This window comes from Lathamus discolor, chromosome 5 (assembly GCF_037157495.1).
Source record: "Lathamus discolor isolate bLatDis1 chromosome 5, bLatDis1.hap1, whole genome shotgun sequence".
In the NCBI taxonomy this organism is placed as follows: Eukaryota; Metazoa; Chordata; class Aves; order Psittaciformes; family Psittacidae; genus Lathamus; species Lathamus discolor.
The window spans coordinates 57832695-58061520 of NC_088888.1; the positions used below are offsets into that span (position 1 = coordinate 57832695).

Below are 228826 nucleotides of genomic sequence, written 5' to 3' on the forward strand. Positions count from 1 at the left end.
ACTACAGAGCATTACAGCCTGACCTCAAGATCCCTTTCAATGACTAAAATTAACCTGAGTATAACTGCAGAATTAGATTTATATTTGTAAACATCTGAGTTCTGCACTGAAAAAAGGCAAATATATTTGCTTGTCCATTCATTGCAGTTTTATGCCTTTGAATAATGTCCCCAGTGGAGATTTTAGTGATGGAATCATAGAATGGTTTGGCTTGGAAGGGACTTAAAGACCATTTAAGTTCCAACCCCCCTGCCACCTCCCTACTAGACCAGGTTGCTCAATGCTTCACCTAGTATGGCCTTGAACACTGCCAGGAAAGGGGCAGCCACAGCTTCTCTGGACAAGTTACAAATAAGTTGTAAGTTATACCTAATAGATTTCTGTATAGTATAGTATAGTATAGTATAAGATAGCTTAAATATTTAATTTTTTTGTTAGAGGTAAACAAAACCAAATGAAAATAAGTTTTTAACGTTTACTGCTTTATTGTTGGATATGTGGTAGGAGAAAGGAAAAAATGAATAAAAAGGAAACTTTATGAGAAGCCAGTACCCTTCTTGGAGAGAAGGCAATCTGGTGTACTCTATTTACAGTTATACAAGGCTTGTTTATTCAATCCTACAAAGCTGTTTCAAGAAAAAGCCTAAAATGAACCAAAAGTCTCATTCAAGTCTCTTTAGTGATACCTTGTTGAGCAAATAGGTCCATCAGGGAACTGTGCTCTTTCTGAATACTTTTGCTTTGCTCCTATGGGAAATGTTTAGGCAGGACATATTGTCTCTTGTCAGGTCTGTACAGGTAGTATGAAAAAGAAATTTTAGTACTGGCCAGTTGCCACCTCATGAGTCCTTCAGTAGTATCAATCTAACCTGCTGTAAAAGAAAAAACAGTGGCAATGGAGTGGCAAATATTGGAAATATATTAATGGGTTAGTAATAGTCTTTGAAGTGAAATTTATCTTTGTAATTGTTTAAAGATTATTTATGTATGTATTGGGTTTGCATAGCAATGCTTTGGTAGTAGAGGGGACTACAGGGATGGCTTCTGTGAGAAGCTGCTAGAAGCTTCCCCCATGTCTGGGGGGCAGAGCCAATGCCAGTCAGCTCCAAGACAGGCCCCCCACTGGCCAAGGGCAAACCCGTCAGCAATGGTGATAGAACCTCTGCAATACCATATGTAGGATGAAAAAAACCCCAACCTGCAGAACTGCAGATGGAGAGGAATATGTGAGAGAAACAGCCCTGCAGACCCCTAGGTCACTGCAGGAAGGCAGGAAGTGCTTGAGATGCCAGAGCAGAGATTCCCCTGCAGCCCGTGGTGCAGACCATGGTGAGGCAGCTGTGCCCCTGCAGCCCATGGAGGTCCATGGAGGAGCAGGTCTCTACTTGCAGCCCATGGAGGACCCCACACCAGAGTAGGGGGATGCCTGAAGGAGGCTGTGGCCCTATGGGAAGCCCGTGTTGGAGCAGGCTCCTGGCAGAACCTGTGGCTCCATGAAGAGAAGAGCCTATACTGGAGCAGGTTTGCTACAGGACTTGTGACCCCCACAGGGGACCCACGCTGGAGCAGCCTGTTCCTGAAAGATTCACCTATGGAAGGGACCCATGCTGGAGCAGTTCATGAAGAACTGCATCCTGTGGAAAGGACAGGGATCGGTGTTGGGACCGGTCTTGTTTAACATCTTTGTCACTGACATGGACAGTGGGATTGAGTGTGCCCTCAGCAAGTTTGCTGATGACACCAAGCTGTGTGGTCTGGTTGGTATGCTGGAGGGAAGGGATGCCATCCAGAGGGACCTTGACATGCTTGTGAGGTGGGCGGATGCCAACCTTATGAAGTTCAACCATGGCAAGTGCAAGGTCCTACACCTGGGTCGGAGCAATCCCAGGCACAGCTACAGATTGGGCAGAGAAGAGATTCAGAGCAGCCCTGCAGAGAAGGACTTGGGGGTGCTGGTTGATGAGAAAATGAACATGAGCCGGCTTCAGTGTGCACTCGCAGCCCAGAAAGCCAACCGTATCCTGGGCTGCATCAAAAGAAGCATGACCAACAGGTCGAAGGAGGTGATCCTGCCCCTCTACTCTGCTCTTGTGAGACCTCACCTGGAGTATTGTGTGCAGTTCTGGTGTCCTCAACATAAAAAGGACATGGAACTGCTGGAACAAGTCCAGAGGAGGGCCACGAGGATGATCAGGGGACTGGAGCACCTCCCGTATGAAGACAGGCTGAGAAAGTTGGGGCTGTTCAGCCTGGAGAAGAGAAGGCTGCGTGGAGACCTCATAGCAGCCTTCCAGTATCTGAAGGGGGCCTATAGGGATGCTGGGGAGGGACTCTTCGTCAGGGACTGTAGTGACAGGACAAGGGGTAACGGGTTAAAACTTAAACAGGGAAAGTTTAGATTGGATATAAGGAGGAAATTCTTTCCTGTTAGGGTGGTGAGACACTGGAATGGGTTGCCGAGGGAGGTTGTGAATGCTCCATCCCTGGCAGTGTTCAAGGCCAGGTTGGATGAAGCCTTGTGTTGGATGGTTTAGTGAGAGGTGTCCCTGTCCATGGCAGGGGGGTTGGAACTAGATGATCATGAGGTCCTTTCCAACCCTAACTATTCTATGATTCTACGATTCTATGACTCATGTTGGAGAAGTTCACGGAGGACTGTCTCCTGTGGGAGGGACCCCACACCGAAGCAGGGGAAGAGCTGCCCATCACTGACATGATGGGCAGCTCAGATTAAAACTCCAAACCTAAACTGAAGGGAAGCAAAGGGTAAGGAGCACTAGACAGGCCTGACACAGGACACAAGTCAGCAACTTCTATTTATGGATCCACTTTCCATATCCACCCATCCTGTTTTGGGAAGGACAGTAGAGCAGCTCATTTTAGGTTAATGCATTAACCAGAAGCAACCCATTCACATTTCCTAGTACTTAATATTATGTCTTCTTTACTTATATATTTAGGCATTCATCTTAGCATTTAGTTCACTGCATTGACCATTCATGAGCTACATCACAGATGATCATGGTAGCAACCTTGCTACACTGGTGGCTTAACTTCCAAGCTACGCTTATAAACAGAGCCAGCTGCAGGGAACAGCACTGCTTCTATGCAGAATTTGTTGGTCAAAGCTTCAGAGCACACAGGTGACACTCTATCATTATTTCCACATCACAGAAAGTAATCCAGTTGGCTAAAACTAAATGGAATTAGGCAGTATCTAACAGCAGTATTGGTAACAAAAGTGGCTCTAAGAAAGACCTCACCCGTAGGGTTGAAAACATTATACCTTATATGTATTTTTCCTGGTCACTGTGAACCATCCTGGTCAACATCTGGACAACAGCAGATAAGTAGGGCTAAGAAATGCTGGTGTGTAGAGGAGGTAAGGGATAGCTGTTTTAAGGTCTCCTTCTTGCCTCTGGCTTGTGCAAGAGACAACTATAAAGATATCTTGTCCTGGATAATAACCATGGGTTGTGATTCTAGGTGGCAATAAATAATGTGACAATATCCGGTTTCATGACACAGTGCCTCAGGAACAGACTTCTATTGCCGAATGCTTGCTTTCTCTTCCCTACTTTTCCTTCTGCACACATATAGCCGTAAGAACTGTTCTCTAACAGCATCCTTCAGCAGTCCGTGTATCATATGGTCCTTATCTGTTTTGTCTGTCTTCAATTATTCAGAGTCAGGCTTCTGTTTTCCCCACTTGGAAGAGAATTACTGGACCAATAACCCTTGCCAATATGCCAATATGCCAATATGCTCAGCTCCAGGCTGGGGGGGGGGGGGGGGGGGGGGGGGATGTATTCTTCTGTGCAGGCTACAAAAGAATGGAAGTGTGACAGTTGGTTGTTCCTTCAGAACAACTGTCTACAGGGGCACTCTGTAGGCAAGCCTGTGGCCTGAAAGTCTGGCACGAACCCATGTTCCAAACCTCCCACTTTTGTTGAGATGGTGATGGGCAATGGCTTAAATGAAGCTGATGTCTTCATACCAGACCTTTCTACCAGGTGGCTACACTTGGCATAAACATGTCAGTGATGAACTAAACATCTGGAGGTGCAGAAAGACCTCAGTGATACAGGTGTGGTCCCTGAAATGCCTTGTGGAGGCCTCTGTACAGCCTCAGTAGGACTGTTAATAGGAATGAACTGGTGACAGGACAATCAGCACAAGCCTTCCCAGTACAACAACCCTTTGGAGAAAAAAAGGAAAGCAGCACAGCCTTCATCAGAACATAATTTTTCAAGTTTCTTTCTGCTATATTCAGAGCTCTTTGTAATTTTTTCAAACATTCCAATATAACTTTGGCAAATAAGCTGTTATCTTTTAGTCATGCTGTATAAACCATTTTTCACTAACACTCTTGCAAATCCTTGCCTATTAATTTTTCCAGCCACCTGAGTTCTGCACTATCAAATTGTCACTATGAGCTAAAACAGAGGAGTAAACACGAGGCAACAGAAGACAGAAAATCTTTCTCTGAAGAGATATGGCAAGGCTGTAGGAAAAGACAGCATGACACCGAACCACTTCTGGTAAAGATCTTTGAAGACAAGCCTAACTGTTTTTCAAAAGCAGTACATTCCAGCTCTTGCAGAAGGCATTTGATGGGTCATGTCACCCCAGACAGTTAGAGAAGCACGACTTTTCCCTGCCTGCTAGGTAGGATTAATTTATTCTTTCTTCCACTTCAAATAGAGAGAAGAATAAATTACTTGCAGCTGCTTAAATGCTATGAGGCAAACTTTGTTGTCTACCAGGAAACACTCCTTGCTGATAAAGGAAAAAACCCCAACAACCTAATTTTAAAGATCTGTTTCAGAGAAGTTTGCATATAAATGTCTTCCTAATAAGGACCAAACGATAAGGTATGTCCATGGAAAGAAACTGCCTCTACACTAACCTCTGGAGGAAAAAGGTGGAAAAAGTAGGTAAACCTATGTTTACCGGGTGATTCTAGGAGCATGACAACCTTACCCAGATGCCTCATTCAGCTCTGTTTGGAATTTGTCCTCTGTTAATGTAGATAACGTTAACAATTAACTTGTTTTGCTGTCTGTCATCTGTTGATTCAAGGGAAAAGACATGTCAAATCTTTTTAATTTCAGCAAAATAGCTGATGCCAATGACAATCCAAAAATAAGGAACAGACCATGAATATTTTTCAAATGTAACCAGTTACTGGTTAATTTGAGAAAATACCAGATATTGCCTCTTACAGTAGATATATTATCTAAATATATTGATATTCAATCACGGTTACAAAACCTCAGCATTCACATCCCATGTTTGCAAGTGCCCTTTATGTTTATTCAAGACAAAGGCAGGTTCACACCCTGCTGGCAGGGACATTAATGGAACAGACTGTATAAAAGAGAACTAGAGAAACATACAAAGAGGCATGAAACTACGAAAAGTTTAGAGGACCTTCTCCCACTTGTATCCCACTTTGTAGCTTTGATTTACATATAGACATTTACCCTTTTTTTCAAGATATTACATGCATTAAGACCTTCATGCCACAAATACCAGTCTGAAAGTGAAAAATATGTTCTCCAGTCTTCAGCATCTTTGAGTCAGGAGGGTTTCCCTAAGAAACATTTGCTTCTGACACAATTATTACTTTCCCTTTTCAGCCTAGAATATTTTCCTGAGTCTCATCTTAAACTGAATTCTGCCTGTCTGAGAGCTGCTTGCTGCTAATTTACTCTTGTCATTCTTGAGTCTGGGATCCTATACTCCCTGATGCTTTGGGGGAACATAAAGCACTCAGAGGTACCTTGAAAAAAAAGCATCAGGAAAGCATTACACACTGCAAGCTCAGGGTTGTAGCAATGAACCAGAGCATCAGATGGCATTGAAGCAATACAGCTGTCAATAAAGTAGAAGGCTCAGGGACAACTGGGCATTTGTGGAGGAGAAAGCAGACCTGTGTTTCAGGAAGGCAGCCAAAAAAGTGAAATGAACCAGAAGTGGCCTAGGATAGATTGCCAGTGGTGTACTACACATCCTTGGAGTAGCAATTGAACATTGAAAACTGAGAAGAATTTAATTTCTAAGGAAAACAAAGCAAAATTTTGCTCCCCTCTGAAACATTTCATCTAAGGATATCAAAGCAAACTCAATACATTAGGTTTCCCTGTGAAAAAGTTTAGCTCTTTTTTACAGCTGAGGAACTAAGGCTCACCATCATAGGCAAAAAAAAAATGGCAAAGCCATTTTTCTTATCTAGATTTTCAATAAGACCCTGGTTTAGCCAAACAGCAAGAGCAAAGGTCAGACTAGCTTTTATTTTTTCTGCATCATTTAGCTCAAGCAGTAAATCAAACAAGGGAGTTTCGGTAGGATAAAAGACCAGATTTGAGCTGAAGCTGAAACTCCTGGATTTCATTTAGAGAAGACAAATAATTCACAACTGCGTAAGGACCAGATTTGAGCTGAAGCTGAAACTCCTGGATTTCATTTAGAGAAGACAAATAATCCACAACTGCGTAAGATCTGAGCAGATATGTGTGTATTGCATGCACTCGCACCAGCTGGCAGTGTGCAGCTGAGAGCCACTACTCTGCAAGTGATTCTACAAAAGCAAATTCACAAGGCCTGTCAGATGGTACCCAGACACATCTGACACATCATCACTACGTGTCAAGGTGAGTCAGAACACACATGGCACAGACAGGCGAATAACAAAAGATTAACTCTATCTCACCAATAGACTTCTGTGGCTTGGGGTAAGAGAATCCATCAAGGACTGATGGAACCAGCCACAACAATTTGAAACAAAAGTCTGTGAAGAGAAAATGTGTGGCAGTGCTAATTAGAACCACTGAAAAACGTACACCACTTTTTTCTAGATGATAGAGCTGGTAAACAGTGGAGTATTTTTAATATGAAAGATTAACTAAGAAAACTAAATACACAACCACTGCTACTTACAACCCCAAAGCTGTGTAAGACCTGCAGAAAGAAAAAGCAGCGTTAAAATAGACTCAAAAAAAAAAAAAGACATATTTAGAGTAATGCCTCAGTCAGTGAGGGTACACTTAGTAAGCCATGCCTACTTGTTCTATTAAAATGTGCTGTTGAGCAGAATTAACTCATCTAGGTAGTGAAATAACCATTGGGAAGAGAGGCACAAGAACACCACTTCAGCTATTAGATGAGGACAATTCGCATAATCCACATAGCATCACACGTGGTTGGGGTGATAAAAGCTCTGGGGCATTTTTGGCTTGGCTTTTTATGAAATAACCAAGGAGCCATTAAGTATGGAATTAAAAACTTGTACAAACTAAGCATTCGTAATATAAAGAAATAAATTAGTAATTCACAGTGTCCTTTAAGATCTCTTGTTGATACCTTCAGTCATCTATTATAACATATTTTATTCCTCAGCAGGGTCATCAGGTTAGTAATCTCAGCTCTAACCACTTTTCCCTGGGGCTATATCCTAAAAGAGCCAGCTCTGGTTTGCAACAGAGATGTCCAGTTATTCCCATCATTTGGCTGCTAAGTACGGCTGTTGAATGGCTGCAAAACCCAGCTCCAATGGCCACGTCTTGTTTTCTGCCAGCACATCTCCCCTCTGGTTCAGGAGAATTATGTCACCTTGGAAAGGAAATTAAGTCTGTTTTCCTCTCACAAAATTTTGCCTTTCTGTCTTGATTTAATCATGCCAGAATAAACTCTAGGATCACACCTCTAAATGTGATACTCAAATTTGATGACAGTGAAGAAAGCTGTGCTGGAAGAAAGCAGTTGCCACAGTCATAGTGCTGGCACAAGATATTTTAGTGCTGCTGGAGATAATTAAGACTAAAGGAAAGCACAGTAGTAAAGTGCTTTCAGTTGCTCACAAGCAGCTGAGCTTTGTCCCTTAAATATATGCCATATCTGTTGGCCTTCTACTTTTGCTAGAGATTGTGGGTACAGAAATGGGAGACTGTAAGTAAAAGAACATATCAACCTTTATGTAACAGCAGTCTCTTCAATTCTGAGGGACAAGGGAAGAGAATAGAGGTACCTGTCATGATTTTTAATAATATCTTAAAGATCTAAGGTCCAGATGGAATTTCATGGGATGTTTAAAAAAAACCCTTAATCTTCAATTGCTATAAGAATAATTATATGAGATGCCTATCTGAATCTTAAATAGTGAAACACCATAAACGCTAACCTCCATTTCCTAGCTCAGTAGCTAAAATTCTCTTCAAGGATGTCAGCACTGATAAACTGATTTGGAAAGAGGAACGAAGTTTGTAGCATTTTTTCTTTTCTTTCTTTTCCTCCCTCTCCCTTGCACACATAACACCATGGCCTTGCTTGCTTGCTCTGAGGGACTGCAAAGAGTCTATAACAGAAGCAATAAAAAAAAAAGACGAAAAGAGAGGAATAACTTGAGATATTCTGAAAGATGTCATGTGGACTTGAGCATGATAGTGTCATGCTGGTACTGAAGACAATCCTACAAGTGGTCAGAGTTCAAATTCTAGACTCAGGCTTCTTGCAATGTTGAAGAAAATGTTTTTAATCTTTCATGCTTTTATAGAATGAGAGTCAAATATTTTCTTCAGGCAGCATTTCTTGCAGTTCATCTTCTACGCCTTCTGAAATCCTAGGCAGGAGGCAAAGAGCAGAGCTTTTCTGTCCTTAGCTGGACACTTAGCTCGATACTTAGATGGTCACTTTCAGCAAACCCTCCCAATAAGCATTGAAAGCTGTGTGCACTACACAGCCTTGATTTTGAGAAATAAATACATCCGCCTCAGGTGGGGATAAGAAGGAGTTATAAAAGATAATTCCAAAGATACTGGTAGAAAAGAGACCTTTCATAGCATTGATGTGCCATACCGGGAAAGAGTTGGAGTGGAGTAAGAAGGTCTGCAAGCTTACAGCTTCACATCTCTGGTACATTTCTATGGTATTTATAAAGTTTGGCTACTAGCCACATTCATCTCATTTATTTAACTGGAGGAAATGTTTAAGAAAGGCTGTCATAGAATTTAATTTTCTTTCTTCTGTTTTTTTTATCCTCAAATAGACCGTTCTTCATCCCCTGTCTCATTGGGAAGGGAACACACTGGTATCTCCCATCTCTCAGATTAATGCCCTAGTTCTTAGGCTATAGGCTTTGCTGGGAGTGGAACATTCCCACTTCAGGGCTGTTGAGCAACATTTATTAGGGAAAACTTTTCTCCTCTTTTCCCTCAGAGTTCTGCACTCCTCTCTGAGTCACTACTTTAAAAGGAAAGGTGGTGGTGAATGTACACATTCTCCAGGATATTACTGCAAAGCAAAAGCAGATAATTTGAATCCCCTGAGAGACAAAACATGTTGAACACAGATGTCCAACTTCATGAGCAAGTGGTCTAACCATAGGGCTCCTCAATAAGTGGTCAACACTTCTTTCTTCTGCACTCTTAAAGAGAAGCAGGAGGCAGTCCCTTATTCTCAAAGCACTGAAGATCAACCAGTTTTTGTAGCTATGAATCACACTTTCCTCACATACTGAACTCAGAACTACAGCAAAGAGCCAAAATCGGAGAGACAGAGAGCATTTCATACACATCTGGTCCTCAAATGGCCAAAGCCTCCTTCCAAACAGCATGCTGGGTCTTACGAATCCAGCTTCTGAGCCCTGGGAACCCTACATCTATGTCACACTACTTACTTATTCTGTGAAGAGCTGGATGTCTAACTTGGGTTTGTGAATCAGATTCCCAAAGTCAAGCTTGTTAAAAGTATCTCCCAAAAGCTGAGTAAAAGAATTTCAATTCAAAAGGAAGCTGTCAAGAATTTTTTTACAGTAGCATTAAGTGATGTAATACTGGGGACCTTTTTAAGAGAGTAGTACTCTTACAAATTCATGATTCAAAAAGATGTGTCAGTCAATATCTCCGCTTCCTCTGAATGTGCCAAAAAATGGACCAACTGTTAATACCCTCCTTATCTGTTATATGTATCTTTTAGACCATGCAAGTTAATTCCACATCACTAGGCAAGATACAAAGCTACAACCATGATAAATTAGGTGCAGCTGACTAAAAACAACAACAACAAAAAAATAAAATTGCCTATTCAGAACATTTGTTATATGAAAGAGCCTTATCCCTTGATTATGCAAATCTCTCTCTCCCACCACCTCTCATGTATCAGTTCTACCTTTCTATAAATGCCTGACCTGTGCGTGTTTGCCAGAAAACTATTCCTGATTTTACAGCTAAACCCACAGGAGAAGCATTTCACTCCACAGGAGGGGTGCAGTCCAGTATTCTTTTGGTATAACCAAGCTGGATAGGAACCAGCCTTACCCAGCACAGCAAAACAACTGCCTGAAGACTTAGGGGTTTTTTACCCATTTAGCTGATGTCATCCAGGAAGCAATGCAGCTAAATTAGAAAGGAAAAGAAAAGAAAAGAAAAGAAGAAAAAAAAAACCCAATCCAACTTGTCAGCCACCTCAGTGTTTCCACTAGGTGGATATGTTGACAAAACTGTATTGAAAGAGGCTCTTTCAGTGCAAGCCCTGGTGCAGGCGGGTGGGCTTTTAATTGCTATCACTTGATTATTGCAACCCCCACCTTCATTTGTTCATGCTTTGGGTTTTTTTTTTGTGGGGAGGGGGGGGGGCTTGACACTGCTTAAGCATCTATCAAAGTTGTATAACTTTTACAGCGTACTGACTGCTGGACACAGCCAGTCAAAACTGAGCATGTACAAACTTTGGTTCTACTACTTGTGTTTGAGGTTTTTTTCTGAGATACTCCCTGTACTTTTGCGTTCTTTGGAGTATCTTGTACAATTCTACACTGTGCCTAAAGTGAATTATTGACAAAAAACTCCAGGGGACTTGTATAGTAATGTTCGGTTGAGGCTGGTTTGTTTTTTTTTCCTTCCAGTCCCCATTGCCCTCATCTTGTGAACAGCTCAGTACACCAGTAACTTTACATGCATCAATAGTCCCACTGAATTGTTCCCATGTGACTTTGTGGGTAACTGTTTATAATATTAGGTGCTAACAACAGAAACACTCTGCATACAAAATTTAGAGACCTGCTCAGAGGAGTTCCATTTTAGGGCCTAGATTATCATTGTCATTGGAATGATCATCTCTTCACAGAGGCTACAGAATTTAGCAATTTCTATCTTTGTATTGAAAATACTAATTGTTACTTTCCTCGTGCTCCAAAGGAAATGATGAGGGATGGCAGTAAAAACACTGTTGTGAATTCTTATTTAACACCTGGCACTTAGGGTGATGTTCCTGACCATGGCAGGAGGGGTTAGAACTAGATGATCTTTAAGGTCCCTTCCTACCCAAACCATTCTATGAGTCTATGACAACCAAAAGGGAAAGTGGCTGGTGAGGTCAGAGGGCTTCGGTTTAGGAGCAGAACACCATGCGATGGCTATAGAAATGTGGCAACCTAAGAATGGTTGCCGAATACTGAAGAAAGGCACTTCTTCCAGCAATAAATTCTGCCTCCAAATATTATCATATAAGTAGTGATGAGTTTTGAGGGCAATCTGTGAAAAATATTATACGCCCACATACACAGCAATTGAAGCAGAATATGCTAGCTGAAGCTGAGAGTGGTATTTCACCATTTAGGAAGCTTTTTCATTAGTCAGCTGTCTTTCAATAGCTGAACTCCATATCTGCTACCTTAAATGTTGCTTAAAAAAAAAGGCAGCATAGATTCTTATCTCCTTTTCTAAGCAGGCTGAATTCTTCAATCCTAAATAGTTTTATCTTGGCACAGCTATTGGGCTACATTACACATTTCTGGGAAATGTGTGTCAAAATCAGAGTGCTTATTGTTTAGTTTAAGGAATAGGTTTTCATCTAAATGTGGGAAAATACAATTCAGGAAAAAAAATCAAAGAAAACCAACATAAAAAGTGAAAGAAATTAATAAGAAAGAAATAATTGCTGGATGCAAAATTGGGCCCCTGATCCTTCAGTTTCATGTATAATCCTGAAATTTTACAGAAGCATTTGCTCATATACTTATGGGAGTTTGTAGAACTGGGTCCAACATTTCTATGTAACTGTCTTCTCTAAACCTGCTTTTAATTAGTCTATTACATATTCTAACTTCTCAAGAATGGGATTCAGAAAAGCACTGGGCAGCTGCCTTATTTTATTCCTATTAAGTCAATGGTAAAACTCCCCTGAACTCCACTGGGAGCAGAATTAGCCCCATGCCAGGCCCATTTTCAAAGTCACATTTGTACAGCTTACGCAATCCCTTCTCCCTGTCCTTGTTTAAAGCACAGACTTCCCTCTACCGTTGCTGGGGTTTTTTTCGCTTGCAAAATAAAGTCATGCGAACAAACAAACCAACCTCAGCACTGTAACTTCTGGGAGCGACATCTCTCTCTGTTTTCTTTCTGACTCTCCGGCTTACATTCTGGAGGAAACGTCTAAGTTTGCCGTGCCGAACTGCTGTGAAAGTCTAGGTAGGCTTCCAAGCACGTTCGAAAAAAGTTGGAGATAACCCCCTGGGTGCTGGCTGGAGTCCTTTTTCCAGTTAAAATTACCCAGGATTTTATTGTGTTTCCCGGCTTCTCACCCCCCCCACTGTTTATTGCACTGTTCTGTAACACGAACAAAATAATAAATCGGTATCTTTTCTTCTTATTGTTGAAACTTTCGCTCTCACGGGAGGCTTGGGGACCTCGATGCAGCAATTTGATCAGCTATAAAATATGGTATTTCTTCGTGCCAACACCTTGTTATTTCACTTGCACTAGCGCAGACAAGAAGTTGAATTTCCACCCTCACATAGATACACGAGTTCCCCCTACTTCCTCGCAAGAGCTTTACCTGCAGGAAAAGGAAATGAAACCCCTGTTGTTACGGAGAACGCGGCTCCCGCTAAGAGCAGCGGGCAGGGCTCTGCCGCCCGGCCTGCCCGCCTAGGCACCGCCTGGCGCCGCTGCGTCCCCTCGCACTGCTCCCCGGCCGTGCGCACCGGTAGCAGTGTGCACACGCGTGTGCAAGGCCACGCGCGTGCCTGCCCGTGTGTCGCTGTGCGCGCACCCGCATCCGGAGAGGGGAGGGGCGGCGCAACGGGTGCGCGTGTGTGTGCACGAGTGTGTGCGCGTGTGTGTGCACGAGTGTGCGCACGTGGGCGCGCGTGCCTGCCCGCCGGCCACGTGCGGGGTCCGCGCGCCCGACTCCGGCCGCCCGCCGCGCCTCCTCGGGTGGCCGGTGACCCGGCGGGCACCCGCGGCCGCGGTCCCCGCCCCCCCCCCCCCCGCCTGCTCCCCGGCGGGCGGGCAGCGCCCGGGGAGCCCCCTCTCCGCGGAGCTGAGCCCCGGAGCCCGGGGGTCCGGCAGCGCGGGAGGGCGGCAGAGCAGCGGCGGCGGCTCCCGCGCCCCGCCCCCCCCGCCATTGGGCCGCCGGCGGCCCCGCCCCGCCCCGCCCCCGGCCGCCCGGCAGTTACGCGCGGGCGGAGCGGGGAGCGGCTCCCGCGGCGGCGGCGGCCCGGCAGCATGGGTTGGAGCTGACAGCGCCAGCGCCAGCGCCAGCCCCAGCCCCGCAGACGCCGAGCGCTGCCGGCGGCGAAGGGAAAAGTTGCCGCGTCCGCCCGAGGAAACTTTCTGCTGCCGAGGCGGGAAGGGGGCGGTGGCGGAGCCGGCGCCGAGCCGAGCAGCCCGGTCCGGTCCGGTGCGGTCCCTGCACGGCGGCGGCGGCGGCGGGGCGCGCTGCCCTGCGCTGCCTGAGGCGGCGCGGGGGTCATGCCCGCCGCCAGCCTGCTGCCGCTCTTCGGTAGCGCGGCGGGGCCGGGGGCGCTGGGCGGCCCCGCGGGCGGTGGCGCGGGTAGCGGGGGCAGGAAGGCGGCGGGCCCCGGCGCGTTCCGGTTGACGGAGAAGTTTGTGCTGCTGCTGGTGTTCAGCGCCTTCATCACTCTGTGCTTCGGGGCCATCTTCTTTCTGCCCGACTCCTCCAAGCTCCTCAGCGGCGTCTTCTTCCACTCGGCCGCCCTGCAGCCGCCGCCGCCGCCGCCCGGCGGGCAGCCCCGCGCCCCGCCGCAGCCTGGAGGCGGCCCGGCGGCGGCAGCGGTGGTGGCGGCCGCCGCGGGCGGGGCGGGCAGTCTGGAGCGGATCCGCGCGGACCACGAGCGGGCTCTGCGGGAGGCCAAGGAGACGCTGCAGAAGCTGCCCGAGGAGATCCGCAGGGACATCCGTCAGGACAAGGAGAAACTTCTGCAGGACGCCCGCGGTAGGAAGGAGGCAGGCGCCCCCGGGCTGCCCCAGCGTCTCTTCCGCCAGACCGTCGGCGCCGTGGGGCAGGAGCCCTCCGACCCCGCCGTACGGCAGAAGAGAGACAAAATCAAGGAGGTGGGTGGCGGCGGACGGGACCGCTCCCGCGACTGCGCCGTCGGTATCCTCGCGCGGGGCAACAGGTCGCTGTCGGGGCTGGCGGAGAGGGACTTGGAGGGGGAGTCCTGAGCCCTCCTGCTTCTCCCGCTCCCTGCGGGAGGGGGTCTCCGTCCGGGCCTCGCTCGGCAGCCCCGCCGTGCAGGTCGGCTTCATCGCTGGCGGTTGCACCCTCACAGCCCGCGGTGCGTCTCGCACCCCTGCGGGGCCGTGGAGCGAGCGCTGCCTGCGGACCCGGCACTGCCGGTGCCGGGCGCGCTCCGTGCCGGCTGCGACTCCTTCCATCTCTCTCTCTTCTTCCCTACGTTGCCAATCTCTTTCCGCTGTTGCACCGAAACCCGGGGAGAAAAGGGGCCGGGAGAGAGCTGGGGGTAGCGGCCCCGGGACCGTCAAGACACGCGGGTCCGCCTGCTCTCCCCGAGGCGCATCCCGGGCTCTGTCACCGGCCGGTGAGCGGAGAGTGGGTCACCGGGGCGCGGGAATGGATCCACGGGGACGGGAGTCGGCACCCTCCCCGTGCCGCACCGGTGGCAGAGGAGTAGTTGTCCCGGCTAAGCCGGGTGCGTTCCCGGGCGCGAGATGGGTGCAGCGGCTTAGGAATGTCGCGATATGCATGTCCCGATTTGATGCAGTTCACTGTTCACTGATAGCGGCTGCTGAAAGATTTGAGGGTGTTTGGGAAAATACAGTTATTGTAGCTTATAGCGGTAAGGTGTCTGCGCCCTGTGGGTTTTGACAAATTCCTTGCTATTCGGTTGGTTCAGGTACCGTTGTAAAGTCGTTCCGTAGAGAAATTCTCCAAACTGTGTATAGGCAAGACTATCGTGAGCAGAGCTTGACACGGTCCTCTGACAGAAGAATTTCCTTGATAATGTAGTTCATCTTCCCATCGTTACTGGCTGATTTATCTATCGAGCTGACAATTTCAGCTGCCTGCAGACATTAGGTTTTATGATTAATCAGTAGCATACGTTTCCTGTTCTGTAGTGATAGGAGTGAGACCAGAACTACTGAGTATTTCTGTTTGTGAAACACTGTTAGCCTCATTTGGAGAGATTTTTTTTTTTTTTTTTTTTGCGTTTGTACAGAGTGGTCTGAAAAGTGAGCCCTGACGTCTTACAGAGCATCAGATAATGAACTCTCACAAATCTCAAGTTATGCTCTGTGCTCTAGAGTCCTTGCATCAGTTTAACTATTTTAGCAAATTGTGCAGCAGCCATAAGCAGTGAATACCAATGCAATGATATTTTGAAGGGAGAAACTCTCAGGAGTGCGCACATGGTATAGACCACATCTTGAAGTGTGCAGAGGCTATGTTGTCTTCTGGTTTAGTCACACAGGCTCCCCGAGGCACACAGAACAGTTAGAAATACCAGCAAACTCTTTCTAGTTATCTTGAATTGCCATGTAGAAGTATGTAGAAGTAATGAGGCTCCAAATGTGATGAACACAATCCTGTAGTGTAGAAGACTGCAACAAGTAAATAAGCAGGGAGAAAAAGAGAAAACTTACATATACTGCTGCTTTTGGTTGTCTTGCTATGTGACTAGTCCAAGTTCTCTTTTATTACGTATGGATCCAGGTATGCATGTGTATATTTGCGTATATGTGTATGTGCATACATATCCCAGTATCTTTTCAATATTTCTTCCTTCCTTTTCATTCCGTCAGTCTTCTTTCTCCTCCACTCCTACACAGGAGCCACCAATAACACAGTAACTGCCCAAAACAGATTTCTGGCCACGTAAGCATAGGAGATAACGGAGAGACTGCACTTAGTTTCCAGATCTATGTTTTCATTTCATACCTCAGTACAGAATCACAGAATCACAGAATCCCAAGGGTTGGAAGGGACCTAAAAAGATCATCTAGTCCAACCCCCCTGCAAGAGCAGGGTAACCTACAGTACATCACACAGGAACTTGTCCAGGCGGGCCTTGAATATCTCCAGTGTAGGAGACTCCACAACCCCCCTGGGCAGCCTGTCCTCGGTACTATGTGTTGTTTCTGGGAGTGTCCTTTCCTTCTGATTCAGTATGTGATCTTAACATGTTGTTTACTTAACTGCTCTTGCCTGGTTTGTTGGGTTTTGGTTTTTGTTTTTGGTTTTGTTTTGTTGTGGGGTTCCCCCCCCCCCGTGTTTCGACTGCTTTGATTTTTCTTTTTTAAAGAATACTGTCCCTGCCTTGTCCCACTTGGCTGTAAAAGAGTGTTTCCTATTCTGTGTTAACTTGCTTCATATTGTTTCATATGTTGGCCTTTATGTTGCTTTTCTCTCCTTCTTCCCAAGCTCTTGTCTACTTCTTTTATGTTGATACTTTATGGACAAGCTGGAATTCTAACCTGCAGCCTTTTTGGAAATAGACTTACATGTAACTTTTTAAAGTATGAATGCTTGTGTTTCACTGTACACATACAGAAACTGGAAGTATCCCTTAAAGTATCCGCTTGTGCTTGGTGGTTACAAGCTGGAGGAGCAAACATGAAAAAAATCTTTCTGCTTTCATACTATATTTTTATGCCTGGAATTTGTGTCTGCATTGTATGATGTACATCTTATACCTAGAATTCAAACTTTGAAAGTATTCTTGTAGATATTTTTGACACAAGGAAGCAGGCTATTTTAAAGGAAAAGAAAACCAAAAATGTAAGTTTGTTGTTCCCTGTATTTCTGTCCCAGAAGAGCCCCGTCTCATCAGCATGATGACATGAAGCTGATGGAACAGAGCTTGGAAATGTTTTGTTAATTTCCTGCTTAATTTTTTTAATTTGAAATAAGTGCTTAGAAGTTTAGCCTGCACAGTATGATTTATGATCACAAAACATTAAAACGCTTTGGCTTTATAGCTTTTCTTAACCAAGTTTTGTTACAGAAATTTCAACCACTTTTTTCTATGGCATGCCTTTCTGTACTGAAAAAAAAAAAAAGTGAAACTTGATACAGGTGGGAATATAAAGATTCTTGAACCTTTTTCAGTATTGAAACCAGCATAGATGTATATAATTAACTAGAAAAATAAGTTGCTAGGTGCTTATCAAGCAACTAAAAGACTTGTGGAAACATGGACAAGTGGCGATTGTATTGCTGTTGCTGCCTTCCACTCTGTCAGAGTAATACAGCTGCTTCCAAGGTCTGTGTGTGGCATCTGTCCCACCGTTACACCCCCAGGGCCCGCCTGTGCACAGGCGTGCCTGCACAGATAAGGGATGTGGGCCAAAGACCAGAGATACTAACAGGTGCTGCAATATTCCTCTGTTTCTTTTCTGATGATGACTTAAAGGCAAACTCGAAAGGAGGGCTGTCAGTACTGCTGGCAGAGGGTTTCGCCCCATACTTCCTGTTGTAAAACCGCTGTCAGTTGCTTGTGACTGCTGATTTTTTTGCTGGCTGACCTAATGTTGCCTGCTCTGAGTATCTTCCTCATACCAGATGCCTCAGGAAGCCTTAAGCAAAGAAACACAGCTGCTTTTGAGCATACCAGTGCACTTGTGTTTTGTCAGAACATCAGTTCTTTGGGCAGTTCAACTGATGCTCTGGTATTTCTGTAACTTGCATCAGGGTCTGGGTACCTGGTATAACTCACAGTGGTCTCGGTTTCAGTGTCCTGTTAGGAGCCCCAGTTGGTGAACAAGGAGGTTGTGGTTTGTATTTCTGTTCTTCACCTCATTGTCTTGAGAGGTGACCCCTCTTCTGAGCAAGTACCTGCTGTGATTTTTTCCCCACCTGTAAAAAAAGAAGGGGCAGTGGAAGGCAATGATGACTCTGTTTCACTCTAATAAGCTGAAAGTCTTCCAGTCTGCTCTTCTCATTGCCGGTTGTGGCTGGACATAATTATTTCTGGTGTCCAGGGAAGACTTGCGGATGCATAAGCAGTTTGGAAAATATGGCACCTTGATGTGAGCGGGGGTGATTAGAAGAGAATGGTAATGGTGGGAACAGGCTATCAAGGCAGGAGATGCACAGTTTCATTTAGGGAAATCTGACTTTGAATCTTTTCCAAATCTCATTTTTCTCTTCCCCCTCCCTTCAACCTCCTCACACCCCCTCTCCCCCCACCCCCCCCGCCCATCCCCCCTCAAAAAAGAAGGAAAAAAAGGAAAAAAGAAGATTGAATTATTTAGGTGTTAAGAAAATAGTAAAAACTGAACTCTTTATTTCAGAGGAAAGGAATAGAAAATGATGAATGTGCTAGCTCAGGTACTAGAAGCAATATAATCACATTAGTGCAGTGCTCTGCCCAGGCTAATTAATCCTGCTGAACAGCAAGCTATTGGTGTTGGTGGAGCACCATACTAATGTGGCTGTGCTGTTCTTGTCTAAGGTAGCTAGCTTGGAAACTGTACACATTATTGTTCAGAGATGTTTGGATATGTTTTCAGGATGAAAGTCTCCTTGGTAGACTGGAATTGATGTCTGAAGATCATGATCATGCAGTGCTCCAAATACTTGCACAGCTATCAACTGTTTCAGTCCTCTAGTAGAAGTCCTGGAGAGAATTTAATTCATTGATTCTGTGGTCATTCCTGAGTAGTAGTCCTTTGAGCTTAACAGGGCAGTGGATACAAGTCAGCAAAACAAAACTTTGCAGCTCAAGATCTCTTCAGGCTGCCTTCTATAAAGAACTGACTTGAGGTTATATTGCCAGTGTGAATTTTGGAGCTACATAAACCCTCAGCATTCATTTTGTTTGTTTAACTGTTTCTTATGGTGTCTTTTTTGCAGTTTAGTTGGAAGTCATTAGGTTAAGCAAAAAGTAACAGTAGTGTTTCAAGGAAGTTCAGAAGTATCTGGAGGAATGCTTGTGAGCATGAAAAAAGCATTAATTGGAGATCGAGTACATGCTTGACATAGCAGTACTTGGACATAATCAGAACTTCCCCATTAACAAGGAGAAGTGATGCCGAAATTATAGAAGGTGGCTTGCTGCTAAAGAAGGGTGGTTGGCCCTTGTGCCTTCTCACTTTACCACTGCCTGGTATCCAGGTGCTGCTGCTTAGGAGAGTCCAGTTCCAGGCTGGGGCAAGATTTATTTCCTTTTGGTGATTTTTGTAAAACAAGGTGAGCTCACTAATACTTTTTGCTGTCAAAAGAGAAGGGGAAGTCTCTTAACTATTTTTGACTGTCTTCCACTGTCTACATTGCGTTAATTGCACGGTAGTACTTTGTAAGCTGCTTCAGCTCACTAAACCAGCAGAAAATGGCCAGAGCAAAAAAGTTGAATAGTTTTCTGTCAAGTTGGTAAGTTGAAGGTCTCGATGGAAGGGTGGACTTGGTGCTAGTTTTGGCTGTGGTAAGGAAGCAGTAGTACTATGTGGATGAAGAAGGTATGAAACATCTTTCAGGTAGCCTCGTTCTGGAAGCTGATATCTGATCTTCTAGTCTAGCTTCTCCGCTAAAATTGAATCTCTGCAATGTGACATTTGCAAAGCAAAGGTTCAACTACTGTAATAACCTTCTGTAGCAGGCTGAAGTGCTGCGCTTCAGGAGACTGTTACCTCCCAGACCCTGTTCTGGGAACAGAAAAGGGAAAAAGAAACACAATGGCAGGAATTAATGAAGTGCCAGCTTCTGTAGACCCAAGATTCAGAGCAATTTTACTGGGAGGAAGGCTGTGGGGGCCTTCACAGGAAGGGAAGGAGTTAAAATGCAGCTGTGATGATATTCATTTGATTGGTTTTCAAACAGAAAAAGCTGTGTTCCCTGATGGTACATTTCTTTAAGAACAAGATAAAGTGAAAGGAAAGGAGTTTACATGTAGTAAGCAGTGTGGTGGTTCTTGGAAACATGCTTATGATGCAATGCATTTCAAAAGAAGTTTTCTTGAAGTACTGTGTGACCTTAATGCAGCCGTCTTGTAGCTGACATTCAGTTTGTTGAAGGAGTTTAAAATGAATTTTGACACCCCCACCCCCCACCTCCCGGCTTTATTTACGTACCCATAATCTTCAGAATTCTTGTATCTGCTTTTTCTTTTTGATTGTTTTGCAGTGCCTTACTTCCTGATAAACACTTTATTATAGGGTTTTGTTTGTGTTTTGGGTTTTTTTTTAATGGTCTTATAAATGCACTAAGGAGGTGAATTAAGTGCCTAAATATAGGGAATCAAGTAGGTAGGAAGGTAGGTACCTTATACCCCTGAGTTAAGGGCATCTTTACAGGGCTGTAGACGTTTTCCCTGGGTTTGTTGGGAGATCTGTGCTCCTGTGAAGTGGCAGCTGGAAGTGGCAGGGCTTATCTTGCAGCATCTAAAATGTCACAAAACAGTAAGTTAAATTGCTTGCTTAGGGATAATGGCACTACAAGATGCAGAGGAGCTTCATCTGAGTTACCAAGAGCACGATTCAGTGAGTCTATTGAGCAACCTCTCAGCAGACCCTATGCAGAGCCAGTTCTATCCGCTTTTGTTGGGTGCATGGCCTGGTGGGGTAGGGAACCAACATCTCTTTGTGGCGGTCTGAGCACAGTGGAATCAGTGGATGCCCACTAAGTGAATGCATTTGAGAGGAGAGCAATGTAGAGGAGAATGGAACTGAGGCATCTTTTTGTCCACAAGACATGAAATAGGGTATGCCTTTGCCCAATTAATGTTCTTTGTGCTGTGGGCCCTAAAGGCGCTTTTGAGGGGGCATTGTTTCAGATGAGTTGCTTTAGCTGCTTTTTTTTTTGGTTTTTTTTTCTTTTCTTTTTTTTGAGAACCTGGCAGCCTCTTCTCAGTCAAATGAGTTGAAGTTTCTGTCATGCAGGCAAATACCTGTCTCATTTGAGCATTGGTCGTGAGATGGAGGGATGTCTCAGATGTCTGAGAGTGTGGCTGGGTGTGTATTTGACTGGAATTGGGTGTATTCCCGTTGCTAGTTGGTTGGGGCTTTTTTCAGCCTTACACCTGTTTTCTGTGAGCTAAGAATAATATTTACTTTCCTTATGTTCAGAATTCTATGTTCTCAACAGGTAAATTTACCAAAACTGAAAGTCCCATGTAACTGGATCCTCAGAATTGTGGGGAAATGAAAAAAGGCTTTAAATGTTCAGCGGAAAACATCTGGCTTTCACAAAAAAAGCAAGCACATGATTAATTCTTTAACTGAAAACCCACATGCACGTTTTATGCAAAGGCAAAATGTAAATTCCAGACACACAGGACTCTTTTTGTGAAAGCTAAATAAAGTGAGGTAAAGACATGAGGTAAAGCTTAAAATGGAATGTCTCCTGCATTTTGGCAAAAGTTATATTCTCATGGTGATGATTTTGTATTCAATGTTAGTATAGCACCCTATGGCAGCCATTTAATATAAAGAAGTAGAGTAAATCATAATGTTGGTAAGTACAGTTGCTTAAGGCTGTGGTTCTGTGCTGTGGGCAAAGCGAAGCAGAAAAATTCCACTTGTTTATTAAAATCTGCCGCTAAGGCCATAAAAATGTCTTATCTCATTCAGGGGGAAAATAAGAGTGGTAGACAGCCAGGCTTTGATAGCTTCTTTGAATGTTAATGAAAGCGCAGGAATACGAAAAGGAAATCATGGGCAGACAGGAGACAGCACTTCTTATGGAAGGTAATTAATGCCATTACAGAAGCACTCGTATGACTGTTGGATGGGCAGACCTTTTCTTAAAGCTGTTTGAAACATATTGCTGTGTGAATTGAGTTAGTTTTCTGTTTGGCTGGGTTTGGTTTGTTTGTTCCTTTTTTATTTATTATTTATTTATTTATTTATTTATTTAGGGGAGCCAGCATAGGTATAAATTTCTGTGGTTTTCAACTTCAATAGGATATCCTAAAAAGTAGTTCTTTTATTTAGAAATAATAAATTTGTCTTCCTACCATTTTGCAGAATAAGAGTAATATGTCTGGAAAGTGGCTTTGAGTCAGTGTTTGCAGCTGTCTTAACAGTGCAGCACTTTTGGCAGTAAACTGCCACCTGAGATGGTACCGAGATGATGAAACACTGCTTTTTTGGTAAGAAATTCAACGATTCGGATGTGCCTCTGTGTGCAGTATGTTTTAGACATTCAGTTTTGGAGTATTTTTTGGTCTATTTCAAAGTTATTCTAGAACTGTCATTTTACAAATGAAAAAAAATAATTGTTTAGGTAGACCTAGTATGGTCAATGTACCAAATACTCAGTATACTGATTCCTTCTTCTGTCCGAAAACCTCTTAATCCACAAAATTTGTTTAGTGTGTTTTGGGTTTTTTTTTTTTTGTTTGTTTTTTCTTGGTTGTTATGGGGTTGGTTTGTTTGTTTTTAAGCATGTTTTTAAGAATGTGTGAATACTTCTAAGCAGTGTCTTTGGTTTTCTGTTTTCCATGACTCCTTATAATTGGGTCTGCAAGTCTGTCATGAAAACATAATTGGTGAGTAATAAAGCACATGCTTGCCTGAACCAGAGTAAGTGAAACCTTTTGCAGAATTGTGGTTAAGCCGCTGTTGGATCACAGTGCTCAGCAACCTTGCCCGCAGAGAGTCCAGAAGACTTTGCCACTATGAGAAAGCAGTTTGGTTTTCCAGGGGTGAGAGGGGTCTAGTGACTTGCACAAGATTGCACACTGTGACAGGTGTAGGAGCAGAGCTTGATTACCTGGATCCTTTTTGATTGCTCCCCACTGAGCAATGGGCTGTTGCTGTGTGCTGGGCAAAGACTGTCTTTCTTCCTACCCACACTGCAGGTCTCTAGCCTGGGCATGTCAGCTCACTAGGGTCAGTTTAAACCTGGGCTTTGGAGATTGGCTCAGTGCTGCACAAGAACAGCTCTGGTTTGCCCTAAACTGCTGCTGTTAACGCTGTTGATAACAGGGGAGGCTAAACCTCAGGCTCCCTGGTTCTGTGGCTGTGAGCTTTTTAACCAGTACTTGGGATCAAATGCTCTGGTCCAGTGGTGTTCTGAAGGAAGGCAAGTAGGATAGCGAAACTCCCAGTTTGCCTTTATTGCATCTTGGAATCTTCCATTTGAACTCTGTTGTAACCAAGAAATGGTGGTACAAAATAGTATGACAACTTGCCATAACGCTGCAGTGAGCTGATCGGATTTTATAGCTGGTGTTTATGAAGATACAGGTATTGCTCATTCTGATGCCTCTAATTTTAAAAGCTTTTCAGAGAGATTGGATGAGCACATAATCTGCTGTTACATTCTTACAACACATCCCTTGTGGGAACACTGAGGTACACAGTCTGTTATTCAAAGGTAACTGCGAGTGTAAAATCTACTTTCATTTGTCCTCCCACTCTCTCTTGGAAACTATGTACCTTTGCTTTTAAATTGTCTTCGAATAAAGCAAGTGAATGGAAGTCTGGCTTCTAAGAAACTTGGGGCCTTTTTTCAAAATGCAAATCTCTAATAAGGTCAGAAAATACGTGAAGATTGGCAGAGATGGTAGGCAGTATTGAACAAAAGACCAAAATTTTCTGTGCAATGAATGAGCTGATGACTATGAAACATCTGGCTGTTACAAGACTTCCTGTGTGCATCTCAAAAAATTATTTTAGAAGAATCAACTTCTTTGATGCTGGACAGAAACAGATGTTGCAATTTTAATGTAAAAGCATGCAGCTTTACACTTCTCGAGAAGATACACGTTGCTGGCATTCAGGTTAGAGGCAGTGCTGCATATTGCTTATATGAATAAAGTAGAAAGGAAAAAAAAATGCCTCATGCTTTTTTCCAGAATTTTACATTTTCTGACATGTGGAGGGGTGATCTTACTGCTTGGTAACATACACCTTCTTTTTTAATTCTTTATTCAAAGTCAGCGTATGCTTTTAAAACACTGCAATGAAATTGCATTAGATCGGTGTGGCCTGCTTCTTTAATTAGTATTCAGACTGCTGTGAGGCTTTTTTTCTTTTTTCTTTTTTTTTTTCTCCAGAGTATCTGCATATTTTTCTTTTGCTTAGTCCATTGCATAATAAACATCTCTGCCTTTTGAGGTTTCTTTTGTTCAGGGACTGCTTTCTTCCAAGGAAATAGGAAGTAGCTTGTGGAAAATAATACCAAGCTAAAAACCATTTTGGCTTTCAAAGTATAGTGCCTAAGGAGATAGTAATTTCACTAGTCACTGATAGACACACATATGCAGACCCAGTCCTTAACTCTGCTGTCAGTTTTCTCAGTGCCTTTGAGCACTGACATCTGTTGGTGCACTGAGTGGTAATACTAATGATAAAGCTTTGCCCATATTGCTGTCTGTAGGGAAATTCAGTTGCCTGCTACTGTGGTTATAGTTCTCCACCCATCTGTGATTTTGAGAACTGCACTTTACGTTTTGTGTTGGACCTAGATAGTAATACTGGATTCTTTAAACACAAGTTTAAAGAAGAGAAATAGATGTTGATCATTTGCAACGATCCCCCTGCCATCATGCAATAGAAAACCTGATTCCCATTTAGAGAGCAGAAGAGATACACACATTACCTATTTTAAAAGTCTTAGTACTTTAAAGCTGCATGCTGTTTGCTTTGTTCTGGTGAGACTGTGAAGAATCATCATGGGAAAAACTATGCTATGTAAAGACAAACTGCAAGCTGACTGATATTTTTATGTCTTACTCTGTAAAGCTCTACAGTAAGCATGGCATTGAACCTGAACTGACTTTTCATAGAAACATGTGTGATCTTGTCAAGGGCTGAAGTGACATCACAGATCAAGAAGGGCATTTCAAAATACGAACTTTCTGAAGAAAAGCCTGTAAGTCTCTTCATGCAGTTTCTTAAAAACCAAACAAACAAAAAAACCCCATCCAACCCACTGTAATTCATATATTGAGACAGAAATGTCTTTGTACCTCTCCTCATATATATGTTTTCCATAAGAGACAGATATATTGTACAATTGGTAAATGATAAATTCTGTTGTGTGTAACTGAAGATGTAGTTAGTTGAGGGCATGCTCTGATTGGAATAAACACCTTGGAAAAACAAAAGGTATGGGGTTTTGTTTTTACGAATAGTCATCTAAATTGGGAAAATAATTATAAATATGCTGCAAGAAAAATCCAGAACACTGGGGTGGAGCAAGAAATTCTTATAATTCAATAATCGGTTTTGCTTAAGTTATTTTTTTATTATATAAAACTAAACTTGTGTAAAGCAGATGTTCTGTGAGAAAGTTTTCAGGCTTCATGGACGCACTTTTCATATGCAGCCTGATCATCTGAAATCATTCGGGAGACATGGTTGGTCTGCATTTATGCACACCATAGTCCTGTTTGTTCTTTCCCCCAAACTTGTGCAGGATTTTGCTGTTGAGATGGAGAGAGATTCAAACTCACCACTGGACCTCTGGAGGCCTGATCTCTTGCTTAGAGCAGGGTTAAATACCTTAAAAAAGATAAATCAGGTAGTTTGTTACTGTGTATTCAAGTGTGGAAAATTCCTGCAGAGTGGATTCTGTGGTCCCTCTGGACAAATGTATTCAAGTGTCTGAAGACCTTTATTGTAGCTAGTTTTGAATTATTATTTATCTGGTTAGAATTTGTCTTGCTGCAGGTGATGACCACTGCCTTCTCTCCTTTCTTTATGCACCACTGGGAAGAGCTTTGCTAGCTTTTCTCCATGAGTACCCACTAAGTCATTAAGAAGCTGCCTTTATTCTGAACAAACCCATGCCCAGCAGTCTTCTTCTACATCCTGTGCTTTCGGTTGTTTGGGTTTTTTTTTAACCTCTAATAGGTCTAAAAGAGCTGAAAACCAAGAATAGGGCTCCTATTTGGGGCATCAGGAATGTCACCTAGAAAGTGCTAATTGCTTCCCATCACTAGCATGCATTCTTGCTGATGCAGACCGCTGTATAGTTAGCCTTCATCATGGCAAGGATGTCTTGCTTACTTGTGTTCAGCCAGTTGTTTCTCAGGAACCTCAGGGCACTTGTTGCAAAGCTGTTTTCTAGCCTGTAAATGCCAATCATGTACTGTGGCATGGGATTATTTATTCCACATTATGTATAAGATTTTTGCATTTGCTTTTATTTGGCTTCACAAGGCCTCTCAGCTCACTCCTTCAGCGATTGAAGCCGTTCAAGTGGGAGCTCTACTTTCCAGCTTCTTGATTGCTGGAGTTTTATGTTACCAATGAAATTAGTGAGGACATGTTCAGATTAATTGGAGGGAAGTGTTGCTCGTAGCTAGGATTTTGACCTATTAACTGCTGTCTTGAGTTTGGAAGTCCAGCAACTCTTTTTCATGAATTTTATTGGACAGCCACCTAGTCCGTGCCTTTTTGGCTGCTGTAGTGTTAAGGGGGACTGCATCAAAAATGGCAAAAGTCAAGGTAAATGATGCTGCTGCTCTGTCCTCATTCACAGAGCCAGGGGCTTCATCGTAATAAGTAACTGGGTTGGTTGAGCACATTTTGCCTTTGGGAAATTATACTTGGCTGTTCACAAAATTGTTTCTGTCCTTCATATTCCTGGAAATAGATTCAAGGAGGATTTGCTCCATTTTCTTCCCAGGCTTTGGAATAAAGCTGACTGGCCTGCAGTTTCTCAAATCATCCTTCTTGCTTTTTTCGTCAGTTATCTGGGACCTCCCTTGGTTACTGTGGCCTTTCAAAGGTGATCCAGAAAGGCCTTGCAATGACATCAGCCAAATCCCTCAGCACTGTCAGAAGTATCTGTTCTGGTCTCATGGACCTGTGTGTGTCCATTTTAAGTGCTCTATTCCTACCTTCGTCTTCACTTACCTGACACCTTTCCCAGGCTTTTGCCACTTTAGCCCCGTGAGTTTCCCTTGCTGGTAAAGACCAAAGCAAAAAAGACAGTGCTTGGTCTTTTTCATGTCCTTCATCACTGGCTTTCTGAACTTGTTCATCAGGAGGTCCCTGTTTTGTGTGGTCCTTCTTTTGTTGCTGATGCACCTGCAAGGGCCCTTCCTGTTCCACGGTGGCTTCCAGCTGAGCTTTTTGGCTTCTTTACCCTGGGCCTGGGTAGTGCTTCTGTACTGTTGTGGGGCAGCCCCTACCTTCACTTGTGTGCTTCCCTGAAAGCTTGGCCTTGGTCTCAGCAGGTCCCTCCTCATGCAGCCACCCTGCTTTCCTTCCATGGGACAGTGAAGATCAGTGCAGTCTCCTGGACACCTTATCCCCCACAAGGAACTCTCTTATGGGATCCTGCAGATCAGGTCACTGAACAAGCTGAGATTGTTCCTCTGAAGTCTGGGGTCTTTATTACTTGTCTTTATTACGCAGTTCCTTCAGGATCTTAAACTCCCCTGTCTAGCATTTAAATAGGCATGGGGTTTAGATGTTTCTCATTCATGAATTAATTGTCTCGAAGTGAGATTTTATTATGGGGGGGTGGGGTAATGGAGGCAAATGGCATGTAGCCTTTCCTGGCTACTTTGCTTCTGTGCTGCCTCTCTCAGTTTCGTTAAGGAAGCTGTGATAGTTTAACCCCAGCTGGCGGCTAAGCACCATGCAGCCACTCACTCATTGCCCTCCCCCACTTCCCCCCTCCCTCCTAAGTGGGATGGGAAAGAGAACTGCAAAAAAGTAGAATAATACAATACTAACACTACTAATAATGGAAAGGGAAGTAACAAAAAGGAGATAAAACAAAGAAATCCCAACATGCAGTGATGCTGACCTCCTGCTGACTGGCACCCAGCCCATTCCTGAGCAGTAATTGGTCCCTCCTGGCCAGCTCGCCCCATTTTATGTACTGGGCACAATGTTCTATGGTATGGAATACCCCTTTGGCTGGTTTGAATCCTGTCTCTCCTCCCTCCCAGCTTTTTGTGCCCCTCCTCACTGACAGAGCGTGAGAGACCGAAAAGTCCTTGATCAGGGTAAATACTACTGAACAGCAACTAAAACATTGGTGTGTTATCAGTGTTGTTCTCAGACTAAAGACAAAACACAGCACTGCACCAGTTACTAGGAAGAAAATTAACTCTGTCCCAGCTGAAACCAGGACAGAAGCTGAGCAGGCAACTACATGTTAGCTCAGCAGGTATTTGGAACTTTTTAAAAAAGAGGAAATGTTTACTGGACATACAGATATGGTTAATGTGGGGGATTCCTTTGGATTTTTGAAATACAAGCTATTGATGCAAAACAAAATTCATACTTGCAGCTTTTGCCACTTTTGTCGGTGTCAATGTGTTACTAGCATATCGGCACGGGCTGGAAGCATACCACTGAAAAATTGTGTGCTGTTTTGAAGTGACTCTTCTCTGCATACGTCTGATCAAAATATCAACTGTGATGTTTAATCATAGCAAATATGAAACTAAGGCTATGAAAGCTAATATAGTGTCAGTTTGAAACTGATTAAGTTCAGAGTTTGTATTGTAACTGAAATGGATAGTATTGAATTATATTTAAAACATAGTTCTATTTGATTTTTTTTCTTAAGGATCTCATCACTAGCTTAGAAACTTTCTGTTATGTGACTTACATAGGGTTATGCTATTTGCACTGCTCTACCAATTCATGAAAGTCCAACTCATCAGCATTGATTTTCTGTCACTTTTGACATCACAAAGAAGTCTGGCTTTACAGAAGGTTGGTTTTGAAAAAGAAGTCTTTCTTTCCACTGCCTCATGCTCAATGTCCAGACTCACTAGTCACTTCTAAAGGAGTAGTACTTCTTCACTAGTACTTCTAGAGTAGGTTTCCAACATTACAGCGATACAGGAGTATCTCTTCAGTTTGACACCTATTCTGATTTTCTGATGTGAGAAGCAAAGTGCTTTCCAACTAAAGCAGGGAATACATAACCTTCCTTTTGCCTCAACTTTATGACCCTTTGTTACAGGAACAGTGATCGCCCATAGTTTTTATTTGGCCCTTAAAGTAAAAGTCTGAAAAAATAGCTATAAAACCTACATTGACTGCTTTTGGTGGGAACTGAATAAGTCTGAGGAAGGGGCCTCCACATTTTGGAAAGGAGATAAGCTTGTTTTACTTTTTTTTTTTTCTTCTTAAATTTCCTACTGTGTCTGTGCATGGAGCCCTCATTTCATCAAGAAAGTTATTTTGATTCCTGTTTATCAATTCAAAGCGTGACCAGTGGCTGCACCTCCACTTTTACGTTTTCGATCTGTGACTTGAAGTAAAAATTTCGCATTTCATTTTCCAGTGTAAAGCAGAACCTATAGTCTAAGCTATTGAAGTCACACCACTTGGGTCTCTTGCATGTGAAAAGAAACTTTGGATGAGCAGTCTTCTGATTTATATGTGTTGAGCATTGAAAAATATTTGGGGTTTGGGGGTTCTTGGCTGTTTTTTGGGTTGGTTTTGTTTTGTTTTGGAGGGGGGCGTTGGTGTTAGCTGTAGTGTTCATTTCAGTATAACAGCTTCCTGGTGTGCTAAGTACCCATTACTGTGTTCTGTGGTGGGTGAGATTTTGTGGAGTTTTTTCTTCCCTTTAGTTTGAACACAATATTTTTGTGATGTCTAATTTTTTTTCTTTGTTATGAGGAGTCATTTCCACTTCAGATTCATGCCACCGTTTGAAAAATGTGTATGCTTTGTTTTTCTGAGGAAGGAGCAAGACCAGTGGCTGATGCCAAAGGCAAGTCTCAAAACCATCTTTGAAAGTCCTCTGTGTTCATGTGAACACTGCAGTGTAAATAAATGGGGATGTGATTTACTGCCTCAGTGCTAAACATACCTGGCTGTTTTACCAGCCCTACTTTATGTCCACGTGGAGAAGCATTTCCTTAAGAACTTTGAGGCTGGTTTTATGGCAGTTTCACTAATAGTGATACTCCTGTACTTGGTAATTTCATGTTGCCATTAGCCCTGTGTTACGTAGGGAACTTGTGCAGGCTGTAAAATGATCTGTGAATGTGCTATAATCAGAAAGAAAATAACTTATCTGTGAATGTGCTATAATCAGAAAGAAAATAACTTATTCATAATTTCTCTTTGATATTCCTGCTGTGCTTTAATATCCAGTTTCAAATATGCTGTTTATAGGAAACATCCTGGGTGGCATTGTACTGCTGTGATCAAAACAACTGGGAATTTGTTATATCTTACCTTTTCTACCATCATCATGCCCACCCCCTCCTCAAATTTCAGCAGTCTTTTCCTTAAAATCATTAAGAACCTGATTAAATTCCCCAAAGATGCTCTGCAGGAGGAGAGAAGCTTTGTGGGTTTTTTGACAAGATAAGGGACAATTAAAGTATGGGAAGGAAAATTTTCTCCACTTTCATTTGAAAACTGGTAACTGGGAACATGACGAATGTGTCACAATTTTCCAAAGAAACCAGCATATGAAAGAGTGTTTGGAGTGAAGTGGAGGAAACTCTATGTGTGTGTATGTATATTTAACTACATATGTGTATTAATGAAAAAAGACTAAAGAAAAGCTCATATCTTAATATGTGGAATCATCACCAAACAAGTAAAGCCAAGCTATAATTTTTACTGTCTTTTTAAACATGGAGAAGACAGAGCTATAACACCCTTTTCTGTCTGTATTTACTCTTACTGAAATGAACATGAGTGTTTCACAGACATTCTGGCTTGCGTATGAGACTGAAACCTCGGAAAGGCCCTTATTTCGGCTGGTGAGTAGGGAGGAAGTGTTTGGCACCTCAGATGATGTAAAGTAGTTCTTGAAGCTTACTGTATAGCTTTATATAAAGGTATACTAATGATTATCATATGAAATCTGATTAAATATTTTATTCATATATTTTACCTTTTCCCCTTTGGACTGCTGAGGATAAATAACATTTTTGATCTTCAGAAGTGCTAATGCTAATTAAATATAGACCTCTGAGTAAGAAGAGCATTTGCTTGCAAGTCAAAACATGTTTTAAAATAAATTTTAGTCACCATTTTATAGCTTACTGAAAATCCTAATTAGCAGTTCTTGATCATCCTTTTGTACAAAGAATTTGGTAACAGTTAATTTGTACAGTTAATCTATGTAGTTAATCCCTCTCACTTTGGGACATCACTCATTTCATTCATGCTTTCCAGCTTTTACGATAGGCTTAGTGTTACTGAAGTATCGATTACCTTAGTAATACCTCTGGGTAATTTTAGGAATATTTTGGCTTTTTCTAGCATAATTTTAATTACTTTTGGCATCTATCTCTAAACCTTCTTGATTCTACAGGCAAATACTGAAAATATGTATTGTGAGGAAAAGAGTTTTTATCTCTTCCTGACCTTTCAAGGTCTATACAGTCAACCACTTTCCCAGTTCAGCATGAACCCATGTTCCTTTTCTTCCTTGGGCTTTGGCAGTACGTTTAATCTAACCAGCCATGGCTCTGCCAGGGTAGAGCTAGAGGCAAATTCGCCAAAAGCCCAGTGTTTTTTTGGCACATATCTTGCCACTGAAAACTCATCTTCCCTGAAGGCAGAGTGTGTGTGCTGGTGTCGATCATAGAAGAGATTTATGTGCACTTGGTTCCAAGCCTTTTGGACTGTAGGGGCCAAATATTTCTGGAAATGAAGGTGGATTTTGGAATATTTGTACTTTTTTCTTGAAGCTTTGGTCATATGATGAACATTGATTCCTTTATTTGCTTTATAATGTGGATGAAAGCCAAGCTAACTAAAACTGTAGTTTACTTTGATCTATAAAAAACACAGCTTGCATGAACAAATTAATTACAGCAGTTTCTTCCCAAGAAGAATGTTAGTGTACGTGTACGGATCACCCACAGATCCCTCCAGCTGGGGAGAGGGATTAAACTCTCCCATTGTCTATCTTTTAAGGATACTGTGACATGATGGCTTGAAACTGGCTTTTCCCAGTGCTTTCTTAAAGCATTCTAATATTGCTCCTTCAGTATTGAAAATGGAAACCAATAAGAACTGGGGTATTGCAGTGGATGAGTACTTATGTACTGTATCTGTCAGTTTCAAACAAGGCAAATACTACCCCACAGGGGATGCCTCTATTGAGAAAGAAAGCAGTAACCATTTTCTCTTAAAATCAATGACAAATACCAGACTGCAAATATTAAGTTTTTCAGGGCTGGTGTTTTTAAGACTGTAATTCTTGAATTCAATTTTACTTAATGCTGCCAGGGATTGCATGAAATGCAGATGTATTTTTGGTATGTTGCTTCTCTTGCAGACCCTTCTTTTTCCATTCTGCTTGATACCCCCTTGGGTTTAGTTTGTGGTCTGATTACAGCATTAGCTTGCATCAGCAGGCATTATTGACTTTTAGAAGCAGGTATGTATATTTGATGCTGACTTTGAAACCTTCTCAAAAGTGTAAAATACTCATTCAGTATTTAAACTTGTTAGATTCTTGCTGTTGCTTCTAGATATTACCTGTTAGCAAGTAGCAGTAGCATCAAGTATAAAGTAGGCATGGAGTCAGCTAGAGAAATTAAATGTCTGAGCTGCTGCATATTTTAATTAGTGACATGTTTATGGAACCAAGAGCAGGCCTACTCTTTTACTTTCAGTCCCTGGTGAGAAGCCCTGATACATAACCATCTCCAGTAACGTCATGCACCAGAGCAAAGCCTTCTCTCCTGTATTGCACAGCCCAAAGGCTTTCCTGCCATGACTCACTGCTAGTGGATGGGATGTGAAAAGCTCAACACTTCAGCTGTGGGCTCTGACTGGTGTGACACTTCTGGAGGGGCCTGCTTAGATTTAGCTGGAGTAATGGTTAGTGACCTATTTCAGAGTTGTAGCAGATGAACACTCTGCCTAGTAGCTTTTATCAAAGCAACTATGCTAGTATGTGTAAGAGCACTACACTCAAAGCTGATTTCTCCTCAAAGAATGACAGCCTTAAAAGAATGTAGGCTATTAATGGGTACAAGTAGAATACAAGGAAATGAGTCTCTTCTGTTCAGCAGGCTAAGGCAGTGATAGAGTTGGCTTGTTTGTTTTTATGACTGACAAATGGGACACTAAGATTTCCCCTTCAGTATCTACATCAGCACTTCATTGCCTTATCTAGTGCAGGTAAATTTTTAACTCTTAGTGAACCATGCCAGCTGAAAGTTTGTAAGTAGCCTTAACCCGATGTGATGGGTTGAACTTGGACATGCCAGGTGTCCACCAAGGCTGCTCTGTCACTCCCCTCCTCAGCTAGGCAAGAGAGAGAGAATACAATGAAAGTCTCATGGGTCAAGACTAAGATAGAGAGAGATCACTCACCAGTTACTGACATGGGCAAAATAGGGACTTGGGGAAGATTAATTTAATTCATTACCAATCAAAATCAAAGTAAGATAATTGGAAATAAATAAATCTTAAAAGCACCTTCCCCCCACCCCTCCCTTCTTCCCAGGCTCAACTTTCCTTCTGGATTTTTATTTTTTTTATTTTTTTTTTTTCCTACTTCCCAGGCTCAACTTTCCTTCTGGATTTTTATTTTTTTTATTTTTTTTTTTTCCTACCTACTCTTCACCTGCAGTGGCACAGGGGTGCAGGGAATGGGGGCTGTGGTCAGTTCATAACGTCTCTGCTGCTTCTTCCTCCTCAGGAGAAGGACTCCTCACACTCTTTGCCTGCCCCAGGATGGGGTCCCTCCCATGGGAGACAGACCCCCATGAACTTCTCCATCATGAGTCCTTCCCATGGGCTGCAGTTCTTCATGAACTGCTCCAGTGTAGGTCTCTTCCAGGGGTGCAGTCGCTCAGGAGCAGATTGCTCCAGTGCGGGTCCCTTCCATGGGGTGCGGTTCTTCAGACACAGGCTGCTCCAGTGTGAGTCCCCTGTGGAGTCACAAGTCCTGCCAGCAAACCTGTTCCAGCACAGGCTTCCCCACAGGGTCACAGCCTCCTTTGGACATCCCCCTGCCCTTGTGTAGTGTTCTCCGTGGGCTACAGGTGAAGACCTGCTGTACCATGGACCTCCATGGGCTGCAGGGGCACTGCATACTTCATCATGGTCTGCACCATGGTCTGCAGGGGCATCTCTGCTCCAGTGCCTGGAGCATCTCCTGCCCACCTTCTACACTGACCTTGGGGTCTGCAAGGCTGTTTCTCTCACTCCTCTCACTGGCTGCAGTTCTGCAGGGTGTTTCACACATGCGCGCACACACACACTGTTGCACAGTAACTTCTCCCCCCTTCTTAAATATGTTATCCCAGAGTCACTACCACCATTGCTGGTGGATTAAGCCTTGACCAGCGGTGGGTCTGTCTTGGAGCTGGCTGGCATTGGCTTTATTGGATGTGAGGGAGGCTTCTGGCAGCCTCTCGCAGAACTCACCTCTGTAGCCCCTCCTACTACCAAAACCTTGTCACACAAACCCAATATGCCTGCCAAGGTTGTAACTGCATGTAAGTCTCTGGCATCTAGCCATTACTATTAAAAGCTGTTACCATGGCAGCAAAATCAGTGATAGCACACTAGTATGGGGTGCAGCTTTGAGTTTCCAGGTATGGAGTTTTGTTGTCGTAGATACAAAGTGTGTATTACCATCTTTAGTTAGGCTGCTTGCCCCGAACTTAGAGAAAAGTTTCCGCCTTCAGTGATAAGCTTAACTTTAATTTAACAGACCTCACACTACTGATTTTTTTAAAATGACGTTTTAGACCAGTAGCTTTTTGTTTAAGTGACAAGCTAATTCTCTGAAGTCTGAATTTCCTGTCCACGCAGCATCCTGTGTTTTGATTCCTATTTTAGAAGGTAATTTACTTGTTTGAACAAGTAAACTGTTCCACTTCCCTGTTATTGTATAGAGAAATCATTTCTTTTTGTGCTTTGTACTAGCCCTTAGTTCATATTTCAAATACATACAGGTTTCCTATTTCATGAAACACTTATAAGTGTGTGAAAAAGATAGACATGAAAGTCAGTGGACTCTTGAATTAAGTTTCCTGCTGTCTGTCCATAGTGGACTACTGTAGGTTGCTTGGGTTCTAAATTAATACCATACCTTTTAAAGAGAAATACTTCCTTTTACTTCTTCAAAATGGTGTATATTTAGATACGCACTGGCAATACTGCATTGCTAAAAATTCTGAGAAATAAAGTTAAGGTATTCTGAAGTAGCTCCTAATAACACGCTGCAAATCAAGAAAAAATTGTTAAAATGAATGGTTATGCCAGAATAGAGGTCTCCAGGCTGCCTTTGTAAGCCTTGACAAAGAGAGTCCTAAAGTATTCCATCTGCTTGGCAGACTTCAATCACTGGATGCAGAAGGTGACAGGGCTTGCTTTTTATGATTAACAGAAAACAACTAGGATACATTGTGTTCTACTGTGAACAGGTGATGCTAGAACCTTCCAAAGTGTGCTGGTTTTAAAACAAACAAACAAACTAACAAACAAAAAAGCTACTATTACGGCTCCAAGTCAGGATGTGTAAATGAGCTCTCTATGTGTGGTCAGTCATCTCCTGTGCATGTGGAAAATATAATTCAGCATTTTGTGAAAGTGTGCAGACAAGAGAGACTCGCAGATGTGTCAGGATGATGTTTTTGTGATGGTTTTCTTTTCATGTGGTCATTTACAAGGATGGAAACCTTGGAATGAGAAACCAAAGTAACACAAGAGCAGGGGAGCATTTGTAAGAAATTAAATGTCTCTCCTAAATTCTTTGACGTCAGAGTGAAACATTTCACATTTTTGTAAAAAATGTAGTATAACAAATGTTTTTTCCCCTTTCATTTTTGAAGGGAGGCATTCTGAAAGAATTTGTAGGAAAGAAAAAATATTGCCGTTTTGAGAAGACTGTAAGAAGCTAGCCAAACAGCTTTCACGTTTGACTTCCATGCTCAAAAAGGGAGCTCAGAAGGACTCAAATCTCTTGTCCTAAGCTGTCATTTCTAAGGCATGTTAGGGTAATGTGCTAAATATTATACTTGAATCCCTAAAAGTTAAAAGGTCTGTGTTTCTGTAATTTGATTCTGAAATCAGTAAGTGTATGGAGATGTGAGATCATAGGCAGGTAACCTGCATGTCAGTCAGTATGAGTAAAAGGGTGCTGCTTATGAGCATGGTGTAGAAACTGGATGTTATGACGACACATATCTTATGTAAGGTTTTTATGGATGAATCTTAGGAAGTATTTCAGAGACGATCAGAATTGCTTCCCCATTTTAGAATGCAGGTGCTAAGGCAGATTTAAAGCACTTTGGCCCCTTCTAATACACAAATAGTACATAATTAGAAGAAAGCTAAATTACATATCTCTGACAGTCTGTTTTCCACTGCAAAGTTTTTTACCAAAATACATAATAAAAACATACTTTGTTTCAAAATTTAAGATAAATTTATTTAGTGTTTTCCAGGAAAGTAAGGTAATTTGGAGAAAGAGGCAATAATAAGGCATTGATTCTTATGGCATATTTAGTGATTTTATTTAAGCCTGTTCTGAGAAATATAAGGCACATCAAATGAAACTACTAGGTGACAAAATCAGAACAAACCTGTTCTTCATACATGATGTTGTAGAGCTGTAAAGCCCTTTATGCAGGATGTTGTGTATATAAATAATATAAAAAGTTCAGAAAATGTTTGAGTAATTTCAAGAAAGACCTGTTCTGGGGATTATTAATCATACAAGCGTCACATCTGGCTCTGAAAGGCCCTGACTCTCAAGCTCCGAACTCGTAGGAAATACTTGTTTTCTTGTACTGTTCCTAAACTTTTGTTAGAGATAGGAAGCTGCAGTAGATTCTCATCTAGCAGTCAGTTTTTGTATTGGGGATCTTATAAGAACTGGAATTGTTGTTACCTGGCTTGTACTGAGTGAAACCTATTTCTGAAAGGAACAACCACCAAAAAAAAAAAAAGTCCTGAAGTTAGATGCTGGATTTCAGATTGCCACAAACAGAACTCCTGCCTGTCTTAAACAGAATTGCATTAGTATTACCTGAATGCTGAGTTGATGAGTAATAAACATGGGGAAAGGTCTGTTCCATTATGAATGTTGTGAGGACGTCAGGAGGTCCCTTCCAGCTGTTCCCTCACTGGCAGGATGGGGAGCACCCAGGTTCCCCCTTGCTGCATAAGTTACTTTGCAGATATGACCAGAGCATCCACAGATTCCAAGATGCACTGATGACGTGCCCTCAAACACCTGAGTTGTTTCCCCTTGTATTCCCTTCTCCCATTTTTCCCTTCCCAAGTTCTTTCAATTTACCATAGTTATCACTTCCCAATTAAACATAAAGGTAGACTTGAAAAAGGGATCAAGCCCTGAGCTGGATAGAGAACATTCCTCGGGGGCGTGGGGGGGAGATTTTGGGAAGAAATGTGAGAGAAAAGAACAATTTATATATTTTCCAAAAATATTTCATTCAAAAATAGAATCTTCAGAATTTACAAAATTTGCTCATGGGCAGCCAGTAAACCAGAAATGAAAATTGACAGGACCTGTCAAGTAGGCTGCTGGGGAAGCTCAGTCCCTGCCTGATCTGCATCTCACCCTTCAGTATGCCTGAAAGGGACTTGTCAAATTCGGCTTTCTATCCACAGCAAGTGAAGTTGATGTGTTTTTTAGTTGTTTGGTTGCTGGTTTTTGTGGGTCAAGGGGAAGCTGTTTCTTAAACATGGACAGCTGGATTTTCAGTAGAGAACTTATCAATCAGCTCTACTCTACCAGACACTTTGTAGCTCAGTGACTTGACACAGGTGTTATTTTTTGGAGGTTATTATTATGATTTGGATGTTTGGGTTTCACTTTTGGCACATAATTGGGCTCATCTTTGAAGTATTTCTTAGAAACAGCTGCAGCAAACTTCCTAGATGGTTTTGGATAGTTTATGCTGAACTACCTAAAACAGTTTGAGGGAGAGCAAACACTTTGTCTCTTCTGTATTGTAGTTTTAAGTACAGTAAACGCTTTGATTGATCTCCTTTGGAAAACTTAAAGTGTGGAATCAACAGACCTGATCTGGAAAACCTGTGTGATTTTATGTATCTGCCTGAAAAAGAAAGCAAGAGAATGAAAAGAAAGGAGTATGTGTGCTTGAAAATAAGTCCTATCCACAGACTTTCCTTTCTCCAAGCTTGCAGGTCTGTTAACTCTGTAGCTGGCTTTCCTGTTCCTGCTGAGGGAGGGACAGAAATTTCAGATAGTTGTTTGACTGCGCTGTGTTCTGAAGCCCATCTTCAATTTTATTTTTTTTATGATACCATATGTGTTTGTGTGAAACAACTTTTGTGCTGAAAACTGTAAGTTTAGAAGGCAGTGCAAAGCTAAAATTTTTTCCCAACGTTGGATCAGAGGTTGTTTAGCCTGGAAAAAAGGATGCTGATGGAAGACTTTATTGCTCTCTGCAGCTACCTGAGGGAGGTTGTAGTGAGGTGGATGTCATCTCCCAGGTAACGGGTGGCAGGGCAAGGGGAGCGTTAGATTGGATATTTAGAAAAAGTTTTTTCAGCGAAAGGGTTGTCAAGCAGTGGGAAGTGGTGGAGTCACCATTCCTAGAAGTACTTAAAAGACCTGTATGTGTGGTGCTTAGGGACATGGTTTAGTGGTGGATTTGGCAGTGCTGGGTTAATGATTGGACTCGATGATGTCACAGGTCCTTTCCAACCTAAATGATTCTATATCACTATGATTCTATAATAAGTCTCTACTAGGTGGGTGGTGTGAAAGGTGTCTCCTCCTAATGACACTACACTGCATGAAAAGTCATCACGCCGTTAGCTGTGTTACAGATAGCACAAACTGGAATTACACTCCATTTGTGCTGTGAAAGCTATAAGGCACTTTTTGTTAACAGCTTAGGAAGTGAAGTATGAAATTTGGGCCACTATGACCATCTGGTCTCTTAAATCTTTCTGTTTCCCATTAAGTTGTCACTGTCTGTATCTTCTGGCAATGATTCCTGAGTGTTTGCCTTTTCAGTAACAAACCTAATGTTTGTGTGTTTCATTTTCTCCTTTCTCTTTTACAAAGACGTTCAGAAGGAGACCTTGCTTTCTCTATGCCTTTACTTTTATCTCGTTCTCTTTTTGTCCATTTAAGAATAGAGCTAATTTTTCAGCCTTTCCATTGATGAAAATATCTCTATGTCTTTTAATTGAATTCTTTCTGTTTCTTCAGTATCCTCTACTGCCAGGAGGTGATTAGAACAGAAACCTAGTATTTATCTTGACTGTTTTAATTGTGTATCAGTTTTATGGTTTTCCATTCCATTTCCTTGTACAACTGAGCATCTGATTTCTTCTGCCTGTCATGAAAGCGTGAGTACAGATATTCTTCATAAGCCTGAGACAGCTCTTATCAAATCCATGTTAAGCTGATGAAATATTAGCAGTACTAAAATTTTCTATCTATCTCATTTATAAAAGCTTCTTGCTCAGGAACCTTTTGATATATAAGAAAGGTTATTAATTAATGCTTTACACAATATTTATGTATAGCACCGGAAGAGATGCTACCTAAGGATTAAATATCTTCTAATACATAAAAGCAGATTTGTATAGCTTTTTGAGGTTGTTTTTAAATTGTATCCTTCCAAAAAAGGATTTACAGCGTACACATACTTTCCAGTATAAGGTATAATTTCCAAGCTATCATCCTTAACTCCAGCTTGACTGAAGGAAATTATAGACACCAGTAGGTAGTTTTTTCATCTGTTGGGCATGAGGGCAAGTGTTTTATTACTTTTTTTGCAGATGTGTTTATGTGAACTGGAAAGCTAATTTATACATCTAGTCACTGTTCTGTAACATGTATACACTATGGTAGTGGAATTAAGCAGAAAAGCATAAGGTCCGAGAGTCATGTGTTTTGGAAACTTCACCAGCACTGGTTGCGTTAGGATCCACAGGCCAGGTAATTACATAACTGTTTCAAGAGGAAAACAAAGGACACATAAAGAATACTAATATTTAGGTTTACACTATCAATTTCAAATGCTGTGATAAAACTGGGAAAGGAAAATAACTGGTGTGTTTTCTGTTGTGGTGGTCCTGTCACTGTTTGTATGCAGAGATGAGATGACTAATTTACAACAACAAATTTTCACCTCAGAAGATTCGCTACAATGCAGTCCATGTTTCCTGGAGATAGTTCGTGGGCTGCAGAAATAAATCTGCCTTAAAATAATTTTCTTCTGAAATCAGGTGCAGCCTTGGGGAAGCTGTTTGATCAGTTCTGACCAAGATAAGTAGATGTAAATGTGAAATGGGCAGAAATCATGAATTCTTACGTGACACTAAATCTTCATCATTTTTCACTAGGGTCTGATTTTCTAAATTGTTCTTCTTGAATCTTTCTATAGTCAGGCAAAAAGTAGATAGCTCTTAACTTCCTGTCAGATATGAGCTGGCAGTGTTTTGCATAACTGAAGTAGTTTATTCAGTATAGAAAAACCCCTGAAATATTTCTGGAGGCTGGGAAAAACCTTCTAACTCATAATTCTCTTCTGGAATATTTTAAAAAGCCAGAATCTTGGGCTGGAATTTGAGCTGTGTCCTTGTTTTTGACGGGCAGAAGCAGGTCAGTTTGCTTGCTCTGTAAAATTGAGGTAAACACATGCAAGCCACATTGAATTTAATGGGATCACAGGATAACTTGGTCTGAAGGTCTGAGCGGGGCTCTGGTCTGGCTGTGGCACAACAGGCTCAGTGCCAAGCAGCTCAGATGGAGCTGCTCAGGGCTGTGCCCTCTTAAAGACTGGAAGCGCCTAGATGAAGCCAGCACAGCCTCTCTGGGCAGCCTGACCCCAGGGAAAAGCCTTTTCCTTCTGGGCCATATGGACCTATTTGTTGGTTGAAGCTCCTTGTCACTGTGGCTCCCTCTCCCTGACCACTGCAGGTATGGGGAGCTGCCATCAGTCCCCACCCCAGAGCTGTCCCCCCCAGGCTGAGCCAGCCCCATCCATCCAGACTCTTCTTGGGTGGCAACTGCTCCAGACATCACCAGCTTGGGCCCCACCTCACTGGACTCACACCAGTTTACTGGTATCTTTCCTGTACTGGGAGGCCCAGAACTAGACACAGTATGTAGATGTGGTCTTCCGTGTGCTGAGGGAAGGATAATAATCCTGTCTCTTGATGGATAGTCTGTAGTCCTGCTGTGCAGGTGCTGCTGGAATGTCAACAGCTTGCTGTGCACCACAGTCCCAGCATCTTCCTTGCAGAGCTGCTCCCCAATCCAGCACTCTCCAGCCTATATCATCACCATTTGCCCCTGCTGAATTTCATGAAGTTCACGAACAGGTTGGCCTGTTCCTCCATCCTGTCTCTGCCTCTGTGACTGGGAAACCTGATTCCCAGTTAAGGTGCAGAAGGGAAATCCTGATTTGGTGCCACCTGAAAGCTTGATGAGGGTGTATTGCCTCACATCCTTCAGGTCTCTGGTAAAGATGGTGAGGGGGGAGTGGGGGGAAGTTCCTCATTAACTGATATATAATAGTTTTGCTAACTGGTTTCTGGTTTTACTTACTGTTATTAGCTACTGAACTAGCTTGGTGATGGTCCCAAATCTACTAGGAATGCATGGCTCACTGTTTAATTCTTTTTCCTTAAGAAAAAACTACTGCAAAAAAAAAAGTGTTTAAAAATACTTGCTTCAAAAGAAAGCAATTAAATAGAAGAAAATATAATTAAAGAAAAATCGCACTTAGAAAACACACCTGAAATTTTGCTTTCCAGTGCCACGTTGGCGTTCCCATCAGAATTAAGACAGCAAGGATACTCTCTTGTCCCTCCCAGTTTCTGACACGTGCTTTGGTAGGGAAGCAGGATTGTGAGATGAATGTAGGCTCATTCTGCAAGGGGAAGAAACTTTAAGTGGCTTGTTGGGTTTTTTGTCTGCCATTCCTGTTGTATTTTTGTTTTGAAAGACACCACAGTTAGGCCTGGATGTACAGACATTTTCCATATAATGGGGTGAACTACCATTTGTTACTTACTGACTTCAGCAGCAGAGCAGAGCTTAGAAGAGTGGGAGGGAGATAAATTGCAACTTCAATATGTGGAAAGAAAAATAAACAGGTTCTTTAAATCCACATTCATTTTTATGAATTTTAATCATGCTCTAAAACAGCAACTTGAATCACCTTGATGTTAATCACGTCATCTGGATGTGTTGTACTGCATAGCATTGTGCTTATTCTTTATTTACATTACCCCTGGTGAGATTGGGAACTTCAGTAGCAGCACGGCTATGTAGTGCCAGGTACCTAACAAACATGTAGGAGACACAGTCAATGCTATGAATAATTTATAATCTAATTAGAAGCAAACCTTATCAAATAACTGTTTAAAGAACAGTAGGAAAAAAATGGAGAACAAAAGCATGATTGTATTGTGCAGTTGCAGGAGCCTAGCTGTTCACACCGTTCAGCCTGGGAGTTCCTGGAAACTGTAGCAAGTCATAAGTAGACCGGGGGGAAGAAAAGAAGACTGAGTGGGATGTATGCCACTGTTCTTCATAAGAGTAGTATTTCCACAAATTACTTTCTTTTTTCTTTCCCTTTTATGCCATTAGTCAAATTATGCATGAACTTCAGAGGCTGCTACTAGTTCTGCATAAGATCAAAGAAATACATTAGTTTTTTGTACAACTCTGCAATGTTTTTCTGCTTTAAGTGAAAATCCTTCAGCTTTCTTTCTGGTTATTATCAGTAATGAACAATGACTTGCACATTACTTTATGATGTGATATGTTTCTCTTTAATAGATGTTTCACTAACGCAAAACGTGATTTGGCTCTTTAAAAATTAGCCGTCAGCAACTCTCCTTAGGAAAAAAAGCACATTGGCACATCACTGATCTGCCCATCACAGAGATTTAAAAGTAAATCCAAACCACTGAAATAAGAGGTTGTCTGAAGAAACATCATCTACCTCTTATGCTAATAACAAGAAGATAATTTTGCAGTTTCTCTGTTAAAGATTCCATCTGACTTTTTTGTTAAGGGTTTGAAGAAGACTCAGCTTTGGAGAAATACGGCGGTCTTGAATGACAAGCTGTAGGCTTCATGTTTTTTCCCAAAATGAAGATCTTGGAAACAGTTGCGAAGTTGTAAGATAGGGGCTGTATGGCTTATTCCTTAGACTGCTCTTTTGTTTGTAACAGGATGATTTGGATGGTTCATTTAAGATTTCCATCTTTTGTATGTATGCAGATGCAAATGGCAACTGAAACAAATTGAAAATAGAGCATCTTCAACATTAATGTCATCTATGCTCAATTTCATAAAGTTACACTTCAATACTATATTTTCATTTCTTTTTCCACTGGTGTAGTTACTGGGAACATGTTGGTTTCCCTACTAGTAACTGAGTTGGAGGCCAAAGTAGTTCACCAGCATCTTAATTTAAAGCAGATGTTTTCAGGAAAAACTCTTAAAATGCTTACAGAACATACTGAAATTGCAGCTTACTTGGGAGGGGAGGAGAGAGAAACAAACAAATATATCATCCAAACCCCTCAGTTTTAAAAGGAAGTAGTGATTTCTTGCATATCTATTTTGCTTTCTATACATTGGGCAAAAGTCAGATGAATGAATGAATCTAAAACTGAGGTAAAACTGACCTACTTTGGATAGTTCAAGGTTGGATGAATGCTGTTAATGCTAGATTTGGGTAACTATGTGGGCAAGATTTCTGAACCATGCTTTTCTTTTTCTGAAATTGGTAATTTCATTTGGCTGGAATTAGCCAGACCTTGGCTTGGGAAAATGCAATGATGGTGTTCTTCATGGAAAGGGTTTATATGCTGTTCTTGCCTACCTAATTTTTGGTTAGTCAAGGAAAGGGTTTCAGCTAGGATGCTTCTGTTCTCTGTGAAACAGTTTGGGTTTATTTATATTTGTGCTGTTGGGGTGGCCAGGTAACAAGTAAGCTTGTAGATACCAGCTTGTACTGAATGATATTATTATTTGGAGTATGCATGTGATTTCTGGTCTTCCTTCAAGTTTCTCTGCCTTATCACCCTAATCACCTTATCACCTATTCTACTAAAATGAACCATGCAATAGTTAAAGCGCTATGGCCCAGCTCGCAGAAACTAACTGTAAAGCGTTCTAGTATCTCCAATTTTTCTGTAGATTCTGATTTTAGAAGTACTTTACTGTTCAGCAAAGAGAGGTATGCCTGATGAATGAGTAAAATGTAGCTTGTTATCATTGAGTAGTTTGGTATGTCATATAACCATTTTCAAATGAACTCATTTTTTTTGGTGCAGATATATCAAAGCATCAAGGCTGCTGTTCTTATTAATTATTTCTTACATGAAGTAGTCTCATTTTTCCTGTGTGCTTGTGCATTAAATAAAATATGCAGTAATAGAATAAGCATAGAAAATATCTTACCTGCAAATTTCCTGTTTTCTTTAGTTACCTTCTAATTAGAATTCTTGCTACAGAATTAAGAGGATAATTGATTCCTTTTAAAATGTGTAATGGAATGCAGCACTGTGCAACGCCTGTCCCTGGTTAACAAATGATGCCCAGAACAGCATATGATGAATATTAGTTGGATAGTTTAATACACTGCTAAAGAGGTTTACAAGCTACTGTGAAGAGTAGAAAATATAAGAATTGAAGCTTATCTGTAACTTAACATGTGGGAATAATATTTAGCATTTTTGTCAGGCTTCCCACTTGAGGATTTTGAAGTGCTTCGCAATACAAATGACAAATTAATCCTCAGAATATTCCTTAATGTTGTTATTTTCCCTCTTAGTTCCTTTTTTTATATGCAGATGTTAGATTTTTTGTTTTCGTTTTGTAGGCAAGAAATGAATTATATGTAGGACGCTGAAATGCTGAGGAGTAGCAGGATTTTGCTCACATATCCCTTTAACACAGAGCATTAAATACAGAGCCATATAAAATATTTCAGTATATGACGTGCATATTTAATATTAATGGAGAATCCCATAAATCAGTTTGACTAGCTAAGCTCTATTGTGATTTTAAGAGTCGTAGGTATTTTCCCATCTTAGTGTGAGGCAATGCCTTGCACTGTGTTCAGTACTCTTGGACAAGCTGGAGTTGTTAAAGAGCTCTCCAGTCCTGTCACAATGCAAAATGAAGCAATGAGCCTAATGGCAAGCACCTAAAGTTCCCCAAATCTTTATCTGCTGCTTCATGGAAAACAGCAATTGGGAACCCTTATTACTGGCCTGTTAACTAATACAAAAGTCTGCTTCGGGGCTTTTCTTGGCTAAGTGGAAGTCCCTGCATGAAGCACTCCAGGAACTCCTGCAGTCTGCATGGCCTTTGGGGAGTGGTTGTCATCTACCTGCTAAATTAGAAGCAGTGACTGTTAAATAAACATTGACAGTGTGTAGCTTGCTTTTAACTGGGGATGATGTCATTAGGAAATCAGGTTAGAAATACAAAGAATCTGTCAAGCTTCAGATTAGCAATAATTTTCTTGCAGACAGGTAAGAAATGGTGTTATACATATATATATATGTGTATATATACGAAGGATCATAGTGACAGGATTTGTTTTACATGCCTTGAAAGAGAAAAGCCAAATTTCTGATGCCAGTAGAGAAAGGGAATATGTTGTCATTTGTATCTTCTTCTCTCAGATTGAAGGAAAAAAAGTAAAGAGTAATCCAGTGAGATGAACCTTCTTGGATATTTAAGGGTTTTTTGGGGGTTTGTTTTTTTTTTTTTGGTTTTTTTTTTTTTTGTTTCTGGAATAAGAAATTGTAACTAAAAATTAAGAACTTAGAATAAAATTCTGTCAACTATAATTGATAATTTTTAATGTGAAATCAAACTAGACATAGTTCTACCTACAGAAACCTGATCTGAGTATAAACTGTTTTTATTCAGTTTTCTTGTGAATCTTGTTCGTCAGTTGAGAAGTTAACTTTGACATTTTGTTTTGTGAAAAGTTGCTTGAAACTAATATTGTTAGCAGTCTAGCATAACAAAGTGAAACTGAAAAAAAAAACCAAAACTGGACATGTATCACTCTTACTCATGTCTGTATGTCTGCTTAGATAAGGTTGTAAACTAATTAGTGAAGAAGTAACTGCAGTAGAACACCCTACTTCTTTACCTACAATTTCCACTGCAGAGCAAGTCTGAACAGGGTAAAAAGCTGTGGATATTTATGAAAATTACTTCAAAAATCTGATTTATTTTTAAGGCAATTCAGGGCAGTTATTAGTGATCAAAAAGCTTCCAAATGGAAAAGACATTGGAATGTATTATGATTACATGCAGAATCTCAAGAAAAGATTGAAATAAAGGGTTTGAAGTACTACTAAAGCAATGATAATAAAAAAATGACAGAAGTAGCAAAGATCATGCTCAGAAACATGGGAAATTGTCAAATGATTTCACAAGGTAGTTGTGAAAGAGTTATTTATTGAGATCTAGAGAAAAATAATCCCATTACTTTGTTTCCAAGATGCAAATTGTTTAGGCCAAGATTGATAAACTCAGTTAATCATATTTCTTCAAAGTACAATATTACACTAACACCCATTATGCAAATGGTGAAACGCAAGTGTAATACTTCTCATAACTACAAAAAAGAAAGGCTATGTATTGCCAAAAATTGCTCCCTATAATAATCAGTGGATTCTATAAGAGCATATTAAACAGAGCTATCGCATATGCAGCATGATTTTATGAAAACTGGTAGCTGAAGGAGATCATACAGTTTTTCATGGAGAAATCCTGACTGGTGGCGGTACCTTCAACGTTGCTGTTACATTTACTAATAACAGTTTTCTGGAACGATTGTAAAGTTGTTCAGCTGTACTGTAATTTGGTGCTTGGCGAATGTGAAAACAGTTGAGAATAGGTCTTTTGGTGGGGTTGGGTAAGATGACCTCAAGAGTCCCTTCCAATATTAACCCTTTTGTGATTCTGATTCACTGGGTCTCCTTTAGCTTCAGTTGTTGGTTAACAGTAATGGGGATGGAAAGTAAGAAAGTAAGGCTTTCTAAAGCTTGAGGTTTTCCTATTAACATGTAATATTGTTAGAGTGAAGAAACCAGCTGGGGGTTGTGTTGTGGTCACAAACTTCCAGCACTGGTGATACTATGTGACATTGTGGTGGGTTCATCTGGGTCAGCAGCCAAGAACCCACACAGCTCTTGGCCTACCAAGTGGGCTGTAGGAAAGAATAGGAAGGACTAAAGTGAAGAAACTGGTTGGTCAAGATAAAGACTGTTTATTAGGTGAAGGAAGGAGGGCGCGGGGACAAGTGATGCCAAGGCATTCACTCACCACCTCCCACAAGCAGTCTGATGTCCAGCTTTCTGGCAACAGCCACCTTGGAAAGTACCTCTTTTTTCTGCTGTCCCAGCTTTTATTGCTGAATATGATGCTACATGGTAGCTAATATCCCTTTGGCTAGCTGGCCCAGCTGTGTTCCCCTCCCAACCTCTTGCTCAAGCCCATCCTACTTGTCAGGGAGAGTGGGAAAGGGGCAGGAGCTGGAAAAAGGGAAACCCTCGATGTTGTACAACCACTGTTCAGCAGTAGCTAAAACATTGCTGTGTTATCAACATTATTTCAGCCACAAATTCAAAACACCATATGGGCTACTGTGAAGGGTGCTAACTCCATCCCGGCCAGAGCCAGTATAGTTATCAGCTATGCAAGTTGATTTGTACAGGAGAAAACTTTTAGTGGAACGTGTATAGAGGTTTCTTACAAATTCTAGGGATTTTCCTTCATTTCCCTTGCTGATGCTGTGGAAAAATGCAGTATGAGTTGCTTCTCTCCTTCCTGTAGCTCTCCTACAGAAAGGAGAGAAGATTCAGGGAGACTAGGCTGAATGAGCATGTAGTTCTGCTAAGGAGAAGTCTGAAAGGCTAGAATAACTTAAATGTGTATGGAGTTCAGTGTAAACTGAGGAAAAGAAGATTGTCTAATCTAGCAATGAGAGTTTAGTAGAGATTAGGTGAGCAAACTGTAATGTTTTCTTCAGAGTCTGGGTTTTTTTGTTGTTGGTTTTTTTTTTTTCCTCTTTGTTAGGCTTTTTGGGGGTTTTGGGGGGGTTTTTTGTTTGTTTGGTTGTTTTTGTTTGGGTTTTTTTGATTGGTTGGTTTGTTCGGTTTGTGAGGTTTTTTAGCTTTTCTCTTCATTTCCTGGTCTTCCCATCCGTTAGTCCTATGCCTTCCTCCTTTGTCTTGGCATGGTTTAAATGACTGTTGAAGATCAGGATGATACTATTTCATGCAAATATTTTTTCCTTTAATATCCTAGTTCTAGAAGATGCTTGAACTCTTCATGACATCCCCTTTGACGTCTCCCCAGCTTGTATGTAATTGATAAAAATAAACCTTATTAAGTTATTATTTTCACTCCACCTGGTACTGCAGTAGTTTGCATCTAAATACCACTATTACTGTGCTTATTCAGCATCACTCTTGTTTTCTGGCCATGTTTTGTGCCTGAACTCCTGGGTACTCCAGTTTTAATAGAACTGTATTTTGCACATTTTGCTTGTTTTGCATTCCCTGTAGACATCGTGTCAGAGTGCTTTGGAAGGTGGCAGTAACTAAAATACCAACAGATGGGAGTGCATTAGCATCATCTTTTGGTTGGGTAGCATTATAACTGTAGAGAAGGCTTTTGTATTTGCGTTTTCTTCTGGAGAAGAAATGTGTGGTTTGGGGTTTGTTTGTTTTTTTTTTTTGTTTGTTTGTTTGTTTTTTATTCCTACCTTGTTTTCCTAATGTTCAGTGAGTTTAGGATTTCAAAATTATATTTCAGAATGCTTCGCTTAGAGTTCAAGAAAGAAATGCACAGGTCCTTTTGTGTGTAATGTCAGACCTTCACCTTTTTCTTCCAGATGATTTTGCTGATATCAATTACAATAGCACACTTTGCTATACTGCAACAGAAGTGGGGCAGTATTTAACATTTTCTGACTTTATAGGTAAAAATCAGGCCCCTCCCTTTTTTTCTTTTTTTTTTTTCTTTCTTAAAGATCTAAAACCAGCTAGCTTCTTAGTGAAGCAATGCTCACTGGGTAAGCCTTCGGCTGCTGCTTCTGATTGTGGGCGACCTAAACTAGAGTTCCATCTGAAACAGACTTTTGTAAATGTAGACACAAGGCTTCTTAGTGTGCAGTAAGGCTCTTCTAGAGTTTGAGGTTCAATTAATGTATCTTAGTAAAACTAGAAGGACTGAGGAATATGTAACTCTGCCTATTGACATCCTGGAGGACTAATAAGAAATTAATTGAAAGTACTCAGGTGAATGAATTTATTAGACTGTAGAAGACTTTATCAGGAATCACCTGGTCAAAAGCTGTTATACTCTTCATCATAAGTAATTTGTTTTTTTAATAGGATCCCTAATGTTATGTTGAAATATGGATTTTCTCAATAATGGTAATCTTTGTTTAGACATTTTAAGTGATCAACAGTGCTTGTAGCCAGAGACAGGATTAAAAGGGCCTTTGTAAATTAAAAAAGCCTGGAGATAATGATTTGGGGCTGTCTCATGCAAACAGAAACGTGAAGACTGCAAAGATAGAGGGATTTCTCAAAAAACCCCAAACCCCTGTTAAAATTCATTCCTGAACTACCATTGCTAACAGTTTTGCCTAGCACTTCAAAGAATAATTATCAATGGGCTGGATCTGTTCATATTGCTGCTCAATATTTTAGAACTTTTTCATTCTTATGTAGAAAATAAATCTATTTACAAATAGGCAATACAGGAAAACTTAATACAGTTTTGTAGTTTCCCCAGGAAGGAAAGCATATAGAGTATTTCTGATGTACTGGATTCTAGAAATTGAGACTTATTTGCTGGGTTTGAAGCCCAAAATCACTTTACCAGCAAACAGTGTTGATTAACTTTGTTTTTTTTAGGGTACTGTATCTATGGGCTGTTCGTCTAGTACGAACAGTAACACTGAGTCCTAGTAACTTTTTGCTAAATAGCCATTCACTTGTGTGTCTAGTTGGGATAACTCTTGTCCTTTTGAAACACTAGAGGGCTCGCTGACTATTTTTGAAGGTTTTTATTTCCATGTTATGTCCATAAACCTCCAAATATCCAAAGCAAGCATGTTCTAAAGATGTATTTTCTTCAGAGGAAACTTCCTAAGGTTGATGTTTTTATTTATATCTAGACCTTCTCAAAGAGTTCTATACCACTTTGATTAGCCAAAAGAGATGAATCTACTGAGATAATCTAATTCTGGTGGTGTTTGGTTTGTTTTATTTTGTTGTTGGGTTTGGGGTTTTTGTTTTCCACGGAAATATTTCTTAATGCTTTGGGCTTTTTTTCAGATTACTGAGTTTGTCTGGTTGGCTTTTCTGATTCATGTCTTATATTCATGTATATTATATCATGCTGTTCCAATATGAGTTGTGGTCAACGGCTTGATGTGTGCGTGGAGATCATTTGACAAGTGGTGTTCTTGCACAGTTGGTAGTAGGACCGGCACTGTTTAACATCGTGGTCAGCAACATAGACAGTGGAATTGAGTGTACACTCGGTGTGTTTACCAGCAACACCCAGGCGTGTGGTGGGGTCAACATGCTGGAGGGAAGGGAGGCCACGCAGAGGGACCTTGACAAGCTTGAGAGATGGGCCTGTGTGAATATCATGAATTCAAACAAGGCCAAGTGCAACGTCCTGCACGTGGGTCAGGGTAATCTCAAGTACAGCTACAGGCTGGGTAGAGAATGGATTCAGAGCAGCCCTGCAGAGAAGGACTTGGAGGTGTTGATGAGAAACTTAACATGAGCCGGCAGTGTGCGCTCGCAGCCCAGAAAGCCAACCGTATCCTGGGCTGCATCAGAAGGAGCGTGACCAGTAGGTCGAAGGAGGTGATCCTGCCCCTCTACTCTGCTCTTGTGAGAGACCCCACCTGGAGTACGGCATTCAGCTCTGGGGCCCCCAACTCAAGAAAGATGTGGACCTGCTCAAGGAAGTCCACTGGAGGGCCATGAAGATGATCAAAGGGCTGGAATACCTCTTCTATGGAGACAGACTTGAGATAGTTGGGCTTGTTCAGCCTGGAGAACAGAAGGCTCCAGGGAGACCTTAGAGGAGCTTCCAGTACCTAAAAGGGACATACTGGAAGTCTGGAGAAATTTTGCTTGCAAAAGTTTCCGTTTCCTGACCTGACTTGGTGTGGGGATAGATGAGCACTGTATGAGCTGGAGAAAGAGCAGGAATGTTCTAGGAGAAAAAAGAGAGGGAAAAAGGAAGGACTGGCTGAGCAATTTTAATTTTGTTGTAATACTGCACCTTTAGGCACTTTTATTCAGCCCACTCAATGACAAGCAGATTAAGAATAAATAAATTAAAAGATTCTGAAGTGATTTTTATGAAAAATAAGGTTTGACAATGCATAGAAAACGTCAGGTTCAGGGCAGGGCAGTATTTAGCCTGCTGAAATATTGAACAATTTGTATATTAATATCTAAAGTTGGGCTCGCAGGTCTGGCACATGATGTCAGTGCAAAATACTTTTTTTGTTTGCTTCTTTGTTTTTTGTTTTTTTTTTATAATGTGCAAAATTATCTGAAAACTTCAACTGGTAAATTAGAAAATATCCTGGGGCCAAATGGTCAGTTTCATATAATCTTGATCCCTGCAGCCAGGGATTGTGAATACCCAACAGACATAAAGTCTATCACTTAGCTTCCTATTACCAGTTCTGCCTTGGGACAAAATGCCACATCCTTGAAGAGCTCCTAAGCTGTTTTGCAATGAAGTCAAGTAAGGGACACACCACTCCTGCCATCAGTCGTACTGGTGCCATCCATGGCCTGAGACCACTTCCACAGAGCCACTTACTGAGATCTGACCCCAAGCTAACCTTCCCCTTGAAAATGCTAATGTATGAAGTGCAGATGCCACTTTTTGCATTTGTAAAGCTGGGCCTGTAAGGCCTAGAGTAAATTAACATCCCTGAATTTTCCTGCATGATAGGTGCGCATCTTTACTTCCATAAATAACAAAGAAATGTTTATTCCCACAAATGTAGCAGTACTCTAGAAAAATATGTTATTTATCGTAGTCTGGCTTAATAGAGATTTTAAATTGACACAGTTTCTCTATGTGATTTGAGAAAAGGAAAGGGGAAGGAAGAAAGTGCAGGATTACTATTATCAGTGTGTCCCAAGGCCGTTGCTTTCAATTTAGGAATATAACTGTTATTTAACAGAATTATCCTTGACATACATGGCCTCAAGAAGATGTCTGAAAGCAAGAGGGGAAGAGCAGTGCTGTCAGCTGACAGCCTGAAGCAGTATCTTTTGAAAAGGTCTGAAATTGTCACTTTTCCTCTAGAAGATGACCTTTGGCGTTCCCAGGGCTGCTCTACTTTATGGAAGAGGGGGAGGAGGGACAACACTGAGGCAAAAATCTCCTGCTGTTATATATAAAGTCAGGCTGCTTGTGAGGGCCCTTAAGGAAGATTCTTCCTGAGCAGGCATTAAAGGTGGTGATCAGTAAAGGCAGGTGTTGGACCTGCTGGAGTGGCAGTGGTTCTTCATCAGGCTTGCAGGGCTGTGTGTACTGTCCTTGCTGCATGTTTGAGGATGGACAGCTTAGCTCCTGGCCATGCACCTGGACATCCCCCAGAAAGAACAGCTTGGGCTAGGTCTGGCTGGTCATGGTGGTAGAAAACATGAGGTTTCCTTGAGTAAGCCTGCTGCCTTGTCTTCTGACATGGATGTCCTCTGCACGTACCGCAGATCTGCTGTGCTGGGTTCCCCGAGGCAGTTTCCCAAAGCAGTATTTACTTGTGGTGCCCCTCTTTATACAAAACATGTTTTTGTAATAGTAGGTTTATTGTAAAAGTTCGTGGCTATTTGTGCAAAATTACATGTGAAAGGAGCTACAGGTACATACAGTAGAATTCATAGTCATAGAAGATCATGTCATAACCTCAAAAACTTTCCTAGGTGTTCTGCCTGCTCACTCCAGCTTCCTCCTTCTGTTATTAGCCATACTGAGTTTGAAGCACCTAGATATATGCAGGAAAGTGTCTGCCAGAATCTGAAAACTACTGGGAGCTTAATTTTGACCTCAAAAATTCCAGCTCTAGGAGAAAAAAATACACTTTTAAAAATGTTACTTCCCCCAGTTTCAGAGGTGTATGCTTAAAAGAAATAAAACGTTATTTGAATTGATATATAGCACAATAAGTCCTAAAATTAATTATGTGAGTGCAAGTTGACCATGAGCATGCAGGTAAAGGTAGAGGTGTATGGGACAGGCATGGAGTTCTTACTGTAACAACTGCCACCTGGAAGAACCACCACTGTTGTTCTGTATTTCTATTTCACTATTTCATAGTTCTAATGCATACACCATGAATTTAAGTAAGCATTGAATTAAATGTGTTTAATACTAAGAATATTCTCAAGTCAGTATTTGCTGTGGCTTCTTGCTAAATCAACATTATAATCCTGCTTTCGTTTCCCTACAGATGATGAAGCATGCCTGGGATAATTATAAGCGTTATGCATGGGGATTAAATGAATTGAAACCCATATCTAAGCAAGGACATTCAAGCAATTTATTTGGTGAGTAGAGTGTATTTTTGTGCTTAGTGACGTTAGCATAAAACAGTAAATCAGCTGAAAAGCTTACAGGTAATAAATGTGTTCTTTCTACCCTCTGTCATGCAGTGTGGTGTTTCTTGCTTCTGTTAGGTATAAAAAGTACCAGTAAATGAAGGTGATGCTTTCTATGACTTTTATAGATTCCCTTCTGAATGAGAATAAATGAAGCATGTCCTTTTTGCATGATAAAGAAGTAGTTTTGTTGCATTAAATACTGCCCTGCCTCAAACTTTTCCTATGAAATGGAACTCATTGACACCACATTTAATAAGCAGGAAACAAAAACTGGGGTGGGGGAGTAAGGTAGGTGAGTGTATGGGGGTAGGTGGATATATGGGGGCAGGGGAAATAAATCTGGTATAAGGAACAAAAGATGCTTTCTGAAGTCATAAAGGTAGTTGAAGCTGTCTACAGTTCTCAGGAATCTATTTCCTTTCCTTAAAAAAACCTTGTTAATCTATATCTGTCAGGCTCCCTTATCAGGGCTTTCTCTTTCATGAATGTAACCATTATTTGCACCTCTAAATGTTACACAGGAGATGCTTAAATAATGCCCAAGTTGTTATTGATGTAGAACAAATATGGGGCTGAAAAGTTCTAGGAGGAGAGGCACACTGCAAAAATCCAGTGTAATGAGGCAAGATTTTTCAGTGTCCAAGTGGGACATAAATAGCAGCTGTAGAGCAACATCATTCTGAGGAAGCATGAAGAAGCAGTTCTATGAACTGTCATCATCTTAAACTTTGCAGAAAAAATGATGAATTAAACTGTTTGACAGCAATTTTTGTGTTCAAATAGCTCGTTTTCCAAACAGAAAACTGAAAAATGAACTAATTTCTATAGCTGAGGCAAAATCAGTACATTATTTTGATTTTAGCAGGAACTTATTTTGTTGAATGTTTGGAAAAGATAGTTTGAAGTGGAAGCATTTCTTAAAACACCCTAAATAGAGCACTTATCAAATCCTCAACTATATTTGGAAGTTGCTATGAGACAGCACTTGTGATTACAAAAATAATGTTGAAAATACTTCTACATTGGTCTTGCTGCACTGGTTGTCTACCCAAGGTAACATCAAGAGTGTTACTAGGTAATTATGTAGTTAGTTGCTGGAGTTTAAACGTGAACCGGGTGCTTGAAAACAAAGTAGTTTGGGGGAACGTCCGATTCCTGTTTTGTTCTGTTTTCTTGAAAACTGAAGTCTTTTATTATCTGCATTCAGATGACTGTAGTTGTGCAAATCAGTGTAATATCTGAAGAACAATTTAATGCAACCCTGTTTTCTTCGTTTTCTGGAAGGACAACAAAATGTCTCAAATCCTTAATGTAGTTTCATTTTGAGTGAGAAGTGGTTAAAGGTTTGAGTTCTTAATGATATTGCATGGATTAGCAGAAAAAGCTAATGTATTGATTTCTGAAATTCTTATGTAGTTCTGTGGATGTTGCATGAGAAAAAGTCACTGCAGGCGCTCTTCAGTGTGAAACAGGACAAGTGTTGAATTTGAAAATAAAACTGCATTTAAGGGAGTAAGAGCCAGAGTCAGTCTAAATGCAGATCACTTTCTCATCATGGTTATCTAGTATAAGATCTTACTGCTGAGGAGATTTCCTTAGAAATATCTTCACTCTTATTGATCTTGGTGGCAAATCAAAATAAGCCTTAGGTCTCTTTCTGCTGAATCGCTTTACAGAATACTAAAGAGCAACATATCTGCAAGCAGTTCTGTCTCATAAGCTACTGCTTCCTGAATTCATAATCTCCTTTTGTTTTTTAGAAACAAATCCTTGTTTCTGTAATAGTGTCCTCAGATCATTAGAACTGATCTGTACCTTCATGTTTGAATTCAACAAATGCCTTCTCTTTCATAAAGCAATAAAACGATGTTCTGGTTTTGCTTGCTTGCCTTTTTCTTTTTTCTTTTTTTCCCTTTGCCTTTTGTTCTTTTGGTTTTTTTTTTTTTTGTTTTGTTTTGTTTTGTTTTTGTCAAATAGTTGACTCTCTTTTTCTCTGAAAGGACAGTGGTTTGGGTTTTTTTTTGTTGTTGGATTTGTTTGTTTTTTTAATGGATTGCAAACTGTTGACTTACTTCTAAGGTAGTTCTGAATTGAATTAGCCAAGAATAGGTCACCTCCAGTTCGTGTCCCACAAATCAACTTACAACCTTCAGAAATGAAGTCAGACCCTTCAGCTTACTGTTACCCATCATAAACATCTCAAATATTTCTTGGTCATCTTTCTTCTTGGTTTCAGGTCTCAATTTTCTGAAGCACGGGTTTCTAATTGTCTTAATAGAAGTAATATATAGCATATTTCATTAGCCAGCTGTTTAACTGTGAACACTTCCCCTCCTGTGAATTAATTGCTGCAGTTATAGTACTTTGCATATATTGGTAAAGTCTGTTACGGGATAAAGACTTCAAGTACCTCACTGTGGGGAACTGCAGGTTCTGATGTAGCTCGCTGGTGCTTGATGTTGTGTAGGTTACAGACAGTATAGCTCTCCTGACACAGGAGGGGAGAGTTGTTTCCAAATGGTACTGTTTCTAAGCTTAATTTTGAAAGTACTAATTCTTTAGTCCTTGCTAGTATTGCATATAGTCCTTGCTCCCCTTGCTGGGGAGGGACTCTTTGTCAGGGACTGTAGTGACAGGACAAGGGGTAATGGGTTAAAACTTAAACAGGGGAAGTTTAGATTGGATATAAGGATGAAATTCTTTCCTGTTAGGGTGGTGAGACACTGGAATCGGTTGCACAGGGAGGTTGTGAGTGCTCCATCCCTGGCAGTGTTCAAGGCCAGGTTGGATGAAGCCTTGTGTTGGATGGTTTAGTGAGAGGTGTCTCTGTCCATGGCAGGGGGGTTGGAACTAGATGATCTTGAGGTCCTTTCCAACCCTAACCATTCTATGATTCTATGATTCTATAATGTAGATAGATACATTATGATGGTTGTATCTTGCAGGCATGATGTGTTTCTCTGAAACACAAAAATATAATGGGCTTTTAAGACGTGTAATTACATATAGGTGTGACTTAGCTAATACCATCATGAATTTGGCAATTACAGTGACACTATTGTTAAGCTAAGGGAAGAGGAATTCAGTCAGTGGGATGATGATGGAAGAAAGGATAATGGCAACTGGTGGTTCTGACCTTGGGGAAAGGAAAAGCATCCTTATCACCTCATACAAATTAAAAATAGTAGAGCTTTTCTACAGCTGGGGATTTCCTGCCAAACTTTGAAATGACATTTTATTTGTCCTAACCCAGTCCCTGAAATCAGCTTTTGAAGACAAGGGCTGCCTTGATCTTGCTGGCGTTCTGTGAGCAATGTGTGTGAAGAATGTTTTTGATAAACTGAGGGATTCTTTAGGCTAGTAGGCTGTAGTCATATTCATGTTATGAGCAGAAGTTGCTTCCTTTCACAAATGCACACTAAAAATAATTAACTTTAGAGAAAGGTTAAACATATGTAAACTGAAATATTTTAATTTCAAGCCGAAGCTACATACTTGCCTCTGACCATTGCAAAGTCTTTTCAACACAGCCGTATAATGTTTTGATTTCCTTTTTATTTTCCACTTTAGCTTTTACCATGTTGTCTTGGCAAGTAGCAAACATTATTGTGGTTTTTTTTATAGTTTGCTCCAACTACAAAGAATTTAGTAACAATAACAACTATTTGAAAAGGCAAAGTGAAAAGTCATCAGTTGTTGTCTGCATAGCATTCTTAATAGCTTAATTTCATTAAGTGTACAGTTACTTCTAGACTAATCATGTAAGTTCTAACAGCTAAACATCTGTTTGCATCATATCTGTGCATCAGCAAAACAAGGCATATCTCCTATGCTGGTGTGACTTCTGCTCTGAGTACTAATCCTTCTCTTCCCATACCTGGTAAAAGTAGGCCGCAAGTAAGTGCTGTTGAGTTTTAATACTTCAACCTTTAAAGTTTCAGATTACTGTTAATGATAAAGCTAAAATAGAGCTTTATCCACCTACCCTAGTAGTGCAGAAGTGGCAAAGCCCCAGTTTTGCCCTTTATTTTCACAGCACCCTATTACCAGCCCCCCAACCCAGGAGCTATTCCTCTTCAAGCCTTCTGTACTTGTTTTAAAACTAATGAGCATTGCCATGCTAGCCGAGAGCTCTTTCTAGAAGTGTTTTCTGCACTTCAGTGAGTGTTACTAAAGGGCTTTTTTAATTACCTGTAACTGTCTTTCGTGTGCAGTGTTGCCAGTTTAATAATATTGTAACTTGTGGGCATAGTATAATTAGTCTCTGCAAGTGGAAAAAAGGAACTTTTCTGGAGGGGAAAAGGGAGGCATTTAATAAATACTCAAATCTGCAAAGGAAAAGCACTATAATTTAGCAAGATCCCATTCCTCCCACTTTGAACGGATTTTCATACTTTCTTGTATGGAGAATTGAGGTGTATGAAGATTTTTAAAGCATGCCAAAATTCATATTCAAAACTGGCTTGCAATGTATAAAAATATTTTTAAACTGTAAGATTATTAATATAGTTCTAGAAAACTACTTGTATGTGTATTTAAACGATATGTTGCTTTAAATTGAAAAGCTTTGATATGTCTCACCACCCCCCACTATCTTGTTTTTCTTCGCTGTTGCTGCTGCATTCCTTCGAAATTTAGATTTTGGTATGTGGTCTTAATTTTGGAAGTAAGCCCGACATCCTTCCCAACTAAATAGTAACTTGTCTAAAGAATTACATTAGCAGATATGTGGATGAATGATTCAACATAGCATTTGTGAGATGAGGTCAAGCTGCACAGCTACTTTTTTTTTTTTTTTCAAAGAAGCTGTTTGGTAGGAAGATGAGTTGATTGCCTTTTTAGACTTCCAAAAAGCATTTTCCAGGGTTATTACTCGTCTTTTGGAGGGATTCTTTGCTGCTGAGGCCATGCTCTCAAATTGCTTATCACAGTTCTGGAAAATCAAGTGACCAGAGTGACTGACAGTTTGGCAGCACTAACAAGTTACTTGAGGTAGCTAAGACAATGTCAAACTGGAGCAGTTTCATGAACCCAGAAGGATTCCCCAACAGATGATAACTGCACTTTGAAATAGCAAATGAGGTCTAAAATACTTAAATTTAAACTGACACATAGTGGCACAGGAGATACAATTCTAAGTTAATGCACAGAACTGGGCAGACTTGAACTCAAAAAAAATAGAAAAGGTTGAAAACCCACAAAAAGTGGCATAGGTGAAATGAACAAGGATTTATTGTTCTTTGTTGGGAGCCGTACCCTTTGTAAGGGGTGGAAATACCAAATCAGTAGGCAGCATGTTCAAAAAAACAAGGTAGCTTGTAATGAAACAGGTAGCTAAACTGCGTGGTGAAGCAATGGAGGAAAATTTCATTGAGCTCCATTAAATGCAGACACCAGAGCTGGCCCCAAAATGCACAGATCATAGAATCGGAAAATATCTTGAGTTAGAAGGGACCCATAAGGGTCATCAAGTCCAACTCTCTGCTCCTCGCAGGAGCATAGCTATGTGTAATACATTAAATATGTAAATAACAATAATATATAAAATACACTAAAACATATATAATATAAACAATATATCAAAATAAAAATAGGAGACTAGAGAAGGATTCTAGAAATACCACAACATTGTTTCATATTACACATATGAAAAGCTAGATCTCTAAAAACATTGAAATTGTTTCTTTTCCCACTCTTACCAGCTGGTAATAGTGACTCAAATTAAATATGTTAGGGTTTCTGAGGGTTTGCCAGTACTTAAGTAAGATTTCCATGTTTTGGCATAGCATACTTTAATAATTAATCATTCATGACGCTTTAAATTGCTAATGATATTGGATAGGAGACTTTTCAGTGAACTTCAGATAAAGGAAAACATTGTTTTGCAATCTTAGCTTTTGAAACAGTGCTGTAAGAAACCTACAGCTCAAATAAATATGTTACCTTTGTCAAACCTATATGTGTCCTTGAGTATATTGAGAATAACATAGTTCAGTTGTTCATGTCCAATGCATATACAGCTGAAAAAATTTGGACACTTGATTGATTTCTTACTTTGTAACGTTAAATATGAAAATGTATCTGTTCATACTCCCCATGTTAAGAAAATCTGAATTGTTTTTAAAGGCCAGATTAAGAAAATATTGTGACAGTTTATGTTTCTGTATTTTTGGTTGGAATGTTGAGTCTGAAACTACAAACTAGAGGAAGATTCCGTAGAATACATGTGCTTTGACTGAGCTTCCTCAACTTACAGTAACTGGAAGATGACAAAATAGGTTTGCCTCACTGGCTGAAAACAATGAGTCTAAGATCATCAGGGTGATACTAAGTGCAATTCAAATACAGCTATGTATAAAATTTTCTTTGTTTTCTCTACAGTGGTACAAAGTAACCCTAAAGAGCAGCTCTTCTGACAATAATAAAGGAAATTTTTTAACATTTTCACTTTAAGGGATATCTATTATTATTTGTATGTGCTGAATTCGATTGCGTTAAAGACATTACAGATATAAATGTCCTTCATTAACTTTCATACTTCATATCAGAAACACAGAAATGTAACATTTCCTGGAAGAAAACCCAGTATTCTGTTCAACTTGTACAGTCATGCAAGAACAAGAAATCCTAGTTTATTACACTTGTTGGATGGTGAGCTATCATAGGTGAGGGAGCTAATGTATGACCTGAGGCCACTTAATCTTTCCTTACCTTCCATTTTTGTTGTATGTGTTACCATAGTTTCCTTCCATCAGAATATGACACAGAGTCAAAAAAAGAAAAGCTGTTGAATTCGAGAAGAGTAAGGGGTCTGGCTTCCATCCAGTTATAGACAGTGCACTGGGACATGTCTGAAACTTTCCTCCATGTACTGTTCAGTATGAAATGCTAGTAGACCACAAATCTTCACCTGTTTCGCATACATGTATCCCTATTATGTCTGTGTGTATATGTATTATATTTGATGGCAAGGAATATGGATATTCTGGAGAACCAAACCACACACTTGGTAAATAAGGGATGGGAACAAAATAGTAAACAAGCTATAAAGTGTACCAACATGCATTGCCTCTGGCATCCTGGCAGTATTCTATTACAGAATCTTTTGGCCAAAATATCATAGAATCATAGAATGGTTTCGATTGGAAGGGACCTCAAAGATCATCTTGTTCCGAACCCTCTGCCACAGGCAGGGACACCTCCCACTAAGACCAGGTTCCTCAAAGCCCCATCCAACCTGGCCTGGAACACTGCCAGGGATGGGGCAGCCACAGCTTCTCTGGGCAACCTTTTCCAGTGTCTCATCACCATCACAGTAAAGAATATCCTAATGTCTAATATCCTAACAGCTAGTATCCTAATATCTTCCTAATATTTTGTTGTGGTTTAAACCCAGCCACACAGCTCGTTCACTCACTCTCCACCCCTTTCTCCCTCTTTCTTTCCTCCCCCTCCCCAGAGGGATGGGGAGGAGAATTGAGAGAATGTAACTCGCACGGGTTGAGATAAGAACAGCCCAGTAACTTAGGTATAACACAAATCACTGCTGCTACCACCAATGATAATAATGATAAGAGAAAATAACAAGGGAAGAGAATACGATACCACTGCCAAACAAGTTCGACTGCCCCCAAAGAGAGCCCGTGCCCTTCCGGGTAACTCCCAGTTACCTGCCTGGGCATGACATGCTGTGGTATGGAATACCTCTTTGGCTAGCTTGGGTCAGGTGTCCTGTCTCTGCTTCCTCCCGGCCTCCCCTCATCCCTGGCAGAGCATGAGACTCACAAAGTCCTTAGTCAGAGTAAACATTACTTAGCAACAACTGAAAACAATTGGTGTTATCAGCTCTGTTCCCAGGCTGAAAGTCAAAACACAGTGCTGCACCAGCTACTAAGGAGAAAAACTGACTGCTACTGCTAAAACCAGGACATATTTAATCTAAACCTACCCTCTGTCAGCTTAAAGCCATTCCCCCTTGTGCTGTTCCTCCATGCTCTTATAAATGTCCTTCTCCAGATTTCTGGGAGGCCCCATTTAGGCACTGGAAGCTGCTCCAAGTTCTCCCCTGAGCTTTCTCTTCTCCATGCTGAACAAGCCCAACTCTCACAGCTTGTCTCCACAGGAGAGATGTTCCAGCCCTTTGATCATCTCTGCCTTTCTCTGGACTCACTCTAGCAGGTCCATGTCTCTGTTATGTTGGGATTCCCAGAGCTGAGCACAATACTCCAAGTGAGGTCTCTCACGAGAGCAGAGTAGAGGGGCAGGATCACCAGCCTCTACCTGCTGGTCACACTAGTTTTGCTGCAGCTTCACATTGTTGGCTTTCTAAGCCGCAAGCACACACTGCTGTCTCATGTTTAGCTTCTCATCAACCAATAAGACATGTCTAAAAACCTTTACTTGACAAAAGCTTCTTTTGGCCCATCCTCCAAACAATTTGGCCATAAGCCAGTTGTGGTTCTTAAACCATATGGCCACGTACGCTCAGTCACAGAACTGTGCTAATAAGCTTGTCATCCACAGCAGTTCTCCCTGCAGTGACACCCTGGAAACTCATACAAAGTTACCCATCTTCTGATCACTTTTGTTTTTTATTCTGCTCTTCCCACCTGCCCTGAAGCGCTACTCCATTCTGTAATGCAATCTGCTTCTCTTATTTCTGTACACATACCTTAGTATTTTTAGATATTAAAAAAGCATGCTGTTTAAATGGTCCCACTCTGGATTACCCAGAAGTGATCTAGAATGCTCTGTGCTTTGTATCATGCTATTATGAAATGTCAGTCATCTTCGTTAATCATCCACAAATCTTTTTAGCAGTAGGTTTTGTTCTTTGGGGTTTTTTATATATTTATTTATTTTCTTTTCCTCCAGATCATTGCTAAAGATTTCAAGTGTTAAATGGGAAAGGATGCTCTGTAGATGCTGCTTGATGGTCCACTTGAAGTTTTATGCTGACTGATTTCTTTTGCTTTCTCTTCAGTTAACTAGCTTGTGGGCAATTTTACATACTCTATATGAATCACTCACATGGAATAAATGATGCTGTTAGTAAAGGAGAGATTGAAAAACAGAAGCAGGTTTAACAAAGGAAGTAAAATGGAGCATATCTAAGTCTTTGGTCTGAAGGTTTTGGTACAGACTAATAATATTTCACTTTGGTAGGGTTGTACATTTATTTATCTCACATCAAAATTACTCACTTCAGGCTTATGTTGTAAGAATTTCAAGTACAAGCTTTTGTTGCATGGAGTTACTAACATCTCCAGAGCCTTTGTAGTACTGCTCTCGAACACGTGTCCTCCATCAGTTTTCCACAATTGCTCTCACTTTCTCATGATCTCAGGAAAAATGCAAGTTACTTTTCCAAGCTCAAAGGAAAGTTCTTCCTTTAACATGAGAGAAGGGCAGCCAAGCTCCAAATATGTGAGCTTGGCTCTGGAAAGATATGATATCCTTCTTACCAAAGTGTACTGCAGTTTTGTTAGTGGAATATCTGGGGAAAAACATATAGGTTACTTCATTCAGAGAAAGAAAAGGACATTCCAAAGAGGATGTTATAAGCAATTAGCAGCTGCTAAAAAAGAGAGTGTGTTACGATGTTGTGTTGTGGCACGGGAATCAAAGTTAAGGCTGTGAATTACTAGTAGACCACTTGAATGTTTATATGCCCAATTTTTAATTGGATTAAATGAAATTAGATTTTGAAATTAGAATTAATTTAAATTAATTGGTTCTAACTGAAAAGCCTTCTGTTGGAAAATAAATCTCTGATTTTTCATGTATTTCAGGTAACATTCAAGGAGCAACAATAGTGGATGCCCTTGATACACTATACATCATGGAAATGAAAGAGGAATTCAAGGAAGCCAAGGAGTGGGTTGAAAAAAACTTAGATTTCAATGTGGTAAGTAGTGTTACTGATTAACATTTAATGCTCTGTTTAATCTCCAGGGGTCAGTTGAGGACTGTGTTCTAATATTGCAAGCATGATACTAGGCTACAGAATTTAGATCACTGACAGATAAAATAAGGCAGGAAGCAGAAATACAATGAAGTTACTACTCTGCTTATACATGCAGTTTTTCAGTATGAGAAATTTGGATAGATAGGAGGCAATGACCTGAACTAAAAGAAAGAAAAAGAGACAGAGTATTTACCATTGTAAAGAAACTTCTCAGTTCTTTTGGAGAGAAGAATCAGGACACTTCAAGCATTAATTTTTTAGTTATGTAAACACTTTACATTTTCACTTTGTGAAATCTTCCACAAATTAGACTTGCATTTAGAGAAAGCTACACGCCGTACATGCCATTTAAGTTGTGTATTCTAGTAAAGTTGAACCCCAAGTTGAACCCCAAGAGTTAGGCTGAACTGTTTGCACAAACTGAGCTGCGCTAGTCTTATGAGGCCCCAAGTCATCACAACTGTCATCTACAAATCATCCTCTTAACTGGTAAATATGCATCCAAGAGCAAAGTTCATTATTAAAGTTTTTGTCCTAGAAAGGCCCTGAACAAGCAAGAATCTCTGTAAAACTTCGATTAAATTGGTAAATTGTTTTTTCTTTGTAGGCCAGAGTATTTATTGGAATTCCTCGATACAGAGAGCTAATGGAGTGCATTTACTGATAGGTGTAGTGAAGTAGGAAAGGGCTGTAGGCACAGTATAGCAAGCGCTTAAAAGCTCTTGTAGTTGACATGCATAATGGCAGAAACACCTTCTGCAAACAAAGTACTCCTTCTAATATGTTATGCAGAAAAGTCAGGATTGATTAGCTTCTTTTACATGCTTGAGCATTAATTACCATTTTAAGAAGGAGGAGTTAATAAGAGTGGGTATTATAGTTTATATAAGCAGTAATTTAGTGCGCATTTATGTTTAAGTTAATAATGTAAATACAGGATGTTGAACTGTGCTTCCAAGTAGTGTCAGATATACATGCTATGTTTATCTTGTGCATAAGGTGGATTTTTTTTTCCTAAGGGAATTTTTTTAATATTAAATTCCTGTCTTATCAGCGTAGCATTATTAACATGTTTAAAAATGTAAGAGCAAAACACAATAGAAAATAGCAAACTCCACTTTAACAGAAGACCTGAGCTCCACTTGGAGGAACATTATAAAGTGCAGTAGAGTGATTTACATGAATAGCACTAAAATCTTTGGGGTTACATAAATCTTGCTGTGTTTTGCACTGGTAACTTCCAGGTATTGCGTACAATGTTAGCTCCTCTTATTAACTGATGTACTTTTAAAAATTTTAATTTATAAAATTTTATAAAATTTTTATAAAATATAAAATTTATTATAAAATTTATTATAAAATTTATTGTAAAATTTTTATAAATTTTATAAAATTTATAAAATTTCTCAGTATGCTTAAAAGCTATGAAGTCTTTCAGTCTGAAAATTTGTGTTGTTAGTCGGTCAGTGTAGCAATCCAGCAGATCTACTAAAACTACAGACGATACAGATGTGCTTAAGGAACAATACCTTCCTCCTGATATTACTGTAAATAGCTGCCTTGAGTTCAACACTTCATAAAATTATTTTCATAATACTTCACAATCGTATAGAATATTACATTGTTATCACTAATGTGTAGATGAATTTTCCTAAAGCAAAGTGAGGAAATGAGAATAAATAACCGTAACACCAGCTTTAATAATCGATGTCAGTTTGTTTAGTGGCTGAATTGTTCGAAGCTACTCAACTAAACTCTTTATTGGTTTTCCACCTTAAAATATGAGTTCCAGTTTCAAATGCTGCTTTTTATTTGTATTTTATAGCTTTAAGTTTGAAATTATTTAACACAAAGAACAGCAGGGTCCACTTGTTTGTGTTTAAGCATTTATCAGGCATTACTTGACATTTTATGTATTAACGTTTCATACAGTCTTACTTGCTTCTGTTTTAGAAATCTTTCTTCCATGGAAGTGAATTAGGTTTTAAAAGCTGACAGACTGACATAGCCTTAAGTGTTACTTCTTGCGAGTAGTATAAAACATGCTTCTCTTTGACGTTTCTGGTAATTTCCTGGGCAGTGACTGCTTAATTAGCTTCTGAGCAAGCGTGTTTGCCCTTTATTTTTATAAATACTATTATTTTTTTTCTATTTTATCTTAAAACTATGGTTTTTAAATAATAAATTTTCTTTAAGATGTTCTTTACAAGAATAGCTGTGACTGTATTATGTATCAGAATCTTTGCTTTTTATATTCTACATCGGTGTAGCTGGATAAAGCAAATTGTCCTCTAGAAGTCTGTAATAGCTCAGAAACTCATTGTACATGTTGAACTATTTGGCCAGCACTTGATCATTCTTATCACCCAGTCATGAAAGTTTCCAAATGTCACTTTGTAAAGTAAGCACTAGTTTAGCTGCAGAAAAGGATTTATGGAATAAAGGTGATTTAATGGGAAGTTCCATAATCTCTTCACATGTTAAGATTTTAATCCCCCAATTCAGTGAATTAGTTGTCAGGGCTACTCTTTTTTACCTTTCTAAAGCAAGCAGACTGTTCTGGTTTTGAAGGAAAATTCTAGAAAACTAAATAAACACTACCTTTCTCGGCAAACTTGTGAATCTTTATAATTTTGTGAGTGGACTTGTTTGGAAGCTTCACCTTTTGGAGTATGTAACACTGAAGCTATTTTTATTATAGCTGGAGCTGGTAGCCCTGAGGTTTTATAACTGGGATATTCACATTGGAATGCTTGGAATTTTTTCCAACTAAAACTGCTAAAACTAATTTTTTTCCAAAGTAAACTAACTATTTTTTCCAAACTAAAACATAACTGCTGAAATTCCTTGTATTTGATACACTGCTGTAGTTTCAGCCAAACTGAGTAGTCTTTCAGGAATTAAGTTCCTGAGGTTTTCTGATTCTGTCAGTATTGTAAGAGATTTAGAAATACTCATACCTTTTGAAAGAGTTGACATTTGCGTTGGCTAAATCCAGTCTTTGTATCGTGGACGTGTGACCTGTTTTCCATTAAATCACTTCACCCCTGTGGGGGGTGTCTTTGCTCTTCAGTTAGTATAGCTGACAATTTGGTGTGACCTCCCCATGCATGCTGCTGCCCACACAACCTTTGCACAGTGCTCTTGCATGGCCCTGTGCAAAGCTGCACTGGGCTGGGTTGTCTATCCGTACATTGCAACAGAGGAAAAAGGAGCCAGTCTTTCAAGGGATCACTAGGGAGCTTGGCTGTTTCCTAGCTACAACTACGCACATCTGGGTGTTGCTCTGGTTTCATTTTTTCATTATTTGCTTTAGAACCTGCACACACATAGAGCATTCATAGCCTTTTGAAAGAGTTTCTGTACCAACACCCAACCACCCAACTTTATCATCACACTAGGGAGGAAAAAGGTATTGGGCCCTGCAGTGCAAGGGGTGAAACGCACTGAATTCATACTCGGTAAGAGAAACTGGAAGAGGGATTTTAATGAGATGGATGAAGGGGTCAGGAGTTGAGGAGCAGTGGTGCAAGAGCTGAGCCGTGTGGCAAAGCAGTAGGGTTGGCATTTATTAAGTGCTGGGATTGATGGTTCTTCACATCTACACCCAGAAAGACCCCAACATCTTTAGGATAACACTGATGGATCTGTCCCCGTCTTACTCAGCCCTGCCAAGCTCCTTCCCCTCAAAAGGAGAGTCTTGCCCATACAGCATACTGTGAACAGTCCTTGGCCTACATGGTGTCCTAAAGCACGCCTGAACATTGGCTGGAACAAGAAGGGCCCAAACCAGACCAGAGGGTGCTAACAATTTAATGATATGAGATGGTGCTTGAATTCATTCTCTGACCCACTGATAAGCTGTCTGATGTGGGTGTAGTCAGGTAGAACCAGAATGGGAACCAGGTATGGAGCAGGAAGCCATGCGTTTACTGGGAGAAGAAGAAAATTGTTTCTTTTAAGATACCTCAAAGGTGAATCTGTATTCACACAAAAATAATCTTCCTGTTGGTTACTAGTGGATTTGTTTGCCTCATCCCTCTCTACTTTTCATCAAAATGAAGGATGGCAGGAAGTTATGATTGCTCAGTCAGACACAAGTGGCAGCACGTTTGTTCAATAGCTCTACCTATGTGGATATAATTTAGTTGACTTCAGTTGACATTTTGTGCGAGCATTGACTCATTGTGCGTTATCTGTCTCATCACAGATAACTTCCCTTGTTAACTGCACAGGGTGGATCAGCCTAGGAATGAGCTGCTGTTGTGCTGTGGGAAGAGTATAAAGAGCAGCTCATTATTTGCTCTTAAAGATAGGTAGTAAATGAATTGAGGAACTGCATAAAGAGAAGGGAATGAGTAAGACAGCAAGGGTGCTTTCATTCTTGTGTCCTGCCAGCACTCTTAAGCAAATCTGTTTTCAGAGGTCAGTCAGTCACTGTGTCTGATTTTATAACCAACCCTGAAGCTTGAAGGCTTACTTACCAGTTTTGATTTTTATCTTTGTTCTTAGCTTTGCAAATTTGAGTGTCTTTTAAAGAAGCTGTGTGTTCTGCTTCATGCAGTGTAGTTTAATGTGTAGTATGTCTTCTATTTTGCGAATAAAAAAAGAGTAGGAAAAGCATAGAAATTTGGAATTATGTTTATCTCTGCTGCCATGTATAGATTAACATATCCTTTTTCCAAGATCCCAGAATAGCAAATAGTATTTGGATCTACTAATTAATGCTTCCAGCATCTATCTTTGCTTCAAGTCTATCTGTGCTTGGGTAGTCAGTGACAAGATAGACTTTTAGAATTCAGATTGTTTATTTCAAACTTCAGCATTTGCAGATTTAAATCCTACTACTCTCAAACTATAGGTGTTATTATTGACTTGTAATTATATTTAACAGCCTATAACCTAATGTTCTGGCTTGGAGGCAGATGTTTTTCTCTTGCTTTATTTTTGGTGCTTTTTTCTCTTTGTGGGAAAATCAGAAAGTTTCCTTATACAACAATTTGCAACAGAATAGCTTTCCTGTTAAACCCCCCCCCCCCCAAAAAAAAAAAAAAAAAAAACAAAAACCACGCAAAAAAGCGAAGCCAACAAAAAAACGTGTGGGATGTATGAGGAAATGGGCTTCAAATAAATGTTTAATGGGTCTGTGAGGAAGATTAAGGAAGCCAGAAATTGAAAATGGTTCTTTAGTTTGTGGACTACTTATTTACTAGTTTGCCACATAACTTGTTTTAGTACACTCAAAATGTCAGACTTCAAAGTGATTTGATTTTGTTTTGATTATGAATAAGAAATTATTTTGCTGGTCTAAAAGGAGATCCTGCAAATTTATTATTAAATGCAGTTATTTTGCTGCTAGAGATCTTTAATTCCTTCAGTAACATTTCCTTTTTGCGCCTGCTTAGGATCTTACAGTTTGCTATGTGGGCACTTCAGCAAGGTTAAATAGCATGTTATGCAATAGCCAGACTTCAACACTTGCAATAAAACGGTGGCTAAAATTGCTCCCCTTGGCTAGAGGAACTATTTTAGCAAGCTGCCACTAAATTACACTCAATTTGTGGAATATGAATGAAACTTTGTTTCCCCACAACTGCAAGTAGTTAAAATGTAGTAGCTTTAAGTGATCTATGGTAGTGATCTTCGTCTCTGTCATATTACCTGGACTGCTTGAAAATGCTAAGATTTGTTGTTGTTTCCAGCCTTTTTGCTTCAACAGGGAATTATTATTATTTAATATTAATTATAGAATCATAGAATAGTTAGGGTTGGAAAGGACCTCAAGATCATCTAGTTCCAACCCCCTGCCATGGACAGGGACACCTCTCACTAAACCATCCCACACAAGGCTTCATCCAACCTGGCCTTGAACACTGCCAGGGATGGAGCACTCACAACCTCCCTGTGCAACCGATTCCAGTGTCTCACCACCCTAACAGGAAAGAATTTCCTCCTTATATCCAATTTAAACTTCCCCTGTTTAAGTTTTAACCCATTACCCCTTGTCCTGTCACTACAGTCCCTGATGCTGTATTATGTTTAATTATGTTAACATATTTATATTAATTATGCTATTATATGTTTAGATTAATCATTATTATGTTCAATAATATGTTTACTATTATTATATAATAATAATTATGTATCTCTCTCACTTGAAGTGCAGGCCCTTTGTGTCCATTTTTTAATCTAATATTATATACATTATTCAACATTGTTCAGTGTAGGGTCCCTGGTGTTTTCTTGCACAGTTTATTAACCTGAAGGATATGGTCTGTTTGTAGTGGCACAGTACATTTTGTTACTGTTTTGAAGGAAAAAAAAAGATTATAAAGAATCTGTAATAAAGAAGACTGGAACAAATACTTTGGTGGGATTTGTGGCCTTATTTGGGTCTTTATAAAAACTAAGAGAGTAAGCTCTTTATCAAATATAAATTAAGGTGAGTTGATTACTGTGAACATATTCATCCGCATAAAAAGCACACAGTATTTTCTCCAATTGAATTATGAATGGCAGAGTAAGTACCAGTGCTTGATGCGTGCCAGGTGGAAGCTGATACTAGATAAATACAATTGAGTTGTATTTCAAATGCCAGGCTTGTAAATGAGGGTGACTTCCCATGAGAAAACATAGAAACTATTTTGGCCTTGATCTACAAATTTGTGGAGAGGAAGACTTTCAGGAAAGAAAATTAAGGAAGTTGTCCAGAAGGGTGTGAATACTGATCTGATTTTTTTGAAAGCTGAAGGCATCCATAAGGAGAAGGGCTTCAGGGAAGCCCAGCTGACAGTAGTTTTGTTGTCTGAACAGCGCTTTCATCCTTAAGTTCAGCCACAGCTGGTTGAAACTTCAGTAGCTTACCAGTTATTGACTTAATCTTACAGTTTATGGAAGGGTGAGATGCAGCTGATATTAGATTGATCTGTCATAGGTTTGCAAATGAAATACAGAAGCAGAGTAATATGAACTATCTAATATAACTCTTGGAACTTATCCCCCTATGCCGTGTTTGGTAATATCTGTTGTTTTTTGAAGACGGATCTTTCTAAGGTACAAACAACTTCCCTTTTTTTAAAAGGAGTTAGTTTGATAGCTTTACTAGTTAAACTGCAGCTTCTTGAATGTTTCTAAGCTATGGTTCTTCTCTTGGTTTAAAAACCTTCATTGTCAAGTCAAAATGGGGTAACACTCAACTGTTCTGTCATTTTATTGTAGAGATGTCCTTGTGTGCAAATGGATCTGAGGGCAAAATAAAAAATAACATTGCTTACTTAGGATTTGACTGCTGAGTAGAAATATACAGACTTGTTTGTGCAAAATGCATGTGGATGCTGGTTAAAAATATGAAAAGGGGGTAATGATCAAGGTGTGGTGTCTTAAATATATAATACAAAAAAAAATATCAAAAATCAAACCAGAAAGAAGGGTAAAGTTGGTGTAGCAGAAATCAGCTACTTCTAGAGACAGTTCCCTTTTCCTACCATACCACTTCTTCACGTAAGACTTCCATGTAGAGGTGAATGTCTCTTTGACATGAAATTGTAAAACTTCTTTAACTGTTTTGCAAATAGATATAATTCCAGTGCTTTCTGAGAATACTACTAGCCTAGAATAATGAGCTTAAGTATAACTATGTAGCATACAGCTTTCAAATGTACCATTAATGAAATGTCTATTTCATTAATTACATCTGCTTCAGCGGCTTGTATAAGGAGTTCAGAATGAGATGAGGATTTTGAACAAAGGTGTAGAGACGTGTGCAAGTGAAGTATTGGAAATCTGACAACATTAAAACAATTATTATCTTCAAGAGATGTCCCAAAAGGCCACCACTTCAGCAAATGTTCAGGATTACAGTGCAATTAATCTTTGTGATTCAACAGTAAAATCTTTATTCATATTACCTCAAAGTCTTCTTTTGTCTGTATCCGATTTCCAGAAGCAGATGACAGTGCATGCATACTGAGCTTTTCTTAAAAGGCCTTCATATTCCTTGACAGATAGGACTGGTTTGTGAGTTGTCATATTAATCTAGAAAGGCAAAATGTAAGGTTTGGAGACAAAATATTCAGCTCATGTATCACTCAATTTACTTTGAGCAATTGAAAATCAAAAAAGCAATTTAATTCAATCCTCACAGGAAACACAAGTGTCTGTGTTTTGAGATAGATAGTGCCTGGATCTGCACTGCTCAGTACAACAAACTACTGTCTGTCATCAGTAAAGGCTAGGCCAGTATGGGAAGAGATGTCACTGCAGTACTGAAAGATCATGTGCTCCCTAGTGAATACACATCATGATTACATTTTTGTCATGAACATGTAACTAACTCATTCTAGTGTTACCTCCCGTTTTACAACAACCTGCATTTACACTGAAGTAGGAAAGCTCTTGATACAACATTCTGATCAAGAACTCCTACAGTGTCTAAGAAGAGATGGCATGTGGTGAGAGGTAGTGTGGGACATATGACCTTAGACCACTTTGTGTTTGTGAGTGCTGAGTCATCTACAGGGAAGTACTGTGGATATGTGGATTTAGAGAAAGCCCAAGTGGAAGAGATTAAAAGTTAAACAGGATGAAGATAATGGAGAGGTTATTTTGTTAACATGAGGAAGAAAAGAAAATACTTTAAAATGCCCTTAAATTAGCTTATATTGTCTTTCCCTATGTTTTATGTGTTTTGCTTTTTACAGCTGTTGTAGCTTGATGCCTACATCTGTATAAAAAAGACAAAAGTGGCAAACAAAACATTACAGACTGTACAGAAAAGTAACAGGGAATAAAACTATGCTTGTTTATTTCAACAGAATGCTGAAATTTCAGTATTTGAAGTGAACATTCGTTTTGTTGGTGGACTACTTTCAGCTTACTATCTTTCAGGAGAAGAGGTAAGAGATTTCCACATGGTTTATCTTAATTAAACTTGTTTTGAACTTTGAAAATGGCTTGTACAGCAGAAATCTGTCCAGTGGATTTTCTTGCTTCTATTACTGTTGTTTTATCTAAGTATTAAAGCTATTACTTCATGTAAGTGTTAAAAGGTTTTATTTTTTGTTCCTGAGTTGAAACCATGCCCAGTACATTCTTACTGGACTTTGTTCTGGACTGTGTAATTATGGAGTTCCTATGCCATGGTAGTGGTAGATTTTGTTAATCATGTTCTTGCTTCACAAATTGGTTTTGAACATATCCTTTAACTCCTATGAACTGTACTACTGTTGGCCATCCTGAAGCTGAAACTTCAACTCACGTGGAAAAAGCATGTTAAGAATGAAAACATAATTCGTAAACCTATACATGTGAATGTCTTTAAAGAATCAATATCCCATTAATCTCTATTGTCTGTCATGTTTTCTGGAGAGGATGAAGAAGTAGCTTCATCTAAGCACTTTGACTAATGCGACTATTTCTGTGATGTATTTGGAGAAGGTTATACTAAGTCAGAGGTATTATGATATTTTAAATTTTTAGCTTGGTATTGAAAAGTCTTTAATCTTGCTAATTTAAATTCTTGTTCCTGTTTGTGGATTATAGTAGTGTTTTATTATAGGATTAACACAAGTTAATACTCTTTAACCTTAAGTTGAATTTATCATCGGATTTCTTTAAATCCAAAGCAATTACTGGTGGAAACTCCACAAAACCCTAAAGACGTATGATTATCTTTCATATGTAAATTTCAGCAGTACTGGATAAAGCTCTGTTTCAAACCTAACTTGAATTCTATGGTGTCCATGTTGTTTTTTGTTAAAGTTTATCTGAAATCTGTCTTAGAAGGTACCATTGGGTCATGAACCTGACAAAGCAGTTATAAGGAGACAGTGTTCCTTTGACATTTTTACTTAAGTAGACTTACCATTTTATTTCCCATGGTGCTGAGGGTAGGTGATGTTGATAAGACTTTAGTGTTTTAAAATAGACAGGCTTTCTTATTGTATCTGTCTTATAATTTTCTGGAGAAAAAAATTTGCACGTAGACCCATTTAAAATTCACACTTAACAGTAATGACAGAATTTGAGAGGTGTTTGGCAGCTGACTTCTTGATCTGTACTAACTGTTGTTTTATTTAGTGTGCCATCGCTGAGTCTTGAAGGAAATAGTTTGTCCCTCTACAGTAACTCAGCAACCAGAAGTAAAAATATCTAAGGGTGTCTAGAATTGAAAGCTCTTCCTTCTGCAATGAAATAGTTATACCTTTCACTGCAGATTTACTTCTTGCAAACAGGAGTGAATTTGTGCAGTATAACCTATTGCTACATTTTAATTAACTGATTATGACAGAAGCAGAGGATGTTTGGCAGACAACAAGCTGGTAGAGGACTGCACGTGAGCCTTTACATCAAGCAGCAGTTGTCTGACAAGAAATGCCTGAAGCATTTGTCATCTGTGCTTCATATGTATGTTGATAATTTATATCTTGTGTCTGTTAATGAGCAGTTTCACTTTCAATCAGTGCATATAGTTTCTCCTAAATAACACCTAGTCATTGCTTCTCAGCCATTCCCTCATTTTGTGATGAGTGGCAGTTTTACCACCACCTCTTGGACTGGACTGATAGCAACATCAGCATTCAAATAAAACTCTTGTACAAATTAAATGAGGAAACATTTAAAACTGAAGACTGTTTCACACAATGGTTAATTAAGTAGAACTCTTTGCAGTGGAATATCCATGATACTGGATCCTGTTGTCCATTCTAAAAATGGACAGACTCATTAATGAAAGTAAAACGGGTTCCTAAACACAAAGTTGGCATATATGATTAAGGAGGGTCCTGAGCTCTTGAAGGCTGGGAAAGACACCATCCATGCTTGGTTTTCATACTCTTGGACGGACAGCTGCTGTCCAAGACAGAGTGATGTTCCTAAACTAACAGTTGTTCTAGTGGCTTGGTGAGTGCAACTCGACATGCTCTGCCTTTATCAGATTTGGGGAAAGTTCCCCATTTGTCTCCTAAATCCAAGATACTGAAGCAGTAGCCACTGCTGCCTATGGGAAGAGAGGGATGCAGCCATTCTGAGGACAGAACAGCTGTGCAGCAATATGAGTTTTCCCATGCTGTGTCTGTCCTTCAGTGTTGCTGCTGCTGACAAGTGTAGAAAGGACTCAGCCCCAGAGGCTGGCTGCCACCATAGAAAATACATTTTTAATCATCCGTTAGTCCATTATATTAGTAGGCAATCTAAAGAGGTGGAACAACTTGTATGCAGGCTGTTAGGAAGATTAAGATTTCTCAGTTAAAAGCTCATTTAATTCTTTATCAAATTAACTATTTAAAAAATTTATATTTGCTGTGCTAACTTATCAATATCCTAATTTAAAAGAGTTATGTTTCAGTAAAAGGAGTGATGGAAATAATTATTGTTTGTACTTCTGAATTACATTTCCATGGGTAATGATCCAAAGCTGCAACACATTGTATGTTCCATAATCGTTTGTAAGTCTAACTAATCATGATTAAAGAATATTCTATCATAGAGTAGTTCCTAAGACATTCTGCTAACATAATAATTCATTTAGATAAAGGCACCAATGTGAATAATTCTAAAAATGAACAAATTTAATACTTTGCCTCTCAATACCTGTGTGGTGCTCACTTGCAAATAGAGCTATGAGATGCATTCTATTAAACTTTGTACAATTACTGCCTTACTAGAATGAATAAGTGCTAGAAGTGTCATATACTGTCACCTCTATTTTACTGTTTCGTGATTGCTAACATAAGCTAGAAAGAATTCCAGTCAAATGTCAAACTTCATTTATAAAACAGCTGCAAATACCAGAAAACTTGATTTCAAAATGAGTAATTGCATAAGGACTTCTCTTGGTTTTGTTTTGTTTTGTTTTTTCTAAGTCCCTCGTAATAATATTGCATGTGAATGCTTCCATGGTATTCTTCCATGAGTCAGTGGTTGTAAGGAGTTGTTAAAAATAAACCTGGCTCCTTTAAAGCACTGCTAGTATTCATTTTGTTTGTTTGTATAAAAGCATCTAGGGGAGCCTATAGGAACAGGGCTAGATTGTTCAGCAAACTTTCTTGATAATTTTGTTTAAACTTTAATTCATTAGTAGACATATGATTCCTTTTCTAAGCAACTTGGTACGCAACCTTTTTTAGTTTTGTACTGGAAATAAGATGTTTAGTAAGGGAAAGAATTGTTTTACAACTGCTGTGCTGTAGTTACTAGTCTAACATAAAATTCTGGTACGCTGAGGGTCTAGAGTACTGCATGCAACAAGATTCTGCAGATTCAGATAATTGCTTAAAGCACACCCAAATGTAGTCATATAAGAAGATAATCTGTTAACTGTTGGAGGAGGACAGCAGTGTATCCTCCAACAGCAGCTAAGACCTTTCTTTATGGATGTGACAAACATTTGTGAGCACTCTAATGTTCACTGTTGGGAGATACTGATGCTGAAATTCATGATAGGTGTATGACACTGCTTATAGGGAATATAAAAGCCAAATTACTGATGTGACTAGCTCTTCAGATTTACTGATAGCTGCTTCTTATAGATACTGCTAAAGCTGTGTAATGAGGGGACTGTTTTACTTGAAGGTTGGTTCTGCAATCTGGAGGAAGACAAAATAAATTTGATAATGATGTTCATATTGCCGTTTCTCTCCATGGCATGAAGCAGAAATGAGACAGGTTTTTATTTTTTCACTCTGGCAATATATCTTGTTTGAAGGAACAGGAATTTATCGTGATCAGGATGAAGGAATAAAAAAGGCACAACAAACTGTTCTTCATTATGATAAATGTTGGACTTTCTGATTTTCATCTGTTCTATTACTCTCCTCCAACTGTTAACTAGAAGTACAAAGGAAAAAAGAGGGGGGGGGAGTGATGACATATAACCTAATTAGTTTATATCTGCATTTAGAGTAGGAGTTCAACGTCACATGGTGATCTTGGCCTCTTGTCTGACTTCAAAGCTAATCATTGCCCAGTTAAAACAATCATCTATCAGTGATGGTAATGCTGTCTTATTAATGAGGAGCACATGTGAAATAATGATGGAGATGCTATTGATGTAGAGCTGCCTTAGATAGGCTGACCACAAAATATCACTGCTTCATTTAGTGCTAAGACATTGTCCAGAATTTAGCTGTAGCTACTTTTATCTGGCTTTCCATCTCTTGTAGAGTTCTTCCTTCACAGAGAATATTTATGTACCATAAATACAAAGAAAAAAGAATGTTTAGCAGTCTCGAATAATAGGAGTTTGTCACTTATACAAAGGTTTTGGCCTATTTCTGCAAATCAGGAATGTAAGTTCTAGTATAGGTGCCTTGGGGATCTTATCTCACTAGTGTGAGAATTGACCACATATTTTATCTCCCACTTCCTTTCACTTAACTTGACAGTAATGAACAAGAGGACTTTTCCTTTTATGTCTTGGAAGCTTGATTTCTAATGCTGTTTGAAACTCCAGGCATACTGTATCAGCTTGATCTCTTCTGTGTGTATGCCACTTAGCTTCTCTTTAAGCATCTCCACAGACTGGCAGTAGCGTTTACTGTTTATTAGAAATTAAAAGACTGCAATTGCCTGTAGTTTTCTTCAGCCCTGTTTTCAGATTTGGGTACTCTTTGCCACCTACCATCCATCTGCTGCCACTTTAAGTGATACATCAGTACTTCACTGGTGTCATGTGTTAGTTCTTTTAGTGCTCTGAAATGAACTTAATGATTTGTTTATTTTTTATTGTTTTGTGATTTTTTTTTCTGTAGCTTCCGTATTTCATAGAATCCTGGAGTCATTCACCTTGGAAAGGACCTCAAGAGGTCAGCTAGTCCAGCCTCAATACTGGGACAGAGCATTAGGCTTCTCCTTTTAATAATCTCCTTGCATGAGGACTTGCCTAGGCTCTTCAAGACTGAACATTAGGGCAAATTTAGCTTTTCTGCAATGGCTTATTTCATGCATTGCACCGTTTTACACAGAAGTCTCTTAACTGTTCCTCCTGGCTCTCTAACAGATACCATGTTTCTCTTCAGTTTAGAAACTAGTTTCTCAAAGTTTACTTCTATCCTCACTTAATAGTTTTTTATTTAACTTGTCAGACATTTTCAGTTTCTGTATTCCTTAATTGGACGTCTTATACTTTTGCTTTTAATTACCTTCTTTACAGTCACACCAAAAGAAGACAGAAATCATCTGAACCTTTTTATTTGAGAATCCTATGGCTCTGCACCTTATCTTTTAACCTCCAAGTAATCTCCTAGCCTTTTACCCATTTGGCTGTTCTTCCTGAGTTCATTTCAGCTGGTCGATTCTCTTTCCAAACTTAAACATTACCAAAGCAAACCCCCCCTTTTTTTTTTTTATTTGGGGGGGGGGTTGCTTGTTTGTTTGTTTGTTGTGGTTTTTTGTTTGGTTTGCATTTTTTAGAACAGCATGTTGAATTGGTGCATGTGGCCCTTGTTAGATGGTAATATGTCAAACTAAGTCAAGAGCTACTTTTTCCCTTGTACACCCTGACTTTCTGCAAGAAGCTGTCATTACAGTGTATAAAAGCATAGTTTATATCCGCTCTGATGTAGCACTTACCAGCCTACTCAGGGACAGAGAAGGATTTAAAATCTCCTCTGTTTCCTACAATCACAGTCTGTAATCTCCATTAGTATTTCAGTCTCTTCACCACCTTTAATAGGTCTAATGCTCTTCTCTTTCTGTGCTAGTTGCATCAAAATGTACTACAGAATCTCTGTGGATTCAGATTCTGGAGATAACCTAAACTCCTAAGATTTTCTTTGATGTAGACAGTTCTGCTGTTGAAAGCAGACTGCCCTTCAGTCTTCTATTTATGTCTCTTAAGTTCCTGCAGTGCAATTATACTGTCACTGTTGATGAAACCTATCTCTGTGAAATAAGTTCCCTATACCCTAAAAGCCTCCATGTTCCTAATGCTTCTGTCCTCTTTCTCCAATGCTACTTGCTGAGCCGCTCTGTGCAATTCTGCCTCTCAAGCTGAGATAATTCTGTGAAAACTTCAAAGGATGGTAACAGAGATGCTGATTTCCAGTCTTGTGCTTAATTCAAATTTTGCTCCTCGGTTTTCCTTCTCTTTCCTCTCTGCATTGGAGTTACTGATACTACACGCGCATAGCACAACCAGGAACTCTTATTCAGCTCTATAAGTACCTAAAGCCCTGTGGAACCTCCTCCACTGTACACCAAGCACGCAATTAGCTACTATCACCAACAATTTTTGTGCCTCATAATAAAGACCCTCAGTCTACTAATGTATAGTGAAAATAGTGGCAATTTACATTCATTCGGTGAGCTGCTGTCTGCTGGAGTTCAGCAGTGGGTATGTTTTAGATGTCTGTCATCAGTGTGAGTATCCACAGCAGGAGGACAGGGAGAAGCTATGGTGTTAACCTCCTCTAGCTGCCATATCCAAGCCTACTAAGAAACCAGGAACCAGAGCCCTGCTTTTCATCTGAGAAGCATGAGTTTAGAACTCTGACCTTTACATAACCATATTCTTCACTTTTAGTGTTTTTAAGTTTCCAAAACTGAAAGAAGCTTGTTTGGGGAGTTTTTTCAAAACAACAAAAAATTATTTTGTCACATGGCAAATTTCTTGGACATGTTTTTTGCATTCATGTATTGACTTTAGAAGTAACTAGACCAAAAAGCTTTATTGCTCATTGCATTAACAAAAATCCCTGCTCACTTCCAAACTACTGTAGCCTGATACTAAAGCTGGTAAACTGTTAGAAAGTAGAATGGATGATAATGAGAGCTAAGTAATGTCTAATTGTGTTTGTAACAGCTGCTGTGTTTGACATGAGCTCATGAGCTATTTTATTAAGTAGAATTCAAGCAGATGAGAGAGAGCTGGTTTGTTTGTTCTGAGGATTTGGCTCTCAACCAGCTCCCGCAGTTTCACTTGATTGTGGCTGTACGGCATGGTTGGAGAGGGCATGTTTGCCAGATAAACTAGTGTGGGTCCTTTTGAGCAGCAGCTGTAGAGAGACCCAGAAGAATTCTTTGTGTGGGGGTTAATATACTATACAGAAGACATGATATGCTATTAACAGTCTGTGCAGAGTCAGAGTGCATCCTCAAAGTTCAGTTTCCAAGACATTTGTTTCAGTATTCAGTTCTGTCATTTTGCAGCACCAAATGTAACCATAAATAACCAAATGCAATCATAAAGGAAAAATCATAAAAAAGAGTAAAAACTTTGCCTAAAGAGTTGGGGGATTGTTCTGTTCTTCAAATTCAATAGAAAATGTACAAGATAGGGTTGAATACAGGGTTCTGTGGAGCCATTTACAAATAGTGTTAACATTGTTGCAAGTATCCTAGCTATATTTAAAGAATAATCCATATGTATAATTACATCTGAGAGTTTGACTTATTTCTGCAAATAAAAGCCACAAAAAATACCTCAGTCAGTGCTGACAGAGGGAGCAGATCAGCATTAATCTACCCTGCTTTAATTCTAGGCTATATAAAATATTTTTGAAAGTGTATTCTCTCTGTGGATATACTGTGAAAGTTCAGTTAGGTGATAAGTAATAAATATTATTGAATCATCGTACTGATTTTTTTCTTTTTTCCCCAAGAAGTACAGTTGAAAATTGTATATACCAGCATTTTACTCTAGGCATGGAGTAACTCTTCATTTCTTCATTTAAATCTTTCACAGTGTATAGCTACTTTATGTAAGATTCTATTTTGTGCTTTGTCTCCATAGACTGAGTCTGATACAGAGGTTATTTTTCATTAAGCTTGGAGTTAAGTAGAAGATAAAGCACCCTCTCTTTATTAGCTTGGAGAAGATAAAAGCATAAACTACCCATCCAATAGAAGATTCCCGTGTTTTTCATGCTATTGACAACTACTAAAGGCATTCCATTAGATTCCCAAATCTGATTTCAGCAAAGAACCCTTCTACTTTTGTACCTTTTTGTAAAAATTTAATTTACTTCTATTAAAGACTAGGTAAGCATTAATTAACTCTACGCATTTTAAATATAAATCAAGTGTATAGAAATGTGTGATGAAATTGGTTAAGTTTCTTATCCAACTTGCTGTTTGAAGGATCAGATTAGAGATTTGTTACAAAACAGCACTTTGTGCTGCATACAAGTCCTGCTGCTTCAAGCTAACTCAAAATTGTTGAGAAAATGAATGCCTGAAATCAGAAGCAGACATCATTGCTGTTCTTCTGTGCCCTTCATGCCTTCAGCAACAGGTACAGATAATGGCATCTTTGTTGCAGAAGAAACAGATATGCCTTTAGTCTCCTTTGGATTTAGCAATACATCTTGCTCAGCAGATCAAACCTGGAACAGATATAAAGAAAGTTCACTAGCTTTAAGTTAGCATGAGCTCTTGGGATCAATTTATGGAGAGTGCTAATTGGCCTGTGTGTTTTTTTGGCAGGATATATTGTTTGTGATTTTTAAACAATTTTAAAAAATTTTAAAAAATTTTAAAAAATCTGAAACGTTTGAAAGGAAAGATGAGGAGGGAGCTTTTCCCCAGATTTTTGGAAATCACAGGAATCCACATGCTATTTGTTTGCATTGTTTGTAAAAATGCAACAGTTGAATAATATTGATGAATGGTTGACAAATGAGTGCAGCCCTGTCTCTCCTGTGCCAAAAGCTTGGCCTTGCTGTACACAGACTATATTTGAATCCTATGTGCAAATGATTGAGAAGGAATTTGGAAAAAATGTCCACATGAAAAATCCTGTGCCACTTCCAGCACAATGGATGCCAAGAGGATTTGGGATTTGGCAGGTGATGGCACCTAAACAGAGCTGTCATGAAGTGTTTGAAAGCCAGATCTTTTTTTTTTCCTCAGATCAATCAATGTAAGAGCTCATTTTGCATAGGGCAAAGAGCACAGAAATAGGCAAACTTTGCTTAAGCCAAAGACTGAGAAGAAGATGAAGAAAATCACTGCCATGAAGATTTGAAAGGTGAAAAAGAGGTGAAGAGGTGTAGTATGTAATGCCACTGTTTTGTATAAATCTTGCTTGCCTTCCTCAAGGAAAAACAGTTTAGGATGTACTTAAACAGCAGATTCAGTTTCTTAGCTCACTGTTTACATTGCAAGTCTTTTGTCAGCAAGCCTTACACTTTTGATTTCCCACAGGTGTTAGCTAGTTAGGTATCTTACTGTTTAATTTTCTAGTAAAGCATAAGGTATGAGAGGTCAGGAGGTGGTCAGATATTCTGAAAAGCTTAGATTTTGTTTGATGTGCTCAGCTCTGGTATTCTTCACGCAACACCTCTGCTTACGGTAACTCACTTCACCTTGATTAACTCCTTCAAATGGTAGCTAAATAAGACATTAGAGTATGAGGGGACTCTTATCATTTATCTACATGAAGAGTCAAAACTTATGTTAACATCCAAAAAAACCCAACTTTGTGTAAACTGACAAAACTCTAAAGCAAACAAGGAAGATCATTCTAACAGCACTGTTACTGGAGTAGAGTCTCAACCTTCAATTAACAGAAAGTAATCTTCTGGCATCGAGGGCAGGTTCAATTGTTTCTTATGATTCAGATGCATTGAAGTACTGAAAAGGCGCTGTAACAAGTTAATCTGAAGAACTAGATGTCCGGTTTGTTTCTTTTCTTCAGCCTTTGGGCAATCATCTGCTTTTGCAGGCTAAGCAAAATAACCATACTAGTTGTTTTTGGAAGCTGGTTCAGTCCAGTTAGTCCCTTAAAATCGTGTTGTCCCTTGGGGGGCAACTTGTCCTTAATTTTTGCAAGCATGACTAGATAATTTTACAGTCCAGTAGATCCTCAGGGTCATCATATAAAAAGGAAATGCTATGAACTTCATTCTTTTCTATTTTCCTTTGGAAATTTTTTTGTTCTCTTCAAACCAACAGCTGCAGAGCAGTCAGCAGCTCACAATACCATTTCGTAAAGGATGCTATTTTCCCCAACTTGTTCTTAAAAACACTATTCATAGTATAGAGACAATTTCAATCTTTTTGCTTTTATCATGCAAAACCAGTGAATAACTCAAACCTTCTCATCAGCATTTGCTGCTGTAGTGTGCTTACAAACATCATTCAGACTCTGTGCAGTCTTTTCTCTCCAGAGTTGCTTTTATTTCCATTTATATTCTAGAGGGAGGAACAAATAATCTTCCTGATTCCAGGCAAGATCAATAACGGCTGAGGTGCCCTGGGCAAACACTGCCACGCTGCTGCAGGAGACTGAGGATGGTACTCACACGTCTGGGCAGACTTACTTCAATGTTAAATGCCATCAGCCTTTCTGATTTGCTTGAAGGTTGTATGTTAAGTTAATATGGTTATTAACTGACCCAAGGCCAAAAGTAAAGACTTACTGAGATAACAAGAAGAACTCCTTGCTCAACCAATTTTTTCTTGACAGACTGTGACAGCTGGTAATAGAAGTAATGACTGTAGCTGGTGCTAAGATGCCCCTTTTTAAATCTTACTTTTAAGACTTTTTTAAATATCTAGTTCCAACTCGAAATTACAGTTCAAGGTACTGTAATGTTTTAATTTACATACCATCAAATGTAAAAATAATTTAGTGAAACTTGCAAAGTATTCTCTCTAGGAATGGCTGTATGAAGTGTGTTCAGTCAGAGAGTAAAGTATGACACTAAAACCATGTCATGAATTTTGGTAAAAGTTGAGAGAGTTTATGAGACTGTCATGTCTTATTTTCTGTCCTTGTTTCAGGGTGGGGGGATGGAAAACCAAGTAACAATGCCTATATATGCTGATATGCATACTTGAAATCTTTATGAATACTTCCATTATTTCCTCCAAATATACACTGCATTCAAAAATAATGTTAATATTTGAAGAAAGCATCTTACGGCTGTTTAATTACAGGAATAATTTTGAGGTTTTAACTGTAAAAGAAGTTTTAACTGCAGGGAAATCAGAGAAGCTATTGAATTGCTCATGAATTTATGACTTGCTGGCAGCACTGCTCTTCAGTGAGAGCACTTGTTTCTTTCTCTTAAGAATGGGAAATGTCTGCTTGCCCTCTTATGTTTTAGTCACTTTAGTTTTATGGCTTGTCCAGTAAGAGAAATACTCTTACAGTAAACAAAGAAGAATTGAATTAGTCTGTCTGATTTACAACATAAAAGCAGCTTCTTACATCATAGTTCTCTCTTGAAGCCTCCTGTTTGGCTTACATAGAAAGAACAAGAGAGTTCACATTTCTTATACTTAATTTAAGGGAAATACACAAGCACTTTATTTAGGTTTGGTTTTGATGTGCCTGTTATTCAGCAGACAATTCAGTAACTACTGTCTTTCAGAGAAATCTCAACAATAAGAAAGTAAGCACTGAATTAAGAGGCCATCATCTTCTTTTCCTGCTATACAAAAGAAGTTTTTTTCTTGTTACTTGATTCTATTCTGATTCTATAAAAAGACAGCTAGATGGTATGTCAGGGGTCTGGTAAAGGAAGGAACCTGCAGAGCCTGCTAAATTTTAACACGTTCCTCTCCCCTGAAAAATAATTTCTTAGGAACACGTCATCAATACAACTGCTAGCATTACAGAACTCACCTGTCATGGAGTCAAGCTAAGCTATTTGCACAGCTGCACATCCAAGCCTGAATTTACCCAAATGGGCACCTTGTCAATCCCATTGTTTTTAATGGAATTTATGTCCAAAAAAATTAAAGAAGTAGTTTCTATGATGGTTGCGGTTGTGACATGTATGAACATTTATTTGTAATCCGAGAAACCACTAAAATATTAGGGCTGGAACAGATAAAACTCTTGGCTCCTTTTCTATATATATAAAACAGAAGTAGTCTGTAGCTGCTGGTGGTAGGAAAAGATCAGGCAGTTTTATGATCAAATGGCTTGTTCCTAAACTGTAAATCTAGCAGAGTAACAGTTGGCACTGTCTTTGAACTTGTGATCATTTTATTTTTTAAATTATTTATGATGTTTCCAGTATCTGAGATCACAAAATCTGGAAATTCCTAGCATAAGGATTCAATCCTAGCATAAGGATTAAAAGAAGCACTTTACTGTTTAAACATGGGACAGCCTTAAACATAAAACATTACTTTTCAGTGAATACTCATTTATATTTTTGTCCTGGTTTTGGCTGGGATAGAGTTAATTTTTTTCTTAGTAGCTGGTGCAGTGCTGTGTTTTGGCTTTAGTCTGAGAACAATATTGATAACACACCAATGTCTTAGTTGTTGCTAAGTAGCGTTTACCCTGATCAAGGACTTCTCTCAGTCTCTCATGCTGTGCCCCTGAGGAGGGGCACAAGAAGCCAGGAGGAAGCAGACACAGAACACCTGACCCAAACTAGCCAAAGGGGTATTCCACACCACAGGACATCACAGTATATAAACTGGGGAAAGCTGGCCAGAAGGGACTGATTGCTGGTCAGGGATGTGCTGGGTATCAGTCAGCAGGTGGTGAGCAATTGCATTGTGCATCACTTGTGTTTCTTGGGTTTTATTCCTCCCTCTCTTTTCTCTATTATTGGTATTGTTGTTATTGTTCTATTTTACTTTATTTCAATTATTAAACTATTGTTACCTCAACCTGTAGGTTTTACCTTTTCCTGATTCTGCTCCCAGAGCGTGGGGAACTGGGGAATGAGCAAATGGCTGAGCAGTAGTTAGTTGCTGGCTGGGGTTAAACCATAACAACTTGATCTATGTTTAAAGAGTAGAAAAAACACTCTAAAAAGAGTAGGTTTTAATTTATTCTACTTGTAGCCATGAACGCATCAAATTAATGGTGAGTGGAATTGCCCAAGTGTGAAGAGGAACAGAGAATCTCTGGTAAAGGGCATTAGAGTAAACTTCAATGCAAATGAGACTCTTTAAGCTTTTTGTGATTAATGAAGACTGTGTAAAGCCTGGAACTCCACAATTCTGTGCCGAGCTTGTTTTAAAACTTCGGTATTCAAATTTGTCAGTTTGGATTTTCATCCTGCTTTGTTCCTTGCACTACTCCTTTTGTCACCCTCATTATATATAATTTGCTGGTTCTCAGTTGTTGTTATTAGGTTATAGCTTGCTTCTTTCTAAGGCAAGCCACTGCTACCTTACAAGAGACTTGCTGATAGTTTGTCCCAATGTTTACACCAGACAAAAGTCACTTAGGACTATTCTATGACACTGCCCTGTGCAAGCCCTAGTGCTCTATGACAATATATGTATAACATTTATATATAACTTTCAGCAGACACAAGCATAGAAGATTTCCTCCGAACATCAAGGAACACATTTTTACTGTGAGGGTGACCGAGCACTGCAGAGGTTGCCCAGGGAAGTTATGGAGTTTCCATCCTTGGAGATACTCAAAAGCTATCTGGGCTTAGTCCTGGGCAACTGGCTGTATGTGGGTCTGCTTGAGTAGGTGGGGTCAGACCAGATGACGTCCGCAGGGTCCCTTCGAACCTCAACCGTTCTGTGATTCTGTGAAGTTTAACTTGCAGCTTCATGAAAACACAGCCCCTTGGCTATCTGGAGCACTTTGCATGAAAAGAATAGGGAAAAAGAAATATTTCCTTTTTTAGGGCCATGGCACCAGCAGTAGGAATAACTCTTTCCAGAAGGAACAAGCCCTGAGCTGGCCTCTGGGTGATACAAATGCCTGACTTAAAATACTGGTGATGGTATCAGACTGAGACTGTGGTGATTCGGGAAGACTGCCCTTTTGAGGAGGACCAGAACAAAAAGACAGAGTAGTTATTTTTGTCTTCTTGGCTTAGCATGATGACCAGGTTTGCTCTACAGGTACCCATGTGGTCAATGCAAGGAAGATGACAGAATATCCTGAGTCTTGCACCCTTCTGTCCAAGGATCATTTTGATTCTAACTGTTAAGAGTTGTTTCATTAAGCTATTATTCTGAGGTTGAAGAAAAATATTAAAAGTGTGTAAATGAATCTAGGAAAAAAATAAATGAGCAGAAGAAGAATTAAAGTGGGCATAGTTAGTATCCTGTTCATGTTGTTATACTTGCATATTTGATAAGCATCATTTAAAAATTCATTAACACCAGGACAGGACTTACAAGTATCATGTAACACTGGCTGAAAGAGCTCTTCATTTGCTGTTCAGTTAACCGTAAAAAGCAAATAAAATAACCTTTACCTATGCAGAGTGATTTCAGCTTTTTCTATGCCTGCCACTGTGGACAAGGAGCATACTTTGGAGTGAAGGTATCACTCTGAATCACTTGAACTGTATCAGAATTAAAGATACAATTGTATTTACAAGGCCAGGACTGAATCTTCTGTTAGCATTTTATGCTACGTTAAGGATGTAGTTATTGATTCACCATGCAAAGTTTATTAGGCTCCTCCATCCCACTCCTTGCTTTCACACAGATGGTGTTGCAAATCACCTCTCAATGGTCACCTGCTTGAAAGGAGAGTTTCATATGCAAAGTGCTATTCTTTGTTTAGATATGATGGCTTGCAAAATGTAAAATGAGGCAGCTATTTAAATTTGTTGTTACAGCACTTGGGCTGGGTACACAAGATTAAATAAAAAGAAAATTAGGAAGCAGATGCTTGTGGCTTAACGGAGGAATTCTGCTAAAAGATACTCTTCATTACTGGTGGATATGAGTAATTTTACTAAGGCAGCTGTTTCCTTAATCAGGAAAAACACAAATCTCTAAGATGACATCCAGATGTTTTCTGTATCGCTTCACAGTATAATGAGTTTGCATTGTATATGCCATGTTTTTAATTTCATTCATATTTACTTACATCCAATATATTTTCAAATACATGTATCATCTTCCTTAACTGTAGAACACCTGAGCTCTAAATACATGGTATATTTTGTGCTCTTTACATCCCTGCCTGGTGTTAGACTAAGAGTTGCTTCTAGGGCTGACAGTGTCTCTCACCAGCATCCAAGCATTTGAATATCGGACTTCTGCAGGTTTGAGACATGGTTGTTTTGTTGGGGACGGAGGGGTCTTGGAGTTTTTTACTGATAGTGTGTTCATCCTTCAGGTGTGCAGTTTCATGGTGCCTCTCACAGTGCTGCCTGTTGTTCAAAGCAGGATATACCATAGTGTTAATAGCTGTATAATGGGTTCATATCTTGTTCCAGTTATGGGGATATTGGGTAAAAGCAGAAATTTGAAACTTCCACGAGTTCTTAGGTGTGTGCTCAATCCTCCATCATAGGCTGCTCACAGTTTTAATGCCTGCTAGCTTTGCATCTGCCCTTGCTAGAAACACGCGCTTTATTTGACTGGAGAACTGGGATTCCAGGCTTTCTATTGCTGATGAGATGCAAGACTGGCATCCTAAGTCTTCACACTGATTGACTGACACTGAGCTGTTTCCTAATTTATTTATGTGGGGTGGTGTGGGATTTCAGAATCTTAAGATTTGAGCACAGCTTTTGTAGGAGTGAGCCTAGCTACCTGTGGTTTGGGCCTCAGGAGCCAGCCGCCAGCACACAGTTGTTTGCACATATGCAGCAAATCCAACTCATTACTCATTGTGCATGCTGTATATCACACCTCTTGAAAAAACTGAGGCTACCCTGAGTTTGGGGTGAGGAATTCCCAAAGGATTTACACCTAACAAATTCCTTTTATAACAGGCAATTATTAAAGTTTGTTTACTATGTTCATCACCAGCTTTTCGTGAATTATGACAACAGAGATATTATTAAATGGTCAGTTCATGAGCTTTCCAGGTGTACTTATGGGTTCTAGCTTTTAATTGTGCAGGTGTACATAAGCTTTAAAAAACCTAATGCTTTCTTGACATTAGTAGATAAATTAGTAATTACATTTTTTCTTTTAGTCTTAAAGTTCTTCCTGGTAAAAAGCTCTTGGAGTTTATGTCTGTGTAACCAATCTAAAATACACATGTATAGCACAAAAGGAAATAACTAAATATAACTGGAACAAACCCTTAATTATTTTTAATTCTGCAATTATTTAGCAATTCCTTCATTACAGTTTTTAACGCTCACGTTAGATGTGTATAAGTTACTCTGTATTTCTTTGGTTTATGCCTTGCCTTCTTTCTGCCAGTTCATCTCATATATTACCAGCCTTTCTAAGCTAAGATTTTCAAACACAATGTATCTACGTAGGAATTCTTTAGTAAAAAATAACTGAAGTATGTTGGCTACTGCTAATAACTTGAGGGGTTTTGTGCTTGTTGCTATGTGCATTTGGATTAAATCTGTAAATCTCTCACTAATCCAGTTACTTCCATTTGATTAAGTTCTCTACAGTCTTTTCTGCAGGGGGGGGAATCTTCATGGTACTATGGGTCTTCTTTGGTATAATAATCAGCTAGAAAAGAAAATTAATTTTCTTGCCATCAGTGAAACCATAACAAAAGCAGGCTAATTGAATTAAGGAAGGGATTTTTTATTTAAAAAAAAAAAAAATATAATCTACTTTTTGTAATAAGGATCTTTGTAAAGTATGTCTGCTTCTATGAGCTGGTGACCAGTGTACTGAGTATTTTACAGAGCAGTAAAAATCTAAAGGTTTACCCATGATTGTTTTTATTTCCTCAAGTTGTGAAAAAGACTCTAGCAGTTTGCAGATGAGATCGTTGTTGCTCACAGGTGCCACAAGCTGCCTGAATCTCTCCAGTGAGGTTGTTTACATACTTCTATAACCATGGTTTTCAAAAGCTGGAAACTTATGTACACCTGAATGGCCACGTCATCTCGGGTGCCAAGAGCTTTTGCCAGGTTTGAGATTTCTGATACCTGCTGCTCTTGCATATGTGTCACATGTAAGCTTTGGATTCCCATGCCGAAGCTCTCATTATGATTACTATCCTGTGGCCATTTCAGCCTTAGATTGGTGCAGAATGTTCCCTGTTAACTACAGGACTCTATTTCCCAGGCTCTCCCTGCTGAAAATCACTTGCTTTTAACACGTTCCAGCCCACCACTGTATGATGGTTAATGCTGAGCAGGATTGTGAGAATGGCTGCAGATTGTCATTATTTTTAAATGAAACACCCCTCCTGCTTTATACAGCTGTGATATTGTTTGTATGTCTGAGGGAGAGATTTGTATGGAAACTAATGCTGCTTTGAGAATTTTAATGAGACCATCGGAGATTAATTACCAAAGTAAGGGTGGGGGTTTGTTGTTTAATTTCGTCCTTTTCTTGAGATTTCTGACATCTCCTAACCCAAAGATGACCCTGCTCTGTTTTAACAGCCTATCTTGTGCTCCCTCTGCTGGCATCCCTGTGGGAGAGAAACACAGCAGGTTGTGTTTTGATAATCTCCAGGGAGAAGGCACCTGCTCAAATTCTCAATAAAATAAAATGCTGCCCTGTCCAGTCAAGTTTCTCATATCAAGGTGTGCAAACGATGCTTTGTAAAACAGCTAAAGCGCACGTTGTTTTCTTCATGCTGCTTTTACAGGATGGGTGGAAATTTAAATTTCCAGCACACAGTCATGTCCTTGCTGTCTGGGCTGGCTGTTCCTTGGATGCTCCTGTTGGTGGGTTTGGCTTGGTCAGCACAGTCAGTGTGGGATGCTTTAGGGTGTTTAGTGCAGAAGCACCACCTTGCCTCTGCAGGGAAACTTCCTACATCCAGACAACCTTCTGAACTTCAGGTTGGTGCAACCCAGGGAGAGCCAGCCCTGCTCTGCTCAGCCACCAGTGACCCTTTAGTCTTGGGGACTGAGGGAAGGCTTATTAGCTCTGGACAAAGTAATAAGGATGGGCAAAAGGTACTTTGAGTCTACGCTTGAAAACCGGAAAGCTTCTTCCTCAACATGCAGGGTGCTGAAGAGCATGATGCTGACTGATGTCAACATGTGCACTCATGCTAGTTAGCTGTGTCTTGTCTTTGGCTATTGTAGGTGTAGCCTCAAGCAGAGCCACTTGTTTTTAATGCACTGTCCTCTTCTGTATCCTGGTAAGAAGACATGAGGTTGGGTGCAGCTGTGGGCTGGTGGCGGGCTCATGCATTGGTGTGGCACTTCATGTGTGCTCCGTTTAGGTCCAGCAGGACCAGGGCTGACTCAGAGCTAGCAAGCTGGCCTTGGACCCAGTCTCTTCTCTGAGGAAAATGCTGAAAACACACTTTCAGCATTTATGGATCTGTGTGTACAATAAATACTACTATGGCTTGAAAGTCCTAAATGAAGTCCGTTGGGCTCCTTCTGTGGGTACGGGTTACCACACTGATGTGACCCATTCCAACACTTGTTTCCAGGAATGTTATTAACTGTCTCCTCACCTTGTAGCACAGATAATTCATAACTGACTTGGTTCAGCCAGCTGCAAGTGAGGACTAAATGAAATTAAACTCAAAACCACCTGCTAGTGTCAAGGTGACAGTAATTCTAAAAGCAGTAATTGCTGCTGAATTAATGCCAGCAGCTGGGTAGCTTATCCACGTGTCATAAACACTGAAAATATGTTACAGGAAATAGTTTCAAACATGATACTTTAGTGTGGTATCACTTGGTATTGAAGGTAGTGGAAGAATTCGGTTTGCTGTATTTCAAGTGTGCTGGTATGTTAGGTGGAGTGCCACAATTTTTGTAGCGTTTCTAATTCTTCATTGTAAAAATAAAACAAATGCAAACATAGCAAAAATCCTGGTTTGTCTTTCAGGGAAGAAGGTGTTGGACCAAGTTCTTCTAAGAGAGTTCTCTTTTGTTGGCAGATCACTTTAAACCTAAATCAACATTTGTTACGCTGAAAGGATTTCTATTCAGTGTTCTAAAGAGCAGCAAAGCGGCCTGTCCCTGTTCATTTTTCTGCTCTTGTTTCCTGCTTTTGCACTGAAATATTCTTTCCTTACCCTACTGGGAAAGGCAGTCAGGTACAGGAAGAAAAGCAATAAATCTTACTTAGTGACTTGTCAGTTTCTATCTATAAATATAATACAAAAATGAAAGATGTTTAATTTGACACAATTAGAAAAGTGAAGAAAATGTCTGTGAATTGAAAAAAAAAAGAAGGATTATTTCCTTTGATGTTACAATTTATTTTCTGGTTTCCCTCATATGAAGGACTTTTTAAGGCAGAATTCTGGCTGCTCTTTGATTTATGATATTGTGCCATGTTACATTCTTTTTTTAATTAGACGTGCCTCATACGCAATTCAAGATATTTCTTTGTTTCCTGTGTTTTCTTTTCTTCCTGATTAGCAACAGCAATTAAATCTATGATGAGGTAATCTAACATTTTCAAAGGGGTTTGTCATTCCAGCCAGGGGAAATGTTTTTGTTTATGCAGAGAAGTTAACATTCTTGCACTATAATGAAAGCCAGTGCTCACCAGATGAGAGCTCTGGTCTTAGCCCTGCAGTTGCTCTGTGCAGGCAGATCCTCATTTCTCTGTGGGAACACTGTTTACCCTAAACAAGATGTGATAATGGACACAAGTTTGTAAAATCTGACTGATTGTGGGACTGGGTCTTCTAACCATGAGCAAGCAATTCTGGATGTATGACCTCTTCTAACAATCTGTTTCAAAAGAAAAGTACTTCTTCTGTAAAGACATTTAAAAACAAAAGTCACAAAACACACTTTTGGTATCTGCATGCCACAAGGTTATGTAGGGAATGACTAACTGTTTTCAATTAAGTGGGTATTTGGAAAATATAGGTCATTAAAATCACAACTTCTTTGTGTCCTAATTCACACACAAACCTGTGCATTTGCATAAGTGGCACACGGTAAGCAGAACCAAAAAAAACCACATACCCAAAAAACTTTTGTAAGCAAGAGTGCCTCACTGAATTAAGGTCACATTTGAGAAAAAGAAAAAGGAAATTTTTATTAGAAAAACAATTACTGTAGGAAAACTGCTGATGGAAATACTGTATATGTAAATGTGGTTACTTTCCTTAGCTTTTTCAGTAAGAGTGCTAGCAGTCCTACTAGAATGAAAGATGCATAGTTCCTGAGGAAGTGGATGACTTCTGGCATTGGGATTTACAACATCCCTAAGTACGGTGTTGCGCAAAAGCATGCCTCCTGGCATCTTGTGTGCAGTGGTTGTCTGGTAGGGGAAGGTCCCAAGTTAGTTTGTTTTCTCTTATGAAGACCAAAAATATTTCTATGTATTTAAAGAACAATTAAAAATGTCTAATAGAATGAGAAAATAATGTTTTGCCTCTTGGCTTGGTATGCGCATTGGCTGTGGAATGGACAGTAATAGGAAAGCCAAGCGTGCACAGCATTTCTTGGTTATGTATTACCACTTACGGCTTGGAGTAATGGTGATGGCTTGGAGTGACAGTGATGGCTTGGAGTAACTTTTGTGTTTGTAAGGCACTTCAGATTGCTAACTCAAAGGATAAAGAAGGTGCTGCTTTACTGAGCACTGACCTTATTTTGACTAACAATTCACAGCCTACTAATATAAGTGTACATCTGAATAGAAAATGTACTAACTCTATCTTCTGTATAATCTATTATATGACTATAGTAACTATCTAGTTTGCTTTAGTGCTAATTTTGAGTGGGACTGCAGAGTGTGAAGGGGTCTGTGTACTTGTACCATGAGTCCTTCCTACACAGGACTGTCACGCAGTGTGAATCAATATCATACAAGTTTGTTAGAGGTTTTACATATTTAAAAATATTAATAATACTTTGAATTTAACAAGAAGGATTACCTCACATCCAAAATCTGTCTTCTGGCAAAAATTAGGTTAGAAAGAAATGCTTAAGAAAGCATTTACTATCCTACCTGAGCTTATAGCGTTACACAGTGATCAAGTATTCAATGATTTCAATTATCATTTCTATTCTGCATCACAGTGCTTCACTTAGAATAATTTTCTTTGATGTAGTATAGTATCTAGTTGAGTTAAATGTCAGGGCAAGTTTTAGTGGTTTGGTTTCTTTTTAAAGGCAGCCATAGTACTTTCCTCTGAATTCTCAGTTTAAAATAAGGGATTGGTAACAGTGTGGCTTGCTCATTGCATCACCTGATAAAGCGATAGCTAATATGTCAGGTAAATAACTCCACAGTCCCTCTTCCTTAAAAAGTATGCAATCTTGATCTTGATAGAGCAGCAGTGCAAGTCATAAAGGTCTTGGGAGTGGTTTGTAGCCTTTTAGATTTGTAGGAAATCTTTAAACTGTGAGAACTAAGTGTGGGATGAAGGGTGGGTGGAGGCAGGGGGCTGTGATAGCTTCTGCCAGGTTTGATCCAGTTGGAGTACTTCATGTAAATAAGCTTTTGTTACTGCTGGTTGAGCATCCATGAGGAGAGGCCAGGAAAAGTCCTGAAGCCTTTTAAAAACCACTGTCATGGGAAATTTTGCTGTAGAACTTTATTATGTATAATGTCTCTCAGTTTTGTACTCTGTTATTTCTGCCTTTAGTTTGTGCATATCAGAAATGGCTGTCATACATTTTGCTTACTGAAAAATGACTTTACTGAGTGATAGTGGGGAGAGATTTTGGCATGGCAAAACGTTGAAATTCCTGTCGGCAATAGAGATATCAAGTAGAAGTTCCTGTTCTTTATTTACTTTTATTATCTAAAAAAAAAAAATAGTTTACCCGGTGCAATATTTATTTCTTGTTCAATATTAGATGTTTCTGCAAAAGAAAAATATGGTGAGAATTGTGGAACATGTGCAATAATTGCTGTACCTTCTTTTCCTATTACATTTTTTTCAACTGTTAAAGCTGCAAATTGAACTATAAAGTGGTTCCTTTATTAATCTTCACCCTTTTACCCTTGCTGAAGAGCATCATTTTGTTGCATGAGGTTGCTGTCATGGTGTTCAGTCATTCGGAGTGGTGGTGTATTCTTATCATTCTTGCCTCTACTGTTGTGCTTACTAGTGATTTAGCAGTCATTCAGCCATGTTAAATTAGCCCTTCATATTGGATGTGTTTACTTTTTGATAACCATTCTTTTTGACATTTCCATGAAGTAGGCAATTTTACTTTGAAAGAAATCAATTAGGTTGTTAATTTCTAAAAGAAATATAATATAATTGAAAAAAATGTGAGTTGGTAGAAATGCGAAAGTAAAGCATTATTGTTGTGCATCAAATCTTTAATTAAGATACTAAAATGTTACATTTTTATCCAGAAGCAATTATTGTAACTTACCTCTTTCTGAGTTTGCATGTAATCTTTTCTGTAAGGTGCAGCAGTTACTGGGCTTGGCTGCCACTGCTGTGGTTAAATATGTATGTGCTTTATGAACGGGAGACCTCCTTTTATCTTTAAATACACTCTTTAAATACACATCTAAACAGTATATATGGCACCTTTAACCATATTGCATAAAGTACAGTGTCTACTCTATCTGTAGCAAAAGATAGGGTTTTACTCTGCGCAGCGAGAGCTTCTACAGAAATTCAGGATCTTTGTGTGTCCATTGCTTGGGAGGGTCATCGTAACTGTTCTCCTGTTAATCCTGAAAATAATTGTTTTAGGGTAGAGATACTAAGGTAAGCTGATGAGTTGATTACACCATATGTAGTGAAAGACTGAGGAGACTTCTCTTGTGCTGAAAGAGCAAAGCATAGGTTTGGGTTCAACAGACCAAGGTAGTGTAATGAGGGGAAAGTTTGTATGCTCCTGGTGGGCTATGGTCACTTTCTTCTCTCAGGGAAATCTACTAAAAGATGATTATATTCTGCACCAAACATTTCTGAGTGTCCCTCAAGGTTTTAACCCTTGGGGAGTCTGAATTATGTGCTGGAGGAAGATCACAAATCCATAACTCTCAGCAGAATCCACACAATCAGTGAGCAGGGGAGTCAGAAATAACGTGGATTATGATAGGATTTCTGAGCAAATTGTTTTCCTTGCTGCCCTGCTTCAAGTTTCTCCCAGGACTCACATCCAATCCACTTAAAATGTTTTCTGACTCCAGCCATAATGCAGCTTCAAATGACTTAACATCCCTCAGAATACCTTCTACAGTAATTCTAAATCATTGATTATTGTCACAAAAATCTTGAGACCTGTGTCGTATAAAGATACTCTAGGGTAGTCTAGAGTCTTTTTACGAGTAACAAGATTATTCCAGAGTTTTACATTCATTTATGTGTACAAGGCCCTGGGTCTTGTGCACAAAATACACGAGAAAATTCCAGGTCCTGAAGGAGCTGGCGAATGAAGTTGCTAAGCCACTGGCCATCATATTTGAAAAATCATGGCAGTCAGGTGAAGTTCCCGATGACTGGAAAAAGGGAAATTATTCCTCATTTTCATGAAGGGGAAAATGGAAGACCCGAGGAATTACAGACCAGTCAGTCTCACCTCTGTGCCTGGCAAAATCTTGGAGCACATTCTCCTGGAAGGCATGCTAAGGCACATGAAAAACAACAAGGTGCTTGGTGACAGCCAGCATGGCTTCACTAAGGGGAAATCCTGCCTGACCAATTTGGTGGCCTTCTATGGTGGAGCTACGGAACTGATGGACAGGGGCAGAACAGTTGATGTCATCTACCTGGACTTGTGCAAAGCATTCAACACTGTCCTGCATTACATCCTTGTCTCTAAACTGAAGAGACATCAATTTGATGTATGGACCACTCGATGGATAAAGAATTGGCAAGATGGCTTCATGCAGAGAGTTGCAGTCAAAGGCTCGATGTCCAGTTGGAGACCAGTAATGAATAGTGTCCTTAGGGGTCAGCGTTGGGACCGGTCTTGTTCAACACCTTTGTTGCTGACATGGACAGTAGAATTGAGTGCACCCTCAGCAAGTTTGCTGATGACACCAAGCTGTGTGGTTCGGTTCATACGCTGGAGGGAAGGGATGCCATCCAGAGAGACCTTGACATGCTTGAGGGATGGACAATGCCAACTTCAACAAAAGTGCATTTTTTTTCCTTCTAAAAAAAAAATTACTGTATTTTGCTAGGCTATGAGATGCAGCAGATGTACAAGTTGATTTCTTATACATAAATAAATAAAAAATCATCATAAATATGTCTGAGAGGAGAAAAAAATAATTGAAAGGAGCTGTTGTTAGAAAGGGAGAACAATGAAGGTGACTTTGGTATCTTGGCCACTACACCTGGGATAATCCCTTTCAGCATTGCACAGGATCTCAGTGTAATTCCGAGCAAATAGGCCTTGAACATACACATATTGATATCACTAAATAGGTTTCTATATTTAAGTTGGAACAGTATTGCTTCTAATTAAAAACTATCTTACTAGAGCACTTAGTGCTCAAAAAGTCAGGTTAATGTAACTTGAGCTGAGCTGGTAGTTGAAGGAGAGCAAAATTTTCTTTGTTCTAGCTTTGTAACTATTACTGTGGATACAAAAGTTCCTCATGCTAAATTGTTCACCAATTTGTGGTCATGTGTCAAGTGTTTGGAGTCTTACTGCTTCTTGTTTTTAAGATGAAAGCTGGAACACTTTAGATGCTAAAGATAAGTGAAGTCTCAGTTACCTGCAGGGATATATTCCAATTTTTTTATAAATCATGGCATTGACACCATCTGGGTACAAGCCAGCTGTATAAAAGAAGACTGTGGTGCTGCAGAAATACAGTTTTCCTTCTTTTTTTTTTCTGAGGGTGGTGATGTGGTTTGTCTGCAGACTGCCCGTGCAGCAGATTCACAGTATGACAGGCACAAAGCAATCCAGCCTGGGTTCCCACAGCACGCTTAGCCACTGTTAATAAACCTCACACGGAGCAAAGGCAGCATTTCTGTGGCTGCATCCCTGCTGCTGTGGGAGGAGATGCCGGCTGCCTACCAGCCAGCCTGTGTCTAGCAGTGTACCTGGAGAATAGCCCTCTCTCTCACCCTGGAGTACCTGGCAGGCACAGCAGCCAGTGCGCAAGCAGCTCTGCGCAAGCCAGAGCTGGTGCAGCCGCGCTGATGTCTCTGGCTTGATGCTGGTCATGCCAGATGCAGGTTGTCTGGGTATCATCACTGCATGATCCTGCTGTGTGAGTTCTCCACTTACTGTGTGTAATGGAAAATGAGACGTGCTGCTTTGTTCCTTTGACGTCACTAAAAATGCAGGGATGCTTTGTTGTGCTGAGATGGCTTGTACTGTGCACTTCATAATGGTATTATCTAAATTAATGTAGTAGGAGCAACAACACATTTTCCAACACTTTGTTTCTTCTTAACTTCCAGGTTTTCCAAAAAAAGGCAGTGGAGCTTGGAGAGAAATTGCTACCTGCTTTCAACACTCCCACTGGCATACCTTGGGCATTGCTTAATATCAAGAGGTAAAACAACTGGTCTTTGGTGACTAAAGCATAGGAAAAAAGTTATGCTGAAACCATCTTCACTGCAGAACTATTACAATTGCTACACAGTGTTTGTCTTCCCAGTTACATAAAAGTTGATATAATATCCTTAGTTCTATAGTTTAAATTTGGAAGTTTAAGTAGATATATGTTGTATGCACAGGAATGCATATAGAAGTACATTTATTCATGTGCTGGCTGCTTTTTTGTCAGTTAGTGTGTTGCCTGTCACTTTTACTGAAGTCCTTCATTGCTTTTAGTGTTTCTATAGGTAGGGTGGTAGCAAAAGGGCATGTGTTGCTCTGAAGGGATAAGGTTTCCAGCCACTTTATACTCTTTATTTTCACCTGTTCTCACATGTAGTATCAGTGTATCCTTCGTATCAAGAAGCAAGAATAATACCTGCTACAAGTGACTTGCTGTTATGCACTTTCTCCCAAAGAGTGGTTTTGCTTTGACCAGCTGTGATTTGAAGGCAGCTATGTGTTTGCTGCAGAAAATGCATGCTCTCCTGAAGTCTCTCTGATCTTCAGTATATGACTCCAGACAGGTGTTAGCATCTCCATGGTCCGTCTCAGGGCTGCTGGCAGTGATACTGTATTGGTAAAGAAAATGCTTTCTTTGCACTGCTTGAGGAATAATATTGAAAGTTACACCTGTGAGGTATATTTGTGTACGTGTAAGGACACATTGGCTTTCTCCATACCGTAAATAAACCCCAGCAACACCTGTCACAAGAAAGTGAACCAAGAATTTCAGATATGCCTGTGTTGGTGATGTGTTTTTTTGTGTGATTCCCTCCTTGATAGTCAGCATCTTCCACTGTTCTCTGTTTGATCTGTATTTAAGGGTACGCTTTTCCCCGTAGCAGGATGTACTTGACATACTCGCTTGGTTGGCTTCAAGTTTCACAATAAACTGCTCAGAGCCTCTACAGAAACCTCTGGTGTGTCAGTTCAGACAGGCTTGTCTTTCACCTTCCTTTCAAACAAAAGTGAGGTGGGAGGCAAAAAACATGTCTGTGTGCAGGAGCAGGAGGGAGTTAGCGCTTTCTGAACTTGCCTATCGTTGAAGGGGCTGATTAACAGCTGCCCAGTGGTGAGCCTCGGACTTGGAGTTGTTACTTGCATGCATGCTAATTATTTCTTCTCAACAGATTTTAATGAATTCTCTACAAGTTCACTAGCACAGCAGCTTGAGTTTTGTGGTTTTGGAGTTTTTCTAAGCTGTTCCAAAAAAAGTCTAGCTTACGTTTGTAAATGCAGTACCTTATTCTACATAGTGTATGTAAACAAAAATTGGTCTTATATGTAGGCCTTATATAAACCCCTGCTTGTCCACAAAATACATCAATGCGATTTGCAAATAGTTCAATTCTGTGATAGGTGTTCATGGGTTTGATTCTAGCTCCTCACAACAGCTGCCGTGGTGCACTACAAATGTCAGCCACAAACACTACAAGGTGGTGATGCAAAAGAGATTCATTTCTTATCTGGCACAAAAGTAGAAGAGGATCTCTGCCAAGATAACTTCCTTTGCTATGGCAGAAGAAGTTACATTAAATGCTAAGTTATTGGTTTTTCATTCTGAATCCTTGCACATCTGTCTAGATTTGACCTTCAGTAGATGACTCTTCCATAATACTGTGTGTAAACAAATACGCTGTTATCCAAGCTTAGGAAATGCTAAGCCACTGAAGCCTGCATATATTACAGATCTAATATGCCTCATTTCTGATTAGTATTTTATTTGATTTTATTTTGATTTGTGCTTCAAATTGGAGAACACTCACGAAAGATTGTGGGTGTCAGCGGTTATTTTTAAATTACTATTTTTGGATTGACAGATGAGCTGGATATTTGTTTCATTATGCAAATGTTCTTCACAAAATAGTTTTCTCTGTCCTGTATCATCATAGCCAGACTTGCTCTCTCCTTGCATGCCACTGTGTGTAAACACATATGTGGTTTTTTGTCTGAGCATGTCCTTATGTACCAAAAGCATCCAGCTGAAGTCTTGTACTCTTCTCCATTGCTTTTCTTCATCCTGCTTCTTTCCTCATGACTTAGTGACTATGGGACACTCACCATCTTACCTATCACGTATATACCTTATTATCAAGTGTATTTAAAAGTTCGCTGTGCTATTCTTCAGCTAAAATTATTAGCAAATTCTTGAGTGTATGTTTGTAAAATTGCCTTTTGTGTCTGAAGTGCGTTTAATGGTACTGGGATTTCCTTTTCTTTCTAAATGTTTCACTGCATTTCCACATTTCTGAAGTTTTCAATATTGCTCCATATCTTAGCTAATCATCACCATTTGTTTTTCACTTCTCCTTATACCACCAAATTTGAAATTCCTTTTACAGCTCACTTGCTTATTTGAGTAACCAGTGTTGTATAACACTTGTTGACTGTACTGACTGAAACCACTGGTATAAAGAGAGGCTGCAGAAGGAGATGTGTGTAAAGTGATGGTGGCTTGATAGATTTGAGTCTTCTTTGGGGGATAAGGAGCACAAGTTGGCAAAGCCGCTTTAATTATTTATTTACTCGCTTATTTTCCTCTCTCACCCAAATCCTTTGTTTTAGATATCTTCAGTACTTCCAAAACACCAATTATAACAGCTTCTCTAAAATGCCTCTAGTTCACAATCCTTGATTTTTCTTCTCAGTGAGCAATGACGATCTGGCTTCTTCATGCTAAAATTTTCATTTCCTTTACTTTTTAAAAACTTCAAGTAATTTATGACTGAGCAATCGAATTTCTCGTGTATTTCTGTAATATGCCTCTCATTTACTGAAATAAAGAAGTCTGAAATTATAACTCTCTTAGGGAGTTAAGTAATCTTACAAATACCCAGCTTACATCATGTTTGAAGGATCAAGTAACATTTTTAATCTATCTATTTATTTGTAACCCTGTAACTATTAAAAAAGGACTTGTGGGACTTGTATTTATGGGATGATGCCCAGATGTGAAACACAGAGAACCCAGATTGTTGTTAGTTTGTTGCATCAGTCAGTAATAAATTTCTGAGTATGAGATCCTGGACAATATTTTTTTTTCTTTTGGATAGAAATTGTCTCTTTATGTCACTTCTTCCCCCTTTGAAAGTAAACCTGTATCTTTTTTTAGTCACTGTTGTTTTCAATAAGACCACATTACTATTTGCTGGTAAGCAACCTAGAAGCATTCCTATATGAAAGAATATATTCTCCATAAAATGTTTGCTCTGTATATGCTGATTTATTTCTTGTGTGCTACAATGTAATAATACTGATAGGCATTAAGGTGCCTGGCTTTTTATGAAGAATCTGTGTATCATACAACCTTTAAGTGCGTCTGAAATTTTGAAAAATGATTATGAAGAATGAAATGAAAACGTTAAATGCAAATGAAAAATTTAATGAAAAGTTTTTGACTGGAGTAAAGAGTATTTTCTTTCTTGAGACAGAACAAACTAGAAATAGCATTTTTGGATGTCCAGCGTGTTTGCAAATGTTGTTGTGTTTAAGGGGGATACCATGCCTATCCTGCTGTCTCAGTGGCAAAAGTAAATTATGTGGACATTTACAGATCTAGGGAACATGGGGAGTTCTTTATAGGAAGAGAAGCTGTGAGGTATGGGTGGAGTGGATCAGAGCAGGGAAGCTTAACAGAAACAAAAAAGGAGGAGCTTGAAATAAATCTGATTAATTTGTATGAAAATCAAACCATACGGAGTGGTAAGATTTAACTGACATAGATGTAAAATATTTACTGTGCCTGATGTCAGCTCAGGATTCTTTGCCTTTTACACTTTAACACTGATTGTACATTAACAGTGGACCTGAGTTGAATTCAATATTGTGTATTTTATGAAGTGGGGTAGCAGAGGCCTCACTAAATTGTTTGCACAAAGTAGTTACTCATTAGTAGGTATCTAAGGAAGAAAGTGACAAAATTGCAGTGTTTGTGCTATTGGAAAGTTGTCAGCATTATTTTAAAGCAAGGTCCTCTTTTGACTTTTTTATTTTATTTTTTTTTTAATTTATACATTAAACTACAACTACAGAATATTTAAGTTATGCCTTTCCAGGCCTCAAAACATTCAATGTTTCAACAGAAGTTTTTTGGAGCTACTAAGCCCTTGGAGCCACTGTGTGGATTCCAAACAAGATAAACACACAGCTTCAAAACTTTTTCTCTCACATTACTTGAAAAAGCTGAAAATAACAGGGAAAAATAAACCCATAGTTTTGTAGGTGGTTTTGTTGTTATTGAATGGTTTAAGAGGGATTTTATGCTAAAATGCTGCAGCGTCTGCCAGAGTGACACACGCACAGGTGTTGTTCTCTTCTTGCAAATTCAGTAAACTTTTTTGGACAGCTTAATTCCCTCACTTACACTGTCAGAAATGCCTGAAATGTGATTGTTACATTATTCTGCAAATTCATCCTAAACATCAAGTTGTTTGTATGATGTATATTCTGAAGTATGCTATTACATTCTTCAGCAAAGTTAATATTTCATGCTTTTACTTGTCCTAGTAACAAGTGCTCCTTCCTGGTGAAGAAGCACTTCCTTGCAGAGATTTGATCAGGATGACTAATTTAAGTTTTCTAGTTTGCATTATTAACTCTCATGTCTAAATTAAATTAAAAACAATACTACAGAGTTAATAATAAAGCTTATTCATCAAAGTTAACTATCTTTGGCAAAAACAAACCTGTTTTTTAAAGGGGTTTTAGAGAAGAAAAACTTAAATTGTCTGCATAATTTGTCATTGTAGGACCATGCAGAAGTTGGTTTTAGGTGGAATCCTTAGTTTTGTCCTTTCTGTCTAAACTGGACATAATTTTAGAGGAAGAAATAAAAACTACCTACAAAAAAAACCTAAAAGTAGTCTAGTTTGTGCACACAGGTGATCCGTGTGTGGTTTGGTAAATGCCTCACTGATGTAATAAATTAAAGTGGTAATAGTAATAAAAAGTATTTGGATGTTGAGTTAAACACTGAGATTTCCCCTGTAGTAAGTCAGACCAATTGAAACCAGACTTTTACCTTCAGATGTCTGAATCATAGTGTAGCTATGTATTAGCACTAGATTCAAAGAGATAAATCCTAGCTGAACTGTATGTCTGGTGTTAAACATGTTTTGGCATATAGAACTATTTGCCTTCTAGAGATAACAATCTCTTTTCATTGACCAAAGAAAATAAATAATTAAAAGAACTGACTTTTTGAATTGAGGAAATTAATTCCATCCTAATTTATAAGTAACTAGTGGCAAGGATGTTTTCAGCAAAAGGTACATTTTTTCAGCACTGTTATTTCAGGTGCTGGTTGACCTACTGGTTCATTGAATGATTCATAAGCAAGTTTACATTTCTTGAGTCAGTACTGGCTGCAAAGCAAACTTGAAAAATAATTTTGTGTTTGGGCCATTTTGATATCACCGTGTTATATGTCACCTGATTAGCAATTTCATTGTTTTAGAACGTTAGAGCACCACAGTAAGCAATTCGCTTGCCATCCCTTTACCTCATCTGAAACGATTAGTCAGTTTTGCATTACATGACTACTGCTTTATACCCAGTAAGAATCAAATGAACTATTGTAAAATTGTATTAAAAAAGAAAAAAAAAAAAAAAAAAAAAACCCACAGACACAAAAAACCACAAAACCACAGGTTTCCTTTTTTCCTTTGAATTTCCATAAGTAGTTCTTCTGTGGTCGCACATAAAATTACAAAAATTGGTCTGAGAATGTTATTAAAATTTAGATTTTCTCCTTGTAGGTATCAGTACATGTCAGTGTGCTTTCAGGGTAGATACTTTTGATGTGTGGTGATGTCTGATTTGCCATTGAGCAATACAAAATATCTCATTTTAAAAATATTTAAAAAATTCCATATGATCACTCAAGAAACATATCTGTTTGGCAGGGGGGAAAAAAGAACCAAGAAAATATTATTTTGGTGATAGCATGTGATGTTAAGTTGTATTATTCAAACAGCAGCTTCGATTCAATATTGTAATGCTGAATTTGTGTGGGAGGCTGCCCTCTGGCAAAAACACAGGAAGAATTTGGGACCTATTATTGCTACTGCAAAATATTTCTCAGTTCAGGTGCTTGCTTTATAGCCGAAGGAAACAGATTCTAGTTCCAAATTCAGAGTTTAAACACTGTTTCCCCACAGTTTATTAGTGCACTGTAAAATGAGTATAAATACCTACAAGTTCATAATTACCATACTACTTATCTGTGAAAAACCCTGTGTGACTATTAGTAATGCAGTTCCTCAGCGTAAAATGTGGGATTTCAAACACTTTATAGATCTCTGTGGTACTAATGATAGATACTGTTCTTCTACAAAACAAAACTTTTGCCAGACAGTCTCACAGAAACCAGGGGGTTACAGGAGGGTCTTGGTCTTCATGGATTTGGCCCTCTCCACAGCAGACCCTCTCTTCAGAGTATCAAAACTTTCCCCAGATATCATTTTTTCTTCTCTTGATGGCTTAAAATAAAAGGAAAATTGCTTTTTTGGTGTGTTATTTATAAAGAAGATATGAAAATTTTCTATGCTGGAAAGAGGGAAGGATTTGGGTCAGAATAAACACTACTTTGTGTTTTGCCTTAAGAGAAATCGGGAGTAGGAAGTTCACCCTGGTCATCTATGGCATGTACCGATATTTAGCATGTACCGATCAGGTACTGCAAATTTTCTACTAGTCTGGTTGCAAATTAATGAGTCCATCTTTGAAGCACAGGGTGAATAGTGATGAGCGTGGGAAAGTTGCAGCAGATCCACAGTTTGCTTCCTGAGCAACTGAACAGTTACATCAGATCCTCACTTTTGCTCCCCTAAGAAATCTGCCCACAAGATTCTGAAATTGCATTTATTGAGAATAGGATTTTATAAACTAGTATATAGGTGTTGGTGGTGTTTGTGCTCTTGCTTTAGCTGGGTAACTGCTAGTATCACCTCAATATTGGCAGATAATTAGGAGTTATTTGTATGACATACTTTCACACTGCCTAGGAGATGCCAAGGAACCCTTAGTGTTGAGTTGCCAAACAGCTGAGAGTTGAAGTCATACATAAAGATGTACAGGATGAGGCTCAGTTTGAGATGAGACATCTTTGTACATTTCACCAGCGCAGCAGGAAATAGCTCCTCTCAGAGTCATTAGGGAGCCAGGCACTACAAAGTAACCTGAGGAGCAGTTATCCTGCCCTGAATTAACTACCCAGTGCCTGGCCTACGGAGCTGCCCTTTCTTGACCGCTTATTGACTGTGCTTGGAAGTCCATCACCTGAGTGTAGGTGCATTAATCTTTGCACTTGTTAAAGATCATTTCCCTTTTAATTGCTTGTATCATGTATACCCTAATTTTACTCTGTGCCCAGTAAATGATTAGTTATAGTAGGCAAAATGGGACTGTTGGAAGAGGCCTCTTTCAGAGGGAGGGGAATCAATTCGTCCAGACCTCAGGTTTCATTAAATAAATAAAATGAGCACAAGCATTTCTCAGTCACTTCCACTGCAATTCCAGTCATGTCAGGGAAACACATAATCTAAAAATTATCGATAGAGATATGACTGTTTCACTTCAGAATTTTCTAACTGACAAATTTTGAAGACAAATTATTTGCTTCGTGTATTTCATACAATTACGTACATTTGTGGGAATTTGCATGCAAAACACGTCACTTGTTTCTCCTTAGGGAACTCTTTAAATGACCATGAGATGAGGAGAGGAGGCATTTACAGAGTGTTTTGCTTGTGTATTTTACCTGGAATTACATTAATTCCTAGCTAAATTCTCAGATCAGACAGGTCATTTTTAAAAATAATAATTCCTAAATGGAAAGCTGTGTGGGGTTGGGTTTGGTTTTTTGATTGCCTCTTTTTTTTTTTTTCCCTACTGTGATTTAAGCATCTTTATGATGTGGATAATACAGATTCAGATTTACCAAGCATGATACCTTGACTGAATTATGATACTTGCTCAATATTATAAGACTGGAGGAACAAGGTTTTTCCTTAGCATCAAAAGCAGGGCTATTTTAGATTCTAATGTAAGCACTAGTTTAAATAGGTGACTAATGTTTGTAGTTATTTTGCATTCTTACTGTCCTAAAATAATGAGTGTGAAGAAGAGTTGCTAACCACATTTTTTCAGAAATCATTACTGAGAACAGATTCTGCTGCCGTCTTCACAAAAGGCATTTTTTTCTCGATTAAAAAAAAAAAATCCATTTAGTACTTTTCAAAGTACATTACAGATATGCACACAGCCGTATGTGTGTTTATATATACTAGTAAATCTGTATTCATTGTTATATGGTTTCTTATTATTGTGGATATGCAGATCTCTCATTTACCTTCTCCCAACTGTAATCTCCCAGCTGAACAACAAATATGTAGGTTTCTATACCTTACAGTTAGAAGCCCTGCCTGTAACTGATGCAGTTCCGAGGTGTCATGTATAACACAATTATTTCACTTACCTGAATTTTAAACTTCTCTTTATAGTATTTAATAATCCTATTAATACTGTGAAACTTGATTTTTGTGTTTCATTTTCATTATACCAATGCTGGCAGATGTTTTCTATGCCATTTGTATAAGCATTTTTAATTTTGACTAGTCATAACTGCTGTGACATCTTTTGCTCTTCAGAAGTTCATGGCATTTCCATTTTCATTGGTGCATCAGGCACTCTTTCAATGCAGTTTTTCATTTAATCTTTTAGAGTGAAATTAAAATAACAAAGCAGCATAAATACCTTTTTTTCTCTAGATATCAGTCCTTAATATCAGAATAACAACTTTCATCCAGATTGATTTTTAGCTTTAGATTTTAACAGAAACTAAAGTTTAGTATTTGTTAATTGTTCAATTACATTTAGCATTTGGTGGGATTTGGGGAGTTTTCCTTTCAGGAAACTTTACGTGATCTTTTCAGGAAACTTACTTGCATAATTGCTTGAGCATTAGTTGGATTTTCTCAGGTTTATGATCAGCTTCATGCATGCAGCTGAATACTGAAAACATCCTTGTTTCTGAACAATAATTTCAGCATTAAATACAGATAGGTGCAGTGCTGTACTTGTTAGTTTCAGTTATCTCACTGTTAGTCAATGTAATGGTACAGCTTTTGGTTGGACAGCAGCTATATTGTTTCTCATAGTGTCTCTTCAGCCTTCAGATCTTATTTGAATCCTTAATCTGAGCATCTGAGATCATCCATTGACTTTTGGTTTTATGTTCCCTGTAAATCAAGAGCTATTGTAATCCTTTTTTGATCATGCTCTAATTTATGTATTTTCTAACCCTGGTACTCCTCTTTCATGCTTGCTGCACTCTTCTAATCCATTTTTATTTTGGAGGAGAAGCATTTCAGTGATAATTTTTAGCTCTAATGGAAGTTTTTTTACTGAACTGTGATTCTGCCCTTACCCCCACATCTTGCATAAGAGGAATCTGAATCATGGGTGCATCGTGTTTTTCAGATCTATGGGTTGCTTCTCTCAGCCTTTTTTTCAGATGTTACAGTTTCATAGCTTGTGAAAATTAATGTCTGGGAGATGTACTGGGTATTGTGCTGCATGTGTCTTCTGAAACTTCTGGGCTGACTGTTTTTCAGCCCTTCCCTTCTTCCATCCATTTGGATGTTTGTCTAGTTGAGGTTGTCTAGTTGGTCTGCTTCTCTGCCTCTGCAGTGCCCAAAATGGGGCATACGCTAAAGTTGCTACCTTAAGGTAAGATGGTTTATGGAAGAGTTGGTCCATAAATCCTACTCCTCCTAATGTATTATCATGTAACACATTTTCCTTAAGGTCTTGAATATTTTTTAACTACTTGAATATTCTGGAAGGTGTGATAATCATACTATTCGTAGGCATATTATGGTATACATTCAGGGGTGTTTGTGTATGTATCTATACACATATATAGATGTTTTTTATATATGTAGACATTTATAACATTTAGATATATAACGTAGTACTGTAGGACAAATTGGGCTGCTGAGAAGGGATAAATAACAAAAAGGTTGTGCTTGACTTTGCTGCTGAAAGCCATGTATTCTTTAAAACTCCTTTATCTTAACTCCAGTTCCTCTTGAATACAGAATTCCTTGGGTTTTATCACCCCCTGGAAGACTTTAGATGTGGTTAAAAAAAAATAAAAGGGCAACAAACCCAAACTCAAAACATTTTCAGCTTTCATTTAGTCATTCAATGCTGGATATTCAGTCTTCCATTTCTGACACCCCAGCTGACCAATTGAAGACTTGTGCTAAATCAGGATAAAATAGGTTGCCGCTCTTTGAAAACCATGATCGCATAATTTTCATATTTCTACTCTCACCTTTTATGAAGAAGGGGAAGCAAGGAGATAAAATAAATAATTTTTAAGCAGCAGTGAGGCTGCAAAAATGAAACATATTTCAGGCATAAATGAAAAAAGGCATATTGATTTTACCTGCTTCTCCTTTTCTCACATGAGAATCCTTGAATAATCCTTTCTGTCTTATAAAAATGCCTTTTGATGCTAATACAGATATGGACATGGGAAAATGTATGCTGCTGGAGTGCTGCATTAATTATCTTTGCAGTATTTATAACTGAACATTCTTGATAAGAATTCTGATGAACTTTACTCTGTATCTCTGTGAAGCTGGTGTCCTTTACTAGTTCTTAACATTTCTTGCAAACTTGTGCTCTGCAAAGGAGCACCTTTAATGTTTTTTAATGACAAAGTCAGCTGATTTGGTGAGGCACTGGAATGGGTTGCCTAGGGAAGTTATGAATGCTCCGTCCCTGGTGGTGTTCAAGGCCAGGCTGGACAGAGCCTTGGCTGGCATGGTTTAGTGTGAGGTGTCCCTGCCCATGGCAGGGGCGTTGAACTAGATGAACTTAAGGTCCTTTCCAACCCTAACTATTCTATGATTCTATGATTAAGAAATTTAACATGTCTCAGAAATGAAGTCTTTCAACAATGCAACCACAAGGAAAACTTCTCTTCTAGTTGAAAATATGTTGAAATACTATCCAGTTTTCAATTTTGTCATTAAGAAGTTTCTTTAAAAATTAATTTTTATGCCTTTGTAGTTATTCTACTAACTATATTAAGTCAAATTATAATTTATAATTTATTTGCCTTATTACAACACTTCATTAAAATGTCAGAAGACACAGCTTCTAGGCAGGGTATTACACCAAGAGCTATGCATGCGGTGCTTTTCGCATATGGAAATAGCTACAGCAGTTCTCTTCTGCAGCATGAATTAACAAAGATTGATTACAATCTGTTTTTATTAACTCAAGGAAGAAAAGCAGTGAAGTGATATTAAGAAAATTAATTATAACTTTCTAATCTGCTAATTAATGTGCAGCTGGGCATGAGTGCAGTTAGTGCAATTCAGTAATTTGGTAGTCCTGACAAATTATCATCACCTGTGTTAAGGTAGGCAACTGTTTTTAATCTTTGCTCAAATTTTTATAATCTTTTCCATTTCAGAATGGCTTTAGCAATTTAGCTGTTAGATATGACCTTTTACTATAATGACTTGAACTGAGGTTCTGTTATATCTTTTAGGGCTGAATTCCAGTTGTATTTCTTAGAACCCTCTTTTATTCTTTTCCAGTGCTGTACTGGAGTTTCTTATGAAGCAGTTTATGAAACAGTGATTACTGGTAATTGACCTGCATATGTTGAATAATCTTAAAATGCTACTGAGAATTTAATGTACCTTGCAAATTGAGATGCTTTCAATTAAATAAGAGTTCTTAGGATAATCACTTTCAAAACTAATTAAGTAATATAATGGTGTTACTAAAACTCTTATTGACTTAATTATGATAAATTAATAAACTTATCCAATGCAATTGCAGTAATGGTCATATTAGCTTGCATTTTTCATAACCTATCCATGTTTTTCAGAAACACAAAGGGAAAATGGAAATTACCTAGGTGTATTGAATTAGCACAACAAGGTGACTTGAGTGGGGAGTGTTTGTGACCTTCTTACTTTACTTATGAGGCATGAAGGTTATTGTGGATGATCTCATGCTCAGTGCCTCTCGTCTATTAGGAAATCCAATGCTGCTGAACAAAAATTAGAACTAAAATCCTAGCAGTGGAACTGGTAAGAGAAAATGCTCTTAAGTGGTCTATCAAATTTGATCTCCTACAATACATTCATAAGCAAGTCATTGCAATCTTGTCATAAGGTTGATCTTTGTTATTATTTTTAACAACTGAGTGGGAAAAAGTGCAAACCACCTATATTAGATCAGACTCTGAAAACTATCCAAAGCTATTCATAGAATCATAGAATAGTTAGGCTTGGAAAGGACCTCAAGATCATCTATTTCCAACCCCCCTGCCATGGGCAGGGACACCTCACACTAAACCATCTCACCCAAGGCTATGTCCAACCTGGCCTTGAGCACTGCCAGGGATGGAGCATTCACAACCTCCCTGGGCAATCCATTCCAGTGCCTCACCACCTTAACAGGAAAGAATTTCCTCCTTATATCCAATCTAAACTTCCCCTGTTTAAGTTTTAACCCGTTACCCCTTGTCCTGTCACTACAGTCCCTAATGAAGAGTCCCTCCCCAACATCCCTATAAGCCCCCTTCAGATACTGGAAGGCTGCTATGAGGTCTCCACGCAGCCTTCTCTTCTCCAGGCTGAACAGCCCCAACTTCCTTAGCCTGTCTTCATACGGGAGGTGCTCCAGTCCCCTGATCATCCTCGTGGCCCTCCTCTGGACTTGTTCCAGCAGTTCCATGTCCTTTTTATGTTGAGGGCACCAGAGCTGCACACAATACTCCAGGTGAGGTCTCACGAGAGCAGAGTAGAGGGGCAGGATCACCTCCTTCGACCTGCTGGTCACACTCCTTTTGATGCAGCCCAGGATACGGTTGGCTTTCTGGGCTGCAAGCGCACACTGAAGCCAGCTAATGTTCATTTTCTTATCGACCAGCACCCCCAAGCCCTTCTCCGCAGGGCTGCTCTGAATCTCTTCTCTGCCCAACCTGTAGCTGTGCCTGGGATTGATCCGACCCAGGTGTAGGACCTTGCACTTAGCATGGTTAAACTTCATAAGGTTGGCATCAGCCCATCTCACAAGCGTGTCGAGGTCCCTCTGCATGGCATTCATTCCCTCCAGCATATCGACCAAACCACACAGATTGGTGTTGTCGGCAAACTTGCTGAGGGCGCACTCAATCCCACTGTCCATGTCACCGACAAAGGTGTTGAACAAGACTGGTCCCAACACCAGTCCCTGAGGATCCCACTCATTACTAGTCTTCAGCCGGACACTGAGCCATTGACCACAACTCTGCGTGCAGCCATCCAGCTAGTTCTTTATCCACTGAGGGGTCCATCCATCAAATTGATGTCTCTCCAATTTAGAGAGAAGGGTGTTGTGTGGGACATTGTCAAATGCTTTGCACAAGTCCAGGTAGATGACATCAACTGCTCTACCCCTGTCTGTCAGTTCTGTAGCCCCATCCTGGAAGGCCACCAAATTGGTCATGCAGGATTTCCCCTTAGTGAAGCCATGCTGGCTGTCACCAAGCACCTTGTTGTTTTTCATGTGCCTTAGCATACCTTCCCGGAGAATCTGCTCCAAGATTTTGCCAGGCACGGAGGTGAGACTGACTGGTCTGTAATTCCCTGGGTCATCCATTTTCCCCTTCTTGAAAATGGGGGTTACATTTCCCTTTTTCCAGTCGTCAGGAACTTCACCTGACTGCCATGAGTTTTCAAATATGATGGCCAGTGGCTTAGCAGCTTCATTTGCCAGCTCCTTCAGGACCCGCGGATGGATTCCATCAGGTCCCATGGACTTGTGCGCGTTCAGATTTTTAAGATGGTCTCGAACCAGATCCTCTCCTACAGTGGGCCCAAGGTCTTCATTCTCACAGTCCCTGCGTCTACCTTCTAAGACTTGGGTGGTGCAGTCAGAGCCTTTGCCAGTGAAGACCGAGGCGAAGAAGTCATTCAGAACCTCAGCCTTCTCCAAATCCTGTGTAGCCAGCTCTCCCAAGAGCTTCCTCAGGGGGCCTATGTTGTCCCTAGTCTGTTTTTTGTTTGCTACGTACCCGTAGAATCTGTTCCTGTTGTCCTTAACATCCCTGGCCAAGTTTAATTCTAACTGGGCCTTACCTTTCCTAACCTGGTCCCTAGCTTCCCGGACAACATCCCTGTACTCTACCCAGGCTGCCTGTCCTTGCTTCCATTTTTTATAAGCCTCTTTTTTCATTTGAATTTTCCTCAGCTTCTCCTTATCCATCCAAGGAGGTCTCCTGGCCCTCCTGCTGCACTTCCTTCTAGTTGGGATGCAACACTCCTGAGTCTTGGGCCCCCCTACCGTCCAGGGCTATATCCCATGGAACCTTACTAAGCAGGTTCAGTATCCTTACACTGTCAGACAGTTTAAAAATCCACCTTATTTACATAAAACTTTTGGGGAGTTTGCTTGTCTTGTTTTAGGGCTTTTGTTGCTGTTAAAGTGTTTATTAGGAATGCATTAGAGAAGGTGTTGCTGGAAACCAAAAGCCAGGAGTTTTCAGCCCCGTGAATCTGTCCTTTTGGTTGTTTTGTGGTGCGATTTCAACAGGAGATAAGATGGACAGCCTTTGCCAGAACAGCTGCTTGCCTGGTACTTAAGGCCTTGGAATTTTTTTAATTCTGTTGCTTTGGTGGTAGAGAGTGAGCTTCAGAGAGATCTCATACTGGGTTTGTTTTATGCTTACCTCCTGGCCACACACACAAAACCAACAAACAAAAAACAAAAATACCAAAAAACAAAAAATCAAAAACATGGAAACTGAAAAGTCTCTGAGGTTTGCTGAGAATGCTGAATGCTCATGTTCACCATCTTATGCCTTCTCCTGATCTGTGTTCCACAGCCAGCATGGTATTAGTGATTTTAGGATCCTGAAATATTGAGTGCTGTTCTCCATTTAAAAAAAAAATCATTTGATAAATCAGTTTGTGTTTCAAAATAAATAATGGGCAGCAATGCAGTTTATTGCATTAGTCATATTGAACATTTTGAAACAAATTAATAATGAATATAGCGGATGGCTTTTTTTCCCTTTCTGTTTAGATACATGGTTATTAACAATTCACAATGTCATTATTTTTGTTTGCTTCAAACCATTTTGCTAGTATCTTAAGATTTTGTGGTTGTTTTATTTTCACATTTGCTAAGTGTTTTCTTTGCATTTACCAGTGTAACAAAATTTTCACAAGGATTTGCAGTGGTAAAGCTCAGTTTGCACATGGCAAAAGAGAAATAGTTACATGACGTGCAGCTGCTTGGAGAAAGAGATGTTTTAAAGTGTCTTACGTATTCTTTGAAGTCATTCTGTGGTGGATTAGGCGCTCCAGTACTGTGAATCAGTTTGATCACACTGTAACTTTTAGTTAGAACAGCTATACTTTTGTTGTGTGCTTTTATGTGCTACCAGATATTATGAGTGACAAAAAGTACACCTTACAGAATTAGGATGTAGATACGTAGGATAAAATATAACCCTAAGTGATATCCAGTGTTGTAATTCATTCAGCTGTGCCAACAAAATAAAATAGATGGTTGCAGAATTGATGTGGCTAGTAAAGTCCAAGAGATCCTCCAAAAGCAAATCCAGTCGTATATATATAAATGCCTCAAGGTGTTTTGTAGATATTTCTGGGGTTTTCTGTATTGAAAGGTTCGATAGATAGTTTGGCTTGTAATATTTTTTAATTTAAAGAAAAAAATTTAAATTTTAAATTTCTGTTTTTAATCTCCCAGTTGCTGATCGGTTGCGTGCACATATAACCTTGAAAGCTGATCCTCTGTCATAACTTTGGGTTTCTGCTTTGATGGTCGCGTGATACTCATATTGAGAAAAAAAAAAAAAAAACTGTAAAAGAAGATGCTGAATTCTTCCACCAAGAGAAATAAGAATTACCAGAGAACCTGTATCTGCTGAGATTGTTCTGGATTTTGCTAAAAATCCTGTACACGTTCAAACTAACTGTATGGCATTATCATATCAATGTTATGGCTGGGTGAGCATTTCAAGTGAGTGTGCCTCTTGCTACTGGAGCCTGACAGTGTTAGGGTGATTATTGGATGCTGTGTAGGCTGACTCTCTGCTATGTTTTTCTTTTCCAAAACTTGCCATATAGTTTGGAATTACTGTAGTTGAGAGCTAATGCCTGGGTAGTCAACCTTGAAAATTAATGACTCAACAAGCAATACTTCCATGATCATGTTCTACCTTTTTACTCATTACAGGCTAACTTGTGTAAGGGCAGAGAAGAGTAGGAGCTCAGAAGCATGTCTTTATATTGCAGAAAACAGGCAACGTGACTTCTTAGTCCAGTGGGCTGATGTGGACTCAACTTCTAAGTGTTGACCTAGGTAGATGCACCTAGACAACATCAAAAATACCTGGTGCTCTTGCTCTAATCTCACATTAAAAAGTGAGTGACCTTACGTTTACTGCTTTTTGATGAGCATACCTTGCTCACTGTAGTACCATAACCTAACTGGTAGACCTAGCTTAGTTGTTGCTCAGTAATATTTACTCTGACCAAGGACTTCTGAGTCTCATGCTCTGCCGGGGGGAAGGGGAAGCCGGGAGGAAGCAGAGACAGGACACCTGACCCAAACTAGCCAAAGAGGTATTCCATACCACAGCACATCATGCCCAGTATATAAACTGGGGGCAGTTACCCAGAAGGGCTAGATCACTGCTCAGGACAGGCTGGGTATTGGTCAGCGGGTGGCGAGCGGTTGTATTCTCTTCCCTTGTTATTTCCCTTATCATTATTATTATTGGTGGTAGCAGCAGTGATTTGTGTTATACCTTAGTTACTGGACTGTTCTTGTCTCAACCTGTGGGAGTTGCTACATTCTTTTGATTCTCCTCCCCATCCCTCCAGGAGCAAGTGAGTGGCTGCATGGTTCTGAGTTACCGGCTGGGCTTAAACCACAGCAATATGATATAACTGAACATAATTTTTAAAGACTTATCAAAATAGTTGGTTTGCTCTATATTAAATAATCTGCTGCCCACCAGCAAGCACTAATAAAATCCCAGTGGTAAATGCCATAGACACATGGATGTTGCTGTAGCTGAGGGTAAACACAAAATAAGACTATGGTGGGGCAGTCTGAGAGCTATTGAGAAGAAAACAGACTAGTGAGCCAGCTAAGCAGTTTGTTCCAGAAATTTGCCTTCATTGGTTTAAACTTCAGGTTAAAATGACATTTTTATTGTTACAACACTGACACATCTTTACGAGGAAGTTAATAGGAGGGAACAATCTTTCAGCAAATTAGATGAAAGGCTACTACTTCCAGCTGACATCTGTGAAGCTGCTGCTGCATTCCTTGCAGTAGTGCTTGGAGAAATAAATGAGCGAGTATTCATTGTAATCGAGCTTTAATGGTATCCATATGCTATATATCTTGTAATGGTGTTCATACTGTGTGGTTTCTGCATAGTATAAAAAAATTGAGTGTTAGTCTATCAAAGGCCCATTAATGTAAATGCCTTGATTCAATACTTAGACTAGGTGAGGCTTGTGTGTTTTAAATATATCCCAGCAAATCATGGTTGGTACAGCAAATCTGACAGTCTTTCCGGTTGACCTTTCAGCCTGTCCATTCCATGTCATACAGCATACTTTCTAGATAATGAAAGCTATTGAAGCAAAGAAGATTTAAAAAATGTATCAATTTAATTCTTTTCAAATTAATGTTTTCTAACAGACAGAATGTGCATTCTAACAGAATGTGCAGTCTTTCAGCAATGTTGGTTCACATGATGTCATGATATTCTATTGAGGCCGTAAATAAACTCTTTTCTCTGTCTTCTACCCACAATTCATTTTGTAAATCAATTGAGTTTTGCTTAACTATGGTTTAGTAAGCATTTTTTAAGAGCCAATAGCTTTTTCACCTGCCTTTGAAGGCTTCAATCTGCCATTCTAGCATTCAGCCAGTGGTATAGTTAAGGTTTACTAGCATCCAAGGTTTTCGTGACCAGTACATAAGCCTACTTCTGAGTAACGAAACTTCGGACAGTGGTTCAAACTTGCCTCCTTTTTCTCCACTTAATTAAGTCTAAACTGTCCAATTTTTGCATGATACTGTTTCTACTGAATGGCTTACTGCAGATGTTTCAATAAGGCATACCTTAAAAATTAGAAATGGACTCTTTATGGGCTTTACTTGCTTCCCTCTTCATCTTATAATGCACACAGATGGGATGTTGTAAACTAGCTTAATTCATCAAGGAAGTATAATTTAGCTTTATATTGATTTATCAGATGTTTTTTAGGAGGTTTCAGAAATGAAATAATCACTGAAAATAAGGCAGAAGTCACATATCCAGTACTGAACGCTAAATCTATGCCTAGTTATTCCAGATGGATGTTTGTGTAGCTATTTCTTCAACACCTGCAAAACGGATATTCCGTGCTTTTCTAAGGAAGCTGATTCCAGTGCTTCTGTCTTCACTGTTGCCAGATTTTTTCTGAGTGGGTATTATTTTCTCTGATGTCTGTCCTGGAAGCTGAATATGTCGCCATTTTGGTGGAAGATTTATCCCCTTTTATGTGTTGGAAGAAGGCTATTGCCATGTCTAATCTATTATCTGTTAACAAGATCACCCTTTCTCCCCTCCTCCCTGGAGCAATGCTGTCTAGGTTGGTGATAATTTTTGTTACTGTTCTCTAAGCTTTCTAAAATTTGTCCCTGCCTTTCTTGAAATATAGCTGATGCCCAGTACTGGATACAGGTCAAGGAATGCCTTTCTATGAGTGAATAACATACACCCTTCAGCATCTTCATTCCTCAGTTCACATTTAAGCCACATCATACACCCTGTGAGATGCCTTTTTTGCATTTCCACTGAACAGTTCATTTCTAAATCCATTTTCCCCACCCCTGCTTCTCTCAGCTTTTTTTATGCTTTTGTAGCAAATTGTAATCCTGGGTAGTAGCTTCATTAATTCTCCAGACCTCTTTTCCATACACATTTTCTGAGTCAGCAAAACACTTGGCTTCTCAGAGCACCTCTGGTATACGCTCAGCATCATTTATGTTTCTTTCCTCTCACTCAAGCACAACAAAAAGATACCAACACAGGATAAAGCCATGGCATCACCATCACTTTTTTATGTAATTTTTGAGTTATTCTGTTCCTATGTCTGCTTGATCCTCTGACATGGGAGACTTGATGTTTCAGTATCTCTTGAGCCTCTTAGAAGTAAACAACCAGTTTATTTTTTCCTCTTTTCTTTTTACAATCCTTTGTAATTGTATAGGTTTTTGTGTGTAAGCCAGATTGGTTTGTGGTTAATCAGCTATGTATTGACAAAACATGTCTTGGGTGTTTCAGAGGATTAGAAAAAGACCTGTTGCTGTCCGCAGAGATAGCAGCTTAGCAGAGGTTGTTCTTCATGCTCGCCTGTTAGGGAGGAGGAGGGAGCCTGGCATTTACATTCCATCCCTGCACTCACCCACACATCAAAGACAATTTGGACTCAGGCTGCTGAGCCTTGAAAACACACCCTTTGAAAATCTGCCTGACTGAATGAGGTGAGAGTGAAAAAGGGAAGCCATCTCCACTTTTGTGTTACTCTGATAATTTTGACTTGTGTCAGGGTGTTGCTGTCATGCTCCTTAATTTGTAATAGGAGTCAATACATAAATAATTTTGATAAGTAGACTTTTTTTTAAGTTACTCATAAGAGGCCTACAAATAGTTTATTCTGATGGCTTTTGAGTTCAAAGTCTTTCTGGTACCCAAAAGACAAATGTACACCTTAACAGAAACACTTATTTGACTGATGTTATCTTTCTAAAATGTCAAAAAGACTAACCAATATGCCATATCTATCCAGAAGGTACTCCATTACTGACAAGGGCTTCATTTATGGAGCTTCTTGCATAATGATCCTTGCAAAATACTCCATGCTAAACTATTCCAGTCTACTGTTAGAAATACAAAAAAGAAAAAAAATAAGTTTAAAGTACAGATTCTTGCACTAAAACAATTAAAAGCAATGAGAGATTACAAATGACATCTAAAAACTCTGGCCAAATATTTTGCTGAAATTGAGACAGAAGCCTGATTTTCTTAAACGCTTTATAAAACTGCAGCATCGTTGTTCTCATCGATAATTTAAAAAAGAAAAATAGCAAGCTACTTTCCCTGTGTACATTGTTAAATATGCAGAAGCTTTTCCAACGTGGTTAATGAAACAGTGTGTGCTGGTGCAGGAGGAAAAAGTACACTTACCGTCTCCAGCACGATTCCAGAAGTGGGGAAGGGGGCGGTTCTGAGACTTTAACTGTGCTATCATTTTAAACAGTGATCTTTTCATGCTGATTTCACTTCATCCTTTATTATCTTATTTTCATTGTGTTGATTAAAATCCCACTACTGCTCAGAAAAGCTTATTTGACTACTTGATGCCTGCGCCTTTATCATCTGATAATCTGGTCTGCAAAATCCTCCAAGGAATATCTGAAGTGTGGTCATGAGTATTAATGCATGGATTCTGATTGGTTTTTTAAGAAATAGTTTTAGAAGAAATGTTTGGTACTTCTCATTTTTTTGTTCTGCCTAGGTAGTGTAGGTCTTTCAGCCTTTTTCAAGTCTATTGAATTATTAGGCAATAGGATGGAAGACTCCCTTCCTTCTTGAGGTTATTAACTACTTTAAAGTATCATTGTATTGTAATTTAAAACATGGTTTACTGCAAAAAAGAAAATATTATGGAACAAAATTACTTTTTCTTTAAAAATGCAAGTCTTGCCTAATCTAACTTTGCTGAGTTTTCAGAGTAATATTTGTCCTTTTTTTTAATTCTTCATCTCTGTATTGGGTAATCAGATTACGCTGGATCATGGTTTTTAGTGCATATCTGAGAGTTAAGGTGTACTGTGCTGTGCCTTGCTATCTGAGATTGTCAGCATCATTGGTTTCTTGAAAATCATCTATAAGATAAGCAGCAGCTGTGTAAAAGTATTTGCTGCTTGAAGTAATAATAAGTAGATAAGTAATAATAAGTAGATGGGTTCGGTGGAATACAGCTGAATAACTGATAATAGAGAGTCTACTGCAGGAAAAGTGAAATGGGGATATTTTCCCCAGGAGAAAATTAGGCATGTATTACACTATGTGGTTGCTGGTTTGTTTTTCTATCTGCCTGCTGTACAGTAGGAAATATTCTTATTTAATTATACATTAGTTAATGAATTTTACCATATCTTAGCCATTGGTTGATTTTCCTTGATGACACCAAAAGCTAAGGACTTGATTAATCTATAAATATGTGATCAACAAAATCACATTTAATGTTTATTAAACCATTCTGCATTATATTTAGAGCACAAGCATGAGAATCACAATCAGAAACTGATAAATAGCATGGATATCTTCTACTACCCTAGTGATATGCCTGAAACTAATATCATTTGAGAAAACTAGGGATAGCTCTTTATTGTTAAGTTGACTGGATTATGCTGCTTAATATATACCTTATATAAATGTATGAAGCTGGGGAAAAGGAATCTGTAAATTGCATGTAAATAAGTACTTCTTTCCTTTAAAGTAATTGACTTTAATCTTAACTTTCACATAGTTAATGGGCACTGAAGAATAAAACTCTGCACAAGCAAATACACTGGAAAAAGAAACCAGAACAGTCTTTTTCTTAACATTGTACAGCTAATTTCTAGAAAGAGTACCACTTCGCAGTTCCCAAATCTTGATAGTATTAATGAAAATATTTGTACGGTGATAATGGTATTTCAGCCAGGCTGAATATGAATTCCCTGCATTCGTATTAACCTGTCATCTCTGTAGAAATTTTAAAGACAGTTACTAGACTTTAATGCTTCGTCAGTAACTGTTGAAGCCACCAGGAGTTTTTCTGTTGGCTGTAAGTAAGGATCAAGCCCTTAGTGACTGGCACTGTGAGAAACAAATGTTTATCTGATCCCAGAACAAATGGATTTATATGACACAGCAATGTGCAGGTAAAGAGGAAGGGGAAGATTGAAGCAGGCTGGAAAAAAGGGGACATTTATAGTTTTCTTAAAGCATTTGTCAAAACAGATTATGTCTTAGGAACACTAGTCTGAAAAAGACTGCTTCAGGGTTTTTTTTTTTTGTCTGGAAATCTGTCCCTTTCTATGAACCAGAATTGCCATTTCAATAGCATTTTATATAGCTGTCAGAGCATCTGTGAAAGCAGATACTGAAGAGAGAGGTCTCTTTCAACAACAGCGGTGTCTCTGCATTGTGCATATTTAGATTGACACACGTACCTGTAAATGCATATGCAAGTGTAGTTTATGGTATTTGTAAGTTAATGTTATATCAGATGAGCTTCACAGCTGCCAGTCAGTCTTGTGACAAGCTGTCCAGTATCTGAAACCACTGTTGATCCAACAGCTGTATTAGAAGGAGAAAAAATTGGCTGTCAGCCAGAAAGCCTTTGGGGTAGGCTCCTTGCAATGAATGGTAGCTGCAGAACTGCTTAAAGCAGACCTTTGCAACTTGTCAGCCAATTACTTTTAATAACGGAGCCATGCAGTTAGTGTAACGATTTTGATTCTCACTTCAAATATTTAATGGTACCACATGCAATATCAAGCACAATAAATGTGACTAAATGCTTTGAAAGATTTTTTCAGTTAAATGACTGTGAATCCAGTCAGATATTTTCTTGACATGAGAAGCTAATGAAAGCAAATTAAGTTCAGAAAAGTGAAAGATTAAAAATGCTTTTTAAAGTTACCATGGCAGGGGTTTGGAACTAGATGATCTTAAGGTCCTTTCCAACCGTAACTATTCTATGATAAAGAATAAATATGATCTGGATAAACAAGAGTGATACAGGTGTATTTAAAATTACCAAGACTGAGATTAAGATGATCCAGAGTATTATAAAATAACCACTGAGAAGCAGGAAAGTAGTAATTAGTGGCTGGGAAGTTTCGTATAGCCTGTCACTTGCCATCCGTTGCTTTGATGTTTTGAAACTTTAACTTCTCTGAAAAGTCCTTATCAGACTGAAGAGACCAAATAGTTGGATTTTGTCCTGTCAGATCAGTAGTGGCTTTTCTTGGAAAAGTGACTCCTGCTCTTTCGGTCGAGAAGCCAGTTTTCACAATAGTTCAGTATACTGATACTCTTGATTGGGTTGTGAGGTCCTTACTTGAGCTGGAGGAGACCCGTGTTGCAGGATCTCCATCACAGAAATGCATTCTGCTGCTTTTCACTTGAGGCTGTGTAGAGACAACTTAAAGATCTCAAGTGACTGGCAGTAGAGGGAATAATATCTGGTAACATAGAAGTTGACTGGGAGAGCAAGAGGAGAGTTGCGGGGCCAGAAAGAAACAGCAACAGCAAAAAAAAAAAGAAAAAAAGAAACAACAAACACATCAAGATCATAAAAGAAATGGAGACATTCTGGGTTCTAGCACCAATTGATTGCCCACATTGTTTTTATGTTACCTGGTCACCTACCTGCAAGCTATTAGTAAAGGAATTCTGGTATGGAATGGAAAATCACTGAAGTCAGAAGCTAATGAATGAATCAGGGTGGAGGGAGGATTTATAGCAAAATCTTCGGCAGAAAAAAACCCAAACCCTTAAACTTCAGTGTTGGAAAAGTACTGAGCAAAGTAGAGAGAGAGTGCTGTTTGCCGTGGCTGTGGTGGTTTAAGGCAGCGAGCAGTCATTTAGTGCGAAATGTGAAGTTCTGAAAAAAGCTTTAGACTTAAAGAAAGTTTACCTTTTAGTATGATCAGCCTGGAGAAGAGAAGGCTGTGTGGAGACCTCATAGCAGCCTTCCAGTACCTGAAGGGGGGCTATAGGGATGCTGAGGAAGGACTCTTCATTAGGGACTGTAGTGACAGGACAAGGGGTAACGGGTTAAAACTTAAACAGGGGAAGTTTAGATTGGATATAAGGAAGAAGTTCTTTACTATAAGGGTGGTGAGGCACTGGAATGGGTTGCCCAGGGAGGTTGTGAACGCTCTGTCCTTGGCAGTGTTCAAGGCCAGGTTGGATGATGCCTTGGGTGAGATGGTTTAGTGTGAGGTGTCCCTGCCCATGGCAGGGGGGTTGGAACTGGATCATCTTGAGGTCCTTTCCAACCCTAACTATTCTATGATTCTATTAAAAGGCATGGCAGAAAGTAAGAGAACATACATAAATAGCTTTTCTCATGGACTTGTCCAAGATTCTTAATTATTTTTCTTGCCAGTGAATCTGCGAATGAGATGTTTTCCATTGGCTTCTCAGAATCATGAAGTTTTAGAGTTTTTTCTTGCTTTGGGGTTGTTTGTTGGGTTTTGGGGTTTTTTTGTTGGTTTGTTTTTTTTTTAGTTTGTTTTTTTTTGTTTGTTTGTTTTTTTTTGGAGGTGAAGACACTTGTTTTTTGGTTGGATTTGGTTTGGGGATTTTTTTACACTCCCACCAACCCTGAATTGTACCAGTTGCTTAATAGGGTGGTTTTTTTCTAATACCTTCTTCTTTTACACTGTCTAACTTATTATCACACGGATGGCAGAATTGTAGACTTCCATTCATGACTTTTCATTTCCTGTTATTTTCACTTTTCTTCAGGGACCTGATTAAAAGTAGTCTGTGCTGGTACTTATCTCTAGCCTTGCTCTGTTGTGTTGTATTCCCTGTTGCTTTTTTAGCCCTTGGAACTGATTAATTAAACCTTTAATGCTAAAGTAATAGGAAACATGAATTGTTTAGTTTATTCATTAGTGTGTTGTGGGAGACATGTAGGTCTGTGGTGTGCTCAAGATAACTTTCATCAAAAATTATTATGGTAACAAGTACAGTGTTAGATAGTGACACTGAAAATTACCCTTAAACACTTGATGTGTCTCATAGTGACATTTCAAATCAAGTACTGCTTAGCTACTAATTGTCTCTCCCTTTCTCACACTCCTCCATGTGTGAGTGTACATGTGAGCTTACTGCTCTGTTGGTTTGCCGCAGGGTGCCAGTTCCACAAGCTTTGATGCCCCTTTAGAACACCAGTAACATGAGAAGTGTCACAGGGCAGACAGCCATAAGGAAAGGATTGTACAAACCTGCCAGTGAAGTCCTAAAGAAATTCGGTCTTTTTCCACAGAGAAATGCTACAGGAATTTGACATAAACAGAGCAGCCCAACAGTCTGAATAGACTGGTAAGAAAAGATAGTCTGATTATTTTAAGCACCAGTAGGCACAATATCGCTAGATCCAGATGTTCAAAACCCATGTATCAGATCAAGAAAGAAGTATATGGGGCTGTCTGGTGACATTTGGAGCCCATGGAGGAGGTGTTTTATTTTATTCTCAGCAATTGTCAGACTTCAATGCATACAGTAAAGCATGATCTTCCCACGGGCAATTTCACTGGCCTTTGCTTATTCTCTGCTGCTCTCCAGAGGAAGATGATATTGTCTCCTCTTCATCTTGGTTTTCTCAGGCATTTTGGTCTCCAGCTGCATCTTGGCTCCTCCTGCTCCCTCTGCTGCTGTTCCCATTCACTTCAGTGTCCACTCACCCCCAGCAGCCATCATTATTCTGACCTAATCATGAGCAAGTACCTTTCGCCACAGAGGGGCTGGTCCTGTTGACAGCAATTTTAATGGTGGTACTGAACAGTGTCTTTTCTCTTTTTACTGAGAAAAGAGTTCTTAGTGGGGTTTCATGGACTATGACTTGGACATGGAGCACACAGAACTGCACTTGCCTCCCCTAGGTGTTTATACACACACTCCTCCAACAGCTCCTCCACCACAACTTGATCCTTCTCGGAGGTGGGGACCTGTCCTGAGAGATGCCACAGCACCGAATGATACTGGAAACTCGTAGCTCGTGCACCTTCTGCTCACTACTTGCATTTACAGTAACAGTGCTCTTCAGTCTCTGTTGCTGTTCTGTCCAGTTTCAAGAGAAATCTCTTGTTAGGTTGTCGCCTTGAGGGACATCAGCCCACTTGATAGCATTCTATGATTGTTAGGTATTTTAACCTTTGACCTGCAAGTACAATAAGGAAATATTGACCATTCTGGGACAGCTTTAAAGTTCACTGTGTAGGTTTCCTTACACAGGTGGAATGCAAAAATGTTGGCAAGAAGATAACATTTTTTCTTGAAAAATTTAACCACACACAGTACAACTGATGTGCCTTGGGTACCGTAGGGTCTCTAAAACAACTGTTCATCTTCAAAACCTCAACACTATTCTGACTGATCCTGTCTCTCTAAAATTGACAAGGGAAGCAAAAAAAACTGTTTCCTCTTCTCCTGCCCTTTTATAGAGGGACTTCTCTGTAATGTTTGGATTGGAAAGTGTGCCACATGCATTGCCTTTGAATGACCTGATGAACTTCATGGAGAAAAGCAGTGATCTTGTTTTAAGTTCTGTTTCATATTAGCATCTGTTTGGGGCTGTGCCGGTAATTTCTTACAAGATGAACCGTCAGCCGCAGTAATCTGACTTTTCCTGCTCTCATTTCCAGCCAGGTGATAGAATCATAGAATCATAGAATAGTTAGGGTTGGAAAGGACCTCAAGATCATCTAGTTCCAACCCCCCTGCCATGGGCAGGGACACCTCACACTAAACCATCCCACACGAGGCTTCAGCCAACCTGGCCTTGAACACCACCAGGGTGTGTATTTGCCTCCAATACAAATGAATGCATCTCCTGTACTGACAGAACTGAAGTAGCCAGGAGATCAGCATATATTAATGCTGACACTGCGTATGACTAGGTAAATAGACAAAATTAATGTTCTCAAACAAACAGCTCTTGAGGCTATGCCTCTTCATTATCCCACTTCTTACAGGGAAAAACCAAAAACATTGAAGTTTTCTCTGACATTACAGCATATAATTTTTTTTTTTTTTTTTTGTTCCCCATTGTACTGTAAAATTTAGTAATCACTTTTGTGGTTTTCATCCTGCAATTGCTGATGGTACTTATTCACTGTCTTCCTCCTCCTGCTAAGTCAGCATCCCTAGAAATCACCTCATCAGGTAATAGCTGGTATCACACAATCTTCAGAGAGGGCAGCGCAGCGGAGTAGGAAGCTGCCAGCTGGGCAATGATCAGCAAGGGCAATAGTTATGTGTTCATTGTTACAGCTGAAAAACTAACCAGCTGTTAGGATTTGCCAAAACAATTCTCCTAACAAAGAGGAGTAAAACAGAAGTCAAAAGCTGCCACATGGGCTAGCTAGCTTGTAAGTTTCTTTTTCTGCTGTCTCCAGCTGTCGAGACACGGTGAGAGAGGTGCTTAACCAGATTATAATCATTCTGCTTTCTCAGAAAAAGGGGGTACTGTGGAAAAGTCAGAGCTCCAGCAGTTATCTGTCTGCCTCGGCTGGTGCTGTCTGTGGGGAAACAGGAACCACATAGGCCCATAAAAAGTTAATTGCCATTTATTAGAAGTTGGACAGGAAGGTGTTTCACACTCGCTACTGGGGCTAGAAATACGCAGCTACTGTGCTAGCCCTGTTATGTGTTTCCCATGACTTTGCCCAAAAGGTGCTGCCCTGGCAGCTCCCACCACTAGATTTGCATGGAAAAGTAGAGTACCAGTGATGTACTCAAACGTGGGATTTCTGTGTTCCTATCTTTCTTCTGTCAAACACGGGTACGGATGGTTTGTCTGCTATGGAAAAACAAAACCATGTTGAATATCTTTGAAGTGTTAACAAGTACATCGTCAATTGTGGCACTTGTGAAGGCAGGCCCCTGCACCAAGGTCCCCTCTCGTGGGCAGGGGTGAAGGAAATGAAAAAAATCTATCATTTGGTCATGTAGTTTATCAAATACTGCAGTTGAAACCGTAACAAGCATTGCTTGTGTGTTCCATGGTTGGTTTTTTGTTTGTTTTAAAAAGCATGAGCCTCTAATAAAACAATTTCATTCTTCATCACAGCTTCTTTATACTTAAACATAGTTTATTAGCATTGGTAGCTGCAATACTAAAAGGAAAAAGATAAGGAACAGGAATTTGAAAGGAAGCTCTTCTGAATTGTATCAACAGCAGGTCACCCTTTAACTTCCCTGGTTTGGACTATGGTATTGGATTTAGCTTCTCTTTTAGCAAGTTGTTAACAAGGAATGTGTGTCCAATGACCAGTACTGGTTTCTGGGAAGAGAAGAAGCTGCTTTTCATCTTTTCATTCTTTTTGTGACACATTGACAAATGTTTTCTTTCAAGGTAAAATGAAAAAATTATTCTTATGAAAGTGTTTTCAGATGTGACAACCCTAAATAATGCATGAAATATTAGATATTCTATGAAAATAACCTCTGAGTATCATCCTTTTGGCTGCCATAGAGACTCCCTTAGGTGGGGAATCACAGTATGCAACTACAGTATCCATGAACTGGTTTTCCCATTATTTGATTAATTCTATGTTGGAGTGTGTGTCACAAAGTATATTTAGAACATATTAATTTTTTGGATTTGAGTTCATTCATTTGCCTAGGAAATGCTGAAAGCAATTAAGTTGTATGGGTTTTGACATATTTTATGCCATCTATGGCTCTTTAACAACTCAATATTTTAAATTTATTTTGTTTAAAGTGATAAGTAGATATTGAGTATGTAAATGAAAACCTGACCTTTACTGACCTCTCTTCCTTTGTTCTAAGGAGACTCAGCTGACTTAATTAAATAAAAATATTAGAATGAAATACTGGTAGTGGCAGATACAAAATAGACTGAAGGCTTTTACAATGTATAAGTGTTTATTACAAATGCAGTGACTGGCCTTTAAGTAGTTACACTGGCTTTTTGTAAGAGGAAGACATTTGTTTAGAAAAACAAAAAGTCATCCATAGAAATAATAATCAATTCTGCCAAAATGGAATGTGCCCTTGGGGATATTTTCTCACCGGATTGAAACATGGAAGAGAAAATAATAATAATTTGACATGTATTACATCTATGAGAGAAATTTTTTATATAATGCATTCTGTTAACTTATTTGTTTTACTAATTCACAATATGTGGCACCATCTGTATGGCTTTGTGTCCTGGGTTCAGCTGGGCTTAAACCACGACACTTTGCCTGGCTAGGTATTGGAGATTCATGGACTTTGAGGTACCATTTTCATGTCACAGTATTGCAGGAAGGGTTTAGGTATTTATTTTTGTAGTTTAATCTGTCAAAATTTATCTTGCATTATTTTGTAGAAATGTCATGCAGATGTGGCCAGGACAATCAAAGACCATTGGAAATACATTGTGAGCTTGGAAAAGAAAGATTTTAGAATTGATGAATTAAAAGTATAGCATTACAAATTGTTTATCTCCAGTCCTACTTTTCGTTATAAATATCTTCTTGTGCTGATTATGAGGGGAGTGCTGAAGAGATTCATTTCTATGAATATCCTTGCTGGAATAGCACTGCGCTTGCATTTCCCCAGTATTTCCCCATCATTTTCACCCATCATCGTAGTAACTTTTTGCAGAAAAGATCGGCATTAGTAAAGTCCAAAGGTGATATGGAGAGTTATTTTAATATTTAAATCTAAAAAAGAATTCACAACAGCAGCTCTTGAACACTCCACATTGTTGCTGCTGAATCTCTTTTATTCTGGCCTTTCTCCTTTTTTACTGGCTAAGTCTGCAGGAGGATGCTGACTATTAGATTTTGCATTAAATATTTAAATTCTGAAGTCTTGCTTTGCCTCCAGCCTGTGGAGTTGTCCTGGCAACCTTCAGGAGAGGTTGGGGGATAACAGACAAACTGTCTGCAGAGGCTGAAATAGTTCTGCTCGCTGCTGGCAAGGATTTTGATTTGATAAGTGTTTTGACCCTTTAAAGTATCTGTGCAGTTTCCCATAGGATTCGCTGCTCCTTTCAGATGAATATTGGCTGCTTTTTTATATATATTGGAGACATTATGTAATTTTTTAATTTTTTTTTTTTTTTTTTTTTAATTTCATAAGTGCTGTGACTCTGGATTTCAGTAATCAAAAAACCCCACAAACAAACAAACAAACAAAACCCCCCAACCTTTAAATACTTATATTTCCCCTGTGGTGCCCTCTCCTGGGACTTTCCATACATTTTAGAGCGGATACTGATCTCATACTTTCTGTCCTATGTACAGAAGGAGCAGCAGTGGCCAACTCGAAAAGTACTGAGTTGAGTTACCAACAGCTGAGGTCAATTAGGCTCATATTTCCTGAGAATGAATGACAGTGTAATTGCAAACACTGTATTTCAGACTCTGTGTCACTCAGTATTCAGTAACAAAGCTTATAAAACAAATGGGAAATGTCATAAAATAGTGATGGTCCTGCTTTAATATGCTTTTTTGATCCTGATCCTTACTTCAAATTTCACTTAATTACATGATACTGCTTGTAACACTAGTTATAATAATATAGAAATAGGTTCTAAAATTAGTGGGATTTAAGAAGTATAAAGTATATGATTTTAGATACAGTGGTTTGAGATACATTAAAATAGTGCCCTGTAAACTGAAATTAATTTAGTACTGGTCTGGAACGTCAAACAAGTTATGTGGTGTGGCTTCTCCTTCCTTCTTGAAGGCTATAGAAGGAGTTCTGGTTCTGACTCAGATGTCACTACATGACTGACACTTTGTACAGGTTGTAGTGAGTACCAACATGGTAAAATTGAAAAATATAATGACAAATTAAATTGCAAAAAGAAAACAAGATAAAGGAATGCAGCTAATAGAAAGGATGTGTGTCATATTTAGGCCTGTTTTGCTGTCCTCTACAAAGTGGTGTTATGTATCTATCTCTTTCTGAAGAGCGCATTTGTCAGCTTCTAAGGCCTTTGGGGCATTAAACCATTTTAGAAGAATAACTGAGTGAAAAGAAGCTGCAAAAAGTTTTCAGTGCTTTACAGCTTTTACTTTGTTTGGGACAAGTGAATAGCACGTAAGGTTGGTGCAGCTCAGAGAGCCATAAGCCTTCTTTTGAAAATCCCCAAAATGCCCTGATTGTTCTTTGTTCAGACTGCTGCTGTAGTTTCTTCACCTGAGTAGTGAGTGCCCTTGGAAGAAAAACTGTAGGAAGTTGCAGTGTTATAAATAGTTTTGCTAAAACTTGGAGTAGAAATAAAACCTTTCACCAGAGCCCCAGGCTTGCATCTCAAGACTCGAGGAACACAGCCCATAACTTTGTAACTGAAAAGTTGTGTCCCACATTGGCTTTGTGACTGAAGAATAAAGAGGTGCCCAGCACTGACTTTTTTAACTTTGGAGAATTTTTTGGTCACCCTGATAATAATATTGGTGAAGAGACTGAAAACATGTCTGAGATGGGAGCATTAGATGTATTGTCTCATGCATGGGTAGAAATCAGAATTTTACTATGCCTGGTCAAGATTTACTGAGCTATTACACTTATTTATTGCATGTTATTTTCTAAGGCATTTCGTGTCATTTATACATGTACTCATTTATAATCCTTGACACAGAAGTCTTTTTCCATTTCACCATATCCTTTCATCTGTTCAGGTTCTCTCTTGCTTAAGGTCTGTTCTGTTTAAAAGTATACAGTATTTAGGAATTTTTTTTGGGGGGTGGGATGGAAAAATAGCACCCTTTTCAGTTTCCTTTTTTTTTAAGCCAAGACAAAAGACAGTCTACTTTCCCTGCTCAAAAAACATCAGAAAACATGAAATCTCTCTCATTCTGTATGCTGAGAACTTTGTCGGGTATTTCCCAGACTCTAGTAGTGTCTCTTCAGGAGCTGGCTGTCTGCGTAGCTGTACACATTGGATTATCGCTTTTAAGGACAGAGTTAAACGGAACCAGAAGGAATACTGTGGCTGCTCAAGTTAGCATAAGGGAATATGGAAAAGTTACTTATTTCATTTCTCCCAAAGATGAAATATGTGAGAGACTATCAGACATCCACAGCTGAAGGTTGCACGAAAAATAGTTAAGGCACTGAATCACAATTCGTGTGTTCTACCACTTGTTGAAATGAACTTGTCAGTTTTGACTTAGATCACCCATCTGGGACTAAACCAACGGATACCCTCATTATTTTGCAGATATTCCAGAAATATGTTGATGCCTTTTTTTTTTTTTTTTTTTTAACTAGCTGTCCCAACTGAAAACAATAAAAGCTACATTAAATAATACACAGATGTCACATAGATGTCTCTTTCTACTTTTCTGGCATTAAGAGTAAAGAATTCAAGTTTATATTTTTCAAACCATCTTCAGCAAGAAGAAACTTCCAGTCATGGTAAAACACACCGCTGCGTGCCTCTCAATAGCCACGCTTGGAAATTTTTCTAGTTAACAATGGAGTACATCAAAATGTTCTGACAGGTTGTGTTGAGATCAGCAGACATTGTGGTGGAGTGCAAGTAGAGACTTTATTATGTTTTCTGCCAAGTCCAGTTGATGCCTTGATGCAGAAACAGCTCAATTTTTCCACTTTGAGATTTACTGAGAAATAATAAGGGAAAAAGTGGGCTTTTGCCAGCTGTACCATAACATGGTAACTTTTCATAACCTTGAAATATTTCCCTTTTTTTTTTTCCTGGTGAACTTTATTTACCAGTAGTGTATTTTATCGTTTACTGTAATCTGGGTGATATGGAAACAAGCTATAATATAATATAATATAATATAATATAATATAATATAATATAATATAATATAATATAATAAATATAATATAATATATATATTATGTGTCCCAGAAGTTGTGCCTGTTCTTGAGTGATAGCCAGTCTGTAGGTGTAAGCTCTTCAGTCTGTAGATAAGAGGTTTCCAGACATATTGTCTGCAGTACTCACCTTGATCTATTTTCTGTAGTATCTGATGCTTTTATGTCACCCTTTAGAAAATTCTGACCCACAGTAGATAGAAGTATGGAGAGCTTGTAAGCCAGGTGGGTTTTTCTCGTCACTTTTGTTTTCATCGAATGTAAAAAGCACTCTCTCTGCGAGATTGTTCTTAAGATGAGATATTCAGATCCCATAAAACTTGTGTTCTGTTTCTGTCATACAAATACCATAACAAAGCTGGATTGTGTGTGCCTTTGCAGTACCCTAATTTCATTGATTTTGTCTGCAACTATGAAGATTAGAAACATTTTTCTCCTTTGGAGTTTTGGGTAATCATTTGCAACAGTGGACATCCCTGTGTCCCAGCCTCTTGCACCTTTATGGTCAGGCAGGGGACCCTCATCTGATCTCTTGCCTTTTGTTCTGCCAAGTTCTCCCTCCACTCAGCACTCAGATAAATTAGTAACTTCAGTGCTTTGTGATCTGGGAAAATTTACAGCATACCTGTGGGGAGTGCTTGATAGATACTATGGAACTTCAAAAAAGGGACAATATATCATATTATATATTAATATAGTATTAATATATTTATATATTAAATGGGACTATATATCATATTATCAGTAGAGAATATTCTGGCTTCAGCTTTGGTGGCACTTTAGAGAGTTCCAACAGTGCCATCAGCCCAAGGCCAGGCAGCCAAAGGTGTTGCACAGTTTAGAGTCTTGACATTTAAGCAGAGTACAAGCATGCTCTTTATTTGTAGCCTTTACCCAGCTTTTAAAGTTTAATGACTGGCTTGTATTTTGTATGTGTGGCAGAGATCTCAAAATATTGTGTTAATATAGCTAGTGGGGAAATTAATTTAATAGAGTCTTTCATTATATTAGTCAAACTTCAGTTATAAATACTTGAACTTTTGAAGAAGAAAGCGGAGTACAACCTAGGACTTCCATCATGATGAACTAAAGACGGGATTTCTTGGGGTTTTGCTTCATTTTGTATTTTCATATGAGTCACATTTTAACTCAGGAAGAATACCCAATTTTCATGGTTGTGCAAGTGCTAATTGATGACTTAGTGGCTGCTTATGTGTGAGAGTAAAATTATATTTTTATATATATGTATATGTGTGTGTTTAATGCTGTTTACAACTTGAAAATAAGGAAGACATTCCACTACCTAATAACTGTATTTATACCTAACATTCATGCTAATAATATGCTGGTCTAATATGTCATCATTCACTCAGATGCTCCAGAAATTCGGTTAGCTTTTCTCTAATTTCAGGAGGGTTTCTGAATATTGCTGCTGGAAATTTCAAGGGAAAAAAAACCACTTTTTTGTAATGAAACTTTAGCAGACTTGTCATGCTGAATCTTAAGCAGCATTAGTTTCTAGTAGGGATTTAGCAATAAATATGCTATTCTCTACTCTCAGCACAAAACCTGAGATTAATTTTGCTGTGAAGTGTCTTTAGGTCTTAATTAAAACTGAAGTTACTCAACCTGGTAAGAGTGCCTTGACAGACAGCACCTACATATCCTACTGTATTAAATTCTCAGGCATGAAAAAGAATATACTGCATGTAGTACTTTAACTTAAAGCTTGTGCTGTATGTATGCAGTATTTCAAGTTAATAAATAATTGCACTGTAGAAAGAAGAGTTAGAGTTGAAAAGTGTTATGCTAAATGCAGGGAAAACGGGTGAAATGTGAGAATGTTTTCTTATACTCTGTGGTTTTTGTAATGTCTTTGAATGTGATATTGTGAAACACTGATACAATGATGTGTGTAATGGAGCTATTCATGGCCTAAAAGACTGGCTTGTTGAAGCAATTTTACAAGCCTAAGCAGAACTGGACCAAAGTGATTCAAGGTCCTGTGGTTAAGTCATGGAAGGCTGCTGAAGCATGGTTTCTTACGCAGATATTAAGTACATTTTACATCAGTTACCTTATCTCAGTAACAGTGTATCTCCTACCCATTATATTTTATTAACACTGTCTTATAGAGCTCATGCTTATTTTCTGTATTTCTCTTCCCCCATCTTAGTGGAATTGGTCGAAATTGGCCATGGGCCTCTGGCGGCAGCAGCATTTTGGCAGAATTTGGGACTTTGCATCTGGAGTTCGTACACTTGAGCCACCTGTCTGGAAACCCTGTCTTTGCTGAAAAGGTTAGACAGTTCAGTCAAAATCATGTTGTAAAAGATAAATCACATGTTGGGAGACTAATATCTCTGGGGCGAGACCTGGATTTTCCTCAGCTGTAAGCATCTGTCACGTTTTCCCTAATCACCTTGGTGTGTTTTTGTATCAAAAATCTGTTCCAAAATCATTGTGATGCATATTCTTGTATATAGCATTTACCTGGGCCTATGAAACACGTCGTTTCTGTTTATGTTCTAAATTAGCATCACATTAAACAATCAGACTGTAGCGCCTGAATGCCATGAGAACAAAAATTAGCATTATATATGGGATAATATGTGATGCCTATAGAAAGTAAAGCGATACAGCTACCTTGTGTGATTTCAGCAAGTTTAGTTTTCAAAGTGATGTATAATATTACTACTGTCGGTGTGGTGAGAAAGCCCTTCTGTTGCACTGACGTTTGAACTTTCTTTGGGGGAAGGGGAAAAATCCCAAGAAAACATCATTTGACAAAGCTTTTGCCATGCTTGCCTATTCTTCCAAAATTTGAGAACACTGTCTTCTAGATACTTCCTGTTTACAAGAGCCATGGAAAGCAGTTCCTCTTTCTCTCAATTCCCACCTAAGCAATTCTGCTTTGCTTTTTGGTGTGTAGCTAGTGAGTCCTATTCTTTATAATACACTTTACCGTTTATCTTCTATTTTTTTTGCTCCCTAATTAAAACTTCCACTTGTTTTGGTTTTGTGTTCTTACTGCAACTGCCCATGTTAGCTAAAAGTGGTGTTACCTATTTAATAATCTAATCAATAATGAGACTCCAAATGTTTGGCCATAGGTTTAAAAGCAGTGGTCAAATCTAAAATGAATACTAGTTGTACCAAATTTAAGGGACTGAATGACTTTGCTACAGTACCACTGTCAGCACTGAAATCAATTTTCCAAATCAAACTCCTAGGAATGTTAATGTATTTAGGGAGAATTTGAAGACAGAGTTTCTCTTAAATAAATCTGAGCTGGGCCAGGAGGAGGGATGGGTAGGTCGCAGCTCCAAGGAGCATCCAGAAACAAACTTGCTAGATAACTTAATTATCTTTTAGCTTTTATGGTAATTTAATGTATAACATTTGTTCTACTAAGAGACAATTAAAGTGTGATGAAAGTGTGTATCTCAAAAATGCTAGCCTGTGGTTCTCTTCCAAAGTGGCATTGAGCTATAGCTGCAAGACACTGGAAATCTATTTATGTAAGCTGCTTTTAAAACTCTTTAGAGATTGCTATTCTACAGCCCTCTGAGGCAAGCCTTTCCAGGGCTGGTTTGCTTGATAAAGAAGAAGAAACACTGGAATAAGCTTTGCATTGAAGGATTCACAGAAGAATTCATTAAATGAAGTCTAGGTCTTGTTGCAGTATGCTTTTTGGGCAACGACTGTTAGCAACATAGTGTCAAAATGAAGGTGGCAGTTTGTGTACCATAATTGGAAATCCTAAAAAAGCTAATTTATCTTCTTTTTCAGCAGCTAGTTACTTGACCTGTAGGCATTCAGGGTGTTATAATGAAGCTGTCAGTACCTTTCTGTTACAGACTCTGATCTGTGGTGCTCAGGATCTTCATTCTCCCAAATGCTACATTCACTTTTTCTATAAATGCTATAATTCAGCATAAATTATTTCATGTGCTCTGCAATGGATTATGCTGCTGGATGACTCCAGCTGCAGAGCATCTGCACTGTAATTGTTTCCCTGGGCCTCTCATTTGTTGTGAGCTCCTTAGCAGTGTCAGCGGAGTGTTCAGTGCTGCATGGGTTCCTGCTGGGCAAGCTGGTTGTATGAAGCTCAGTTGCAGCAGTGCTCTCCTTTCCAGGAAAAACTGCTTTACAACTCACTTCTGCATCTGAACTAGGTGACAGGCTTAACATTTAATACCATTTCTCACTTGTGTATATGAAGAATATAATGCTGGAGTGCTGAAGTAGCTTATTTAAGGCAACTAGCCTCCGTGAGTTTCAGTATCCTGTGGAGAGGTGAGATAGATACCCTCTATGGCAAGCCCTGAACTTCAGAGCTTGCTTCTGTTGAGCGGTTTCATTACTGATATTTGATGAAGAATCTTCAGAGGTTTTGAGGAGCTTCTTTCCATGATGCTATCAGCTTAGAGGATCTTTTCCAGTGGCAATATATTTGAACAGAGGTATTCAGGTATATGAGTTAAATAAAACATTTTTTTTTTATTTTTGAGCATATTTGTACTTTTGTGGCTACACTATTTGGGGTGTGGGGAAAATGGATCAGTGCTCAGTGGCTTGTACCTTTCCAATAGGTAATGAATATCCGAAAAGTTCTAAATCGACTGGATAAACCAGAGGGCCTTTACCCCAACTATCTGAATCCCAGCAGTGGCCAATGGGGCCAGCGTAAGTAGATCTCTTCCTTGTCACCTGTCTGTTGGTATGGTGTTTGCAGTCGTTAACTTCTTTCTTTAATCACTGTTACGTGGTTTTTATATATATATGTATTTATAAAGAACTTTTTAAAGTAAAAAAATCCACATTATATCTGAGGTTCTGTACAATGTAAAAAAAATACTACCAAAATAACCATCCCACTTGCTATATTTTAATGTACTTTTATTGATATGTTATTGTATGGCTTCTGCAAGTGGGGAAATGTCTGAATATGTATTGTTTTGGAAAGGAACTTGTAGGCTACAAAAGCCTTTTATTCAAAAACCTAAAGTGCTCTCTAAAGTAGCTATTTAAGGAAAAATAATCAGCTGGTCTGAATCAACTTCCATATTTTTAGAGTGGTGTGGCTCCACTGAAGATAAAAATAGAAAAATGAAACAAGTCTTTCCAGTTAATACTAGCTGTGATTTCTGTTGAAGCCTAATGCCAACAACTGAGGAAGCAAATGAAACAAAACTGTGTCATGGCATTAGTCCCCTTGGAACTATTACTGGAGACACCAAAATTAGAAGTGAAAGAGTATAATAAAATGCCTGAAGTATTTGAAGTTCTAAGCCACTTCCTGATGACCAACCCTTTTCTTGTACCTTGCCTTCTCTGGTCTTCATAACGCATTCAAAGCCTACATAGTGTGCAGGGTCACAATTCTAGGGACCCTGCTTCTTTTTCCACTTTCCCTACCGAGGCTCGGTCTGCCACCATCCAGTTCATGTGATTCAATGTTCTTATATTTTTTTCATTTCTACGTTATTGAAAGAAACAAGCAAGATACACTACCTTGGTCTGAAAAAATACAAGTAGATGAGATGGTCCTGTAGATCATCAGTGTTGGTGGTGGTTAGGCAATACAAGAGAGGGAGAGGACTGGAGAAGTTTTGGAATAGAATGGTTTGTTTAGGATGTAGCTACGGTGGAAGTAAGTCTGATTCTGGAGCTCTTATGGGACTGGCTATAATCTGGATAGATAAGGTAATTTTCACAAGTGCAAAGAATGAGTGTTTTATTGAAAAAATAACATTTTTGAGTGCTTTGTGTCACACTCTGAATTAAAAAGATGGGCAAAAAGGTTGTGCTGTTCACTTGTATTATCCCATCAAGGTAAAGGCCATTTCCTTTTATGAATTAGAAGTATGCACATCACTTTAAAAAGCCTTCTAGTTTGCTGCACTGTGAGATATCCTTCAGGTCACCATGCCACAAGGGCTGTGGCATCTGTGTGCATAACCATCAACTCTGGTTGGTATGTTGGTATAAACTCTGACATCCATTTACAGATCTGAGAGATGTGTGCCTACTTGTTACCCCTGTTGGTTCAGCTTTGTAACACATTAAAACCTCCTACTGGAAGTGTTGATCCTATAGCAATAGGCATCAGGTTTGGCTAGAAGGCCACCTCAGCATCTGTGAGCCAGGTCCAGTTACCTCCTTCCTTGGGTTCAGTCACTCACAAAAACTCAGTGTTTTGGTGATCTGCATGAGAACAGATCTTTCTAGTTAGTTTCAACTAACACAGTTAGTGGCTCTGTCTTGTTTCTTTTAAAGCAGTTAAGTAGCCTTATGGGCTTTGCCAGTTCCCTGTTCTTAGTATAATTGTGCCTTGTGTACTCCTTGTTCACATTAAATGCCAGTTCTTTATGGCGTGCATAGGAAAACTTTGTTTATGCCAGCTGTGCTTTCCAATAGCATATAGTATTGACAAAGAAAGTGCTTCCTGCACATGCAGGTATGATGGACACAGATGTTGCTGCAGTCAGCAAATTTGATCTTGTTGCACTTCTTCCAATTCAGTTGCTTCCGTCTGAGGACGCTGTTTTATCAATTTTTTTCCCATAGTAGAAGACCAGAACATAAGACTAAAGGTGTTTTATTTGAGATTGTTTTTCTAGGCTGTTTCCAGTTGATTACAACAGGGGAAAAAAACCCAAACAACCTAGAATCTTCACTGGTACAAGAGAGAAGTATTTTCTCAAACATGAAGTAGGGAGGGAGGAATAGTTTCTGAACATTTCTTTTCTAGCAGTGCTGTAACTGTGAAGGACACTGCTGGATCACTGCCATTGTTCCTGTAAATTCATTTAGCCCTTGTTATTTTGACAGTAAACTGACAGTGATTTGCTGCAGCATGTATCAATTGGATTTGTCTACTGCAATAATGTATATAATAACAGGGCTTATTATTGATGAAACTGTGCTTGTGCTATTTAGTTTGCAAATGTCAGAGGTTTCTATGGTAATTTATTTAGGAAACCGTAAAGGTCATTTAAATGCTGCTGTTCAAAGATCAGCCTTCGATCACAGAAAATGTTCTCATTTTTTTAAAGAAGCCTCTTTCCTTTTTGGATCATAAACATTTAAATAAATGGTGCATTCTTTCCAGGAATTTAATATATCTCATTCAAAATGGGCAGAGTGCTTGAACCTACAATGTATTTGTTAGGCAAAGGGACAGGATACATTTGGGAAAAGAAATTATTCTTGTATGTCACAGGCTACTGGAGAAAAAAAAAGGTTAAAAAAGTTTGAATGGAATAAAAGTCTCTCATACATTTGCATGGCTTTGCAACCTATTCAGAAGGTGAAAGGAGACATTCCGAGAAGAGAAGATACTAAGTTTAAAAATAAATTCTTTGTGTTCTGTTGAATTCCTCCAACAGAGCCAGAACTTTGAAGCTAAGGTCAGAGTTAGGTGTTGGGAAGTGCAAGCTCTGTACCACTTACCCTTCTGCATCTCATTTTAGGATCCTGGATTACCTCATGCGTGTCTTGCTTTTGTCATGCCCAGAATTTTGTGATATGGACCCACGGACTTGTTGCATAATATATGTAGCCACATCACCACCCTGGATGTCTTGGGCAGAATTAGTAGACCCCTTCCTCAGTGTAAAATTGATGGTTATAAATGAGTAGTACTGGTAAAGCACTTACTTAGAATTCCTTTCACTGAAGACTCAATAAATGCCAAATCCCTTAATGTTACCAGGCCACGCTAACTTAAAAAAAGAAGACCTCTAGCTAGTGTTCTTAGTTTAATGGAGCTTAAAGAAACACTTCATAAGCATATATATATATATATATATATATATAGATAGATAGTTGTGGAATTTCATGTGTTTAGGGGATCTATGCTGAAACTGATAGCCCCTTAAATTTTTGCCAGGAATCTTTTAGGCTCCTACACAGCAAGTGAATGCAACCTTGTGCAAGCAGCTAAGATCATCATTAACTTGCCCATCACTGGTGCAACTCACACCAAATGGTCCAGCTTATGTGATGTTAGGGTTTGTGGGGTTGTGTCTTAAACGTGTGCAGTTGAATAATCACCGCATGCATAGTACCAGATTATTTCACATAGTAAGCGAAGGGCAGAATAAAGTAGTCTGATAGCAGTAATCTTCTGTAGATGTGGCAAAGTCTTCTTTATTTCTCTCCAAAATCACTGCTGAATTCTGAGGGCAGCCAGAAGTTCAAAAATGTAGTATTATTTTTAAATATATGGGTTGGCATTTGAAATACCATTAAGTAACCTGAAATTCAACTCTGCAGTAATGAGCTAAAACATTTCATCCTTTTTCATGAAGTGACTTAAATGGAGCATTAGTGAATGAAAGAGCAAATAAAAACAATGCCTGCATGTCAAGAGGGGAAAGCCTTCGTCAAATTAGAGAGCTCTTTCTGCTTTTTTTTCCTGGTTTTAGAATTTGGATTAATACATTTTTGTATGGGATAGAGTACGTGAATTTACTGTTAAACACGTAAATTCTTGTTTCTTTGCCATGAACTCCTGTGGCACATTGTGGACATTGAATAACTCTGGTGCTTTAATTTGACAAAGAAGTTGCCATTTAAAGAAATAATTCTCTGTATATACCAGCTAAGTTTTTCCTGGGGTTCCACGCTTACGTTTATTAAAGATTGTTGTAGGAAGAGATCATTAAATGCACTGTTTCAAGCTGTATTTTATTGCCCAGACTGAAGATGAAATTGCTGTTCAATCTCTTTCTTCCTTTTTAGATCACGTCTCCATTGGAGGGCTTGGGGATAGCTTTTATGAATATTTGCTCAAGGCATGGCTGATGACGGACAAGACAGATGAAGAAGGCAAGAAAATGTATTATGATGCTGTTCAGGTATATAAAATAGTTAAATCTTACTTTCCATAATAATCTAATCTGTAATAATCCTAAAGAGAAAGGCTCAAGGAACAATGTGAGAGATTTATGCCTTTACCACCACAGTTGTGTTTTTCTAAAGAATTAGTTTCGCATTTAAAAAGACTTCATCAAATATAAATTCAGGAGGAATATAGATACTGTGGGAAAGGGCAGAGTCTTGAAGTATAGCTATTTCTTTCCAACTGCAATACAGTCAGTCTTCTCTGATACTGGAGGAGAAAAGTATAAAATATGCAACAAAAATGCATCTACAAGCAGCTCTCAGATAGAAATTCAATTCTTTTTTCCTCCATCATCCCTAAATATATTCCTTCTGTCCTTTTGCCTTACATCCAGGAGAGAGCTCCTCTGTTGTGTTTTGACCTTATATTTCAGCTGTCAGAATATTTTGATTGTGGGCAACATAGGGATCACTATATTATGATAGATAATGATAAACAAAAACAGGTTTTGTTGCATAATGCCTTTTTGTTACAAGAGGCATATATTTGCCAGCTTCTGTGAAAACAACCAGTTATTCAATTTTGTCACAAGAGAAAGTTTTCAAAATCAGAACTGTTCATACTTACATTTCTATGTCACATTTTTTTTATTATCCTTCTGGTCTGCGATTCGCTTTGTTATTGATGGTATTCCCTTAATATGCTGTTTGGGGAAAAATAATGGGTTTGTGACACCAGATTGAGACATGAGAAGTATTAAGTTTAAATTGATATTTACAGGCTTTCCTTCTAGTCTCGGGCAAATGACCTGTTTTCTCAGTTCATTGTTTTCATATATATATATATATGCACACACACACACATGCGCATATATATATATACACACATACACATATACATATACATAAAAGAAAAAGAGGATGATATAACTTTTTTTTTCCCATCCTTTCATCTGTTTTGGCTGGAAGCTGTCTAGGGCCAGGACTTCTATCTCTTTCTAACTGTGTGTATGTACAGTGCCACTGTAGACAAGGCTTCGAGACGCTAAGCAATAGTGAAGAGATATAAGTCTGCTTTTAACTCCTGTACCACAAAAAGTGGTGACGTTAAAAAAATGCAGCCCTGGCTCATTGCAGCTATCTTTTTTTTCTTCTATTTTTTTTTTTTTTTTTTTGTTGTAGAATCATAGAATGGTTTGTGTTGGAAGAGACCTTAAACATCACCCAGTTCCAACCCCCTGCCACAGGCAGGGGCAGCTTCAGCTAGACCGGGTTGCTCAAAGCCCCATCCAGCCTGGCCTTGAACACTGCCAGGGATGGGGCGGCCACAGCTTCTCTGGGCAACCTGTGCCAGTGCCTCACCACCCTCACAGTAAAGAATTTTTTTCTAACGTCTAGTCTAAATCTCCCCTCTTTCTGTTTAAAGCCATTGCCCCTGGTTCTGTTACTACATGCCCTTGTAAAAAGTCCCTCTTCAGATTTCTTTCAGGCCCCTTTTAGGCACTAGAAGCTGCTCTAAGGTCTCCCCAGAGCCTTCTCTTCTCCAGGCTGAACAACCTGAACTATCTCAGCTTGTCTCCATAGGAGAGGTGCTCCATCCCTCTGAGCATCTTTGTGGCCCTCCTCTAGACTTTCTCCAAAAGGTTCACATCTTTCTTATCTTCAGGGCCCCGGAGCTGAATGCGGTACTCCAAGGTGGGGTCTCACAAAGGTGGAGTAGAGGGGGAGAGTCACCTCCCTGTACCTGCCGGTCATACTCCTTTCAATGCAGCCCATCAAATGGGGTGCATTTCTCATTAGAGAGAAAAGTCATTTGTGATGATTTGCGGTAGGGTGTGATCTCTGGTGGCAGTAAATCTGACGACCAAGTATCCTCTGCTAAAAAAATCCTGCCTTTAATTTTGTAAGTGCAGATTTGGATGCAGTCAGCTTCATTTTCACTGCTAATGTGGTTTTAGCTTCAGAGCAAAAGGTGGATTTTAAATTAGGTTTGAGTGCATTTGAGGCTTTAACGTAAGAACCATGATCCTGTAATAGCTCAGCCATTAGGTTGGCAGCCAAACAGAGAGAACAAAGTGTCTGGTAATACAGTATCAATTCATTTGCCATGGAAGGCATTCTGAAGCACCTCAAAGCTGATTCCAGTCTTCTACTTCCACTGGTTTAATAATGTCACGTTTCTCTTTTAAACACTTCTTACACAGGCTAAGTGCTAATGCAGAGTCTCATGCAGTTAAAAAGCCCACGTGCCTTTGCTAGTATGTCTATTCTGGATACCATTGCAGGCAGAATATTACAAATGTGGTGTGACCATCACCCTTGTTGGAAGGACTGTGAGCACATTGCCTCCCATTCTGCTGGGGAGCAGCCGCAGCATGTTGATGCCAGCTGATAACAGAGAGTCCAAGAGAGCCCTGTGACACAATGGCCAGTACTGGCTGCTCCTACTAAGGCTGAAAGGTTCACCTTTCCCTGACTTGAGCACAGCTGGGCTGAGGTACATCAGGAAGTCACTCGCTGTAGGCCACAGAAGCAGGTGTGCTGTCTCACGTCAGCTGCACAGTGGCAGTGTGCCTGGATGCCTCCTGAGCCAGCCCAAACCACCCACTGGGTGGAAAGCTGCCTGCATCAGGGAAGAGTACTGGGAGCGCTCCAAGCTGTGTCCATGCAGGGTGCAGCAGCATGGCTTTGTTTAAACTCACACTTCAGCTATACCTGTATAACAACCTCCTCAGGTTTGAAAGTACTTGCAGGCATCCTGAGGTCACAGGGGGGAGCAGAAGTGGTGATGGCCACCACATTGTGCAGCCGGTTCTCCATGCTTGGGATTGAGCTGGGGGAACAGAATTGATGGTCAGCAGCATCACCAAATGTGGCAATATCAATGTCAAGAACCTGAGCTCTGCTGTATATGACTAAAGTTGAAATACCTATTATCTTAATATTTTTAGTAGTACTACATCTTAAGCAGTCCAAGCCTTGTGTCTGTCCATTGTTTCAGCGTTTGAGAAGGGCAAACTAAATATGTGCCAGATTTCACCATGCTGCGGTTGAACACTATTTCAAGTATTTTCTGAGTGATGGCATTCATGTTCTCTGCTTCGTGTACTGAGGTGCAGCTATACCAAAGCTGAAAGTGTACATGCAGCGTGTGAGGTACAGCTTGATGCTGTAATGTAGCTGGTTCAGAAAACAGCAGGGAAGTTGGAGTCTCACAGAAGCTGAAGACTGCTTGGGCCCCATTGAGATGACAGGTTCTTCACTGAAGTAACTAGCCTGTTTTGAAATCCATCCCAATATTGGCTTTATTGCTATTGATCTCTTACTTATCTAAATTAAAGTTAATTTAAGTGTCTGCACAAGCTGCAGTCTTTTTTTATGACTAAGCCTACACTTTGGGGCATTCTGAGACCGCTTCATATTTTCTTAGATAAATTTCCCCCGACACTTTCAGAATCTTTTTAAGACTACGCCAAAGGGAACAGTGTGATTATTCCTGGCCATTCGGTCCAGCACATACCCACCAAATTCTGAAAGAGCAATGTGAAGGTTTGATGCCTAATTCAATATCTTCCACAATCCAGAAACCACAAATGAAAATATATGGTGTTATAGTTCACTGTGAAAAGCTGAAATTTATTTAGGTAAAGCTTTGGGGTGATTTCTTACATTGTTCTATAACTCAAAACAAAGAGTTCTTTCTATTAGAATTTTTGTAGCACCTATAGATTGTTTCATGGTTTAAGTTAAAAGCAATAACTAAGATGTCAAACTAGATTTAGAAACTTTTTCTGCTTTCCATAAATAAGATGTGTATTTTGCTGTTGCCGTTTAAAGGGTTGATTTCTAAAGGGAAAAGGGACAGTCTTATTTTGAATACCAGAGCATAACATGAATGTATTTATAAGGCCATCAGAGGGATTCATAAACTCTAGATTTCACACAAAAGACAAGTGAATGTATTTTTAATGTAATTTATTTTTCTCTTTTGTAAAGCAAAGCATATTATGTTCTGTTTTATATAATACAGGAAGAGATCATCTTAAATTGGTTTCAGTGGATAGCATGCAGCGTTTACTTACAAAACAAATGTCTATTCAGCTTTTAGTCCTATTTTGAGCATGTAACTTCACACAAAACAGTCTATCAGTCTTTGCAAATATCCAGGACAGGAGCCATCCCACTCGTTTCAGTTAACACAGTTGATTTCTGAGACACAACTGAGTAGGTTCAGCAAGAGAACATGATAATTTAGAGAAAAAGTGGACCTTGTGGGTTCACTTATACCTAGTCTAACAACAGCAGTGCCACAAGCAACTGCATCAAATCCTCCCCTCTTGAATATGTCAGCACTCATTTTCTAAGTTGAAGGGCAATTTTCCCGCTATTCTTATTAATAGGTTGTCTCACACTTGATGTCTGATAATCATGTATCTTTTCCAGATTTTCCTATTATGTTTATTTATGGCCGTTGCTGCAAGCATTAAGCATCTTAAATACTTTCTCTCTGATGCTTCTTCATCCCCTTTTCAGTTCTAGAGAAGGGCATATCTAAAGGCTGTAAAGAGAACAGTAACTCAGCCCAGAAGAACTTCACGGGAGTAGGGAGAATCCCTCGCTAGGACTTCCCAAGCAGCTTGGTTCAGTGCAGCCCTGTGGTATCTGAGAGGTAAAGCTGCTGTGAGGCACAGCTTTATTTTAAGCCATGATAGTTTACTTTTAGACATTTAGATTGTTTAATTTTTCATCCTGGGTAACAACTGCTTAGAAGATTGTAACAAGATGACTTAGTGATCTCTGGAGAACCTAGCATGTGGAAGCAGAAATAGTTGAAATAGCAAAAAGAAGGCTAGGTGCTGTGAAGCAGTGCCATGGCCGTTCTCTGCCGGATTCCAACAGCACTCCTGAAAGTCAGGCTCCTGCTAGGCTGGGTTGCGCAATTAAGGAATGCAGTAACGTTTTGTTGGTATCAAAAGGTGAAAACGTCATTTTCAGCCTCAGGATTTTGAGTATTCTGACAGAAAGTATAGAGGATCACTCTATAATTTTTATATAATATTTAGTATAAAGTATTTATATCACTTATAATTTTTGCTTGCACATTGCTAACTTTGAGACTAGCCTTATTATACTCAGTTTGTACTCTGCCAAAGGAAGCTATATGGTTTTGGTTTTGCGGGCAGGGGTGTGGTGTATATTTGTCAGCATTAAGTAGTGAATATTCTTCAGAGCTGTTAAGATTTCAGACTTTCGGATAAATAAAACAAATCCATGTAGACTCTTTTCTCATTGAAATGAGGGAGAGAACAAAATGTTGTTAGCAAATTGAAAACACAATATTGTCACAGAGGCCCTTTTCATCTCCGGAGTTTCATGAGTGTCTATTTAACTGTGGTGACAGTCTGGTGGCTGGTCTGTGCTGACTGTAGTTTCCATTAAGTTGCTTGTGAGTCATTTGCTTTGTGATCGTAGTGATCTTAAAAAGTACGTAACTGATGTGGACAATGGCAGAACTACAACAACTCAATTAGAACAGTTTGTCACACTGGGTAAAGCTAAAAGTATGTTAATGAATTGAACATTCAGTACTTGAGCACTTCTTGGCATTGAAGAAAATACATAAATAGGGCAGACAGGGTGGCGCAATAGGAGCCCATCTTCAGAATGAAGCAGTGCATGGAACCCAGCATTCCCACTGCATACATTTGTTTTTTTGGAAGGGGGGGAGGTATTGTCTGTAATTTCAGTGTGTAAAAATTAATAGTTTGTTTACATATTTTGTCAGCTGTCATGTGTAAAATATTTATCACCCAGCTGCATTGGTGTTCTGCACACAGCAATAGTATAGCTGCATTATGTAGGAATGCAAAGTTCATTGCACTTAACAGATGAGAACATCCAGAGGACTCCCTGCTCCTTTTTATTCTCTTTGCTGTATTTCCCCTCTTGAGAGGTGTTTTAAGGCATTCCACAACTGCTTACAGAAAGCATCAAGATTAAAGACAGGCTTCTGCAGATTTTTAAATTGTTAATAATATGATTGTACAATGCCTATGTTTTGGACTTAGACTGTGTTTGGCATAGAAAGTAGACTTTTTGGACTATGTTTGGGATAGAAAGTACTTGTTAAAATGTTTGCTTATTTATGAACTGTCAAGGAGAAGCAGCAGAAATTGTTAGGTCTCTTTAAGGATAATTTGAACTAGAAAAGTCCTGTGAGAGAAATTGTCCCCTTTTTGCTCTTGGCTTTGCTATTGTTGTCACAGCAGCCTTGTCTTTACTACTTATGCTATTTTCATTCCCTTTTTTGACATCAAAAGAATTTGTCAGGAGCAGGAGAATACATAGTCTAGAATGTTCAGAAAATGCAAAATGAAACATTTTGAGAGTGACTTGCTTTGATTCATGCCATTCCATTAATACTATTTTAAGAATATGAGTAAATCCAGCCTTCTGGTAGGAAAAACAGCATTAAGTACATTTAGTGCAAGAGCAGTGGTGCGCTTAGAGACACTTACAGATCTATACAGGGAAAAAAAACACCATAATTAGATTTTCAGACAAAAGCAAATTATCAGTTTTCTCCTAAAACGTAATTATCTTTTTAGTGATCAGATGGATAGACAGCACAGTAGGAAATGTTTGCCAGTGTTTCGGTTTCAAAAATTTAGGTATCTCCATTATAAGCATTCATATTTCATTTCACAGGTAAGCTTGTCTGTATAACACATCTTCAGTAAAAAGATGTAAAAGAAGTAAAAGACTTCAGTAAGTGCCTTATTGCTTTCAAAGTGTTTCTTATATACTGTATTTAAACAAATAAAAGCTCTTCTGTGTCCAAAACTCAGGTTTGATTTTTAAAGCACAGTTTAGTAAGCAGAGAGGACCTTGGGATAAGAAGATGCCTCTTTCCCTTGGCAGCAGTATTTAAATAAATTGTAACAACAGCTTGAACTTCCTATTTCATCCTAGATTTTCTGGCTGTATGCTTTTATATGATTCAGACATCTTGGAATATGTATTTAAAACCTGTCTGAACAATATTTAAGAAAACAGAACAACTCATAAAGTTTAAAAAAATAAAAAAGTGCAGTGTTTTTCTGCCATCTCCAAAAGAGCTTTACTAAAGCAAATCTCAGTCTTTGCATAGTAAACTCATAGGAATTTTGGACAAAAGTATAAATTTGATGAATTATTAACACTGCTGAAGAAAAGTGTCTGTTGCATTAGATCAACAGAGAAAACATGAAGGAAGTAACTTAAAGTCAAGAAAACAGGCAAGTGACTTACAAACTCAACAGCATGCAAAACCACAGTAATCCTGACCCACCTGCTGTGTGCAGTTTCAAAGCAATAAAATGTATTGGCGCAAGCCTCAAATACTAAAATAAATGAGCAACTGACATTATACATCTTTGAATTACTGGAAATAGCACGTGGTAGAATTCTCTTTCATACTCACTGTTGCTTCAAATTGTCATAATACTGTTTATGACGAGCAAGATTCCTAAGGGAAGAAAAATGTATTAAAAGTTTGAACTGAGATAATTTATAGTGTTTTGTTGTAAAGAAGCCTTCTGAGTTGTAATTATTCCCAAAACAAACAGTATTAATCCTGGAAATTTAGAACTAGGATGATAGTTTTGAAGTTTCAAATTCATTAAGGTATAGAAATATGTAACTATGATTTGCAAGACAGTTTTATCTTCAGCTACAGTGACATCTTGAGGTAAGAAATGAAATACCTGGATTTTGTTAAAACAGCAGTAGTCAATGAAATTCATTCATCATAATTAGAGTTATTGTAAAAGGAGAGGTAAAATGCCTAAGTGCTAGGAGAAGTAGAACTGTAGTTCTGCGTTGCATTTTGAGGCTTGTAATTTGTTATCCTTGCTCCTTTAACAAAGTTAGCCTTTTTGTGGCGCATGAGCAACTTAGAGGTGCAGGGTTTTTTTTTTACTGAGAAGCTTCCATCTGTGCTCTGTAGTCTTCTCTGTTAATATTTTTATTACCTGTCAGCATAATCCACCAAGAGATTATAGAATCATAGAATCATAGAATAGTTAGGGTTGGAAAGGACCTCAAGATCATCTAGTTCCAACCCCCCTGCCATAGGCAGGGACACCTCACACTAAACCATCCCACCCAAATTAGATTATCCACCCTCTACTAAAAATAAGCTTGTTGGTTAGGTTTTTTTACTCATTTGAACAGTGGGATTATTTCAGTTCTATATCCTTTATGTTTCTTTTTAAGCAATCCAGTTCAAGGTCCTAAACAATTCAAAGGGCAAATGAAGGACTTGCCAATCACAAAATCAAGTCAGGGACTGAGGAAGGGGGTGATGAAGACAGCATTTAAACTGTGTGAAAACCTTAAAGGAGTGAAGAACTAAAGGAAGGAAAATGAGTATTTATTAGGAGAGTCCAGTTCTGCAAGGGTAAGGAACAGCAGTGTAATTAATGTACAGGCTTAGGAGCAGGCTGATAAACAGAGAATACAAAACAAATTGAATATATTGCTCTAAGAAAGGGGGCACAAGGAGGAGGAAATTAGGTTGGGAAAAAACAAAGAGTTTCTCTTGTACTGTCAATAACAGAGACTACACACGTGCAATTTGCAGTCCTGTAATCTAGACAATTCCTAATGTCTCATTCGCTGCAGTTCTTTCAATGTGGCAGATAGGCAAGGGCATAATTTTAATATATGAACTTGTGAGAACGATGCCAGAAGTAAGACAAGGTGCACTTGAGTCACGATTCAAACTGTAACAGGGACTGTTTGTGTTTCTAGTTGAGTGCTCCAGCATTTTTACATGCTGGGAGAAAATAATTTCCCAAAACATGGGGAGAAAAATAATGTAGCTAAAGGCTTTCTTACTGTGAGGACTGCAAGTACAGCCTTACATAAAAGCACACACAAAAATACAGTTTCCAGGAACTGTATCAGCCATAAAAGTTAGTCGGGCTGTAAGTGCTTGTAGGTGCATGACCTGTAGTAAAAATATTTCTTTAAATATCTGGCAAATATTTATTTTCCTTTAGTTTCGCTTCCTTCCTCTCCTTTTCTGCCCACTGACTTTTTCTGGGCTGTCTCAAATTTTATATCCTTTTTTTTTTTGGTCACTACGAGGGAGCATCTGCTATTGCTCCCTTTGGGAACATACATTTGCAGCCACTTTTTCTTTGCAGCCTTTTATGTTGCACAATCTCTCTGTTTTACCTTGATGGAAAGAAAGAAATTACTATTTGAATTGCAGGAATAGATTCTGGAAAACAATAAAATGAAATTTTCATTCTCTTAGAAGAAAAACTGTACCAACTCTGAACAATTATCCACCAGTAATGTATTTTCAGCTAAGCAAAAACCCCATTCTTCTAGCTTTTTTTGATTATTTGCAGATACTATATATTGGTTTATATTGAGAATATTTATTACAGTTAAAGGAAATAATAATCTCTATAGTGATAAATAAAACACCACCTGATCTGCAACTAGTGCAGGAGGGAATTATTTGTAGGTGGGTCCAAGTTGTAATCTAGCTGCAATTCAAGAAATGCGTCCCATTTTTTTAAGTGTGTAGATACTTACATTAAAAGAAAAGTAAATTGCTCCTAAGTATGAAATTCAGAATCAATTCTATGAAACAGAGCTTTTCACTTGGGTGGATCTTTGTAATCATTCTACATATTCATGTTTTATGATAACTGCACCTACAGCACTGCAGATAACAAGGGCTCAGCTTTCTCACCTTTGCATTCAAGATTATTTATACTTAAAACAATTGCCCATGTGTTCTAGCTAGTGATGTAGTCCTGCACTGGACCTCAAGCTTATTTAAGAAATGAATGTATTTCAGAAAGTTCTGTCCAGCCTAATGGCACCTAAAACCTTTGTGAAACTCACCGAAAAATATTTTGATGTGCTGCTCACTGGAGTACATACCATTATATTATAACCACAAAAATACTAAAAATATGAATAGCGGGTTTGTGAATTGCCAATGGATGGATGATAGATGGCATTTTGGCAGTTTGGCTACAGATTCAGAATTGACAATTGAAAGAGTACTGATTTTTGTTTATTGTTTACTTTGAAAATATTTTATTATACTAATGCATTATACAAACGTACATTCCGGAAGCAGTGCTTTATTTGGAAGTAAATTCTGAAACAAATAATTATAGTTAGGCTAGACTTATGGTGAAAAGGAAGGTTTTACTATGTTTCATTGCTGCCAATACTATTATCAATACAGTTCAAAATTTCAATGTTGGGGAAGTTTTTTATATGTTCGACTAATGCGGGTTATACTTTTTTTTTAACATCAAAAGCATTTCATTCTTGAGGCTTTCTAATTATGCTGATTTTTTATAATAATTTCATGTTGAGTTCCAGAAACAATTGAAACACACCTAAAAAATTCACACTTTGATGTCATGCTGGAATTATTCCAGATTTCATGCAACTTTGTTACTACAGATTCGTTAGCAAGTGTCCTGGGTTCAGCAGTAGCAACCATTTTTCTCCTTCTTAGTAGCTGGTGCAGTGCTGTGTTCTTGACTCTCAGCCTGGGAACAGTTCTGATAACACCGATGCTTTTAGTTGTTGCTCAGCAATGCTTACTCTGACCAAGGACTTCCTGAGTCTCATGCTCTGCCAGGGAGGAGGGGAAGCCGGGAGGAAGCAGAGACAGGACACCTGACCCAAACTAACCACAGAGGTATTCCATACCACAGCACGTCATGCCCAGTATATAAACTGGGGACAGTTACCTGGCAGGGCAAGATCACTGCTCGGGTCGGGCTGGGTATCGGTTGGTGGGTGGTGAGCGGTTATATTCTCTTCTCTTGTTACTTCCCTTATCATTATTATCATTGGTGGTAGCAGCAGTGGTTTTATTATACCTTAGTTACTGGACTGTTCTTATCTCAACCTGTGGGAGTTACATTCTTTCGACTCTCTTCCCCATCCCTCTGGGAGTGGGGGGGAGAAAGAGAGGGGGAGTGAGAGCGTGAGCTGTGTAGTTGGGAGTTACCAGCTGGGCTTAAATCACAACAGCAAGCCTTTGGAAAATGTTATTCCAGGCAAGCACTAATCTCTAGTCTCAGTCAGAGGGTAGATAAGTAGCAGTGAGGGAAGGGAAACCTACATTTAATGAGAACAGTTTGTCTAGCTCAGACCAAAAAAGGCCCATGAAGAAACTTCTCAGATTTAGTCGAAGCTTTTGCCAGTCCCCCTGTAAGCTCCAGGGCAGTGCTTTTGTGCGCTCTGCTGGTATAACAGCCAGTACCACAAAAAGAGCTACCAGCCTTCTGGAAAAGATACTCCTTTGCCCTTCATGCTTTACAAAAGCTGTTTGATTAAGGTCAGTTTCCTTAAATCATGTAACCTCTACAAACTATGACTTCATGAGCACATAACTTCAAATGAAGTTTAGGCTTTACCAAGTTACAATGTCTGTTTTCCTGTCTTCCAGAGTAACTTGAAGTTATTGAGTGCTGATGGATTTGCAAGTTCAGCACACTTGGGCTGAGGGATTCTGAAGGTTATTTGTACATATCAAAGGTTATTTGGATTTCATGGCTAGGTAGAAATTAGTTACCTAGCATGCCGTTAATAAAGGCATATGCATCAGTGTAGGTATTATCTAGCACTCAGGGACCCATGACTGTACGAAGTATGACAAGGCAGTTTGATAGTCTGTAATATATCAAATAACTGCCTAATAAAAATAGCTTTAAGTGAGATGCTTACACAATAAAAATAACTTTTAATAGGCATATGTACTAGTTCTTAATAGGACCCATTTATAAAACCAAGATGATTTGCTTCAGTAAACATGAATAATTAATTTGGAAATATATTTTTATTTTTTGACATTCTTAGCATCCATTAACATCAATTTGTTGGTTTCTGAACATCAGTTTGTCAAAACAATTTTAAAATTTCCCAAGTGGAAGTCATCTTTTTTCAGCCTGACCTTTACTGTTGAACCAAAAGAGGGGACAAAAAGCTCTGAAAGATTAATTTGTATTATAAAATCAATTTTCTTACTATAAGAATCATCTCTGGTCTAGTTACTATAGTTCTGAAGGTGTATGATGACTCTTATTTCTGCAAGGGGCAGTAATATTCCATTCCATCTTTCATTAATTCTTTACTGGAAGATCACAATATAGGTAAGTTTAGTCATTAATCTATTTTTGTATTTGTTTATTTTTAAAATAAATTCTGACTCAACAGCTAAGTGACCAGTAGAGTTATCAGTTCTTGCCAGAGTTGTTGACTTGGTGAGATGGGGATACCATGCTGAAAGGTTTAATGAAATGTTGTTTAATTAAATGCTTTTCATTTCTGAACTTAGTAAGTAAAACTTTTACAGTTGTTCTGCTGATGTTTCTAGGTTAGAGAAGATTTTTCATGCTTATAAAAACTACCTTTACAGATGTTCAAATGGGAAGGAATAACTACAGTCAATACCTTCTCTTTATAGTACTTTTTTTTTAAATCCTGGCTTTTTTGTTAATAGTTCTCTGTACTGATATATTATTGATGTTTTTTCTCTTGTATAATGCATGTTGAGTACTGTTTCTGGATTTTAGGATTTCAATAGAACAAACAAGAGCACTGCTGGATAACTGAATGTATGGTAGCACTGTCTCCTCTCCATTACCCTTTAAAGAGTAATAGCTTACTTTCTGTGTGGGCTTCTAATTAATGTGCTCTTCTGCACCTCCTCTAGTTTTTTAATTATGTTTCTACCACAAGGGAAGGTTGTTTTCCTGGGTTTTGCAATCAGTGACCATGCACTGCTAATGTCACCAACTTCTTTTTCTCTCTAGGAGACTTGTATATTTTCTTCTGCTTAGGTTTCTTCCAGAAATCTCAGCAAGACCCTACACTTGATTGTTAACTACAGAGGAAATCAATCTGGGAGGGGAAACTCATTGGCATACTATATAGACTCAGAGGCCTAACATCATTCAGTGCACTCATTGAATCAGGCATTCTGAATATGAGTTACATCTGCATATAACTGACATGAAATGATATCATTAACCACATCCTTCAAGCCAGAATTAAAATGGGAAGTATGAAAACTGAAGGGATCACTAATCACCATTAAAGTGAAATTATTTGAAACTGCTCAAAGAGAGGGAAAGAAAATAATTTTAAAATGTAATTGTATTTTTTAAGTCTTTCCAATGTTTTTTAAAATGTACTGCCTAAATTGATCAAAAGTGTAGCAAAATTAATCATCATTACTGATGTATACTAATTTGTGTTGGTTTGGCTGCACTTTGAGGTTATGCTACCTCCTATTACCCATTTTACTTTATAAGCAAAGGCAATAATGGCGAAAAAACAACCAATATACAAGACAAATTTGTCCTGCATACTTTACCAAATGCTACCTTTGGCTTGAAACCATGTACTTTTGCAGGCCATAGAGACCCACCTCATTCGAAAATCAAGCGGAGGCCTGACATACATCGCTGAGTGGAAGGGTGGACTGCTTGAGCACAAGATGGGACATCTCACTTGTTTTGCTGGAGGCATGTTTGCTCTAGGAGCAGATGGAGCACCCAATGACAGGACAGGCCATCACATTGAGCTTGGTGCTGAAATTGCAAGGACTTGCCATGAATCCTATGATCGTACAAGTAAGTGCTGCGGGGCAGAGTTTAGTTTCACAGCTTGACTTTGTGAAGGCAGCCACCAGTATTTTTGCGTAATGCTGAATGAAAATTGTATGATGGTGAGAATTCTTCATCCTTTCTGAGCAAATGCTTCTTTGCTCTAAGCAACTTTAAGAATGCTGCTGTGTTTTATAAGTAGTTGCTGTGCACCTAAATCATAGCTACTCACTCTGGTAATTAATGTAATAGCCTTTTTTCCCACTTTCCAATGTCTGTATAGACAAATACAACTAAGAGGCACACTGTTCATTAATGCATCAATGTAGCTTTTAAACACTTCATGCACAAGAAATTATTTTGTTCTCAGTTCTGCTGGTGCTATGCTGCAGACAATAGAATTGCACAAAAAGTGGATTTCTGTGCAGGAAATTTCTTTGGATTCTTCATCCCCTTACAGAAAAAACCCTAGCAGCTTTTCAGGTCCCAGAGTGCATTTTCCAGTTTGAGATAGAAAAGTAAATGTCTTGTCTTTTAAGCAAAATTTCACATGTTACTAGTTATATTAAGTCTTCCAGAATCCAAATGTTAGCATCACTGTTCAAACTGAAACTGCTGTTCAGGGCATTGATGAAGAGCAGCTCTCTCCTACTCTGAATTATTTATAAAATATTAAAACCAGGAGGTGCTGCAGTATGTTTCAGAAATTATATACCCTTTGGGTAACCTGGCTTTGTGCCCCATGAAATGATAATTGATTTAGTAGGTTACATAATCCAATATGCCTTTATTATAGCATGTGTCTTTATATTGGCTAGGCATGAAACTGGGACCAGAAGCCTTCAGATTTGATGGTGGTGTTGAGGCCATTGCTACAAGACAAAATGAAAAATACTACATCCTGCGACCAGAAGTCATAGAGACCTACATGTACATGTGGCGGCTCACTCATGACCCAAAGTACAGGCAGTGGGGATGGGAAGCTGTAGAGGTAATGTTCTTTCGGACTTTTTTCTTACTGAATGATATCTGAATCTTGTTTAGTACTTGGAACATAAATATATATTTTAAATCAGTAATATTTACTCTAATTTCCAGTGATGCATTTACTCAATAGATGAACTAAGATCATTTTGACAAAACCAAATACTGCTGGCACTGTATATTAGAAAAATAGATTGTGATTTCTCCTTCTTCAACACATTTCAGATCAAGGTCATATTTGGATGTGCTGCTCAAGATGTGGAATATTGCTGCACGTGAAGGGAAAGTGCAAGCCTGTCAGATTTGAGCCTTGGACATGGAAATAAGTTATATAAAGTGCATTTCCAATAGTAATTGTGTGAAGGTGATTTTAATTAAGGTGATGAAGGCCAAGAGGAATTACTAGATAGTATCAAACATTTAAAAACAGGGTCACTTTCAAAAAGCACAGGTCATCTGGACTGAACTCCATCAATGATAACAGTCTCTTCTAGATGTAAATTTCTGTGTCCCACTGGCATTTGAGCTTCAACCAGCTCATTTCACATGCTTGTGAGGTGGGCTGATGCCAACCTTATGAAATTTAACCATGACAAGTGCAAGGTCCTACACCTGGGTCGAAGCAATCCCAGGCACAGCTACAGGTTGGGCAGAGAAGAGATTCAGAGCAGCCCTGCAGAGAAGGATTTGGGGGTGTTGGTTGATTAGAAAATGAACATGAGCCAGCTTCAGTGTGCGCTCGCAGCCCAGAAAGCCAACCGTATCCTGGGCTGCATCAAAAGGAGCGTGACCAGCAGGTCGAAGGAGGTGATCCTGCCCCTCTACTCTGCTCTTGTGAGACCTCACCTGGAGTATTGTGTGCAGTTCTGGTGTCCTCAACATAAACAGGACAGGTGGTGAGGCACTGGAATGGGTTGCCCAGGGAGGTTGTGAATGCTCCATCCCTGGCAGTGTTCAAGGCTGGGTTGGACGAAGCCTTGGGTGAGATGGTTTAGTGTGAGGTGTCCCTGCCCATGGCAGGGGGGTTGGAACTAGATGATCTTGAGGTCCTTTCCAACCCTAACTATTCTATGATTCTATGTTACTGGGTTATGACTCCATGTACCTGGCTGCAGCATGACATCCACCAGTTACCTGGCTCTGTCCGCAGCATCCAAGAACTGTAATTGTGTTCAGTATTAACTGTGTGAGATACTGAACTTACCTCAAATGTTGTGCAAGTGTTGAGTGTTTGGTAATTAGGTATTCCTGAAGAATGAACTTTGTGGTAAAATCTACTTCCCATAAAAGAATAGTTGCTAGCATTGACTATACTTCTATTATCTTAACTTCTCCTTGTTCGAATATTCACAGCAATGCTCTAGCTGCAGTCAACACTGTATTCAGCTAGGTAGACTGTAGTTATTTAGGAGATTTTATTTGCCTCCCTCAGGTGTTGGCTTTGTCAGCCCTGAAACAGTATGTTCCTGAATTACTGATTGCAAAGCAATGTTTTTTGTTTTGTTGGTTGGTTTGGTTTTTTTTGGAAACCTTTAATTTGGAATGCTGTTCTCTTCCTTTCCTCTTTGCTAACACCACTCAGAAAGGACGCATTTTACTACTGGAATCTTCCCAGACAGATTATAATTGGAATATTTACAGTGGCTGTTTGTGGAAGTCAGCCCACCAGGCTTCAGCAATGCCAAGTGTTATTCTCCAGGAGATGTTTTGCCTGATTCATTGTTGCTGCCCACACTGATAACATTGTTATAAACAATTGAAATGTTTTCCTTATTATTCTTTACCGTGTTGGTTCAGTTTGTTTGTGTTTATTTCAAGTTTGTGTACTTTTGTGTACACCTTCCTAGAGCTCCCCATGTGCTCCTTGTTTAACATTTTTGTGACTACTCTTGTCTGGCTCTAACGCAGTGGATTACGGCCCACTTGTGGGAGATGCAGCTGGTCCCATTCTGGACAGGCCCATCTTCTACTGCCCTAATGCACAGTTACATGTTTCACAAAAGCAAAGCTTACAGCCTCACAGAAGTTATAGAGTCAGTTGTAGGTTTCAAATCTTTTTTTCTTTTCATCTTCTTCCTTGATGTTTCTAGCCCTACAGCTCCACCTGATACTGTATTTTTTTTTTTTGTTCCAACACAGGTCTTGATAGCTTACCACAACTATTTCATAAATTCTGCTCCCTCTTGCTCCTTATTCTTGCAGTCCCTTATTTCCCTTTTTGTTCTTGGGGAAGTCCATGACCACTGAATATGGTTGTTTTAATTACCAATACCTGCTGCATGAAGAGGAACCTGAGAATGAAACAAGAAAAAAGGAGGAACAATCAAGCCATTTGTTGTTGCCCAGAAAAGTTGTTCAAGTGTTTCATGTTCATTTTCATCTCATGATACTGTCAACAAAAACACGTTTTTTTCCCAGTGCTCTTATAGCAGAAAAGGAGGCTGCTCTCTAAATCATGACTTCTAAGCTCTCCAAGAAGAAGTCTATTAATTCTTTCTCTAACTTTGACAGACTAAAAACATGCTCTAGCCTGTCCATTTTTTCTTTGGAAACTCACTTTGCTGCTTTAATTTGAGCCCAAGATCACTTTGTATCTATTGCAGCAGTTGGAGAAAATGCAGTTATGACCAGCAGCAATATCTACTGTTACTGAGTCAGAAAGGTTTTTATCAGCTTAGACCATGAAAGTCTCCCCTTCTGCATTATAAATGTGGCACATATTTTGAATTCATAGCACTTCCTTTGTTTTTTCCCTTTATGATACTTTGAGACTGTCAGGCAGTTTTCACTTTGCTTGATGTGTCCCATTACTCCAGCATAACTGATCTTAGCCACCGTCGTTTTCTGAGAGCTACTAATTTAAAATGTGTTTGATAGTTTCTTCCCACCCACCACTATACCACTGTCAGTATGAACATCACTGTAGTCTGAAACTGCAGATATGGGCACAAAAGGCCAGTACTTCCAGTCAAAGGAAGGTGACAACCAGGAGCCTTTTAATCACACTTAATGTTGTACATGAACATCCTGTTCCTTTAGTAAAATGGAAGGTAATTTTGAGGGCTAAGATCTCCGTGTTCGTGTCAAGTAGGTACTAGCAGATGGCTAACATGGTGCAAGTTAACCTCTTATTTTACAGCATAGCAGTTTGTTCAGGTACCTATATGGCATCTCCCTACCATGAACTCATAAAGAAGACTCTGACTACATGTTAGAGCACATAAACCACAAATGCAATTTACTTTTGTTTCACCTCACCCTTTTTAGAATGCAGATACTTCCTTGAATAACAGCCGTCTCCTTCAAGTACAAGTTCTCCTTCTGCTGTGCCTTGGAAAACATAATCTTGTGTTTGACATTGAAAATCCAGACACAGATTCAGCATTTTGAATTCACTGCATGTTGAAGTAGACAAGAGGGAAGAAGCATCAGCCAGGGGAAATTACTTGTTTAAACTTAAGTATATTTGTCACTTAGTAAAAGTGTCCAGGAAAATTAAAGAACCTGAAGACACATAAGGAAAGACAAATAGGCCTGTTATAAAATAAAGAATCTCTCCTGGAGAAAAATCCCTTTTAAATATACAATAGGCAGCTTACTCTCCAGTGAAAACTATGGAGAGCCTGACATGCAAGCTAAATATATGCAGATAGCTATAGGGACTCCAGCAAAACCAAGGACATTTAGGATATCTTCTCAAAGCAAAAGACAGATCTTGAGCAGCCTTTCTGGAGTACAGGTGGAGGTGATGGATACCTCAGAAATTATTAGTGACTTTTTAGTCTCATCTCTTGTCAGAAAATGCTTGCAGGAGGTAAGGAAAAGACTGGTCTTTATAATGGTATTGAATTCTATCACAATAATTTTTAAGCACTAAAGTGTGACCAAGAAAGGTATGTGAAGGCTGATAGACCAGCCTGTGAGAGAGAGGCTATCATTATCGCTATTAAAAAGAGCAAAAATAAAATAAGTGAAAATCCGTATATCTTTACATCCTTCCATCCATATATATTTCCTTCTGAAAACTGGTTTGTGTTCACTTCTTTTAGTCAGTTTTCATTTTGCTTCTCTTCCTCAATGTAAAATTAGACATGCATGTCTTGTCTTTAAGAGTTTTCCATCTAGAGTTTTGTCTAGTTTTCATCTCTTTATCAAAACATTTGTGACAATTTTTAGGGTTTTTTTAGCTAGCTTTATGGTCAGATGAAAACTGACAGATGAATCTTTTTGTTAATCCTACCGTTTGGTTTCTGGTTCGAGTTTGGGTTGTTTTTTTTTTTTTCCTTTTCAGGCACTGGAAAAACACTGCAGAGTAGATGGTGGCTATTCTGGAATTAGAGATGTTTATAATAATCATGAAAGCCATGATGATGTGCAGCAAAGTTTCTTCCTTTCAGAAACGCTCAAGTAAGTTAAGAAAGTTGACTTTCCATTAATATGAAGTAGCTCTATGTATCATTGTTACAGATCGGTATTTTATCATTAGTACCCTTGACATTCACTTAACAAAATTTAACTGAAATAAGAGTTTTTCTTAGGTGATAGGAAGCCAAACAGGCCTTTATTTCTTTTATTTATTTTTGTCTTCTATGCAAATAAACTAAATTCTATGGCTCCTGGAAATTACCCTTACTTCTGATAAAGGTACTTGATAGTCTTTGTGGAGAAATTACATCTCCTAACTTTGATAGGCTCTAATTATATATGCCAACTCTAGTGAAACGAATTGAACTAGACCAAGGACTTAGCCGGCTTGTATGGCATACTCTTCATTTTAAAGGTACAGAAAAAGAAAAAAGAAGTCAGCTTGCATGGTAAGCTTGCAGGGCCTGTTAAGAGAGTTAAACAAAAGCTTTAATTATCTATCATCTCTGAAGGTTTTGATGAAACAAAGGAAGTTTTGTCTTGGTCTCTTCACTTTTTTTAGCAAAGGCCAGAAAGCCGGAAAGAAGCAATCATGCTATTTCAACAGAAAGTGTAATAGTCAAGTACATGAAATAAATATATTTCAAAAACATTTATATACCTAGTGGCATGGTTTTTGAGATAGTGCACTCCCTCAACTATACCTTTTAATTGGCCTATCAGAATTAAACCAAGAAAAGCCTTCTGGGAAGGATGGTGATTGAGGGAGAAATGAAATTTCGCTTCCTACGCAGACCTTCAACCCTAAGCAGACTGCAATAATCACGCTACAGTAGCTATTACCTTGTACCATGACAATAAATAAAATTTTGGATTTGTTTATTGGTTACTGCTGGGTTCAATAGAGTCTGTCTTAGTAAATAGATGCCCAAGCTACTGGCCTACTGATAGTTTATGCCTTTAAAAATCCTAACCCAGAGGTTATTCTGAGATGTAAGACAGGATTGGACTTCAATATTTTCATTACTGCACCTTGATATATGTGGACATTCAGGAGGAAAAAAATACTGTGGTTGTATATTATCAAAACAATATGTAACAAAATTACTGAAGATAAAATGGAAGTGCAGTGAACTGATATTTAACCTTGATAGATAGCCTAAGCTTCTTTGTCCTTTATCAGGATAGAGGCTTTCTTTTGTTTTCTCGAGTTGTTATTGCCCTAAGTCCAATCTGAGTCTCAAAGCTTTGTACTAATCACTGTCGATGCTGAGATTTACTGGTAGTTTGTGTCATCTGTTCCATTGATACATTCATCTAGGGAAATCAGGTAATCGTTTTCCTGAAGACTACTGTAGTTCTACTCCCCTGATGTGGTCACATTTCCTGCTTTTTTTCTTGCCAGGTACTTGTATTTGCTATTTTCTGAAGATGACCTTCTTCCATTCGAACACTGGGTCTTCAACACAGAGGCTCATCCTCTCCCTGTTCTTCACAAAGACGATGGGAATAAAGAAGACAACCAGAAATAGATGAAGATTAAGCTATATTTTGTTTCATTCCTTGTGTTTCTTTTCAGGACTTGGGCACATGATTTGGTTTTAAATTCTTAATTTTTTTAATCAAGTGTTTTGCAGTCTATTTTCTTTAACAGTAAATGTTTATGAATGGACCCAAACTAATTATGATATAACCCGAGTCCTCTAATCCAGGTGAACCACTTCTTAGAAGAGAAATAGGACATCTCTCCAGATTGTGTTAGGCTGCAGTGCCATCTTGGCCAAAAAGAGCAGAGGGTCTGCATGTTACTTCTTATCTGTTATGCTTTTAATTTGACTGCAAAATTCTTTTCTCCTCTGTGAGGAGATGTCTGCTTTAAGCTGTAATATTTTGCCATGTTGCAAAAAGCCATATTGAATTAAGTGTAAAGAGCTTTTTTCTTTTTTTTTTTTTTTTTGTTCTATGTTAATTTGTTTTGTGTGTCATCCAAGACAAATCTTGTGACTGTGACAGCCTCTTCTTATGCGGGTCTATCATTACTTGGTAAACTATTTGATGTATTTCATTGTCAATGAAGTCTACGTAGGAATATTTTCATCTCATGCAGACACGATTTTGAAACTGCAGTATATGTTGAAATTAGACTAAACTAGTTTCTATGAATTTAGCACATTAGTTAGCAGACCTTAGTTTTTCAGATTTTGAGTAGAATATTGTAATAGAATAAATTGTTTCCTCCCTTTTCTAAGTGGTGTTATTCTCATGTTTTTAGTCAGGCTACTATGGAGTAAACTAAGGTAGTAATTTCTTATTAAGGAAGGGAGTCTTACCTTCTTTATGTATTTAGTCCAGTAGCTTTCGTATGGTTGTATGGTAAGGAGACAGAAAAAATACTCTATGACATTTTCTGGTAAGCTGAGAATTAACTATACTGGAGACAATTTTTTGGTTTTTTGGGACTTCTGCAAACATTCAGGTAGGTTCTGACTTGACAAACACTTCATAGCTTATTGTCGCAAAACAATTTAATGTATCAACATTAAAGCTAGATGTTCAGATGCCTTTCAGAAAACTTGTTTTCTTAAAAGATAATCATTCAGAGAGGAAATTATCCAGCATAGAACTAAAACATTCTGAAAGCACTGAGTCTGTCTTATGTAAGTGAAAGAAATACAGTGTGCTTAAAAGTATTTCCTAGATCATAGGCCTGGATTACTAAGAAAGATAACAGCTTTGCCAAAAATGTTTTAATGCGTGGTATCACCAAAGGGAAAAAGAAATGGGATGTGATCAATTCCTGTTTCTATTTAAATGTAGTTTGGAGTGGTTTACATGATTATTAAGTCTACCTACATTTTCATTTAGTGACAGGATGACTTTCATTAATTTTGAGTAACACCTGGCTTCCCATTCTGAGAAAGCACATAATTCACCAACTGGATTGCAGCAAAACAGATATGGTTCCAAACAGTAATCTGGAAAAGGTATTTAGTAAGATAGCTCAGTCCAGCGTAGCTAATCACAGCTGTGGAGCCACATTTGTTTAGACATTATGAAGTAAATTTTTCTGCACTGATAGAGGTCTGCGATGTCGGTTTTCTTAGGTAGAAGCCAAGAGCAAAGATAACTAGTTAAATTTTTATATATAGCAGCTGGAAGCTGACCCATAAATTTTACTCTCTGGATTCTGTAAAGACAGCACTGCCTCTCTGCTTCCCCTGCGTACAGAGAACACGGTATGTGCCACATGAGCTGCCAAAGACATTTATGTAGGGGGCAAGGCAAGAGGATCTTCAGTGATGCTGATCCTTCCTTCTCAGGCTTGGCAGAGCTGAGCATTTGTACATGGAAGTTAATAAGGGTACCCTGCTGAGCCTGGGCCACCCAGTGCTGAGAGCATGGGAACAAAGGTTGTTCACCTGCAGGTAAAGCCTGCTTACACGGAACCAGCACCTTGGCTCAGGAGTTTTTGCTTTACTGCCTTTTTTTATTATTATTTATTTATTCCGTTTTATTCTGTTATTATTTTTCTTTTTTAAAGTATGATTCCCTCATGTCACAGTAACAGTTTTTCAAAAGTGAATGAGCAAGGATGAAGTCTTGGTTCTCTTCAAGAGCAGAAATCCTGCTGATTCCGATATTCCAGCAATTGTATTGTTGGAGGACTAGAATATTTCATTGTATTTCTTCAGAAACAGTATTTATAAGGGAGCTCTTTCCCCCCACCCACGCTCGGAGTACCACAGAAAAATTACAGCTGTTATAGGCCTCGTATGGCTTAAATAACTACAATAGCTCAGACAAAAAAAGTTTAAGAAATGTTTTGTAAGTCTCTTTTTACATGGTTTTCTTAACCTCAGTGTATCCCTCAGAAGTATCTAGTGATCTTATTTACCAAGCTGAAGAGAAACAGAGGAGAACTAGGTAGCTCTTCATGTTTCAAAAAGCAGGCTACAAACACACAGCTCTTGGATGCATCAGATCTTACATATTTAAATATAAGCATCATGACTGTTTCCCTGTAATACAGACGTTAAGTATGTTGGGGTTTTGGTTGGATTTTTTTTTTTGTTGTTGTTGTTTTGTTTTTGGGGTTTTTTTGGTATTTTTTAGTTTGGGGAGTTACAATGATTTGAAAGAGCACAAACGTGATGTGACTAGTATTGGTATTCAGGTTGTATGTACAAACTGCACTATACTGTACTTTTTGTAAACTAATGTAAGTAGACGAGAAGATTGTACAATGTGTAGATCTGCCAACTGTAAGAAAAAAACCTTTACATAAGCTGAGAATATATTGATTTTTCTTCCTTTTTTTTTTTTTTTGTTTTAAATAACCCCAAAACACCAAAGTTAGAGCAATCATTTTGAAACAGTCCATACTTACCACTGCTTGTTAGAGTGCTAAGATAGTGTGCGTTTTATTTCCCGTTCACTTAACTAGCTACATGGAAGTGGCTAGTGCTGGTCCCCGTGTATTCCCACTCCTTCATAAGAGCAAAAGAAATTGCTTTATTCTTGGGAGCATGGGGGTTGGACACACATCTTTACATAAACTGCCTATACTTTTTCCATTTCTTCATAGCATAATAATGCATTTAAATCTTCATATGTTAAGTCCTAACAGGTAAATCACTTTAAATGGCACCCGCATTGTTTCACGGGGCAAAAAAATAATGTTTTGATTGTTTGTGAGATAAGTATTACATATGTGTTGGTTGTACACAGATTTTTGCAATTCCCAATGGCTCACTGTTTCTATGGTGACTTCATCATACATATCCATTTCTATCATGCATTTAAACGTTTTTTTTTTTATTTGTACAGAGTCCATTTAGTCTTTTCATCTTTATAAAAACAGAAATTATGGAATACATAATAGATCAAGATGCTTAATTTTTAAGAACTTATATTTGTAAAAATTTCTCTATTGTGAATAAAGTCTTTTAATATATCTGTTCAACTTGTTATAATTTTTCATAAGTGTATTGCAGAAGTAGCTACAGGAATCTGCTGCATATTCTGGTTTGGCTGCTATAGTAATGAATTTTTTGTCAACAGATTGTTTTGATAAGGATTAGTACTCTGTGTACTTGCTAAGATACTATTGTTAACTAATGTTAACTAGTGTATAGAATTGTTACCACAGAAATAAATTTCTAGAAATTTTTGTCAATAAAATTCAGCATACCGAATATATTTTAGTAGAAAGTGAACATACTAATGAAAAACAGAAAGCTGGGAAGTTGGTAGTGGCAGGCAGCAAGCAGAGTGAAGGTCAGTCACTCCAATTCATGTTCTGCACAATACAAGCAGGCTTCAGCTAAATGCCATTTAGGAGCAAACACCAGAGCAGAGCTGACAAGGCTATCACAGTGCCCAGCATTACATGATCATGTAATGAAATGCTGTCGTTAGTCCATGCTCCAGAGGGGAGAGGAACAGTTGTCATAGGAACTGTAACTATCTTTTGTGTCAGAAGGATGTTAAGATCTCTAGTCTAAATATTGAAATAACAGCTCACCTCATAGGTAACCTTGTTTTCTCTGTTTGGTAGAAAGCCTCATTTAAAGATGATAGTGAAATAAACTGCTGTGATTTTACAGAACAGTCTCAGTAGCATCAATTTCTGTCAAACAACTTGCTCATTAGACCTGCTTAAGTCATTTTTGAGGGTAGCTCTTTGATCTGGCATCTCACTTTGCCAGCATAGTTGCAGGTCTGCAGCTTCATAGTGCAAGTCCTTGGGGTAGCCAGCAGGCAGCCCCTCCTCTAGCTACCTCCAGACCATAAAACTGCTGCTCAACATTAACTAAAGCAAACCATACCGCAGAGTATTATTCAGAGTATAAATACAAGCCTGTTTATAATTGCAACCCAATAAGTGTCTTAATTAGATGCTTGCTGTGGTTTGTTTTCTTCAGGGAAAAAAGGAACCAGGACTGAGTTGACAATTAGTCAAGACAAACAGGATTTGCCCCACCACCTGCATTGCGCTATTGCAAGAGGAACTCGGCACTCACATGACAGCATCTGCTATGGAAACTGCCCTTCATCAGATCTGCCTTAATCCTGGGATTAGGCTGTCCTGGTTGATCTCAAATGCAAAAGGAAAGATAAAAAGCAGTCTGTCCAACCCAGGAAATGATCACCAAGACCTGTCTGAACAGTGTGAGGGGAGATAAAACACATGGGTTTTCTTTTCCCCATGTTTATGTACGCATTCATACATCCACAAAGTGGTGGATGGAGCAAGTCACACAGCTGCAGAATCTAGTTAGAGCCCAACAGGCTGTTAGCATTCAAGAGCACCTCAAAAGCTAGCGGTTTGACACTTATTCCTCAGGTATCTGCTCCTCTCTCTGCACCAGCTCTCCCTCACCCTGGAAGTAAAATCACCATAATCAACCCTCCCTTTAGAAGCCCCTTTCTTAAGACTTCCATATGCTTTACAAACTTTCTGTGCAGATTTTGTGAAATTGTGTGGTTAATATGTGAAAGGTTGTTTGCCTTTCACCATTCCCATATTGAAGTTTTACAGACGTTAAAGACCCCGTCGTTATTAATAATTTATCCCTTCATTTCAGTTATACCTGGCTTTCACACAATCAGAGTAGCACAGAGCTGCTATTAGTTTTGAGCACTTCAGGATTAAAAACAAAAACCAGCAAACAAAACACTAATAAAATTGTCAGTGTGACTTTATTATACTGTCACATTCTGGCCATTGATTCATCTGCCAAGGAGCATCACCCTATCGCAAGGGGACTTGCTGGTACTCTAGAAGCTCAGAGAGGTGTTATGGTTGGCAAGGCATATGACAGAAGAACCCAAAGTTAGTTATTTCAGCCGTGGGGGATAGTTAAAGCATTCTGATGCTGCAAATAGTGATCCTACAGTAATGGTAGGCTATGTGATTTTAAAAAGTTCATCAGCACATATCCAAAGGAACATACAGGTAGTGGCACACTGAGGCACCATGCAATACCCTCTCCCAGCTACTCCCAACAGACCCGTGGTTGTCAGCCCAACAAAAGCCCATCTCCACACTCCCAGAGGAACACTGGAGCACACAGGCAGGTGGCAATCTGAGTGAGGCACTTGGAAGAAAGGACATCCTGCCCAGGACCCTTTCCAGGGCTGTCCCAGGTGGGCCTAATCCCTGGTGCCCAGAGTCCACCCATTAGAAGGAGTCAACAGGAACAAATCTCTAGAGCACCTTTTGGAAGTGGGGGAGAGGGGAAACAGGAAGGGACATTGCCAATGCATATGCAAGGGAAGAACATTTTGGCATTGCACAAGACCTAGAGGATATTTAGAGGAGGCATCAAAGGTGGACAAAGCAAGGCCTATAAGTCATTTCCCAAGCATAGGAAAAATAAGGAATAAAGGGCTTGCAGGAGTGCCGAGTATGTCTGTGCTGATCTGTATTGCTGACCACATACATGTACATAAAGGTTCTGTATAGGTCTGTCTCTGTGTGCATGTGCCTACATAGAATCATAGAAAGGTTAGGGTTGGAAAGGACCTTAAGATCATCTAGTTCCAGCTAGCTGGACCTGGGGACAGAGCTGAGGAAGCTTCACCGCTGCCAAGCTGCTAGATTCAGCTGCCCCAACATCACATGGCCCAGCAGCTACTGATAAGGACAAGGCCTTGGGAGTGCGTGCATGGTCAGCAGCTGTATCACTGGTGGACCTCAACTGGTTTGAGCTTTGTTTATTAAAATACACTGTCAAAGTTTGTCAGGTTTCTTGCACTGCTGTAAGATCTCACAGTTGTGACCCTGTTGCTGTTCCCCAACAGTTTGAATGTTATAATCTGCCTCTATCTCTAGTTGGAGATACTACTAACCTCTACCTGCTAAATATTTGCTATCTAGTAACCAGTGCATTCTCTCTTGAAAAACTTCCTACTTTGATGCTTGTTCCTTGAGGAACCTCAATTGTGTGAGACATTCCTGTGTTTCAGTCCTACTTTTCTCAGTCAAGTGCTCTGTGTTTGCTGCTGGGGACACTTCTGCTTTCCTTGGCTCCAAGTACCTCAGGTTCCCCCTACCCCCTGAAAAGCAGATACCATTCTCACAAAGGTATTCTCAGACCTCACTTTGCTGCTGCTTCATGAATCTTACAAGTCACTGCTGCTTGCTCTGAGCGCATTAAATCCCTCGACTTAAAAAAAGAAAACCTCAGAATAAAAGTAGACTCAGAACCTTGCTGCTTTCACACTTGCTGTGTCCAACTGTGTCTTCAATCCCATGGGAAAAACTGTTTCTATGTACTGTGGAGAGCTGTATCTGTAAGCTTCATGCTGTTCCCTCAATTTGCAATTTGAAATATTACAACACTATTTCAAAAGTACAGTGTAAAGAATTGTATAGCAGGATGACGAAGTAAGGGACGAGCAAAACTATACCAAATTCTGTATTTACAAGAGGTTTTATTACAGTTTGATTATCTTTTAGCTACAGCTAAATGTTCAGCCCAGTTGCTTTCTATTCCATTTGCTTCTGGATTTGATGTAATTCCCAGCTCCTCTTGTGTTTCAAACACTTTCTCTTGGATATTTGCATTTAACTTTCCGTTGCTAGCCATCAGTGCTCCATGTTGAAAAAAAAATCCCAAAATCCAAAAAACCCACGAAAAACCCAAACCCAAGAAACCAACAAACAAAAAATAAACCAACCCAACAACAACAACAAAAACTACATGACAAAACCACTCACAACAAAACTGTTACTTCAAATATTGAGCTACAATTCCACAGTACTAAACAAGCAGAAATGGAACTTACTCTAAAAACGTACTCTTCATGTGTAGTTACAACCATTACAGTTTATACAACACTTTCTAATCTACAACTGCAAAAGTTTCAGAATTTGTCACAGCCATTCTCAAACATGCCACCCAGACCTAACAAGGGCAGCAGCAGTGAATTAATACTACAACACTACACAGCCATTCTGGGCAGGAGCTGACAAACAACAAATTGCAGGAGAAACCCAGGGAATGCAAAACATAATGGCTCAAAATACCACTGGAAGAGTCTAATGTCCAGAGACATTTACTATGCTGTTCTCTGGAAGGGCAGAGGGAGAAGAGAGTCAAACCATTAGCTCAGCCATCAAAGAGCTCCTCTGTGGTTCAGGAACCAGAGAACTGTCCCTGGTGTTTTCCCTATAGTAGGAGGGAAAGTAGGAATTTGCCACTGGTCTCCTTAGTTGTCTGTTCATGCACAACCATTATCACACGCTGAAGGTGTACCTCAGTGCTGCTGCCACCCTTGTGCCACTACAGCATGATACAATGGTGTCTGCTTGCTGCAGACCAACACTTTGGGGTGTAGCAGCAGAGCTTCTGGCAGTTCCCCAAAAGCCTCTGCTCTCAGCCCCTCACTTGTAATCCAGCTGAATGCTGACCCTAATGACTCAGAACAGAATCCTCTTCTCTCTGCAGTGCCAAACTCCCTTCCTCATGTCTCAGAGAGTAGAAAAGCATAAGAGTAAAATTCCAAAAAGCAGGAGCAGTGATTTCTCATGGCACAGCAAAGGCAACACTAAGATAGCCCAGGAAACTAATTTTGGTGACTTAGCTCCAATGCAACCCATGCAAGCAAAGAATAAAAAGCAAAGGAGAGGGAGGCTTAGCAGGCAGAGAGCAGGAACTTAAAAGAAAGATGCTAGAAAAAAAAAAACCCGAGTCTCTACAGAAAAAGAAACTTGTTATTTCCTCCTTTTCTCATGAAGAACCTTTCTACTGTGTCATTGCAAGAATACAGATAGATAGAAAACTAATTAAAACACACACTCACTGTCCAGTGGGACAGAGACAGACAAAGGGAGTTTATAATCTTATTGATCACCTCTTTCCTGACATCTACAGATGCAAACAACAGGAAAAAGATAAGCCAGGACCTACATAACGAGCAATTACCTGGGAGGCCTCCCCAGGGTCTCTTGGCAAGACTGGTGCAGAGCAATGCAAGCCTGGCTCTCAGTTTCTGCTACCATAACCATTTCCACCCTGAGAGCACTAGAGAAAAGTTTACAAGTGAAGCCAGTTGGACTTGCACCCACATCTGAAGCCCTGAAAAACTACATTAAATTAAAGGAAATTGAGGCTAGAGAGAAAAACAATCCTATTTTTCAATTTCCTGTTTTTGTCTTATGCTTATCTCTGACCAAGTAACTAATGAAGTATTCCTTGTTGGTTTTATTTTTTTAGATCCAAACCAGTAAAATCTATTGCCCACATCTTTAATCAAACCGGAACATTTCTCAATACAAAAAAGTAAGAGTATATGTAAACTCTATCAGTGTTTTCTACTAAGATATATTTCCAGATATAAGCAATTTTGTGTAACCATCTACTTCTGCCACAGGATTTGATAAGACTGTAACACAGATCTCAGTATCCTTTTTTTCGCTCTGTTCTGAGGCAAAAAGTGGGAGGAAACAACCTCACACTGAAGAGTATGAACATTTTCTGACTAGAGAATTAATTGGCTGCTTGCAGTCACAACTTGTTTGGGGTACTAAATCTTCTATCTTTATACCCATGCTATCGCCAACAAAGACTGACTGGGGAAAGCTTCTTGCACTGATGAACATCTTTCTTTCTAAAAGTAACTTACACATAAAGAAAACCAGCTCCATTCAAGCCAATGGCAAAACTCCTGTTTTATTTTAACAAAGCCAATTTTTCCACTCAAAGAAAACAATTTCATGGAATTTTACATGGATATTTATAGAGTAGATACAGCCTAAGGAACACTCAAGGAAAAGACATCTATGTCTCTTCTTTCTTTCTTAATATCCTGTGAACGATCTATTTTTCAAATGTGGTTATTTTAGACAATAAACACTCTGTCTGGATTTATTCTTGCTGAGCAAACTATCCATTTTCTTATCAGAGCTATGTTATACCTAGTGAAAACATATCAGTGCCTTTCATTCAGCTGATGTTTGGCTACTTTAATTAAAGTGTGCATGTCTTCACATGAATAGCTTAACAAAATTTGAAGCTTTCTTTTCTCTATCATTTTCAAATGCAATAATATATCACATCTCAGCCTTTTTTCCTCTCCCTCTCCCAACTGGCTGCTAACATATGTAAAGCCGAGCCTCCACCTTTCATAATTTGCATACAAAATCCTGTAACCTCTTTCCATTTTGCAGCAAAAAAATTTAAATGCCAGACACAGAAGTGAGTTCCCATTTTGTGGGACTCCATTAATTTTATAAAATATACTGCCGAACACTTAAAGCATGCCATAAATATTATAGTTTAAAATAAAAGTACACTTGTCAAATAAGAGACCATTTTGAGATGCATTATTAACAACCACCATTTATACTCAATAATGCCATAAAGGAACAGCAAGTGATACAGACACATTCTCTTCCTGAAATTTTCACACTATAAGACAAATGTAAGCCAATGGACGATTACTCAAACGAGAAAAGGGCACAGGAAGATCAGTGGTGAAAAGAATAAGGCAAAAAAAGAATTGCTGAAAACACTGGGTGGAAAGGAATGTGGAGAAGAGAAAGCAATGTAATTCTTACAAGCAGAAGCCACTAAACCAGGCAAGGTGAACTGTGATGAAGGCAAGGTACTTCAGAATGGAAGAGGACAAGGAGTCAGAGACAATGGGTGTGTCTCCCACACACACTCAAACTGGGCACTTCATAAAAATCATCTTCACACAAGCCACAAATTGAATTATGGAGAAAATGGCACTGCTGCCTCAGAGACGCCTTCTCTTTTTCAAGGCTGATGCATGCAGAGCAAACACAATAAGCAAGGCTACTACAGCACTCCTGCTCTGCATCTGCAGAAGCATCTAGTTTGGAAGCCTAACATTAGGGTCTATCATTGAAAAGATTCCCCCGATATGACCCTGCATTGCAGACTGGCCTCCTGTTCTCTCAGAGCCCAAAATTCCACTTCCTCATCCTGGCGTGTTCACAGGTCTGTGTTTCTCCATGGCACAAGCAGATGCTGTTAGCACAAAGGGACCCAGCTGCCAAGAAAAGTTGAAAATATTCCTGCAGAGCTTTCCTTTCCTGCCTTTTTAAAGTGCACTACGTGTTACCTCCTCCACTTTTTGTCTTACTCTGTGTTAAAACAACAAAAGAAACAAACAAAAAAACCTTACAAGGTGATAGTTTTTTCCCCTGTAACAGGTTGTTGGTTGCTCATCAACACAAACACCACCTAGCAGTTTTTACTGATCACCCAGCTCTCTGCTTTGCCTTATATACTTCAAAGCCCGCTTGAACCCCTCACTGGATTTGCCCTTTCACCAGCAGGTAGGCATCTATAGACTGTTCAAGTAAATCTCCTAGAGAGATGCACACAGACCTTTTAAAGGTTAGGAGAGATGGAGAGTTCCCTGAGCTCATACAGCTCTCTCCTGCCTACCCAGACCTCAAGCATTTGCACAGCTTCCTAAATTTGAATAGGCTTTTTTTAAATCCTGGTGGTAAATCTCATCCCGGGCTGCAAAGCTCGAGGATTAGTACTCAGGCTGAAGCAATCACTGGAGACTTCAGCAAGTCCCAGGCCACAGCTGTTTGTGGTGTTTAGTGAAAAGCCCCAAACTCTCGTAAACAACATTATTCACAAATGTGCAGCATGATGAGCTGATTAAAAGCACAGAAGCAGCGAGTACGGCAGTATGGCCACAGCAGCATCTTCAGAGGAATTTAGGGGAATCTTTTTAAAGGCACAAGTCATCAGTTACCAGCAATAACTTGTAAATAATTCATTAAGAAAGGGCAGCCTGCAGATCATCACCACTCAGAGGAAGCAGAAAGCCCACAAAAATGAAAACAGAAACACGATCATTATATTAATTACTGGTAATGCAAGGTTTAGCAACTCCATTTTACATATAATATTCCAGCTTCAACAAGATAGCAAAGACTTCTTACGAACCAAAATGCCAGTAGAAATAAGCCAACCTCATTGTTTAGCTTTCTTAAGAGCCTAAAGCATGCTGAAAGTAACATCATTAGGCAGAAAGTAGGCATTTTTAGGGGTTTTAATCCATTCAGATCAGTATACAAACATTACCCACGCTGTGGACCAGTGAATTTTTGATAGTCCCAAAGATTTCTACAAAGCACACTCCTGAATCTTTGAAAGCCATAAGCCATGTTGGAGCTAATCCAGTCCACCCTCAAACCTCCCCCTCTTTCCCTGCCCCACCTTCACACCATACACACCACAACAAAAACAGCTGTCCTCCTTCACTAAGGGGGGTGGGAGAGGGGAATTGTGCCAATATTAATTTATGCAAAAATTTTTAGCTCTTTGCATGCATTTTTTAGCATTCACCTGTCCTTGTCAGTTCTCTCTCTCATTTCAGGCCATCTCTAGACATCACAAATGAGCCACTACTCAGCCCACACCACAGAGCAGCCCTGACCATCGTTTAACTCGGAGACTTGCACTACATTTTCGCTAGTAACAAGGCAAATTTTTTCTTGCACGGTTTAATTCAGTCTCCTATTGCATTGTGCCTTTAATAGGCAGGTCCTGGGAAAGACTTCCCAGGCACACTTCATTTGTGCCTTCAGCTCAGCTTATTTGTCCAAGGAGATAGGTACCTTAGAAGATCATATACTTCATCTGAGTGTCATAATGCCTAGTCCCCCAGGCCCTAATCTTTTTATCTTACTATTATATGTCTTTAAAACCAAAGGATATTTGCTTTTCTTTCAGGATTACATTCCGCTCTTTCTGTCCCTAGGAAAGATGTGAAGGCTGAAACACATTTATGGAGCAAATATATCAGCCACAAGAGAAGAAAAGAGTGGAGGAAAAACTGTTATTTAAACCTAGCAATACAGCAGCACTGCACTGGAGTCCTATTTTCTGGTGCTTTACACAGGGAGAACAAAACCCTCTACAATCTGCCAAGAATTAGATCTGTATTTAGAGAAGGCAGCGTGTACACCAGGCACACAAACTGACTCACCCAAGGTTACAGAGCCAGGCAGTCAAACCCCCTCACACAGCTGTCAATTGTCAACTCCACTCTGCTTTCCAGCCACTAAATACAATTCTTCCTCCCACCCCCATGTAAGACATGAGCCAATTTTAGTTTTATGAGACTAAATTACCTCTATTCATCTCCTGTCAAGATAAATGAGTTACTAGTGAACTCCCTCATTTCTCAAAATCTTATTCACAAAGTCTTGTCTTTATAATCCATTTACCTGTATGTGAAGAAATACATGCTGTTTATACAAGCATGAATAAATCAAGTATGAGCTCCTTCCCATTAAGTTGTCATTTATTTTACTGCAGGGGAAGAGATAAGCATAAAAAGTAAAAGTAAAAAAAAAAAACCTGGAAGAGCAGGGATTATGGCTCATATGCCTTAAACAGGAAAAAGTATTTCCAGTTTCAGGAGGCAGACTTAAAGAGACATCACCATGAAATAACAACCATGGCACGTGTCCCTCAACATGTGGGAGCTGACCCAGGATGCCTCCTGCATCCTCTTTGCGCTCCTAGGAGGGAAGGAGGAAAAGCCATGGACTAAACAGATTGCTTCACAAGGGGTTGGGTGCAATCAGGAATCCTCAACACGAGAGTGAAAGAATAAATTAAAAGGTGAAAAAATTTATCCAAAGAGATAGAAAAAGATACCTTCATCTTTCACTATGTACTGCCAGACATGGCAGCACATAAATGATCACGGCCTGGCAAACTTCCTGGAAAAAACGGTGAATTCCTAGCTGTAATCCATTTCTTATTAGTCATTTAGTCTGCTCACATGAGTCTGTCCCTCTCTAAGGGCTTTCTAACCTGTCAGGCTCATTTCAACCTTCATTGTTCTCCAGAGACAAAGCACTCAAGTCCCACTTACACACATCAGTAAGTTCTTAAAAATACATAGTTAAGAAAAGGAGAGGGCATTTGCAATAGCTACAGACTTCTGATTCTATTAAAGGTGGTGGTAAATCAGTTGGGAATATGGAGCTACTAATTTTAGTGAACATAGGGATCAAGCAGTCATACATTGGTAACTCAGCCCAGCACAGCCGGCTGCTCCCAGCAAGAGGGATACCACGGAGGAGCAGGGAGGCAACTGCACCCCAGCAGGAGTGGCAGCGTTTCAGAGGCAGTGAGGAGAGCTTAGTGGGGGTCAGAGCCCTGGTTGCACTGCGTGAAGTCAGGACTGGAAGGAAGTATCTTTGCGCAAAGACTCTCATTACACCAACGACAGGACAGGAAGTTCCTTACCACTTGTACCTGCAACCCAGTCATTTTTACCTGCTAGAATTGTCCAAAGTGTGCCAGATCCTCCTTCTAGCCTGAAGCAGGGGGGATTCCTTCTATTGAGAATTTACAATTTACCAAAATTAAAATGGAATCTCAATTATTACATAAGCATCTTATATGCCTGTGAGAATTCTGGTTTTCTGGTGACCCTTTTATGGTTTCTTTTTGCCTTTTCTTATGACTTGGAAACTATAGTCACATTAGCACTTCTGTAGCCAAAAGTTAAAATACATATTCTTGTAAGAGCCATGTAAAGGAGATGAATATTCAGCAACTGTTTCTCCTTCACTAAACAGAAATAAGCAAGGCCCTGAGTGGTGTTGGGTTTGAGTTTTATCTTAAGGCAGGGAAGAGAGGAAGAGAATTATCTTTTAGTAAAAAGTAAGTCTACTACAGTTCAATGAACTTTGAATTCCCAAGTTTTTAATTAAAACGTGGATGAAAGTAACAACAAATGCCAGTTGGAAAGCCCTCATTCATCTGAAAACAGAGACCAACCAGCCCAGAACTTTCCAAACCCACCACACTGAGCAGGCCCACAAGGGATGGCGTGGAACAGCACAGACCTACTCAGTCAGCTGGGCTGTCAAGTGGCTTTTATTTCCCCATGCAAGAGAGCAGCAAAGGCTCTCTTTGAGCAGACGATGAAAAGCATGGGGGGAGAAGGAGGGCAAAACATCAGAGGAAAGGGATTCATAAGAATAATTTAATTTAGAACATAAAATTAGTCCAACAAAATAGAGGAACAGAGGAGAAGGGGTTTGAAACTCCTTCTTGAATTGTATCCCCTTAACTTTACTGTATTCACAATCTGAACTTGATCTTATTTATTCATAATATTGAAACCATTTTAATTAAGCAATAAAATACTACAGACAGCTTATTGTTAGGATTATTTACATAGTGTGTGTATTAAAGGGGGAGGAGGAGAAATTAGTGGCTTCATCCTAAGAGGTGATTAAATGCTGGAGGAAACAATTCCTGGCTTTTTAGAGCATGAAGGATTCCTCTTGCCACAGACAGTTTTTCAAAGAACTATGCTAATTAAGATATGTACTCATACAAGCAAATATTTGGCTATCACGGTGTTGCTGTGATCTCCCCTGTGAAGCTGAGAAAACCAAGGCAAACAGAGAGGAATAAAGAGATCTAAAATATTTCCCATCTCTGACCCGACTAAGTAGGCTAAGTCAATCATCTGCTTTAACCACGAGGTGATTAGTACAGTGAGGACAAACAGATACAAATCTAGATGAGTCCTCTGGGGAGTCTGCCAAGGAATACACTGCCTTTCCAAGGAGAAGACGTGCCACTCTTTGCCATATATAACTGATGCGCATCCTTGGGTAGCAAACTACAGATCTCGAGGATACTGTTTTTGCCTCAAAGGTAGCAGAATAAAGGTCACGTTGCTTACCTCCTCTGCTAGCTTCTGCAAGCCAGGCCTGTCTGTTATTATGGAGCTACGGTATGCAGGACCTGGCTGAATTTTGCCTGCACAAAGAAACTTGACAAATAGAAATTAATTAAGAGCAGAAAGGAGAGGAATGAGCTCATTAACAAGTGCTTACCTGAATATTTGGGGCAATATAAAAGTAATTTTCTCTGTCCATTCAAAGAACTCTCTTACTTTAAAACCCTTGAACTACCTTCAAGTTTAGCAGAAGCGGTCCCACAATCTTTTCCAGCAGGAATTACTATGAGCCTGTTCACCTTAAAGCTGGATTCAATTTTAAGACACAACACTGATCTCCTAAGAACTTAATAAATACAAGTCAAGCCATCAGATTTATGTAATTTACTAATTAGGCAGCTGCAACTGTGGTCCAGGTGCCTTCACTATTTCTTGATTGTTTTTCTTCGGAAAGGAATGAACCATTAACACCTGAGTTTTTCTTCATAGTTTTAGTCTTCCTAATCCTGTCTGCCAGCCATTCTCTGCAGAGCAGTGAGGACCAAGATTTAACTGATGACCAAACAAGTATGGCTGAGGAAGGAAGCAGAAATATATTTCTCATGGGCATGGGCTCAGGCTCAGTGTCTGTGACGAGCATCAGCAGAACAATGCTTGAGAGACCTCAAATTTTTAATGACTTCACAGAATTTTAGGGCAGTATAAAAGGATACATAAATTCAAAGGACTGGGAACGCTTCCACATGGAAAAGGACTGAGATCACTAGGCTTGCTCAGACAAGACAAGAGAACAATCAGGGGAGACCTCATCACCATAATTCAGTATTTAAAGGGTACCTACAAAGAAGATGGAGGTTCCCTTTTTACAAGAAATCACATGGAAAAGATGAGGGGTGATAGGCACAAGTTACTCCTGGGGAGATTCCAGCTGGACACAGGAGGAAATTTTTTCACAGTGAGAACAATTTCAGCCATTGGAATCATCTCCACAGAAAACTGGTTGATTCCACAGTGTCAGATACTACTAAGATTCAGCTGCACAGAGTACTGGGCCCTGTAGTGTACGTCATGCTTCATCTAGAAGTGTTGGACTAGATGACCTTTGAGGTCACTTACAAACTGGTATTCTATGATTCAACATCTACAGAAACATCTACACTTACTTGTTTTAAACGCTCCCCTTTTCCAAAGATTAAAGTTTACCCTAATCTTGGGACTGGAGATAGGAAAATATTTCTCCCCAAAGTCACTGCTTTTACCAATCTTATTTAGTGTATTTGCAAGTGACTTAAGAGAAAAGCTTGGGTTTTTGTGTAGATAAAAGTACTTTGCATGAGGAAGAGCCAGTCTGGGAGCCCTATGTTTACATTACAGTACTTGAGAGTGGAAACTTCATCACTGCTGTGAACAAACTGTTACTTTCTGCATTGTAAAGTCCAGACACATCTTTACTCCTGGAAGAGAAAACTATTTTATTGATCTCCTTTCAGAGACAAATTGAAGGAAGAAGATCTCAAAGGGTTGGTAAGAAAAAAAATTATTCAGCCACCAGGCCATTACTGACAATATGCTGCAATTATTCTGTCTAGCTTTTGATACAGCAGTTCAAAAAGATCTTCCCCTTCCCCGTGAATAATTTTGTTTTTTCTCCCCCAAGAAAAATATTTATATTAAAAACTGTATTCTACCTTGCCCTGAAATCAACATCTCTTCTATACACACAGCAACAAAATAAGGTCTTAGAGTCAGATGGCTATATCGAAACCTAGAAAGCCTATGTTTGGTCAGTCACAAAAAGACATGGCTGTGAGGAATGAGTAGAAGAGTTTCTATCAGAGCAGATTACTGATCTAACCCAGTCATCTGTGAGGCTCAAGTCTGAAATGCTCTGTTAAACTGTGTCATTAGACAATAAGGAATTAGAATTACTCATTGTGTCTAACCTAACCTCATTACAGCCTCCACTGGGAATAATTATTCCAAAACGATTCTTTCTCTTCAGAACCTAAGGGCACAATTTTTGAGTCTTCCTGAGCTTGGCTCAAATCACTTCTCTAAATTCTGGGGAGCTGCTCTGGCTCCCAGCACAAACTGAACCCACCTAAGAATTAATCTTTTTTGCAGTAAAGAAGTATAGGTGGCTGCTGTGCTGCATTCATCAGTCTGCCCGACCCCAGCCAGCGCTATCACAATGCAGTCCATGGCTGTCCATGGCTGTGCCCCTTACACTCCTTTCCATTTACAAAGATTCACTCACCTGGTGGGGGTCCCATATTTCAAGTCAGGGCAATGTTACTCCTACCAAATTGTTATGAAGCAAACCTGCCAAACATCAGGTGCTGTCCTAGTTTATGTAACCCTTTCCCACGGAAATGAAAGGATAATGAAACATGCGTCTTTACATGCAATATGCAACTTCCACGTATTTTGGAGAAACACCTCACACACCCGCATCCAACCTCTGGCAGACAAAGCTTTTCTGAAACTGTGATTCGTAGGCAGCACAATACTTCATTAGCAGAAAATGAGTAACTGCAAATATTTCAGCATCCCACCTGATTTGTGAAGATCAGAGTGTACTTAATAAGAAATGTGATGTCAGTTAAATAAACTGCACAAAGTTGTGGCAATAATGCTAGCACAGGTGCAGAAGATTATCAAACTGGTGTTTAAATGAGTAACTAGAAAGACTTTCTCGGTAATATTTCAGATTCTTTCAACAAATATGAAGTACAGTGTCAGACCCAGGACATACAGTTACAATGAAAATGTGTGCTGTGACTTCTATCAGTCATGTCCTGCCTTGTCTAATACTACTTTCTTTTTCACTAGTGTAAATTAGCCTGTTCAGAGCTGACCTCTGGTTTTTATATTCAGAAGCTCTATTTGCTGAAAAAAGGAACTAAATAATAAAAATAAAACAACCTAGTGATGAAGATAGAAAAAAAATTCTCAAGAGGGACTGAATCAAACATACAAGTGAAAGTCAACTGGTAGAAGCAATCTTTTCTCTCCACTCTTCCAAGCCATTGGATTTCAGTGGAGTTAAGTCTACCAAACTCTTCTACTGTTTAAGTGTGGGAATTATTCTTCCACAACTAAACAGCTTTGAAAGTTTCTAGAATATTACATCTTCAGCTCAGGAACGTTTGTGTTCATTGTTCTGATCTAAAATCATTACCATTATGAAATAAGTATGAACGCTTGTTCTGTTTCCCAGTAAGCTACTTAGGACTTCTGCAGATGATTCATAACTGAAATAATCTCCCCTGGAATTATTAGACATAAAATAATTTCATCTGCACAGATAAACAGATTGGGATGCATTTCCTGATTAGCCAAAAGAGCACAGCAAGTCAAGATGAAGTAAACCAACTGACGTAAAAGCAAAATCATAGCATCAACTAGGTTGGAAAAGAGCTTTAAGATCATGAAGTCCAACAATTACCCCAGAACTGCCAGGACCACCACTAAACCATATCACTAAGGGCTTCATCTACATGTTTTCTGAACACTTCCAGGGATGGTGATTCCACTACTTTCCTGGGAAGCCTGTTCCTATATCTGATTCTGATCACTCTCTCTGTGAAGAAATTTTTCCTAATATCCAAATTAAACCAGGCACAGCTTGAGGCCGTTACCTGTTGTCCTGTCACTTGTTATTTGGGAGAAGAGACTGACTGCTATCTCATTACAACCTCTTTTCAGATAATTGTAGAGAGAAATGAGGTTGCCCCTGAGCTTTCTCTTCACCAGACTAAACAACCCCAGTTCCCTCAGCTGTTCCTCATAAGACTGATTCTCCAGAACCTTCTCCAGCTTTGTTGCCCTCTTCTGGACCCACTCCAGCACCTTACTGTCTTTCTTAGAATCACAGAATCATTAGGGTTGGAAAGGACCTGAAGATCATCAAGTTCCAACACCATCATCCCCCCCCCCCCCCCCCCCCCGCCATGGGCAGGGGCACCTCACACTAAACGACATCACCCAAGGCTCTGTCTAACCTGGCCTTTAACACCGCCAGAGATAAGAGCATTCACAGCTTCCTTGGGCAACCCTTTCCAGTGCCTCACCACCCTAACAGTAAAGAACTTCTTCCATATATCCAATCTAAACTTCCCCTGTTGAAGTTTTAACCCGTTACCCCTTGTCCTGTCACTACAGTCCCTAATGACGAATCCCTCCCCAGTATCCTTATAGGCCCCCTTCAGATACAGGAAGGCTGCTGTAAGGTCCTCATGCAGCCTTCTCTTCTTCAGGTTGAACAGCCCAACTTTGTTTTAGTGAGGGGCCCAGAACTGAACACAGTATTCGAGGTGTGGCCTTACCTGTGCCTGGTACAGGGGGATGATCATTGCCCTGGCCCTGCTGGCATTTGTAAAAGTGGCCTAGTGCTTGTGTGTATGTTTTTTTTCTTTTCCAAAGGAGCTCTTATTGTAACACAAGTCATAAATAAATTATATTTTACTGCTATAGAGTTCCAGTAAACATCATTTGGTAGTTATGTTTGTTGTCTCAGATTTACATGGTTTTTCAAGCTACAATATTAATGCATCAGACAGGTCCAAACAACATCACCAATTAACAACAGTATAAATAATTGCACTATAAATAATATAATCACATGACCAATTTTCAACAATACAAAACTTTTCTGTTTGAACTTTGACCAATGTGCCACAGAAACATTGGTCTGACATCTGAAAGCTGACCTCTCTTTCAAAACATTGCAGACAAAGACTCTTCCTGTTAATGGAGGAAATGGGCAAGGCTTCCTTTCAGTGCTCAGCCAGGTTCTCCTAAAAAGAGCTAATTTTTGACACCCATTCAGCAAACCTTTTATTAGTACTAAGAATTGTGGATGACCCTTCAGTAAATCTACTTTTGATTTTGGTTTTGCTTTAGGCGTTTTAAGGGACAGTGGGGTTTTGGTTGGTTTTGCAAGTTTTAGTCCGGCAGTCAGCACAGCAAAATTCCAACCTGTGCCAGTAGCACATTAAGCAATTTGTTATCTAAGTTTCTCCACAGGGGGGGTAATGCAAAATGAAGCTTCTGGAAGCATACCTCCTTCCACAGTCATGGTCCGTTCCTTCCAACTGTGATTCATATCAAAGATTCTTCACTTACCCCACAAGCTAAAGCTGGTTAGAGCCTCAGTAGCATGGTTGTTTGTTTGCCCTTCCTTCTGCTGCAAAATGGCCTGTTTGTTGTCATCTGGGCAAGCAGCAAGTTAATAGCATTTTATAAGTTAAAGATCAGTGACTGTCTTCTTAGAAGCAAGTTTTGTCTCTGCATACATATACTGGATACACGACTCATAGTTTAAACTTCACTGCCTTAACTTAAATCAAACAATAGATACAGTTTAAAACACACCAAAACACACCAGGCAAACAGAAGTTATTTTTGCCCTGTTGTGAAGCAAAACAAAAAAATGTATGCATTTAATTAGAAGCAATTGTGTGTGAAATGCTTTACACCCACTGCCGCAGCCTCTGCGTCTTGTGTGGGTGCACTCTGACAGCGCTGTGCTGCCACCAGCTGTCCTCAGTCCTCCTATGCATGAGCAATTAATATCTGGGCAATAGTAACTTCTTTTCAATCCGGCAATCCGTGAAGGTTTACCTATATGATGTAAATGTTAAATCTACATCATACAAGCAGCTGATGAGTTTCAGAGCATAAGACAAAACTCATTTTGCTTCCCAGGCATATTAAGCCTTGCTGAGCATCCTGTGCCACCAATAATGCTGTAGTTACAGGACCATTTGGGAAGCCCATGGTAAACAGTTTGAGCTTGGAGGAAGAGTCTCAGTGAAACAGGCATGTGTGTACCTGCAGCTGTGCTCAGCATATCAAGAAATGAACAAAACCTGAAGCTGACCCCATATTCATGAGAACCTGACCACTTCTGCTCTGGTGACTTAGGTTAGGTTCTTAAGGTCAACATGTCTGTCTGTCTATCGTGGTTTAAACTGATCCACACAGCTAGTTCACTCACTCCCTCACCTTTTTTTCTCCCTCTTTCTTTCCTCTCCCCCCTTTCCCTGGAGGGAAGGGGAGGAGAATTAAGAGAATGTACCTCCCACGGGTTGAGATAAGAACAGTTTAGTAACTAGGTATGACACAAATCACTGCTGCTACCACCAATGATAATAATGATAAGAGAAAATAACAAGGGAAGAGAATACAATACCAATGCCAAATGAGTTCGACCCCCCCAGAAGAGAGCCTGTGCCCTCGCAGGTAACTCCCAGTTACCTCCCTGGGCATGACGTGCTGTGGTATGGAATACCTCTTTGGCTAGCTTGGGTCAGGTGTCCTGTCTCTGCTTCCTCCTGGCCTCCCCTCATCCCCAGCAGAGCATGAGACTCACAAAGTCCTTGGCCAGAATAAACATTACTTAGCAGCAATTAAAAACAATTGGCGTTATGAGTTCCCTTCCCAGGCTGGAAGTCAAAACACAGAGCTTGCACCAGTTACTAAGAAGGAGAAAAACGGCTACTGGTGAACCCAGGACACTGTCTTACTAGTCCACATTTACTCTATGATAAGCCTTTAGAAACAAATAAAGTTAAGCATTGTTACATACATATATTTTCTGTATTTCAGGGTACGTTTATCCAGTATCACTCATATTTGAAACAACTGGAGAAATGTGCTTTCCCTTGCATGTCCCAAAATGTCCCAAAGGACCGCTGTTTTACAAGACTTGTCAGCGTAAAGAGAGCTTTAGGATCTTCCCCATTGCACCAACTGGCACTGACTGGCCTTGGGTATTTCCTATGAAGTCAAGAACTAGGATTATTTTGTCCACAGAATCCTCTCCCAGACCAGACTTCTTAAAGCATTTCAGTTGAACATTTGTCACTTTGTGAGAGAGGGAGGAGCACTTAATGTTGCTAGAGAACCAAAACCCAACACAGACCCTCAACCATAAAGGCAGAGGAGGAATATCTTAACCAAGCAGAATGGCAACACGATTTCCACCTTCCTGGCTGGAGTATGCCTGGCTCCAATCCTTCAGCTGAGTGCCAAGTAACTTCCAGTCCCACGTTTAGGCAGGTTCCATCAAGAAATTAAGAATTATGACGAGACTAACTTAATAAACTCTGAGCACTAATTAGGTCAAATACACACCTTTCTAGCCCAGCTATATTACAGCAAGGAAAAGAACCCCATGGCTAGTGACATGGGAGACCTGAACAGAACATAAACAGCCCAAAAGTGTCCTCAGTCTGTTGATCTCAGTTTTCCATAAGAACTGCCAATGGTGCTTTTGAAGGCTTCTGTCTGCTCTGAAAGGAAGGCATAAAGCAGAATGTAAAACTGAAAACAAGCATAAATGCCAATAAGAATTTCTCTTCTGTGTGCTTTTCCCCAGGAAGAGAAAAATACACACCGTAATGTGCTAAAATGAGCTGGAGTCCAGAGAAAACTGACTATTTCTCAAGAGGCTGTCAAGCATTAACAATATTCCATCATACAGCAGTAAGCTTGTATGGAAAGGATTTTGCACAGTGCTAGCAATGTCCCAACACTTTGTGAATCCTAGCTTTGGACACACTTGAACTGCCTAGGAGGAGCTTTACAAATTATAGCGCAGGGTCAAGAGGAAAGCAAGATCTTCAGGGTGAGGCAAAGTCATTCCAGGATATGTAGCTATTTCTAGATGGCTTTGCTGCATCCTGCTCTCCCTTCAGTGTTTTGTTGTTTCTATACCTTTTTAGATTGTCTGCCCAATGGCACTATTATGCCTTACAATATTTGGAAGTCATAAGTGCCATTTTGCACCCATTAAGCTCTCAGCAGAAAGTTGCTGTTAGTGTAAAATAACCCAGGGTGTCAAAGTGTCTGGCAAGAAAAGAAAGCAGAAAGTGTGGAAGGAGTGAAAGGAAACACAAGGGCATGTGTCAGGCCCTCCTTTGCAGGGCAAGGGAGAGTTCATAAATTGGCCAGGGGTCACTATGCAATCACTAATGCCAACCTCCTGCTAGTGGGCTGCTAAGCTCTGTTTGGACAGGGAGGGCAAGGGAAAGACAGAAAAGCAGACATTCCTCTTTATTAGAGTTACAAAATTGCAAACACTTTCATTTTACATTTAAGAAGGTCACTTTTGCTGGAGCTTGTGGCTTAATCACAAGCCGTAAGGGCCACAGCAAGCAGTAGATAGTTGTGTGCATACCTGCGTGCACCAGTATTCACAGGAAAAACAAGATCTAAATAAAGACATTCCTAGCTATGCATAGAACATTGATGATAAAGAGACACTGTAGAAACTGCAATAGGTGTGACTCCACTTTAAAACCTTAAAATCACAGTCGTCAGAAACTCCTGTGAGCTGTGAGTAATGCATGCATTCATATGCATCCCCACTGTACATAAAATGTACTGCAGAAGAGAATCAACAAGTACGTCTACATCAATGACAGCTTTTTCCTAGAGGAAAAAACCCAGCCTTGTTTCAAAATAGCCTCTCTTCACTGACCCTGAGAGAGAAGCAAACTTTGCTTCTCCTCCTGTTGCTAAACAGCAGCTTCAAAATAGCTCTCAGAGGACAAGAACTTTCCTAGCCTTCTGACCCAGAACTGCTCCTTCGTTTTTTCTCCTTGCAAATATATTGATTTTCCAAATTAAACCACAAGTACACAACCAGCATGAAGACAGCCTCTTGACTTTATACTACTTCCCCTCAGGCTCTCAACACAAGCATATCTGAGGCTCCTCTGTTCTTAAAAAGGTCTTAGTAGAGACTGAATTGAATGAAATTATACCCTGCTTACCAGCTATCTGCCGCTACTATGTCAACACCATTTTCCCATTACATTTACTATCTAATTTTCTCCAGTACAGTTTTCATCCTTGTCAGCACCAAAAACCCTCATGGATTTTCAGATAGCATCTTCCTTATCAAAACTTCTATTGCTATACTTTAGCTTATTTTCCTTCATTTGAATTTTTTTATTCAAATCCTTATTCATAAATCTGCAGAGACCTGGTAATGACCATTGAGTACATTGCTCTCTGTTGTTCAAAAAACTGTTCTCGACTTCCCATCTTCCATGAACATACTAAAAAAACCCAAACAAAAACAAAAAAAAAAAAACAATACAAAACCCCACAAAACCAAAACAAAAACCCACATAAACCCACAAATGACAAAACAAAAAGTGTACATCCATGAAAAATTATTTGTACTTTTAGCTACAACATCTGTAGCAATGAGGCCCCTGTATTCATCATACACTGTGTGAAAGACTATCTTCTCTGCTCTAAAGCTACTGCCTGAGTTCTGTGGTGCACCTCTTACTCATGAAGATGACAAAGGCACACAGGTGAGTAATAGTTCCGTAACAGCAGACATACATGTAACCCACGGATGCCAAAATAAAAATGGCATTACTCTTCCTAACCCACTTTGGCATGAGCTCTTTAATCACCACTATTTATAAGGCCAATTAAGCACCCAAGTTGCTTAACTATGGTAAGGTGAGTGGTTCCCCCCTTCCAATCTGCTCTCTTTGTCATTGTTTGGAGGGAACCTGTCAGTGGCTGTAGCTTGTAAGACCAGACTTAATTTTCTCCTAGCAGTCAAGAGTTAGCTGGCAGAGAAAGAGAAAGCCTGACAGCCTTCTGTTAGTACTAAAGCACTGTCTAATGCATCTGCTATCAGAGGTAATTTTACAGAGAAGCCTAGAGATAATTTTTCAATTCACTGTCTAGTGAATCAATTGCAGCTCAGTAATCAAGACAATGGTTGTAAAATGCAACGTGTGGAGTATATAAGTGGAGTGGCAGTTTCACGCTGAAAATCTGAATCAGAGAAGAGTAATAGAATATTCCCTTAAGCCTTTTGAAACCCCAGAAGGACTTCTGGATTTAAATAGGTAGAAGGGAACAACTGCTGATACTCTTAAAGATTCTTCTTTCTTCTGATAAAACTAGCAGGGAAACGGGTGTAGGCAGGCTTTAGTAAAAGCAGTGTGCTGTGAAAAGGCATAGTCGAGATCATACCCCTCTCATAGAAGAACACAAGGGAAAAATTAAGAATGTTGTGAATTGGGCAATACCTCCAATTCACAGACATCACTGTTGCTCTTCACTTAAAAATCTTCAAACGAAACATAGCATCCTAAAGGCATATGTGTCATTGTCATGTCAGTAAGTCTCATTTGAATAGTTTGGAACAGGGTACTGGTTGGATTCTTTATTCTGATTTTTAATATATGTTTGCTTGAGGAAGAAGGAAAGAAGGAGAAATATAAACAGGAAAAGAAGCAAAGGTTAGGTACCCAATGTGGTATGATCTTAAAATGTAACAAAAAAAATTTACAAAGTCTTATCAGGTAGAAAGATATTTCAGTTAGAAGCAAAGCAAGTCCTTCCTGTTTCCTTTGGTTCCCAAACAATAGGCTTTCCTCTAAGATCATCAAACTTCTGAGAGATCATTTGCAAGGTCCCAAAGTTTGAATGACCAAAAGGTTTAAATTTCATATATAATTAGAAGGAACATTCTATAAACTGCCCTTCTAGAGATTGAGATTCTTCCTCTATGCCATCAGTTTTTTATTCATTAATCATTTACAGTTTTAAGGTTACATTCAAAAGTTTTACAACCAAAAAGGCTGAGGATGTCAAAACAATCTTCTGTTTCCTTTATTCTGAATTAGAGAGGTAGGAAAGGAAATTACATGTCTTTCTAAAGAAGAGAGAGGAAACAACATAAGAAAGGGATGACCGGTTTCCATACCAATCTCAGTGTACAGATAACTGAAAATGGTTCCCCTAGTGGGTATATCACTACAGAAAAATTTCCAAAGAAAATACATATTTTTTTCATAGGAATGTTCTCCAGGCTTGGGCAAAGCAGCTCCTCAAAGAAAAGGTAGCAGAATTCCAACAGGCTACACCATGTTCATATGTTCAAAAAGTTTTACCTAAAGGAATCTTGAATGTTGAGCAGTTATAAAAATACAAGAAGAGGAACAGCAGCAGAAACAGACATGTTTGTTGTCTCCTTGGCTTTGGCATCGACGTGTCTTTTATGGACCCTATAAGAGATGGTCTCTGCCTCAAACAAGTTGTAGCCTGCTTAGGGAAGATGGAAAGGAAGCAGTACTACAGAAATCCCAATGGAAAAAAGAATTTAATCTGTTTAATTTGTCCATAGTAACATAGGAAAGTTACAGCCAAGTGAACAATTACAACACCAGTGCTTTACCCACAAGCCTATCCTTCCTTTTAGCCCTTAAAGAAGATTAAATATCTAAAGGGGGCTTAAATATTTTTATTATATGCTGTTGAAATTAAGCTGAAGAACTATCTGCAATTTCTTGTGGAATAGTGTAAAAATTAGAAAACCAGGCTAGACGTAGCTAATACTACAGTTATATATCACTTGTTTTGCCCATGGACATTTGTAAAGAAAAAAAGAGATACTTCACTGCTTTGGACAGATGCACCAGCTTTAGAGGCAATAATTTAAAATCTTTGTCAGAAAAAGCATACTTGCACTTTAGCCTGGTAATTTCTCTGGGCAAACAGCTTTTGCATAGTGAGCACTGACTACTTTGTTATCAAGGGCGTAACGGAATTGACAGGGCAGGCTGTTAAAGTCCAGCTCACAAACACACAGAATCAAGAAAGATAGTTTGGAGGCTCTTCTGGTTTTATTAGTACATTGATTTGTAGAATAGCTTTTAAACTCAGATCTCCATTTTAAAGACAAATTAAGAATACTTGTTCTAAAACCACCTATTGAATTGCAGGAGCTATCTTAGTACTGGATATTTGTTTCAGGTACACAAACCTGAAACACTTTGTTGGCTTTGTTAACCATTTGTAAACAAGCATGTGGGCCAGGCATCTGTGCGTGTGTGTAAGTCCCCTGCCTAACTACATGTCTGTTGGAGTTATTTATGGCAAAAGATTTCTTCAAATGGAAAAAACACCTTTCTAGGCCCACATGCATCTCCCAACATCTCCATTTTCTCACAGTCATCGTCTCCTCCATGAGAAGTGCCACTTCGGGAACTTGTGTGGAAAATAGGCATGGCAGACTTATGCTGGGAATAATAAGTAGCACCTGAAGTACCCAGAACAATTAAAAAAAACCCTGACAAGACTATGTGGGACAGCAAATTAGGCCAGTGCATGAGTCATCACGAGTCAGCTTTGGGTTTCTAATATTCCACTATTTTCTCTCCAATCCAGCCTAACCTATGCTTACTCCCATATAATACTAAAAAACCTGACGTTAGAGCTTGTTTCCGCAGCAGGGCAGCAAACCTTAGTCTCCCTGTTTCTCCCATATAATTCTCTCATTTTCTTTCTTGATAAGGACTGAGCCATAGATTTTGCTTCTATTGTCCAGCATTTCTGACACATCTGACATGGCAAATAAGACCTGATATAAAAAGAAAACAAAAAGGAGGGGGGGGGGGGGGGAAGGGAGAGTGTCACTTTATTTATACAAATCCAGAAATTCGTGTATTCTGACAAATGAGAGTTCTGACAATGTGAGAGTTCACAGTATCTAGGAAATTCCTCTGGCAGGTCTCCTATACTACTGGGTAAAGATCTGACCAGTGCCAAATTTGCTGCAGGGAATCCCAGTTTGCTTTTGCCATGCCTTGAGAGAGACAATCCAGCCTTCTTTCTAAGAAAGTGTGCAACTGTGACTTACACGTGGAATTCAGTACCCATTTATCTTTGGCATTTCCTGATGCCTTGTTTCTCTGACTCTACCAGTGCCCAACAATCCCTTTCTTAAGCATCTAACACCACACGTTAACTGGAAAGCCTAGGAACCTAGTTCCAGGTTGAATATTCACTGGTTTTGGTCAAAAGGTCACTAATATAGTAGCAGCTTGTGAACATATTGGATTATTTGAGCCAAATCCCACCAGTTTTATTAGCATACCAATAACAATCGGACAGTTTACCAACAGTTTATTTTCACTCCAGGAGACAAATTAAAACCAAGCTAGTTTAGAAATTAAGCTGGAACACCACATATAGAAGATGCTGTTAAAAATGCGTCTATGTGAAGTCCAGGTGACTGACTAGTAGAGTACCCATGCAGCACTTCTAAACTTTTCTGTTGCCTACATTTTACCTGGAGGAGTTATTAACATTTTATTGGACCATGTGTTTTACTGTGTCAAGTTCTAACAGAAAAATCAAAATAAAATCTTTCCTCTTTAGAAGGTCAGGAAGAATCACTGCTTCTTCACTCTGTATTTTAAATGACACTGCAAGCTCTTCTGCACTTAAAACAGCAGTTCAGGTTATTTCCCATTTTGCCTGATTGAGGCGAGAACCTCTATAAAAAGAATTTTCAGGTATTTGAGCAACTTTCATACAGTAAGTTAATGGTCTTCACACTGAAAACCAAATGCTTTTCTTTGCCAGGATCCCTTTCAGGCAGTAACTTGGACTTTAGGAGTACTCTCTGGTTTCCACAAAAGAATTTGCACAGCTCATTGAAGACTATCCACTTCACTGACAGAACAGCAGGAGCAAATTTAACTTCTTTTTAAAGAGAAAGGAATAATAATAAACAATGTCTCAGAAAAAAGAGAGACCTCTTTGGCTAGGACCTATAAGTAGAAAGACTGGCTGATAAGAAAGACACATTCTAAAGAACTCTTCCTTTTTCTTTTTTTTTTTTTTTTTTTTCTGTAAGAGAGGTAGGAATTGAAGATTAAAGTCATTCAGTGCTGCCATCCTCACCCCTAGAACAGTCCTACAAAGAAGGAAAAAGCACAGCACAACAGTGAATTAGTTGGGCAAGTTCCTAGACAGCAGCACCCACAAAACCTCCTCCAGCTGGTTTCAAATACTTAGAAGGTAAAGCAAAAGATAGGATAGATGAAAAAACACAGCAAAACACCACCACAGCTTTGAACATCAAATGCTCAAGCAGGATACATAGAAGGAACAAAGCAAAGCAGGGAAACCTTCTCACTTGGTACCCACATTTTTCTGAGTATAAGCACTATTTACCTTGACATATTTGATGTCTGGAAAAGCAGTAGCCGTCAACCACCATTTCTCAATAGACAAGACTTAAAACTTCAGGCAGCATCCCACCAGAAGTGTGATATGTCATAAAAATGACATCCACAGTGTACTTGCTTACACAAATAATTCATGGGTCTGTCCATAGGCCTCCTGTATCCAGCTTTCTGTCCTAAATCAAATCACAGAATACCAAACTCTGAAACTGATCAATATAGTCTTGGCCTAAACATCCAGCAATTTAAGCCTCATGCTTCAGCTTGCCACCCCTCAAGGCAATTTATCAGTTAGATGCACAAATATGAATAAATTATAAAGCCTTGTTTCTTACCTTCCACACAAGTGCTCTAATCACCACTGTTGGTGATTGGGTGTAAGTAAAGACACAGTCCATTATTCCCAGTTGAGCCATTCAATGTCTAATAAGGGGAAATCAAAATTAACTGAGCCAGAAGAACACAAAAGACTGTGACTCTACACTGACTACAGTTACTGTATGTGGGGGGAAAAAATTCACTCTCCATCTTTACTAATTTAATTTTCAATACAGAAAAGTCCTCAAAGCAAGGATCAAGGCCTAGAGCATCTCCTTGTAAGTGGGTGACCTCATCGCTATACACATTAGGAAACAGCTGAGTTTATGACTGCAATTAGCTTCACTTTGTCTCCTGTTTTCCAGAAGAGTGCTCTGACCAGAGATGTTGGTTACTTCTACACAGAAAGCCAAATAGTGCCAGAGCCTATTCTCTGACATTACGAATCCTGTTCACTCATTAATCTCCTGTTCAGATACATTTCTGAACATGTTTCTGAGCTGCTGGAAGACTTAATTTTAGAAAGATGGTGATTACAGCTTAGGTATTTCAGCTACATACAGTAGCAACAATCCAACAAACATTATAAAGGGTCCTTATTAACTAATTTTTGGTATTCATATCTCTTTTTGGAGCAATTGGGAGAAACACACCTGGTTGGCTGCTACCATCAACATAATTACTTAGCTTTTCCAGGCAGCTCTTGATGTTTTTTTCTTAGTTAGCTGTTCAAAGCCTACTAATATAAGCAAAAGTTTAAAGCAAAACATTATATAAAAATGTGCTGCTTGGGAAATGAGTGAAGAAGGCAGGGCAGGCTCTGCAAATAGCATTCCTTCTCCCCATAACTAAATACTTTAAAACCCTCACTACATGAAAGCCTGTCACAGTACAGTGTAGGAGCACTGTCTCAGGTGGAGCTCTGTCAACCCACATACTATTTGCTATTTTGCATCACTTCTCATGACTGGGCTTCAAGATCAAAAGACAAATATTGCATAACAGGTCTCAGAGAGAAAATTTATTTGGTGGAATTCACCCTCAAACCAAGAGTCTAGCATGCACACTTTCAATAATTTCCCCACTATGTACTCTTCCACACTCCTCTAGTTGCAAGGAAAAAGCTGACCAAGGAACACAGGAGGAAACTGCTACTTCAATATCCCATAGGGAGCACAAACCTTGCAGCAGTCTATGTATGTGCTCACAGTCATCACCAATTCTTATCAACAGCAGTGAGGGCCTATTTAGTGTTTCTACAGTGATGCTGTTTAGCTTTTATTTTGAGCCAAAAAAGACTAGGAAAATAACTATAGAAAGTCCAGTTTATCTTTGAAACTTCTACCTCAGAGAACCATTTTAAATTGCTTCAGGTTTTTCACCTCCCAAGATTAGCGACTATAAATACATATCAAAATATTTTAGAATGAAGGTTTGATTTTTGTAAAGATACAGACAATTGTTTAAAAAAGAGTGTCAAGTGACAGACAAACCGGTTGGCAGTTTCTTCAGCCTTAACCAAAAAGATAGGAGTTTTTATAAACTCTTTTGGTACTCCTGAAGTATAACCTCTCTGCAAGGTGCCAACTTGTTGCAGTCACCTCCCTATTGATCCATCTGCTGCATCTCTAGAAAGGTCAAGTAGGATAAGGGCCCTTTCCAATGCTCTTTCAAAGCACTTCATTCTCTCCCAGAAAGGGCGAAAGCTCTCAGGTGACAGGCTAATTAATTCAGTCTTTTCAGCTGTGCAGAACTGTGACATTTATAATTTATTCTGAAAGGAAAATAAATATAATTTAATCCTGTTGGAGACATCACCACATTCCTTACCAAAATCTTGTATTGCACTGTTTTATTCAGACACTTCAACTGTGTCAGATTAACACTTTGTACACATTTGTATTCTGTGCTTGCCTCTTTCAAAGATGGCTGCAGTGCTACCACATCCAAATAACATATATCTATCTATATATATATATATATATATAAACCAGCATTTCACAGCAATGGCTACAAACTCTTAAGCAGAGCTTTTGTAAACTATTATTTTAGGACTACTATTGTAGTATTTTCCATAAAATAAGGTTTTGGATTTCTACCCAGGAGGCTGCTGCTCCAAAAATTGTACAGGTACATATCTCAGTCAGCCATAGTACAGGTTTAGTTCTTTTCACAAATTCTTTATGTGTTCAGATAGAGAACTGAGGTTTTCCTTCAGGAAATGTGAAGATCGTCCTGGCAAACAAGAGATGCATGTAAGAACATGAACATTGCAGATAAGCTTAGGGAAAATTTCAATGTTGTGAATATTTAGAATAATTTCTGACAGAATGCCCAGAGCTTAGACTAAATTTAAACAAGCCAAAAACAGACAATGTTTTGTCATGTCCAGAAGTGCTTTTGCTTTCCTTAGATGCAGAAACGTACAACATGACTCACTATCTCCTTAGCAGGATGAGACCCTTGTAATAGCTTTGAGTGGATAAGACTGAATCAACTATTAAACCAGGTTTAGTTCAGATGCAGTTTCTCCTTCGGAGAAAGAGATTCCTGTATACTGTCTCCCCTCTGTTAAAACCGGCAACCAGGGCAATTTTTCAACTGAAGGTATCTTTTCCTTAGGCTAAGACAGAACATAACCATTTACCATGCAATTCCTTTCAGTATAAGTCCACAACAGCTGTATGGACGCTGGTGCAAATAGATCTTGAGTCTAAGCCTACTTCATAATAAATATCTCTTACTCTTTTTCAGTGGCTCAAAATGTCCTAGATTCTTTGGAGAATTTTTAATATTAATGGCCTTAAGAATCAGAGTGATTTACTGTAGCTTTTAGAATCATAGAATCATAGAATAGTTAGGGTTAGAAAGGACCTCAAGATCATCTAGTTCCAGCCTCCCTGACATGAGCAGGGACACCTCACGCTAAGCCATGTCACCAAAGGTATCGTCCAACCCAGCCTTGAACACTGCCAGGGATGGAGCATTCACAACCTCCCTGGGCAACCCATTCCAGTGTCTCACCACCTTAACAGGAAAGAACTTCTTCCTTATATCCAATCTAAACTTTCCCTGTTTAAGTTTTAACCCATTACCCCTTGTCCTATCACTACAGTCCCTAATGAACAGTCCATCCTCAGCATCCCTATAGCTCCCCTTCAGATACTGGAAGGCTGCTATGAAGTCTCCATGCAGCCTTCTCCTCTCCAGGCTGAACAGCCCCAACTTCCTCAGCTTATCTTCATATGGGAGGTGATCCAGTCCCCTGATCATCCTTGTGGCCTTCCTCTGGACTTGTTCCAACAGTTCCATGTCCTTTTTATGTTGAGGACACCACAACTGCACAGACAGGTGAGGTCTCACAAGAGCAGAGTAGAGGGGCAGGATCATCTCCTTCGACCTGACGGTCACGCTCCTTTTAATGCAGCCCAGGATACGGTTGGCTTTCTGGGCTGCAAGCACACACTGCCAGCTCATGTTAAGTTTCTCATCGATCAGCACCCCCAAGTCCTTCTCCACAGGGCCGCTCTGAATCTCTTCTCCACCCAACCTGTAGCTGTGCCTGGGATTGCTCTGACCCAGGTGTAGGACCTTGCACTTGGCATCGTTAAACTTCATAAAGTTGGCATCAGCCCATCTCACAAGCGTGTCGAGGTCCCTCTGGATGGCATCCCTTCCCTCCAGCATATCGACCGAACCACACAGCTTGGTGTCATCAGCAAACTTGCCGAGGGCACACTTAATCCCACTGTCCATGTCACCGACAAAGGTGTTGAACAAATCCAGTCCCAACACCGATTCCTGAGGGACACCATTATTATTGATCTGCAGCTGGACACTGAGCCATTGACCACAACTCTTTGCATGCGGCCATCCAGCCAGTTCTTTATCCACCGAGTGGTCCATCCACCAAAGTGATGTCTCTCCAACTTAGAGACAAGGATGTTGTGTGGGACGGTGTTGAATGCTTTGCACAAGTCCAGGTAGAGGATGTCAACTGCTCTACCCCTGTCCATCAGTTCCGTAGCCCCATCGTAGAAGGCCACCAAATTGGTCAGGCAGGATATTTTTATTTAACTGTTCTGCTTACACTTCTAGAAAGACAACGTCCTTTCCAGTCTTACATTCCAAAGTCATCAACTGCTGTCCTTTGCTGTCCCCACAGGCGTATCAAATAATTTAACAGCAGATCAAGCACCAGCCAAGGCCTAGATAATTTTTAAGCCCTATTACTCCTGCTGGAAAGCTATTTCAGAATTTGAATGCCATGGTGGTTTGCAACTTTCTTCAGTGTTTACTGACCTCATACCCAGCTGTTCTGGGCCTAACATCATATCCTGTATCTTACACAGGCTTTCTTCTGTCATGATGTTTACCACCTTCATGTACTTAAAATCATTAGAAGTTTTGGTTTTCAGTCTAATCTTCCAGAACTAAGTAAGTGATGTTCTTTCAAGAAATAAGCTCTCCATTTCCACAGTTCCTGATGAACTTGCTCAGGTTTGAACTCATCTTTCCTGATAATGGCTACTGGAAGTGTCTATTAGGTATCCTAGAACTTTATCTGCCTTTTCCACGGCTGCATTGGCACCTGTGGCTTCGCTGGGTGACAATCAGGTAATACAACCTCATTTGATCAGTTTATTCTCTTCAAAATGCTTATTATCCCCAGGTTTTTACATAGCAAACCACAGAAATGTTTCACTACTGTAACTCCAGTCTTATTTGTTTCTGGTCTGCATACTTAATTTCCTACACATAAACAGTATTTCCCAAATTTTCTCAGCATTTTTCAGCTGGAATAAGTGAAAATATTTTGAGTTCCAAAAATCTATGCTTGCAAAAAAACAGTAATAGCATCCTTTCATCCATAAATTTTGCCTTGGAAACAAATCTTTCAAAGAACTGTAGAATAATTTAATTTGAAAGGGATCTCTGAACATCATTTGATCCCACCTCCGTCAAAGCAGAGTCAGCTTGGACATTAGATCAGATGGCTCAGACTCATCCCCAGCAGAGCTCAGAATCTCTTCAAGGATGGAATTGTCAAATTCTATCCATATAACTTGACAGGAAGTTTGACCCTGCTCACTGTGAAAAAAAAAATACAAAACTCTTCATAACATCTAATTAGAATTTCCCTTGTTGCAACATGTGTCCTTTGCCCCCCATCCTACCACTGTGCACCTCTGTGAACTGTCTGGCTTCCACTAGTTCTATATTTTCCTGCTGATTTGTGTCTTCTCATGTAATGATTTTCTCCCTAGCATTGTAACAAGTGCTTCACTGAACTGCAGAGGACTAATAAAAAACCCCATGTCAGCCTGACACAATCTACTGTTAGAAAACACATACATCACATTTCATCTTGTTTTCCATTTATATGCAAGTCCCCATGTACTCTTACTTCAAAGCTGGTTATAAAGGCTTCTGTATCTTGACAGTTGAACCGGTTTGTAGCAATCTGGATCACATTTATTTGTTCACTAACATATGTACAATTTTACTATTATTTTAGGATAGCATCTAAGCTTTTTAAATCAGGTAAACTTCCATGTCCACACATTCTTATAGGAAATTTTTATTCTATCCTCCTTTAACTGTGTCTTAACTGCATTACTGTATGTCCTGGGTTCAGCTGTAACAGTCACTTTTCTCCTTCTGCTCTCCCACTGCTGGCGCAGTGCTGTGTTTTTGACTTTAGTCTGAGAACAATGCTGATAACATGCCGATGTTTTAGTTGTTGCTAAGCAGCGCTTACCCAATCAAGGACTTCTCAGTCTCTCATGCTCTGCCAGTGAGGGGAAGCACAAGAAGCTGGGAGGAAGCAGAGACAGGATATCTGACCCAAACTAGCCAAAGGGGTATTCCATACCACAGCACGTCATGCCAGTATATAAACTAGGGGGAATCACCTGGAAGGCCCAAATCACTGCTCAGGTCAGGCTGGGTATCAGTCAGCGGGTGGTGAGCAATTGTATTGTGCGTCACTTGTGTTTATTGTGGGTTTTTTTCTCCCTTCTCTTTTTAGTTTCATATTCCCTCCCCTTGTTGTTTCCCTTATTATTAGTAGTAGTGGTAGTAATAGTTTTGTATTATACTTCAGTTATTGGACTGTTCTTATCTCAGCCTGTGGGTTTTATGTTCTTTCAATTCTCCTCCCCATCCCCCTGGGAGCAGGGAGGGAAGAAGAAGGGGGGAGTGAGTGAACAGTTGCGTGGTGCTGAGTTACCAGCTGGGCTTAAACCATGATGCTGTACTTAATTGTACCACTTTACTAAAAACTAAGGAAATGCTCCCTTTGTTCTGGTGCCATAGTAATACCTCCTCTAATTGCTAGCCTGTTTCCGCTACATCGTCCCTGATTCTCTGTTCCTTCAAAGCAAGTCAGTTACAGCAACTTTCAGCCAACTGTCAGTCCACTTAACAAGCCTCATTAGTTATGTACAGTTTAGGTTTAACCCCTTTTATCTAGTTCAGCTCTGCCTCTTGTTTTCACCCAGCAGGTCCTACAACTATTGTCAAAGACAAAATAAATCCTAATAGCCCCAGCTGTACAGCTTCACATCAATGCATAGCTCTCAAATAGTGTGCAATTACCACAAACCAAGCAAAAACTGACATAGATATATGTGTACCCTCTAGAAAACTTAATGACCTCTTCATCAAGAACAAGTTTCATCTGAACTTCTTTATTTACTGTTTTCTGTTCCTCACTCATCTCAGTAACTGCCAGCTGTTCAGCTTTCTGAATCTTCCCCCTCAGCTGGCTGTGCCCCATTTACCCTCAGCAGCTAGCTCTGAGTTATCATCAAAAGTAGGGAGACTAATTGTGTCAGATGCAAGGTTATCAGTTTATCCATAACGCATAGCTCCCAAAAGGAAACTAAACTGCAATCAGTCAAACTCACCATCATACAACAAATGAGGAAAATCTCTTCACCCAAGGAATCCAGGATCGCTCCTTCCTCACCTGGGACAAGCCTTGTGCAGACTCCCAGGCTCATCACAGTTTGTTCACTGCACCCATCCACCCTGGATAGCAAAAGGATGTAATGACCAGCCAGGCAAGCCTGATCTACTCAGAGGCCACAAAGCCAGCGGGGTTGCTGGGAGGCAGCTGGGCCACTGCTGAGGCCTCAGCAGCTGAGGAGATGGCAGTCAGTTCACGGCAAGACAGGGTTGGAAGTGGCTATAGCATGATAGACAGTGCCACCATGGATGGTGGGACACTGCAGGGTGCTAAGGGGGAGACATGAGCTACAGCCATACTTCACAGAGAACTGGGGAACTGGAGGGGACATTTGAGGACATTTTGGGGAGTATGATTTTACAAAGCCTATATCACATAGGTTGTTATTATTATCAGTATTTCCATAAAAGGCCAAGATCACATAGGTAATGGTATTAGAAATTTCAAATTTTGGTACAGATACAGAAAAACAAAACTAATGTGGGAAAAGTAATTAGGGGCAAGTTGCTTTTTCAGGAGGACACTGGGATACACAAGGGAGGATGCAAGGGAAGCAAAACAGGGGACCAGGGACAGGAAAATGCATAATGTGGCATGCTGACCATATGCCTGCTGCTGTCAGGGGGCACCTGTCAGGCAGACCTGCACTTGATAACCACAGCTGGAGCAGGACAATAAACAAAACACCCTATGCTGAGCATACAGTAAGGGTCAAGCCTGCTTCCACAGTCAGGAATGCCTAAGCAGGTGCTGGGCAGATGCTTCCCCTTCCTGTCCAGATAGCAACAGATAGACCAAGCTTCCTGGTATCACCACATCAGTGGTCAACCCAGGCCTGAGGGCATCAACAGTACCTCTCACTTCATAACATTACTGCAGTTCTTGCTGGCATATCTCTGCAGAACACCCACCACTGTTCCTAGGATTCACATCTAGACTGATGCTTCCAAAAGATGTTTGGTGAGCAGACACTGCAAAGTTTTATGTTGCATACATTGTGTCAGACTGGTTGAGCACACACTGCAGAGCTGCATGCGCAGGAAATATTTCCAGTCATACCATCACACAGTCAGAGTAGCTGTTTCAGAGAGCTACCAAGTCAAGTCTCAAGGAGGCCTGGGAACAGCTATCAAGTCTCAAGTCTCAAGGAGGCCTGGGCTACATGTGGAGTCTTCAGACTTCTTGTGGACACAGTTTCTAGAAATGTTAAAAAAAACAAATATGTGGTGGCCTTCTATCAGCTCCCTGCTTCCTGGCACCTGAAAACATGGGATTATTAAAACAAAATTGATACATTTTGTTCCTCTTACTTTTTGAACTCACCTTGCTTCCTAGCTCCACAGCAAAATGTATTGTTAATACTCCCAAGGATATTAAATCAAGTGCATTGACCCTCAGTACACAAGTTCTCACCATTACTTATGTTACAGGACTTTACAGCTGCCTTTATTCTTCAACAGCCTCCAATACTCATCCCAGCTCTCATTTCTATCTGCTTACTCAGACTTACATGTATTCTCCCCACAACACAGAAACAGCTTTAAGAACTCCCACTACTTTCCCCCCACCCCTCGCTTTACAAGTCAGATGACACTTCAGGACTTTTTATTTTCCTCCTCCCTTCTTTTCCTTGAACAGGTGGAGGAGCTGGAGAAAACTCACCTCTTTCTCGAATGAGCTGATAATCTTTTATTCCCTCTTTCTTCTCATATACATTGTCAACTGCACTTGATCACAAAGAAAGTAAAGGAGAGTTTTGCTTGATTCCTGTAGTACTCTTTATTGACAGCTTTCCAGAAGATAGGCAATTGGGGTCAAGAAGAAGCAAAGCGTGAAATTTTCTAAAGATTGCTTATCTTAAGTTGCAAATACCACCAGACAAATTTTGATAAGCTTTAGTTTTAAGCTGCTGTGAAACCTTCTGCCTGTATGTGCAGGCCTAAAATACACCCTAGTGCTACCTTAGCTTATGACTTTTTAATTAATGTTACTGTGTTGGACAGAAGATTGTTTTGCTATATGAAAGAACAGTCACCGAGCTTGTGTTAAGAGAGGAAATTTTTCCCAATCAAAAATCAGAGAACATGGCCAAAACCTGAACCTTGTGTCTAAGTGAAGCTGAGATCCTAAAACACATGTGCTGGGCTTATGGTAGATGCAATACCTTGAACCAAGTTACAAATTAATTTTTAGGCTCTCTCAGAAAGTTTGTAACTCACGTTTTGTAGTACAGAACCAACCAAAACAACATTAGCTTTGGTCACCAAAAAGTGCAGTACAGAATGTAAGGTATTTTCTCATATTTTTCTTTCATTGATATGTTGTTGCAGGGCACTCTGAAGTACCCCAGTAATTCAAGAAACAAGCAAACTAACATTTAAATCAGTATTTGTTTTCATTATGCTTTTACATGGATTTTTATGCTCTTTACTAATGGAATCTGGAAAAAAAGGTTTGCACTATCCTTTTTTCAAGATACAATCAGAATGCATTACAAATTTACTAGCATAGTCTTACAGAAGATAATTTTTATAGCTACAGGTTTCATGAATTCCGAATGTGCTCATTATTAGCCAAATCACATAGTGCATAGTAAGAACTTTCAAATATACATAATTTAGCTTGTAAATGTGCTAGAGGAATTTGAAACAATATCTGTGAAATGTGATGCAGTTTCTTCACTAAAGCACAGGAAGGATTTTTAAGTACTATAGAAACTAATACTTGGCCTTCTTATCCAGACAGTAAAAACACATTTCATACCATAACACTTCAGTTATGTTGCTTGACTAGATTCATTTGAGAACAAATTAGAAAACTACCCAGCCATACTTAGAAAATTCATGCCACAACAATTTAATCGTATCTACTGATTTCCCTTGTGCCAATCTCATTCTTTTATGTAAATACTTACTTATTTCTATGTTTATCTGCAGGACGTGTGAAGAGCTACACAAATATCTCTCCTACTATTTTATATGCATCTCTACAAAATTGTAAAATATATAGAAATATTAACTGTATATTGATATATATATATATATCAAACATCCTTTGATGCATCTAGATTTTTCTGGGTATTTTGATGCCTAGAGCGATTGCTATACCATGCAGGCAAATCTTATTGAATTTACTTTTCTTATTCTGTTCTATACCAGCCTGATAGATACAGGCTTTAATGCTTTTCTGTTCTGTACTAGGATCCACTGTATATCCTAATGAGAAAATCCACTGCAGTAGTAAAGGGAGAGCTATCTTACATCACCAGCTGTCCTCCTACATCCTCATAGAGATGAAAGAAGCAGATAGTCCAGTTCAGAAAATCCAGGTGTTCAACTCTCATTTTCAGACCATTCAAGTTCTATTTTAAGGCTGGAAAGTTTCTGAAAAGTACCTGCTCAAAATTTAAACAGTGCGATTGTGTTGTGAGATTTTATAGACTGGAAACTGAACTAATTGTCCGGAGAGCTGAAGATGACTGTGAGGATTTACTATTTATCTGGATTGCCAATGAACTTGACAGCTAGAAGTAGTTTATTAATTTTATGTAAACAATTCTCCTCCCTTCTGCAGCAGGAGGAACTTGATAGTCAGGACAGAATAATAGTCATTATTGCACAGCTTGTCTGAGGTTTGATGGTCTTTGAAGATCTTGGTAAGGAAAAATATTTATCTGGGATTAATATTAGATTTCAACTGCAGATGGCAGCAAACCCCCAAATATATCTTCAGTCTCACCAGGTAAACTGATTCATAGACAATGCAGAAAAAAAACATGCTTTAGCATATTAGAAATAAACAAAACTGTATTTAAAAATGAGAACACATTTGCTAAATTAGAAGGTGAAATAGCTCACAGAAACATGCAGAATTTTGTAGAAGCATCCAAATGCCAGTGGATGATGAGAAGTGACAGCTCCCCCAGTGAAGGTGCCAATCACTTGCATAGAGTCCCAGGAAAAATGACAGTGAACACAGGCTATAGATTCTCCCTGCCTTCTCTTAGGCCCTCTAGCAGTCCCTGCAGCTCTGCAGTTAGCAGCAAGAGGAAGTAAGTCGGGTAAAACAGGACACTTACATGTCCTTGCTTCATAACTTAATTCAAAATAATCAGGGGACATTTACTGAGGACACTGTTATTGAGACAGATGACCATCAAAATGGAACCAACAAAATTTACAGACAGGATACTGACCACAACACTTACACACTGGGAGTAGACCAAGAGGAGGTAATCCACAACTCCCTTCACAGAGGAAATAAATGGTGCGGCAGAGCGCATGCACCCTAGCAAGAGATGGGCTTGTAATGAAATGCTGAGTTGGTGTCTTGCTACAAGTAGCGCTGACGGGAGAGGGAACCCAGAAGCTCAGTAGGTACATTAGTGAAAAGGTGGTCTTGAAGGACAAGGAAAAGGTTTACTCCAAGGTACAGCCTAAATGGTGCTTTTCTAGATTATATTTCCAGGAAACCTGAAATCGTTTAATGGCCTTGGGCTAGGAAGATAATCTTGTCTCATTGGTTAAACATCTGGCTCTTTGTTGCTATACTTTCCTGAGACATCTTACAGTAGTAGAGGTACTACATGCAATATGTCAGTGAAAGAAGGAGCAGTGAGACAATGTAGCTTGTCTCACTGTGACAAACAGTGATCAGATCAGGTGTCATATTTTAACCGCATACGGGGAATTTAGGGCTCGTTTTTATTCTTTCTCCCAAGGGAAGCCCTGGGTCCCTGTATCACTGAAAAGCAGGTCAACAACTTCACTCATCCATGCTGCTAACATTTTTTCATATTGAGACAGGCATATACAGAATAAAGAGGTGTATCCACTATCATCTAAACCATTAGGTACTAGCTATATGTTATTATCAGCAAAGTTTATTGTTGTAGATTATTTGATAACATGTTTCTTTATTGTCTTTTCCATTCCTTTTTACCTCAGCTCCTACCTTTGCCCCTTATGTATACAGTTATCCCTTTCCCTACTGCAGTGGGTATTTTATTTAAACTTCCTTTAGTTTTTATTTCCTTTTCTTTCTTAATGGCTGGGATATCACAGAAGCTGTATTTTAACACAGTTTACCCATGGTGCAAAGCTTTATTGAAAGGCAAGTTGTGCATTGAAAATCCAGTTTGATTCCAGAAAACATATAACTGAGGGCTTTAAATCCATCAGCTGAAAAAATAGGGCTATGGGCTGATTCTTAGCACTTACACAGTTTCTTTGTTGGCCACTCAGCACCACATACATCCTGTTCCATAAAAGAAGAAAAGAGATGGAAAAAAAACCCAACATTGCAGTCAATTCCAAAATTGCTACTGAAGATGGTGGAGTGAGGATTTCATACTAAATCTGCAACACAGCGACCCTCTGATGACTTGTAACAGCTTACTTTTTTTCTTTGCCAAATGAAAGGAAAGGATGGTGTTAAAAACTGCGCAGGAATTTGGAGTTGCTTCTTCCGAAATAAGCTTCCTTCTTTTAAGCCACCTCTTCTTGGCATCTTGCCTCAGTGTGACTGCTGAAGATTCAGCCCAGCAGGAACTCAGACATTAGAGTTCTGTCAGACCATGCCTCACGCAGGGCTCTTCCCGCAGCAAACACAACATTTTAGTGCTGCTTCTGTATAGAAGGTGAAAAACAGAGTACCATGTCTTTTGGAAAATGTTACTGGTGTTCTAGGAGTGATGAGAAGAACAATTCAAAAAGGTTTCCTTTGGAAATGTCCGGGCCCGGATGGCACCCATAGGCCTTGATGCCCCTGACCAGTTTCACATGGGGCCTCCGCTGCCTATGGGCCCAGGAGCCCCGTTTCAGCTCAGAGTGGGGCTGTCAGTCCCTGCGGGCTATGCTGAAGAGGTTGTGCTGAATTTCCCACCTCTGACTCTGGCCCTGCCTCCTGGATGCACACGGACCTATGCTGCGACCCGCCTAGCTCTTGAATGGCCTCTGTGGTTATATGCTGCAGCTTGCTTCCAGGCCTGCCATGTTGTAACCTTGCCTCTAGTCCTGCCTGCAGCCCCTTCTGCTTTAGCTCCTGACAGGAGCCCTGAATGGCTCCTGGCCCTAGTGCTTCTTTTCCATATCAGGGGCCGTTGATGAACCCTGTTACAGCACTGGCTCTGCCCACAGTGGTCAGACACACACAGAAGTGAAGACATGGCCCGAGCTGGGGTCACCCTCAGGACCCACCTCACCCTCCCATTGGGAGTGAGCAGCTCTCATTGAGCTCTGACAAGTGAAAAAAGGAGGAAAACTATTTATATTTGATCATGAAGAGCTAGCCACGTTAATTCCTTATGATCTCTCTGAGGGAAGCTAAGGAGTAAGCTTACTTGAAGTATCAAGACTGCTGTAGGAAGGACTTGCGGTGAGTGGATAATGAGAAACAAGATGCTGTTAAGTCTCATTAGCATCTTTGCAGGTAATCTGTCATCACTGCTTGATATGGCACATTCCAGGCACAACCCAGTCCACACCTTGAAAAGCATCTTATAAAGCTCATCAGAGGAAGACTTGTTTTATTTCCCTCTGCATGTATAGAGTTCAACAATTTGGTTGAACTACAGAGAAGTGACAACTATTTGTACTCACCGGATGGTACTGTGAGATTACAGCTTCTTGAGGATCTTAATGCTGTTGTCTCTACACTAAACTTGCACTATCTTGTTTCTCAGCCTTTGTCACTCCACAGGTTACAGACTTGAGTCTAGTCAGTAAATACTAAGGCTCTTGGAAGGAAGGAGAAGCACATATTATAGCTTTCATCAAACCTTCACACTGAATGCTGGCAGTCTACAGGTATGTATCTTTCTCTCAGGCTATCATGCCAACACATTTTTTTCTATCCTTCCTTCTCTTCCCCAGTACGTGTTTTAGCAGCAATGACCTTTTCCATGTCTCTAAATACTGTCTTCAAACTGCTAGGAGCCAGCACATGAAATAATGTGGCTGGTTTGGGTACAGGACTCTTCCAGAGGGTATTCATCAGGCTGATGTACTTTGCATTTTGAAAAGTAACTCTCAAATGTATTCTGCTTAGAATACCTTTCCCTAAACTGAATAAGGTGAGCAGATGCAACGCAAATGCACATCACAACATTCCCAGGGAAACTAAACAGAACCCAAATAAAAGCTGTATTAAAACTGAGCAAATCTGATGCAAGGTTTTTTGCTGCCCTAGGCAGATAAATATTGCTGTCCTCTTTCCTTATCAGTACGCACTCTTTCAAAATTTTCCACCCTGCTCTATGCAGCTGTTACTTCTTTGGGCTCTGGCAGATGTCCTCTGGCAAATCTTATATGGAGATCTAAATCCTCAGATATCTGCACTGTCCCTGTGCCAGTAGCAGCAGTGGGAGAAGGCAATGTGTGTTTATGTTTCTACTGTCCTGATCTACTACTGCCTAAGGTATCAGCGTGAACCCAAGCAGTAGGCAGCCTAATAAACTGGAATTAACAACAAAGGAAAAGAATATGCCTCAAAAATTATAATATACCTGAAACACTGTTAAAAGCTTGCTCTTACTGGGTCAGTCCTTGTCCATTCTCTCTCTGACCCTCAGTGACCTCATTTACAGCATACATCGCTGCCATGACAGTTGAATGCCAGCATTAGAACTGATGGAAGGAAAAGTGTCATGACACACAGAGGACACATACAGATGTCAGACCTATGTATAGATTCTGGTTATACGAAACAGGTTCCCACTTGCATATCTGCAGACTCAAAATGCAATGACTTTTTTTTCTGAGCTACCACAGACTTCTCAGAAAAGTTCTTTGAAAACAAAACAGCTGATTTCTTCTGAAGCCTCCAGGGTCTTCATCAGAGACTCATTACAACACAAAGCAATGGATTTAAGCACAGGTATTACTGGCTGCGAAGAGCAGCAGAAGGGCAGTACATGCCTTCCACAAGCAACGTGTCATAAAAAAAAATCAATTCTGATTCTCCCACATTTGTAATTTCAGTATTATTCATATTCTAAATATAGTCTGTAAGTCTGTGAGCTTAAAAGGCAATTGCAGATTTTATTTTCCAGTATTTCCTCTAAAAATGTCAGTGGTTTGGGGTTTTTTTCTGTTATTCTTACCACATCTTGCAATTTTTTCCAGAGTAACCCTATGGAAATTATTTTTAAATAAGAATTTAGAAATAAAACAGCCTTAGGAAAATGTGGGGTTTAGAATGCGTGAGACAGTAAATACAAAGAAAATATTTCATCTTAAAAATCAGTGCATCTTATATGCTTTCCTAGCAAAATGCACAACTCTTAAAAATACACATATAAAATTTGCTTTTCAGCATTATTTTGTACCAGAAATACACATAATGAGGAAGCATTTTCCTTTTTTTTTTTTTTTTTTTTTTTTTGGTTTTATGCTTATTTACAGCTAACATATTGTATATGCAATTTATTTATGTATGTTTAACATATGCATGTTTATGCATATCCATTGACACTTTTTAAAAGGAGGCCTTACAGTACCAGGAAGCCATATTACTCACAAGATAGATTTTCAGAAAATCTGCCTTATTTAAAGCTGCCAGCTTTATGTACGAGGCTGCATCTAGTTTTCGCTTGTAGACAGTGAGTCAGAAATACAGCCAAGCCTGCAGTCTGTATGAAGGTACACAGGTCACAGAACACTTTCCCTCCCAGGACAACAAAATCTCTCCTCTTGCTGCCATGTTACTCAGTGGCTGACAGGGTTAAGTCTCACAGACTGAGGTGACAGAGCTCGGAAAGGCAGGAACATACTGTGTGGTTTTGGTGTGAACATTAACTTGTGCACAGACTACAGTCTTCTACACATTTCAGCAAGTCACTGAAGAGCATGCTTCTCCTGGGTTATCTTTCAAACTCAGTGGACATGGTATATACCAGAGGCTCACAAGCTCTACCTCTGGGAAGAGAAAGCATCCAGCAGAACAGAGCAATTCACACAATGCAGAGCTCTTGTCTCCGACTGCTTTCACTCCCATACCCTTTCATCTAACAGAGAAGATCTTGAAGTGAATAAACCGCAGCAGCCCAAAAAAGCAATTGCTTGGCAGCTTGAAAATTAAACTTACTTAACAAAAAAACAGTAAATAGTTTTTGGCTGATCCCTGTACCAGTGCAATTTCCACATATGCAAATGCCTACAGGAAGGAGGTGCAGGAACATGCACCCAGAAGAGAAGACAGGGTAGCAGCAGCTTAGCCTAGGTAAGCTTTGACTGCCACAAAACAGTTTGACTTCCAAGATAATTTCAGACAACACAGGTCTGATGCTGCTCGCTCACAAAGGTGAGAGTAAAAATCCTGTGCCAAAGAAAAGAAAGGTGAATGTGCAGCTGAGGGAAGCAAAGAAATTCCATGGTACCATAATGGCGCTAACTTAGCCTGACTTCAGTCACTATGGAGTTGCACACTCAAGTTGTGGTTAAGTGAACACCTTAAGCCAGTAGAAATAGGCACTGCTAACAAAAGCAGCAGCTCTGTTCACCACCCACCCCCTGCCCTCGTGCTGGCACAGCCATTTGTGCTGCCCTTCAGCAACTCTTATCAAAGAATTGATCCAGGTCAAAAAAGCAACTTTTTTCAGGATAAGTTTTCAGTTGTACCAGATCATTTGCTGTATTTTTCATAATAAAGTGCAAATTCAGTTCTGAGCTGTGGAATTTTTGGTACTTCTCTAATTTTGCACTATGTCTATGAAATGAGTACATTTACATGGCCTCCACAGCAAGAGCTCTGTGACTAGAGTTGATAACAAAATTGCATATAGAACTAGTACCTTCCTGTCATGTGCAAGGAGCATCTTTTCAAGATTTTTTAACATACATTTCCTAAAATTTAACAGCAATAAAAAAAATCCATTTGGGTTTCTACATTAGAATGCAGTATTAAAAGATAAGACCACATGATATCAAACAATGCAACTATGTATTTGCTATAACTGTAAGCATACTTAAGGCATTTTATACTGAGACTTAATCCTGTATACTTACACTAATTTCACTGTGTTAATGGTCCAGCACATTTCTTATTACTTAGCTGTACTCAGTTTCATTCCTCAAGAACGTATTTAAATAGCATTAACACAGTCTGTGTGCAACATATTTAATTTTTGTTATCTATACAACCCTGCTTAGGTAAAAAAGCAGGAGGTTAGGCAGTGAACTTTGAAATGAACTTGCACAAATAGGTGACCTATATTTGCCAGAAAATTTTCATTGTTTCTTCTTTCTCTACAGGTAATTTTAACATGTTCTGTACTTTCCACCTACATGATTTCCACTCTGTAGGAAACAGTCCCACATAGGATCACAAGACATTATATTTTCTGTCTCAGATGTATATGATATTACTTAATGGAATGTGCATAAATCAAATGGTATACGTTTATACGTACTGACAATAAGATATTCTTTTCATGATATCATTGAATGCAAAGATATAACCTTCCTTATACAGATGCAAAGGGTTTTCCAATGGAGCCTTTTTTTCCCTGTTGCCAGAGGCAGCTCTGAGGCGGGGCTCTGTAAACTTCAAACTTCTGCATATGAACTCAGACTGGCTGTAACTACCTGCTGCCTGCAGGCATTGAAGTCACCTCAACACAGCTGACAAGTGAGCACAGGGCCAGGCACACCTGATGAGTTTGCCCAGGAGCAGCCTCCAAGCAAGACACAAGCTGGTGGTCAAACAGTTGTATGGCAAGCACAGCACGTTTTATTTTCAGCCATGTCAGAGACCACTCTTTCTTCAGAAAATAGAACATAGAAGAACTTCATGCTTGATATAGATAGACATATGTAATTCCATAACTATAAAACTTCACCTTGAAGTTCTGTATCTCAGCTCCTCAGATCTTCAATATACTTTGGAAAAGTTACTAGGCACTTCCCAAAGTTCTCATAAAATTCTTCCAGGCTTCCTAACTCCTGTGATTTATAGCTGTATGACTGCCCATTCTTTAAGCATCTGAACTCCAAATGTATGACCAACAAACCTTTTCACACTGGGTGATTCATTAGTTTGAACAAACAGTTGAACTGCTTAAGTATCATCTAATTTTTGAAGTCTCACAGTATTAGCAAAGAGAAATTAATGTTCCTTTTAACAAGAAAATACATTCTTTAAGACTATTTCATGTCACATTCTATTTTGCAATTTGGGCATCTTAACTGCATCTATACAGCCTGACATGCTTTTTAACTCTTAGTTTTAAAAAGTTGCAAGTTAGTTACAGTCAAAATCATTATACCTATGACTGCATATCTATGTCCATTTGTTGGCATTTCAGCTATTCATAATCTCAGAAAATTACTGTTGTTATTGCTAAGTGCATTGAAGTCTTCCATTTGTTTGTTTATCATTCAGGCAAAATGTATACACATGTTAACTTAAGCCATAGCTTCTTTTTTCCAGTAGTATGTAAAAAATCAAGTTGAGGCCCTTATCCATTATTGTCTTCTCTCTATGTATGAGATGTACAATTATCATAATACACAAATTATGTGCATCAGTGAGAAAGTACGTTATTTCCTACAAAAATAGCTGTAAGTGGGTGGATGGTTAACCATGACTGAACAAACTAATTTGTAGTATAGTACAGCACTGAGCAATCAAAGAGCAGATTTGGAAAGCCTCCAATTGTTTGTGCTAAAGCTGCATGGGCTGCCTCAGACTGGGGAGATATAGAGTCTGGAATTCATAAAAATTTGCTTTCTCTTCTCTATTTGGCTGCTTCTTTCAGATTTCAGATAAACCTGGTGGTTACTTGGCCTGACATAATACCATTTTAGAAATAGCATATGTTGGAAAGGATCGGTGGTAATGAAGGCAGGAATAAGAAAGCCATGACGAGTCATGGGATTCATTTCAGCCCTTCCAGCCATCATGTTTGCAGAGTGCTATCCATGCTCTCATTTGTAGGATGCTCACACTTCCTTGTGGTGATTAGGTAAAACATCTGAACTCCAATCATGAATCAGGAAATAATCCCTTTGAAAATCAGCTACTGGTTAGTGCAGTTATATCCAAGTACTCTGAGAGTGTCTGGCTGCTCCCGAGCCCCCACGGGCTCATGGCTGTGCAGGCACAGGGAGCAAGCAGAACGGCAGCTGTTCCACATGGGTAAACTGAAGAACCTAGATCCTAGAGCCATGCAGAATGGAAAGAGGTCATGCGAAGCTCTCCAACTACTTTGAGAAATATAGAATCAACTAGGTTGGAAAAGACCTTTAAGATCATCAAGATTGCCAAGACCACCAATAAACCATATCACAAAGGGCCCCGTCCGCAGGGGTTTTGAATATTTCCAGAGATGGTGATTCTATCATTTCCCTGGGCAGCCTGTTCCAGTGCTTGACTTCCATGAAGAAATGTTTCCTAATAGCCAGTCTAGTTCAGCATGAGGCTGTTACCTGTTGTCTTATCACTTGTTACTTGGGAGAAAAGATCAACCCCTACCTCACTACAACTTCCTTTCAGGTAGTTGTAGAGAGCGTTCAGCTCTCTCCTGAGCCTTCTCCAAACTAAACGACCCCAGTTCCCTCAGCCACTCCTCTTAAGACTGATTCTCCAGACCTTTCTCCAGCTCTGTTGCCCTTTTCTGGACCCGCTCCAGCACCTCACTGTCTTTCTTGCAGTGAAAGGCCCAGAACTGAACACAGGATTTGAAGTGTGACCTCACAAGCTGATGATCACTGCCCTGGCCCTGCTGGCCACACTATTTCTGATACAGGCTAGGATGCTGTTGGCCTTCTTGGCACGAGCTGGCTCATGTTCATCATCTGTCAAGAGATGGGTGAGTTTCTGCCCCGCTGTTGTGCTGCGAGAGGCCGGAGCTTGGCACCTGGCTGAGTAGGAACCCCCCTCTTCCCCCCCCACGGTGGCAACGCATCCCAGCTTCAGCGGATGAACCCCTCTCTTTGAGCCTTTCTTGGAGAGGGCTGCATTAGACAAGGATACAGAGGCAGCAACTGACAGTGAGAGCTTGGAACACCTACAAGAAAGGGCTTATTTAAAAGTAATGATATTGGAGCTGCATTTGTGCAATGAAGCCTTTAGCAGGAGTGGGATTCTGTGATGCTGTGCTTCCCTGCATAATCAAACCTCACAAAGTTTGGTGCAGCATCTCCAGAGAGGTTCTTTGGAAGGTAATTTTTCATTTTACTGCAGGTGATGTGAGATGGCCTGTCCCCAGTGTGTGAGCTAGCAGTGTTTGTTAGGATGCACCTCCTGCGTAGAAGCTTTTCCATTATCCCAGGTCAGCCCGCACAGAATATATGCAGGACAGAGCTAGAAAATTTCTCTTATTAGTTTTAAGTCTGGTTGAGAACTTTCATATTCACAAGCATCTTGAGAGTAAGGACTGAAACTGATGTGTGGCTTCATGAAGGAAACCAGTGTCAGGAACACAGAAAGGTTGCTTTTACACATAATAGTCCAGGCCATGTATATGCTTTTCATATTAGGATGTTTCCCAAATTGCTGGCTTTGGGTACCCAGCATTCCTGCGTGGACATAATGAAATTATTTTCTAGATTAAGTCAGTTCTGTAACCCGGGTGTCATTGTTTCTTCTACAGAAAATATAAAATGGTATTCATAGGTGTAATGTGCAGAGAGCTCATGATAGTTAAAAATGTATCCCATTCGCTTCCTTCTGTCCTCTTAATAGCAGTCATCTAGCTGTTTGTTGTTAGGGTAGATGGACCTGAGTGTTACCTCCATCTCTGTGGTACCTGGGCTCAAAATCTGTCCTCTTATGTTCACATAAAAATGATACAAAAGCAGACACTGAACAGAACTAAAGCAAGGAATGATCTTTCTGTGACTTTCCCAGGTAGTCTTCACTGTGAAATGCCAACTGTTATGCTCCTGGCTCCAAAGTCTTAGTGGACTACACATTAATATATAACCAGTCTAAAATGGACATAAAATTTCCTACAACATTTCCTTCTATTGTCAGTCAAAGAAAGAAATAATTCATTCACCACAGCCCAACAATGTTCACTGAGACAGAGCAAAGACAGCCCCAGGTTACTGAAGTGACCTAGTTTCATCCTATATATTCATCACAGAGCAGCATTAAAAAATTCTCTGACAAGTCAAAGAAAGACTGAAATTGCAAGTGGTAAGTAGGAAGTTTTACAGCAGGAGAGGCAGCCAAATAACACGATTGCTTTTTTAAAAAATATATCTATTATTATAATATTTACTATTACAATATTTTATATTATAACATTTATATTTTATATAATACATTACGTATGGGATTTGGGTATTTAGAACATGGGACTCAATTTGGAGGCCAGGTCTACTCGGGCTGGTGGAGCTGGTCTACAATGAAGAGCGCTTTTGGTAGGAGGCTTGCCAGGCTGGTCTAGAAAGCTTTAAACTGGATGTGTTGGGGGAGGGGGTCATCATTCCATCGCAACACACCCAGTTAGTTGCCAGCACCTATAATGAATGCTCGTACAAAAATACAGATAATTCAGTCACTCTAGCCAATAAGATGGCTTCATTTGGAGCTCGGCTCAGATGCCTCTGTACAAACTCCTGTAGCATGGGGAACAAACGAGAGGAATTAGAGGTGTGTGCACGTCTACAGGGATATGATATAATAGGCATCACAGAAACATGGTGGGATGGCTCCTGTGACTGGAGTGTTGGAATGGAAGGTTACAGGCTCTTTAGAAATGACACGCCAGGCAAACAGGGAGGAGGAGTTGCTGTTTATGTTAGGGATAGGCTGGAGATTATGGAACTCTGTCTGGGGACAGGTGATCACTTAACAGTTTGTGGGTAAGAGTTAAAGGGAGAACAGCTATGTGGGACGTTACTGTGGGGTTCTGTTACAGACCACCTGATCAAGAAGACTCTGGATGAAGCACTCTATAGACAGATAGGAACAGCCTCATGCTCCCAGGCCCTTGTCCTCATGGGGGAATTCAACCATCCTGGTATCAGTTGGAGGGATGGTACAGCCTGGCACAAGCAGTTCAGGAGGTTCCTCAATTGTGTGGAAGACAACTTCCTTCTGCAAGTAATAGAGGAGCCAACAAGGAGAGGTGCCATGCTTGACCTTGTGCTCACCAACAGGGAAGGGCTGGTTGGAAATGTGAGGCTCCAGGGCAGCTTTGGTGGTAGTGATCACGAGATGGTCAAGTTCGAGGTCCTCAGGACAGTGAGAAGAGCGTGCAGCAAGCTCACTGCCCCAGGTTTCAAGAGAGCAGACTTTGGCCTCTTCAGGAACCTGCTTAGTAAGGTTCCATGGGATATAGCCCTAGGGGGCAGGAGGGCCCAAGACTGTTGGCTGATATTCAAGGATGTCGTGGTTTAAACCCAACCACAAAGCTCGTTCACTCACTCCCCTCCCCCCCCACCACCTTTTTTTCTCCCTCTTTCTTTCCTTCCCCCCCACCCCCAACCCTCCCCGCTCTCGGAGGGATGGGGAGGAGAATTGAGAGAATGTAACTCCCACAAGTTGAGATAAGAACAGCCCAGTAACTAAGGTATGACACAAATCACTACTGCTACCACCAATGATAATAATGATAAGAGAAAATAACAAGAGAAGAGAATATGATACCACCGCCGAATGAGTTCAACCCCCCCCAAAGAGAGACCGTGCCCTTCCAGCTAACTCCCAGTTACCTCCCTGGGAATGACGTACTGTGATACAGAATACCTCTTTGGCTAGCTTGGGTCAGGTGTCCTGTCTCTGCTTCCTCCTGTCCTCCCCTCGTCTCCAGTAGAGCATGAGACTCACAAAGTCCTTAGCCAGAATAAACATTAATTAGCAACAATTGAAAACAATTGGTGTTATCAGCTCTTTTCCCAGGCTGGAAGTCAAAACACAGCGCTGCACCAGTTACTAAGAAGGAGAAAAATGGCTACTGGTAAACCCAGGACAGAGGATCACCTGCTACAAGCTCAGGAGGGTTGCATCCCGACTAGAAGGAAGTGCAGCAGGAGGGCCAGGAGACCTCCATGGATGGAAAGGCTTACAAAAGGTGGAAGCAAGGACACGCGGCCTGGGAAGAATACAGGGGTGTTGTCTGGGAAGCTAGGGACCAGGTTAGGAAAGCTAAGGCCCAGTTAGAATTAAACTTGGCTAGGGATGTGAAAGATAACAGGAAGGGATTCTATTGCAAATAAAGGACAGACTAGGGACAACATGGGCCCTCTCCAGAAGCTATCAATCCGAACTGGCTACACTGGATTTGGAGAAGGCTGAAATTCTTAATGACTTCTTTGCCTCGGTCTTCACTGGCAAAGGCTCTGACCACACCACCCAAGCCTTGGAAGGCAGGTGCAGGGACTGTGAGAATGAAGACCTTGGGCCCACTGTAGGAGAGGATCTGGTTCGAGACCATCTTCAAAATCTGAACGCGCACAAGTCCGTGGGACCTGATGAAACCCATCAGCGGGTCCTGAAGGAGCTGGCAAATGAAGTTGCTAAGCCACTGGCCATCATATTTGAAAAGTCATGGCAGTCAGGTGAAGTTCCCGATGACTGGAAAAAGGGAAATGTAACCCCCATTTTCAAGAAGGGGAAAATGGAAGACCCAGGGAACTACAGACCAGTCAGTCTCACCTCTGTGCCTGGCAAAATCTTGGAGCACATTCTCCTGGAGGGCATGGTAGGGCGCATGAAAAACAACAAGGTGCTTGGTGGCAGCCAGCATGGCTTCACTAAGGGGAAATCCTGCCTGGCCAATTTGGTGGCCTTCTATGATGGGGCTACGGAACTGATGGACAGGGGTAAAGCAGCTGACGTCATCTACCTGGACTTGTGCAAAGCGTTTGACACTGTCCCACACGACATCCTTGTTTCTAAATTGGAGAGACAACAATTTGATAGGTGGACCACTTGGTGGATAAAGAACTGAATGAATGGCTGCATGCAAAGAGTTGTGGTCAATGGCTCAGTGTCCAGCTGAAGACTAGTAATGAGTGGGATCCTCAGGGACTGGTGTTGGGACCAGTCTTGTTCAACACCTTTGTCGGTGACATGGACAGTGGGATTGAGTGTGCCCTCAGCAAGTTTGCCAACAACACCAATCTGTGTGGCTCGGTTGATACGCTGGAGGGAATGAATGCCATGCAGAGGGACCTCAACACTCTTGTGAGATGGGCTGATGCCAACCTTATGAAGTTTAACAATGCCAAGTGCAAGGTCCTACACCTGGGTCGTAGCAATCCCAGGCACAGCTACAGGTTGGGCAGAGAAGAGATTCAGAGCAGCCCTGCAAAGAAGGACTTGGCAGTGTTGGTCGATGAGAAAATGAGCATGAGCTGGCAGTGTAGGTTCGCAGCCCAGAAAGCCAGCCGTATCCTGAGCTGCATCAAAAGGAGCGTGACCAGCATGTTGAAGGAGGTGATCCTGCCCTTCTATTCTGCTCTCGTGAGACCTCACTTCGAGTATTGTGTGCAGTTGTGGTGTCCTCAACATAAACAGGACATGGAACTGTTGGAACAAGTCCAGAGGAGGGCCCCAAGGATGATCAGGGGGCTGGAGAACCTCCCGTATGAAGATAAGCTGAGAAAGTTGGGGCTGTTCAGCCTGGAGAAGAGAAGGCTGCGTGGAGATTTCATAGCAGCCTTCCAGTATCTGAAGGGGGCCTATAGGGATGCTGGCAATGGACTGTTCATCAGGGACTGTAGTGATACGACAAGGGAAATGGGTTTAATGGGTTAAAACTTAAACAGGGAAAGTTTAGTTTAGATATAAGGAAGAAGTTCTTTCCTGTTAGGGTGGTGAGGCACTGGAATGGGTTGCCCAAGGAAGTTGTGAATGCTCCATCCTTGGCAGTGTTCAAGGCCAGGTTGGACGATGCCTTGGGTGAGATGGTTTAGTGTGAAGTGTCCCTGCCCACGTCAGGGAGGTTGGAACTTGATGGTCTTAACGTCCTTTCTAACCCTAACTATTCTATGATTCTATGTTAATATATTGAAAAACCTTGAGTAGTTTTTATCACTGTGCTTGCAGTGGACAGTTCATGAGTAAACTGTTTCCTTTACATCCCTGCATGAACTGATTCCAGTCTGTAGGGGAACCAGGAATGCAAGGCTGACACAGTGCCTTATCCAATGCCACCAGAAGGATCCCAGCTACTTTGTATCCATATTTCTATCCTGCATTTCCTCTGCTAATACCTTACGAAAACTATATCAAGCTGTGTCCTGGGTTTAGCAGTAGCAGTCAATTTTTCTCCTTCTTAGTAGCTGGTGCAGTGATGATAACAGCTGATAACACTGATGTTTTTAGTTGTTGCTAAGTAATGTTTACTCTGACCAAGGACTTTTGTGAGTCTCATGCTCTGCCAGGGAGGAGGGGAAGCCAGAAGGAAGCAGAGACAGGACACCTGACCCAAGCTAGCCAAAGAGGTATTCCATACCACAGCACGTCATGCCCAGGGAGGTAACTGGGAGTTACCCGGAAGAGCACGGGCTCTCTTCTCGGTTGGGCTCATTTTGGCGGGTGGTATCGTATTCTCTTCCCTTGTTATTTCCCTTATCATTATCATTGGTGGTAGCAGCAGTGATTTGCGTTATACCTTAGTTACTGGGCTGTTCTTACCTCAACCCGTGGGAGTTACATTCTTTCGATTCTCCTCCCAATCCCTCTGGGAGCAGGGAGGTGGGGAAGGAAGGAAAGAAATAGTGGCGGGGAGTAGAAACTGTGTGGCTGACTGGGTTTAAACCATGACAAGCTGTAACCATGTTTATAGTGTGTTGGTGCAGTATTTAGTGTGTTGGATAAACACCATTACTAATATCCTTCTGAGGCAACTTGAAATACATTTTTTGTTGGGGATTCTGCTATCATCCCAGCCTGTGAGCAGCTAAGACATGTCTGTGGTATAACCCTGAATGTAGCTGCCTTGCTTCATAGCTGTATGCATGTGAGGTTGTGGAGAGCCCTCTTATAGTTCCACCTTGCACTTTTCTGTTGCCAAGAGAGAGCAGAGCAGGTGACCCTCCTGGTACCTCTGCTGTGAAGGATTGTTTAAGACAGTATTTTCATTATGAGAAAGATTATATGTTGGAAACTTTCATTTAAAGGCCTGGTTTAATCTTGTAGATTCTGGGCTGTCTAGCAAATATTATATGGGCTATGAAGCAAGATCTCTATGGAAAGAGGTATCTTCCGTCTTATATGATGATTTTATGTGAAAGCATTTCTGCCTTCCTGGTTAGGCTTTGCATCTGGAAGGGAAGCACTTTTTGTTATAGAAAATTCTTCTGTGTTAAATGTTCAGAAGGAAATCTGCTTGAGAAAGAACTCTTCCCACATCTACCCACCTCCTACATAGATGGACTTCAAGGAAAAAAGATTTTAATAGAAGTTGATCTAATTGAAAAAAAAAAATCCATCTTTTCATCTATTCTTCTCTTTTTCCTCAAACCCTGGCAATAGAATTACCTCAATTCTTAAACTGAGAGAAGCAAAGTCACACCTAATGGCTGTGTTTTGTTAAATTATTACTTTAAGAAGATCATCTGTTGTTTCAGATACTGCCCTTTGTTAGGAAAAGGGAATGTTTATCACTTAGGAGGATGAGTCAGGCAATACTAGATATGCTAAATACTGCAGGATAAATAGCATCTATACTGCTGGTTAACCTAATAGCTACTTGCTGAAAGAGGGGTTCAACTGGTCCTTTAGAATTGTTGTGCTAAGGAAAGAAAGGAATCAAGGTAGGGACATATTGGATAACCCTTTAATAAAACCAAAACAAAAACTGTAAGCGGTGCAAGCCAGTGCCAGGGCTCTCTTTTGAAGCTAGTCAGAATAAATTTGCAAATGCATTTTTAGAGTGTGTTCAACCTGGAGAAGAGAAGGCTTAGGGGAATCTAACAGCAATGTGCTAATATCTACAAGGAGGTTATCAAGAAAACGGAACCTTGTAGTGGTGCATGGCAGAAGGATTTATGACAGTGGCATTGACTGAAACAAGAAAATTGGATGTAAGGGAAAACATGCTCCATGAGGACAGTTGGGCAGCATGGCAGCAGGCTGCCTGGAGGAGTTATGCTGCCTCCGTCATTGGGGATTTTCCAGCCCTGACCAGGCAAAGCTGAGCCTCACAGCTGAGCCTGTTTGGGGCAGGAGGTTGGACTAGAGACACCCTGAGGTCCCTTCTAACCTGATTTACTCTATCTATGCTTAGAATTATAAACCTATCTGCGTATGATTACTTTGTGTCGTAACAATTTAGCAGAAATATACTTGAAGTAAATTGTCTTTTAGCTTAATAAAAGGATTTTTAGCTGATGTGGTCTATTGATTTCATGTCTATTATCAAGTATTTGTGCAAAATTTGTTCATTTTTAAGCGGAGAGAGTGGCATTACAGTAGAAATGTTGCAGAGAAGAAAAGCAGCTTAGAAAGAAAATAATACTGAAAGAAATATTTTAGAAGAAAACAATGGAAGACTGGTTCATTACCACTGTGATTTTTTTTTTCTTTAATATACATGTGCAAGACTGAAAAGGGTTGAGTGACATTCTGTAGTACAGAGGCAGTGAAAATGTCTCAGAGAGAATTAAAGGATCTGAGAAAAGAGAAATCTTTGCTTCGTTATATAACAGTGAGGTAGTAATACTTGGTGAACAAGTAATATAAAATTATTATAGGGATTTCTCACTTGTTAAGATGTCAAACCTTGATTAAATTGGTATTATGTAATTAGTATCCTAGATCTGTTCTTCTTCTATACACTTGTCTTGGGATCATAACATGAAACTGATATCAGAAAGAACTTCTAACAGCATTGTAAAAATAGTTTTCTCTAGGTGATACACGTTAAACTGAAGATCCGAAACTGCATTTGAAAGAGAAGGATGTTTGGTCTCACTAGCGATATTGGTATCTTGCCAAACAAAAAATAACCATGTTGCCCATACTCTGAAATTGCTATGTGCTATTAGACCTACTTATTGTTTGATGTGCCAGGTGTTAAAGGGGTTTGTCAGTAGTATTTTGTATCAAAAACAATGCTGACGGTTTATTTTTTCCTTCTGTAGGAGGAAATGATATTTGGCTAAGTTTGGATGCTCTAGCCCAGGACTAGAGTACCTGATGAAGCCAGCTTCACCACGGTGCTCACTGAGGAGGAATAAAAAGCAGAAGCTGCAGGAATTCATACAGAGGTGAATATTCTTCTCTTCAGCCATGTCAAACCCATTCCATTTTCGTACTTAGTTTCTCAAATATGGAAATAATTTGAGCTGCACAAATAATCGTCTCTCCTGAGTAAAGATGCAACTTTTTTGCACATGGCTTTCTCCTTTCTTTTTCATTTTTATAAAAATAGTGTGACAGAAGAACATGTTTGCAACAGCACATTATATAAAATATTTAATTTTTTATAACTTGATTTTAAAGTTACTTGGTGCTTGGCTTAACATTCATTTCTTTAGCATAGATCTCTTACCTGATACTGAGAAAGTCAGAAGAGTGCTATACAGCACACTAGAAATTCTAAGATATGTACATAGAAGTGATTTTGTATTTATACAGAAGTACAAATGTATAACCAGCTGTAAACATTATTATTAAAAGAGACATAAATTTAATTCAGCTCATAATTGAAGGCATTGCTAGTCCATTGATGGCATAATATTTTTTTTTAAATCTCATACTTTCATAAGAGTAGTTGAACATAAGCACCTTAATATTCTTTCTTGTGTAAGTTCATTGATTTTTTTTTTCCCCCTAAACAGTTGATCTGACAAGGCTAAGCAAGTTCTCCCAATTCAATTTGGAATTACATTTTTTCTTTCTCCAAGGAGAAGTTTAGCACGGAAGTAAATACCATGATGCATTCCCATTGAAATAGATTCTTCTTTTTCTATCACTGAGGGGATGCAACTGCACACTAATTTAGACTGTCTTAGTTATTGTTTAGTTCTTTAAATGGCACCAAAATATTTACTACTCACCAGCAAGAAATACCCAATTTAACTAAATATTTGTGGACTAACTATATTAATTGAGGATTAGGATCAAAAATAGCGAGTTTGCTTCATTCTTATTGAAAAGGACAATAAACGGAAGGCAATTTACAAAGCAAACCCAGTGAGAAGTGCATGATAATCCTTTAAGGCTGACTGATAATTCTGAAAGAGCTGTTTTGTGAAGAAAATTGAGTTTGAGTGGTGGGCATAATTTCTGAATCAGATACCTTTATCCCTGAGTGATGTTAGGTAAGAGTTGAGCAGCTGAATTATGTATTACTATCAAATAAATATTAATTTCTTGCACAAACAATTAAAATGGTCTTTGAATTAAAACAAGCTGTGTATAAATCTTCCAGTAGTTTTCATACTTTGCATGTCTACCAGTTGACAGCAATATTCTTTCCCCAAATATGATTTACATCTTTTATAAGACTTTGATGTTCCAGATTTCTCAAAAATAGAATAAGGATTGTGCCACAGTACTTTTACTACAAGATTTTTGGTTTAGTGTACAAGTATGGTATTCCTGTGCGCATCAAGTAGGTTATAATGTAAACCTGTGTATTTACATAGTATAAAATCACTGTTTTAATAAAGTAGCCTTCCATATAGGTAAACAAAAGTCAGTGTTCTTTCCCCATATGCATAATGGTTATGTGGCTCTGAAGGTCACCTTTAACAGTAGTATATTACAGAGATTTATCTTTTAGAATCAAGGCCTTTTCAGCTATTTCTGCAGAAGATGATCTGAGCTTATATTTATTACAGTTCCTGTTCCATCAAATTTGACATCTCTCCAGAGTACACACTGTATGACAGCTACATGGAGTAGAATCAGTCCCTTGCTTCTCAATACCTACTTAGCCTTGTGCTCTGTTTTGGGTGGGTGCCAGATTGAGCACTACTTGCCTCTATGATGGAGCCATTTATGCTGCAGAAGCTCTGGCTCAGAAAAAAGCTTCTGAAAGGCAAATAATTTTGCCCTGAATTAAACCAAGTGTTAGAGACTTATGATATCTTATGATGATTGATATGATTTATAATATAAAAATGTGAAGCTACCATACAGCCTTTTTCTCCAGGTCATTTCCCAAGATCCTCTCTAACCAGTCATAAACTAAGGAACTGCAGTCTGGCATCAAAAAGCTGAAGTGGCAAATAGTGCAGAAGCCAGCTGCACAGTGTTTTTCCATAGACATGGAGTTTCTTCATTATAGGAGACCTTTAAAGCAGTGATCTGGTTTTAATGAATGAAAGGTTATCCTCAGTTACTATTGCATATGCACTATACTTACAGCTTTAAAATCTTGTGATCAGAAACCTTGCACTTGAATGTGCGCCATGTACTTCTTAACATTCTTCAAAACAAGTGAGGGAATTTTAAAGACAAACTGGACTGACATAAACATTAGAATTACTGGATTTTCTTCAAAGTTGGGTTTGAGTATTACATTTTAGAAGCCAACAGATTTTTAGATTAAAAAAAAATTCAGGTGTAATTATTCCTAGTAGATTTGTTATGATTTTTTGGATTTTCAGTCTCAAATATATCAACTGGTTCTGATAAGCTTGGCAAGAAAAAAACCAAACAAACAATACCTCAACATCTTTAAACTAAGATCAAACCTTACGCATGTCATGCCTGAATGTTAGAGAAAGCCATGGATGACTGAACTGTGAAGAAGTAATTCCCCTAATTAAAACAAAATCAAAAACCTTTTATTCTCCTATAAAAAAGTTGACAAATGGGATCTCTTTCTATTTAGACTAAAAAATAACTGGGAAGAGGGCCCCTTGTTACTGAAAGAATGAATTATTTTTTATTTCTCTGACTGATTTCCATTCTAAAATTGTCAGAAAGTTATAGTAGGCTTGAAAAACTAGATAGCAAGAATAGCTGATAGAACAACACTTCTGTATTTGGCTGGTAGAGTGTGTGACAAGACTTTCATCAGGTGAACACTGATCTCAAAGAGATTAAATGAATACTCAAAACTAACTATGCATCTGCTGGACTAAGTCTGTAACCATCAAGCTTACTCTAACTGGGTGAATACTTGTGAATTCTTTTGACTGGCCTGCTGGTTTCCTACTTCAGAGATGCCACATTACTTTATCACAATCTTTGACTTTAAGAATTTTTTTGTGGCCTAACTCTTGATATTCCTATGCTGGGGTTTATTACTTTCCTTGGTAATCATTGTAAATATTTTAATTTTATCTAATTTTTTCTAATCCTACAGATCAGGAAACTGTTAATGTTCAAAACATGGAATTATGTGAAAGTTGATTAACTGTGCTGTGAGCGACTAGCTCAGCATACGAAGGATGGTAATGACTTCAAAATGATTCTCTTAATATCTAACAGGATGTGCTTATAAGCAAGTAAACTATATTTTATTATAGTAATTAGGGACACTTGTAACTAAGATGTAAAATAAAAATGAACAATGATGTAAAAAAATACTATCGGTTATATGTAATGTTTACAATTTTGCCCTACTGTTCATAAATTACAAAAGATGCTCAAGAGTGTTTTATATGTTCTGTGTGGAAAAACAGAGCTCATAGTCCCTTTGTCTAAAATGCCTCTTAAACCTCATAAGCAATAATTTGTAAATTCGAAGACTGTTCTGGTCATAAAAATAATCTCTATCTTTCACTGTCAAGAACATTTTTCAATAAATTATTTACAAGCTTTTTCTATTAATTGAAAATACTCACATTGTTTTGCTTATAAACTAGCTTGATTATGCACCAAACAGGATACTACACCCTTTATGATAAATTTATATGCACAATATACTGAAATACAAGTTTATGCTTATTTTGGAAAAAATATATTTTAGCTTTCAAATGAAGCCCACTCTCAAAGCAAATCTCTTACCTTGCTCAGGTACTGAGAACCAGGCCTGTGCAACACTAATCCTGATCCCTTCCAAATTTTTAAATTCTGTTGAGGGAGCTGGGTTTCTGTCAAGAGCTGGGAGTCCAGCATTTTGCTGAATGCTGGCTGTGTTGCCATTGATTTCAGGTTTGAGCATAACAGGACATTTTCAGGAACGGTGAATTTAGTCCAGATTTCTGATGATCCTGTGGCCTTCATCAAATATGATGGCTGGCAAACAGGTCTCAAAACATCACCTCTGTGAATAATAACAGCACAGTCACCAGATAATAAGCACTGACACCATAACTGACAGTTATAGCACATTAACTTATTCAGGGAAGATAAACTTTGCTCTTTTTCCCTTAGCCCTGATGGTTTTAGTTACTGTATCAGTTTCAACAGACTACACTACAATCAAGAGGTACGCCTCTTGATTTTGACAGGGCAATTGAAGATCACTTACAAACTTTAAGTACTTTTCTTTATACCCCCTTAACCACAATGTTTATGGAAAACTTCTATAAAATGGAACTTCTACAAAATGGAACAGTCAGCAACCTGCATATGCAAATTCATCTTCAAATATTGCAGGTTTTAATACCCTTAATTTCAAAAGAATTTTTCAATTATTTGAAGGTAACAAAAACTTCACAAAAGCCATTTTTATTTGAATATTGACACTTGTAGAAAGTTTTCAGGGCTTCAACACAATTTTAGCAAAAGCATAAATTCAGCACTGTTAATTTTCTGGGAAGATGCCAGTCTATCTATCTTCCTTCTTGAAGCATAACCAAAATCCTTTCAAGTCTCCAAATCTCTGTGCTCAAATCCCCCAAAATACATTGGCAAAATGCAGTGATTTGAATTCAAATGTGTCAGGGAATATGCCAGCGATAACCAAGTGGACCAGAAAATCTTGAACCAATGTTGGAGATTAGCCACGTTCAAAGTAAAACCCTTTAAGCAACCAATCTTTCCATTTCCAGTACAGTCATAGTGAGAAATACAGATTACAAATGTTGTCTGTGCTGCTCTGCAGAATGACCCTGAGGGCAGGATCAGAGCTACACCAGCAATCTCTTTGAACGTGACTACTGGAGCATTTCTGTGGTTACTTCTAAGTGATCCCACTGGTACTAAAAGAAAAAGAAAACTGAAGCAGCCCTGCTGCTTTGGCACCTTTACCTGCACTGTAGATAAGATGTGCCAGTCAGTGCAGCTTCCCATCTGTCCCATCCAGTCTTCCACTGATGACCTCAGGAATTAAAAAAACAATAATCTACATTTCATCCATTACGCCTGTTGCAAAATGGCCTGCAGTCTGACTGCTTACATACATCAGACAATCTGAATGCCAGCAAAGAAAGTAGTAAACTAAACTCTTGCCCAACTTAAGTCTATACCAGTGCTCCTACAGTGAACAGATCTAACATTTAATATGATGTTAGATCAAGCTGCTGAGAGCAGTGACACTTAAACTTGGGGCTGTCGCTAAAGCTGCTTTTTTCTACTGATGATTTTTTCCCCTAAAGATGCATAATAGATGTGGTAAATAACAGCTGGCAATAACTATGCCAAAAACAAACAAACATCATAAGCCAGATTTTTCCAGGAAAATCAGTGCTCTGAGTCTTCTTCTCAGCCACAGTTGTTTTGCATTGTTTATCATATACTAATATTCTGAATTATTTTATCAGTCAGAATTGTTTTTCTATTTTAGGCTACGAAGTTGTTTTTCCTCCAAAAAAGAAAGCAAGTGCATTACATTTATGTACAAGTCCAGCATATTTAAATACTTTCAGAACTGAGCCAAGCAAGTCATACTAAAATATCAAGACAACCTGTATCAGTTGCTTCTAGAAGGCCATGGCAGATTCCCTTTTATTTGTTTCCTTCCTAAATTCATTGTAACACTTGCATTAGAAACAACATGGCCCCGCCCACAGCACTCCCTTTTAATTCCAGCTTTTCAGGTACACTTCAGAAGGTAGAAAGTTTAATTAATGTGTCCCCAAAAGAAGCTTCGATAATATACCAAAGGTCACTGATCTTTTCAATAGGAATACTTTCATCCTAATGAGAATAAATATGAATGTATTCATGAATTAACTGAAATATATTCATTGCTTACTCTGAACAGTCTCCTTGGTGAGGTATTGTCAGAGGAGTGTAGGAATGTAAGCGATCAACAGACTATGACAAAGAGCTTCAAATTCAACTGTTAATACATCAGTTTTTGTCCTATCTGCCATTTTGTCTATGAGCAAAATCACAAGCACTCTCTAACATCCTTCAATAAAAGTGTCCTAGGCAGTTGATTAAATTTATATCCCAGTTCAGGAAGCAAGACTGGATCCCACCTGTGCAGTAGGTAAGTCAGCATAATAATAATTATGCTAAATTTAAATGAAATATGCCTACAACTTCAGTTCAAACACAGAAATGAAATGAAGCTTTCTTTGAATCCCTAAATATATTTGTAGCATAAATCTAGAAAGATTGATTTGAAACACTAAAATCAGGATTTGGTCTGCCATATTCCAGGTAGTGGAAAACAAAGTTGATTTACACAAGTGTAGGAATGGATGGTGGTCCTTTTAATGTCTGCCAAATACACAGGCACAGGTTGAGGGGAGAAGAGATTCAGAGCAGCCCTGTGGAGAAGGACTTGGGGATATTGGCTCATGAGAAACTTAACATGAGCTGGCTTCAGTGTGCGCTCGCAGCCCAGAAAGCCAACCGTATCCTGGGCTGCATCAAAAGGAGTGTGACCAGCAGGTCGGAGGAGGTGATCCTGCCCCTCTACTCTGCTCTCGTGAGACCTCACTTCAAGTATTGTGTGCAGTTCTGGTGTCCTCAACATAAACAGGACATGGAACTGTTGGAACAAGTCCAGAGGAAGGCCATGAGGATGATCAGGGGGCTGAAACACTTTGGGGCTGTTCAGCCGGGAGAAGAGAAGGCTGCGTGGAGACCTCATAGCAGCCTTCCAGTATCTGAAGGGGGCCTGTAGGGATGCTGGGGATAGACTCGTAGTGACAGGACAAGGGGTAATGGGTTAAAACTTAAATAGGGTAAGTTTAGATTGGCTATAAGGAAGAAGTTCTTTATTGTTAAGGTTTTTTTTTTGTTTACAAATATGTGAAGGGTAGGTGTCAGGATGATGGAGCTAGGCTTTTTTCAGTGATATCCAGTGATAGGACAAGGGGCAATGGGTGTAAACTGGAACATAGGAAGTTCCACGTTAACATCAGGAAGAACTTCTTTACTGTAAGAGTGACAGAGCACTGGAACAGGTTGCCCAGGGGGGTTGTGGAGTCTCCTACACTGGAGATATTCAAGGCCCGCCTGGACAAGTTCCTGTGTGATGTACTGTAGGTTACCCTGCTCTTGCAGGGGGGTTGGACTAGATGATCTTTTTAGGTCCCTTCCAACCCTTGGGATTCTGTGATTCTGTGATTCTGTGGTAAGGCACTGGAATAGGTTGCCCAGGGAGGTTGTGAATGCTCCATCCCTGGCAGTGTTCAAGGCCAGGTGGGACAGAGCCTTTGGGCAACATGGTTTAGTGTGAGGCGTCTCTGCCCATGGCAGGGGGATTGAAACTAGATGATCTTAAGGTCCTTTCCAACCCTAAATATTCTATGATTCTATGATAAATCCCCCATGAAGGTCCTGCTTAGCAGACCTGCTTTGAAAACCAAGTTTCTTGAGTTCTTATTTCCCCACCATAAAGGCCAATCCTGCTCCCTTCTTCCTGTCCATTCACCACTCCTCTCAAGTATTCACTCCCAGCGTTGCCAGCTTCCCCGGTTTAAATATAATCTCTTTTTCCTACCTGAAAAAACATGCATAATTTATAAAAGGAGATCATAAAATGAGAAAACTTGCAAAGAAGCTTAGTCCGGTAGTTAACGTTCAATTTTTGCAGGTGAATATAAGGACTATCATACCCTGTTTACAGACTTTCTTGGCAATTTAGGCCAAATGCATACCATTTTTATATATATATATCTAAAAGAATCCTTGAGAAAAGGCAAAATTAAACATAAATCAAGTAAGAAGGCTTACTGCAGCAAATGCATTTTGTCAGCCAAAATGATGGCTCTAAGCTGGAAATGAAAGCACTAATTACTAAAAGCTTGTATCTGAGAGGTTCCATACGGTTATATGCTACGTCTTGATGCAGGTGGCTGGCACAAAATATTCTCTAAGACTGCTATTAACACTTGCTTGAATTTTTAGTATTAATTCTGGCTTCATAATGACCAGTTGTCTTACTAATTTTCTGTCCAGTGGCAATCATTTAGGTTTAATTCTCTGTTTTGACAAGGAAAGCACAAGAATTGGGTTTTTTGTGTGTGTCTGGGTACTTTTTCAGTGTTGTTAAATGCCTCCTGTCCTGGTAAATTAGCAAAGAACTAGATTGAAATAGAACTTTACGAAGAAAGTTATGAGAATTAACAGAAACACTAAGGTTCATACCTAACTGAGGATTCATCCTTTTTTTTCCATCTGTGCAGCTAACAAGAACATAAACATAAATGTACTGGATAACCTTTTGTAAAGCAAGATGAAAATATTTTACGCTAGGTAGACTCCTAAAGCTTTTTTACCCAGCTGTATCTCAGCAACTTCCAGAAAACCAGTGAGCGATACAACCAACACTTATTTCGTGTGACTCCCATCTCTAAAGGACAGTCATGTGTGAGCAGTGGGACATTTTGCCCAGGCATCAGTTTTTCTTCATTTCAACTTTTCCTGCTGCCCTTTTTTTTTTTTTTTTCTATAGAACAGAACTATATTTTCTCGTGTAATTTTTATTTTCTTTAAAAAAAAGCTTCTCTGCTCAAAAACCAAAACAACAGGTGGATCAACTGAAAAAAGTCAAAGTGGAAATAAATTATAAGACAATGGAAATATTAAAAAGAGTGCTATATCAGAAGAAAGATAGAACCTCACACTTTTCATATTGGTCTTTTTTTCTTTACAATGGACATTTCCATCCTGAACTACTCATTTGTGCTTGAAATTAGAATAATATACAAATCTTTACTGAATGAAAACAATTGATGTAAAAGAGTGGTCTAGTGGTAATTTTTCTAATAAAAAGCCACATGCCCTCAACCACGTTTCCAAGTGAGGATACAAATGTCATGCAAGAGAATACACAAGTGGATTTAAAGAAAGAAATATCTGGATATAATGGTCACAGGAATTTTCTGTGTGCCAGTTCACATCTCTACAGAATTTGGAAAATTAATTTCCAAAGAATCAGCAAAAATCCCAACCATTCGAATATGCTTGTTCATAGGCTGCCTAACTCTCAACCAAAACTCTTTCTTCCATCATATTTTGACAGCAGTTCCAGTTCAGACACATTCATGACGTGGCAGCAATCCTTTTAGGTCTTGGTGACCTGACTTGTTTTCCACACATTAACAGTTTCCTAGATGGGCAACTAGACATAATAAAGGACACAACAGCTTCATCATTATCAGATGTGTATTCCCCATTCTTTGCCTACTTGAAATGTTCAACTTATGCCAGGTTTCACATACATATTAGTTCAAGACTTGCAGGGGCTGAGTCTTTCAAGCTTTGAAGACCAAGGCAGGGTACAGCCATAAAATCATAATACCCAAATGATTTAAGATCCAAACATCTACAAGGTAGAGCCCTAAACCAGTATTTGTCACTGTGTATCCCTGGGTCATTACTGACTGAAAGCATACTTGCATACATAAAGGCAAGAGGGTGATTGTTTGAATTACTCAGAGGACTACCCTGCAACGTTGACCCAATTGTGTACCTTACATAACTCACAGTCTTGCTAACCCACAAATTAAAAGGTCATGAGATTATTTCGAAGTTATTAGAATATTCAGTTTTTATTCCCCCCCCCCCCCCCCCCCATCCTTCATGATGCAACCATAGCAAGGCAATTTTGGCTACTCCTTTGTTCTTTATGTATATGAAAATATTCCCCTCTTTACATATTGTCTGCAGCTAACAGAAGAAGCCCTTGTTACTTGTACAGTTTCAAAACAAAATTGTTTTATATGATTTCTTACACAGAAATCTCAGTATCATAGATTAACCTCAGCCTTAGCAATGAGGTCTTTACGTTAAAGTAGGACATCATGGGCTTATTCAGTTATTATATTCCATCAGGTTTGTTTGGACCAGAAAATTAAAGCAGGAATGACAGATATGTTTAAGCTGTATTGTTATTTTCAGTATTTTATACTATTCTTTTAAATAGTGAGTTATTTATTATAATAATTAAACTTGTGTATAAACTTAAGGTATGTATATAATAAATTGTTAGTTTAGCATTCTGGTAGAAATTAGACACACACAGACTTTTTCTTAAGACTTTTTCTTCAGAGTCTCCATATTATAATACTTGCATAATTCAACCATTCAAAGAAAATGAAAATGAAAATTGTGATAAACACCTTTGTTCATACACATTTCTAGAACATTTTAAAACTGTTCAGGGTTGTAGCTGCAAGCTTACAAATTAAACAGCAGAAACCTGCAAAGACCAGGAGGTCAAATTTCTTGTTAACTGTCCTTTCAGTAAAAGCTGCCACTGACTTTGACATCTTCAGAGTTGTCAAAAGACATTATCACAAAGCAAGCTCAGCCCTTGCAACACGTTCTGTCTATAAAGAATCAGAGAGGGAGTTTTGTGCCTATGGCTGGAAAATGAGGCACACAGTGATTGCACACATTTATCTTAGTCAAAGCTGTGATGAGATAAATAAAAGGGGTTTCTGTACACATGGAAATCTGTAATCCATAATATTCCTTGCAGATTGAACATAAATAAAATTCTTTCCTGGGTTTGCGAACCTCAGTAATGGTATTTCATAATTTTAGAAAACATACACACATACCAGAATGTTTGAACAGCAAACAGCCAGATAAACAAATAGGCAGTAAAATACGAAAAACCACAGGTAGATTTCCATGTAGGCAGTGTTGGTTTTGCACCAGAAAAAGCAAATTCATAAAGTCATTGTATGTCTTGCACATATGCTGCTATACATGCATAGCAGATACATTAAAATGCAATGTCAGTGCATATATTCACCAACGATATTTTCAACTTTATAAAAAAATCTTCTGTATACATACACCAAGAGTATCCTGCACAGTGCCTATACTCACATGAACACTGAGTAGATACAAATTGATGTCTCTTACAGAAGCCCATGGTGATAGAGCCAATACAGGTTTCACTGTGCAGGTTTCACAGCAATGGCACACTTCAAGAACTGTGCCTCATTCCACTGCTTTCTGCACTCTTCAGCAATCCATGAGCACTGTCTCCTCATTTGCCTCTGGATGGCTTCAGCTCACGCCTTGGGAGACCTTTGGGCCTACATCTG

The 228826-nt window shown here is 39.5% G+C and overlaps 1 protein-coding gene across 3 annotated transcripts; it reads left to right on the forward strand.

The window, feature by feature from the left end:
• Window positions 1-13457: 13457 nt before the first annotated feature.
• On the forward strand, window positions 13458-163721 carry MAN1A1 (mannosidase alpha class 1A member 1). Of its 3 annotated transcripts, none has more exons than XM_065680985.1 (12): window positions 13458-14354; window positions 53633-53729; window positions 63575-63690; window positions 72564-72644; window positions 97847-97941; window positions 132875-132998; window positions 135294-135387; window positions 139450-139565; window positions 152999-153218; window positions 154010-154182; window positions 158467-158582; window positions 159946-163721. In XM_065680985.1, exons 1-12 carry the CDS (start codon window positions 13752-13754, stop codon window positions 160070-160072), a joined length of 1962 nt encoding a protein of 653 aa, XP_065537057.1. In that variant the 5' UTR covers window positions 13458-13751; the 3' UTR covers window positions 160073-163721. The 3 variants fall into 3 exon arrangements, with proteins under 3 accessions (XP_065537057.1, XP_065537058.1, XP_065537059.1); XM_065680987.1 differs by lacking the exon at window positions 13458-14354 and adding an exon at window positions 21560-21711; XM_065680986.1 differs by lacking the exons at window positions 158467-158582; window positions 159946-163721 and adding an exon at window positions 154401-154708.
• The last annotated feature ends 65105 nt before the right edge of the window (window positions 163722-228826 follow it).

Coding starts and splice junctions, on each gene's coding strand:
- MAN1A1 (XM_065680985.1), top strand. CDS start 13,752: ATGCCCGCCGCCAGCCTGCTGCCGCTCTTCGGTAGCGCGGCGGGGCCG. Junction 63,691..72,563: donor AAAACTTAGATTTCAATGTG/GTAAGTAGTGTT, acceptor TTATTTCAACAG/AATGCTGAAATTTCAGTATT. Junction 97,942..132,874: donor GCATTGCTTAATATCAAGAG/GTAAAACAACTG, acceptor CCCCCATCTTAG/TGGAATTGGTCGAAATTGGC.